This window comes from Sebastes fasciatus, chromosome 9 (genome assembly GCF_043250625.1).
Source record: "Sebastes fasciatus isolate fSebFas1 chromosome 9, fSebFas1.pri, whole genome shotgun sequence".
Lineage (NCBI taxonomy): Eukaryota > Metazoa > Chordata > Actinopteri > Perciformes > Sebastidae > Sebastes > Sebastes fasciatus.
Genome location: NC_133803.1, coordinates 20,485,870 through 20,772,643, shown reverse-complemented (window position 1 = coordinate 20,772,643; position 286,774 = coordinate 20,485,870). Strand labels below are relative to the sequence as shown.

General features: G+C 40.4%; 14 protein-coding genes, 2 long non-coding RNA genes and 1 pseudogene across 38 annotated transcripts; 6 read left to right on the top strand and 11 right to left on the bottom strand.

The window, feature by feature from the left end:
* Nucleotides 1–2,976: 2,976 nt before the first annotated feature.
* On the bottom strand, nt 2,977–60,320 carry LOC141774175 (interferon-induced, double-stranded RNA-activated protein kinase-like). Of its 3 annotated transcripts, none has more exons than XM_074646580.1 (19): nt 60,081–60,320; nt 57,323–57,461; nt 57,060–57,211; nt 56,855–56,978; nt 56,693–56,745; nt 56,466–56,615; nt 56,224–56,356; nt 55,776–55,831; nt 18,757–18,847; nt 18,271–18,329; nt 18,076–18,163; nt 7,880–7,938; nt 7,628–7,747; nt 7,385–7,525; nt 6,975–7,179; nt 5,177–5,314; nt 4,854–4,952; nt 3,983–4,045; nt 2,977–3,644 (listed from the first exon to the last, which is right to left on the bottom strand). In XM_074646580.1, exons 1-19 carry the CDS (start codon nt 60,185–60,187, stop codon nt 3,510–3,512), a joined length of 2,112 nt encoding a protein of 703 aa, XP_074502681.1. In that variant the 5' UTR covers nt 60,188–60,320; the 3' UTR covers nt 2,977–3,509. The 3 variants fall into 3 exon arrangements, with proteins under 3 accessions (XP_074502681.1, XP_074502682.1, XP_074502683.1); XM_074646581.1 differs by lacking the exons at nt 55,776–55,831; nt 56,224–56,356; nt 56,466–56,615 and adding exons at nt 18,938–18,993; nt 19,384–19,516; nt 19,626–19,772 and having other exon boundaries at nt 60,081–60,319; XM_074646582.1 differs by lacking the exons at nt 18,076–18,163; nt 18,271–18,329; nt 18,757–18,847; ... (6 more) ...; nt 57,323–57,461; nt 60,081–60,320 and adding exons at nt 8,166–8,256; nt 8,349–8,404; nt 8,800–8,932; ... (2 more) ...; nt 9,421–9,547; nt 12,101–12,349.
* LOC141774181 (interferon-induced, double-stranded RNA-activated protein kinase-like) lies at nt 13,870–44,207 on the bottom strand. Its single transcript, XM_074646588.1, has 18 exons — nt 43,934–44,207; nt 39,952–40,078; nt 39,810–39,833; nt 39,541–39,614; nt 39,313–39,462; nt 39,103–39,235; nt 32,567–32,631; nt 32,391–32,481; nt 31,622–31,653; nt 31,487–31,529; nt 31,322–31,401; nt 31,030–31,149; nt 30,754–30,888; nt 30,437–30,653; nt 30,210–30,353; nt 29,944–30,045; nt 15,204–15,266; nt 13,870–14,288 (listed from the first exon to the last, which is right to left on the bottom strand). The coding sequence occupies exons 1-18, from the start codon at nt 44,026–44,028 to the stop codon at nt 14,121–14,123; spliced, it is 1,863 nt and encodes a 620-aa protein (XP_074502689.1). The 5' UTR covers nt 44,029–44,207; the 3' UTR covers nt 13,870–14,120.
* LOC141774177 (interferon-induced, double-stranded RNA-activated protein kinase-like) lies at nt 49,677–71,795 on the bottom strand (annotated as a pseudogene).
* A 1,427-nt stretch (nt 71,796–73,222) lies between these two features.
* On the bottom strand, nt 73,223–81,652 carry LOC141774180 (interferon-induced, double-stranded RNA-activated protein kinase-like). The gene is made up of 17 exons (XM_074646586.1): nt 81,361–81,652; nt 80,708–80,846; nt 80,477–80,550; nt 79,882–80,043; nt 79,607–79,739; nt 78,900–78,967; nt 78,719–78,809; nt 78,363–78,427; nt 78,185–78,272; nt 77,798–77,856; nt 77,512–77,631; nt 77,281–77,409; nt 76,908–77,112; nt 75,927–76,067; nt 75,470–75,571; nt 75,049–75,111; nt 73,223–73,972 (listed from the first exon to the last, which is right to left on the bottom strand). The coding sequence occupies exons 1-17, from the start codon at nt 81,462–81,464 to the stop codon at nt 73,838–73,840; spliced, it is 1,878 nt and encodes a 625-aa protein (XP_074502687.1). The 5' UTR covers nt 81,465–81,652; the 3' UTR covers nt 73,223–73,837.
* Nucleotides 81,653–83,194: 1,542 nt separating this feature from the next.
* LOC141774179 (interferon-induced, double-stranded RNA-activated protein kinase-like) lies at nt 83,195–94,406 on the bottom strand. Of its 2 annotated transcripts, XM_074646584.1 has the most exons (19): nt 94,126–94,406; nt 92,824–92,950; nt 92,561–92,712; nt 92,356–92,479; nt 92,087–92,160; nt 91,859–92,008; nt 91,649–91,781; nt 90,182–90,246; nt 90,006–90,096; nt 89,256–89,287; nt 89,121–89,163; nt 88,956–89,035; nt 88,664–88,783; nt 88,389–88,523; nt 88,072–88,288; nt 87,551–87,694; nt 87,335–87,436; nt 86,576–86,638; nt 83,195–86,243 (listed from the first exon to the last, which is right to left on the bottom strand). In XM_074646584.1, exons 1-19 carry the CDS (start codon nt 94,218–94,220, stop codon nt 86,106–86,108), a joined length of 2,085 nt encoding a protein of 694 aa, XP_074502685.1. In that variant the 5' UTR covers nt 94,221–94,406; the 3' UTR covers nt 83,195–86,105. The 2 variants fall into 2 exon arrangements, with proteins under 2 accessions (XP_074502685.1, XP_074502686.1); XM_074646585.1 differs by lacking the exons at nt 92,356–92,479; nt 92,561–92,712 and having other exon boundaries at nt 94,126–94,405.
* Nucleotides 94,407–96,059: 1,653 nt separating this feature from the next.
* Nucleotides 96,060–99,362, bottom strand: gpatch11 (G patch domain containing 11). Of its 2 annotated transcripts, XM_074646579.1 has the most exons (9): nt 99,186–99,361; nt 98,841–99,067; nt 98,711–98,752; nt 97,380–97,500; nt 97,178–97,268; nt 96,953–97,027; nt 96,869–96,922; nt 96,555–96,636; nt 96,060–96,462 (listed from the first exon to the last, which is right to left on the bottom strand). In XM_074646579.1, the coding sequence occupies exons 1-9, from the start codon at nt 99,233–99,235 to the stop codon at nt 96,407–96,409; spliced, it is 798 nt and encodes a 265-aa protein (XP_074502680.1). In that variant the 5' UTR covers nt 99,236–99,361; the 3' UTR covers nt 96,060–96,406. The 2 variants fall into 2 exon arrangements, with proteins under 2 accessions (XP_074502680.1, XP_074502679.1); XM_074646578.1 differs by having other exon boundaries at nt 96,869–97,027; nt 99,186–99,362.
* Nucleotides 99,363–100,172: 810 nt separating this feature from the next.
* Nucleotides 100,173–128,162, top strand: heatr5b (HEAT repeat containing 5B). Of its 2 annotated transcripts, none has more exons than XM_074646577.1 (36): nt 100,173–100,297; nt 102,337–102,491; nt 102,582–102,793; nt 103,435–103,543; nt 103,722–103,871; nt 104,173–104,344; nt 104,863–105,020; nt 105,108–105,357; nt 107,494–107,649; nt 108,415–108,665; nt 108,783–108,894; nt 108,983–109,135; nt 109,230–109,329; nt 109,432–109,541; nt 109,620–109,783; nt 110,551–110,726; nt 110,879–110,984; nt 111,510–111,700; nt 111,919–112,078; nt 112,289–112,478; nt 113,401–113,570; nt 113,660–113,798; nt 113,894–114,073; nt 114,257–114,508; nt 115,946–116,127; nt 116,242–116,310; nt 117,768–117,947; nt 118,041–118,281; nt 118,932–119,168; nt 119,316–119,443; nt 122,032–122,176; nt 122,948–123,220; nt 123,451–123,675; nt 123,765–123,916; nt 125,265–125,478; nt 126,989–128,162. In XM_074646577.1, the coding sequence occupies exons 1-36, from the start codon at nt 100,243–100,245 to the stop codon at nt 127,294–127,296; spliced, it is 6,225 nt and encodes a 2,074-aa protein (XP_074502678.1). In that variant the 5' UTR covers nt 100,173–100,242; the 3' UTR covers nt 127,297–128,162. The 2 variants fall into 2 exon arrangements, with proteins under 2 accessions (XP_074502678.1, XP_074502676.1); XM_074646575.1 differs by having other exon boundaries at nt 105,108–105,402.
* A 2,077-nt stretch (nt 128,163–130,239) lies between these two features.
* Nucleotides 130,240–164,549, top strand: LOC141774172 (striatin-like). 2 transcript variants are annotated; one of them, XM_074646573.1, is made up of 17 exons: nt 130,241–130,620; nt 146,655–146,758; nt 149,930–150,003; nt 152,617–152,695; nt 153,886–154,056; nt 154,388–154,523; nt 154,613–154,778; nt 156,141–156,251; nt 158,093–158,242; nt 158,346–158,482; nt 159,425–159,600; nt 160,728–160,775; nt 160,859–160,980; nt 161,065–161,232; nt 161,324–161,464; nt 162,069–162,257; nt 162,978–164,549. In XM_074646573.1, exons 1-17 carry the CDS (start codon nt 130,381–130,383, stop codon nt 163,145–163,147), a joined length of 2,382 nt encoding a protein of 793 aa, XP_074502674.1. In that variant the 5' UTR covers nt 130,241–130,380; the 3' UTR covers nt 163,148–164,549. The 2 variants fall into 2 exon arrangements, with proteins under 2 accessions (XP_074502675.1, XP_074502674.1); XM_074646574.1 differs by lacking the exon at nt 156,141–156,251 and having other exon boundaries at nt 130,240–130,620.
* Nucleotides 164,550–165,966: 1,417 nt separating this feature from the next.
* Nucleotides 165,967–189,174, bottom strand: vit (vitrin). 12 transcript variants are annotated; one of them, XM_074646560.1, is made up of 23 exons: nt 188,915–189,173; nt 183,251–183,342; nt 182,984–183,049; nt 181,832–181,988; nt 181,614–181,747; nt 181,451–181,528; nt 179,977–180,180; nt 179,317–179,343; nt 177,926–177,964; nt 177,792–177,842; nt 177,424–177,486; nt 176,888–176,950; nt 174,880–174,954; nt 172,663–172,728; nt 172,152–172,214; nt 171,529–171,591; nt 171,213–171,260; nt 170,548–170,613; nt 169,591–169,738; nt 169,403–169,506; nt 168,289–168,515; nt 167,696–168,209; nt 165,967–167,446 (listed from the first exon to the last, which is right to left on the bottom strand). In XM_074646560.1, the coding sequence occupies exons 2-23, from the start codon at nt 183,282–183,284 to the stop codon at nt 167,268–167,270; spliced, it is 2,469 nt and encodes an 822-aa protein (XP_074502661.1). In that variant the 5' UTR covers nt 183,285–183,342; nt 188,915–189,173; the 3' UTR covers nt 165,967–167,267. The 12 variants fall into 12 exon arrangements, with proteins under 12 accessions (XP_074502661.1, XP_074502664.1, XP_074502663.1 ...); XM_074646563.1 differs by lacking the exon at nt 171,529–171,591 and having other exon boundaries at nt 188,915–189,174; XM_074646562.1 differs by lacking the exon at nt 172,152–172,214 and having other exon boundaries at nt 188,915–189,174.
* Nucleotides 189,175–190,355: 1,181 nt separating this feature from the next.
* On the top strand, nt 190,356–207,904 carry LOC141774169 (uncharacterized). Of its 3 annotated transcripts, none has more exons than XR_012595254.1 (7): nt 190,356–190,747; nt 193,851–193,965; nt 194,940–195,076; nt 196,060–197,227; nt 197,625–197,738; nt 200,199–200,556; nt 203,089–207,904. It is a non-coding gene; the product is annotated as an uncharacterized LOC141774169 (long non-coding RNA). The 3 variants fall into 3 exon arrangements; XR_012595253.1 differs by lacking the exon at nt 190,356–190,747 and adding an exon at nt 193,614–193,753; XR_012595255.1 differs by lacking the exons at nt 190,356–190,747; nt 200,199–200,556 and adding an exon at nt 193,614–193,753.
* LOC141774168 (opsin-5-like) lies at nt 191,779–199,952 on the bottom strand. Its single transcript, XM_074646559.1, has 6 exons — nt 199,593–199,952; nt 197,618–197,823; nt 194,956–195,055; nt 193,866–193,970; nt 193,546–193,769; nt 191,779–193,400 (listed from the first exon to the last, which is right to left on the bottom strand). The coding sequence occupies exons 1-6, from the start codon at nt 199,729–199,731 to the stop codon at nt 192,942–192,944; spliced, it is 1,233 nt and encodes a 410-aa protein (XP_074502660.1). The 5' UTR covers nt 199,732–199,952; the 3' UTR covers nt 191,779–192,941.
* Nucleotides 207,905–217,076: 9,172 nt separating the features above from the next.
* On the bottom strand, nt 217,077–222,579 carry spast (spastin). 2 transcript variants are annotated; one of them, XM_074646557.1, is made up of 16 exons: nt 222,254–222,579; nt 222,079–222,162; nt 221,618–221,707; nt 220,083–220,249; nt 219,846–219,979; nt 219,643–219,736; nt 219,302–219,376; nt 219,094–219,165; nt 218,918–218,993; nt 218,738–218,829; nt 218,548–218,627; nt 218,414–218,456; nt 218,211–218,290; nt 218,052–218,122; nt 217,924–217,964; nt 217,077–217,821 (listed from the first exon to the last, which is right to left on the bottom strand). In XM_074646557.1, the coding sequence occupies exons 1-16, from the start codon at nt 222,354–222,356 to the stop codon at nt 217,696–217,698; spliced, it is 1,428 nt and encodes a 475-aa protein (XP_074502658.1). In that variant the 5' UTR covers nt 222,357–222,579; the 3' UTR covers nt 217,077–217,695. The 2 variants fall into 2 exon arrangements, with proteins under 2 accessions (XP_074502658.1, XP_074502659.1); XM_074646558.1 differs by having other exon boundaries at nt 221,618–221,701; nt 222,254–222,576.
* Nucleotides 222,580–224,074: 1,495 nt separating this feature from the next.
* memo1 (mediator of cell motility 1) lies at nt 224,075–234,213 on the top strand. The gene is made up of 9 exons (XM_074646554.1): nt 224,075–224,534; nt 227,576–227,657; nt 227,745–227,813; nt 227,986–228,098; nt 229,115–229,226; nt 230,277–230,419; nt 230,543–230,619; nt 231,031–231,135; nt 231,627–234,213. Exons 1-9 carry the CDS (start codon nt 224,474–224,476, stop codon nt 231,756–231,758), a joined length of 894 nt encoding a protein of 297 aa, XP_074502655.1. The 5' UTR covers nt 224,075–224,473; the 3' UTR covers nt 231,759–234,213.
* A 135-nt stretch (nt 234,214–234,348) lies between these two features.
* Nucleotides 234,349–240,500, top strand: srd5a2b (steroid-5-alpha-reductase, alpha polypeptide 2b). The gene is made up of 5 exons (XM_074646555.1): nt 234,349–236,679; nt 238,304–238,467; nt 239,259–239,360; nt 239,445–239,595; nt 239,699–240,500. The coding sequence occupies exons 1-5, from the start codon at nt 236,402–236,404 to the stop codon at nt 239,763–239,765; spliced, it is 762 nt and encodes a 253-aa protein (XP_074502656.1). The 5' UTR covers nt 234,349–236,401; the 3' UTR covers nt 239,766–240,500.
* Nucleotides 240,501–241,336: 836 nt separating this feature from the next.
* mkks (MKKS centrosomal shuttling protein) lies at nt 241,337–245,588 on the bottom strand. 2 transcript variants are annotated; one of them, XM_074646549.1, is made up of 4 exons: nt 244,395–245,587; nt 243,865–244,046; nt 243,313–243,423; nt 241,337–242,230 (listed from the first exon to the last, which is right to left on the bottom strand). In XM_074646549.1, the coding sequence occupies exons 1-4, from the start codon at nt 245,380–245,382 to the stop codon at nt 241,799–241,801; spliced, it is 1,713 nt and encodes a 570-aa protein (XP_074502650.1). In that variant the 5' UTR covers nt 245,383–245,587; the 3' UTR covers nt 241,337–241,798. The 2 variants fall into 2 exon arrangements, with proteins under 2 accessions (XP_074502650.1, XP_074502651.1); XM_074646550.1 differs by lacking the exon at nt 241,337–242,230 and adding an exon at nt 242,268–242,438 and having other exon boundaries at nt 244,395–245,588.
* A 196-nt stretch (nt 245,589–245,784) lies between these two features.
* slx4ip (SLX4 interacting protein) lies at nt 245,785–286,527 on the top strand. 2 transcript variants are annotated; one of them, XM_074646552.1, is made up of 8 exons: nt 245,785–245,881; nt 247,258–247,318; nt 254,845–254,934; nt 255,613–255,739; nt 269,824–269,901; nt 272,522–272,610; nt 284,699–284,805; nt 284,900–286,527. In XM_074646552.1, the coding sequence occupies exons 2-8, from the start codon at nt 247,292–247,294 to the stop codon at nt 285,648–285,650; spliced, it is 1,269 nt and encodes a 422-aa protein (XP_074502653.1). In that variant the 5' UTR covers nt 245,785–245,881; nt 247,258–247,291; the 3' UTR covers nt 285,651–286,527. The 2 variants fall into 2 exon arrangements, with proteins under 2 accessions (XP_074502653.1, XP_074502654.1); XM_074646553.1 differs by lacking the exon at nt 245,785–245,881 and adding an exon at nt 246,952–247,098.
* LOC141774166 (uncharacterized) lies at nt 250,157–279,257 on the bottom strand. The gene is made up of 4 exons (XR_012595252.1): nt 279,144–279,257; nt 253,404–253,580; nt 252,892–253,094; nt 250,157–250,401 (listed from the first exon to the last, which is right to left on the bottom strand). It is a non-coding gene; the product is annotated as an uncharacterized LOC141774166 (long non-coding RNA).
* Nucleotides 286,528–286,774: the final 247 nt, after the last annotated feature.

Here is a 286,774-nt window from a genome sequence, read left to right as displayed (position 1 = left end):
AGCCATGTAAGATGGGGTTCCTTTGTACACCGTTCTCTCCATCAGGTTCTCGTCATCGTTCTCATCAGTGACCAGACCAAAGTCTCCGATCTTCACTTCCCCATCTTGACCAAACATGATGTTGGCAGGCTAACCACGGGAAAGAAATAAACAGAACATGTAGCTTCATGACTGACGGGATGTAATAAATGATTTTATTCACTTCGACTCACCTTCAGGTCTCTGTGGATGAACTTCTTGGAGTGAATGTACTCCACCGCGCTGACCATTTGCTGAGCAATAGTTAGACTTTCATCTCTCCTCTTTGAGTCTCGCAGAGATTTCTTCACGTTCTGAGTATTCTTCTCGTCTATCCAAACTCTGAGTGTTTTGGTGTCACACAGCTCCATCTGAATATAGAGGTAATTCATTGATGAATTACCAGTCGACCTAGAAAAGTAGGAATAGAGAAACTCAGACATGACATACCTTCATGTTTAATGAAATTTAGTACAGCGCAGTAAGGGTTTTAGTAAGAGGATGTAACTTACTGTGAACTGCTGCCACTGTCATCTGTGTTGTCCCATTGGTATCCTGAATCCTCCAACCAACACGTGTAGTATCGAACAATATTGCGGTCTTGGAGGTCTGATAATGCCCTGACCTCTCGTAGAGCTTTTTTGATCCTAAAGAGAACAAGAACACGCCTCTGATAATGAAACTCTCAACTTATTTTGCACTGCATCTGTAACCGATTTAAAAATAACTATACGGTGCTCTTTTAAAAAAAAGGAAACAAAATGAAATACCTTTCATTCTTGACTTACTCTTTGCAGCGGACAACCTTAACAGCATAATCCTTCTTCAACAGTTTTTGTTGTGCCTTAAAAACACGACCAAAGGCTCCTCTGCCGAGGCACACTATGGAGTCAAATTCAAATGTAAACCTGCTGAGATTAACACAAGTATTGTTGAGGCAAAATACATACACTACATGAAGTTTTATGAATATAAAAATGTCATTTTGATTGTACATATATACACAAAACACAAATAAAAGGCCACAGCAGAGCTAAAAATCATGCTAATATTGTAGTTCAATGTTTTCATTTTCCATACCTTGAGATCACTGGCTGGGCTGTTGTTTTCTTACTTGGACTATTTCCTGGATTCTTGCCATTGAAATTGGGCATTATATCCTTAAAGAACAAATGATATAGAGATTAAAATGCTAAACAAAAACCAAAAAGAGAAACTAGCAGGATTAATATCTTCTTACTTTACCTCTTTGCTGTTTCCGTGGGCATTCTTGAAATTTGCTGCAATTCTAGACAAGAAAAATTACAATCAGCAATAACGTCAGGTGAAATACAGTATGATGTACTGGAGCTTTACAGTCGGTGTCAAACAATAGCTTACCTTATTTTGGGCTTCGCATCAGGACTTTGAATCTTTGTAATGGGAAGTAGAAAAATATAGCCAATTATATTTAAGCATACATGCATTCAAAATCCATTATATAAGGTCCTAAAGACGTCCTCCTTTACTTCTGAGTGTAATGTTGTGATGCGAACTAGACTAACAGTACAGTGCTGCAGAAATGAGTCCTTAAACCCAGAAATGAGTTAACACTTTAGCACTTCTGGTTCCCTCATCTCGAAGTCAATGGGTTTTTGCCTGAAATAAGGTCTGTGGTTAACACAAGCTTAAAAGATTTTAACGTTTTGTTCTACGATATAGAATACGTCCGTAAATATCCCACTTGTGACTTTTAAAGCCTTGATGTATTTTAAAAAAGGCGGTTGCTAACAAGTGGCTAAATTAAACTACAAAACCACTGGCGTGTTCAGGGAGTGGCCTTGGGTGGCACAAGCCACCCCTGAAATCTGATTGGTCACCCCAAGTGCCACCCCAATATCTTAAAATATGATTGGCTATATGCCCAGTCAGAGGCGGGCCACAGCACTGAATGTAAACTGCACTCTTGCTTAGAGTTGCAGTTCCTTCTCAAACCTGAGAGGCAGAGATGCGCTAAAGTAGTATGTAGCCTGCAAAAAAAAAGGCGCGAAGAAGAAGAAGTTTGAGCAGGTGAACCTACAGGTGAAACAAACTCAGTCTATCGAAGCAACACGTCTCTGGAGCGTTGTCGTGAAAGATGTGAGTAGCCTACATTTTACTACACTTACTGTGCCTGTAGTTAAAAGCTGTAACGGTAATAAGCTAAACATTTACCCTGTCTTGTTTTATTTATTTTTATTGTAATTGGCACAAGGCTGTCATCATCTCATCTCATTAGCAAACACTGTTTTGACTGTCAACGATGCTAAAGCTAACATTTAGCTATTCTGTACTGCGTAACATTGTTATGTTAGACTCGTGTTGCTGCATGTGAGCGGAGTTGTTCAGCTCTAAAGCTCATTAAAACTCATTTGAGGACAACCATGCTAGACAACAGACTAAGCCATTTAAGGAAGGAAGGAACTGTCAAAACAGATTGGGTCTCTTGAATGGTAATACTAGAGTAACCAACACTCAGGAGCTTATATATATAAGAATGTTTTTGTAATATATTCATGTTCAATTTGGGACAACCAACCATTGCTTTCTGTAGGGCTTTGATTTTATAAATACTGCATTTGGCATTACAGACACCCAAGGCTTTTATTTTGTATTACATGCAGGTGCACTCTGGGTAACCTACAGCAGTAAGAAACTCTCATGCAGTGTTTGGAGTAGGCTATGCCGATCTTAACAGTATTCCTGACCTGTCTGGTTGTGTGTGTCCCATTATACAGACGAGAAATAAATACTCAAGTGCTCCATCCATAACTGGGTTAATATGCAGGACAGAAACAAAGCAGTCACACCCACATATAGAAAGAAAGCCATGTGACTTATCTGGAATATATATAAACGACAAAATCATCTTCATGTAACTTTCTCCTAAACAGAATATACAAACAGAATGAAAGTGAAAACTGTAAATAAATTAATACATTTTGCAGTGGGTAACCATTATTTTATTTTCAACCGTAACATATTCAGTACAAAGCAAAGGCTGTAATGTGACACCCCTTAAAAACAGAACATTTGACCATTTCAAGAAAAGAATAACATGTCAACTGTGGACATAGAAATTACAGGCACATGATTATTTGGAATAAAAACTGATATAATAGCTCCCTTTTCATGATTATTATGATATAAGAAAAATACCCATAATATTAGGTTCACTTTTTAGGTTGTTCATTAATTGCATCGTTAATGATTTGACCTCATGTCTGCATGTTGAAGTGTCTTTGAGCAAAACACAGAACGTACTGTAGGTGTGTAAGTGAATGTGAAGCGCTGTGTACTGATCTCAGCTTAAAGCGCTATATAAGTGCAGTATGTTAACTATTTTCCTACAAATATTAAAAACACCATATTAATAACAGTATATCATATAATTTCATTAAATTACAGACACCAGAAGAGACAGATACTCCCATGACTTGATCACAATTGATGATCACAATTCTTTGTGATAATCAGATAGTTGCATTTCTGTGATGCTCATTTTGTGCGTTGAATGTCTGAGCCCACTTCTCCAGCTCTGCCTTCAGTTTACTTGCTCCAGGTCGCTCCTCTGACTTCTCACGCAGCATTAACTTAATGATTTGGTTCTGCAAAAACAACAAAAACAACTGAGATCTTTGTACCAACAATAACAAATGCCATATTACAATATTGCACATCTGCAATTGGGAAAACAAGACTGATATCTTGTCAAAACACTGTCATCTGTTCTGCTTTATTTTTGACATTATTCATGACAGCAGCAGTCCTGTTTTGACTCCTCAACGTTTGAGGCTTTAGAGGTGGACAACTGTTGTAACAAACCCCTGTATGTCAGCCTCCCTGCTACTCTGCTGGTGACCTTCATGACTAACTGGCATCCTGTTGGAAATACTGCTTCATGTTGCATGTAAATCAGTTAGGATAATAAGCATATTGTAATCACCTCCTGGGGAAAAGTCTGTAAAAAGTCTTTGGGGAGCATCTGACGTCTGGCATTCCTGAAAATCTGGTATTCATGAAGTGATAAAAGGATGAAAGAACAAGTTAGTTAGCCTGAAATATACTAATATTTCAAATTATGCTCTGTTGAGTGTTACAAATAAATACAAGAAAAACTAAACAAGACAGATTAAAAGATGAACAATAGAGCCCTTTTCTGTTAGTAAACATGTTGACGTATATTGTGGACAGAGCGTTAAAGGGACTGTTTGTAAGAATCAGAAATGCTTGTTAACAGTGACACCTGTGGCCGTTGAATCAACGGAAGTCAACATCGGGCTCGTGCTTGTACTCACTCTAAATAGACATGAAACGGTTGCTAATAGTTTAGTCTTCTGCTAACTACAGCCAATGGCTCACTGCTAGACTATTAGCAACATTTTCTTTCCATCTCTGAAACGCTTTGCCGATATTGTAGCTCGCTAGAGCCTCGAATCACAGTTTGTCATCTCAAATGTATGTGATATCGATTTTGGCACCCAACAACACACCAAGATGACATTTTTGATGTGTGACTTTAGCCCACTACTCTGAGGCTTCGTGTTTGCCTCCAGTCTTTCCTTTGTTTTGCCTCCAACTAACACCATGACGTGATCATGACGTCGGCTGTAAAAGGGTCTATAGATTTCCATCTTATCTGCTATCTACAGTACATTACTTTTGCGACATACCATACTGACAAGAAATCAACTACTGGTGTATAATTAACTGGTTTGTATATAATAATAATTGTATATAATAAGACATAGGCCTACATAACTATGGCAACTTTAATACTAACACGCAATGTTATGTTCTGTTTATGAACGACTCACCTCTGCTCTCTCGTGGCCACTAGAGACTTTCCAAAGGAGTTCCAAGTAGATCAACCCCAGAGCAAATATGTCCACTTTCCGGTCATAGGTCTTCTCCCTCTTTTGTGATAGAATAAAAACACAGTATTGACAAAAGGCACGTCAGCAGCCTAATGTTATCATTTCATTAATCATCAAGAAAGATGAACTAGTTCTGCTCAGTAAGTAAATGAACCTTCAGCTTATCGCTCAGTTTTTACTGCTTAAATTTGCTATTGGATAGGAAGCCCAGGCTACCGATTAGAAGAACATATTTCTTCACACAAAAGTTATTGATTGCTCACTTGTTCAGGAGCCATGTAAGATGGGGTTCCTCTGTTCTCGGTTCTCTCCACCAAAGCATCGTCATCATCATCTCTGGTGACCAGACCAAAGTCCCCAATCTTCACTTCTCCATCCAGTCCAAACAGGATGTTTTCAGGCTTACCATTGAAAAGCAAAAACAGAAATTGAAACAGATAAACATCTAGCTGCTCACGCGATGGGCAGTAACTCATGAACTTAGAGCTTGAAATGGATTTAAAAAAAGCAGCATTAAATGTAAACAGCGTGTGGTTTTCATTGGGAAGGACTGTTTTGTTCAATTTGATGAGATAAATGATCAAATAATAGGCTTATGTTCATTTTGTTCAGGTGTGTTTTAACTCAATTTCACTAATATATGGGCCACACTGGGAAATGAGAATCACATCTATTTAATTGAAAAAATAAAAATAAAATGTCTGATTATATTGTTGCATGTCCCATATGGCCTTCTCACATACAATTTAGTCCACACAAAGCCCCAAAAATGTTAACAAAAACAGTTATGCATTTAGCCTAGCATTCAGCATTTAGTCATGAAAAATAAAGCATTATTAACACATTTTTAAATGTAAGCTACCATACAGCCAGCTCACAACAAACTGTTTCACAGGATTGAATATGACAACTCATTGGTTGTGTGGGGTATTTAATAAAAAAAATAAGAGTAGAAGATCTTTGATCATCTTCTGGCATGCAATTGGCTGCACATAAAACCCTAAAAATTCAGCCTTCTGCATCAGTTTTCCTTTTTTGTGCCAATCAGTGTTAGCTAGCTTGCAGACAGTGGAGGCAGGCCTGTGTGTTTGGTGTTCGGGGTACGCGTTGCTGTGCAGACCACGACTAGGCGGCCCAAAATTTATGGAGAACCTAAACTGATATGGGGGCTGGATCACAATTTGCAAGGGGCCGGATTTGGCGTGCTGGTGTTGAGTTTGACTCGTGATCTAGTTGATTGTTTCTACGTACAAAAAAAATTAAAAATTCATATGTGACAACACTTTTAAAAAAAATTCTAGCTGCATTTTCTGCTGTTTGATAGAGATTCTTCACTGTACACCTTTTCCTTATTGGTGTGGCATTTGTTCATTTTATTATTATTCGGTTAAATCTAATGTAAATGCCGTCTATTTACAGGTAATAACACAGTATGTTCTAGGGTTTCAAAACCTGATGGTCTAAATACTCTTGAAAGCTTCTTCAATCCTACCAGGAATAATATTCTGGTGGAGAATTATTAAAAAATGACCAGACTTTTAACATTATGAGTCTGAAAATAATCAGTAGACATTATACTCCATGCATTTATGGCATAAACATTTACAAGGCAGAAACATATTTGTTAAGCAAATTTGTATGGGTTTAACTTCCTCTTCCTGCCCGAGAGGAAGACCTTGTCAATGAAAGCCACTTGCCTGACCCTGTCTGCTGTCTCTACATCTGTACTGTGCTGTAATAGCGGAGGATTAAATAATAGAGAAGATGTACTGAACTCTATGCTGCACTAACAGCAGCACATTTCCACAACCTCTTGGGGCTTGTTAGGGCAGGATCTAGCCGAATAAGGTCTAGTCTATGGTGCAGCTACTCTGAACACCAGAACAATATACTGGTTCTAAGTACTCCGCTCTCTGACGGACTTCACTACTGGTCTGCACCAGGATCTGTCTCAGGGTGCTGGCGGGGCCTTGTCTGGGTAAACCGGAGGATGTATTAAATGCTCATGGTAGCGTCTAAATCAGCTTAGCCTCAGCCACACACTGCAGAGTCTGGTCTCACCTTAAGGTCCCTGTGGATGTGCTTCTTGGAGTGAATATACTCAACTCCACTAACAATTTGTCGAGCAATGCTTAGACTTTCTTCTCTTCTCTTAGAGTCTTGCAGAGACTGAGCGTTCTTCTCATCAATCCACACTTTCAGTGTTTTGGTGTCGCATAACTCCATCTGAATATAGAGGTACTTTGCTGATGAATTATCTTTAGATCTAGAAAGGGGAGAAGAGAAAAAGGATTTAATTACTCTCCTTTAAAGTGGTAATAGACAAATGTTTTGCTTTAACAAAGTAAATGTTGATTGGTACCGTAGGTCTATCGTATTCACAAGAATGGTACGGATGTATGTACGGTACGGACAACCCAAAAACATCATGCCTAAAACGTTAAGACTTATGGTAAGTGCATGGGACTTACTGGGAAGAGCCGTAACTGCCAGTTGAACCGTCAGTTGATTCATTACTTTTGTATTCTGAATCTTCCATCCAGAATGTGTAGTATCTGACGATGTTACAGTGGAGGAGGTCTGATAGTGTCCCCACCTCTCGAAGAGCTTTCCTGAGCCAAAGGAAAACGAGAGAATGAATCAGTAAACAAAGTACTTGCACAAATAGTGCATATGCTACACTGCAAACTGGAACCTTACAACTCCGTACTTACTCTGCACAGTAGACAATCTTTACAGCATAATGCTTGTTCAGCAGTTTATATCTTGCCTTGTAAACACGACCAAAGCCTCCACTGCCAAGCCTCTTTATGGAATCAAATTCTGAAGTAAACCTGTTGAGATTAACAATGTTGTTTAGGCAAAATGGTAGAAAAAAACATAGAGATGTCTTCTGGATTGTACAGTATTGTTCAGTATAAAACTCAAATGCTACAATGCAAATGAATGTTGTTTTTTTTCCAAACCTTGACCGGACGGATGTCTCATTCTGAATGTTTCCCATGTTCTGGTCTTTGGCAGCATGCTTAGAGGATGAAAGAATAAAGTAGATTCAAAATTTTGAACCCTGCTCCGATTATTAAGCTGTACACTCTTTAAGAACTACGACATACTCCCTCCAAATTCACAGCTCTCTATTTTCCTTGACTTATAATACTACTATTATTATGTTAGCCATTATTATGGCTGCTCTAACCTGTTAACATGGGCGCTAAAATAAAAAAAAAATTCCACAATTATGAGAGAACAGACCTGAGCTTTGGAAGGGTTTGATGGATCGGTGAATATTGTTGAGCCACTTGTGTCCGTTAGCATGCTCTGTGATGATGATTCACGGGACTCCCTATAGGGGAATAGAATGAGAGATATGAGTACAGCTTTCTCAGTATTTAACACCATGTTCTGCTCTCCTACTAATAACAATAAGTGCCTTACAGGGTAGTTGATGGCGGTGGTCCACCACCCTCGGACACTGTTGATCTGACGGACACCTTAAATGCACAGAGAAGGTGTTTGGCATTATGTTAGACATCATCACAGAAAAAAAGGTTATTGCTTGGAAAATTTTTTTTTAAATGTGCAATCCAAATGAAAAAATAAAATGTCTTTCTTGAATGTTTTACGGAAAGGGCTTTCAAAATAAAAGCCCGTAGATTGTGGTGAATATCGACTGTGCGCAGTACATTTAGAGGCCGACTAAAAGCATCAGGAAAAATCTGCGATTAAACTTCTACTTCTCTACTAAACTACCCTAAGCTGCCAGTTTATTAGGTGCACCGAACTATAGATGTTGTATCAGACTGCATTCATTTTAGTTAGGTGCACATAATAAACTGGCAACTGAGTGTATATTTGATGATTTAAAGAAGTACAAAATATGAACTACCTTGCTGTCCCAGTCTGTCTGTTCTTGGAGATCAGACCAGGCCAGCCGAGCTGCATTTTGTTTGGCTTCCTTGATACTCTTACCCTCACCCACAGGGTAGTCCTTCTTGTCGATTATTAATTTGTAGAAAAATCTGTGTTGTGTTTTGAAAAGGAGGAAATTAATTAGACCATTTTAAAACTGAAAATCAATCAAGAGTTTGCATAAGAGTGTTTGTAGTGTCTATTCAGGTTCATACTTACTGAGGGTTATGAGATGGACCGCATCTCCTCTCTTCAACGAATGTATGGCAGCGGTTTGTTTTCTGACAGTAGTGGTTAACAAGTCCGATGAAGTTTGTCTCTGGAAAGCTCTCCTTAAAGTTGACACTGAGGCGTCTTGTCTCATCACTGTAATAAACAAGTAACACTCATGAAGACATGAAAATTAAACAATGCACTGACATTGTGATTTACTCACCAGATATCAGACACATTTTGATTTTGTTCCTCCTGTTGTTGAGCAGCGGCAGTCTTGCAAATAAAAGAGTACAATTTTGAGATGGTTCACACAGTATGTGACAATACGTTTCTAGGACTTTCATTAAGCCAGGAGAAACTAGTGTGTATTATTACTACTTACCTCTGTAGTTTTACTGCTACATATCTCTTGATATACAAGCTTGGCTGCCTCCTCCTTAGCTTCCTTCTTTGTTTTCCCAGTTGCAGCTTGATACACCTTACCATTCAGGACCACTCTGATGGTAAATCTGAGAATGAATTATAAAACTTGTTAAAGTGGCAAGATGATGTAAGAATGGGGTGTGGTGGAGGTTGCATTACAAAGACATGAATCTGCACACTTGATTAACATCCACACAGGTGAGGTTGTTCCAGTGTGCCTAGAAGCACAAGGCAAAGCCTTGTGCAAAGCACACTGGTCTATAATCCTGCGGGCTTATTGGTGTGAATGCTGGAAGCATTCACAACATATGTTCTTCTACAAAATGTATTTTTATTATTTTTCCGTACCCCTTTTTTGCAACCCTACTGCTTCCACATTTTTCAACATACAAAGTCCATTCAAACATCAAAACGTGCAGCTCAATTAGGAATTGCGGGGTATTACTTTTCACATTCATAACTTTCATATTTTAAGAATTATTAACCATAATTCATCAAAATTGTTTTGCATTGAAATGGATGGAAGAGATGTTCAGAATTTTTACATTTTCAAGCATTTTAAAGTCTTCACCTCTCATTCATACTTTCACCTAGAAACTCCATTCAAACTGTAAAATGTTCCACAACTTCTGTAGATTCTGGCTATTATTCAACTTTTAATTTCCCATTTGTACTTTTTTAAATATTTAACCTTGTTCGGAGCTTGGTAAAAGTGCCTTTCTCAGACGTTTACATTAGTGTGTATTGCGCTCCTTAGAGTGCGGCCATCAGAGTTAGAGGGTGGAGCAGCTTTAAAATCTCATTGAAAAAATATTTTAAACTCGCTCCCATTTCCACAATTGTCACTTTTCATATATAAATTCTTCACAGAAATGTTGGAAATCTTGTGCTGGTCGCAGTCATGTAGCTATGGAATCAGTCGGACTTACACATTTTGAGATAAATGCTTGGAAGCGAGAGCAACTCCAGGCTGAGCTCCCTTTGGGCCCATATTAATTTTGTCACATTTTTTTGGAAGAGATTAAAAGTTGCTGGTTTTAGAAACTGCTGCCGAGGCCACATTTGTGACACAACACACACAAATTTCACACCATATCTTCATCTGGAAGTCCTTCCTGCTCTCCTAAAGAATGACTTGTTCGGTAGGTGTTTCTCTCTTTGAGTCCATGTAAAGCTCTGTCTGCCTGGAGCACACAGCCCGCTTCATGCTCGCGTGACGGCAGCGTCGCGTGTTGTTTTTTATTTCGGCGTCCATGTTAACAGGTTAGAGTGGACACACTGCCCGCATCAGACGCGCGTCTCATGCGGGCAGTGTGTCCACTCTAACCTGTTAACATGGACGCCGAAATAAAAAACAACACGCGACGCTGCCGTCACGCGAGCATGAAGCGGGCTGTGTGCTCCAGGCTTGAAGCGGGCAGTGTGCCCCATGCTTAACTGGAGATAAATTAGCAGTGACATCAAATAAGTTAAGATCAAAGGTTTCTCTCACACACACACACACACACACACACACACACACACACACACACACACACACACACACACACACACACACACACACACACACACACACACACACACACACACACACACACACACACACACACACACACACACACACCCCTCTTGATGAGGTCAGGGTTAGTCCGTTAGCTGACACATGGGAATTAGCTTGTGGGCTCCAGTTATGCTAGTAGCTTCGTCCACATGGAGTGACACAGCACTATTTATCAGCAGAGCTGTGAATGACTTTACTCACAACCACTGTATCTTGGAGTAGTTGTAACTTCTCTTTCCTTGAGGTTCCAAATCCTTCCACAAATGTCCATTAGTCCAAGTGGAGCAAAAACAAACATCTTTATTCCACAGTTTTGTAGTATCTTCTTACAGGAGTATTCAAAGCTAAGTTCTCCTAATTAGTAAACTGTACTTAGGTAAGAAAACCGTGTGGCTCGGTCCTTAACTTGAGCCTCAACTGAACAAACCACTGTTTTTACTTCAATGAGCACAAGAAGCCTATTTCTCTTAAAGCGACGGTGACCTACTTACCGGTCCAACAGAAAGCTTATATAGTGTTGCCTTTACAAAGTAACACACAAAGACATTATATCAAGATGAATTAAATCAAATGATCATTAAATTACTTTTAACATATTAATTACTATGAATTAACTTATTCAATGAAATCACTTATTTATCTCACCTACATAAAATACAGATTGTGCTTATTTATTGAACTAAAACATGTATACTAAACTTGGCTCCCACAAATATTGAGGTTCATCAACACCCCTGCATTTATTACAGCCTCTTTTTAAATGGTGTTACACTCATACCATGCCATATTCCTCAACATCTTCCTATTGCTTTTTTTCCCACAGGGGTTTTCAATATATGGAGAAAACAATATAATAATAATAATACATATATATATATGATATCTGATCTTTATTTTGAAGGTATACACCAATTGTATTAAGAGGTTTAAATGTGGTAACAGCTGGCAAAACAAATAATATGGGAACATACTATCCCCCCCTTAAGTAAGATGTCTTATTAAAGTCACAGCTCTCTTCAAATCCTACATTCATGACTTTGCAGGTCGTAAAACCCACCAGAGAATTGCTGCAACTCACGTTCTCAGGTGATCAGGGCCAACAAATCCAACGTCCTCATACTTCAGATCCAACCTCTCTCTGTGAGCATAGTCGTTCAGTCTAGATGCAGCCATTATACATCACGCAGCAGTCTGAATGTCTCCTCAGATTAAGTTTTCATGTCATCTTCCACGCCTTCTTCGTCCGACTGGTGCTCAGTCTCATATGCAGCCTTCACCAACACTATGTTTGGTTTTCTCAGTAAACGTCACCCAACATGGCGCCTTCAAGTGATGTCGGAAATATCAGAACTGGGCTGCGTTCGAATAGTCAAATAATTACGTCCTAACGTCTTTTCCTAACCACTTTTCCTTGACCTCAGTGGAAAACGTCATGAGGTCAAGGAAAGATGAGAAGGAGTTGTTGATGTTAGTGACGTCAGTTTTCTGTGGTGAAACTACAATGTTCTGAAGATGGACTACAAAAGGCGCTGCTCTCCCCGTGCGTTATTAAATAGGTCTTTCAGTGACAGACTCCTTCACCTGCGGTGTGTTAAAGAGAGATACCACAGCTCCTCCTCCTGCTGCTGGAACACTCTATCAACATATAATAAAGGATCATCTGACCTAACGTGGAAAAATATCACTTCATTACCACGGTGGGAATAGAAATAAACAGGAATATATGATAAATATTGAGTTAATTGTTCGAGTTATGGAGAAGGGGTAGGACCATATACTGTAAGTGTAGGCTGTTCTTCTTCCAACTTCTTTTTGAAATATTCGTAATATGTATTTATGTTGATTATTTGTTAATTGGTTGTTTACTGTTCATTTTATTAATTATTCTTGTTTTGTTTTTTACTGAGGTATTTGTTACATGTTCGAAATAAATAATTAATTAAAAATAAAGTGAAACGAAATGGTTGTCACTGTCCACTTATATTAAACATTAATCCCAATTAGTGTATGAGCGTATGAAAATAATATGCAAGATAAGCATATAGTTTGTTATCATGAACGGCCGAATGGTGCGTCGCTTTAAATGCTACGGCCGCAAGAAATTGTGGGATGTTATTCTCTCGTTTCCTTTGGTAAAGGATGGTCCAGTGTATCCTATGCTAAAGAAGATAATAAAGGAAGCATTGAAGCTCCTTTCCTTAACTTTTGGTGAATTCGAACAGCTCTTGTCATGGCTGCTACTGAGGTACTTCCGTGTCATTTCACTCAGTTAGGAACCTTCCTAAGCAAAAAGGACTATTTGAACGCAACCCTGGTTGAGCCAAGTAGAAACTATCACTATCATGGATACATTGTAACCACACTAGCAAAGGTGTTAGTAGCCTATAGTAAAAGTGATGTGTTCATTTTGGCTTGAAGCCGTTGTGTAGCATGTAGGCAAGGCAAGTTTATTTATATAGCACATTTCATACACAAAGGCAATTCAAAGTGCTTTACATATATAAAAGCAAGATAAAAGAGCACAAAGTGCATAAGATAAAAAACGAATAAAAGAATAAATAAGTTAAAAGAAAAAAATGAAAAGGATAATAAAAAACAATCAAAAGACAGTAAAGTGCAGCATTTGATCAATTAAGAAAAGTGTCTGAGAACAGTTTGGTCTTGAGTCTAGATTTGAAAGTGGCCACTGTTGGTGCATCTTTGATCTCATCTGGAAGTTTGTTCCACAGTTGAGCAGCGTAGTAGCTAAAAGCAGCCTCACCATATATGGGGGGTTGAAGCTCAACGATCACCTTGGATTTACTCGTGTACATTTACTTGAGAAGGAAAAACTTCCACAGGACTCCATTGTAAAAAAGGATAAAAACAAACATCTTTATTCCACAGTTTTGTAGTATCTTCTTACAGGAGTATTCAACGCTAAGTTCTCCTAATTAGCAAACTGTACTTAGGTAAGAAAACCGTGTGGCTCGGCCCTTAACTTGAGCCTCAACTGAACAAACCACTGTTTTTACCTCAATGAGCACAAGAAGCTTATTTCTCTTAAAACCCACAAATTACAAAAACTTCACAACGAGACTCGTTACTCGTTATCTTAACTATTTGAGGTCAAAGTCAAATCTTGGCACATTCTCAGATCTCACATTTTCCTGATGCACATTTTGTGCGTTGTATGTCTGAGCCCACTTCTCCAGCTCTACCTTCAGTTTACTTGCTTCAGGTCGCTCTTCTGGCTTCTCACACAGCATAGAGTTAATGATTTGGTTCTGCAAAAAAATAATAAAAACAACTTCAACTGAGATATTTGTACCAATAATAAATGCTGTCATACTACATTATGGCTGAAAGCTTCACTCCACAGTATTTCCAACATATGCACTTTGGAAACTGAGACTGATATCTTCTCAAAACACTGTCATCTGTTCTGCTTTATATTTGACATTATTCATGACAGCAGCAGTCCTGTTTTAACTCCTCAACCTTTGAGGCTTTAGAGATGGACAACTGTTGTAACAGTGCAAACTCCTATATGTCTGCCTCCCTGCTACTCTGTTGGCAGTGGTGGAGGAAGTATTCATATCCTTTACTTAAGTAAAAGTACTAATAACTAATACCACCAATTATTTTCATTATGGATTAATCTGCTGATTACTTTCTCGATTAATCGACTGATTGTTTGGTTTGTAAAAATTCAGAAGATAGTAATTAATGCTGTCACAAATACCCAGAGTCCAAAGTGAGACCATCAAAATTATTATAAAAAAATAAAATAAAATGGAAAATAAACAAATCCTCACATTTGAGAAAGAAACCATCAAAAGTCAAAATAATTGCCAATTTAATTTCTGTCAATTGATTCATCAAGTAATCGTTTCAGTGGTACTCTTACATTTTCATATGTTTTGTGTGCAAAAATCTTAATTTGTAAACTAACTAGTAATTAAAGCTGTCAAAGAATTGTACAATATTTCCCTCTGAAATATTGAAGTATAAAGTGTCACGAGAAGAAAATACTCAAGTAAAGTAGTACTTCCTGTTTTTACTTAAGTACAGTACTTGAGCAAATATACTTAGTTACATTCTACTACTGTCTGTTGGTGGCCGACATGACTAACTGGCACCCTGTTGGAGTTTCATGTGGCAAGTTAATCAGTTAGGATAATAATAATACGGTAATCTACCTCTTGGGGGAAAGTCAGTGAAAACTCTTCGGGGAGCTTCTGACTTCTGGCATCATCCAAAACCTAGTATTCATGAAGTAATAAAGGGATGAAAGAACTTGTTAGTTAGCCTCAAATTTACTAATAATTAAAATGATGCTCTGTTGAATGTAACAAATACAAGAAAAATTAAACAAGACAGATTACAGATTGGTGTATACCTACAGCAGCTGGTTTCTTATTTGTATATAATATATACAGTACAAGCCTACATGATAAGGTAACATTTTTGTGGCAAGTCATTTTTCAAACTTAAATAGCAACACACAATGTTACCTTCTGTTTATGAAAGACTCACCAGCCAATCAGATAGTTTCCAAAGGAGTTGAAAATAGATCAACCCCAGAGGAAATATGTCCACTTTTCGGTCATAGGTCTTCTCCCTCTTCTGTGATTGAATAAAAACACAGTATTGACAAAAGGCACTTCAACAACCTAATGTTATCCTAATCATCATGAAAGATTACATAGTAATGTTCATGAGGTAAATGAAGCATCAGCTTTGAGCTAAATAATGTTCTATTGGCTTAAAAGTTGTAACACGTTTGATGTAAGTGTTTTGATTTTACAGCTCTCGCTGCCAACAGTAAAGACAGGTGAGGCTGGGATTCAAGAAGTTCAGGAGCATTGTTAAATGTGGTAGGCATACACGTATCCTAGTCTACCTAATTAAGCCACGAGAAGAACACATTTGTTAACACAACAATATTATTTAAAGTTATTGACAGTATAGACCATCTCACTTGTTCAGGAGCCATGTAAATTATGGTTCCTCTGTGCCCTGTTCGCTCCATCAAAGTATTGTCGTCATCATCATCTCTGGTGACCAGACCAAAGTCCCCGATCTTCACTTCTCCATCCAGTCCAAACAAGATGTTTTCAGGCTTACCATTGAAAAACAAAAACAGAAATTGAAACAAATAAACATCAAGCTCCTCATGCGATGGGCAGTAAAACATGAACTACTGAGCTTAGAGCTTGAAATGGATTTTAAAAAAGGTACCTATGGTTGAAACCAGCATTAAATCTGAACAGCGTCTGGCTTTTATTGGGTCAATTAATTGATTATATTGATCAACTAATAACTTTATGTTCATCTAGTTGATTATTTCTGGATACGGAAAAATATATAATTATGTGACATTATTCAAATGTGGCATTTGTTCATTTTATTAAATGCCATCTATCGTAACCTGTTTGTTTGTGTGTCGTGCTTCTGGGTTCACTCTTGCCATTCTTCTGAGCCATGATACCATATGGGTTTAACTTCCACTCTCTGCCTGATAGGAAGACCTTGTCAATTAACTAAGAAATCATTTTGGTCACAAGCATAATGTCTAAGATGTACCTAACTGTATACTGGACTTCAAACAGCAGGAAAGCAGCAACACATTTCCACAGCCTCTTGGGGCTTGTTGGGGCAGGATCTAGCGGAATAAGGTCTAATATGTGATGCTGCTCCTCTGAACACCAGAACAATATACTGGTTCTAGGTTACTCCCTCTGATAGACTTCACTACTGGTTTGCACCAGGATCTGTCTCAAAGTAAACCGGAGGACGTATTAAATGCTCATACAGCTGAAGTTACATACAGGTAGCGTCTATATCAGCTTAGCCTCAGCCACACACTGCAGAGTCTGGCCTCACCTTAAGGTCCCTGTGGATGTGCTTCTTGGAGTGAATATATTCGACTCCATTAACTATTTGTTGAGCAATGCTTAGACTTTCTTCTCTTCTCTTAGAGTCTTGCAGAGACTGAGCGTTCTTCTCATCAATCCAGGCTTTCAGTGTTTTGGTGTCACATAACTCCATCTGAATATAGAGGTACTTTGCTGATGAATTATCTTTAGTTCTAGAAAGGGGAGAAGAGAAAAATGATTTAATTACTCTCCTTTAAAGTGGTAATAGACAAATGTTTTGCTTTAACAAAGTAAATGTTGTTTGGAACCGTAGGTCTATCGTATTCACAAGAATGGTACGTTGTACGGACAACCCAAAAACATCATGCCTAAAATGTTAAGACTTATGGTAAGTGCATGGGACTTACTGGGAAGAGCCGTAACTGCCAGTTGAACCGTCAGTTGATTCATTACATTTGTATGCTGAATCTTCCATCCAGAATGTGTAGTATCTGACGATATTACAGTGGCTGAGGTCTGATAGTGTCCTCACCTCTCGAAGAGCTTTCCTGAGCCAAAGGAGAACGAGAGAATGAATCAGTAAACAAAGTACTTGCATAAATACTGTACAATGCACACTGGATCCTTACTACTGCATACTTACTCTTCAGAGTAGACAATCTTTACAGCAAAATGCTTGTTCAGCAGTTTATTTCTTGCCTTGTAAACACGACCAAAGCTTCCACTGCCAAGCTTCTTTATGGAATCAAAGTCTGAAGTAAACCTGTTGAGATTAACAATGTTGTTTATGCAAAGTGGTAGAAAGAAACATAGAGATGTCTTCTTGATTGTACATCAGTTATTGGGAGAGAGATTTAAGACCACATCAGTATAAAACTCAAATGCTACAATGCAAATTAATGTTGTTTTTTTTCAAACCCTGACCAGATGGATGTCTCATTCTGAATGTTTCCCATGTTCTGGTCTTTGGCATCATGCTTAGAGGATGAAAGAATGAAGTAGATTCAAAATTTTGAACCATGCTCCGATTATTAAGTTGTACACTCTTGAAGAACTACGACATACTCCCTCCAAATTCGCAGCTCTTTATTTTCCTTGACTTATAATACTACTATTATTATGTTGCCCTCTCCATATACACAGTAAGCAGAATATATTTAACATTTGTAAGATTGTGATATAACGTTCAGACCTGATCCTTGGAAGAGTTCGATGAATCAGTGAATATTCCTGAGCCACTTGTACCCATTGACATGCTTTGTGACGATGCAAGAGACTCCCTAGGAGAATACAATAAGATGCATGAGTACAGCCTTTTCAGCATTAAGCTCTACAATTTGATTTATTGTTTCCAATAATAATAACCTTAATAAGATAAGTGCCTTACAGTGAAGTTGACCAACTGGTTGGTGCATCCTCTTCAGCTACAGTTGACCTTAAAGGCATCTACAATTCACAAAAAAAGTGGTTAATTGCTATAAAGCTGCAAATATTTCAGAATAAAAGCCTCGTGTTAACAAATGAAGGAATTCTGTCTGTAGAAAAAAACCCTGAGGGCTTTTATTTTGAAACAGAGGCAGGAAGTGTTGATTTAAAAACAAGTCTTAACTTTTTTAAGTCTGTGACATTCTGCAGATGTAGACATTGAAACTGTAGTAATGTTAATGATATGATGTCAATATATTGTCGAAAGATCACTTTCACTGTCTATTTTTGCCGTGAACTGCGCGCGGCTTGCGGTAAAAAAAGGCGAGACCTCTCTAGAAGAGATGCAGCTGAGCCACGCTGCCCACGTGGTTCTGTGTGGCTGCTCTAACCTGTTAACATCGGCACCGAAATAAAAAACAAGTTTCACAATTATGAGAGAACAGACCTGAGCTTTGGAAGGGTTTGATGGATCGGTGAATATTATTGAGTCACTTGTGTCCGTTGGCATGCTCTGTGATGATGATTGACGGGACGCCCTAGGGGAATACAATGAGAGATATGAGTACAGCTTTCTCAGTATTTAACAACATGTTCTGCTCTCCTACTAATAACAATAAGTGCCTTACAGGGTAGTTGATGGCGATGGTCCACCACCCTCGGACACTGTTGATCTGACGGACACCTAAAATGCACAGAAAAGGTGTTTGGCATTACATCATCACAGGAAAAAAAGGCGATTGCCTGGAACAAAAATTTAAAATGTGCAATCCCTCAAATGAAAAAAATAAAATGTCTTTCTTGAATGTTTTACGGAAAGGGCTTTCAAAATAAAAGCCCGTAGATTGTGGTGAATATCGACTGTGAGCAGTACATTTAGAGGCCGACTAGAAGCATCAGAAAAAATCTGCTATTAAACTTCTACTTCTCTACTAAACTACCCTAAGCTGCCAGTTTATTAGGTGCACCGAACTATAGATGTTGTATTAGACTGCATTCATTTTAGTTAGGTGCACCTAATAAACTGGCAACTGAGTGTATATTTGATGATTTAAAGAAGTACAATATGAACTACCTTGCTGTCCCAGTCTGTCTGTTCTTGGAGAGCAGACCAGGCCATCCGAGCTGCGTTTTGTTTGGCTTCCTTGATACTCTTACCCTCACCCACAGGGTAGTCCTTCTTGTCGAGTATTAATTTGTAGAAAAATCTGTGTTGTGTTTTGAAAAGGAGGAAATTAATTAGACCATTTTAAAACTGAAAATCAATCAAGAGTTTGCATAAGAGTGTTTGTAGTGTCTATTCAGGTTCATACTTACTGAGGGTTATGAGATGGACCACATCTCCTCTCTTCAACGAATATATGGCAGCGGTTTGTTTTCTGACAGTAGTGGTTAACAAGTCCGATGAAGTTTGTCTCTGTAAAGCTGTCCTTAAAGTTGACACTGAGGCGTCTTGTCTCATTACTGTAATAAACAAGTAACACTCAACACTCATGACATGAAAATTAAACAATGCACTGCCATTGTGATTTACTCACCAGATATCAGACACATTTTGATTTTGTTCCTCCTGTTGTTGAGCAGCGGCAGTCTTGCAAATAAAAAAGTACAATTTTGAGATGGTTCACACAGTATGTGACAATACATTTCTAGGACTTTCATTAAGCCAGTGACGGGGCTCCTCAACAAGTTACGTTATTGTCTCGTTACCGACCGGGTGCCGGTGTCTTCGGCTGCCGGCTGCGGTCGGGAGGCGATAACGTAACTCGTTGAGGAGCCCCGCTGCCTCAGCGGGGCTCCTCCTTAACTCCTTAACTCCTTAACTCCTTAACTCCTTAACTCCTTAACTCCTTAACTCGCTGCGAGACACCAGGGAGACACCGGCACCTGGTCAGAGACGATAACATAACTCGTTGCGAGGCCCCGTCACTTCACAAGACAAAGAAAACCTCTGTTGGTCTGGAGGAGCTGCAGCATTTATTTCTGCAAAAGCGTCCACTGCACATTCCCTAGATATTCTCAGAGCTAAACTAACTCTTCTGCAGTGTGGAGTGAGCGCGCGTTCACGTCTAGAGGTGGAGCGAGTACGCGAGAACATGCGCTCTGTCTGAGTGAAGGAAAGCAGGCAGCGGGGACGAGGCTCTGGCCACACACAAGCGCGCATTTGCGAGCGCGCATGTGTCCCGACCCGATACATTTATACGCTTAAAAAGTTACAAACAGTCCCTTTAAGCAAAGAGGAAGTCTTACTGTGTCAACTGAGTCCTTTTGTTTGCTCCCGAACAAGTCTCTCAGGGCATTTTTAGCTGCGTTTTGCTTGGCTTCCTTCTTGGTCTTCCCCACACCATCAGGATAGACTTCACCATTTAGGACTACCCTCTGGGTGAATCTGTAGAAGAATAGTCACATCTCTGTTATATAGGCAATGATGTTAGTGGTGTTGGTTGGTGAATCTGAACACTACCATATTCAGCCTCTCGGAGTTAAGGTAATCATCCGTGTTACTACTGTGGGACTACACCTGGATATTCAGGCACTAAAGTCATTTATAGGCTGAAATTATAACACTGCACAATATAAAACAGGTGGTCCCTTTTATTGATTGAAAACAAAGTTTGGGTTGAAAGATTCCAAATTTTTATCTGCAAATAAATTCTATTATGAAGTAATTTCTTTCTAGGGGCATAGACACAGGAAACGAGAGAGAGAGAGGACAAACTAAAGGGAGCTGTTGGCAGGAGAGGTACTGTGGGGACATAGCTGTAACTTCTCCAAAAAATTACCGAAACATCACGTTTCAACTTTCAACCTTTTACCGAACAAACTGTGCATCATTACATTGACGAACACAAAGCATTGCACTGGTTTTATCTCTCTTGTGCAATCACATTTTTCTCTCAGTCACTTCCTTGTTTTTCTTCCTCGCTCATTCCAAACTACTCAGTGACACTTGTAACTCTGGCCTACACATTACTGTCACCTTGAGATCTCTAATCATCACTGTACACAATCTTTAATTCCTAAAACCACAATATAATGATTCCACATTTTACAATATTTAACTTTTATAACTGTATGTTTTAACTATATGAATTACTGTATCCATGAACTAAAGATACAACAGGTAATCTCAACAATGTATAGGTTGTTGTGTCCTTCTACCTCTGACAGCAACTTCCAATCTAAATTACAATGGGAACATGACCTGGGTATACCCATAACTACAACACAATGACATGCACCACTTAAAAATATTTTTTAAAACATCAAATTGTGTCAGATACAAGATTTTGATATAATACACATAACCTACATTACTTATCCTTACCCTGCACATTGAAGAAAATTGATCATATATTATCCAAATTGTGTTGGCATGGTTGATAAATCTGCAGTAGGCAGACTATTTTTGGCATCATTAAATCCATAATAACCTTTCAGCATTATGTAATTCAAGTGCTCTGAGAGATAACTAGACTTCTGCACTTCCTCATAGCTCTGTTTTCAGGCTTTAAAAAATCTAGCCAGTGACGGGAGACTTTGACCAATCACAGGTCATTTCAGAGAGAGAGAGCGTTCCTATTGGCTGTTCATTCAACGGACGCAGCTGTACAGTAAATCACTCGCAAACTCCCAAAACTGTACATAGTATTATAGCACTGGCCTGAACTGGAAACAGTGTAAACCAACAGTTTCAGCTTGGAGAACTGGCGTAAGGACTTTATGGTCTTGCTATCAATGGAACAGGCTGCTCTACATCTCCAAGATGATGATAGGCCTGATGGACCCTGGACCTTTACTAGATCCTGTCTTGAGAAAGCTTGAACATTGTTGTTTTATTTTGAGTATTATTGCGGTCACTGTCATTTTTTATCTAAATATCATTAATAAAAAACTGTGACAGTATATTTATTGTAACACCTTAAAGTAGCAGTGGGAAGAATTGGAGCAAATATGATTTAAAAAAAGTTATTTTTATAAAACGATCACTATATCCTGACAGTAGTGCATGAGACAGGTAATCTAAAAATATCATGTGTCTCTGTGTCCTCCGGTGTCCTGGTGCTCCTAATGGCATCTTCAAGATTTCACAGACCGGAGGAAAACAACCAATCAGAGTCGAGCTGGAGCCTGACGTCTCTGAGCAGCTGTCAATCACTTGCAAACTCCAATCAAACAGTCAAACTATGCAGCGCTGATCAAATATGAATCAATATTCTGTTACTGTAACGCCTATTTCTCTCCTCAAATGTTTTTGTAGTGTACTGTTTAGCTGTCAAATGAGAACGTTTGTGACCCGGCAGCCATGTTGAGGAAATACCAAGCACCGCCCACCAGCCGGAGCCAACTTTCTCATTTTACAGGTAAACAGTACACTCCTTTAGATTTTTTAAAGCCTGAAAGCAGAGCCATGAGGAGGTGCAGAAGTCTTCTCTCAGAACACCTGAATTACAATATGCTGAAAGGTTATTATGGATGGATTTTTTGCCCAATGATGTCAAAAATATTCTGCCTACTGCAGGTTTAAGTACAATTTGGAGGTACCACAACACAATTACCTATTTACTTCACAAATAAATATTTTACAGATCACAGGGCATAACTGATCCACTTATAGTAGCTAGCAAGTAATTCCAGGCATATCTTATCTAAAGCAATTATAGGAGTTTATCTTAAAAAAAAAAACCACACACACACTGGATGGCCTTGTACATCTTATGCTCCACCCATTCATCTTTCTCTGAAAAGTTTCCCTTTGTGCCAAAAGTAAAAAAAAGGGTATGAGTAAATATGTGAGCTAACCTTTGTTAAATCCTACAATGTTGTTTTTGATACATTTATTCTGTATTTAGTTGGTTGTCTAAAATCAACAAGTAGTTTTATGGTATTTTAGCAGTTTTCTGATTTACCAGGTGTCCTTAAATGCAGCTATAACGAGTAGCCTCTGATTCATATTTCAGGCTATATCCATGCCTGCCAGAAACTTCATTCAACTCACGTTTTAACATGTGCGGGTCCAACAGATCCGAGGTCCTCGTATTGCAGGCTGGAGCCTGTTTTCTGCACGTACTCGTTTAGTCTGGCGACATCGTTTTCAGTTTCCATCTTAAATGACGAGAAGAAAGCTCACTGTACTTGTCTCTTCATCCTCCTCCTCGTCTCGACTCTGCACTCTGCTCCTACTTCTCCGTATATCTGCTGGGTTTCGATTCACCTGTAAGTTTCGATTTCTCCGTATGAACGTCATTCACGTAACGTGACCTGAGATGATCTGATAAAAAAAAAAAAATATTGTTAATCTCTCCAGTGGTGTGCACACAATGTATCAGGGTCAGGGCAACATTTTAAAAAGGGGCACCTCTTATACCACTTTCATACCAATGACCAGGGTGGGACCAGGGTTAACCTACCCTGGTCAGGACAATTCAAATATAACCTGGGTCAGACCTGGGAGCAATGCATACCATTTAGCTCAGGGGGTGGGGGTTACACCTCTGGAGGATTACAGAGAGAGGAGATGATAGTGACATCATCAATTTGAGCAAAAACATAAAATGTCACAGAATGATGCATGTCTTTGGGAAACAGTGTAACTATAGTACACACAGCATTTTTTTATGTATGGACCTGTAATGTATGCAAAAAAATACAGACAACATACAGATTTACAGCATCTATTCATCAACATGAACCTTTTTTCCTCTGTCTATTTACAGTACCCATTTATCATATTTCAGACTACATTGTGCTCTCTAATTATGATAATATAGGTTATATTTACAAACGGATTAGACACTTCTGAAGACTGAAACATATATTTCACTCACTCCACCATCCCAGCAAAGATTTGCTTCATCTAGTAGACCTACTAGAGTTGTTCAGCTGGACATCTGGCAACTGTTGGATAGTGTAACAGTTTGTCCAAACATATTAAAATGAGTTTATATTTCATTTAGTTTGCTAAGTACTTGATAATGTAATGAACTATATATAGGGTTCATATTTGGTATAAGGTCACACCAGAGGGCTGAACTTCAACTGTAGCCGTAGCCAGTGGCTGTGAGCAACAAAGCAAGCATTACTGGCGGTAGGGATGGGCACAGGTTAGGCAGGTTTGGCAAGTTAGCTAGATGTCTATGTTAGTCATAATGCTGGAATATGACGGCAGTTGAAAGTAACATATGACTATGGTTATTGTTGTAGCTGCTTTGATTAACAAGGCTGTGACAGATTTGAATGTGCAACACCAACAAACCTACATGCCAGTTTCAAATGATATGGTTGAGCGGCTTTAGCTCAGTGGGTTCAGCATGTCCTTTAAAGTGGCAGTAGGCAGTATATTTTTGGCATCATTGTGCAAAAATTCCATAATAACCTTTCAGCATATTGTGATTCAAGTGTTCTGGGAGATAACTAGACTGCTGCACCTCCTCATGGCTTTGTTTTCAGGCTTTAAATAAATCTAGCCTGTGATGGAAGACTTTGGCCAATCACAGGTCATTTCAGAGAGAGCGTTCCTATTGGCTGCGGAGCCAGCTGCAAATCACTCGCAAACTCCGATCAAAAGATTAATTCCCATACAGACTCATAAAAAAAAGCAGATCATCAGTAGAGGACATCAGTAGAATGTTTTATTACCCTATTCAGTGTATTCATTACAAGCAAAGGGTGTAATGTGGCATCGCTTTAAACACATTTAACCATTTCCAGCATAGAATACATTATTTCGAGATCAGTTGTCAAAGTAATAATTACAATAGGACATGATTATTTGTTAAAAGTGAATAATGTCGCATTTGGGTCATTCCGTGTCTAATCAGATAGAAGTTGTTGTTAACATATTAGATTTTGTTCAAACCTTATACTGTATATAAGTTATTTAAAAAAAACTTTGAGAATTGCAGTTTTTTTGCCCCCTGCCATTTTTGCCCGCTAAAAAACATTTTAGGCAGGAAGCCATTTTAGGGTTAAATATCTTCAGAAAGATATCTCCTAGAGCCATGAAATTTGGTAGGGGCACAGACAAAACCGGGTACATAAGATACAAATGATTGAAAAACACAAGCAGATGTCATATTTTTCATAACTGGCCCTTGAAAATGGAAAAAAGTGCAAAATTGGTGGTTTTGGGGCCCACGCAGTCCCACTAATATATGGACCTTTCCTTACTTTTGGCTAAATGTACAATGTTTGATTGATGTTATACCAAATTTCAGGGGCTCTAACATAAACAGAATTCAATATATGGCAAGTATAGTGGCAAGCGAAGGTTGCAATTTGCACTTTTTTCCCATTTTCAAAGGCCAGTAATGAAAAATATGAGATCTGGAATATGGTGGTATTTGATTTGCTCATTGTCATCCAGCAACATTGTGCAATCTTGAGTTTCCTGCTGAGGTTGTGAGGGATTCACAAACTCTGTCAAAGGTCACCAGGTTCTTTGTAGCTCCTTCATGCAGCTGTACTAGCAGCCACAATAACAACTCAACTGTTGTCATTTTTCTTTGATGACATACAGTAGTTAAATTATCTTGCAGATATGCAGCAGAGGTCATTACCTACAGTAACTACTTTGACATTGTACTGTTCTCCCATAATTAAACTGCCTCATGTCTGAGGATTTAGAGAAGTGGAGATGACAGACGGCCATTGTTAAACAGCTACTGTAGATTAAATAGACTGAGAAGAACTCAGATATTTAGATTTTTTGTTTGTTTGTTTGTGGGCAAATCCTACTGCAGAGACTCAAATACGTCAATGTTTGCCTGTGGACCTTCATGTAAATTTTATATATTGTAGGGCTGCCCCCTCTTAGTTGATTAGTCAACTAAGATTTCTTTAGTAGATTAGTAATTTTTTATGCTTTTATTTCATGCTAATTTACAAGAAACTTGTGAGCACATCTCTGGTAAACACAAGATTTAAAGTGGTGCTTTGTGGAGAAAGACAGATCAACAGATCTGTCGATTAAATCAACTAATCGATTCGTCAACAAAATCGTACTGTTAGTTGACTAAGAATTTCTTTGGTCGAGGACAGCCCTAATATATTGTGGTTTATAGTATTGCAACTCATTAATATTGAATTTCATTAGTACATTAGAAAACTGGTACATGGCATGATTTTGGTGTCAGCATTCTCATGCTTATCTCCTAAAAACTCTGAACCTTTAAAGTGGAAAATTATTGGTTTTGTCTCTTTGACAACATATTATTTCTGGAACATTTAATGTCTTGCACCAGTTATTTATCATACATAGATATCAGTGTGCAGGACCTATAAGTGTAAGTAATCGGTGTAATGTGTAAATACGTCCTTAAAGTGGCAATCCTGAAGATTTCAGTCCTATTTCTATCTACGAGTGCATAGAAATAGAATAGAAAAAAATCTATTTCTATGTACATGAGCTTCAGAATTGTGTGCATACTTTCATTTTTTTGTGTACACGACAGCATTGTTTTTTCTGGTAATGTCACCACAGACACCTCATTTCATAACAGGCTATTGCAAATACAGGCTATAAATATCGCAATACTTTCATTAGTGGGCCATAAGCTCAACCACCGTTGTGTTCGGCAATAGATAGTGACTTAACAGATATTTACTTAAAGGATCCATATTGTAAAAAGTGAGATTTTCATGTCTTTTATATTATAAAGCAGGTTTAAGTTATTATCATAATTCCAAAAAGATAATTCTAGAAATTACTTCTAGAAAATTGCTATGACATGTTAACATGTTCTAGTAGAAACCCAAAATACAAACATGAACTTGAAAATGAGCATGATATGTTCCCTTTAAATGAAAATCTTCACTTCAAACAGTCATTCTTTTCGTTTGGAATCAGTTATGCTCCCTTTTCCGGGAATACACTGCAAGCTAAGTTGAAACTGGGAAATCTGACTCTTTCAATCATTTGTATCTGGTGTACACTGTGTGCCACTACCACATGTCATGGCTCTAAGAGTTATATTTCTAGATATATATTGAACCCTAAAAATTACAATTTTTTAGGGTGCGAAAATGACAAAATGTAAACAAAACCTGATTGGACACGGATGACGCAATTCTCTGATTATAAGATGCACAAGGTTAAGTGCCTTTTCCCATCAATACTACATAATGATGATACACTTTGTCACATCAGTTCATGAAAACAGTTATTAAAAAGAGACACTCCCCTCATCAACGAAACACCCGCAAGTATTATGGAATATATTGCTGGATACGATGCTTTTGCCTGTTGTTTGAGTTTTTCCTTGTAATAATCAGACAGTCTTACTGTCTTTAAGCATTGTAAGTGTACGAGTGCGTTCCTCCAAGTCCGTCTTTAGTTTACTTGCTTCAGGTCGGTCTTCTGGCTTTGCACGCAGCATTGACTTAATGATTTGGTTCTGTAACACAACAACAGAAAGAGCAGCTATGTGATCTCCATGATATTAATGAATGCTACCAGTGTCTTTGAGGCTCCACTTAACTGTCTTTCCCTCAAGTTGACTTTACTTGGGAAACCTAACAAAGTACATCCCAAACATTCATCTGTCCTTCTTGATATTTAACATTTTTATTATATAATACATACACACATCAACAGTCCTGTTTAAGCTCCCTTGAGGCTTCACAGATGAACCATTATAACAGTGCAAACCCCTATACCTCAGCCTCACTACTGCCCTGTTGGAAACCATCACAAATGACAAAAATACTGTTTCATGTGTCAAGCAAAAGAGAGAATGCTGGTTTACCTCTTGGGGAAAATTGTGTGTAAATCCTTCAGGAAATCTCAGGTTCCTGGCATCATCCCAAATCTGGAAATCATGCAGTGATGAAAGAAAAGGAAGAACATGTAATTGGCGTGATACAAATTGATAATAGGCCTTTTTTTACAGATGGCATTTTGACATGTCACAGCAGTAAGAAAAGCTCAGGTCTGAATAATAAAATGAATGACGGCTAAATTGCTTTTTGCTGCTTCAGTTTCAGGGTCCTAGTATTGTGCATGCTGGCTCACTGTCATGTCTTACTGGCACACTTGAATAGAATGGAGCCATTGTTAATGTTATTAGTAACACATGTGCTTTTCCAACTATGAGAAGTAAAATGTCTGCTGTGAACAATGCCTGTGATGTTCTATTGAAATTTGAAGATCAACCAATTGGCATCTGCTATCTGTGTCTGGTGTCTATCTTTGAAACAAGCTCAAAGCAAAAAGCATTTATTAGTTAACAGTTAATAGAGTGCTGCAGGGATAATGTATTTTTTTTAGGCCAACCAGGAAGTTAGCATCGCCCTGGTTCCCTCGACAGAAAGACAATGGGATTTTTCCATTGGGTTCTGGATTATTGCAGAAATTAAGTTCTGTCACAAACCAATGTTTATGATACTTTCACGTTTTGTTCAGCAAGATAATTTTCACAAATGAACACCACTTTTATGAATATTGAAGCGTGAATGCAATCACCAGTAGTAAAAAGCTAATGTTAGGCTATAGACGAACTACACCACAGTCGCATGAACGCGAGTGTACACAACAAGGCTGTAAAGGCGGACAAGTTGGCGTAATGATGTTTAGTAGTCTCATTTAGCCACCTGTTAGCAACCGCCTTTTTTAAGACAGCTTTTAAGGCTCCCGAATTCACGATTGAGGTGTCTATTGATGTATTTTATATCGTAGAACCAAACCTTGTGTTAACCACAGACCTTATTTCAGGCATCTAACTAAAAACCCATTGACTACCAGACGAGGGAACCGGAAGTACTTAAATGCTCATTTCCGGGTTTTAGGACTAGGGATGTCAATAATTAACCGTTTAACCGTTAACTGACATTAAGCATTTTAACTGATTAACGCTATCGGTTAAAACGGTTAAAAGAAATGTTAATAATTGATTAAAAAGATGAGTGGCTCGTCTCTTTAAGGAGAAAAGCTGGTCCACCTTAACAGCCCACCTTAAGAGGCGAAGCCAGAGTTGCAGGATACAGGAAGTTAGCTCCGGTCTCTCCATGGATGTATTAAAAAAACAGCTCCAGCTTGCTTGAGTAGGAGTTGTAGTTTCGTAGCATTTATTCACCGACAAATAAACTGTACATACACTGCTACACCTACGTTCGCAGCTATAACGCTACCAACAACCTCACACCCACCGCCAACACACACACACGGTGTGTTGGAAACTCGCTAAAGTAACACAGACTACGTGTTCGGTGGCGAGCGCGAAGCCTCCGGTAATGCTAGAGCTGCTAACGTAGCACAAATACACACACTGTTGGACACTCGCTAAAGTTATGCCGGGCAGACACACAGCTGACAACCTGCTAAACTAAACTAAATGTGCGGTGGAGACTTTTACTGGGAAAGTGGCTGCATGTCCGCGACACTACACGCAGCACCGTGGCTGCTAGGCTAACGCTCCCGGACGGGTGAACCAGGGACTCACGCCAACGAATATCTGTTGTGCTCCTGCAGCTGGTACATCGCTGCATGCAGTGCACAAATCTTGTCGGTTAAAGGTTAATAATCGGTTAAGAAGGGTCGGTTGTCGATTAAGAACATTTTTCAAAATGAGCATCCCTATTTACGACTCATTCCTGCAGCACTCTGTATCGACTTGAATTGATTTTGGACCCAACTCACCACTTTCCTTTCGTGACCGGTAAAGAGGTTCCAAAGGAGTTCAAAATATATCAACCCCAAAGCAAATATGTCCACTTTTCGGTCATAAGTTCTCCGGCTCTTCTGTCATAAAACAAGAGCACAATGTTAACAAAAGGCACGTTATAGATCTAGAGCACCACTAGTGGTTTAAAATCTTCACAGTATCTTTCTACTGTATACTCTAGTATCTATCTATCTATCTATCTATCTATCTGTCTATCTAGTATCAGTATAGACCATCTCACTTGTTCAGGAGCCATGTAAGATGGGGTTCCTTTGTCCACCGTTCTCTCCATCAGGTTCTCGGCATCGTCATCGTTCTCATCAGTGACCAGACCAAAGTCTCCGATCTTCACTTCCCCATCTTCACCAAACATGATGTTGGCAGGCTAACCACGGGAAAGAAATAAACAGAACATGTAGCTTCATGACTGACGGGATGTAATAAATGATTTTATTCACTTCGACTCACCTTCAGGTCTCTGTGGATGAACTTCTTGGAGTGAATGTACTCCACCGCGCTGACCATTTGCTGAGCAATAGTTAGACTTTCATCTCTCCTCTTGGAGTCTCGCAGAGATTTCTTCACGTTCTGAGTATTCTTCTCGTCTATCCAAACTCTGAGTGTTTTGGTGTCACACAGCTCCATCTGAATATAGAGGTAATTCATCAATGAATTATCAGTCGACCTAGAAAAGTAGGAATAGAGAAACTCAGACATGACATACCTTCATGTTTAGTGAAATAAGTACAGCGCAGTAAGGGTTTTAGTAAGAGGATGTAACTTACTGTGAACTGCTGCCACTGTCATCTGTGTTGTCCCATTGGTATCCTGAAGCCTCCAACCAACACGTGTTGTATTGAACAATATTGCTGTGATGGAGGTCTGATAATGCCCTGACCTCTCGTAGAGCTTTTTTGATCCTAAAGAGAACAAGAACACGGCTCTGATAATGAAACTCTCAACTAATTTTGCACTGCATCTGTAACCGATTTAAAAATAACTATACGGTGCTCTTTTAAAAAAAAGGAAACAAAATGAAATACCTTTCATTCTTGACTTACTCTTTGCAGCGGACAACCTTTACAGCATAATCCTTCTTCGACAGTTTTTGTTGTGCCTTAAAAACACGACCAAAGGCTCCTCTGCCGAGGCACACTATGGAGTCAAATTCAGATGTAAACCTGTTGAGATTAACACAAGTATTGTTGAGGCAAAATACATACAGTACATGCAGTTTTATGAATATAAAAATGTCATTCTGATTGTACATTAATACACAAAACACAAATAAAAGGCCACAGCAGAGCTAAAAATCATGCTAATATTGTAGTTCAATGTTTTCATTTTCCATACCTTGAGATCACTGGCTGGGCTGTTGTTTTCTTACTTGGACTATTTCCTGGATTCTTGCCATTGAAATTGGGCATCATATCCTTAAAGAACAAATGATATAGAGATTAAAATGCTAAACAAAAACCAAAAAGAGAAACTAGCAGGATTAATATCTTCTTACTTTACCTCTTTGCTGTTTCTGTGGGCATTCTTGAAATTTGCTGCAATTCTAGACAAGAAAAATTACAATCAGCAATAACATCAGGTGAAATACAGTATGATGTACTGGACCTTTACAGTCGGTGTCAAACAATAGCTTACCTTATTTTGGGCTTTGCATCAGGACTTTGAATCTTTGTAATGGGAAGTAGAAAAATATAGCAAATTATATTTAAGCATACATGCATTCAAAATCCATTATATAAGGTCCTAAAGACGTCCTCCTTTACTTCTGAGTGTAATGTTGTGATGCGAACTAGACTAACAGTACAGTGCTGCAGAAATGAGTCCTTAAACCCAGAAATGAGTTAACACTTTAGCACTTCTGGTTCCCTCATCTCGAAGTCAATGGGTTTTTGCCTGAAATAAGGTCTGTGGTTAACACAAGCTTAAAAGATTTTAACGTTTTGTTCTACTACTGAATGCGTCCGTAAATATCCCACTTGTGACTTTTAAAGCCTTTATGTATTTTAAAAAAGGCGGTTGCTAACAAGTGGCTAAATTAAACTACAAAACGTCATCACGCCGACTCGTGCGCCGCTACGGCCTCTCAGTGTATACTCACGCTCATGCGACCGTGGTGTAGTTCGTTCATAGCCTAACGTTACCTTTTTACTTCTGCCGATTGCATTCACCCTTAAAAAATCATAAAAGTAGTGTTCATTTGTGAAGATTATGGTATGGAACAAAGCCTGTAAATATCATAAACGTTTGTTTGCCACAGAGCTTATTTTCTGCAATAATCCAAAACCCAATGGAAAAAAACTTTTTTGTCGAGGGAACCCGTGCGATTCTAACGTCAAGGTTGGTCTACAAAAATACACCATTCCTGTAGCACTCTGTTAACAGGATTACATAGGAAGTAACAGACCTGTTCCTCAGGAGGAGGTGACGAATTCTTGAAAACAACTGAGTCACTTGTAGTCGTTGGCACCCTTTCGGATTTTGCATCACGGGAATCCCTTGGAGAATAAAATGATACACTTTAGACGAATATGCTCAATAGGAAACTTTACCATCTGATGTGCTCCTCAGTCGGTGCCTTACAGTGTTGGTGGCGTGAACAGCGAGGCTGGTGCACCATCACCAGACACAGCCGACCTGGAAGATACCTGAAAGCACAAAGGAAGTGTTCAGCTATTAGTACCATGTTTTCTAGTGACTGATGTTAACGGGCATTGGGGTGTAACATTGGAGTAATAATCATTGGAATAACATTAATGTGATATTTTATGATGTTAAAACACAGATGTTCAAAATAGTAATCTGTAATCTTAAAAACAGACCACCCATTCATTTTGTTCATGGCCGGCTCAGGTAGTGTCCCCGGCGCGAGGGTGCGCGAGCCAAAAATGACATAATGTGCGTAAAGCGCTGTTGCAGCTTCGTCGTGCACCTCCGAATTTTTGTAACTGGGTGCCCAATGTGCACGCGGGGCATTTGAGACATGGCTGCCACAATAAGATAAAATCAGATAACTAATACATTTAATACGTGACTCCTTTCTATGCAGGGATTGTATAAAAGCGATAAAGTATGTCCATGAATATGTGTTATGAGTTTAAAATTAATTACAATTAAGCTCAGCAGCGGCCGTCCCTGTAAAGGAAAGGGGTGCGCTGGATTTATAACACAAGACAAAATGAGAGCGTCATTGCGAAACAGAATGCCGCACCAAAATTGTTTTATGTTGATTTTCATCTTTTCATAATCGTTAGAAGCCAAAATCGTAATTAAAATTTGATTAATTCCACAACCCTAGAGTGGGCGCAGCGCTGTGTGAAAGGCCCTTAATTGTTTATGTGGTGAAACATTATAAAAAATGTACAATAAAAGAATGGAAATACATCTTGCAGCACCCATGGCTCACCCTTATGGTACTTTGGGAATCACTGGTATAAAGATGGGGACGCTGCTACATACAGATTTACAACAGAGTGGCAGAAAAAAAACAAAAAACTTTTCTTTTGGACCAAGGCCAAGTGAAAAAAAACTAACATAGTGAATTATTAGCAACAAACAAAACAACAACATGCCACCAAAGACAACCAAACAAAGCAGTGCAATCTCGGACGAGGAGATCAAAGAGATAAAGAAGGCGCTGAATTTTATGTCTGGAGAAATTGCAACTGTGTCTAAACAGCAAAAACTAATAATGGACTTGATGGGGGAAATTAAGGAGCTGAAGAGACAACATGTCGAGAAGGACAAGAGGATAACCCTCTTAGAGTGCCGGGTGGCGGATCTGGAGCAGTACTCCCGCATAAACGACGTGATCGTTAGCGGGTTGGAGACCAGGCCACGGTCATACACCCGGGCGGTGACACCAGCGGACGTCGGGGGGCTCACCGAGCCCGACCAACAGTCCCTTGAACAACAGGTGACGGCCTTCTTCAACAACAAAGGCATCTCCATCAACAACACCGACATCGAGTCATGCCACCCTCTCCCCCGGAGGAACAAGAGCGACAAACCGGCCTTAATAATCCGGTTTACCAACAGAAAGCACAAAAATACGCTGCTTAGACAAGGAAGGAAGCTGAAGGGGTCCGACGTTTATGTGAATGAACATCTTACAAAGAAAAACGCAGACATCGCCAGAATGGCATGCTTTCTAAGGAAGCAGAGGAAAATTCAATCAACGTGGACTGCAAACTGTAAAGTGATCATCAAACTGAACGGGTCACCAGAGGAGGCCAGAGTGCTGGTTATCAGAGAAATTGAAGAATTGGACAAATACCAGTGACATCAGAACAACACAACAAGGTAATCATACCTGTCTGTGGAAAATGGGTTCTTGTGGAATTACATAACATTCACTGAACATTATCTGAACACAATATGCATGAACTGGAACTGGAAGATATTGATCCTGACAATAACTTTTTTAACCATCTAAACAACACATGTTGCTACTACACCGATGAACAGTATAACAGCAATGTGAAGTCAGCTCAAGGAATGTCAATTATTCACTTCAACAGTAGAAGCTTATATGCTAATCACCAAAACATCAAAGAATACTTAGGTCAATTCACAAAACCATTCAATGTCATTGCAATATCTGAAACCTGGCTCAATTCTGAGAAAGAAGCAGATTTCGAGTTGAAAGGATATGAATTCAATTACATGAACAGGAAGAGCAAAAAAGGAGGGGGTGTGGCCCTGTACGTGAAAAATAGTCTGAAATATAAGATTTTAGAAAACATGTCAACCACTATTGATGATGTGATGGAATGCATCACTGTAGAGATCTGCATGGAAAACCAAAGAAATGTGATGGTCAGTTGTGTATACAGAGCACCAGGAGCCTGCATGGAAACTTTTAAAGACAGTATGGAGAAAATATTTGCCAAAACTAATCAGAAGGTTACATTCATTTGTGGGGACTTCAATATAGACCTGCTAAATCCTAACAAACACAAAATGACAGACGAATTTATTAACACAATGTATAGTATGAGTTTATATCCACTGATCACCAAACCAAGCAGAATAACAGCGCACTGTGCAACTCTAATCGACAATATATTTACAAATTACATGGAAAGTAGCTTAGTGAGCGGGCTGCTGATGAATGACATCAGTGACCATTTGCCATTTTTTGTGATCCATGACTGTGATTGTGGAAAAGAGAAGGAGGACCATAAAATCAAATATAGGAGATTGAGAACAGAAGAATCCATAAATGCATTCAGAACCGAATTGCTATCACAAAACTGGAAAACCCTCTATGAAGGAAATGATGTTGATACAGCATATGAAACATTTCTAAATATATTTAAGTCATTATATGACAAAAACTGTCCAATAAAACAAGATAACACTAGGAACAATAACACAAACAGACCATGGATCACAAAGGGACTGCAAAATGCCTGTAAAAAAAAGAATACTCTATATAGACAATTCATAAAATGTAAAACTAAAGAGGCAGAACATAAATATAAGAAATACAAAAATAAATTAACTAATATTATGAGGATATGCAAGAAGGAATATTATACCAAATTACTAGAAAATAACAAAAACAATATAAAAGGCATATGGAATATATTAAACAGTATTATTAGAAACCGTTCGACTAGCTCAAGTTACCCTGAATATTTTATTGATAATGATAGGTCTTTAAATGATATGAATGATGTGGTTAATGGGTTTAATGAATTTTTTGTAAATGTGGGACCAAAGTTGGCAGGAAAAATCAATGACACGTCTCCAAAGGATGGGGAGGTTGTTGAAAGCAACATTGCAAGAAATTCAAACTCAATTTATCTCAAAGCTATAGACAGAAAAGAAATCATAGACATAGTTAACAAGTGCAAGAATAAAACATCTACTGACTTGAATGGAATCGATATGACGATAGTCAAGAAAGTCATTGACAGTATTGCAAACCCCCTAACCTACATTTGTAACTTATCATTCATAACTGGCACATTTCCACATAAAATGAAAACTGCTAAAGTTATTCCACTATATAAAACTGGGGACAAACATAATTTCACTAATTACAGGCCTGTATCTTTACTTTGCCAGTTCTCTAAAATATTGGAGAAACTGTTCATTGGAAGATTAGATAACTTCATTGACAAGCACCATTTACTGACAGACAGTCAATACGGGTTCAGAGCAAACAGATCAACAGCAATGGCATTAATGGAGCTAACAGAAGAAATAACCAGTTGTATTGATAACAAGAAGTATGCGGTAGGAGTATTTATAGATTTAAAAAAAGCATTTGACACCATTGATCATGATATATTATTCAATAAAATGGAACGGTATGGTATAAGAGGGGTAGTGCTGAACTGGTTGAGAAGTTATATAGGAAACAGGCAGCAGTACGTGCAAATAGGGGACTACAAATCAACATGCTCAGGTATTACTTGTGGGGTCCCGCAGGGATCAGTATTGGGTCCAAAATTGTTTATTATGTATATAAATGACATAGGTAGGGTATCAAGGACACTGAATTTAGTTTTATTTGCAGATGACACAAATATTTTTTGTTCTGGGGAAAATCTGCAGCAGCTTTTGGAGGTGGCCACAACAGAAATCAGAAAATTGCAACGGTGGTTTGACAGAAATAAATTGTCATTAAATTTGGACAAAACTAAATTTATGTTATTTGGAAACCAAAAAATAGACATACCAGTACAAATGATAATAGATGATGTGACTATTGAAAGAGTATATGTAAATAAATTTCTGGGTGTAATACTGGACCACAAAATCTGCTGGAAACCTCAGATAAATTATGTAAGAACAAAGCTGGCAAAGAGCATAGCAGTCTTAGGGAAAACAAGACACACACTGGATCATAAATCACTGCACATTCTGTATTCTTCACTTGTATCACCATATCTGAATTACTGTGTAAAAGTTTGGGGTAACACTTATAAAAGCAACTTACAACCATTATGCATACTACAGAAGAGAGCAATCAGGATAGTAAATAATGTGGGATATAGGGAACACACGAACACACTGTTTTTGAAGTCACATGCATTGAAATTTATGGATTTAGTCAAATTTAAAACCGCAATAATTATGTTTAAAGCAAGACATAATTCACTTCCGGGCAATATTCAAAAAATGTTTTGTGACAGGGAGGGGGGTTATAATTTAAGAGGAAAATTTAATTTTAAAAAGCATTGTGTTCGTACAAAAAAGAAGAGTATGTGTATTTCAGTCTGTGGGGTGGATTTGTGGAATGGGTTAGGTGATGGGTTGAAGGGGAGCACAAATATAAATCAATTTAAAAAGCTATACAAGAAAGATATTTTTGGGAGGTACATGGTTGAAGAAGAGTTGTGTTAAAGGTTGGTTATATACTTTTTAACTGCGGATGTATTTGTGGGTTGTAAATAAATTTGGGATGCTGTTCATATATTCAACTTGGGATGTAAATAAATCTGAGATAGTTTTTATATTATATTATATTATCATTCTATGATATATGAGTTAATAGAGGAGAAGTGAGAAAGGGGTAGGGTAATATAAGTTTTTCTTCTACCTACTCCTTTTCGGACACTATAACTCTTGTTTTGTTTGTTATTATTTTGTATCTGTTTTTATTTATTATATGTTCGAAATAAAGTCTTTCATTCATTCATTCATTCAGGTACATGGAAAAAGTGGCACGCAAAATGACATTTACAGTTGACAGTGTGGGTAGTGACTATAATGCATGCTTTAAATAATATGGTTGTGGACTTGGGATTGACCGATTATCGGCCTGGCCGATATTATCGGCCGATATTCAGCATTTTGCCGATTATCGGTATCGGCATTTTTGTTTAACCGATAAAATTAATTAATTTATAAATGCGCTACTTTGGCTCTGATCAGCCTCCTCTCTGTGTCAGCCTGCTACAGTACTCTCCACTGTGCAGTCTAGCTCAATGTCCCACTCACAGCACTATCTCATTGGTTACACGCCTTGAGCAATAGCCAATCAACACAGAGGGTTACCGTGCCTCAGACGTGCAGACAAAAACAGACAGACAGACGGAGCTGCTCCGGTGAGCGGAGCCGTGTTCTCTCGGTAAGACGGAAGATATTGTTGTGTAAGTTCCAATAAACATCCCAATCCTTTATGCTGAAGTTGCAGAAACACCACGATCAAGCATGTCCAGTTTACCAGTTACACAGTGGAACTGAAACGTATTTTAGCTGCTAATTTGCAAACGTAACATTCCTCGCCCGTATGAGTCTGTATTTTTACATGGACGTTTACTAGAACAACTCGAGCTAATGTGGAGCGTCGTAGAGCTTGAATGCGATAGCGAACGTCAATACGTTCATTTGTTGATCCATAATTTAGCCAGCTGACTAGCATATCAATTGATTGGCTGGTCCTCACAGTCTAAACCAGGACTCAATGTTACTAACTAACGTTACTGAATCTGTCCTGAAGCAGCTCTGACTTTTGACAGTTGTGTTATAATATAAGTAATATGTAATGTGATATATGATGGCAAGTTAAGGGCTTTATAAATAAATAGAAAGCAGTACCGGTCACATCTTGCTGTTAGAGAGGCCCAGTTTAATGTAATGTAATGGAACTGCATATAGAGGCTGTGTTAATCCATACATGCACTGCATAGAGTTGAATAGTCACTTCTATTGCTATTGGACATATCCAGTTATGGTAATCATTGGTCATGTAGTATTCTAGTTTATGGGAGGAACAGAAGCCGTCTCACTGGAGAACAGGCTGAGCAACTCTGCTTTCTGCACCAGTCTGCTGCTGCTGAACCGAGACTCAAACTTCAGCACAAATTTAAGTTTAGCTAGTTTTATTTATTTTTACACTTTATAAAACTTCAGAGAGATATTGTTTATTTATTTATTAAAATTTTCAGTTAACTTTATAAGAAGCGCCCTGCCCTTCATTTTTACTGCAAATGTATATCGGTTCAAAATATCGGTTATCGGTCTCCTTGATTACTAATAATCGGTATCGGTCCTGAAAAAAACATATCGGTCGATCCCTATTGAGGACTCATTCAAAATCTGCTGTAAAGCTTGCGTGTTGTCCCTTCACCAGACCATATTTAACAGAAAATATGAAATACCTTGCTGTCCCAGTCTGAATGTTCTTGAAGAGCAGACCAGGCCAGCTGAGCTGCATTTTGTTTGGCTTCCTTGATGCTCTTACCCTCACCCACAGGGTAGTCCTTCTTGTTGATCACTAATTTGTAGGAGAACCTGTGTAAGCAGGGAAGAAATATTTAGATCAGTGTCTGTGGCGTCTATGCAGGTTACAGAGGTTCAGTCATACTCACTGAGGGTTATGAGGTGGACCGCTTCTATCCACCAAGATGTAGTCATGGAAGAGCTTTGTTTTGTTACAGTGGACGTCAATGATTCCAATGAAATTTGTCTCTATAAAACCTTCGTCTTTGGTTATCACACTCAAGCTCTTTGTCTCCTCACTGTAAAGATAAATCACAAACTAATTAAAACCTCTCATAACCAAACAGGAACAATGCGTCGCAACTGTTTGTGCTCACAAGATGTCCGACACATTTTGCTTCAATTCCTCTCCTTGTTGACTTGATGCTGCGCTGTATTTCTCCTCTCCAGTCTTGAACACAAACAAATATGACTTTATGTTGATTCACTGATTGGAGTGCGGCTTGTGTAACATTTTAAAAATCTACTTGAAAATGAATGAAAACACTACAGTCAATGACAAGCAAGTCAATTCCTTTCTTCCCTCTGCACTTCTCTAGGACTTTCATTAAGCCAGGAGAAACTAGTGTGTATTATTACTACTTACCTCTGTAGTTTTCCCGCCACATATCTCATGAAAGACAAGATAATAACAAATATACATATTTATCCTGTGAATTGGTCTTCTATACTTTGAATACAAAAATGCACACATGCAGTAAGTCAATAAAGAGGTATAATAATCTTACAGGGTGAATTGGTTCGTCCGACAAGCCTTTCAGGGCATTTAGGGCTGCGTTCTGTTTGGCTTCTTTCTTGTTCGCCCCGACACCATCAGGATACACCTTACCATTCAGGACTGCTCTGACGGTAAATCTGAGGATAAATTATAAAACTTGTTAAACAGGCAAGATCAAGGTCTCCTGGAGCTGCCGCACGTTTTTCTCCCGACAAAGTAGTCGCCTGGTGGCGGGGAGTAACCTGACCCGCCAGATAGGTTGTTACACAGAACCATCTGAGAAGTGTTTGGAAAAGTAAAACAACTTGGCAGGTGATTGGATGAACCATCTGTCAATCAAACTATTGCAGAGGCCAGTCGGGAGAAGAGCGAAAACATCTTTTCTATCGAGAAAATCTTTCATTGCCGTTCTTTGCTCTTCTTTCAATGAGGAAATACTCTTCAGTTCTGATATAACTGATGCTATTGCAGCATCTACGCTAACCTGTTCAGGAGACCCCATTATTATTTAGAACAAAGAGTCGCCTTTCCATCAAAGAATGTATATTGCTAAGAAGTGAAAGTCAATTGGTCGTTGCATTGCAACATCAGCGTCCAGCAGTAGAGCTACGCTCCCGCTATTTTGGACAGAAAGCGACTACCGGACGCCAGTAAAACGTCCGCCTAAAAATTAAAACAAAATGATTTCTATTCTACTGTCATATTCTACCAAACGGGCCCGTGTTGAACAATAAAATATTATAAATATAATAAGCGATTTCAGTCCAAAATGGCGGCAGCAGCTCTTGTCAAAAAAACACCAGAGTTTCATCTCTTTGCTTATCCTGACAAGGTGGAATTTCATGGGATATGTGAGCCCACGATTCTCGCGTGATCTCGTGACATAGCAAGAATCCAGCTGCCATGCAAGGTGAGGTGGGTAGGACAAAACGAAAATATGAGTAGTTCTCTTGTTTCTGCCTGCATGCTGCATGTTTCTGCATGCTTTTGGATGTAATCTAATAAACAAACTATTGAAACGCATACAGACCGTTCAGCCCCCAGTTAGTGGCACAAACACAGATATGACTAACGTAAACTACAGGCCAACACCACATATGAAGATTATAAGATAGCAGTGTAGGGCTGTCCCGAATACCATTTTTTGGGCTTCACAGATTCACTGAGAAATATTTGAAGGTATTCGAAGCTCCACGGAGCGGCGCGGCGCAGCGCGACAGGCTGGCATGTTATTCTGTTTGTCTGTCTGTCTCCACTACTGTACCTAATTTTTGTTGAATATAAATAATGAATAATGTTGTGGGATTATTCCTTATTTCATGGGCTATTTTGGGATTCATCCTTTTTTTATTACATACTTATATATAAAAAAAGTAAAAAACGAAGCATTCGAATAGTGATTTGGAGGTCGATTACCATGGCAACAGTCGAAGCTACGAAGCATTTGGGTCAGATCTACAGTATAGCAGTGTTAATTTAACTGTCTCTCTTCCAGCAGTTTGGACGAATTTACCATATGCTAATATATGCTAATATAATATGCTAAATTAAAAATAAAAATAAAATATGCTAATATAATAATAATAATTAAAAAATAATAATAATTAATATATGCTAATATAATAATACATTAAAAAAATTTAAATAATATATGCTATTATAATATGCTAAATTCGTCCAAGTTAATTAGTATTATGACTGTTGGTGTAAATTTAGATTGTATGGACCCAGTAATAGAGGTATAATGCAGCTGTTTGGACCATGTGACCAGATCTTATACATTGTATCTTTGCATCTCCCAGTAGACCACATACACTCCGAAAAGCTGATAATAAACTGATTTTTTCAGATGGAATTTCATTAATTCTCACTGTTCAATATCATTTTCCACTTGTGCAATTTTGTTAATAGTCTGTTTATTGTCAATACTGTATATACTGCTCCTATTTTTATACTTCCTTCTATTTAAAGGTCACCTATTATGCAAAATGCACTTTTCCATGTCTTTTAAACATCAATATCTGTCCCCAGTGTGTCTACAGGCCACCATAGTATCATAAAAGACCATCCTCTCTCTTTTTCTCCTCCTCCGTTTGTCCGGAAATGGGTGCAGAAAAAAAAATCGCTTTTTTTCCTTCTCTTCTGACGTCATTAGAGAAATGCAAGCCATGTAAGGGTTTCCTGGTCGAACCAGAGAGAACCTTCAGTAGCTGACCCCGCCCCACAGCGCGTCACTGTCTCTCCTCCTCAACCTAACTTGAGCAAAGTCTGCAAGAACCAGCAGAACAGGCTTCATGTACTCCCATCATCTAAATATAACATGTTCTTTCACAAAGGCTTTACGTAATTACACTGTTTAAACAGATGATATTTATATATTATATATATTTGATGTCATGCATGTAGCAGAGTACAGGTAGTAAATAGTGACTTGTAAGCAACACAACACATTTCTGTTTCACAGTCAAACTTTATTTGAGTTGACAGATGACAATATTAATTATTCACAGCATTTGTAATCATCTCACCTGTTAGTTAGTTATGTGACATGGTACAGGAGAAAGTCTTTCAGCTCTGGTAAACTATGGTAAGCTAAGCTCCGGTGGTCTGTAGTCATGGTAACACAGAGACAGCTACTACTGTAAATAATATACCATTACTCTGATCTTCCATACATTTATCTTTTAGCAGAAATAATGAACTGACTACTGTTTCACATCTTCTATTTTCCACCCTGATGGTCGCTGTGTTTACACACCGTGTCATAGCGGTAGCATGTAGCTAACCCGTTAGCATGTAGCTACATGCTAACGGGTTAGCTTTGTATCTCCATGTAAACAGAGCCATCTGCCCACAGCTGTCTGCTCTCCTCTGGGATGATTCTGTCGGTCATTTCTCACAGATGGATCTGTAAAGACAGACGTAAAACAGAGTGTATGTTTACGGTTTACAGAGTTGATGCATGAGGTAAACACTGAGTTAACTAACAGAGCTATAAATAGTATTATTTACCTGAGAGAAACCGTCAGGAAAACCTGGAATCTGGACCGCAGATGTTCATCATGTGTCGCCGATTTCTGATCAGATTCCTCCGGTAACGTGCGCTGGGTGAAGTTTCTGGTTTATAAACTTTAAAGTGGTTTATAAGCTCTATTCTAGCTGCTATCTCTCCACTCGTCTCTCTCTCGCTCTCTCTCTCTCTCTCTCTCTCTCTCTCTCTCAGAGAGAGAGAGAGAGAGAGAGAGAGAGAGAGCTTCTCCGGGAGGGAGGGGGAGGGTGTTGAGGAAGTTTGATTGACAGAAAACGCTGACCAATCAGAGCAGAGTGGGAGGAGACAGGCTGTGAATCAGTGGTTTTCAGACAGAGGCTGAATTAGTCTCTGAGGCAGGCAGACTCAGGCTGCAGTATGAGAAGAATAAAGGGTTTTTTGAACATTGCAGCATGTAAACATGTTCTAGTGCAACATTAAAATACATCTATGAACCTGGAAATGAGCATAATATGTGACCTTTAAATGGTTCATATTTTGTTACACTTTGTTTAGCTCTTTTTTCACTTAGCTGATACATCTTGTTTTTTGCACCATCCCCCTGCTGTACACTGCAAATTTCCCCACCGCGGGACTAATAAAGGAACATCTTATCTTATCTTATCTTAAAGCATATGATCACCCATGCATCTATTACAGTCTTTTTATAGGTGGTGTTAACTCATACCATGCCATATTCCTCAATTTTCGTGTTGCTTTTTTTCCCACAGGAGTTTTCAATATATGCAGAAAACAATCTGAACTCATTGTTGAAGGTATGTTAAATTAATTGCATGTGTGGTTTAAATGGGGGAACAGCAGGCAACATAATATAGCATACACCCATTTCCAAAAAACATTATAAATTGTATGTCCTATTAAAGTGTGGTCCCAGATCTCTTCTAATCCTACATTCATGACTTTTCAGGTCGTAAAAACCCAACAGAAAATTGATGCAACTCACGTTTTCATGTGATCACGGCCAACAGATCCAACGTCCTCATACTTCAGATCCAACCTCTCTCTCTGAGCAAACTCGTTCAGTTTAACTACAGCCATTATACATCACTCAGCAGCCTGAATGTCTCCTCAGATTACCAGCACTAAGTACTAATCTTAGAATACTAACTAACGTTATATCTTTATCGTTTTCATGTTAACTTCAACGTCTTCTTCGTACGTCTGCTGCTCAGTTTCATATTCAGCCTTCACCAACAGTAAGTTTCGTTTTCTCCGTAAACGTCACACAACATGGCGCCTTCATGTGCTGTCGGAAATATCAGAACTAGTTGGACAAACATGAACCAAGTGGAAGCTATCACCATGGATACATTGTAGCACTAAAAGTGTTAATCATAGTGGATGTGCTGACATATATATACTACATATATATATATATATATATATATATATATATATATATATATTATACATATATATGTGACGGCCCCTGCCTCACTACTGAGATGCCAGTGTGGATTTGGCCTTACATTCTTTCCCTGTGTCCTTGAAGGTATCACGGGAGAGGATGCCTGATGCAGAGCACCTGATGCTGGCGCGTCCTGAGCATAAAAGCCCCAATCAAGCGCTGCTCTGGTCTCTTTTCCTTCACCTAGACTCATCCCTGTCAGAACCTGCCGGGCTGCCTTTGTTTGACTTTTCTTTAGTTTCCACTCACAACACATCACACTTCATCATGCTCACACATCCACATCTACATTACTGATGTTACTGACTGACACACTCCACATTTGTAGTTATTTCTGTATATCCTTAATTTATTTGTAATAAATATCTTTAATTTACAATCAATCACTGCGTCCTTTCCCGTATTTGTCATGGCCTAGGAGCCGGGCTATGACAAATTGGGGGCTCGTCCAGCTTTTTTCCCGTTTGTGCCGCGACTTTTTGATAAGATCTGGTAATGGGTATTTTTGTGCTTTTGGGCATTTTGGTAATTAGTTGCGCTTTTTGTGACTTATTTGGGTCAGTTAAACGGTAAAAACTGTCTGCAGCAGAAGTTTGATCTTGGCCTGTTTGTGTGTTTCAGAGAATTTGGCGTGCGTAAAGTTTGTTTGGAGCGCCCGCGGCGCGCGGTTTGTTCCTTTGTTACCTAGTACCGTGTGTGTGCGAATGTTGGTTTGAGGGAAAGGACAACGTATTTGGGATGCTTTACAGGGTAAATTTAATGACTTTTGTAGGACTTGTAGTTGTTTCTTACCTGGATTTTGTGGAGAGAGGAGTTTGTTTCGCCGTCTTTGTTTACGCTGCGATCAGCTGGCCCAGATGACACTTGCGAGTTGCTCTGTGCGTAATTGTTGCAAAGTGGTGCAGAGTTTTCCCTTGTAGGCTGTAGCGACGTTCCCTTTGGGTTCGTTGAGCTGATTTATTTGTAGTGCTGTGGCAAAAGTGGTTGAAGCTTTCATGCTTCACGGGAGCATATCCGTGGTTTCAGGGGGTTGCTAGCTTGCTAGTCGCTCTGCTGGGCCAGCGGTCTTGAGTGCATAAATACCCACCGCAAGTAGCTGCATGAAGACTAGGGATGAGCTTAGTTAGCTGGGTTTTTCTTTAGATAGCGGGGAAACTCTAAACCGTGTTGAGGAGTATTCCTCTTTGAGCGCAAGAGTAGACATTGTGATGTCTGCCTGGTGCGGTTGTGTGCATAACGGTGGATTTGCTCAGTTGTCAGTTGGCTTTTTGACTTTGTAAATGTCTGAGATTGAGGCGTTCATTGCTGCTCCGTCTCTGGAGTCCCTGGATACCTGCACAAAAGAGCAGTTTCTCTTGATTGCCGAGCATTATTCAGTGGTTGTTGTAGGAGACAAGCGTATGAAAGAAAATATTAAAGAGTCTATAAAATCAAAATTAATCGAAATAGGAATTATGCCCGGAGATGAAGAGAAGTCTTCTCCAATTCCTACTGCTATGTCCTTTCAGACTCAAGGACTAACTTTTGAGCAACAGGAGATTTTGATGTTGCAGCTTGAACATGACAAAATGAAACATGAATTGGAAGTTAAAAAGCAAATTGAAGTAGAGCGAATCCGTCAGCAATCAGAGGCGGAAAGATTAAATATGGAGGGATATCGTTTGTCTATGATCAAAGATGGCGTGTTGTCTGGTGAGAATGAGGGCGGACAGGTGCCCAGGTCTTTTGTGACTCGTTTTGATGTGAATAACTTGCGCTCGTTACCCAGGTTTAATGAGAAAGATCCAGACACCTTTTTCTTGCTGTTCGAGCGTGTAGCTAAGGCTAGAAATTGGCCTGAGGCTGACTGTGCACTTATGCTTCAGTGTGTCCTCTCAGGGAAAGCGCAGGAGGCTTATTCATCATTGAGCCTTAAGGATAGCTCTAGCTATCCAGCAGGTGGGAACCATCATAATTCCTAATTCCATTAGGCAGGGGGACAGATTTTCCAAATTGGGCCCCTCATCCACCCCGAATCCAGGTCGCCCAGTTTCATATGATACCATTATCTTCACTCCAACTTTAAAAATGAGCCCGCTAGCGGGTTTTATTTTTCTAGTCTGTCTATTGCTCCTCATCTTTGTACGTTCAGCTTCGCCTGTCATACCTGCTGCTTCTCCAGAAATTTGGTCATTGCCTCTCTGATCCTTTCATTTTCTCGATGATAAAGGTGAAAGGTGTTTTAATGATACCAATATATTTATTTATCATGTAAATATATTTAACTTGTACTGTCAGTGATATAGGTCAGTAAGTAAAGTGTTGTTCTTGATCCCATTTAAGGGTCAACCATAGACCTTTGCATGGGCCCCCCCTGGCCTTGGGCCCGAGGACAGCTGTACCCTTTGTCCACCAGGATATTAATAATTCAGCAGACCATCCCCGCCCAAAACAAACTTGGATTTGCGCACAAGGGTGATATTTTCTGTTTAATCTAAAGTGTTTTTTGTTTTTACAAGAAATAAAGACTTCAATTATACTGACTTAGTAGTTGGTAATATGGTTTTAACTCACCTTTTATTGTGTTCAGGTCCGTCGGAGCCCATGTCTTCATATTCCAACTTCAACTTGTGTAGTTGTTCTTCTTTGCCATCCTGAATCTTTAAACCCTGAGTGAGCACACAAGCCAGAGACCGTGGCATGCACGAGATTCGCACTGCAGCACTACGCAGTTTGAATTTCGCGGGCTTTTTCAGTCCAGTGTCGACGACGTGCCTCCTCTTCCTCTTCCTCCTCCTCCTCTTGTTTTTCTCGTGGTGCATTACCGCCGTCAGCTGGTCTGGAGGACTGGTTTGGGAATCAACACTACTTGCTGAAAGTTCTCACAAGTTCCTCAATAAAATAAAATCCATCAGTGGCGTTAAATGCAATCATGGAGCAACCTCTGGGATAACTATTGTTGGTATCAACACAACCTGATTAATGACCACTGACAGGTGAAGTGAATAACATTGACTATCTTTCTTTTTTTCAATATTATATTTATTGTTTTTTTGTTCATTTTGAAACAACAGAACAAACATTCACAAACGTCCCCAATCATAACATGCTCGGTACAAAGAAACTTAATAAACTTAATATTAATATAAAATAAGCCAGTGTAGATACAGGAAAAACATATTGTATACAAAAAAATATATATAAGTAAAAAGAATATACACAAGTAAAAGAAATAAAATTTAAAACAATAAAATAAAATCTATTTATATATACTGTATACATATATATATATGTATATATATATATATACATACACATATACGCAGTATATACACATACAAAAACACATATACATATGATCAATTACAAAAAATCAGTGTACAATTCAGTCATCATCCGGATCTATCTCCCTATTCACAATCATCCTGCTCCAGCAATGATACAAATTACAAGTTACCTTGGAGTGACGGTGATAGCACCAATCCTCATCCGATCACAGGGATCTACAGTCGGGCCGTTCATAAAATGTATGAAAGGTTTCCACATCATATAGAAATCCTCAACTTTACCTCTTACTATGAAAGTCAGTTTTTCTAATGCCAGACTATAAGACATCTCTTTATCCATTGACTAGAGTTAGGTCTCAGAATATCCTTCCATTTTAAAGCTATAACATTGACTATCTTGTTACAATGGCACCTGGCAGTGGGTGGGATATATTAGGCAGCAAAGTGAACATTTTGTCCTTTAAGTTGATGTGTTGGAAGCAGAAAAAATGGGCCAGCGTAAGGATGTGAGCGACTTTGACAAGGGCCAAATTGTGCTGGCTAGACGACTGGGTCAGAGCATCTCCAAAACTGCAGCTCTTGTGGGATGTTCCTGGTCTGCAGTGGTCAGGACCTACCAAAAGTGGTCCAAGGAAAGAAAACCGGTGAACCGGCGACATGGTCAGACCCAAGGCTCATTGATGCACGTGGGGAGCGAAGGCTGGCCCGTGTTGTTAGATCCAATAGAAGAGCTACTGGAGCTCAAATTGCTGAAAAAGTTAATGCTGGTTCTGATAGAAAGGTGTCAGCAGTGTTGCAGTTTGTTGCGTACGGGGCTGCGTAGCCGCAGACCGGTCAGGGTGCCCATGCTGACCCGTGTCCACCGCCAAAAGCGCCTACAATGGGCACCTGAGCATCAGAACTGGACCACAGAGCGATGGAAGAAGGTGGCCTGGTCTGATGAATCACGTTTTCTTTTACATCATGTGGATGGCAACGAGTTTGAGGTGTTGACTCGGCCTCCAAATTCTCCAGATCTCAATCCAATCGAGCATCTATTGGATGTGCTGGACAAACAAGTCCGATCCACGAAGGCCCCACCTCGCAACTTATAAAGGATCTTATAAAGGATCTGCTACTGACGGCTTGGTGCCAGATACCACAGCAGACCTTCAGAGGTCTAGTGGAGTCCATGCCTCGACGGGTCAGGGCTGTTTTGGCGGCAAAAGGGGGACCTACTCAATGGGCAAGTGGGCTATAATGTTATGGCTTATCGGTGTATATATATATAAACTGGGGAAAAAAAGTTCGGAAACTTGTGTTTGGTGGATAATTTCTCTGTTGTTACAATGCTAATTGGCATTATATTTGACATGGTTGGAAAGCCTGTTTATTTACCTTCACAATGATGTCCAACTTGTAAGGATCATGCATTTGTGGGATGAGCAGCACAGCTGATTATGTGGGTAGCGCCCAAGAAAAATTTGCCAAAATACTCTGCCAATGGTAAACAGTGTTTTCTCATAAGACCAGTTTATATGTGTTTAGGTATGTGTATATATATATATATGTATGTATATATATATAAGAATGTTTTAGTAATATATTCATGTTCAATTTGGGACAACCAACCATTACTTTCTGTAGGGCTTTGATTTTATAAACACTGCATTTGGCATTACGGACACACAAGGCTTTTATTTTGTATTACATGCAGGTGCACTCTGGGTAACCTACAGCAGTAAGAAACTCTCATGCAGTGTTTGGAGCGGGCTATGCCGATCTTAACAGTATTCCTGACCTGTCTGGTTGTGTGTGTCCCATTATACAGACGAGAAATAAATACTCAAGTGCTCCATCCATAACTGGGTTAATATGCAGGACAGAAACAAAGCAGTCACACCCACATATAGAAAGAAAGCCATGTGACTTATCTGGAATATATATAAACGACAAAATCATCTTCATGTAACTTTCTCCTAAACAGAATATACAAACAGAATGAAAGTGAAAACTGTAAATAAATTAATACATTTTGCTGTGGGTAACCATTATTTTATTTTCAACCGTAACATATTCAGTACAGAGCAAAGGCTGTAATGTGACACCCCTTAAAAACAGAACATTTGACCATTTCCAGCAAAGAATAAAATGTCGACTGTGGACATAGAAATTACAGGCACATGATTATTTGGAATAAAAACTAGACAGATGTGAACTGATATAATAGCTCCCTTTTCATGATTATTATGATATAAGAAAAATACCCATAATATTAGGTTCACTTTTTAGGTTGTTCATTAATTGCATCATTAATGATTTGACCTCATGTCTGCATGTTGAAATGTCTTTGAGCAAAACACAGAACGTACTGTAGGTGTGTAAGTGAATGTGAAATGCTGTGTACTGATCTCAGCTTAAAGCGCTATATAAGTGCAACATGTTAACCATTTTCCTAAAAACACCATATTAATAACAGTATATCATATAATTTCATTAAATTACAGACACCAGAAGAGACAGATACTCCCATGACTTGATCACAATTGATGATCACAATTCATTGTGACAATCAGATAGTTGCATTTCTGTGATGCTCATTTTGTGCGTTGAATGTCTGAGCCCACTTCTCCAGCTCTGCCTTCAGTTTACTTGCTCCAGGTCGCTCCTCTGACTTCTCACGCAGCATTAACTTAATGATTTGGTTCTGCAAAAACAACAAAAACAACTGAGATCTTTGTACCAACAATAATAAATGCCATATAACAATATTGCACACATGCACTTGGGAATCTGAGACTGATATCTTGTCAAAAAACTGTCATCTGTTCTGCTTTATTTTTGACATTATTCATGACAGCAGCAGTCCTGTTTTGACTCCTCAACGTTTGAGGCTTTAGAGGTGGACAACTGTTGTAACAAACCCCTGTATGTCAGCCTCCCTGCTACTCTGCTGGTGACCTTCATGACTAACTGGCATCCTGTTGGAAATACTGCTTCATGTTGCATGTAAATCAGTTAGGATAATAAGCATATTGTAATCACCTCCTGGGGAAAAGTCTGTAAAAAGTCTTTGGGGAGCATCTGACGTCTGGCATTCTTCAGAATCTGGTATTCATGAAGTGATAAAAGGATGAAAGAACATGTTGGTTAGCCTGAAATATACTAATATTTCAAATTATGCTCCGTTGAGTGTTACAAATAAATACAAGAAAAACTAAACAAGACAGATTAAAAGATGAACAATAGAGCCCTTTTCTGTTAGTAAACATGTTGACGTATATTGTGGACGGAGCGTTAAAGGGGCTGTTTGTAAGAATCAGAAATGCTTGTTAACAGTGACACCTGTGGCCGTTGAATCAACGAAAGTCAACATCGGGCTCGTGCTTGTACTCGCTCTAAATAGACATGAAACGGTTGCTAATAGTTTAGCCTTCTGTTAACTGCAGCCAATGGCTCACTGCTAGACTATTAGCAACATTTTCTCTCCATCTCTGAAACGCTTTGCCGTTATTGTAGCTCGCTAGAGCCTCGAATCACAGTTTGTCATCTCAAATGTATGTGATATCGATTTTGGCACCCAACAACACACCAAGATGACATTTTTGATGTGTGACTTTAGCCTACTACTCTGAGGCTTCGTGTTTGCCTCCAGTCTTTCCTTTGTTTTGCCTCCAACTAACACCATGACGTGATCATGACGTCGGCTGTAAAAGGGTCTATAAAGTTCCATCTTATCTGCTACATACAGTACATTACTTTTGCTACATACCATACTGACAAGAAATCAACTACTGGTGTATAATTAACTGGTTTGTATATAATAATAATTGTATATAATAAGACATAGGCCTACATAATATGGTAACTATGGCAACTTTAATAGTAACACACAATGTTATGTTCTGTTTATGAACGACTCACCTCTGCTCTCTCGTGGCCACTAGAGACTTTCCAAAGGAGTTCCAAGTAGATCAACCCCAGAGCAAATATGTCCACTTTTCGGTCATAGGTCTTCTCCCTCTTTTGTGATAGAATAAAAACACAGTATTGACAAAAGGCACGTCAGCAGCCTAATGTTATCATTTCATTAATCATCAAGAAAGATGAACTAGTTCTGCTCAGTAAGTAAATGAACCTTCAGCTTCTCGCTCAGTTTTTAATACTTAAATTTGCTATTGGATTTTAAAAGAATGTTCTATTTGGTATACAAGTTGTAACACGTTTGATGAACAGGAAAGACAGGTGAGGCTGAGCTTCAGGAAATCTGGGAGCATTGTTAAGTGTGGTAGGCATACAGGAAGCCTAATCAAGCCGATTAGAAGAACATATTTCTTCACACAAAAGTTATTGATTGCTCACTTGTTCAGGAGCCATGTAAGATCGGGTTCCTCTGTTCTCGGTTCTCTCCACCAAAGCATCCTCATCATCATCTCTGGTGACCAGACCAAAGTCCCCAATCTTCACTTCTCCATCCAGTCCAAACAGGATGTTTTCAGGCTTACCATTGAAAAGCAAAAACAGAAATTGAAACAGATAAACATCTAGCTGCTCACGCGATGGGCAGTAACTCATGAACTTAGAGCTTGAAATGGATAAAAAAAGCAGCATTAAATGTAAACAGCGTGTGGTTTTCATTGGGAAGGACTGTTTTGTTCAATTTGATGAGATAAATGATCAAATAATAGGCTTATGTTCATTTTGTTCAGGTGTGTTTTAACTCAATTTCACTAATATATGGGCCACACTGGGAAATGAAAATCACATCTATTTAATTGAAAAAATAAAAATAAAATGTCTGATTATATTGTTGCATGTCCCATATGGCCTTCTCACATACAATTTAGTCCACACAAAGCCCCAAAAATGTTAACAAAAACAGTTGCTTAGCATTTAGTCATGAAAAATAATGCATTATTAGTACATTTTTACATGTAAGATTACCATACAGCCAGCTCACAACAACCCGTTTCACAGGACTGAATATGACAACTCAATGGTTATGTGGGGTATTTAATAAAACAAAAAGATGTCCTGATGTAAAAGAAAAATAATCAATCTTTAATTTTGTTCTTGGCCATATTTATACAAGTCTCATATAGCCTGTTTCACAAGCCTAAATATGACAACTCATTGGTTGCGTGGGGCATTTAATTAAAAAAATTAGAGTAAAAGATCTTTGATCATCTTCTGGCATGCAATTGGCTGCACATAAAACCCTAAAAATTCAGCCTTCAGCATCAGTTTTCCTTTTTTGTGCCAATCAGTGTTAGCTAGCTTGCAGACAGTAGAGGCAGGCCTGTGTGTTTGGTGTTCGGGGTACGCGTTGCTGTGCAGATCACGACTAGGCGGCCCAAAATTTATGGAGAACCTAAACTGATATGGGGGCTGGATCACAATTTGCGAGGAGCCGGATTTGGCGTGCTGGTGTTGAGTTTGACTCGTGATCTAGTTGATTGTTTCTACGTACAAAAAAAATAAAAAATTCATATGTGACAACACTTTTAAAAAAAATTCTAGCTGCATTTTCTGCTGTTTGATAGAGATTCTTCACTGTACACCTTTTCCTTATTGGTGTGGCATTTGTTCATTTTATTATTATTCGGTTAAATCTAATGTAAATGCCGTCTATTTACAGGTTATAACACAGTATGTTCTAGGGTTTCAAAACCTGATGGTCTAAATACTGTTGAAAGCTTCTTCAATCCTACCAGGAATAATATTCTGGTGGAGAATTAATAAAAAATGACCAGACTTTTAACATTATGAGTCTGAAAATAATCAGTAGACATTATACTCCATGCATTTATGGCATAAACATTTACAAGGCAGAAACATATTTGTTAAGCAAATAATAAGCAAATAATAGGCAGGATCTAGCCGAATAAGGTCTAGTCTGTGGTGCAGCTACTCTGAACACCAGAACAATATACTGGTTCTAAGTACTCCGCTCTCTGACGAACTTCACTACTGGTTTGCACCAGGAACTGTCTCAGGGTGCTCAGGGTGTATTAAATGCTAATGGTTGTGTCTAAATCAGCTTAGCATCAGCCACACAGTGCAAAGTCTGGTCTCACCTTAAGGTCCCTGTGGATGTGCTTCTTGGAGTGAATATACTCGACTCCACTAACAATTTGTCGAGCAATGCTTAGACTTTCTTCTCTTCTCTTAGAGTCTTGCAGAGTCTGAGCGTTCTTCTCATCAATCCACGCTTTCAGTGTTTTGGTGTCGCATAACTCCATCTGAATATAGAGGTACTTTGCTGATGAATTATCTTTAGATCTAGAAAGGGGAGAAGAGAAAAAGTTATTTAATTACTCTCCTTTAAAGTGGTAATAGACAAATGTTTTGCTTAAACGAAGTAAATGTTGATTGGTACCGTAGGTCTATCGTATTCACAAGAATGGTACGTATGTATGTACGGTACGGACAACCCAAAAACATCATGCCTAAAATGTTAAGACTTATGTTAAGTGCATGGGACTTACTGGGAAGAGCCGTAACTGCCAGTTGAACCGTCAGTTGATTCATTACATTGGTATTCTGAATCTTCCATCCAGAATGTGTAGTATCTGACGATATTACAGTGGAGGAGGTCTGATAGTGTCCCCACCTCTCGAAGAGCTTTCCTGAGCCAAAGGAGAACAAGAGAATGAATCAGTAAACAAAGTACTTGCATAAATACTGTACAATGCACACTGGATCCTTACTACTGCATACTTACTCTTCAGAGTAGACAATCTTTACAGCAAAATGCTTGTTCAGCAGTTTATCTCTTGCCTTGTAAACACGACCAAAGCCTCCACTGCCAAGCTTCTTTATGGAATCAAATTCTGAAGTAAACCTGTTGAGATAACAATGTTGTTTATGCAAAATGGTAGAAAGAAACTTAGAGATGTCTTCTTGATTGTACATCAGTTATTGGGAGAGAGATTTAAGACCACATCAGTATAAAACTCAAATGCTACAATGCAAATTAATGTTGTTTTTTTTCAAACCTTGACCGGACGGATGTCTCATTCTGAATGTTTCCCATGTTCTGGTCTTTGGCATCATGCTTAGAGGATGAAAGAATGAAGTAGATTCAAAATTTTGAACCATGCTCCGATTATTAAGTTGTACACTCTTTAAGAACTACGACATACTCTCTCCAAATTCGCAGCTCTCTATTTTCCTTGACTTATAATACTACTATTATTATGTTGCCCTCTCCATATACACAGTAAGCAGAATATATTTAACATTTGTAAGATTGTGATGTAAAGTGCAGACCTGATCCTTGGAAGAGTTCGATGAATCCGTGAATATTCCTGAGCCACTTGTACCCGTTGACATGCTTTGTGACGATGCAAGAGACTCCCTAGGAGAATACAATAAGATGCATGAGTACAGCCTTTTCAGCATTAAGCTCTACAATCTGTTTTATTGTTTCCAATAATAATAACCTTAATAAGATAAGTGCCTTACAGTGAAGTTGACCAACTGGTTGGTGCATCCTCTTCAGCTACAGTTGACCTTAAAGGCATCTACAATTCACAAAAAAGTGGTTAATTGCTATAAAGCTGCAAATATTTCAGAATAAAAGCCTCGTGTTAACAAATGAAGGAATTCTGTCTGCAGAAAAAACACCTGAGGGCTTTTATTTTGAAATAGAAGCAGGAAGTGTTGATTTAAAAAAAATCTTAACTTTTTTAAGTCTGTGACATTCTGCAGATGTAGACATTGAAACTGTAGTAATGTTAATGATATGATGTCGATATACTGTCGAAAGATCACTTTCACAGTCTATTTTTGCCGTGAACTGCGTGCGGCTTGCGGTAAAAAAAGGCGAGACCTCTCTAGAAGAGATGCAGCTGAGCCACGCTGCCCACGTGGTTCTGTGTGGCTGCTCTAACCTGTTAACATCGGCACCGAAATAAAAAACAAGTTTCACAATTATGAGAGAACAGACCTGAGCTTTAGAAGGGTTTGATGGATCGGTGAATATTATTGAGTCACTTGTGTCCGTTAGCGTGCTCTGTGATGATGATTGACGGGACGCCCTAGGGGAATACAATGAGAGATATGAGTACAGCTTTCTCAGTATTTAACACCATGTTCTGCTCTCCTACTAATAACAATAAGTGCCTTACAGGGTAGTTGATGGCGATGGTCCACCACCCTCGGACGCTGTTGATCTGACGGACACCTAAAATGCACAGAAAAGGTGTTTGGCATTACATCATCACAGGAAAAAAAGGCAATTGCCTGGAACAAAAATTTAAAATGTGCAATCCCTCAAATGAAAAAAATAAAATGTCTTTCTTGAATGTTTTACGGAAAGGGCTTTCAAAATAAAAGCCCGTAGATTGTGGTGAATATCGACTGTGAGCAGTACATTTAGAGGCCGACTAGAAGCATCAGAAAAAATCTGCTATTAAACTTCTACTTTTCTACCAAACTACCCTAAGCTGCCAGTTTATTAGGTGCACCGAACTATAGATGTTGTATTAGACTGCATTCACTTTAGTTAGGTGCACATAATAAACTGGCAACTGAGTGTATATTTGATGATTTAAAGAAGTACAAAATATGAAATACCTTGCTGTCCCAGTCTGTCTGTTCTTCGAGAGCAGACCAGGCCAGCCGAGCTGCGTTTTGTTTGGCTTCCTTGGCACTCTTACCCTCACCCACAGGGTAGTCCTTGTTGTCGATTATTAATTTGTAGAAAAATCTGTGTTGTGTTTTGAAAAGGAGGAAATGAATTAGACCATTTTAAAACTGAAAATCAATCAAGAGTTTGCATAAGAGTGTTTGTAGTGTCTATTCAAGTTCATACTTACTGAGGGTTATGAGATGGACCACATCTCCTCTCTTCAAAAAATTTATGAGAGAGGTTTTTTTTCTGACAGTAGTGGTTCACAATTCCGATGTAGTTTGTCTCTGTAAAGCTGTTGTCCTTAAAGTTGAGACTGAGACGTCTTGTCTCATTACTGTAATAAACAAGTAACACTCAACACTCATGAAGACATGAAAATTAAACAATGCATTGACATTGTGATTTACTCACCAGATATCAGACACATTTTGATTTTGTTCCTCCTGTTGTTGAGCTGCGGCAGTCTTGAAAATATAAAAGTACAATTTTGAGATGGTTCACACAGTATGTGACAATACGTTTCTAGGACTTTCATTAAGCCAGGAGAAACTAGTGTGTATTATTACTACTTACCTCTGTAGTTTTACTACCAGATATCTCTTGATATACAAGCTTGGCTGCCTCCTCCTTAGCTTCCTTCCTTGTTTGCCCAGTGGCAGCTGGATACTCCTTCTCACCAACCACAAAGCTACAGCATCTAATATCATAAAAACTTATATTTAATGCATTTAAATAATGACAAAATAGTTAAGAATGTGGGTGCGGTTAGGAGGCTTACGGAATGGCATATGGTCCCGGTTGTGTTGACTCCACAGCCCTTATAATCAACCTGTTCTTATGACCATATTCATTGAGCCAACATGTATAGTTGGATTGAGTGATACTTGTCTGATGAACTGGTGCAGTCGGAGCTTCTGCTGTATTTCCCGTCTGTCAAGATAATAACAAATATACATCAAGAATACAAGTGACCTGAATTGAATCTTCTACTTTTATACCTAAAATTCAACATGCTCTAGTTAAGCAAAGAGGAAGTCTTACTGTGTCAACTGAGTCCTTTTGTTTGCTCCCGAACAAGTCTCTCAGGGCAATTTTAGCTGCGTTTTGCTTGGCTTCCTTCTTGGTCTTCCCCACACCATTAGGATAGTCTTTACCATTTAGGACTACCCTCTGAGTGAATCTGTAGAAGAATAATCACATCTCTGTTATATAGGCAATGATGTTAGTGGTGTTGGTTGGTGAATCTGAACACTTCCATATTCAGCCTCTCGGAGGTAAGGTAATCATCCGTGTTACTACTGTGGGACTCCACCTGGATATTCAGGCACTAAAGTCATTTATAGGCTGAAATTATAACACTACACAACATAAAACAGGTGGTCCCTTTTATTGATTGAAAAAAAAAGTTTGGGTTGAAAGATTCCGAATTTTTATCTGTAAATAAATTCTATTATGAAGTAATTTCTTTCTAGGGGCATAGACACAGGAAACGAGAGAGAGAGAGGACAAACTAAAGGGAGCTGTTGGCAGGAGAGGTACTGTGGGGACATAGCTGTAACTTCTCCAAAAAATTACCGAAACATCACGTTTCAACTTTCAACCTTTTACCGAACAAACTGTGCATCATTACATTGACGAACACAAAGCATTGCACTGGTTTTATCTCTCTTGTGCAATCACATTTTTCTCTCAGGCTACTTCCTTGTTTTTCTTCCTCGCTCATTCCTCACTACTCAGTGACACTTGTAACTCTGGCCTACACATTACTGTCACCTTGAGATCTCTAATCATCACTGTACACAATCTTTAATTCCTAAAACCACAATATAATGATTCCACATTTTACAATATTTAACTTTTATAACTGTATGTTTTAACTATATGAATTACTGTATCCATGAACTAAAGATACAACAGGTAATCTCAACAATGTATAGGTTGTTGTGTCCTTCTACCTCTGACAGCAACTTCCAATCTAAATTACAATGGGAACATGACCTGGGTATACCCATAACTACAACACAATGACATGCACCACTTAAAAATATTTTTTAAAACATCAAATTGTGTCAGATACAAGATTTTGATATAATACACATAACCTACATTACTTATCCTTACCCTGCACATTGAAGAAAATTGATCATATATTATCCAAATTGTGTTGGCATGGTTGATAAATCTGCAGTAGGCAGACTATTTTTGGCATCATTAAATCCATAATAACCTTTCAGCATTATGTAATTCAAGTGCTCTGAGAGATAACTAGACTTCTGCACTTCCTCATAGCTCTGTTTTCAGGCTTTAAAAAATCTAGCCAGTGACGGGAGACTTTGAACAATCACAGGTCATTTCAGAGAGAGAGTGTTCCTATTGGCTGTTCATTCAACGGACGCAGCTGTACAGTAAATCACTCGCAAACTCCCAAAACTGTACATAGTATTATAGCACTGGCCTGAACTGGAAACAACGTAAACCAACAGTTTCAGCTTGGAGAGCTGGCTTAAGGACTTTATGGACTTGCTATCAATGGAACAGGCTGCTCTACATCTCCAAGATGATGATAGGCCTGATGGACCCTGGACCTTTACTAGATCCTGTCTTGAGAAAGCTTGAACATTGTTGTTTTGTTTTGAGTATTATTGCGGTCACTGTCATTTTTTTATCTAAATATCATTAATAAAAAACTGTGACAGTATATTTATTGTAACACCTTAAAGTAGCAGTGGGAAGAATTGGAATAAATTATTTTATAAAACGATCACTATATCCTGACAGTAGTGCATGAGACAGGTAATCTGAAAAAAAATCATGTGTCTCTGTGTCCTCCGGTGTCCTGGTGCTCCTAATGGCATCTGTAAGATTTCACAGACCGGAGGAAAACAACCAATCAGAGCCGAGCTGGAGCCTGACGTCTCTGAGCAGCTGTCAATCACTTGCAAACTCCGATCAAACAGTCAAACTAGGCAGCGCTGATCAAATATGAATCAATATTCTGTTACTGTAACGCCTATTTCTCTCCTCAAATGTTTTTGTAGTGTACTGTTTAGCTGTCAAATGAGAACGTTTGTGACCCGGCAGCCATGTTGAGGAAATACCAAGCACCGCCCACCAGCCGGAGCCAACTTTCTCATTTTACAGGTAAACAGTACACTCCTTTAGATTTTTTAAAGCCTGAAAGCAGAGCCATGAGGAGGTGCAGAAGTCTAGTTTCCTCTCTGAACACCTGAATTACAATATGCTGAAAGGTTATTATGGATTTTTTGCCCAATGATGCCAAAAATATTCTGCCTACTGCAGGTTTAAGTACAATTTGGAGGTACCACAACACAATTACCTATTTACTTCACAAATAAATATTTTACAGATCACAGGGCATAACTGATCCACTTATAGTAGATAGAAAGTAATTCCAGGCATATCTTATCTAAAGCAATTATAGGAGTTTATCTTAAAAAACACACACACACTGGATGGCCTTGTACATCTTATGCTCCACCCATTCATCTTTCTCTGAAAAGTTTCCCTTTGTGCCAAAAGTAAAAAAAGGGTATGAGTAAATATGTGAGCTAACCTTTGTTAAATCCTACAATGTTGTTTTTGATACATTTATTCTGTAATTAGTTGGTTGTCTAAAATAAAAAAATAAAAAAATAGTTTCATGGTATTTTAGCAGTTTTCTGATTTACCAGGTGTCCTTAAATGCAGCTATAACGAGTAGCCTCTGATTCATATTTCAGGCTATATCCATGCCAGCCTATGGAAGAGACTACTACAGTAGAAACTAAATTTAACTCACGTTTTAACATGTGCGGGTCCAACAGATCCGAGGTCCTCGTATTGCAGTCTGGAGCCTGTTTTCTGCACGTACTCGTTTAGTCTGGCGACATCGTTTCCAGTTTCCATCTTAAATGACGAGAAGAAGCTCACTGTACTTGTCTCTTCATCCTCCTCCTCGTCTCGACTGTGCTCTCTGCTCCTACTTCTCTGTATATCTGCTGTGTTTCGATTCAGCTGTCACCTCCTGTAAGTTTCGATTTCTCCGTATGTACGTCATGACGTAACGTGACGTGACCTGAGGTGATCTGATAAAAAAAAACTTGATCTGAACAATAGAAACTTGTCACCAGTCTACCTAGTGCGGAATGAGTTATCAATACCTGCAGTTATTGTTTTTGTTATAGTTTGTACTGAATAGAGTGAATCTCTCCAGTGGTGTGCACACAATGTATCAGGGTCAGGGCAACATTTTAAAAAGAGGCACCTCTTATACCTCTTTCATACCAATGACCAGGGTTGGACCAGGGTGGGTTAAAGGGACTGTTTGTAACTTCTTACACGTATAAATCACCCGGATCGGTGTCCCATGCACGCTCACGTGTGGCTACGCTGTTCAGACAAGACTCCAACACAAACTACATGGAAGCACCAAAACCGCAAAGTTAGATCTAGTGAAGCCCGTCTTGCAAAACAGTGTTGGCCGCGGTCGGAGGACGCTGGGGAGACCGTAGCTTTGGTCTCCAGGGCTAGAGTCTCTGCTGTACTCTGCTCCTCTGCCTGCCTTCACTCAGCTCGCTCCATCTCATGTGCATGCGCGCACACTACACACTGCAGAAGACTTCGTAGCTCTAAGAATATCTAGTGAATGTACAGTGGACGTTTGTGCAGAAATAAATGCTGCAGCTCCTCCAGACCAACAGAGGTTTTCCGTGTCTTGTGGATTGTCTCTGACCGGGTGCCAGTGTCTCCCTCCCACCGCAGTCGGGAGGCTGAAGCAGGAAAAGCCAACAGTAGGATCAGCATTGATTCATGGAGAGACCTTCATCTGATCATCTAACATTACTGCCAAGCAGGTGAAATATAGAGTGATATTGTGGTTTTAGCTGACGTGTGTCGCCTCACTGTTTTGAGCGATGCTGCTTCATGTCTATGTAGAGCGAGTACAAGCGCGAGCCTGACGCTGACTTTCGTTGACTTAACGGTCACAGGTGTCGTTGTTAACAATCATTTCTGATTCTTACACAGTCCCTTTAAATCATTAAAGGCAGTCACACACGGTCACAAATGATAATTTGCCTCTCGTTCATGCATTCATCCTCCATTCTATTTGAGCGAAGGGGCAAAAAAACATTTGCTTCTAGTGGTGAAGCAAATTCACATCTTCGCATTCATGTGGAGTTCAACTTTGCTGAACTTTCAGTCCAAAAGCCACTCACCTGCATTGGTGCATGTGTGACTGTACCTTAACAGAATAGTAAAAAGAAATGATATACAAAAGCCTTTTATTGAAATAATCAAACCCATAAAACATGACATTATTATAGCCAGTTTTGATATAAAAAAATATATCAATATCAAATTCTGTGGTATCACCCACCCCTAATATGCAATGACACAACATAATAAAATGTAGAAGGGGTGCAGGGAGAGTTAGACAAAAAGAAGAAAAAAGCTCAATATAATTTTCCCACATTTATACAGTACAAGTAGTATAAGTACAGTACGCTTATAACTATTTGTTTTATTTTGAATACAGTATAGTATGTGTGTATATATATATATATATATATATATATATATATACACACACACATGTACGTATTGTATAGATGCATGACCATTCTACCCCAGATACCCATTATTAACATATCCAGTACAAAACAATGGACAAAAGAATAACATGTCAACTGTGGACACAGAAATTACCGGCACATGATTATTTAGAACCAAAGTTATACTTTAAAATCCCAACAACATTTGATTTCATGCTTCATTCCCTGATTATACAACCCATAATATTATGTCTTCTTAGGTTGCTCATTAATTGCATGGTAAATGATTTGAGCTCCTGTCTGCATGTTGAAGTGTCCTTGAACCCCAATCTGCCATCCATTGCCATACTTGTGTATGTGTGAGTGACTGGGAGGCCTTGTGAAGTGCTTTGTACTAGTGCAATACTACTACTACAGTACTGCTGCAGTATGTTAACCATTCCCTCCAAAATCATATTAAATGTATATCAAATCATTCCATTAAATCACAGACACCAGAACAGACATGTTTCTGTTCCTAAAGACTTGTCATAATTCCTTGTGATAATCAGACAGTTGCATTTTCCTGATGCACATTTTGTGCGTTGTATGTCTAAGCCCACTTCTCCAGCTCTGCCTTCAGTTTACTTGTTTCAGGTCGCTCTTCTGGTTTCTCACACAGCATAGAGTTAATGATTTGGTTCTGCAAAAAAATAATAAAAACAACTTCTACTGAGATATTTGTACCAATAATGAATGCTATCATACTACATTATTGCTGAAAGCTTCCCTCCACAGTATTTCCAACATAAACTGAGACTGATATCTTCTCATAACACTGTCATCTGTTCTGCTTTATATTTGACATTATTCATGACAGCAGCAGTCCTGTTTTAACTCCTCAACCTTTGAGGCTTTAGAGATGGACAACTGTTGTAACAGTGCAAACTCCTGTATGTCTGCCTCCCTGCTACTCTGTTGGCAGTGGTGGAGGAAGTATTCATATCCTTTACTTAAGTAAAAGTACTAATACCACAATGTCAAAATACTCCTTTACAAGAAAAAGTCTTGCATTCAAAATCTTAAAGTAAAAGTATGCAAGTATAATCACAAAAATGTACTTTAAGTATTAAAAGTAAAAGTACTCAATGCAGAAAAATGGCCCATGTGACTCTTGCACTATTAAAAATTTATATTATTAGATCATTATTACTCATGTATTAATACAAATGCAGGATCTTACTGTTGTATTGTTTGAGGTGGGGCTAATTGTTAAATATTTTGTATAGGACTGCAATTAATGATCATTTTCATTATGGATTAATCTGCTGATTACTTTCTCGATTAATCGACTGATTGTTTGGTTTGTAAAAATTCAGAAGATAGTAATTAATGCTGTCACAAATACCCAGAGTCCAAAGCGAGACCATCAAAATTATTATAAAAAAAATAAATTTAAAATGGAAAATCAGCAAATCCTCACATTTGAGAAAGAAACCATCAAAAGTCAAAATAATATCCAATTTATTTTCTGTCAATTGATTCATCAAGTAATCGTTTCAGTGGTACTCTTACATTTTTATATGTTTTTTGTGCAAAAATCTTAATTTGTAAATTAACTAGTAACTACAGCTGTCAAAGAATTGTACAATATTTCCCTCTGAAATATTGAAGTATAAAGTGTCACGAGAAGAAAATACTCAAGTAAAGTAGTACCTCCTGTTTTTACTTAAGTACAGTACTTTTGCAAATATACTTAGTTACATTCTACTACTGTCTGTTGGTGGCCGACATGACTAACTGGCACCCTGTTGGAGTTTCATGTGGCAAGTTAATCAGTTAGGATAATAAGAATACGGTAATCTACCTCTTGGGGGAAAGTCAGTGAAAACTCTTCGGGGAGCTTCTGACTTCTGGCATCATCCCAAACCTAGTATTTATGAAGTAATAAAGGGATGAAAGAACTTGTTAGTTAGCCTCAAATTTACTAATAATTAAAATGATGCTCTGTTGAATGTAACAAATACAAGAAAAACTAAACAAGACAGATTAAAAGATGAGCAATAAAGTTCCCTCTTATCTACTATCTATCTACAGTACATTGCTTTTGCTACATACAATACTGAAAAGAAATCAACTACTGGTGTATACCTACAGCAGCTGGTTTCTTATTTGTATATAATATATACAGTACAAGCCTACATGATATGGTAATATTTTTGTGGCAAGTCATTTGTCAAACTTAAATAGTAACACACAATGTTACCTTCTGTTTATGAAAGACTCACCACTACTCTTTCGTGGCCGGTTGATAGTTTCCAAAGGAGTTCAAAATAGATCAACCCCAGAGCGAATATGTCCACTTTTCGGTCATAGGTCTTCTCCCTCTTCTGTGATTGAATAAAAACACAGTATTGACAAAAGGCACTTCAACAACCTAATGTTATCCTAATCATCATGAAAGATTACCTAGTAATGTTCATGAGGTAAATGAAGCATCAGCTTTGAGCTAAATAATGTTCTATTGGCTTAAAAGTTGTAACATGTTTGATGTAAGTGTTTGGATTTTACAGCTCTCGCTGCCAACAGTAAAGACAGGTGAGGCTGGGATTCAAGAAGTTCAGGAGCATTGTTAAATGTGGTAGGCATACACGTAGCCTAGTCTACCTAATTAAGCCCATGAGAAGAACACTTTTGTTAACACAATAATATTATTTAAAGTTATTGACAGTATAGACCATCTCACTTGTTCAGGAGCCATGTAAGTTGTGGTTCCTCTGTGCCCTGTTCGCTCCATCAAAGTATTGTCGTCATCATCATCTCTGGTGACCAGACCAAAGTCCCCGATCCTCACTTCTCCATCCAGTCCAAACAAGATGTTTTCAGGCTTACCATTGAAAAACAAAAACAGAAATTTAAACAAATAAACATCAAGCTCCTCATGCGATGGGCAGTAACTCATGAACTACTGAACTTAGAGCTTGAAATGGATTTTTAAAAAAGGTACCTATGGTTGAAACCAGCATTAAATCTGAACAGCGTCTGGCTTTTATTGGGTCAATTAATTGGTCTATTGATCAACTAATAGTTTTATGTTCATCTAGTTGATCATTTCTGGATACGAAAAAATATATAATTATGTGACATTATTCTAATGTGGCATTTGTTCATTTTATTAAATGCCATCCATTTACAGGTAAGAGAACAGTATGTTCTAGGGTTTCATAACATGATGGCTTAAATACCGTTTAAAGCTTCCTCCATCTTACCAAGAACTATATTCTGGCGGGGAATTATTGAATTCTTGGCCTTAAAAAATGACCAGACTTTAACATAATAAGTTAAGAAATAATTAATAAAAATTACACACCATGAATTTATGCACAAACATTTACAAGGCAGAACTAGAACCAACCAGTGAAGCTGCATTTTATATCCATGCCTGTCCAAAATGTCATAACTTCATCTTATTAGACATGTTTGACATTGTCATAATTAGCATATGAATTCTTGAATTATGGCCAAAAATGTGTTTTGTGAAGTCGCAGCAATGTTGACCTTTGACCACCAAAATCTAATCAGTTCATCCTTGAACTGTGCCAAATCTAAAGAAATCCCCTCCAGGCGTTCCTGAGATATCGCGTTCGTGGATCCGTTTCTAAAATCCAAGGCCATCAACCCAGTGTTTGTCCGCCTCTGCCTTTCCTGGTCCATGCACATCCATCCTAACCTCCATGTCTCCCAACTCAAGCCCGTCAATGAGAGTAAAAGAGAACCTTTATCGTAACCTGTTCGTTTGTGTGTCGTGCTTCTGGGTTCACTCTTGCCATTCTTCTGACATGCCATGACACCATATGGGTTTAACTTCCACTCTCTGCCTGATAGGAAGACCTTGTCAATGGAAAAACACCTGCATGACCCTATCTACTGTCTCCCCATCAGTACTGTGCTGTAATGGCACACAATTAACTAAGAAATCATTTTGGTAACAAGCACAACGTCTAAGATATACCAAACTGTATACTGGACTTCAAACAGCAGGAAAGCAGCAGCACATTTCCACAGCCTCTTGTTAGGGCAGGATCTAGCCGAATACTGTCTAATATGTGGTGCTGCTACTCTGAACACCAGAACAATATACTGGTTCTAGGTTACTCCCTCTGACGGACTTCACTACTGGTTTGCACCAGGATCTGTCTCAGGGTGCTGGCGGGGCCTCGTCAGGGTAAACCGGAGGATGTATTAAATGCTCATGGTAGCGTCTATATCAGCTTAGCCTCAGCCACACACTGCAGAGTCTGGCCTCACCTTAAGGTCCCTGTGGATGTGCTTCTTGGAGTGAATATATTCGACTCCATTAACTATTTGTCGAGCAATGCTTAGACTTTCTTCTCTTCTCTTCGAGTCTTGCAGAGACTGAGCGTTCTTCTCATCAATCCAGGCTTTCAGTGTTTTGGTGTCGCATAACTCCATCTGAATATAGAGGTACTTTGCTGATGAATTATCTCTAGATCTAGAAAAGAAAGAAGAGAAACAAATATTTAATTACTCTCCTTTAAGGTGGTAATAGACAAATGTTTTGCTTTAAAAAAGTAAATGTTGATTGGTACCGTAGGTCTATCGTATTCACAAGAATGGTATGGATCTATGTACAACCCGGACAACCCAAAAACATAATGCCTAAAATGTTAAGACTTATGGTAAGTGCATGGGACTTACTGGGAAGAGCTGTAACTGCCAGTTGAACCATCAGTTGATTCATAACATTGGTATTCTGAATCTTCCATCCAGAATGTGTAGTATCTGACGATGTTACTGTGGAGGAAGTCTGATAGTGTCCCCACCTCTCGAAGAGCTTTCCTGAACCAAAGGAAAACGGGAGAATGAATCAGTAAACAAAGTACTTGCACAAATAGTGCATATGCTACACTGCAAACTGGAACTCCGTACTTACTCTGCACAGTAGACAATCTTTACAGCATAATGCTTGTTCAGCAGTTTATATCTTGCCTTGTAAACACAACCAAAGCCTCCACTGCCAAGCCTCTTTATGGAATCAAATTCTGAAGTAAACCTGTTGAGATTAACAATGTTGTTTAGGCAAAATGGTAGAAAAAAACAGAGATGTCTTCTGGATTGTACAGTATTGTTCAGTATAAAACTCAAATGCTACAATGCAAATTAATGTTGTTTTTTTTCAAACCTTGACCGTATGGATGTCTCATTCTGAATGTTTCCCATGTTCTGGTCTTTGGCAGCATGCTTAGAGGATGAAAGAATAAAGTAGATTTGAACCATGCTCCGATTATTAAGTCGTACACTCTTTAAGAACTACGACATACTCTCTCCAAATTCACAGCTCTCTATTTTCCTTGACTTATAATACTACAATTATTATGTTAGCCATTATTATGGCTGCTCCAACCTGTTAACATCGGCGCCGAAATAAAAAAAAAGTTCCACAATTATGAGAGAACAGACCTGAGCTTTAGAAGGGTTTGATGAATCGGTGATTATTGAGCCACTTGTGTCCGTTGGCATGCTCTGTGATGATGATTGACGGGACGCCCTAGGGGAATACAATGAGAGATATGAGTACAGCTTTCTCAGTATTTAACACCATGTTCTGCTCTCCTACTAATGACAATAAGGGCCTTACAGGGTAGTTGAGGGCGGTGGTCCACCACCCTCGGACACTGTTGATCTGACAGCCACCTAAAATGCACAGAATAGGTGTTTGGCATTATGTTAGACATCATCACATAAAAAAAGGCGATTGCCTGGAACAAAAATTTTAAAATGTGCAATCCCTCAAATGAAAAAATAAAATGTCTTTCTTGAATATTTTACGGAAAGGGCTTTCAAAATAAAAGCCCGTACATTTAGAGGCCGACTAAAAGCATCAGGAAAAATCTGCTATTAAACTTCTACTTTTCTACCAAACTACCCTAAGCTGCCAGTTTATTAGGTGCACCCAACTATAGCTGTTGTATTAGACTGCATTCATTTTAGTTAGGTGCACATAATAAACTGGCAACTGAGTGTATATTTGATGATTTAAAGAAGTACAAAATATGAACTACCTTGCGGTCCCAGTCTGTCTGTTCTTGGAGAGCAGACCAGGCCAGCCGAGCTGCGTTTTGTTTGGCCTCCTTGGCACTACTACCCTCACCCACAGGGTGGTCCTTCTTGTCGATTATTAATTTGTAGAAAAATCTGTGTTGTGTTTTGAAAAGGAGGAAATTAATCAGACCATTTTAAAACTGAAAATCAATCAAGAGTTTGCATAAGAGTGTTTGTAGTGTCTATTCAGGTTCATACTTACTGAGGGTTATGAGATGGACCACATCTCCTCTCTTCAAAAAATTTATGGCAGAGTTTTTTTTTCTGACAGTAGTGGTTCACAATTCCGATGTAGTTTGTCTTTGGAAAGCTGTCCTTAAAGTTGACACTGAGGCGTCTTGTCTCATTACTGTAATAAACAAGTAACACTCAACACTCATGAAGACATGAAAATTAAACAATGCATTGACATTGTGATTTACTCACCAGATATCAGACACATTTTGATTTTGTTCCTCCTGTTGTTGAGCTGCGATAGTCTTGAAAATATAAAAGTACAATTTTGAGATGGTTCACACAGTATGTGACAATACGTTTCTAGGACTTTTATTAAGCCAGGAGAAACTAGTGTGTATTATTACTACTTACCTCTGTAGTTTTACTGCTACATATCTCGTGATATACAAGCTTGGCTGCCTCCTCCTTAGCTTCCTTCCTTGTTTGCCCAGTGGCAGCTGGATACTCCTTCTCACCAACCAACAAAGCTACAGCATCTAATATCATAAAAACTTATATTTAATGCATTTAAATCATGACAAAATAGTTAAGAATGTGGGTGCGGTTAGGAGGCTTACGGAATGGCATTTGGTCCCGGTCGTGTTGACTCCACAGCCCTTATAATCAACCTGTTCTTATGACCATATTCATTGAGCCAACATGTATAGTTGGCTTGAGTGATGCTTGTCTGATGAACTGGTATAGTCGGAGCTTCTGCTGCATTTTCTGTCTGTCAAGATGATAACAAATATACATCAAGAATACAAGTGCCGTGAATTGATCTTCTACTTTTATACCTAAAATTCACCATGCTCTAGTTAAGCAAAGAGGAAGTCTTACTGTGTCAACTGAGTCCTTTTGTTTGCTCCCGAACAAGTCTCTCCAGGCATTTCTAGCCGCGTTTTGCTTGGCTTCGTTCTTTGTCTTCCCCACACCATTAGGATAGACTTTACCATTTAGGACTACCCTCTGGGTGAATCTGTAGAAGAATTGTCACATCTCTGTTATATAGGCAATGATGTTAGTGGTGTTGGTTGGTGAATCTGAACACTACCATATTCAGCCTCTCGGAGGTAAGGTAATCATCCGTGTTACTACTGTGGGACTCCACCTGGATATACCCATAACTACAACACAATGACATGCAGCACTTCAAAATAGTATTTAAAACATCAAATTGTGTCGGATACAATATTTTGATATAATACACAGAACCTACATTACTTATCCTTACCCTGCACATTGAAGAAAATTGATCATATATTATCCAAATTGTGTTGACATGGTTGTTAAATCTGGAGTAGGCAGACTATTTTTGGCATCATTTTATCCATAATAACCTTTCAGCATTATGTAATTCAAGTGCTCTGAGCGATAACTATGTAGACTTCTGCACCTCCTCATGGCTCTGTTTTCAGGATTTAGTAAATCTAGCCTGTGACGGGAGACTTTGACCAATCATAGGTCATTTCAGAGAGAGAGCGTTCCTATTGGCTGTTCATTCAACGGACGCAGCTGTCAATCACTCGCAAACTCCGATCAAACGGTCAAACTAGGCAGCGCTGATCAAATGTGAATCAATATTCTGTTACTGTAATGCCTATTTCTCACCTCAAATGTTTTCAGAAAACATCTTGTAGTGTACTGTTTAGCTGTAAAATTAGAAAATTTGCTCCGGCTGGTGGGCGGTGCTTGGTATTTCCTCAACTGATCCAAGGCCTATGAAAAGGAGGCTGGGTCACGGGCTGAAATGGGTCTTGGGCTATGGGGTATAACACATGCGCTGTGTAACAGAAGCTGCGGTCGTGCGTTGCGATTGGCTCAATTTCGGTGAGTGCAGGCGAGATTTTACTGCGCATGTGTTATACCCCCAAAGATATGACGAACCAGCCTCCTTTATATAGGCCTTGATCTGATCTCAACATGGCTGCCAGGTCACAAACAATTAACTATTTACTTCACAAATAAATATTTTACAGATCACAGGACATAACTGATCCAGAGCTAGCTAGCAAGTAATTCCAGGCATGTTATCTGAAGTAATTAAAAGGAGTTTATCTTAAAAAAAAACACAAAAAACACAGTGTAGCCTTGTACATCTTATGCTCCACCCATTCATCTTTCTCTGAAAAGTTTCCTTTTGTGCCAAAAGTGAAAAAAAGGGTATGAGTAAATATGTGAGCTAACCGTTGTTAAATCCTACAATGTTGTCTTTTTGTTTGTTTTTATAACTTAGTTTTTAATGCAGTTTCAGCAACTTATACAATCATCACATTCTTTACCACTGTATTTTCATTTTACAGCTATCTCTTTGTTTTTACACAAAATTTTACAACTTAAAACAAGGGGGGAGAGAGAAAACACAAAAAAACAAAACAAGACTTCATCTTAAAATGTAATTTCAATTGAATTCAGAGAGAAAGGGAGGACACAGACTTAAACAATCCAAATAATTAAATTAAAATAAAATAAAGTAAAATAAATAAATAAATACATTTAAATAAAAATAAATGTGGTGAAGGGTCGGAGGTCAGGGAGGGGAAGTGTGTGGAAGGGTATGTGTTGTATGGGTGTATGTATGTGCTTAGAGAGATGACCTGGGTCAGGAAGACAAAGATACAAGTATGATCCAGGATATATATAAATATTCAGATCACCGATCACTGTATTGGTATGGTCATGGCAGAGCTCCACCTTTTAATAAATATGTCTTTTTGGAGTCTTAGGGAATATGTTATTTGTTCCATGTGGTAAATTTCTCATACCCTCTCAATCCATAAATTGTATGTTGGGGGCTCAGGTTTTAGCCACTTAATTGTGGTGCATTTAATTGCTGCTGTTAGCAATACTTGTAAGAGATATTTTTTGGCTCTTCCATCAATGCCTTCCGGTATTGCTCCCAGCAGTGCCATACAATGTTGTTTTTGATACAATTTATTCTGTAATTAGTTGGTTGTCTAAAATAAAATAAAATAAAATATATAAAATAATAAAATTTAAAAATTAAAAAACGTTTTCTGATTTACCAGGTGTCCTAAAATGCAGCTATAATGAGTAGCCTCTGATTCATATTTCAGGCTATATCCATGCCAGCCTATGGAAGAGACTACTACTGCACAACTACAGTAGAAACTACATTCACTCACGTTTTAACACGGTTGGGTCCAACAGATCCGAGGTTCTTGTAGTGCAGTCTGGAGCCTGTTTTATGCACATACTCGTTTAGTCTGGCGACATAGTTTCCAGTTTCCATCTTAAATGACGAAGAAAGCTCACTGTACTTGTGTCTTCATCCTCCTCCTCGTCTCGACTCTGCTCTAGTGATGTGTCGGTCGCGGCTGTTTTAAGTGAACGATGGGAGCCGGTTTCCGTCCGAGCGACTTTTTTTTTGTAATTAATTCAAGACAGAATGATAGGATGATCTTCTCCGTGCACTCCATGTAGTTACTGTGACTGAGTGTGTTCCAATCCACGTACTTCAGGAAGTACACTTCAATGTAGTGCACTCTGTGCACTCTATTAACTTTAGTAGTGCGTACATTTTAACGGGGTGGGGTCGTCTCAAATCAAATACTCTCCGGGAAACTGACCAGAAAAGACGATCGCAACATTTCACCGCGGCTCTCTACCCGACAAAATATCTGTCTGCTTTGTTGATCAAGAAAAAAATGAAAGCAAAGTGGAAATTACGTTTCTAACGTCATCGCCTACGCCTACAATGTGTCCTCCTGTTGGCTGAAAATGCACTGGTATGTTAACGTCAAGGGTGCCCAAACTTTTCCCTTGGAGGGCCAAAACTGGAACTCAATGGAGGGCCACGGGCCAAAAGTAAACACCTATTATATTGTATTATTAGGATGCAAAATGGTACTAGGATCCCAAGTTCCCTTAATTGAATATGTTTTACATAGTTAGCCCCTTAAAACCCACCTGCTGAATACAATTGGGCTCATTTATGCAATTTATGCATTTCCAAGACTGTTTAGGGACTCGAGTATGTAGAAATATTAAAATATACTATTTTTAGAATAGGCAAAAATAACACATGTATACTGCATTAAAAAAACTGCATGTTTTCCCCAAAACTGCATAGGATTATTATAAAATGGGCATGTCTGTAAAGGGGAGAAACGTGGGTACCCATAGAACCTATTTTCAGTCACATATCTTGAGGTCAGAGGTCAAGGGACCCCTGACAAATGGCCATGCCAGTTTTTCCTCGCCAAAATTTAGCCCAACTTTAGAGTGTTAGCTCTATATGATATGGTACTAATGGAGTCCTTAGGTTTTCTAGTTTCATATGATGCCACTATCTTCTAACCATAAACCCGAGCCTGGTACGGCCTCCAAAAGACAGTAAAGTCGGTTGGGTCTTTTAATAAAAAAAAATCTCTCCAGTGGTGTGCACACAATGTATCAGGGTCAGGGCAACATTTTAAAAAGGGGCACCTTTTATACCACTTTAATACCAATGACCAGGGTTGGACCAGGGTAGGTTAAAGGGACTGTTTGTAACTTCTTACACGTATAAATCACCGGGGCCGGTGTCCCATGCACGCTCGCGTGTGGCTACGCTGTTCAGACAAGACTCCAACACAAACTACACGGAAGCACCAAAACCGCAAAGTTATATCTAGTGAAGCCCGTCTGTTAAACAGTGTTGGACGCAGGGGAGACCGTAGCTTTGGTCTTCACGGCCAGAGTCTCTGCTGTACTCTGCTCCTCTGCCTGCTTGCCTTCACTCAGCTCGCTCCACCTCACGTTCATGCGCGCACACTACACACTGCAGAAGACTTCGTAGCTCTGAGAATATCTAGTGAATGTACAGTCGACGTTTGTGCAGAAATAAATGCTGCAGCTCCTCCAGACCAACAGAGGTTTACCGTGTCTTGTGAAGTGACGGGGCTCCGCAGAGAGAAACGTTATCGTCTCCAACCGGGTGCCGGTGTCTCCCTCCGACCGCGGTCGGGAGGCTGAAGCAGGAAAAGCCAACACTAGGATCAGCACAGATTCATGGAGAGACCTTCGTCTGGTCAGCTAACATTACTGCCAAGCAGGTGAAATATAGTTAGACAAAAAGAAGGAAAAAGCTCAATAAAATGTTCCCACATTTATACAGTACAAGTAGTATAAGTGCAGTACGCTTATAACTGTTTGTTTTATTTTGAATACAGTATAGTACGTGTGTATATATATCTATATATATAGATATATATGTACGTATTGTATAGATGCATGGCCATTCTACCCCAGATACCCATTATTAACATATCCAGTACAAAACAATGGACAAAAGAATAACATGTCAACTGTGGACACAGAAATTACCGGCACATGATTATTTAGAACAAAAGTTATACTTTAAAATCCCAATAACATTTGATTTCATGCTCCATTCCCTGATTATACAACCAATAATATTATGTCTTCTTAGGTTGCTCATTAATTGCATGGTAAATGATTTGAGCTCCTGTCTGCATGTTGAAGTGTCCTTGAACCCCAATCTGCCATCCATTGCCATACTTGTGTATGTGTGAGTGACTGTGAGGCCTTGTGAAGTGCTTTGTACTAGTGCAATACTACTACTACAGTACTACTGCAGTATGTAAACCATTTCCCTCCAATCATTCCATTAAATCACAGACACCAGAACAGACATATTTCCGTTCCTAATTCCTTGTGATAATCAGACAGTTGCATTTTCCTGATGCACATTTTGTGCGTTGTATGTGTGAGCCCACTTCTCCAGCTCTGCCTTCAGTTTACTTGCTTCAGGTCGCTCTTCTGGCTTCTCACACAGCATAGAGTTAATGATTTGGTTCTGCAAAAACAACAAAAACAACGTCTACTGAGATCCTTGTACCAACAATAATAAATGCCTTATTAAAATATTGCTGAAAGCTCCACTCCGTAGTATTTCCAACATATGCACTTTGGAAATTGAGACTGATATCTTCTCAAAACACTGTCATCTGTTCTGTTTTATATTTGACATCCATGACAGCAGCAGTCCTGTTTTAACTCCTCAACTTTTGAGGCTTTAGAGATGGACAACTGTTATAATAATGCAAACTCCTGTATGTCTATCTCCCTGCTACTGGTAGAGTGGTGGAGGAAGTATTCATATCCTTTATTTAAGTAAAAGTACTAATACCACAATGTCAAAATACTCCTTTACAAGAAAAAGTCCCGCATTCAAAATCTTAAAGTAGAAGTGTGCAAGTATTATTAGGAAAATGTACTTTAGGTATTAAAAGTAAAAGTACTCAATGCAGAAAAATGTATTGTTTGAGGTGGAGCTAATTGTTAAATATTTTGTATAGGACTGCAATTAATGATTATTTTCATTATGGATTAATCTGCTGATTACTTTCTCGATTAATCGACTGATTGTTTGGTTTGTAAAAATTCAGAAGATAGTAATTAATGCTGTCACAAATACCCAGAGTCCAAAGTGAGACCATCAAAATTATTATAAAAAAAATAAATAAATTAAAATCAACAAATCCTCACATTTGAGAAAGAAACCATGAAAGGTCAAAATAACTGCCAATTGATTTTCTGTCAATTGATTCATCAAGTAATCGTTTCAGTGCTACTCTTACATTTTCATATGTTTTGTGTGCAAAAATCTTAATTTGTAAACTAACTTGTAACTACAGCTGTCAAAGAATTGTACAATATTTCCCTCTGAAATATTGAAGTATAAAGTGTCACGAGAAGAAAATACTCAAGTAAAGTAGTACCTCCTGTTTTTACTTAAGTACAGTACTTGAGCAAATATACTTAGTTACATTCTACTACTGTCTGTTGGTGGCCAACATGACTAACTGGCACCCTGTTGGAGTTTCATGTGGCAAGTTAATCAGTTAGGATAATAATAATACGGTAATCTACCTCTTGGGGGAAAGTCAGTGAAAACTCTTCGGGGAGCTTCTGACTTCTGGCATCATCCCAAACCTAGTATTCATGAAGTAATAAAGGGATGAAAGAACTTGTTAGTTAGCCTCAAATTTACTAATAATTAAAATGATGCTCTGTTGAATGTAACAAATACAAGAAAAACTAAACAAGACAGATTAAAAGATGAGCAATAAAGTTCCCTCTTATCTACTATCTATCTACAGTACATTGCTTTTGCTACATACAATACTGAAAAGAAATCAACTACTGGTGTATACCTACAGCAGCTGGTTTCTTATTTGTATATAATATATACAGTACAAGCCTACATGATATGGTAATATTTTTGTGTCTAGTCATTTGTCAAACTTAAATAGTAACACACAATGTTACCTTCTGTTTATGAAAGACTCACCACTACTCTTTCGTGGCCGGTTGATAGTTTCCAAAGGAGTTCAAAATAGATCAACCCCAGAGCGAATATGTCCACTTTTCGGTCATAGGTCTTTTCCCTCTTCTGTGATTGAATAAAAACACAGTATTGACAAAAGGCACTTCAACAACCTAATGTTATCCTAATCATCATGAAAGATTACCTAGTAATGTTCATGAGGTAAATGAAGCATCAGCTTTGAGCTAAATAATGTTCTATTGGCTTAAAAGTTGTAACACGTTTGATGTAAGTGTTTTGATTTTACAGCTCTCGCTGCCAACAGTAAAGACAGGTGAGGCTGGGATTCAAGAAGTTCAGGAGCATTGTTAAATGTGGTAGGCATACACGTATCCTAGTCTACCTAATTAAGCCACGAGAAAAACACTTTTGTTAAGACAATAATATTATTTAAAGTTATTGACAGTATAGACCATCTCACTTGTTCAGGAGCCATGTAAGTTGTGGTTCCTCTGTGCCCTGTTCTCTCCATCAAAGCATCGTCGTCATCATCATCTATGGTGACCAGACCAAAGTCTCCGATCTTCACTTCTCCATCCAGTCCAAACAAGATGTTTTCAGGCTTACCATTGAAAAACAAAAACAGAAATTGAAATCTAGCATCTAGCTCCTCATGCGATGGGCAGTAACTCATGAACTACTGAACTTAGAGCTTGAAATGGATTTTAAAAAAGGTACCTACGGTAGAAACCAGCATTAAATCTAAACAGCATCTGGCTTTTATTGGGTCAATTAATTGGTCTATTGATCAACTAATAACTTTATGTTCATCTATCTATCGCGTTTGTGGATCTGTTTCTAAAATCCAAGGTCATCAACCCAGTGTTTGTCCACTTCTGCCTTTCCTGGTCCATGCACATCCATCCTAACCTCCATGTCTCCCAACTCCAACCCGTCAATGAGAGTCTGCTCCCTGCTTGCTTTTTGATTCAAGTAAAAGAGAACCTTTATCGTAACCTGTTTGTTTGTGTGTCGTGCTTCTGGGTTCACTCTTGCCATTCTTCTGACATGCCATGACACCATATGGTTTTAACTTCCACTCTCTGCCTGATAGGAAGACCTTGTCAATGGAAAAACACCTGCATGACCCTATCTACTGTCTCCCCATCAGTACTGTGCTGTAATGGCACACAATTAACTAAGAAATCATTTTGGTAACAAGCACAACGTCTAAGATGTACCTAACTGTATACTGGACTTCAAACAGCAGGAAAGCAGCAGCACATTTCCACAACCTCTTGGGGCTTGTTGGGGCAGGATCTAGCCGAATAAGGTCTAGTATGTGATGCTGCTCCTCTGAACACCAGAACAATATGCTGGTTCTAGGTTACTCCCTCTGAATGCTCATGGTAGTGTCTAAATCAGCTTAGCCTCAGCCACACACTGCAGAGTCTGGCCTCACCTTAAGGTCCCTGTGGATGTGCTTCTTGGAGTGAATATACTCGACTCCACTAACAATTTGTTGAGCAATGCTTAGACTTTCTTCTCTTCTCTTGGAGTCTTGCAGAGACTGAGCGTTCTTCTCTTCAATCCACACTTTAAGTGTTTTGGTGTCACATAACTCCATCTGAATATAGAGGTACTTTGCCGATGAATTATCTGTAGACCTAGAAAAGAAAGAAGAGAACAATGATTTGAATTACTCACCTTTCACTTGAAGTGTTTCAGTGTTTCAAGTTTATTCGTCACATACACAATTATACAAGTATAATGTACCTATCCGGCTGTACATGAGTTAAAGGAAGCCAAGTATAAAGTAAGTGCATTAGACTTACTGGGAAGAGCTGTTACTGTCAGCTAAAATGTGCCATTGGTATGCTGAGTCTTCCATCCAGAATGTGTAGTATCTGACGATATTACAGTGGAGGAGGTCTGATAGTGTCCCCACCTCTCGAAGAGATTTCCTGAGCCAAAGGAGAACGAGAGAATGAATTAGTAAACAAAGTACTTGCACAAATAGTGCACATGCTACACTGCAAACTGGAACCTTACAACTCCATACTTACTCTTCACGGCAGACAATCTTTACAGCATAATACTTGTTCAGCAGTTTATGTTTTACTTTGTAAACACAACCAAAGGCTCCACTGCCAAGACACTCCATGGGATCAAAGTCTGAAGTAAACCTGTTGAGATTAACAATGTTGTTTAGGCTAAAGGGTAAAATAGAGATAAATAATAATAAACATAGAGATGTCTTCTTGATTGTACATCAGTTATTGGGAGAGAAGTTTAAGATCACATCAGCATAAAATGCATGCTATAATGCAAATTCATGTTGTTTTTTCATACCTTGACTGGATGGATGTCTCATTCTGACTATTTCCCATATTCTGGTCTTTGACAGTATGCTTAGAGAATAAAAGAATAAAGTACATTTAAAATATTGAACCCGCTCTGATTTATTAAGTTGTACACTCTTTAATAACTAGGACATACAACGTGTTGTCTGCCACATCAAAATATCCAAGTAATGTATTTTACTTTACTTTTGGACTTTTACTTTTTTATTTACTTTTGGAGTGACGCAATCCATAGTTGGAGTGAAATCACGAGTAGTCATTGGTATTGCATTTACATAAACTTGGAGCTCTCTCAGTTGCCCTCCCCACATACAGAGTAAGCAGAATATAAGAGGGTGGATTTAACATTTGTAAGATTATGATATAGCGTGCAGACCTGATCCTTGGAAGAGTTTGATGAATCTGTGAATATTCCTGAGCCACTTGTACCCGTCGACATACTTTGTGACGATGCAAGAGACTCCCTAGGAGAATACAATAAGATGCATGAGTACAGCCTTTTCAGCATTAAGCTCTACAATCTGATTTAATACAATGGTCAATAAGTGCCTTACAGTGAAGTTGGTGTTGACAACCCGGTTGGTGCATCATCTTCAGACACAGTTGATCCTAAGGGGATCTACAATTCACAAAAAGTTGTTACAATATAGCATGTTCCAAATAAAATGTTGTACTGTACTGAAGAACTATGTCAAATAATATCAATTATATTATTTATGTATTAATGATGTTATCTTTCACCTCAGTCAAACCATTTAAATTTTTCATCTTTTTAAACCACAACTATGGACCCAAACTAAACTTTCTTGCTCTTACAATGCTGCTACTAGTCTGCCGCAGTCTATAAATATATAAGTGTAGATTTTTGCTTTACCTACAATTTTTTTTTAACGATTATGAGAAAACAGACCTGAGCTTTGGAAGGGTTTGATGGATCGGTGAATATTGTTGAGCCACTTGTGTCCGTTGGCGTTCTTTGTGATGATGATTCATGGGACTCCCTAGGGGAATACAATAAGAGATATGAGTACAGCTTTCTCAGTATTTAACACCATGTTCTGCTCTCCTACTAATGACAATAAGTGCCTTACACTGTAGTTGCCCGCGCAGACAACATAGGAGATGTACCATCTTCGGACACTGTTGATCTGATGGACACCTAAAATGCAAAGAATGTTAGACATAATTATTTAATGTAAAATTTCACCTCATTGGAACTATTTATTTCCAAAGTATTCAAAAGTAGCTGTGGTTGATATCGGCTGCCACCTGTTAGTATTAGGAAGTATCACTAACTATAGCCTGGTGTTATCTTTTCTCAACATGGTGGCACAAAAACACCAAAAAACAAGAAAGAATAGGCCATTGTCTGGAACAAGACGAAACTAAGTGCAGTGTCTGGAATGACAAAATCTAATGTTTTGAAGGCTGTAGTTTGTGGTGTTGTTGAATTGTATTGTATTATACTGACAGGTGTTTCAAATATTTTCTCCTCACCATTTACTGTATATCATGAAGACAGGCTACGTAAATTACATGTAAATTACAAAACACCTCTTTGTATAATGCAATACATTTCAATAGCTGGACAAACTTCCTCTTCCAAAATGATCATGAAGTTGAATTAACACCTCTCTAAAACAGTTTCAATAAAGACTGAACATTATAACCTTCATGAAGGTAGCATTTGTGGCAGAACTCTTGTATTAGACGGCATTACTTTTAGCCAGGTGTACCTAATAAACGTGCAACTGAGTGTTTATTTCATGATATAAAGGGAGTAAAAAATCTGAAATACCTTGCTATCCCAGTCTGACTGTTCTTGGAAAGCAGACCAGCCCAGCCGAGCTGCATTTTGTTTAGCTTCCTTGACAGTCTTTCCCTCACCCTCGGGGTATAGGTTTTTGTCAATCATTAATCTGTAGAAAAATCTGTGTTGTGTTTCAAAAAGGAAGAAATAGTTCAGATCATTATCATAACATTTTAATATTGCTTACAACTGAATATCAATCAAGAGTAAGTATAGTGTCTGTAGTGTCTATTCAGGTTACAGAAGTTCAGGTTGATACATACTGAGGGTTATGAGGTGTACCACATCTCCTCTCTTCAATGTATGAATGGCAGCGCATGGTTTTCTGACAGTAGTGGGCAACAATTCCATTGTAATTTGTCTCTCTTTCTCTCTGTTTGTCTCTGTATCGCTGTGAGTTCCCACTGAGACGTCTCATCTTATTACTGTAATAAAAAAGTGACATTTCACACTGATGAAAACATTGAACTGCTAAACTGAGCGCTCCTTTCTACCTGCTGCCATTACACTGTACAACAGCAGTGGAAAACCTTTCATCCTACTATATCTCATAAACCATACTAAATCATAATTATGTTAATATGTTACACTGATTTTGCATCATTATATCAATCTCTATATGAATACAGACACTTATTACCATTCAGATCATATATTAGTCTGGTGTTTAATTCTATTTCTATTTTAGTTTTTACAGTATATACCTCTTATTATTTATTTATTTATTTATTTTACTCTATTTATCTTTATCTATTTTTGTCCTTGTCCTGCAGCAACAACTGAATTTCCCTGCTGGGTTTCATTAAATATGAACAGACATGAAAATTAAAAAATGCACTGCCGTTGTAATTTACTCACCAGATATCAGAAACATTTTGATTTGATGCCTCATTTTGTTGAGCTGATGTACAGTCGTATTCCTCATCTGCAGTCTTGAAAATAAAAAATAGAGAACAATTTTGAGATGGTTCACACAGTAGCCTGTTGACTTTATGATACCCTACAACTAAATAGTGTTTTAGGCCTATGATTGGTCATTTACTTTGAAACAATAATGGATAATTAAGCAAAGACTAACAATAGTCTTACTGTGTCAGCTGAGTCCTGATGTTCATTCTCCAACAAGCCTCTCAGGGCATTTTTAACCGCGTTTTGCTTGGCTTCCTTCTTGGTCTTTCCCACACCATCAGGATAGACTTTTCCATTTAGGACTACCCTCTGGGTGAATCTGTAGAGGAAATTGTCATATTTCTGTTATGCAGACAAGTTGACTTGAATGATGTTGGTGGGGCTGGTTGGTGCACACTACCATATCCATCATCTGGTAATCATCTGTGTTGTGTTACTAGTGTGTTCAATGACCATATTTAAATCAATTACATCAGCATAAAGAACAATTGCAACAGTTTGTCTTCAGTTTATATGTAGCACAAATAAACTGAGGATCATAAGTACACACAAATTAAAAACATGAACAGGTTGTTTTAAGATGAGAAAAAAAATACAACTCTATACACCTCTTCTATCACATTTACTTGATCACAATTTAATTAACAAATAAAGATTAAAGAAAGAAATAAAGACACCGACACCCTTGTGCCATAGTCATTCGTGCCGCCCTGAGAAAGAGACACCCAAAGCTCTCCCTTTTTGACGGAGCATGTAGCTACTGCAGAATAACATGTAAAGGCATGAACAGTACAACCCACGGGTAACATAGGTTACATGTTTATTCAACTTACGTTTTGTCGTGTACAGGACCAGAGTCACTTTCCTCATACTGCAGCTCAAAACCTTTCCTCCGTGCGTAATCGTTTAGTCTGCAGACATAGCTTCCAGTTTCCATCAGAAATGAGGAAGTAGACAGAATTTCAGCTCAAACTGCATAAAACTGTAATACATTACAAAGCTCACAATACTTCTCCCATATCCATACTATTTTTAATTATTCTCATAATTGTGCGTAGTCCGTGTTCAGCTGACTTTAGTCTTCACACGCCTTTAAGTTTCGATTTCCTCTGCAACGTCATTCACTTACCGTCACGTGGCTCGACTATTTCTGAACAATCGAAACTTAAAACTTTGCACCAATTTAACCTAATTTACACAAACGACTGCTGGTAAAATCGTTCGGCACTTAGTTATCAATAACTGTAGTTATTACTGTATTATAGGTTGCTCAGAATTGGATTAATCTGTCCAGTGGTGTGCACCGGTGTTTCAGAGTAAGGGGCAACATTTTAAAAAGGGGCACCTCTTACATGTTATAGATTATTATTATATCTATTATTATAGAGCTTAAACCACCACAGAGCCAGCGGCTGGTTGTACCTACCTGGCTGTGAGGATGTGCACAGGTGTTTCCTGACACTCTAGTCAGGTAAGCATAATGATATGTGTGTATAAATGTTTATGCTCTGCAGTTAGCTGGTAATGGTAGTATTAATTTTGCCATGCAAGGTGTTTTAAAATAAATAAATAAATGACTTGCTTGACTCGATAAATGAATAAATTCCATTAAATGTAGCAAAAATAATATAAAAAATAAATGTAGCTATTAATTAATTGATAAAATGTAACAAATTTATATTTCTGTTTTAATTTGCTTTATTTATTTATCTTTGTATTAATTCCCTTATTTGTTTATTATTCTGTTTACATTTTCCCTTTTATTTTTTATGTATTTATTTTCATTATTTTTTTAATTCATTTTTGCATTTATTTTTTATTTATTAATTTATTTTTGCATTTATTTATTTCTGGAAGTTTTCATCAGGACATTATGATTTTAATGTCCTGATGAAGGTCTTTGTTGACCGAAACGTTGACTAATAAAGCAGAGAAAAGTGTGTGCAGCAGCAAGTTATTTTTTTGAAAAAGTACATATTGGAGGGGATCTACTCCCAGCACCACAAACAATTTTGAGAATGTGCATGCTTTCCTCTCCATGCAAGGTACTGCATAAGGTACACTGTAGACTGAGAATGAGATGCTCGTTAATTGTTATTAATGTTGGTCATAAATGCTGTGATAAAATTGCAGTTGAAAGTGACGTAGCCTATATCATGGTCATTGAAGGCAGTCTTTTGTCAATGCATCTAATGTTAATGTTACAATAACTAATTAATAATTAGTTAATTATTAAGACAGACTGTTGCTTATGCTGTGATTGTGACAGGGTGTACCAATGTCTGCTGGGATCGACTCCAGCCCCCCTGATTAGGATAAACGCACCCTCTTATAATCTTTAGTGGTTTAGGATGATGAATTCATGTTATCTGGACCTACTGATGCCTTCTAAATGTTACTTTCAGTGTTCCTTTGTTCTTGCCACTTACCTCTTTCTTTCCCCTAGTCCTACTTACTTGTCCAGCTTGATTTTGAAAGAAAATACTAACATCTTAAATGTAATTCCTAGGAATTACTAGGATTAGGACACATTCATTAACTCAGAGCTGATACAATTCCCATACAGACTCATAAAAACAAAGCAGATCATCAGTAGAGGACTCCACACTAAAATTCATGAATGTTCAAAATACGACAGACTTGACAGAAGATGAATGACCATCACACCCTAGTTACTAATGTTTTATTTCCCTATTCAGTGTATTCATTACAAGCAAAGGGTGTAATGTGGCATCGCTTTAAACACATTTAAGCATTGCCAGCATAGAATACATAATTTCGAGATCAGTTGTCAAAGTAATAATTACAATAGGACATGATTATTTGTTAAAAGTGAATAATTTTGCATTTGGGTCATTCTGTGTCTAATCAGATAGAAGTTGTTGTTAACATTTTAGATTTTGTTCAAACCTTATACTGTATATATGTATAAACACTTCAAAGTTATCAGTTTCTCTGGTTTTCCTATTTATTGGTATGTGTTTGAGTAAAATTACATTTTTTGTTTTATTCTGTAAACTGCTGACAACATTTCTCCCAAATTTCAAATAAAAATATTGTCATTTAGACAATTTATTTGCAGAAAATGACAACTGGTCAAAATAACAAAAAAGATGCAGTGTTTTCAGATCTGGAATAATGCAAAGAAAACAAGTTCATATTCATTTTTAAACAACAAAATACTAATGTTTTAACTTAGGAAGAGTTCAGAAATCAATATTTGGTGGAATAACCTTGATTTACAATCACAGCTTTCATGCGTCTTGGCATCCTCTCCACCAGTCTTTCACATTCCTGGCGCAAAAATTCAAGCAGCTCGGCTTGTGACCATCCATCTTCCTCTTGATCACATTCCAGAGGTTTTCAATGGGTCTCAGGTCTGGAGATTGGGCTGGCCATGACAGGGTCCTGATCTGTTGGTCCTTCATCCACACCTTCACTGACCTGGCAGTGTGGCATGGAGCATTGTCCTGCTGGAAAAAACACTCCTCAGAGTTGGGGAACATTGTCAGAGCAGAAGGAAGCAAGTTTTCTTCCAGGACAACTTTGTACTATGGCTTGATTCATGCGTCCTTCACAAAGACAAATCTGCCCGATTCCAGCCTTGCTGAAGCACCCCCAGATCATCACCGATCCTCCACCAAATTTCACAGTAGGTGCGAGACACTGAGGCTTGTAGGCCTCTCCAGGTCTCCGTCTAACCATTAGACGACCAGGTGTTGGGCAAAGCTGAAAATTGGACTCATCAGAGAAGATGACCTTACTCCAGTCCTCTATGGTCCAATCCTTATGGTCTTTTGCAAACCTCAGCCTGGCTCTTCTTTGCTTCTTTGGTGCTCTGACAATGTTCCCCAACTCTGAGGAGTGTTTTTTCCAGCAGGACAATGCTCCATGCCACACAGCCAGGTCAGTGAAGGTGTGGATGAAGGACCCCCAGATCAGGACCCTGTCATGGCCAGCCCAGTCTCCAGACCTGAATCCCATTGAAAACCTCTTGAATGTGATCAAGAGGAAGATGGATGGTCACAAGCCCTCAAACAAAGCCGAGCTGCTTGAATTTTTGCACCAGGAGTGGCATAAAGTCACCCAACAGGAATGTGAAAGACTGGTGGAGAGCATGCCAAGACGCATGAAAGCTGTGATTGTCAATCAAGGTTATTCCACCAAATATTGATTTCTGAACTCTTCCTAAGTTAAAACATTAGTATTTTGTTGTTTAAAAAATAATATGAACTTGTTTTCTTTGCATTATTCCAGATCTGAAAACACTGCATCTTTTTTTTTTAATTTCGACCAGTTGTCATTTTCTGCAAATAAATGCTCTAAATGACAATATTTTTTAATTTGAAATTTGGGAGAAATGTTGTCAGTAGTTTATAGAATATAAAATTTTTTTTAATTTTACTCAAACACATACCAATAAATAGTAAAACAAGAGAAACTGATAATTTTGAAGTGGTCTCTTAATTTTTTCCAGAGCTGTATAATACCTAGAGCCATGAAATTTGGTAGGGGCACAGACAAAACCGGGTACATAAGATCTAAATGATTGAAAGGCACTAGCAGATGTCATATTTTCCATTACTGGCCCTTGAAAATTAGAAAAAAAGCAAAATCTGTGGTTTTGGGGCCCAGACAGTCCCACAAAGTATACATGTGGACCTTTCCATACTTCCGGCTAAAAATACAGTGTTTGATCGATGTTATACCAAATTGAAGGGGCTTTAACATAAACAGAATTCAATATATGGCAAGTATGACAAGCCATTGTTGCAATTTGCAAATTTTATCCCATTTTCAAGGGCAAGTAATAAGACAATAATATGACCTCTGCCTTTTGCCTTTCAATCATTTGGATCTGGTGTACACTGTTTTGTCTGTGCCCCTACCAAATTTCATGGCTCTAGGAGTTATATTTCTGAAGATATTGAACCCTAAAAATGACCCTTTTCTATGTTGTGAAAATGACAAAATGTCTAGGGACAAAACAAATATGCAATTCTCAAAATTCAGCAAAAATATTTTTGGTCTCAAATAGCATAGAGTCTGAACAAAATCTAAAATGTAAACAAAACCTGATTAGACACATGACGCAATTCTCTATAAAAATGCACAAGGTTATGTGCCTTTTCCATCAATAATACATAATTATGATACATTTTGTCACATCACTTCATGAAAACAGTTAAAAGAATTAAAAGAGACACTGTCCTCAGCAACCAAACATAATGTACAGCGAGCCGGTCATTGTGGTGAAAGAATCCATGACAGGAAGGGGATTCTTTCACAACAATGACCTGCTAGCTGTACATTATCCCGCTTATTACACGGCTACTTACTGAAGAAATCAATATTTTGACACAAAAACGGTCCTCCAGAGTCCGACATCAGAGCTGCGCCCATAGCAACGGTCTGTTATACATAGCAACGGTCTGTTATCAAGAAATTACAGACCGCAGAACGCCGTGATTAACCAATCAGAATCGAGTGTTCAACACAGCCGTGTAATAATGCTGAACAAATACTGATGCTTGTGATGACCGATGCTTTTGCCTGTTTGAGTTTTTCCTTGTAATAATCAGACAGTCTTGCTGTAGCGTTGCATGTCTTTAAGCATTGTAAGTGTACGAGTGCGCTCCTCCAACTCCATCTTTATTTTACTTGCTTCAGGTCGGTCTTCTGGCTTCGCACACAGCATTGACTTAATGATTTGGTTCTGCAACACAACAACAACAGAAAGAGCAGCTATGTGATCTCCATGATATTAACGAATGCTACCAGTGTCTTTGATGCTCCACATAACTGTCTTTCCCTCAAGTTGACTTTACTTGGGCAACCTAACAAAGTACATCCCAAACATTCATCTGTCCTTCTTGATATTTAACATTTTTGTTATATAATACATACACACATCAACAGTCCTGTTTAAGCTCCCTTGAGGCTTCCCAGATGAACCGTTGTAACAGTGCAAACCCCTATACCTCAGCCTCACTAACTGCCATCACAAATGACAAAAATACTCAAGCAAAAGAGAGAATGCTGGTTTACCTCTTGGGGAAAATTGTGTGTAAATCCTTCAGGAAATCTCAGGTTCCTGGCATCATCCCAAATCTGGAAATCATGCAGTGAGAAAAGAAAATTAAGAACATGTAATTGGCGTGATACAAATTGATAATAGGCCTTTTTTTTACAGATGGCATTTTGACATGTCACAGCAGTAGGAGAAGCTCAGGTGTGAATAATAAAATGAATGACGGCTAAATTATATTTAGTTAACAGTTAATAGAGGGCTCCGGGGATGACATATTTTTTTTGGCCAACCAGGAAGTTAGCATTGCCCAGCCTTGCCAATGTGATTTTTCCATTAGGTTTCGGATTATTGCAGAAAATAAGCTCTGTGGCAAACATTTATGATACCTAACCTACAAGTTTTGTTCAGCAAGATAATCTCCACTTTTATCATTTTTTAAGTGTGAATGCAATCACCAGAAGTAAAAAGCTAACGGACGAGTCGGCATGATGATGACGTTTAGTAGTCTCATTTAGCCACTCGTAAGCAACCGCCGTTTTTAAGACACGTAAAAGCTGTGTGGGATATTTAGTGACGTATTTTATATCGTAGATAAAAACGTTAAAATCTCTTCAGCTTGTGTTTCCCACAGACTTTATTTCAAGCATCAAACTAAAAACCCATTGACTTCCAGATGAGGGAACTGGAAGTGCTAAAATGCTAACTAATTTACGTGTTTTAGGACTCATTCCTGCAGCACTCTGTATTGACTTGAATTGATTTTGGACTCAACTCACCACTTTCCTTTCTTGACCAGTAAAGAGGTTCCAAAGGAGTTCAAAATATATCAACCCCAAAGCAAATATGTCCACTTTTCGGTCATAAGTGAGCCGGCTTTTCTGTCATAAAACAAGAGCACAATGTTAACAAAAGGCACGTTATAGATCTACAGCACCACTAGTGGTTAAAATCACCACAATATCTAAAGTTCATGTCAGTATAGACCATCTCACTTGTTCAGGAGCCATGTACGATGGGGTTCCTTTGTACACCGTTCTCTCCACCAGGTTCTCGGCATCGTCATCGTTCTCATCAGTGACCAGACCAAAGTCTCCGATCTTCACTTCCCCATCTTGACCAAACATGATGTTGGCAGGCTAACCGCGGGAAAGAAATAAAAAAAAACATGTAGCTTCATGACTGATGTGATGTAATAAGGAAGCGATAATGTACAGCTAGTGGGTCACTGTTGTGAAATAAACCTCGACAGACAGGGGTTTATTTCACAACAATGACCCACTAGCTGTACATTATCCTGCTTATTACACGGCTACTTACTTAAGAAATCAATAATTTGACACAAAAACCATCTGCCAGAGTCCGACATCAGAACTGCGCCCATAGCAACGGTCTGTTATACATAGCAACAGTCTGCTATAAATAAATAACAGACCGTAGAACACCATGATTGACCAATCAGAATCGAGTGCTCAACAAAACCGTGTAATAAATGATTTTATTCACTTCATCTCACCTTCAGGTCTCTGTGGATGAGCATCTTGGAGTGAATGTACTCCACCGCGCTGACCATTTGCTGAGCAATAGTTAGACTTTCATCTCTCCTCTTGGAGTCTCGCAGAGATTTCTTCACGTTCTGAGTATTCTTCTCGTCTATCCAAACTCTGAGTGTTTTGGTGTCACACAGCTCCATCTGAATATAGAGGTAATTCATCGATGAATTACCAGTCGACCTAGAAAAGTAGGAATAGAGAAACTCAGACATGACATACCTTCATGTTTAGTGAAATAAGTACAGCGCAGTAAGGGTTTTAGTAAGAGGATGTAACTTACTGTGAACTGCTGCCATCATCATCTGCGTTGTCCCATTGGTATCCTGAAGCCTCCAACCAACACGTGTAGTATCGAACAATATTGCTGTGATGGAGGTCTGATAATGCCCTGACCTCTCGTAGAGCTTTTTTGATCCTAAAGAGAACAAGAACACGCCTCAGTTAATGAAACTCTCAACTAATTTTGCACTGCATCTGTAACGATTTAAAAATAAACTATACGGTGCTCTTTTAAAAAAAGGAAACAAAATGAAATACCTTTCATTCTTGACTTACTCTTTGCAGCGGACAACCTTTACAGCATAATTCTTCTTCAACAGTTTTTGTTGTGCCTTAAAAACACGACCAAACGCTCCTCTGCCGAGGCACACTATGGAGTCAAATTCAGATGTAAACCTGTTGAGATTAACACAAGTATTGTTGAGGCAAAATACATAGAGTACATGAAGTTTTATGAATATAAAAATGTCATTCTGATTGTACATTAATACACAAAACACAAATAAAAGGCCACAGCAGAGCTAAAAATCATGCTAATATTGTAGTTCAATGTTTTCATTTTCCATACCTTGAGATCACTGGCTGGGCTGTTGTTTTCTTTCTCGGACTATTTCCTGGATTCTTGCCATTGAAATTGGGCATTATATCCTTAAAGAACAAATGATATAGAGATTCAAATGTTAAACAAAAACCAAAAAGAGAAACTAGCAGGATTAATATCTTCTTACTTTACCTCTTTGCTGTTTCTGAAGGCATTCTTGAAATTTGCTGCAATTCTAGACAAGAAAAATTACAATCAGCAATAACGTCAGGTGAAATACAGTATGATGTACTGGACCTTTACAGTCGGTTTCAAACTATAGCTTACCTTATTTTGGGCTTCGCATCAGGACTTTGAATCTTTGTAATGGGAAGTCGAAAAATATAGCCAATTATATTTAAGCATACATGCATTCAAAATCCATTATATAAGGTCCTAAAGACGTCCTCCTTTACTTCTCAGACTGCAATGTTGTGATGCGAACTAGACTAACAGTATAGTGCTGCAGAAATGAGAGTAAACATGTTAGCACTTGTGGTTCCCTCGTCTCGAAGTCAGTGGGTTTTTGACTGAAATAAGGTCTGTGGTTAACACAAGCTTAAGAGATTTTAACCTTTTGTTCTACGATATAGAATATGTCCGTAAATATCCCACTTGTGACTTTTAAAGCCTTTATGTGTCTTTAAAAGGCGGTTGCTAACAAGTGGCTAAATTAAACTACTAAACGTCATCACGCCGACTCGTCCGCCGCTACGACCTCGTTGTGTATACTCGCACTCATGTGACCGTGGTGTAGTTCGTTTATAGCCTAATGTTAGCTTTTTACTTCTGCCAATTCACTCTTAAAAAAATCATAAAAGTGGCGTTCATTTGCGAAGATTATTTTACGGAACAAAGCCTGTAAATATCATAAACGTTTGTTTGCCACAGAGCTTATTTTCTGCAATAATCCAAAACCCAATGGAAAAATCCTTTTTTGTCGAGGGAACCCGTGCGATTCTAACGTCAAGGTTGGTCTACAAAAATACACCATCCCTGTAGCACTCTGTTAACAGGATTACATAGGAAGTAACAGACCTGTTCCTCAGGAGGAGGTGACGAATTCTTGAAAACAACTGAATCACTTGTAGTCGTTGGCACCCTTTCGGATTTTGCATCACGGGAATCCCTTGGAGAATAAAATGATACACTTTAGTCAAATATGCTCAATAGGAAACTTTACCATCTGATGTGCTCCTCAGTCGGTGCCTTACAGTGTTGGTGGCGTGAACAGCGAGGCTGGTGCACCATCACCAGACACAGCCGTCCTGAATGATACCTGAAAGCACAAAGGAAGTGTTCAGCTATTAGTACCATGTTTTCTAGTGACTGATGTTAACGGGCATTGGGGTGTAACATTGGAGTAATAATCATTGGAATAACATTAATGTGATATTTTATGATGTTAAAACACAGATGTTCAAAATAGTAATCTGTAATCTTAAAACCAGACCACCCATTCATTTTGTTCATGGCCGGCTCAGGTAGTGTCCCCGGCGTGAGGGTGTGCGAGCCAAAAATGACATAATGTGCGTAAAGCGCTGTTGCAGCTTCGTCGTGCACTTCCGAATTTTTGTAACTGGGTGCCCAATGTGCACGCGGGGCATTTGAGACATGACTGCCACAATAAGATAAAATCAAATAACTAATACATTTAATACGTGACTCCTTTCTATGCAGGGATTGTATAAAAGCGATAAAGTATGTCCATGAATATGTGTTATGAGTTTAAAATGAATTACAATTAAGCTCAGCAGCGGCCATCCCTGTAAAGGAAAGGGGTGCGCTGGATTTATAACACAAGACAAAATGAGAGCGTCATTGCGAAACAGAATGCCGCACAAAAATTGTTTTATGTCATCTTTTCATAATCGTTAAAAGCCAAAATCGTAATTAAAATTTGATTAATTCCACAACCCTAGAGTGGGCGCAGCGCTGTGTGAAAGGCCCTTAATTGTTTATGTGGTGAAACATTATAAAAAATGTACAATAAAAGAATGGAAATACATCTTGCAGCACCCATGGCTCACCCTTATGGTACTTTGGGAATCACTGGTATAAAGATGGGGACGCTGCTACATACAGATTTACAACAGAGTGGCAGGTACATGGAAAAAGTGGCACGCAAAATGACATTTACAGTTGACAGTGTGGGTAGTGACTATAATGCATGCTTTAAATAATATGGTTGTGGACTTGGGATCAACCGATTATCGGCCTGGCCGATATTATCGGCCGATATTCAGCATTTTTGCCGATTATCGGTATCGGCATTTTTTTTAACCGATAAAATTAATTAATTTATAAATGCGCTACTTTGGCTCTGATCAGCCTCCTCTCTGTGTCAGCCTGCTACAGTACTCTCCACTGTGCAGTCTAGCTCAATGTCCCACTCACAGCACTATCTGATTGGTTACACGCCATGAGCAATAGCCAATCAACACAGAGGGTTACCGTGCCTCAGACGTGCAGACAAAAACAGACAGACAGACGGAGCTGCTCCGGTGAGCTGAGCCGTGTTCTCTCGGTAAGACGGAAGATATTGTTGTGTAAGTTCCAATAAACATCCCAATCCTTTATGCTGAAGTTGTAGAAACGCCACGATCTTATGATCTATTTATATTTATATGCTTGCGTGTTGTCCCTTCACCAGACCATATTTAACAGAAAATATGAAATACCTTGCTGTCCCAGTCTGTCTGTTCTTGAAGAGCAGACCAGGCCAGCTGAGCTGCATTTTGTTTGGCTTCCTTGATGCTCTTACCCTCACCCACAGGGTAGTCCTTCTTGTTGATCACTAATTTGTAGGAGAAACTGTGTAGGCAGGGAAGAAATATTTAGATCAGTGTCTGTGGCGTCTATGCAGGTTACAGAGGTTCAGTCATACTCACTGAGGGTTATGAGGTGGACCGAAGCGGTCCACCAAGATGTAGTCATGGAAGAGCTTTGTTTTGCTACAGTAGTGGTTGATGATTCCTATGAAATTTGTCTCTATGAAACCTTCGTCTTTGGTTATCACACTCAAGCTCTTTGTCTCCTCACTGTAAAGATAAATCACAAACTAATTAAAACCTCTCATAACCAAACAGGAACAATGCGTCGCAACTGTTTGTGCTCACCAGATGTCCGACACATTTTGCTTCAATTCCTCTCCTTGTTGACTTGATGCTGCGCTGTATTTCTCCTCTCCAGTCTTGAACACAAACAAATATGACTTTATGTTGATTCACTGATTGGAGTGCGGCTTGTGTAACATTTTAAAAATCTACTTGAAAATGAATGAAAAAACTACAGTCAATGACAAGCAAGTCAATTCCTTTCTTCCCTCTGCACTTCTCTAGGACTTTCATTAAGCCAGGAGAAACTAGTGTGTATTATTACTACTTACCTCTGTAGTTTTACTGCCACATATCTCTTGATATACAAGCTTGGCTGCCTCCTCCTTAGCTTCCTTCCTTGTTTGCCCAGTTGCAGCTGGATACTCCTTATCACCAACCACGAAGCTACAGCATCTAATATCATAAAAACTTGTATTTAATGCATTTAAATAATGACAAAATAGTTAAGAATGTGGGTGCGGTTAGGAGGCTTACGGAATGGCATATGGTCCCGGTTGTGTTGACTCCACAGCCCTTATAATCTCCCTGTTCTTAAGACTATATTCATTGAGCCAACATGTATAGTTGGCTTGAGTAATACTTGTCTGATGAACTGGTGCAGTCGGCGTTTCTGCCGCATTCTTTGTCTGTCAAGATAATAACAAATATACATATTTATCCTGTGAATTGGTCTTCTATACTTTGAATACAAAAATGCACACATGCAGTAAGTCAATAAAGAGGTATAATAATCTTACAGGGTGAATTGGTTCGTCCGACAAGCCTTTCAGGGCATTTAGGGCTGCGTTCTGTTTGGCTTCTTTCTTGTTCGCCCCGACACCATCAGGATACACCTTACCATTCAGGACTGCTCTGACGGTAAATCTGAGGATAAATTATAAAACTTGTTAAACAGGCAAGATCAAGGTCTACCGGAGCTGCCGCACGCTGTTCTCCCGACAAAGTAGTCGCCTGGTGGCGGGGAGTAACCTGACCCGCCAGATAGGTTGTTACACAGAACCATCTGAGAAGTGTTTGGAAAAGTAAAACAACTTGGCAGGTGATTGGATGAACCATCTGTCAATCAAACTATTGCAGAGGCCAGTCGGGAGAAGAGCGAAAACATCTTTTCTATCGAGAAAATCTTTCATTGCCGTTCTTTGCTCTTCTTTCAATGAGGAAATACTCTTCAGTTCTGATATAACTGATGCTATTGCAGCATCTACGCTAACCTGTTCAGGAAACGCCATTGTTATTTAGAACGAAGAGTCGCCTCTCCATCAAAGAATATATATTGCTAAGAAGTGAAAGTCAATCGGTCGTTGCATTGCAACATCAGCGTCCAGCAGCAGAGCTACGCTCCCGCTATTTTGGACAGAAAGCGCCAGTAAAACGTCCGCCTAAAAAGTAAAACGAAATGATTTCTATTCTACTGTCATATTCTACCGAACGGGCCTTTGTTGAACAATAAAATATTATAAATATAATAAGCTCATATAATATGCTAAATAAAAAATAAAAAATATATATGCTAATATAATAATACATTTAAAAAAAATTAAAATAATATATGCTAATATAATAATACATTTAAAGAAATAAAAAATAATATATGCTAATATAATATGCTAAATTCGTCCAAGTTAGTTAGTATTATGACTGTTGGTGTAAATTTAGATTGTATGGATGGACCCAGTAATAGAGGTATAATGCAGCTGTTTGGACCATGTGACCAGATGTTATACATTGCATCTTTAAAGAATATTAACACCCATGCTTTTTTTCCACAGGAGTTTTCAATATATGCAGAAAACAATCTGAACTCATTGTTGAAGGTATTACACTGTTAACTTAATGTTAAATTAATTGCATGTGTGGTTTAAATGTGGTAACAGCTCAGCAGGCAACATATAGAACACACCCATTTCCAAACAAACATTACAATCCTCCCATTCAACAAGAGTATGTCCTACTAAAACGGTGGTCCCAGCTCTCTTCAAATCCTACATACATGACTTTTTGCAGGTCGTAAAAACCACCAGAGAATTGATGCAACTCACGTTCTCAGGTGATCAGGGCCAACAAATCCAACGTCCTCATACTTCAGATCCCACCTCTCTCTCTGAGCATAGTCGTACAGTCTAGATGCAGCCATTATACATCACTCAGCAGGCTGAACGTCTCCTCAGATTACCAGCACTAAGTACTAATCTTAGAATACTAACTAACGTTATATCTTTCCCGTTTTCATGTTAACTTCCACGTCTTCTTCGTACGTCTGCTGCTCAGTTTCATATTCAGCCTTCACCAACAGTAAGTTTCGTTTTCTCCGTAAACGTCGCACAACATGGCGCCTTCAAGTGCTGTCGGAAATATCAGAACTGGTTGAGCAAACATGAACCAAGTGGAAGCTATCACCATGGATACATTGTAGCACTAAAAGTGTTAATCATAGTGGATTTGCTGACATATATATATTATATATATATAATTTTATATATATATAATCTATATATATAATATGATATATATATAATACATATATCATAATATATATACAGTATGTATCATATATATGTATATATACATATATATATAGATAATATATATCCAGTATATATGATATCATATATATATATATCATATATATATACGATATATATACATATATATCGTATATATATATAATCTATATATATAATATGATATATATAAAATATATATATCATAATATATATACAGTACTGTATATATATTTATAATATATATACATATATATATATATATATATATATATATATATATAATATATATCCAGTATATATGATATCATATATATATGATATCATATATGTATATATATGGTATATATATATACCATATATATATATTATATATATATATATATATATATATATATGGTATATATAGACAGATGGTAACGTTTGTTTGTTTTGTGTCTTATTGAAATGTGTGTAGCTTCCATAAAACATGTGCCTCCCTGTTCTTCACCTCGACAAAAAACCCCGCTTATTTTGTTAACAACTACAGTTCCCAAGAAGCTTTGGTACCGCGCCTACTGCTAAGACTCATGGGAGCTGTAGTTGTTCGTGCTAATTTTTTTTTTAAATCGTTGAAGAGACTTTCTGTCCAGCAAGTAGTTTACGTGGATTTATCCTAGAATATTATTATAACAATATTATATTTCTGTATGAAACAGATTAAAGGTAATAATTATAGTTAGAATAATTATAAATAATAATAATTATAGTTAGACAAATTGAGGAAAATTTAATTAGAGTATATGTATGGCTCAATAAAGAAGCTGGTTAATAATTAATAATTGATTTATGGAGAAGGGGTGGGATTAAATAAGTTTAAACTTCTTCTCACTCCTTTTCAAATATGTAAATCAAGGCATCAAGTGTTGACAATTTTTTTCTTTTATGCTTTTCATTGTATGTAAATACTACTTGTTTCTGACTGTCCACTTGTTGGTATGATCACTCTCTTTTTCTTTATTTAATTTTTTTTGTGTATTCTACATGGTCGAAATAAATTTTGAAATAAAATGAAAGGAAATGATACAAAACCCTTGTATCGTGTTTCAGCGCTTCAGAGACATTTAAATTAAATAAACTCTACTATAACTATAACTATAATTTTAGGTAACATTAAGGTAATGTTATAGAGCTTTTTCAAACAAGCAAAAAGGCAACCATAGTGCATTTACTGGTATCCTTATCACTTACAGAATATCCAATATATATTGAAATCCTGCGGTGACACCGGAGGATATTAAAATAAAAATAATAATAATTTTAAGACCCATATAAACTCACAACTGAGGATCACATACACACAAAATGGCAAATAAGACTGGAGTGTTAGGAAGTATAATGACTTCTTACATTTTGTTAAAGTAAACCAAACCCAAAGTAATTCATTGTATTATAAGTGGCTCAAATAAAACAATAGATGAGATAACAAGGTATAATTCTTAAAACATTTAATGAAAACACAGGTATGCAATTGCTCTTGAAACATGTCTAAAAAAAATCTTTTCAAAATATAAACATTAAAAGGTATCCTAAATTTCCCACAGGATTTCTAAATGTAAAGAAAAATTCAAGACGGACAACAGATTCAAATTGGGATTATAAATAAATATTCCTCCACTTCTGTTCACCTAATTGCCTCAACTGCTCATCAGAGCCAAGAGTGATGAGCCTGTTTCCCCTTTTGTAAACTGCTGTCAATTACACATATAATGTTTCCAGGGTCAAACATTTGTATCTGCTTTTTCCCTGGGAACTAGTGGGCATATTATTTTTATCAAGTTCATTCGTGATCTGCTGCTGTATCCCCGGGACAGTTGGAGCACAAGTCCTCTTCATCTGTAAAAAAAAAAAGAAAAAAATATATATGTATATCAGCAAAGGCAATAAAAACAACAATAAAACTACAGCCATGTTGTCGCCACTCTTACCATTATAGGTTGTCCCACACCATATGCAGTAAAAATGGACTCCTCTCAAATAGGATGTCAAAATTTGCAGTTTGTCAAAGGACTGTAACAGAGAGACACATGTCAAATTTATTGATTTTACTCTGGATTAATCACCACTTGCATTTATTGCACCGTATGCCAGTATAATAACTGTGTATTATGAACTGTCAGAATGAACCAGTATGTCCTATGTTGCCATGTTGGCAACAAGTCTTCGTACCAAAAAGATGACTACCACATCATTAGGATTACACATTATATCACTGAATAAACAAGGTAAACTAAATACTAACAGTTAATTCGTCAATCTCCTCTTCCTCCTCCTCTTCCTCCTCCTCCTCCTCCTCTTCCTCCTCCTCGTCCTCCTCCTCCTCATCCTCTTTGGGACCATCTTCCTCATCATCAGTCTCTGCTTTAGGATAGTACCAGTCTTCCCTGGGGACAGTGATGCCCTGAAAAGACAGTTCAGCCACAGGATTCACACACAGAAAACCCCACATGGTAATTTTCTCAGTGCTTAGAGACTTAATAGAGATCTGCAAAAACAGCATTAGCACTGTGATGTATTGATAAGCCTGTGCTATAGCCATAATTCCTCCAACCTTCTGACTGTCAAGCTGCTCACAGGCTCGCTGACTCCTCCTGAGATCTCCTTCAATCTTTCGCTCCTCTCTCTCCGTCCTTACTCTTGACCTGGAATGAAAAAGCACATCATTACACACACAGACTACGAAACATTTGTATTATAGGAAGGGGACAACATTTCCAGGCGCAGTACATCTCATAGACAGCTGCAAACTTCACCTAAAATCTTCCAGAGACTTGGTCTCATTCTGTTGTTTGGCTCGTGTTTTCTGACGATAATATTCAAGTTCCTCCTCGGCTTTTCTTTTCTTCACCTCTTCCATTCCAATGCCACCTCGGTCTGATTTAGCATACAAAGAAAATTACATAAACACTGTAAGCCATCAGTTGGATTGCACCTGTTTTAACTAGGGCTGTCAAAGTTAACATGATAATAATGCGTTAACGCAAATGTTTTACGCCACTAATTTCTTTAACGCATTAATGCAACTGGAGATTTTTAGGTTGTAGCGGGCTCAGTTTTAAAGCTACAGTAAAATACTGGTATCATATGAAACTATGAAACCTAAAGAATCCATTGTTACCAAGTATATATATATATATATATATATATATATATACCATGTCATACTAGCTTGTCGAAAAGGAGGCTAAATAATGCTCCACACTAAATTTTGGCGAGAAAAAACTGGCATGGCCATTTTCAAAGGGGTCAAGGTATGTGAATGAAAATGGGTTCTATGGGTACCCACGAGTCTCCCCTTTACAGACATGCCCACTTTAAGATAATCACGTGCAGTTTGGGGCAAGTCATAGTCAAGTCAGCACACTGACACACTGAAAGCTGTTGTTGCCTGTTGGGCTGCAGTTTTAAATATATACATACATTTGCATAGAGCAGGGGTCGGCAACCTTTACTATCAAAAGAGCCATTTTAAGCAAAAAAAAAAAAAAATCTGTCTGGAGCTATCAGTGAGGTAGGGGCCACATTGAGGCAAAAACAAATCTGAGATTTCGAGGATAAAGTCACAACTTTACGAGAAAAAGTCATAATATTACGAGAATGAAGTCATAACTTTACGAGAAAAAAAGTCGTAATATAACGAGAATAAAGTCATAACTTTATGAGAAAAAAGTCATAATATAAAGAGAATAAAGTCATAAATTTACGAGAAAAAAGTCATAATATAAAGAGAATAAAGTCATAACTTTATGAGAAAAAAAGAAAAATAACTTTTAAAATTACTATACAAATATATACTAATATTATGACGTCCAGCCACTGGAGAAGAGCAAAAGAGTCGCATGTGGCTCCAGAGCTGCAGGTTGCAGACCCCTGGCATAAATCAAGCATATTTGAAAAGAGTATTAAATACTTGACAAATCTCCCTTTAAGGTACATTTTGAACAGACAAAAAGTGTGTATTTAATTTGCAATTAATCATGATTAATTATGCACAATCATGGGATTAAATACAGTTAAATATTTTCAATCGATTGACAGCCCTAGTTTTTAACCAAATCAATTAAAAAAAAAAAGTATTGCCTACCAGTTTTGATATTCATAGGAATTGGATCAACCCTCCCAGCTCCTGAAGTGATAACAGAGATTAACATTAATACACAAAAAAAATGCAAAAAAACAACAACAAGATAATTGAATAAATAAAAAAAACGTGCCTTTCTTCCCTAACCCTTCACCAGCTTTGTAACCCATTTTCTGCAGAAGTGCAAAGCCCTTGTTCTCCCTGCAGAGTGAGTTCTGCAGAGCTGCTTCTCTGCTCTCCTTCTCCTGCTCCTTGTAGGTCTTCTGACGGTTCTTTATGTTCGTCTCCTTCTGCTTGGTCTCCTTCTTCATCGCCTCTTTCACCCGCCTCACCATGCTGACACCTGGCTTCACATCTTGTCTGTCAGACACAAGAACAATAGAAACGTGTCAGCTATTATGAGAGCTCGACTGCAGACTGCCTGTAAAGCATGTCATGTAGCAGAGTTTAACACAAACAGTAGACAGGAAACGCTCACATTTGAGTGAGAAATGCATCCGACATGTAGTCCTCTTCCTCATCAGACATTATGGCCGATTAAAAGAGGACAAATGTAGAAAAGAAACAGCTACAACGCTTTATAAACAATCCGGCTGTGCATTTGTATTTTCCTCACTGATGTTTTGGTTCGTTCACATATACATTCCGAGTAGCTACAAGGTACGAAACAAGTATACCGCTCCGGCGCTTTTTTTGGACAAATAACTCAGAAGATTTATTTTAATTATAATATGATTAATAGTAATCATTATATAATATTATATAAAATATATATTATATTATTATATTATAATTTATATTTTATTATATATATATATATATATATATATATATATATATATATATATATATATATATATATAATAAATATATATATATATAATATATATTATATATTATATATTATATTATATATATAATTATATTATATATTATATACAGAATTATATTAATTATGATAATTATAATTATTACTATTAATATAATATATAATATTATATATATATATATGTATATATATTATATATATATTATATAATCAGAATCAGAATCAGAATCAGAATTGTGTTTATTGCCAGGTGTAAGAGATTTACACTAGGAATTTGCTTTGGTTATGTTGGTGCAAGTCAAACAGTATAATAACAAAATAGATAAAAACGTTAGAATAAAATAGAATTAAAAAAATTGAAATTTTAAGAATATACAATATACAAAATAAGCTTTAAACAAAAATAAACATGATATATACAGATAGTGCAAATATTGCCGGAGTGCAAACAATCAGGTATCAGAGGGAGAGAGAGGGAGAGAGTAGGGATACAGTAGGGGGTGTTATTTAGAGTGTAATGATATAATATATTATTATATATGATATTATATAAATATTATATATATATAATATTATATATTATATTCATAGCAATAATTATAATTATCATAATTTATCAGAAATTTGTTTACATATACTCTTTGAATATTCACATCATCTATTATCATCAGTATTATATCCATGGTTTCACGTCGGACGACATTTAATGCGACGCCTTCCGCTACCCGTCGTCATTCATCCTCCTGGTTCTCGACTTACAGGTAGGATGAACATTTGTGGCTTCATATATCCTCCTATTTCAGAAAGGTGTTGTTGCTGAGGGTGTTTTGAACAGCTGAATGTGTTAAAAATATGACTATAGATAGCTAAAGTTCAGTTTTAGGAGAGAGAGTGTAACATTAGCCGCTTGTTTCCTAGTAGGAACTAGCTATCTTAGGTTGCTAACCAGCTAGCCTAGCAACAGCTGGAGTTAGGCAGCTGTCAGTGTCAACGCTGCCAGGCTCTGACAGTTCATCTAATGCACTTTATACCACACATGAGCAAGGATTTGAACACATCTAAAGCAGTGACAGCTGCTATAACTGTATATGTCTCTTGCATAAAGCTAATAAAGTCACTGCATGCACGCACTGTAAACAATTGCTGTTAATTTACAGCAGGATTTCAACAGTATTAACCTGTTATTGCTAAAAGCAGTGCTTTACTGTTAATACAAAAGAAAACCTGTTAAATTACGCTCATAGGCCGTTTTTTAACTGAACTATAATGCATTCTTAAAAAACATCACTTTACTGCTGATCAGCTGTCTAAAGTATCATCAGTAACAGTTTCATGCAGTATTGTTTTAATTCTGGGACCTGATCTGCTCATGTGAGGCTTGTACATTGTACATGATTGTAAAATCAGTGAATTAGCTCTGTTCGTCACTCACATGTTGTTATGGTTTGCATTCTGTGCTTGTAGCCAGATATAGACAGACATTTTGGGAAAAGTGTCAACAAGTCTATTATAGCCTTTTTCCTAACAAGTGCCTTTAATTGTATTTAGTGTGACTATTCATATGTATGTAACCTGCTAAGTCTATTCATCTAGGCAAAACATAATGTTTATTAAAATGTATGTAAAAAATACAACCTAAATAGTGCATTAAAACAAATCAGTAAGATAATGTAAAAGAAAGGTGGAAAAACAGCTGTATAATGTATCTTTAAGCTGTACAAAGCTGTAAATTTCAGCGACAGTATAATAATGTTAATTTTACAGTAACATAAAGGCAACCCTGCTGCCAGTTCTTTACTGTTATTTTACTGGGAAATTCTTAACAGTGCGGGTAAATGTCAACAGACCTTTTAGTAACTCAAGTGCTTGTATAATAATGTCTATGTGATTTGGATGAAAGAGACACATTGCTACAGCAGTTCATCAGTTTATTGGCCCACTTCAATCCAATATAATATCCTACAGCTAAGAATCTTGGTATCATCCTTGACTGGAATATGACTTTTGACCATCATGTCACTAAACTTGTCCAGACCTGCTTTCTCCAGTTAAGAAACATTGCAAAAAATCAGATGCATCTTGTCCTCCACAGATCTTGAACTATTAATTCACACTTTCATATTCTCCCGTCTAGACTATTGTAATTCCCTCTACACCTGCCTCAGTCAATCTGCTTTAAATCGCCTACAGGTGGTTCAAAATGCAGTGGCCGGGTTATTAACCAGAACTAGCCGTCGGTCTCACATCACCCCTGTTCTGTCATCCATCCATTGGCTCCCTGTAAAATTCAGAATCAACTTTAAGATCATGCTAATTACATATAAGGCACTGCATGACCTCACCCCCAGTTACATTTCTGATCTCTTAGTTACAGATTTGACCTGTCGAACACTTTGATCCTGTAATCTCGGCCTTTTATCCATCGCCCCGCTCAACCTGCAAAACAAAAGGTGATCGGGCCTTTTCTGTCTTAGGCCCAACTCTCTGGAATCACCTCCCCCAATCTATTAGAGCTGCTGAATCTCTGGACTGTTTTAAGTGGCGTCTAAAAACCCATCTCTATAGGCAAGCCTTTCTGTAGGCCTCATCCACATGTGTGTTTGTCTGTTTTTGTTTGATCTGTTTCTCATTGTTTCTCTGTTTCATATTGTGATTTTTCCTTGTTTTCATCATTGTTTGATGTTTCATTTGTGTGTGAAGCACTTTGTAACGGTGTGTTTTAAAAGGTGTTACATAAATAAAGCTTTACTTACTTACTTACATACTGACAAGGCACTCCATCTAATATAACATTGCACAGGCGAGGGTGTACAGCAAAAGGTCCTCGCCATGGAGCTGGCTCACAGTCTGCTGCTCAATGAAGAGGCCTTGGCCCAGATCACTGAAGCAAAGAGGCCTGTCTTCATCTTCGAATGGCTCCGCTTCTTGGATAAAGTGCTTGTGGCAGCAAATAGGGTGACTATTCAGATTTTGGTCATTTCTGAGTGGGATTCGTTAGAGGCAGTTTGTGACTTTGTTTTCGTTTTTTTTGCATTTGAATGGCAGGTGGATGTGAAGGAGAAGCAGAAGAAGCTGGTGGAGCAGCTGACAGGACTGATCAGCAGTGCTCCTGGACCGCCAACGAGAAAACTGCTGGCCAAAAACCTTGCTACCCTCTACAGCATTGGCGACACCTTCACTGTTTTCCAGACTCTGGATAAATGCAATGAGATCATCAAAAGCAAGGATGACACACCTGCGTACTTACCAACGAAACTGTAAGATCCCATGTATTGTCATTACTTATTTTTTTCATACAGTCACTGTGTTTTTACATATTCTACTTTATATTATACACATTTGCGTTAAGATATAAGCTGTTCACACTGCTTTCAGTGTTTCAGGCATATACTCTAGACCCACCTTCAAGGGTATTAGCAGTTAAGCCAAATGTTAATCTGCAAAATGACATTTCATGTTTAAAAGGGGGGATTAAGTGCACATTAGCAGATATTATGCTGTGTTTCTTGCTGCTATTAATGGAATCTAACAGTGATTGAAGCTGCATCAGTGATGTCCTGCAGACTGTGCTGCTCCTGAAGTGCTTTGGTATAGATATTAGATAATAATGTCTTTGGAGCTTTGACGTTAAATCTAACTCATGGCATTATGCTATTATCATCAATCATCAATAAAATAAAAAGTCAGTTGAATGTTTGCAAGAGGAGATTTACGTTATGAATGTGAGAATATCTGAAATTAAAAAAAAAAAAACACTGTTTCGGCTAGGGCTGCAACCAACAATTATTTTCATCGTTGATTAATCTGACGATTATTTTCTTGATTAATCGATTAGTTGTTTGGTCTATAAAATGTATGTTTACTTTCATTTTAATGCATACAGTAACTTTTCTTGCAGTGCTGCAGTGGCATGTGTTGGAGCTTTTTATGAGAAGATGGGCAGGATGCTGGGGAGCTCCTTTCCAGACACCATTAATAATCTTTTGAAGGCATTAAAGAGTGCAGAGGTATGACTTTTAAGAGTACAATATTGGGAAATGAAATGCAGTTTTCCATTTTCTTATTGAAAGAATGTTTTAGATCAAATTGTATACTGGAGTATAGGAACAGAAATGGATAACTAAAGAAATTTCTTATTCAGATTATTTCAATCCTCTTGTGTTTACCTTTACTTTGTCGATGTAGTCCCAGGGCAGAGGAGAGATCCTTCTCAGCCTGCAGAAGGTGCTCTGTGGTCTGGGAGGAGCTGCAGCTTCATGTCACAGAGATATCTACAAGAATGCCCGCTCTCTACTCACAGACAGGTCCATGGCTGTACGCTGTGCCGTAGCAAAGGTTGGTCTCTGAAAAATGTCTAATGGAGCTGTTAAAGAGTTTCAATTTTCACATATTTTTGCTTTGTCATTTATGTTGACGGAACTCAAATGTGATGAGCACATCTCCTTCCTATTGTGAAAGACCATTTCCTGTTTAGAAAACATGACAACTGTATATTGTACAAGTTGTGTGACCAATATATTGCAAAGATAAGCATCCATATTGTTTGTATGCATCATCGGTATAATGAATTAAATACATGCATAATGTAGATGTAGTTACTAACAGGACTCCATCTTTACTCTTCTTGCCTAATCAGTGCCTGTTGGAGCTGCAGAATGAGGCGGTATTCATGTGGACCACAGAACTGGAGAACGTGGCCACTTTGTGTTTCAAATCATTGGAAGGATCTAACTACGGTGTTCGGGTAGCAGTGGCCAAACTGCTGGGGACAGTCATGGCCACTGCCCTGATGCCCAAACAAGCAGCTGGTAGGTTAAAGGGATAGTCGGGTGTTTTGAAGTGGGGTTGTATGAGGTACTTATTCATAGTCAGTGTAAATATCTACAGTAGATGACGGTCGGCACGTCCCCAGTGTGGAGAAACAGACAGGAGTTAAGGCACGGAACCAAAGCAATGTACTGCTGTAGACGGGGCCGGCAGCAAAACATCATTTAACTACCTAAAAGAAAAGCCCACCTAAAAACATCAATATCAGTTTAAGGTGGCTAAAATACGTTTTGCTGCCGTCCCTGTCCACAGCAGTACATTACTTTGCTTCTGTGCCGTAACTCCTGTCTGCTTCTCCAAACTGGGGGCGTGCTGACCTTCATCTACTGTGGGTAATACACTGACTATGGATGAGTACCTCATACCACCCCACTTCAAAAACACTCAAACTATCCCTTTTAAGAGTTGATTTGTGTAATTCATGTTCGGCTGCTTTCATGTTAAGTAGACTCGCTCACCACTTTTGTCCTTCATGAGCTGAATACTTTTTTTTCCTCAGTGATGCGTCAGAACGTGAAGCGGGCCACTCTGGAGGAGGTGCTGGAGCTAATGGCCACAGGCTTTCTGCGTGGTGGATCCGGCTTCCTGAAGAGTGGAGGGGAGATGCTGAAGGGGGGAGGCTCTGTCAGCAGGGAGGTGCGGGTGGGCATCACACAGGTGAGATGAATCCTCAAATATAAGAATCTGAGCCTGCGTTGTCTAATTCAACCGCTTCACACGTGATCTTTCTTTCGTTTTCTCCAGGCCTATGTTGTGTTTGTGACTACACTCGGTGGTCAGTGGCTGGAGCGCAACTTTGCCACATTCCTGTCCCACGTTTTGGACCTCGTATCTCACCCACGGGCCACGCAGACACACGTTGAGGCTGTGTACTCACGCCGCTGTGTTTCCTTCATGCTACGCGCCACCCTGGGGGGCTTACTTGGAGAGAAAGCACAAATTGCAGCCGGCAAAGAACTCTGCCAAGCCATCAGCAAGCAAATGAGGGCTGTGGGTAAGGAGGATGGGGGGGAAATATCACGGTTCAGAGCATTACAGAGTAAGTACTCATCCATTATTATCACTTTTTAATTCACCCTTCATTCAGTACTACAATTCTTGCATGGTTTGCGCTCGTGTTTTGTGCGGAGATGGTTTTTCTTTTCTGTCTTTTGTTGTGTGCGGAGATGACTTTCCCTATTTCTGCTTTGCTTCCTGCTTTTGCCTTTGCTTCTTTTGCATCGCTCTCCTCTTTCTTTACTTTTCTTTTTAACCACAAGCAGCATCATAATGTCGGTAACATTATCCACTGCCAGCTCAGCATTCAAGTTACTCATGCTTGCATTATTGCATAGCCTCCGTGGCTGTTTGCCATTCTGTTATTGCATTACAATCCCTAAGGAGCATGGTATAACTCTTTCTGACTGTTGACATCTGGCTTACAGCAGCAGAAAAACTGCATGTGCCAATAAATTCACAGACACATTTAGTAGGAACAAGCCATTCCCCCCCACAGCAACAAGACATAACATTTGCAAGTTTGTCCATCATTTAGTTTTATTGATTTCAGTTCCATTTTTTCTGTATAAGAACACATCAATCATTTCTATAATCACCTTTATCTCATTCAAAAAGGATGATTCTTACTCTGATTTGTTTTGCAACCTTTAAACTGATGTCAAACATACATTCTCTTGTTCATATTGATGTTAAAACAGAATTTAAAAATGATGTTGAATGTCGGTGTCTGTTGAGACGTGGTCCTGGGCTCTTCTCTATACTTGCTGCTTGTAGCTTTTCCAATCAGCTAGATCTATGAGACTTCTTGAAATTAGACTTTGTGAAATATCTGTGCTAAAAGTAACTTGAAAAATATCTCCTGGATACATGATGGTAGTGGGACCTCCTAGTGTATGTTCCCCTTTTTATTCTACAGCTGGTTCCCGGTAGGGCTGGGCGATATGGCCAAAATCTTCTATCACGGTATAGGCTCTATACAGGCTCAGTGACGTAGGCCCGAGGGGCCCAATCACAGCCTGTCATGGCCGAGTACAGATTTGGTTGGGTGGAAAGGGCTATAGCTTCATTCACTGGATGCTGCGGAAGACAGCATAAAGCATTATTACGAACTTGAGTTCGAGTTCAGTCAGTGATATAAAAATCACACAAATTTGTATTTTAGAGTGTCCCAAAAAAAAAAGGCTTGTCTTTTCCTGCAGTATTTGCTCATTTTTCATTTCAAAAAGCTGACAAAACAAAATAAACAGTGTGCAAATGTCTGGTATTAATGTAACCAGAGTTCTTCCTCATCTTGGGTTGGTTGGGATGCCTCCTCCTGCTCTACTTCACTATCCCAAATCCTGTTACCTTGTGACACAGCTGGATTCACAAGAATCCTGAGATCAGGCGAGAATATCTACCGCAGTGGAAACGATGTGGTCAAATCTCTACTGCTGGACACATTTCTATCGTCGTACAGTATATACCATCATATCGCCCAACCCTAGTTCCCGGTGTCCTAAGTTTTATGGAATAACATGACAGCCAAAGTTCAAGAAGCAGCTTTAAATCTCTTTCTAAAGTTATTTACTACTTTCTCTTTCTTGTGATCTGTCTTGTCTGTTGCCTATTCAGAGCTCTGAGGATTTAAGTTCTTGATAAATGACCATCAGACATTATTATTTACCTGAATTCAGATTAAGTTTTATTTTTTTTTTGTTTGTTTTTTCACATTTATTCTTTCAACTATAACCATTGTTTAATGCATTACACCTTTTTTGTTTAAAAAAATCCTCAGAGCTCTGTGGCGTATAGCAGCGTGCTCTTCAGTATTTTTAAGGATTAAGGACTATGCAGATTCATAATGTGTGACAGCGAAACATGGACTAATGTGGACAGCCAGTTATGTTATTACAATGTATTTTATGTAACATGTCAGAATTATAATTAACTTAATTAAAAAGTGTCTTGTTTTGAGAAAAATCTCAACCTTAGTTGCAATTCAGTGCAGGTCACCTTATCCATCAATGCTGCTGCACACATTCTTTTTCACACATTCTTCACCATCTTGTTCAACTTGGAACATTTTTGCATTTTTATACTGACAAACCCTTCTTGTTCGTTTCTCTTTCTCTGCCGCATGTTTTTCCAGAGGCAGTTGTGAATGACATGAGTGGAGAGAACAAGGCAGGGGCAGCTGATGTTTCTGCCAGTCAGCATGTCATGGTGTGTGCCCTAAAGGAGCTGGGCAGTCTGGTTCACAGCTTGAGTGCCACATCTTCACCACTCATCCAGGAGCCTTCAATAGGTGAGACACACAAAATATTAAATGGAACATTCCTTTCAGTGCTCTTAAAGGGATAGTACAGGGTGTATTACCTACAATACATGACGGTCGGCACGCCCCCAGTTTGGAGAAACAGACAGGAGTTACCACACGGAAGCAAAGCAATGTAATGCTGTGGACGGAGCCGGCAGCAAAACATATTTTAGCCATCTAAAAGAAAGGCTCACCTAAAAAAGGCATCAGTTTAAGTGTACGCTATATTTAGGATATTTTCTCCGGTTTACCTTGCCGTCAGAGAGCCCTTTCTGATGGGGAACTAAAGCCGTTGTATCCATCTATGCTCTCACCAAAACCATCAGACTCCTGTCTGTTTTTCCAAGCTGGGGGCCAACCGTCATCTACTGTAGGTAATACACCCGAACTGATGGATAAATACCTCATACGTCTCCCTTTCAAAACACAAACTAACCCTTTAAGTTTCTATAATCACAAATTGGGATTACATAGATGATAATAATCCTAACAGGAGTGAAAATTTGCTTACTTAGCCAACTTGTATGACATTGGCCGCATTTTCTGTAACTTTTGTAATGTGTAATATTGTAAAATCTTAGATCCACTTATTTTACTGACTGAAATATGCAGTATAAAGTGCTCACCGTATATGCTCTTGTTGCATGTTACTCTTTAAAGTGAATGAATACGTTGGAGTCTCCAATCAGAAGGAATGAATTTAGACTGGATTCATTCACAACTTCACAAGCATATTCCATCTCCTCCTCCCAGGACTCCTTGAGACTGTGACCTCAGTGCTTCTGCACCCGAGCATGGCGGCTCGTTTGGCCGCTGCGTGGTGCTTGCGCTGTGTTGCCGTGGCTCTGCCCTATCAGTTGACCCCGCTGCTGGACCGCTGTGCGGAGAGAATCAACAACCTGAAGAGTTCGCCTGAGGCTGTGAGCGGCTACAGCTTTGCGATGGCTGCTCTGCTGGGAGGCGTACACCAGTGTCCTCTGGGTATCCCCCACTCCAAGGGCAAGGTGTGTAGCTCCACAATGTAATCTTGTTAATCACTGAGGTCTTTCTGACTTTCTGTAGCAGCCTCATTGATTGCCCTATATAGATTTAAAGGTTGTCTTGTTTTTGTTTTCCTGTAGTTGGTGGTGAGTATAGCTGAAGACCTCCTGAGGACAGCTGCTCAGAATAGTCGACTGTCCCTGCAGCGCACACAGGCTGGATGGCTGCTGCTGGGTGCCCTCATGACTCTGGGTGAGCCGCTCTATCTTATCTCTTGGCTTTGATTCATAAACAATACTGTCTCCCGCTCTCTCGCTGACATTGTTTTGTGTGTGCCCAGGTCCCTCCCTCGTGCGCTATCACCTTCCCAAGATGCTGCTGCTGTGGAGGAACGTGTTTCCTCGCTCCCAGAAGGAGCTGGAGGCAGAAAAGGCTAGGGGAGACTCCTTCACCTGGCAGGTCACCCTGGAGGGCCGAGCTGGAGCACTGTGTGGTAAAAGAAACACGCCGCCCTGTTTTACCTGCACATGCTCTGTAATGTTAGCAGACACAATTCTGAGCAACACGCCTGTTCCTTTCCTCTGTAGCCATGCGCAGCTTTGTGGCCCATTGTCCCGAGCTGCTCACAGAGGATGTGATCCGCAGACTGATGACTCCCATTGAATGTGCCATGACCATGATGTCTCAGTGAGTGTGATGCTTTTAAGTATGAAGTGTGTGATAGCTATTTTTCGGCATTTCTTTCATTGTTTCCAGATTATATATCTAATGATTGTAATGTTTTGCCAGTGTACCTGCCATCATTAAGGTCCATGGTGCTCACCTGAAAGCTAGTGCAGCGATGGTGAGGCTCAGGTTGTACGACATCCTGGCTCTGTTGCCTCCCAAGACCTATGAAGGTAACACGGTCACTTCTACTTTTATTTTTTAACAGAAGTTAAGAGCATTTATGGAAAACCAGTATTGTTCTTTTGTAGGCAGCTTTAACGCCCTCCTGAGGGAGCTGGTGGCAGAGTTCACTTTGACTGACAACTCGGCCAACACTACCACCTCCTTGCTGCGCTCTCTCTGTCACTGTGACGACAGTGTGCTCATGGGCTCCTGGCTACAGGAGACTGACCACAAGTGCATAGAAGATCAGGTGAGTAAAATCCTCAATGACATGATGAATCCAAAAATATAATACCACTACATATATGAAGAATAAATGGGTTCTCATTTCTTTTAGCCATTGCTTAAAAATAACGATTAAAATAAGCGATATTTTGCGTGGCGGTAGTGAATCGAAGTATTGATCTTTTATTATGTAAACTATTAACCTCTTAACAATCCGACGGCCCGTTATTCTGTCTTTCAGAGGCTGTACCTGTCTCATTCTTAACGCTAGAGTGAAGATACTTGTATCATATGAAACTAGAAAACCTCAGGAATCAATTGGCACCAACCATGTCATACTAACTTGTCACGAAAAACAAAATAGAGCTAAATAACGATCCCAAACTTATGCTAAATTGTGGCGAGGAAAAACTGGCATGGCCATTTTCAAAGTGGTCCCTTGACCTCTGACCTCAAGATATGAGAATGAAAACTCTGAGATGAACAGAGTGAAAACTGTATCTCATTAGATAAAACAGATGTTGACAAACTGCATAATTAAAAATGACTACCTAAAGTACCTAAAATTTTAATTTATTACCTAAAAAAAGGTAATAAATCGCAATATATCTTATCGCAATACTCAGCATATGGCGAAATGTTCGCAATAAGATCGTATCATGACTTAAATATCGTGATAATATTGTATCGTGGAGCATCTGGTGATTCCCACCCCTTACTATCTATACTTAACATTATCCATTATTATCTGATGGTCAATGTTGATACTAATGTGTGATCGTTCCTAAACAGCTGCAGCCCAACAGCGCGTCTGGCAGCGGAGCTCTCGAACACGATCCCTCCTCGATCTACCTGCGTGTTCCTGTCGGCGAGGACATCCCAGGGCCTCTCCCTCTGGGTGTGTCCGTCATCGACGCTTCAGTGGCTCTGTTTGGCGTGGTTTTCCCCCATGTCTCCTTCAAACACAGGTGAGAAGTTTAGTTGTTGCTACGGACTTGTCAACATTTTGCAGCTTATTTTTATTGTGATATGTTGGTTCTCTTGTTGGTTTGTTATGTATTATTTATATTCACTGTTGATGCTTGTTTGTTATATATTCTACCCGACTTATATGATTCAGGCTGCAGATGCTGGACCACTTTGCAGAGTGTATCAAGCAGGCTAAAGGAGTTCGACAGCAGGCAGTCCAACTGAACATCTTTACTGCGGTACTTAGTGCCCTCAAGGTGAGAAAACTTCCTATCTTCTTATAGGTTGGGTCAGTAATGCTGAGAAACTAGCGCGAGTATATTCGATTTTTAAAATGATCCAAACGGAAAACCGAGCCTAGTGTTGCCAACTGTTTTCCAGTGAAAGTAGCCAGCAGCACCAGCTCCAAAAGTCACCAAGTCGGCAACACTGACAGTCCGTCGCTTCAGGCCGCCCTCCAAAGCCACTCCCTCAAAGTTATCAAAATGAACGTAAACAACAAACATGGCTATTGTTAGTACTCACAGCTGTCAAGCTAGCAGCTTGTGGAAGACTCTGGTGACGCACAATGAGTGCACTGGCAGAGTACACAGACAGGCAGCCACAGATACCGTTTTTTTTTTATTATTTGTTATTGATTGCTGTCGAAATGTAATGTAATTTCCACAAATATATCAAAATATGTATTTGAACAACACTACCAACCCTAGCTTTAAGACAGGAATATCATGTTTCATTATTCAGGTAATGAGTAATAATAACGTATCTCTTCCTGACTGAAGGGTTTGGCTGAGAACAAGAGTACTCTGGGTCCTGAGGAGGTGCGTAAGTCGGCTCTGGCCCTGGTGATGGGAGCGCTGGACAATCCCAACCCCATCCTGCGCTGTGCTGCTGGAGAGGCTCTGGGCAGGATGGCTCAGGTGGTGGGAGAGGCTACCTTCATCGCCAGAATGGCACAGACCAGCTTTGATAAGTGAGCATTTCATATCTGTATTATCTGTTCTTTTTTCTCCATTTATTCTGTTACTTCTCCTCACACCACACCACCGTTAAAATCAGTTACAGAGAAAACAATTGTAGGTCAAGGATGTTTTCAGGAAGATAAAAGTGTCAGTCTTTGATTGTCTGTATAATCTATCTTACCTCTCTATCCTTGGCTGTAATCATGTGATCCATATCTCCTATTTCCAGACTGAAGTCTGCCCGTGATGTAGTATCAAGGACGGGCCATTCACTGGCTCTCGGCTGTCTGCATCGATATGTTGGAGGAATTGGCTCGGGCCAGCACTTAAAGACCAGCGTCAGCATCCTGTTGGCTCTGGCCCAGGATGGGTCGTCTCACGAGGTCCAGGTACAGTGAATTACTCAGGAGGGATGGATGAATTTTTTTCTGTTGTTTTTTTCCATCTGAACTGAATTATAGTTGTGCTTACTTGGATGAACATGTGTTGTGGTTTCTATTTTATTTCATTTCTAAACAGAATTTAAAAAGAAAAACACCAAGTTTGTTTCATCATTTCTGCTTTACACATGGCTAATTCAGATATTCTCTTTTTATCAGACATGGGCTCTGCACTCTCTGGCTCTGATTGTGGATTCTAGTGGTCCAATGTACCGAGGCTACGTGGAGCCCACGCTGTCCCTGGTACTCACCCTGCTCCTCACTGTGCCGCCGTCCCACACAGAGGTGCACCAGTGTTTGGGCCGCTGCCTGGGAGCTCTCATCACCACCGTGGGACCAGAACTACAGGGTAACTGTGGCAGAAATTAAATCATAAACCTCCTTGTATCAGTGTTAATTTTCTGCAGCTATTTTAGATTTAGTCTTAGTCTTAAAACGAAAATGCTTATTAGGTTTAGTCACATTTTAGTTATTTTTTTATCCTTCATAGTTTTAGTCTAGTTTTTTTCAGCTATTTTTTTTTAGTTAATCTTAGTCCTGTTTAGTCATCAGATTATATTTAACGTTTCTGTCATTTTAGTCAAACTTATTTCACATAAAATTTAATAAAACACAGGTTGAATGATTAATAAGTCCTCCTGACTGCGCTCATTAGTGATGCGCGGTTCAGTCGCACCCACCCAGTCCGTTATGAGAGCCAATCCGCACCGCCCAACAGGTAAAAATATACGTTACTCAACCACCCGAAGCCGACCCTACCCGCAAACCACCAACTTTATGCATTATAGTAGTGCAATTGTCAGGACTGAGGTGTGAGACAAGAAGGCCGCCGTAGCACGCAGCAAGACTGACAGAGAGAGGGGAAGAGAATGTGGAAGGTGACAAAAATAAAGAAAGATTTTGGTAACGTTTTTATATTTTTAAACTACATTTTAGTCTCGTCTTTTTTTGTCAACGATATTGCATGTTTGATATCGTCACCATTAGTGTTTAATGACGTCGGTGCCGTCTCGTCATCGTCTCGCCATCGTCTCGTCATAGTCATGGAAAAAAGCTTGTTGGTTAACGAAATGAACACTGCCTTGTATGACTGCGACTCTCTCATTTAGCTCGTTTCTTTAAAAGCCATGTAAATATGATATATCCTTTCCTGGCCAGCAGGTGGCAGTGTAATCACACTACTAAGACCTACTGTATATCCTCTAACTGCTAAAAAAAAAATGCTGTTTGTTTTTGTCTCTCTTCCTAATCTGTGTCATTGGTTTTGTTAGGAAATGGAGCCACTATCTCCACCATCCGCTCGTCCTGCCTGGTTGGTTGTGCCATAATGCAGGACCACTCGGATTCTCTTGTGCAGGCAGCTGCCATCTCATGTTTGCAGCAGCTGCACATGTTTGCTCCACGCCACGTCAACCTGTCCAGCCTGGTGCCCTGTCTCTGTGTAAGACATGATGAGACATAATGAGTTTCAGACTACAGTAGTTATAGTTTATCTTAATCTTAATCATAATTTCCTTTGGGATCCCGCAGGTGCACCTGTGCAGCTCTCACCTGTTGCTGCGTCGCGCTGCCGTGGCCTGCCTGAGACAGCTCGCTCAGAGAGAGGCTGCTGAGGTCTGTGAGTACGCCATGAGCCTGGCGAAGAGAGCAGGAGACCACAATACAATCAGTGAGTACAAATTGTGAACAAGAGCTTTCTGTTTAGTTGGTATACCTCGGTGAGACATTGTGACTCTTACTGCGCTGACTTTGTCCCTGGTTTAGAGCTGAACATCACGGAGACCGGTCTGGAGGGTGTTCTGTTCGGCATGCTGGATCGGGAGACGGACAGGAAGCTGTGTTCTGATATCCATGATACACTGGGCCACATGCTGTCGTCTCTTGCTGTGGAAAAGCTTTCTCATTGGCTGAAACTCTGCAAAGATGTCCTGGCAGCAACTACAGGTAAATCTTCAAAACAACAAAATACGACACATAACCACTTTCTGTCTCCAAGGAAATTAAGGCTAGAAAAGAAGACAAAGTATCACACAGTATTTAAGTCAGGTTTGTATCTATAGCTCAATATCTGACTAAATCTTCTCTTTTACATCCTCGTATCATGAATGTGTCCATCTTCTTCTTCAGATGTTGGAGCACCAGTTGTATTCGAGGTGGAAAAGGATGAGGAAGACGGCGAGAAAAAAGACGAGATGGACGATGACACCATGTTCACAGGCCTGGGCGAAGATGACAAGACCAAGCCCTCTGTGGCACCGCGCTGGGTGACGCGGGTATTTGCGGCGGACTGCTTGTGCCGCATCATCCTGCTGTGTGAGAATGACAAGGCGCACTTTGACCTGGCAGCTGCCCGCTCTGCACAAGCCAAGAACATCAAAGGTACCAGAACAGAGTAGCTCAAAGTTCACTTAGAGGATTTGTGATTGATTTATGCCACTTGTGATCTGTGTCTGTGCTTCACATAGATTTTCTAAAGTCATATACCAATATTAAAACTGTTGCTTACAGAGAAATATAAGGAACGTCTTTTCTACTGACCGATATTCCAGCTGTTTTTGCGACCTCCAGACAGTTCAAGTGTCAGCTGCTGAATAAAGCTCATCCATGTGCTTTTATGTAAAGATGGAACAAGGCTAAAGATGACTAAGTAAAAGTAGGAGTATTTTTTTTTCACCGTGACAGATAGAGGAGCCAGTATTTTATATAAGCTCCTCCGAAACAAGGCAGCCTTCTGCAGACCAGGCAGTAATGGCACAGTGTAGTGATTTTGCAGCTCTGGAAGCAGCTAATGCAAATTTAGTGACTGGGATTGAGTGGATGGTTGGTCTGCATGTGGGTGTGTCCAACTAATCCCTTGAAAGGTGCACTTCAGTTGAAACTCAATTAAATCTTAGCCTCAAAGTCAATATCCAGTTTCTTTGAGTCAACCTCTAAGAACTGATTTGTTGTGTCCTTCTAAAGTGTTAAAAAAGCAAAGACAGCGACCATTGAGGAGGCAACAATTGTGCCTTCTTGCTGACGTGCAACCCATCATCTAAGGATTACAAAAGCACATATTAAACAATGACTGGCAAATGTTGAAATTAACATAAATTAGGGCTGTCAATCGATTAAAATATTATATCACGACTAATCACACATTTTTTATCCGTTCAAAATGTACCTTAAAGGGAGATTTTTCATGTGTTTAATACTCTTATCGACATGGGTTGGGCAAATATGTTCGCTTTATGCAAATGTATGTATATATTTATTATTGGAAATCAATTAAAAACACAAAACAATGACAAATATTGTCCAGAAACCCTCACAGGTACTGCATTTAGCATAAAAAAATATACTCAAATCATAACATGGCAAACTGCAGCCCAACAGGGAACAACAGCTGTCAGTGTGTCAGTGTGCTGACTTGACTATGACTTGCCCCAAACTGCATGTGATTATCATAAAGTGGGCATGTCTGTAAAGGGGAGACTCGTGGGTACCCATAGAACCCATTTTCATTCACATTGTAGCTTTATTTATTTATTTTCTAGTTTCATATGATGCCATTATCTTCACTATAGCTTTAAAACTGAGCCCACTACAACCTAAAAATTGCAGGTTGTGTTAATACATTAAAGAAATTAGTTTAAATTAATTTGCATTGATGCGCTATTATCGCGTTAACTTTGACAGCTGTAATATAAATCTGTTATAAATTCTATCTTCTGATTGATTAATGTGGCTGCTCACTGAGGTCACGTTCCTTACAGTGATTATAAATGTGTTTCTATTCCTCACACGATCCTCGTTGTTCCATCTCTGTCCATCCAGGAGATCAGCTGGTGCTCCATTTGTCTGACCTCATCCGCATGGCCTTCATGGCGGCCACGGACCACAGTAACCAGCTGAGGATGGCCGGCCTGCAGGCCCTGGAGGACATCATTAAAAAGTTTGCGTCCGTACCGGAGCCTGAGTTCCCAGGGCACGTTATCCTGGAACAATACCAGGCCAATGTGAGTCAGAAACACATCAGATGACAGATCAAACGTCCCAACTTAATAATGACTCAGCAAATGTAAAACGAAATTGAAAGAAGTGAACATTGTCCCCATCATGTATGCATTTAGGTCGGAGCTGCCCTCAGACCTGCCTTTTCACCTGATACACCGTCTGACATAACAGCTAAGGCATGCCAGGTAAGACACCCTGCTCTAGTAACGAACATTTACAAGAAACGTTTCACCAGCTGAATGAGTTATATATCATTTCACTTCATAGCCCTGTTTGAAGTGTGCAACCTCTGTTTGTACTGTAGCATTCGTTCCAATGAACAGCCCCTGCATATATTAATATATTTTGATGATGTTAGAGGCTTTTGTAGCAATGCTACTACAGTGGCCGTTAATTATCACTGCTCAGTGACTCCTCCTCCCCTTAGAACCTGGCAGTGTCAAGTTTTCTGCCTTAATGCTCAACTTATTTGACTGATATGAAGAATGAGTGACAGTGGAAAATACCAAACATGCCTGACAGCAGTATTATTCAAAATCCCTCCTCTCTTTGACATTCCCCTCTGAGTCTCTGGCTCAGGGTTTGTGCCCACTCCAAATATTTCTGTTCTTTCTGAAGGCCGAAAGCTTGATCTCAGGGTTTTTCTTTTCTAAAAGGAATGATTCACTTAGAACCAGGGATGCACAATATATATATATATACATATATATATATATAACAGGGACAATGATGGGAGGTTTATATTCTTATGCATTATTCCAATAATGAAATTATAGCCGATAAATAGAGCCAATAATTCAAAGCCAAATTGCTTTAATTGACTTAACAAGCGCAGCAAATACACACTCCAATACAATAAACCAGTATGCTCCTTTAAAGTTGTTTTGTGATCTGCCAACATACATAGAGAAGAAGAACAAGCGCAGCACGCTGACTAGAGAGCCAAACATGTCGTCGATGTGGAAGTTTTTCACATTTTCAGAGGAAGACAACACAATTGCAATTTGCGGTCTGAGTTTTTTGATGTACTTTAGTAGAAAAAATAAACATTTGAAGAGTCAGATCTTATTTTTGTTGTTGCTGTGTTAACAATATTGAATATTGTATATTGAAAAGACTGTATGCATGTAACAAACGGAAATTGTCACGTGTTGCTGGACATTTGTAGGAAATGCACGAAAAATGAGGAATGACTCTTTCTAGGATATCATACGAGCTGTTGTATGAGGATACGTTGCGTGCAGGGTCACATGACATGACCTGCAGAGAAATGTGACTATAGTTCTAATAAGCTAACAAGGTGTCTCGCTAAGTACATTTGCATCGTGACTCATTTCTAACTCTCCTTCTCCTGCCCTTGGCCACCTGACACTCTAATAGCAGTTCTCCTCAGAAGGATATAATCTTCTAAATGTCTGCTCCACTTGTACAGCCCTAACATGTCAGCCCTATTTATTAATAACTGTTCTTTGAAACCACCAGCCCCTTTAATAGCATGTAGATATGATGGCTAATCAACCTTGAATGCTCTTTTATTTAATGTAGGCTTTTCATTTTTCTCATTAGTTGTAAGGCCGTGGGTTCCTGTAAATGGTCAATTCACTTGACCATTTATTAACTTGACCCCTCTGTGTGACTACAGGTTTGTAGTACGTGGATTGGTAGTGGCGTAGTCAGTGACCTCAATGACCTGCGGCGAGTCCACAACCTCCTTGTGTCGTCGCTGGACAAGGTGCAGGCTGGGAAGGGCTCGTCCAGTCAGCTGTACAGTGAGAGCGCCACCACAATGGAGAAACTGGCCGTGCTGAAGGCGTGGGCTGAGGTGAGACTGATGACCCCGATCAGAGTACTGTCCCATATTTGTTACACTGCAAATGATGTACATAATAAACTACACACTGGCTTTCTTTCTCAGGTGTACGTGGTGGCGATGAAGATCAAGAAAGAGGCCGAGTCTAAGCCGGCCAAACCAGTCCGAACTGGAGACGACGACGAGGATGAGGACGACATGGGCGCCGACGTGCTTCCACCCGACAGCCTCATCACTTTGGTGCAGCCAGAGCTGCCCTCGCTGAGCCGCCTGTGGCTGGCCATGCTGCGAGACTACGCTCTGCTCACTCTGCCTGCCGAGTTTTCCAGTCAGCTGCCCCCTGATGGTACGAGACAGATTCTTGCCTACCGAATGCAGATCAAGTCTGGATCAAATCTCTTCATATGCATGGCATTGCAGTGTTTCTAATAGTACATGAATGTTTAGCCCACTTCCAGCACTAGTGTTTGACTTCTTTGCTCAAGTTTTGGTCCCATAAAAGTAGAGATTTTAATCTCTAGAGAGCATCTCCGGACATTACCAAAAAAAACGTCAATGTGATTTGGACAATTTCTCATAAAATGTCAACAAAAACATCTTATCATCGAACTGTCAAATAGCCGTTTTGATGGGATGTATTGTTTGAGCTGTCTTGGGGCACTGAACTGAAATGAATATTTCAGGTGGCCTAAACATAAATATACAATTTATGTATATAAGATTTAGCTCCTAGCCTCTTTTGCAATCATATGATGCCAGTATCTTCACTCTAGCTTTAAAACTGAGTCAGCTACAACCTAAAAATCTCAAGTTGCTTTAATGTGCTAAAGAATTTAGTTGCATTAAAACGAATTTGCATTTACACGTTATTATCGCATTAACTTTGACAGTCCTAATAAATATACATAAATTGTATTTTATATTTTATTGTATAATTGTATAAATCACATTTCAAAGTAATATGGTCATTTCCCATTATTGTGTGTCTGTGTTCAGGTGGAGCGTTTTATACTCCAGAGACGATAGACACAGCGAGGCTCCACTATCGCGGTTCGTGGGCCCCCGTCCTGCATGCTGTGGCCCTGTGGCTGAGCAGCACTGGGTTCGGAGCTGGTGCTGAGAAAGAAGAGGTCCCCTCAGCTCCCTCCAGGGTTGCTGCCATCACTCAAGCAGCCACCTCCACCACTAAGACCTTTGAAGAGTCGGTCAGGGACAGGATGCATCTCATGTTGGGTAAAGAGAAAACACTTTTTTTCTTTTTGTTTACCGTAGAGCCATGGATCCTCCTCCCATCTGCCGACAGTGAAAGGGATGGTGCTGGATAGAAAAAGAGAATAGCATGAACACACCCTAAGTGCATTTCTTTGTTGTGTCTCTCAGGTGTCAGTATAGAGTTTCTCTGCTTCCCCCGACCCGAGGAGCCCATTGAACACGTGATGTCCTGCCTGCACGCCCTGTTCACTCTGCTAGAATCTCCATGTGCTAAGATCCATATCGCAGAGGACCAGGTAAAGACACAAGACAAGAGTGCACAAATTACAGATATATGGTGGAAGATTTGTACCACTCTTGTATTCAAAATGTATTCTGAATTACACATTCAGTGTGACATCTGAAATAATTAGGGCAGCCCCCTCTTAGTCGACTAATCTGTTGTTTTGGTCTTAGTCTACTAAGATTTCTTAGTCGATTAGTTGTTTTTTATGCTTTTTTCATGCCGAATGACTTATTTCCAAGAAACTTCTGAGCACATTTCTGGTAATCACAATATTTAAAGTGGTGCTTTTGTGTGATTCTTTGCAGAGAAACTCAGTTTTACACATCTGTCGATTGTCATTGATTTCATTCAGCCACTAAATGTCGCATTCTCTCTACCCTGTTTCATTGCATTTACTTCACAACAAGTCGTTGCCAGGCAATTACCGTCAATCTAAGCCATTTATCCGTTTTTTCCACAATAACTGACGACCCAGAGATACCACGTGATACCAACGTTGTTTTACTATTGGCTCACAAGTAAGGGATAATGTACAGCAAACCGGTCATTGTTGTGAAAGAACCCCCGACAGGGTGATGCTGCACCCCGATCGCCCTGAAGGGGATTCTTTCACAACAATGACCGGCTTGCTGTACATTATCCCGCTTATTACACGGCTACTTAAGAAATCAATAATTTGACACAGAAACAGTCCGCCAGAGTCTGACATCAGAACTGCGCCCATAGCAATGCTCTGCCATACATAGCAACGGTCTGCGATACATAGCAGCGGTCTGCTATACATAGCAATGGTCTGCTATAAATAAATAGCAGACCGTGGAACGCTGTGATTGACCAATCAGAATCGAGTATTTAACAACGCGGTATAATAAATATGTATAAATATTAAAACTCTGTGCTGCATTTTGTGTCTGCGTTTTAGGAAAAATAATTTGTATTTGCTTATTTGTATCTTTGGAAGCTGTTTTTTTTTACTCTGTTTCAATTTGTAATTTAAAAACAGCGTTACTGTCAAATGTTAAAAGAAATTCAAGCACTGCATGAACTACAATTACAAATTCAACTGACAGAGCGTGAGTTTCAGAGGGTGGTTTTGTTGATTGCAGACGTACTTTATCAAATAACTAGTATCAAGTGGATTTTATGCCGCGTCCCTCTGTTATTTACACCTTGCAGTTATTTCATTGGTCTAGTTCAAGTGATATATTTACCCCTGACTGATCACCACCTTAGTGCAAATAAGTGGTGAATACCACAGGGTCACGTGATATTTACTGACTTTAAGAGGTGACAAGGATCTTTCTAATGCTCCATTAAACAATTAACTGCCACACAATGGATAATGGGATACTGAGGGCTTCAAAGGATACGTAGATTGTGTTTTACAAATTCAGAAAAAAGCAGGTTGTATTTCTCGGCTGCATTTGGGGGAGCGTTTGAAATGGGACAGGTCTATGTCGGCCCTATGACGTATTCGGTCTAGAAGTGTCGACTTCACAGGCTCAAGCCCCTTAAATTGGGACACAGCATGTGTCTCTCTGCTGCTGTCACGTAATCATTACAGTCTCCTGTCACAAACTAGAACCACATGCTATGTTTGTTTGCATGGGCGGTGCGGGATCATTCTTGCTTTTAGCCTATTTTATATTTTGATAAAGATTTTCTGTTCTTTGGAATAGCAAAAAAAAATGATATAAATCTTTGTTAACATAGAGTATGAAAGTATTTAAAGATGTTTTTATGAGGATTGAAACTTAAAGGATGACTTCGATATTTTTCAACCTGGACCTTATCTTCCCATGTTTTCAATTTCTGAAATTGGTCCAGTATCGAGGGAGAGCGCTGTAGACGGCAGCTGCTCACAGGCTGCAATATGGTGCCATTGGGGCAAGCTGACACCATCATTTACGTCCACTAAAAGTGCTTGTTATTGCCACGACAGGCTCTGATTGTTATTATAAGTGTCTGAAAGAGTCTCGCTCGAGAAGAAGTCTCATTCTGAAATCTCGCAAGGTGACGAGTTGCCGGTAGACAACGGTGGAATAATACGTCCACGGAGGAAACGTGAGGGCCAGCCGGGCAGAGTTTGTTGTGTCTTTACTGTTATCTAAAAGATTTTCAATGTCATGGCTGAGTATTTAGATGATTTCGACAATGTGGGTGAGGTCTTTGAATTCGATGGCCACCCGTATTTATTTGCCGGAGTATACGGATATTCAGATTTGACAACGAGACTTCTCCTTGAGTGGGAATCGGAGTATGAGTGGAGTTTAAATAACAAACACAGCGGATCGAGTGAAAGGTAAGAAAAACGTTTAATTCTCTGTAGGGTCCTTTCCATAATATTGTCAGACACTTATAATAATAATTTCACAAAGTGTTGTCTCCATTAGTCACTTAGACAAAAAAACATGGGAAAATAGGGTCCAGGTTGAAAAATACCAACGTTACCTTAAAGTTTGAGAAGCTCTGTATAAAACCACTTACTACTCTGATAATACAACTGCTTGTGTTGGAAATGTGCCAAGGTGATGAGTCTGATGTTCGGGCATTGGATGTTTCACAGTGGCATTACTGTAAATGTTCTTTCTGTTGTAGCTGTTGGCAGTGGAGCTGCTGAACGTGCTCCACAGGCTGCTGTTGACCCGGGATCCTCCTGCTGTACAGCTTCAGGTCACTGCGGTCGTACAGGAGACTATCAGGGCTGCACAGGACCACCTGCAGCGACAGAAGGACCGCAAAGGTCAGGAACTAATCTGTTCTAAAGGCTCAGCCCTGTTAAGATTACATACACTTAAAGTCCCAGTGAAACAGAAGTTAGAGCATCTTAAGCTTATGTACTGTGAGTATTCCCCAGTGAAACAGAATATTGGAGCAGTGTACAGTTACGAGAGGGATTTAAATCAAATCCTTTGCATTCGATTGGACCGGATTGATTGGTTGAAATTGGTTGGTACTAGCTGTCGTAAACACATTTGGGATTGGGATTAGATTAGATTGATTGAGTCCTAAACACTTCAACCTTAAACAATCACTCCAACTTCTGTCCATCTTCTACCCAAAACAGATCAGGGTTTTGCTTTTGCATTTCAATAAACAAATCATCATATAATGTACAATAAAACGTGAAAACAATATCATTTTTAACATCTTTTAGATCACAAACATTGCATATCCTATATAGCTGCAATAGCAAGGGGGAGGATACCAGTTCTCAATTGCGCACACAATGACCTCTGGCTTCTAGTTAGAATATATCTATATATATATATCTATATATATAGATATATATATATATATAGATACAAAGATACAAAGAAATTGATTTATTGTCATTTTTTTGCATATAAGGTGCACAATGACCGGGGATGTGATTTAAAAGGGTTAAAAAGGCATGACTGAACAAAAGGGTATTAATATCAGTATTAAGTCTGTTACATTTTATATTCATAGTAAAGTTGTTTCAGATATGTGGCTGTTTGAGTGATCTAGGTCACTGTGTTATTTTGTTCAGGCAAAGAGGAAGAAGGCGAGAAAGACTCTGAGCCCAGCCTCGGGGAAGGAGGACACACGGGGGAGCTCGTCCCCGGCAAGTCTCTGGTGTTTGCAGCCATGGAGTTGCTCGTGTTCGTCCTGGTCCGCCACTTACCGCAGCTTAATGCACGTGTGAAGGAGTCGCCCAGCCATGTGCCACTCAGGCCTCAGCGACTACCCGAAGAAAGTGCCCGCCTGGTGGCAAACACAGTTTCCATCCTGGCAGAGCTGCCCTCGCTCTGCTCTCCTGCTGGTGAGACCTGAAGCAAACTGCAACAACACACACACACACACACCATGCAAAATATGAAAAAGACACATTGATAGCAAGTCTCGCTGTACATTATTCCTTACTTAATACCCTACTTGTTCAGGTTTGTTTATGCTAATGTTAAATTAAACTGTGTGTGATTAAGAGTAAGTATGAATATTATTAGCATAGCAATGTGGCGTTTACTATGAAGTTTGTTTTCGCCTTTACAGGAAGCATGACCATCCTACCCACGGTGCTCTTCCTAATCACGGGGGTGCTGAAGGAGACTGCGGTGAAGACTGCTGACAACTCGGTGCCGGTGACTGTGTCGGCTGCCCTGCAGGGCATCAAGACCATCATCACCTCCCCACTGGCCCGGGTGGAGAGCATGCAGACGCAGTGGACCGGCCTTGTGAGGAGCAGCCTGGCGTCTGTACTTGAGCACTCACAGCCAGGTAAGCGAGTACATGTTTGACCGTGATCTCATTGGCAAAAAGTATGACATCATTGACAGTGTGCATGCTTGTTTTTTGTTTTTCTGTAGATGAGTCCAGGCCTGACATGGATGAGGTCAGTATGTTAACAGCAATCACACTCTTCCTGCTGTCTGCCAGCAATGAACTCGTAGGAGTAACCGTCCTGCAGAAGGGCTGCATGGACCGCTTCCGAAACGCCCTCAACTCCAGTGATCCCTGGGTAAGCACCTACAGTATATATTATACAAACACAGCTGAAGCATGATGAGACTCTCAACCTGGACACATTGTGAATGCCTGATCAAAAGGTGTATCCCAGATATATATGTGACCAAGTTAAAGGAACTGTATGTTTTTTTAATTGTTTTTTATTGCCAATGTGTTAAAGGTTGTAACCTAACCTAAAAAATTAGACCTTGCGCGACTTTCTAGGTTTCCTCTATCAGCCTGTAAACTGCTTTTAATGTGAAGAATGCGGGACATTTTTTACCGGGAAAATCCAACAGATATGATGTCATGCACGCTCCGCTACAGGGCTAACGGTGTGCAACCAAAGCTAACGTTCGGTTAGAAATGGAGTCCGCTAACGCCAACAAATAACCAGCTCCCACCGCAACTCCAACACAAACGCCACAGAAGCACAAAAAATGCCAAAGTTATATCTAGTGAAGCCCGTCTTGAAAAACAGAAATGTGACCGATGTCGGGGCAAAACTAGGATCAATTTCGACCGGGCCTTCGATTCATGGAGCATGTGAATATATTGTGCTTTTAGCTGGCTAATGTTGCTAACGTTAATCAACATGATGCCAGTCAATCACGTTCAGTCTTGTGTGTGTCGCCTCATGGTACCATAGCCTCCGTCTTTTCCACGCTTCCCATTCATTGTCTATGTAAGCAGCCGTGCAATGCATTCTGGTAGCGTGGCGGCACGATTCGAAGTTGAGGTCTAGGCTACTTTATGCAAATCAGGGGCGTCTGGCACGACTCGCTGCTTCTGGAAACTCCCAAGAAACTTTTAAAATAACCGTTGTCGATCCAAAATGAAGACAGATTCAGCAACTTCATGGCTTATGTCTCACATAAAATGTTTTCAGAAACACATTTCGGTGAACTATTTTCGTGGTATAAGAAAAGAAAGTTTCCAAATGAGCTGCCATGTTGGCTCCGGTTTGAGAGGGAAAGCTTTCGTCCAACCAAGTGCCTAATGCCTTGTGTCTAATGGCCATTTTGCCTTTATTAGATAGCGAGAGTGACAGTTATGAAAGGGGGAGAGAGAGAGGGTATGACATGCAGCAAAGGGCCACAGGCCGGATCCGAACACTGGGCCGCTGCGGTAAGGACTGAGCCTTGATACATTGGGCGCTTTACCAGGTGAGCTACCAGGGCGCCCCACCATCACTGTTTTGACCGATGCTTGCTCGCGTCTACGTCGTGAGAGCACAAGCGCAAACAACAGGACGTTGACTGTCGTTGACTTAACGGCCACAGGGTTTCACTGTGAACAAGCAGTGTCTGATTCTTACATCTAGCCTCTTTAAGTGAGTGCTTCCACTCTTTCTGACACAGGTTCAGGCGCGGTGTTACCAGCGGCTGTTGTCGGTGTTCCAGCACTCCAGCCGAGCCCTGTCCACTCCGTACATTCACGCTCTGGCTCCGCTCATGGTGGAGAAGCTGAAGGCAGTGGAGCGCAGTCGGCCGGGGACCGCTGCTGAGCTGCAGGCCGTGCAGGAGGGCATCCGGGTCCTGGAGAATCTGGTCGGCATGGGTGAAGAGCAGAACCGTGAGTATGCCTCTGTCTAATGGACCACTATTTGTTCCATTAACGTGTTTAGCTCCATTAAAGGAGGTCTCTTAAAGTATTTAGCTCAGTGCCTTTGGATGGGTGCTGTCAGAGCATTAGAGCATTAAATGCTGAATATAGAATCCCTGCGCTGGTTTACTGTCAATTTTACTATTGATTGTTCAACATTATACTATATTACATATTCTATATTATTTATTCAAATTATAAATTGTGTATCTTGTTCCTTCTTCCTCTTGTTTTTATTCCCTTAGTAAAGCAAACTGCATACTTACAGAAAATGCAATAAAAAAGTTGATTGTTTTCATATTTGTGTTATATTAAGCTATGATGTATTGTAGTTTATTCCATGATTGGTGTTCAAACAGTTTCTATTTGAGCTGCAGCCTGTGTTATATGTGCATCACATATTTTGGGCCGCAAATACAGATTATTTTCATTACAAATTGATCTGCCGATTATTTTTGATTAATCTCTTAGCCTATAAAATGTCAGGAAACAGAAAATATCCATCGCAGTTTCCCAGAATACATGGTGACGACTTCAGAAGTCTTGTTTGGTCCGACCAACAATATTCAGTGCTTTAAATGTAAAGAAAGGGAACAAGGAAAAGCAGCAAATTGTCGCATTGTGAAACTGACAGCAGAGTTTGGTAATTTTGCTTGAAAAATTAGTCAAACAAATGAGATTTATCCAAATAATTAATTTTCTGTCGATCGTATTCGATTTTCTGACAAGAGCTGCAATGATTAATCAATTAGTTGTCAACTATTGAATTAATCCCCAACTATTTTGATAATTGATTAATCATTTTGAGTATTTTTTAAAGAAAAAAAAGTCAAAATTCTCTGATTCCAGCTTCTTAAATGTGAATATTTTCTGGTTTCTTTACTCCTCTATGACAGTAAACTGAATATCTTTGAGTTGTGAACAAAACAAGACATTTGAGGACGTCATCTTGGGCTTTGGGAAACACTGATCGACATGTTTCACCATTTTCTGACATTTTATAGACCAAACAACTAATTGATTAATCGAGAAAATAATCGTCAGATTAATCAACAGTGAAATTAATTGTTAGTTGCAGCAGTATTTCTGACCCATTAATAGTTCCAGTCCATCCAATGCATATGTTTACTTCTTAAATCTGGCACATCTTGTCCACTACAAGTAAATAATTGATACAAAATTGAACACCTAACATCCCTCGATGACCTTGATATGTATAGTCAGCAGATGTTTTAGAGATGCTCTCACATACTTTATCTGGGTTGCTTTGTTGTTACTTTAGTTTGTTGAATTGATCTGCCAGGGCCTTTGGGAACCGCTGTCTCACTGTCTTGAGTGGTGCCTCGTATATCTGGTCTATCTGGAGTACTGAGTTTGTGGCCTTGTTTCCATTTGTGTCAGTGCAGATAAACTCTCCCAGCCCTTTTCTGTTGAATTAGTTTTGCTGATTTTAATGTCTTGTTTTTATGTGTTTTATTAGGGGTGCAGTTGCTGGCTCTTCTCGTACCAACTCTCATCTCCTACCTTTTGGATGAAAATGCCATCTCCTCCGCGCCCCAAGTCTCCAGAGGCCTGCATGATTTCGCCCTCCAGAATTTGATGCGGATTGGCCCCCTCTATCCAGCTGCCTTCAAGATAGTAATTGGTGCGGCACCCGAGCTTAAAATCCGTTTGGAAGCTGCTATACGGGCCAACCAGGCCAGCAGCAGAGCCAAAGCTGCAGCCAGGCTAGCGCAGCCGGCGATGCAAGCTGGACCAACCATCAAACTCAAGACGAGCTTCTTCTGAACTCTCCAAAATGCACTGTACACTCTCACAGCCTAAATTAATGTTGTCTTTTTAGGTTGTTGTCTGTCAAGAGTCCCACATGTAACGTCTGTATCAACTACAGTTTCTTAAGTGTATTTATTTATTCTAGATGTCATCTTTGTTTTTGATGGATAAGAACTCTTCAAGTCAAGAAGGGTCATTATGTAAATATCATTAAAAAGCATATGAATGTTCCATTTTTTTTTTTAAACAGCTCACTCTCTGGACTTGCACATTTACAAAGGGACACATTTTTTTTAACATCCTTTCTCCTGATTTTGTCCTTTTTTTGTCTGTCCAAAAATGTATGTTTACTGTGCCATTTTTACGTGATTTTGCATCACCACGAGCATGGCAGTTATTTGTTTTCCTTTTGATTCCAATCATGCATGTTTGTTTTAATGGAGCTGGTTTAGTATATGACCTCAGGGTCTGCTGATTGTTACTGATGGATGTTTTTTTTCCCCTTTTTTTTCTAAGAGGTGTTTTTCTCTTAAATTATGTTGTAAGCATTAATTTTGATCATTTATTTTGAGCCCATAATGAGATTTTGAGTCCTTTGAATATTAAATGCATCATGTTTCCAAATTGTTTTGGGGCAGAAATTGTACTTCTCACAGACAGTTAATTGATCTACTCTGCTGATAAATGGATACTAGATCTTTTAATATACAGTATGTGCTGCATATCATACAGACTGTTGTATTGCTTATAACTGATTTTTAATATCTGTCTATGTGTAATAGTTATATGAATGGGTGAGCATCATATCATTATAAATTGGCAGATTTGTTGAATGTTACATTCCACCCTCATTTCTTTGAAATAAAGTTGCTTTGACCTCACTGTGCTGATGTCACTTATCAAAAAGTTCAAGTTTGTTTTATGAAGTAAAGTTCAAGTACATTTCCCAAGTATACTTTATGTAATAAGTATACTAATATCCATATACTAGCAGTATACTTGTAAGTGTACTACTTCAATACTTCTTGAGACTAAATTGGCCCACTTTTTAATTTATAAAAATATACTTTTAAGTGTAGAAATAGCAAACTTTGAGTGCACAACTAGTTTACATCTAAGTTGTATTTTGTACTGCAACTATACTATGAAGTGAACTTATAGGTATATGTTTAGTTAACTTGTTATATACTTGTGGCCCACTTTTTATTTAATGAAAGTACACTTTAAAGTATACTCTCAGTAAACTACTAGTTTAATAGTTTTTACTGCAAGTATACTTGTAAGTTTTCTTTAACTTATAGTACTTAGCCAATGATTTATGCATTACATAAAGAGACTTGCTCCTTTTGCTATTTGACTTGATGTTTTGATGAGATTAAAAACAATAAAATTAGTTTTTCTCTCATGCCTCCAGGGTGAACAGAGAATGCAAAATTGTTAAAAAGTCTTGATGAATTGAAGTAAATTCATATCAAAGCACACGTTTACAAACTCTCACACACTAATAGGCTACTCTATCAAAAAGTAAGCATAAGCCAAATATACTTAGACTTTTCTGTGTACTTGTCAGTATGAGCCAAATATACTAAGACTTTTCTGTATACTTGTCAGTATGAGCCAAGTGTACTTAGACTTTTCTGTATACTTGTCAGTATAAGCCAAGCATACTTAAGTATACTCTTGTTAAGTATATCTCTGATAAGTACATAAAGAGTAAACTGAAAGCATACTTATTTTAAGTTTATAAGAAGTATACTAATACACTTGAATAAAGATAAGATAAGATAAGATATTCCTTTATTAGTCCCGCAGTGGGGACATGTTCAGTGTACAGCAGCAAAGGGGATAGTGCAAAAAACAAGATGCATCAGCTAACAGTAAAAAAGAGCTAAACAAAGTGTAACAAAATATGAACCATTTAAATAGAAGGAAGTATAAAAATAGGAGCAGTATATACAGTATTGACAATAAACAGACTATTAACATAATTGCACAAGTGGAAAATGATATTGCACAGTGAGAATGAATGAATGAATGAAATTCCACCTGAAAATATCAGGTTATTGTCATTATTGTTATTGTTTTTTTGGTGTGTAAGTGGTCTCCTGGGAGTTGTTAAGGGTTGGTTACATATTTCAGCCAATGGCTTAACCCATATTTGGGAATAAAATACCGATGCGGGATTTACAGTATGTATATCTTTGGGTAAAATGGGTGAAATAAACATGGTGGAGTCGTTTGCGGGGTGTCTGGGTAAGAGAATCGAGCACCCCCCAGCCAACACGCTGTGGGCGTGGCCTGTTGTTGCTGAAGTCATTTTCTGTATACTTGTCAGTATAAACCAAGCATACTTAAGTATACTTTTGTTAAGTATATCTCTGATAAGTCTATAAAGAGTAAACTGAATAAAGAATAAAGTCATAACTTTAAGAGAATAAAGTCATAACTTTACGAGAAAAAAAGTCGTAATATTACGAGAATAAAGTCATAACTTTTCCGAGAAAAAGAAGAAAATAACACGTAAAACTACTTTATAATATTCTGATTTTATTCTCGGAATATTCCAACTTTTTTTTTCATAAACTTCTGATTTTATTCTCGTAATATTATGACTTTATTCTCTAAATCTCAGATTAATATTTTTTTCTTCAATGTGGCCCCTATACTCGGTGGTACCGTCGTACCATAGACCTACAACAATGATAAATAAAAATGAAAATGTAAACAAAAAAACAGTTATTCATTTACATGTTTATAAATCCACAGGGAGCCACTGGAGAGGAGCTAAAGAGCCACACGAGGCTCTGGAGCCGCAGGTTGCAGACCCCTGTACTAGGGTAAAATGGGTGAAATAAACACGGTGGAGTTTATTTGCAGGGGTGTCTGGGTGAGAGAATCGAGCGCCCCCCAGCCAACACGCTGTGGGCGTGGCCCGTCGTTGCTGACGTCATTCAATGACAGCTAGCTGTCAGAAAGTGAGTTCATTCGCTCTGGTCGAGGCAGTCGGAGAGCTTCAGTCTAACGCTTCAGTTCATATCTAGCAGCACGGAAACACCGAGATATCACCGGACAGGAGCTTTATCCACCGAGCCCGTGGCCATGGACGAACAGGCGGGGCCCGGCGTGTTCTTCAACAACAACAACAACTCTGTTTTATTACCCGGTGGAGGTGGTGGAGGAGGTAGCGGTGGTGGTAAAGGACCGCTGCCGGATGGCGACGCCTCAGAGGCGGCCAGGGCGCAGTACAGCATCCCGGGGATCCTGCACTTCCTGCAGCACGAATGGGCCCGCTTCGAGGTGGAGAGAGCACAATGGGAGGTGGAGCGGGCCGAGTTACAGGTAAGAAAACCCACCACATTTTAATGTAACACACGGTTTACACATATATTAAGTGGCACTACTCCGCTCTAGCAGCTCTGCTTGAGTGGTTGATTGTTCTGGTTGCTAGGCTAGCTCGTTAGCTTGTTGCTAGGCTAGCTGGTTAGCTTGTTAGCTCCGATGCTAACAGAGCTGCAGCGCCTCCCTGAACCTGCAGCTGCACGACGACTGTTTGCGACCTCTTTACTGTGACTTAAACCACTACTTGCTTGCTTGCTGTCTTTAGGAGTTGGAGGACAGGCGTTGGAGTGGACTTATAGGACAATAAGTTTAATTAAAAAACCTACTGAAAGCTATGAGTCAAGTGTATCTAGACTTTTCTGTATACTTGTCAGTATGAGTCAAGTATATAAGACAAGAATACTTAATTATACTTTTCTTAAGTATATCTCGATCAAAAGATTAAGTACAAGTAGGCCTATAAGACTTTTTTGTATACTTATCAGTATAAGCCAAGTAGACTTTTCTGTATACTTGTCAGTGTGAGTCAAGTGTACTTAGACTTTTCTGTATACTTGTCAGTATGAGCCAAGTGTACTTAGACTTTTCTGTATACTTGTCAGTATGAGCCAAGTGTACTTAGACTTTTCTGTATACTTGTCAGTATGAGCCAAGTGTACTTAGACTTTTCTGTATACTTGTCAGTATGAGCCAAGTGTACTTAGACTTTTCTGTATACTTGTCAGTATGAGCCAAGTGTACTTAGACTTTTCTGTATACTTGTCAGTATGAGCCAAGTGTACTTAGACTTTTCTGTATACTTGTCAGTATGAGCCAAGTGTACTTAGACTTTTCTGTATACTTGTCAGTATGAGCCAAGTATACTTAGACTTTTCTGTATGTGCAATACTACTTCTTACATTCTCATGTGCGTATAATATTAATGTCCAACATGTGCAATATTACTTATTTTTCTGTTTGTTAGCTTACTTTACCTTTTTTATTTTACTTATCTTATCTTATTTACTCATTTTATTAAATATATCTTACTTAATTGTTATTCTATTAGGCACTGGTGCTAGAAATAGTATTTTTTTTTATTTTATACACTTGAACTTGTTGTAATTTTGTTGTATTTTTGAGCAATCTCTGGCACAAGATTTCCTTCAGGATTAATAAAGTTCTATCTCATCTTATCTTATCTTATCTAGCTAAAGTGTGTACCTGCCTACTTCTAGCTTCTAGCACCCCGCCTTGATTTTTATTGCAATTTAACTCTAAACTCAGAAAAAAACTTACTGGAGTGAAAGGTAGTAGTTTTCTTTAAGTGTTTTGAGCTCTTGAGTCAGTACAGACAGACAGACAGACAGAGGTTTACTACACTCAAGACACAGTAGTGGAGTCAGGATGTCTTGTTTATAAATCTTATCATAAGCTAGCTGCCATGATGCTGCCACTCCTGAAGAGATAGTTATGCTGTCGTGTCTGTCTCTGTTAAAGGCCGCAGAGATTTTAATCCACTCTTTTTTAGTAGTATATTTGACCCTTACTTATTGGTCAAACAACTCAAATATTCATCTATTTATAAGATATAAGAAGACAGAAGGGTTTCCTTGACATGACACAAACTGGTACACCTTATGTTTAGTTTACTTAAACTAGAAGATAAAGTCTTGCAAAGTTCACTGTTCACTTGTGTTTTTCAGTCCAACTAGACTGTTGACTATAGGGCTGTGTATTTGCAAGAATCTGGCGATACGATACGTATCACGATACAGGGGTTACGATTCAATATATTGCGATACAGTGAGCAAGGCAATATATTGCAATTTTTTTTTTTTTTAAATATTATTTTAGGAAATCTGTCATAGTATAAAAGAACACACTACCATATGCATACAAAGTTGACTTTTTTTATGCACAGAGGACGCATATCTTTGCAAATGAAATAAAGTATTGACTGAGAGTTATTCTTTGCATGTAAACTATTAATTAAAAATCTATACAGTGTTTTTGAGAACCGATACAGTATCACAAAACATAATATTGCGATGCTCGATATTTTCAATGTTTTCTTACACCCCTGCTGTTGACTTTTTCCATTTTTGATTGCACTGTTTGGGAGTGCAAAGTGCGTTACTAACTGTATAGGGATGCACCGATACCGGATCGGACATCAGGCCGATACTGACTCAAATAGCTGGATCAGGAATCTGTGACAATGGGGCCGATCCAATAGATTCAGTTCTATGTTTATGTACTTTTATATATTATATACTGGAATTATAATTCCTGTTTAGGTTTTGACCAATTTGTTGCAATGTTTAAGTTAAGGCTGATGTTTCCTCCTTACACAAAAAAATTATCCCAGTCACTTCCACACAGTGAGGCATACAGTTTATTAATTAAACACTGGTATTGGATCGGTAATCTGTATCGGCCGATACCCAAAGCCCAGGTATCGCTATCGGGACTGAAAAAGTTGGATTGTTGCATCCCTACTACTTTGCCAGTCATCTTAACATATATTTAGCAGGTGAATTGGCTGACAGGAGTTATGTTTATAATATTTTCTTTAACTAACCCTAGAAACTATCGGTCAGTACTTTAAGTGCCTATAGTAGGGAAAATGACTTTGGACACCATGCCAGACCATTCTTATCCAACATTTGATTAGGCATCGTTACAGCTTTTTACTGTTTAACTTGTCTCCATGCTCACTGTTTGGAAGATTTGTCTTTCCATCATTTTGACCTAGTTGCGGGGCCATAATTGTTGGATCACAGACAAGAGCCAGCACTGACTTTTTGAGGCAGCTCCATAAACAGACTGACCTCAGCTAACAAAGAGACGAGAGGGAGACACTGCATTGTTTTTGGATTGGTGACGTATACCCTGCTCAGTGTAGTAGGTTTCTGACTCATCTGGGTCCGTGTATTAAGCTTCCTGTCTGCTGTTATGAAGCAAGATTATCAGCAAAGCAGCAGCAGCAGCAGCAGCAACTGCGGCAAAACACAGTGAGGTTGCTAAATGGTTTATTGGGTGGTTTGTTTGTGGCGGCAAAACAGTGCGCGCTCAATTTGAGTTCTTATTTTTATTGCACCTAAACCCAGATGTGAGGCTGGTTGATGTTTTGAACAGAATTTAAACTGCAGTGTTCATTAAAATGTCTGGCTTACTTTAATCACTGTTTCGCACTATCTATCTGAATAGATGCTTCAAGAATGAATTCTTTATTTTGACTGAATTTACTGTTGTCTCTCTTATAATATCTTTCTGTGCCAGTGCTGCACTATACCGGAGCAATAATGACGAATCAAGTGTTGAAAAGCTTTGAAAAATCCACATGGGATGTAACCTTGTTGTGTCCTTGAGGGATGTGCACATATTGCAAACATATATACAGTACTTTGTTTTATCCATAGAAGGTAATGGTGGATTAACCTTGAGTGAAGGGGCCACAGTGAGGAAGAAAAGATAGATGAACCTAAATAGACATGGATGAATAATGAAAAGCTCAAATGGCCATGCATAGAGCCTTAATGGAAGACATCGTGCAGCAGCTACTGTACCGTATGTTCTCTTTGGTCCACTTCATCCTTCTGCAACATGCTGCTCATATTACTCATCATCATGTCCACACACACTTGTATTTTAATCACAGAATCAAAACTGATTTGCATAATTAAAAGTTACATACAAGGTTTCAGATCAGAGACCATTATGAATGTACATAAAGCGATTTCACAACCCAGTGAATACTCCCCTCCCGGGATTTCTTGTTGGTTGTATAGTCCTTGAATGGAGGACAGTTGAAGCTGTGTCTTACGTCGCTGTTTGGGAGGAAGTCGAACCCCGGGGCTCGTAGGAATGTCGTCCAGCCAGCCTGTTAGGTCATGCTCAGAGCCGCTCCTCTCTACTGGAGCTGCACAGAAACTGTACTGTACATGCCCGACTTCTCCTATACTGCTGGGGGTTTCTGTGTAATGCATAGGCTGCTGTCATTCATGATCAGACTCTCGTTGAGCGGTTTATTGATAATTGATTGACTCGATCAAGCTGATTAGCTTAGCAAGTGATCGGTTACAGCTCTATTCAGTCTCTAGTATGTTATCTTGGTAATGAAAGTGGTTACAGATGCAACTAATGATTATTTCATTATCGATTAATCAATTCATTCTTAATTCTTTAAATCAGTGATTCTCAAAGTGGGGTCTGTGGCACTCTTCTTATGATGTAATATATAACAGTGGAAGACAGTCCATTGTATTGAACTGAAATTGTATTATTTTACAAGTGATTTTGCATACCTTTGCCATATTGTAACACACAGTATATCTACCTGAAAAATAATCTAATACACTACCGTTCAAAAGTTTGGAATCTCCTGCCACAAAAGCAGCTTGATTCGTTACAGTCAGATTGCTGAGAGGATTACTCTATATTTTTGACTGGTCTTTCATGCTTTTAGGTTGAAGTGAGAGTGTTCTTTACAAATAGATGTTATTTTGTATGATGGGTTTACAAAAAAAGTCATGTTTTGTACATGGAGAATAAAACGCTGTACGATGGTTCAACCAGACAAAGTTGCTGAATCTGTCTTCATTTTAGATCGACAACACTTAGTTTAAAAGTTTCTCGGGAGTTTCCAGAGACAGCAGGTCGTGCCGGACGCCCCTGATTTGCATAAAGTAGCCTAAACCTCAACTTTACGCAAATAAGGAGCGGGCGACGTGACAGTCCGTCTCTCGAATCGCGCCGCCACGCAACCAGAATGCATTGCCCGGCTGCTTACATAGACACTGAATGGGAAGCGTGGAAAGGACGGAGCCTGTGGACATGTAATCTAGGGTTTGCACTTATTGGAATTGGATCAGAGAATATCAGCTGAACATACTTTGGACTGACAAATCGCAGTTTAAACCTATATTCAACCTAACCACTGAGTAGACTGCAGAGGGCCCAAAGAAAAACAACTTCCGAGAATATTTAGAGCCCAATTGCACCATTGTGGTTCAATAATGATTGAGGGTCACTTACGCTTTTCTGGACTGGAAAACAAATTAAAAATCGAAGGGTACTTGGGGGAAAAATGGTTACAACAGTATTCTCCACTATGGGGACATCGACTAACTGGGGGTTTTGAATCATGTAATTCTTCTTCTTTTCAGGTCAAATAATACATTTGGTGTCTGAATTATACTGTTTTCTCTCTGTTAAAATAGCCATTATTGAAGGACAAGAAGAAAAACATCAATATGACAGCTGATTACAAACTTTTGATCGGTTGTGTGTATTGTGATATTGATTTGATTGATATCCCCCAGCCGTACTGATTAGCACAGATCTTTTCCAGGCCGGATGACTGAGGTTGAGTCGAGTTACGCCCTATACAGGCCAACTAGTGTGCTTCATCAGCCCTCTAGTTATGGGGAAATCCCTGCTCCATAGGGTTGCCAGAAGTATCCGTCAGCAGCCATAATTTGACACCAGGAGAAGGTTGAAGGTGACTCAGGGTGTAAGGTGGCTCTGTGTGGGTGCAGACTGAAACGTGGACCCGCTTATCTTTTCCCGGATAGTAGCGTCTCCTGTATTTCTGAAGGAAAGGCTTTTAACATGAGCAAGATTATTTTGTGTTATTCAGTTGTTATTCAGTTACTTATCTTCATGACTGCAGTGGAGCAGCCTAGAATTAGCCTGCCTCAGTTAGATGACTTATTACTGTGATCTCGTGTTTACTTTTACTAATGACAAAGCCTGAGGCGTATTTAGCTCAATGGTGCGGCAATCAGAAGGACCGAACCAATGCACAAACATACACATGCACGTACCGCGGCATTCAGAAATGGGTGTCACCGTCATTCCTCAGTCGATACTACGTCCACCCCCATGCTGCAGTTATTTTTGCTTGCCCTCCCAGTGTGTGCCTCAGAGTGGGAAAGTACAAAAAAAGTACATGCTTCCTCACCAAGAATATATAGTTTTCTCAATGTTATTGCTCTCAGATAATGACATAGAAACTTTAGGCTCCACAAATGTTGAGAAAATACCCATTCACATAGAAGCTAATGCTACACAACTGCTCACACATAACCAGGCTGTAGACCACAAAGATCTCCATCCTCAGTTAAGACAGGCCGCAGTAATATTCCCCAGAAGCACCACAAAGACAGTCATTGCAGTGTATATGACTTAGTCACTGTACAGACACTAGTGAGTAGTTTAACATGGTTTGTGTTTTTCCTGTGACAGAGCCAGAAGGGACCCTTGTTTATTGAGTAAAGCCTGGTCCTCTGAGCTTTACGCTACTGTCCCTGTTGGACTCACACCAGAGCCTTTCTCTAGTATGCTGTAGAGCTGGCTGTTAATTCCCCTCTCCTTCCTCCATTCACACTTACAGACTTCATCTGTCTACGTGGGTGTGCGGGACAGCTGCCTGGTTGTGTCACAAGGTTGCCTGCCTCCCCCCCAGTTTTACTGTAAATCTGAGGTCGCCAGTCTGTCAGAGTTGTAAATTGGTTTACTCACCAGATCAAATTGCTGTTGTGGTGACGATGTTGTTTTTGTTTAATGGCACAACAATGTTTTCCTGCTTTAAAGTGGCATCTACGTCTACATGTAGATTTTAAGTGAGTCGTGCAACTTGGTCCTTATCTGCGCATATGACTGGATTTTTATTTATTTATTTCATATTTTTTATATTTACATTAGGGTTGTCAATTGATTAAAATATTTAATCGTGATTAATCGCACATTAATCACACAATGTTTTTATCTGTTCAAAATTTACCTTAAAAGGAGATTTGTCAAGTATTTAATACTCTTATCAACATGGGAGTGTGAAAACATGCTTTATGCAAATGCATGTATATAATTATTACTAGAACTCAATTACCAACACAAAACAATAACACATATTGTCCAGAAACCCTCACAGGTACTGCATTTAGCATAAAAAATATGCTCAAATCACAACATGTCAAACTCAAGCCCAACAGGCTCCGCTCTGCATATTTACTCTGTAGATTGTGAAGCTGTTGTAAATGTTGTTATCAACATGGTTCTGCCGCGAGTCGACCACACCTTACTGTCACACCACCTATTTGTCAGAGAAAATGCTGATGTTGAAAAATGTAGCTCTTTGCCTGCATAGAGTATGTGAGCGTGTGTGCATGTGGGGCTTATGTAATATTAATGCAGCAACATGGGATGCAGCACCCTTGTCCTCAAGAAGCCCAACATACTGCCTTCGTTTGCACCCCCTGTAAGGTAGCACTGCAGTGTCAACTTGACGGCAAAGTGTAAAATGAAGCTCAAGTGGAAACTCGTGATGAGATGAAAAAATAACATATTTGTGTCTCTGTGAAGCCGTTTAGGAAAAAAAGATAAGATGTGTTTTTGACTGTGAGCAATCTCTGGCACGTGTAAGGCTTTTCTTTTGTTTCATGGGTGTTGTACAAGAGGTGAAAAAGCACAGTTCGGCTCATTCCAGATGACTGAGCAGAAATCTTTATTAAATCAGCTTGCTGTCTCACCCTGACCCTCTGAGCGATGCCCGTGGACATGAGCGGGGTGGATCGATGTGCAGTCTGCATTTGAAGTGGTTTAGCTGCAGCCATGATCACATGTCCTCAGTATAGTATAACGTAACTTTAAAATGGGTTAAAGCGGTTTGTTTGATACCTGACAGTCAGTCAGATGGTTGTGTAATACGTGTACATTAGGGCTGTCCCGAATAATATTTTTTGGCTTCGAAGCTTTGGTGAGAAATATTCAAAGGTATTCAAAGCTTCGGGACAGTGCTGCTGCTGTACTACTATACACACACACCCACACACTTCTACACACAACAAACAGCGATATCCATCTGAGAATAACTAGAAATAATTAATGTTGAATATGAATAATGTTGTGTTATTATTATTATTAATATACATTATTATTACATACTTCGATATAAAAAACAAAGCATTCAAATACTGATTTGGAGGTCGATTACCATGGCAACGGTCAAAGCTTTGAAGCATTCGGGTCAGCCCTAGGGTACATGGACAGCGGTTGTGGAGAGACGACCAGTTTTAGTGCTGAGACTAAAATGACTCTCTCCATCTTGAGCAGAGTAGGAGGTGAAGAGACAGCTGGATGTGAAACTGGAGTTAGTTTTTACTGAAGCTCCTTTAGGAAGGTCAAAGTATAATCCACCTGAACCTTAACTTTAGAAATCAGTCACGATAGTCACAACTCAGTTTATCGCCAAATCAGTATTCGAATGCTTCGTTTTATTATTTTTAATATAGGTATGCAATAATAATGTATAAATCCCCAAATAGCCCATGAAATAAAGAATAATCCCACATTATTCATATTCAACATTAATTATTAGTTATTCTCAGACGGATATCGCTGTTTGTTATGTGTAGAGGTGTGCGTGTGTACAGTAGTGCGGCACAAAAACATCTCAGCCTGCCGCGCTGCGAAGCTTCGAACGGTAAATGGACCTGCATTTATATGGCGCTTTTCTAGTCTTCCGACCACTCAAAGCGCTTTACACTACATGTCAACATTCACCCACGTATTCATACACTGATGGCAGACGTGCCCATCAGGATCTTATCTAAATACTCCTTCACACATTGATGGCACAGATTAGGTTAAGTATCTTGCTCAAGTACACGTCGACATGTGACTGGAGGAGCCGGGGATCAAACCATCGACCTTCTGATTGGTGGATGACCTGCTCTACCTCTGAGCCACAGCTGCCATACCTTCAGATATTTCTCACCGAAACTTCAAAGCCCAAAAAATGGTATTCGGGACAGCCCTAGTTTATTGCAAATGAGGGTGGGTGGAATGATGTTTTAAACTATGAAACAATATAAATGTGTCATCAGAAATGTTGCCCTACCATTTATACTGTGGTTGCTGTATCTTTAATATCTATCTCTGGATCTATTACACCATTGTGAACATCAAAGGAATGATGATGAAATTCGGCTTCTTGGTATCCGCAGGTCTTTGTTTTTTCTTGTGTTTTTTTTCCCCTTCCTGCAGTAGACTGTAATGGTAGTTATAAAATGTTTTTAATATTTGATTGCTTTTGGTTTATAGCTGTTACAGACTTATAAACCAAAAGTGGGATTGATAGTTTATTGTGCATGCAGGAGGCGCTTCAATATTTTTTTTTTGTTGTTTCAGTCAGCACCATCAGATTTATAACAAGTACTGTCACTACAGCTTGGCTGGTATGGCTGTGAAACAGGTATAACATTTTATTCTATGTGGTATTAAAAAGGTCTTAAAAGTAAATTTTATCTTGGCGAACCCTGCAGAAGCTCTGGTACCTACAAATTATCCATTTACAGTTTCTCAATTGTTTTTATCCAGAAAATGTATTGTATCATGATATATAAAAATCCTGATATAAAATATTTTTTTATTCACATCACCCACCCTAATGCTAACCAAAAACCAAGCAGATCTAACAGATCACTTGAGACGGCTTCACTCTCTGTATTTCTATCTTTCTAGCTTTGAAGTATGTGTGAAGCTACCTTTGAATGCTTTAATTAAACTATTTAAGTAAAGTATTTAAGGGACAAATCAATCACACCAATCGATAAAAATAAAATTGGACACGGGCAGTCTACACAACAATGTTTTCATTTGGATTCACAATAATAAAGATCAGGAATTTTCTGGTTACAGACGGAAGCCGTTTAGAATAAATATTTCTTTGTTAAGATTATTTTTTGGGCTTTTATTGTCTTTTTATTAGAGAGCAGTGAGGAGATGACTTGAAGCAAAGGGCCGCGAGGTCACCCCTAAAATACATACTTCTGAGTAAATATAATCTTTTTAAGGTGATGAGTACATACATGTATCAGCAGTTGGCAATTTTATTGTAAGTGGCCATAAATATTCCAGAGTTAACCTACTTGAAGTGAGCTGTTTTAGCCATAAAGAGGTCATGTTGATCTGTGGAGGTGAACAAATATAAAATACACTGCTGTAGCCACGTCACAGTAGTCTCCAGCACCTCTGTCTTGCTTCAGTTGTTTTTCTCTTGCTACTAGTGTAATGGCATGTGTGGAATGTACTTGGCTAGTCATCAGGTCGGCCATCATGGTGCTCATTGGTTTGCGGTAACTGTGAGAGTAAATCCGGTATTCACTGAAAGAAAGGTTGTTTGCATTGTAAATGTGGGATTTACACCAGCCGCTTTCCCTTCTTCAGCTCCGACCGCGGCCGAAGGGCCGGCATGTGTGACCATTTTGTTATTTTGTAGGCCCTGAGGTTAAATGACTATCCACTGCATTTCTTTTACAAATGGAGTGAGCTCAGTCTTGCCGCAGAGACGTACTGGATTTATCACAGTGTTCACTCTGTCTAGATTAAATGGCCTCATTGTGTTATAGATGTCTTTGGCGATGACGCAGAACAAATCTGGAAGAAAGCTTGTCTGGAATCTCAGAATAATAAGAGGCGACATCGTTTATAGTCATCATAGGTTCATCAACTAAAAATGAAGCTGAAAAGAAGATATATAATTTGGTGGAATTGTTTGTAGGCTATACACGTTAACTTTGTCAATGTCATGTCAGTGTGAGGACTAAAACAGTATTCCTGCTCAGGTTTAATTTGGTAGTGCAACAACCAGATTACACTAACTTAACTCAACCTACATAGTGCTGAAAGGGGACACAAATTAGTATTTCTTTTTTAATACTTACCATTATCAAAAAGAGCTGAATTATATCTTTGAAAGTCTGTTTGTTTGTGCAGTTTTATGTGTTTTCAAATTGTGATCAAGTAGGACTGGAAGCCGCTGTCAGTTCATTTTTCCTCGTTTTACTGATTTAATTAAGAGTAGAAAATGACACCCAAACTAGGAGTGACTTTATGCCAAAGCAGAAGGAATTGTGACCAACTTTCTTACCTTAGTTTACCAGAAATTTAGCCAGTGGCTGGTGTTTATCTTCCTCTCTCCTCTGCCTCATTTTCCTGTCTCTGAAAAGCCCTGCACTCTAGATGGATGTCCCGTTCTCCATGTCTCTCACTCAGACAGACTAAGGAGCCCTTATCCAGCAGCCCAATAATGCAGGCAGTGTGAGGCCGGGAATTAAATGCTTCCTGTGTCTCTTTATGGCCCGAGTTGACTCGTTGCATTCCTCCCAAGGTTAATGTTTGATGGAGGAGAGATTCACAGAGCGGCAGTCTTCTCTGTCTCTGGCACCGCAGGACGCCAGGGGTTCCTGGGCCAGCGCTTCATCTGGATAAGAAGTCAATGGTTGCTGCTCGCTAATGTGTCAATCAATGCAGATGTACAGTTTCATCTTAGGGCTGCACATTTAATCGAATATTAGTCGCGATCACGATTTTGGCTTCCCGCAATTAAATGAAGATGATTGGAGGTGGGTACGTAATGTAATCGGTGTATGCCCGAACACCGGTAACACCGACTACCTAATATTGACGTCTAAAATGAGTCCTCTGCTGCATATCAAATCAAGCACTTTCTAAATTAACAGCCAGCCACCATGGGCGATTGAGATGTTTCAATTTGGGGAGCTGTCATGCCGCTGCACGTGCGCTCAACAACTTTTCTGAATGTTGCCAACTGCAGTCCGGTGTAGAAGATTAATATACTGTAGAGCAGATGGGGAAAGCAAAAATGCACTGAATTCATGTGAAGGAGAACCTTATTTTAAGTCCAAATTTGATGCAAATATTTGATAATAAGCAGGAATGTAGCACAGTGGGAAAGTGACAGCAGTGCTCTGTTTATTTAATTTTGGGTAAAAAGTAGGGCTGTCACAGTTAACCCGATAATAATGCGTTAACACAAATTAATTTTAATGCCACTAATTTCTTTAACGCATTAACGCAGCTTGTGATTTGTAGGTTGTAGCGAGCTCAGTTTTAAAGCTAGACCATGTCATACTAGCTTGTCATGAAAGAGGCTTGCGCTAAAAAAAGGAAAAACTGATGTGGCCATTTTCAAAGGGGTCCCTTGACCTCTGACCCCAAGATATGTGAATGAAAATGTATTCTATGGGTACCCACGAGTCTCCCCTTTACAGACATGCCCACTTTATGATAATCACATGCAGTCTGGGGCAAGTCATAGTCAAGTCAGCACACTGACACACTGACAGCTGTTGTTGCGCTTGAGTTTGTGTTGTTAATTGATTTCCAATAATAAATATATACATACAGTTGCATAAAGCAAGCATTTTTGCCCACTCCCATGTTGATAAGAGTAGTAAATACTTGACAAATCTCCCTTTTAAGGTACATTTTGAACAGATACAAAATGTGTGATTAATCACGATTAACTGGACAATCATGCGATTAATCACGATTAAATATTTTAATCGATAGACAGCCCTAATAAAAGTTTTGGTACAATTGTTTTATTTTACTTCTAGGAGATGCACTGTGAATAAGGACCAGTCTTATTTTGATGCAAAGATTTGTACATTAGCAGGAATGTAGCACAACATGGGCATGAAAGCAGTGCTCTGTTTATTTAAATGTGAAAATGCAATAATCATGATAAATAATCGTGATCTCAATACTGATCAAAATCATCATGATTATCATTTTGGCCATAATCGTGCAGCCCTATTTCGTCCACAGTGAAACATTAGTCAATGTGCAATCTCCGTTTTTGACATGTGAGGTTATTGAGTGCGTTCAAATTAACAGCCTATCAAGCTGTTCTTACACTTTGTCATTCTTTTTAGATATGAAAATCTACAGGTAGGGCTTTAATTTGTTGCCATGCTTTAGCTCTCATTGTTGATGTTTTGTTTTGAAGAAATTATGGCACCTTTTATTGGTAATTTATTGGGTTTTTTTGCTCAGCATTTTAACCAGAAATATCGACTGTGTTCAGCTGGACATCAAGAGACATTTAATGGAAAATAGCTCTGCAATTAGCCTAATGAGGTATTTGTAGTTTCTGCAGCCCAGTTGCATGTGATACACTTTCAATGTCCCGAGGCAGTCGTCCTCACTGATATTTGGACTAGAGCCACTTTAGCCAGAGTTAGTTATTTTGGGAGCCTCACAGTCTGGCCCAGTACAAACAGTGATAATTTTCCATATGCAATATTTTCCTAATGCCTTATTTGTGCCTCTTTATGTGCCTCGTCTCCCATCTTCCAACGTGATCCCTGTTGTTCATCACTTTCTTCCTCCTGTCATATCTGATATTATTTTTACTCCACATACAAATCCATATTATTCATTAGGTAAAAAAAATGAATGGCTTACACACTCTTCTATGACAATTGGAGCTGGTATTTTCTCTATTCATCGTCTTCCCTGCTCCATGTTACTGTAACCAAGCTTATAAATGCACCTTTTCGTGAAGTTTAACCTTTTTTGGAGCCACCTTTCTCTCTAATTTTGGCTTTTCATCCTCAATGATACTGGCTCAAAGATGCGTAAAGTCAGATGCATACTAAACGTTGTTAACATTGTTGTCAATCCTGAATGCATTAGTATAGATCCAGCTGAGGGTGAGCGCACATAAAACAGAGTGAGTAAGACATGAGTAGACTGTAGACGTAATGGAAGTGCTGTGCTGACCCACCTCTCAAGAGCATCACTTGTTTGCTGGTGCTGTTTACACTGTCAAACTGAGAACCAGTGCCCTAAATCCTAAGAGCACTGTAGCAGGCAGGTTGTTATGAGTTCCTCTGCGGAGAACTGAGGAGGCTAAGAAATGCTGTTAATACGCGGCAGATTGAAGTGCCGTCATGACTCATTATTGCAGGCAGCAGCAGCGGCGCTGCTTGCTATCCGTGTGAAACTGTGATCCAGCCCACTCAAACTCGCACCATCCTCTGCATGTAGAGTGACATCCAGCAAATCAAGTCAATATTCATTCCCTTTAAGAAGTTAACGTGAGGATTTCAGAATATGAATCATTCCCAATTCTCTTTTTGAAGTTAGACATGTGAAGTCTGGCTTTTGGTGCTTTTTCTACCATCGTGCTGCTGCCGCTCTTATGTGCTAGTTGTTTAACTACAGAGTGGCACTTGGATCTACCTCTTATGCTCATTGTCTTGCTGGTGATTTTAAACAACTGAGATGGACTTTAAAGGAGACTGTAATTTTGATGAAGAGGCAAAATGGAAACAACAGCACACTGATCCACTTTTCTGTAAACAGCGTAGCCTTTAGAGACTTTAGCAGCCTCTAGAGTTGTCTGATAGTCTTCACTTTGCTGTAACCCCTAAAATACTGGACAGACTGTGTGGACATGTTTTGTTGTGTTTGGTTTCTGTCTGCTGCTCAAACTATATGTAGTGGAAGGGACAACTTAAGGATTTAAGGATGTAATTATATTTTTTTATATATATAGTTAGGGGTTTCGTGCCTTGCTCAAGGGCACCTCGGCAGTGCCCACCAGGTGAACTGGCACCTCTCCAGCTACCAATCCACGCTCTGCACTTGGTCCGGCCAGGTCTCTGCGGACTGAGCTACTGCCACTCCTTTAGTAATTGAGTTTATTTGCCAAGGAAATAACTCAGTCCATAGTCTGCTTCATTTCAAAAGCCCTTCACTACTGGAGATACTGTATAACGTTAACAGCAACACAGCGTAGCGCTCCGCTTTTTTCCTTCCCTCCTTTGCACACACACATCAACTTCAGTTTTTATAAAAAAACAAAAAACAAGTTGGTTGCTGGTCAGTAAATTAGATTTTAATTTATTATTTCCATACAGGAAGAAAACTGTAAGATGCTTCCAAGTTAATACAGTGAACTTAAAGGACCAGTGTGTAACACTTAGGGGGATATTTTGGCACGAAGTTTTCTTTAGTGTATAATGGCCTGAAAATAAGAATCATTGTGTTTTCGTTGCTTTAGAATGACGTCAGCCATAACATTAAGCCATAACCTGACCGCTCTACGGCTACGCAGCCCCATACGCGTTGCACTGTGTGTTCTGACACCTTTCTATTGGAACCAGCATTAACTTTTTCAGCAATTTGAGCTACAGTAGCTCTTCTATTAAATCGGACAACACGGGCCAGCCCTCGCTCCCCACGTGCATCAATGAGCCTTGGGTCTGACCCTGTCGCCGGTTCACCGGTTTTCCTTCCTTGGACCACTGCAGACCGGGAACATCCCACAAGAGCTGCAGTTTTGGAGATGCTATGACCCAGTTGTCTAGCCATCACAATTTGGCCCTTGTCAAAGTCGCTCACTCTGCTTTTTTTCTATTAGTCAGTTAATGATCCTCTTCAAGACCAGTTAGTTTAACCGTAACACCAAGAATTTGAATTGAATTGTGAGATTGCCAAAGATTCCCACCCCTAATAGTAACACCAGATAAAGCAGTCCTGCTGAAAGCTAACTAGCCTAGCTTAGATGTCCTTTACGCTGACTACCTCTCTTGACTTTATTTTCCAGTTTGTAAGGCAGAATGCTTGTGACTGGAATATATTGTGATGATTACAATGGTACAATGTCTGGTCCTGCTGGAAGATGGATATAGTTTTGTGCAATGTGGGATCTATGTTTGATTTATCTGCTGCAGCTCATGCACTGCATGCTTCGCTGTTAGCTAGCCTCTACCACTCTCATTACAAGGGTGCATGTGTGTGTGCATGTGTGCGGCACCCACAGCAATTCAATGTAATGTAATGCTGACTCAGACGGAGTGCGTCAACAGCTGCTGCCTGTTACTGAAGAGAGACAGCGGTGTGCAGAGCAAAGGGATTTCAGAGGAGGGAGGGGGAACCGTTGCTGTGTGGGAGAGTGAGTAGGTTAGATTAAAATAGAATAGTACAGATTGGCTTTTTTTTCCCCATCATGCCACGCTTATTGATTTGACATCATCCTATTTCAGTCTCGACAGAAGTAGCTGTTCTCAGATGCTGCCTGGAGGCTTGTCTTTGAAGTCACTTCTTTGTTGCTAGCTAGCTCGTATCTAAGATGCCAGACCACCGGAAACATTGACTCTATTTATAAAAGCAACCACTGTAAATCTTTTACTACTTTAAAATGTGACCTGACAATCCTATTTTTGTGTTTTCAGGCCCAAATTGCCTTCCTGCAGGGGGAGAGGAAAGGCCAGGAGAACTTGAAGAAAGACCTTGTGAGGAGGATCAAAATGCTGGAGTACGCGCTGAAGCAAGAGAGGTGAGTTCCCTACCACCCACTGCTGCCTCAGCCCACCCACAATACACACGACTACCTCAGCTAGTCTAGAGCAACTGCAGTGTTTCCATGTTTTACACGCTCCTAAAAATAAATTCCTGCTTCTGAGAAATATGGAAAAGGAGAACATGGCATTGTGAGATTCTCACTGGTCAACAAATCTGCTGCACCTGCACACAGATCTAGCTCACTCCAGATTAGTGCAGCTCTGCACATTTTTTTGATATCGTGTAAAAGGGTTGCTAGCATTTTAAAATAATTTCCAGCTCCCCCTTGTTTATATTCTATGCGTACCAGTCGGATGTCTCAGCTGGTGTCAGCAGAAGCAGTACTGGAGTGCCAGAGAGATTTCCCCCCCTGAGTCCAGCTGGTGTCATGTCTTTGGACAAGAGCATATGTTGGCATGAAGGCTTTGTTTGCTGTCGGATGCTGATGACTTTCAGGACAGGAAAGGAGGAGAGAGGAATTCTCTCACCACCCAAGACGAGGTCACCGTCGCAGCTTTCTTTCTCCAGTAAACCAGAAGGATTACATTGTTGTCATTCTCATGTGCATTAGCCCGTCACCATCACACAAAAGGTCCCTATGGTAGCTGTGGTGATACACTTTGCATTTCCCTTCCTCCTTGACGCATGGCTGCACACTATAACAGAGATATATTTCAACACGTCTCTATTAATGTAACTTTAAGCCATCGAGTATGAAACTCAAACAGACTCTGAAGCAGTAGACCTCTACAAAAACTGAAGTGAAATAGTCCTCATTTATTTTGGATACATGTAAAGCATTTGTGACGAGTGTCTCTATCAGTATGGTCCAGGGGCAACTCAATAAATGTAATAATAATTCCAGTTTATAACAAGCCGGGACATAATTATAATACATAGTGGCCAATAGGGGTGGGAATCATCAGAGACCCCACGATACGATATCATCACGATGCCTAAGTGACGATACAATCTTATTGCAATTTTATACATTTTGCGATATGCTGATTATTGCTATAAGATATATTGCAATTTATTACCTTTTAGCGTTCTTCCCGACAAGCTAGTATGACATGGTGCCAATGGATTCCTTAGGTTTTTTAGTTTCATATGATACTGCCTGACGACCTGTCGGAAAATATTGCGATACTATGCTGTACTGATTTTTTTTCCCCCACCCCTAGTGGCCAAGGTAATTGCTGAAAAAAAGTCCAACAGGGTCAGAAAAAACAAGCAGTCAGACAATTAGACCGATTTTAAATTAAATTTGATTAGATTAACAAAATGTATTTGGAACAGAAGCAGAAGGCAAACTGTCTGTCATTAACATCCATCACATGTTACAGACTGACATCCTGGTCCAACTGTGACCCTTCATACTTCCCGTAGTTGTGTGTGGACAGTTTTCCTGTGTAATGAGGAATTATTATCGACATTTCAGGTGCGTTCCCTCTCAGTTTTACCTCTAGATGAAGTGGCTTTCTTGTGCCTGACATCTTGTGTTTCCTGCTCTATCAGACTTAAGTCGTAATAAACCAGAATTATCCTTCTAACATTAATCTAATTATGGCATGTAGCTCACACTGCCACGCACTTCTTGCAGGTGTGATTTATTAGTGTCTCTGTGTAGACAGGCAATCCAGTCACTGTCTCTAGTCTTTCCTCAACAATAACCACAGAGGAAGTACTAAGCTGCTTTGTGGCCGACAGTAGAAGACTGAAGAGTGAAGCATTGCTGAGATGAGTGTGAGTAATCAACAAAGTCCTCGCTGGATATGTAAAGGTTACAAATAGAAAACTAGTATGGGTAAACAATTAAAGGACTGGCTGCAGGTATCTTATTTTGAGCTGGGAGCTAGTAGATTGTCTAGGCTAATGAGAGCCTCAACACAACCGAGTTAGACAGCAGGTGTCAAAATAGGTTAGTGCTCCGTCGCTCCTCCAGTCAGCTCAGAGGTTAGTTAAATTTTGCCAACCTGTGCACCCCAAGGAACATCATCATTACGTTTATTTGTACTGTAAGTATGGAATTGCCCTCTGGCTGTTTGTAGTGTATATTTATCTACTTTTCTCCAGTGAGATCATTGCAGGCTCTGCCTCAGGAGCAACGCTTAACCCAGAATTACTACCACTTTCCCCAGTTGCTAAGCAACAGGTCATGTCTCCGAGGGTATCTGAAAGCAATATCAGAAATGGCTTTCTGAATGTAGGATGTACCCAATTTAAAATGAATTTGATTTGGATGGGGGTTGCTTCCTCTGGATCGTGGGGGGGGAGTAGTGTGGCGGGGGCCCTGGTTGAACTAAAAGGTGTGAGTGGCGCGCTCTCCTCGTATTGACTCTTTACCACTGATGAGGATGTGTGTGTGCAGTCATTGGAAGAAATCTCAGTATTGCAGTAAAGCCACACATTGCACGTCGCTGGCGTGGAGGCATTATGTTTTCGCGATGCCCCAACGTCCGTTCGATACGGTATTCCAACACATAATATTGCAATACTCATGTGTATCGATATTTTCTTACACCCCTACTAATTATGGATTGCCTTTCTAGTCTTCTGATCACTCAAAGCGCTTACATGTCAGCATTCACCTCATTTTATATCAGTTTCTAAATATAGGTGAATTTTCTTTATTTTGTTAATAACCTTTCGATGGAATCATTGTGATTGTATTTGTGAACGTCAATTTGATAATCATATATGTGATTTTGCATTCAATTGCAAAGACAGCTGAAACAATTAGTTGATTAATTCATAGAAAATTAACAATTGCAGTCTTGTTTGTGTGCAAAAAAAGCCACAAATTCTCTGGTTCCAGCTGCTCAACTGTGAATATTTGCCCTTCTTTTTCATCTCCTATGATAGTAAATGTAATCTCTTATCTGAATAGCAGACAAAAAACAAGCAATTTGATACTTATTGCTATCTAAAAAATATTCCGTTTAATGTGGTGATATGGATTTTATCACAGCCCTACACACAAGCGAAGCTGTCTAATAAGAGAACGTGTTTGTGAGAAGTAGAGCAAGTTGGTGTTGGGATGACTTTCAAAGCTTATGCAGATGCCATGCATAATGAGTTTTTTAAATAGCTTCTTCTTCTCAGACCTTTTTGATCAGCCCTGTTTGCTTATTTGTCTGCCTCTTTTTTTTTTCTTTTCTTCCAGAGCAAAGTACCACAAGTTAAAATATGGGACAGAGTTAAATCAAGGTGACATGAAGCCTCCAAGCTACGACTCTGGTAAGTCTATGGTGGCTCAAACAGCCAACTCCACCTCTTTATACTAAATCACTGTGATTGTTGAGTTCACATACCTCAAGGGACAGGACTGGTACGCATGCGAAGGCTGCATTCATGCTGAATCTTGTTTTCCTCTCGGTGTCCTTTCCTGTATGTAGCATGCCATTGTTGTTACTGATGTACTGAACAAATATTGAGCTGCTTAAAGAGGCAATGTACAACAAATGTGATCAAATTGATTTAAAAATGTTATACATTGAGAGCGTTCATGACGGTACATGTAAGAAAGAAAAATTTCTCAAATCATACTTTGAATTTGACCTCTGACAAAGATGCACATTATAAAGGCTCAACCTTTTATACAACATTATTTCACTTGCCTCTAGTGGTATCTAGTCATGCAGCCATGCAAATAGTAATGTTTTTATTTGCCCAGGTTTGGGGATATTTGACTTGGATATTTCTGTTTCCAATCAAACATGTGGTGCTCAAAACATTGAAAATTTGCATTGAACAAATTGAACAGCAATGTAACTTTCCAGAAAATTCCAAAACATGACTTAGTTTCAGTGTCTCAGTTGTGATAACGTGCTGCTTTTATTTTTCTATTGTGATAGTGAATTGAATCTCTTTGGGTTTGTTGCCAATTTTAGGACATCACTTTGAACTGCAGGAAATTGTGATGAGTTTACAGACCCAACAATTAATCTGCAGGTTAATCGGTAAATGTACATTTTTAATGCTGTGAGCAATAAAAACGAAATTTCGCCCTGTCGGCGATGCGGCACCCCGAGTAGATGTTCCTACAGTACATTATCCCGCTTATTACATGGCTACTTACTTAAGAAATCAATAATTTGACACAATAACGGTCCACCAGAGTCCAACATCAGAACTGCGCCCATAGCAACGGTCTGTTATACATAGCAACAGTGTGTTATACATAGCAACGGTCTGCTATAAAGAAATAACAGACCGTTGAATGCTGTAATTGACCAATCAGAATCGAGTATTCAACAAAGCCGTGTATAAAATGCTTATAAACATACTTATAATGTATTATAATCTGCTTATAGCACTGTATAACTACAGTTATAAGCACTCATAAACATTCATAATTCTTTTCCACTCTGAATAATCAGAACAGAAAGTCTGCACTCTGAAAGCTCCCAGTGCAAAAAAAGTATTATCATCACAAATGACAAATCGTTAGAGCTTAGAAATATTGGAAATTTTAACATTTACAATTCGATGGAAAAGCTATCAAACAGGCTGCAGGACGGCTACATAATGGACGTTGTGGTCAGTGTTTAGTCAACAGAGTGAGGTTTAGAGCATAATGCTTTTCATCAGATATCTTAGACACTCAGGAAGATGAAAGCAAAACTCTCTGCATGGCTAAAGTAAAAACTAAACTATTTTATCCACTCAAATCTTAAACATCTAAAATGTTGCTCTCACTTTTTAGTGTTCACCCTTAAAATCACAATACCTGGTTTTACCTCGGTATCACTCCTGTATCAGTTCACTACCTGCTCCTTGTTATATTATTGTACTTTAATTGGCCTCTCATGTTCAAGTCCTCTGCCATCATTAAGTCAGATTGCGACATTTCCTCTCCTCTCTCCTCATCTCTATTCATGAGGGCTGTTCAAAGCACGCAAGACCTTGAAGTGTTGATGAATTGGGGGGTGGGGGGTGAAGGGGAGAGGTGTTAGGTGGAGGGGATGGAAGAGGGGGAGACGACGACGAGTGGGAGGTGTTGTTCGTATGGTGGTGCACCTGCCCGCTCCTCACTCTTCTGAATTAGGCATGACCCACTTTTTGAGGCACCCTCGTCTCTCTGCCCCGCCAAATCAACCTCACACACACACACACACACACACACACACACACACACACACACACACACACACACACACACACAGTGCTGACGTTGTTTAATATCAAAGTGAGCTTTGATATTGCTTGTTTTGTCAGAGCCGTCACAAACAGTGTGTGTTGTTCTGGATGCTGCAGGCACACGTTGCGCTTTCTAGTAGCATGCCATCATGGGACGTAGTTGGAGCAGAGACCAGCCATTTTGAAGGTGTCAGAATGCGTGATTAAATATCAAATGTCTTGTTGTAGCATCAAGAACAAGCCGTTGCTAATGAGTTTTAAATCTCTTCTCTCTTTTTACTGCTAGTGCTGTTGCGTACACCGTTTTAATATGGTAATTATTACCTACTGTGACGTAAATATTTGGCTTAAGGCTAGCTATTAAAGTTACATATGTTGACAAATGATAACTCGGGGCCAAATCAAACCATGAACAAAAAGGTGAATGGGTTGGAGCGTAAATAAGGATAACATTCAGGAATGTTTGGCTATTTTTTTCAATAAACATGTAAGAGTTATTTCACTGGCACAATTTAAAGTGAAGCAATACCCTCTTCCATTTAACTCTAATCCACTGTTGACTGGCTGAAAGCAGCTAAGCGCTGGATGTGTGTAGTTGCCAGGATGCTGCGATGCAGGAATGTTCTGGTCGTGTTTACCGAGTGGAAATTGGTAGGAGTGCTGTGCTGTTTGTGGAGCCCTGATTTGTGTCCTCCTCCTCTTCTCCTGTAGATGAGACCAACGAGAACGAGTCTTCTGGATCGCTCAACAATCAGCTGTCCTGGAAACAAGGCCGCCAGCTCCTCAGACAGTAAGTGCTTTAATCCTTCTGTGACAGTCTTCAACCTAGAAAACTAAATCGCTGCACTAAAATGAACTGTATGCAGATACCAGGCCCCTAGTTTGATTTCTCTGCCATAGTATTGTCCCTTGTGTCAGACTAACCGCTTTTATGAAGTATGCTACTGAGCCAGAATGCTATGGCCTAAAACAACTGTGGGGAAGAGCTCCCTCGCATGGGCAGCAGCAGTCATTAACCTGCTCTGTGCTTTGTTTGTCTCAGGGAAGTTTGGTTATCTTACTCTTCAGTCAGCTTGTGTAAATAGACCAGGGTCCGGCCTTTACCCAAGACACCACCAGGCAGCCTCACACATCATCTGCCCCAACATGCCGGCTGATGAGACACCCATTTTATTCTCGACTCTGTGTCAAGGCACAGATCAATAATGTGCTAAGACACCCCTCCCTTTCAGTCAGTCGCCCCACTCAAATCACTAGAGCTTCTTCTGCATCTCTGCAGGGTAGGTGTAATATTTGATGAGTAGCTCATCTTGCCTCAGCAGAGCTGATAGCATCAACTAGACAACTGCCAGAGGACATGGCACTTTTGACAGTAACAAGTACTCGACTCTTCCTCATCTCTAATCACGTCAAAGTCTGTGTAGTAAATAAACTCATTGTAATAAAGAGTTCATTTAAAGAAGACCTAATATGCTTATTTTCAGGTGCATACATATGTATTGTGGGTTTCTACTAGAACATGTTTACATGCTTTAATGTTCAAAAAACACTTTATTTTTCTCATACCGGCTGTGCTGCAGCACTTCTTTTCACTCTCTGTCTGAAACCCTCCAGCTCCGCTCTAACTAGCTTTGTTTGAGGGCGTGCCAAACTAGCCAAAAGGCAAAGTGTGTTACTTGGTGACATCACCACGTTACAGAAGAAAAGGCAGGACTTCAAGCGAGGTGTTTCGGGCGTTTCAGGAGCAGTGTTTCTGTGGGGAAGAGTAACTCCCTTTGGCGTAGACTTTGGGCTTTGTAACTTTGCAGACCTTTTACATGCACAAAAAACTATATAACACACTAAAGGAAAGAGAAAAAATAATAGGTCCCCTTTAATGGACCTTTATGAAAGACTCATTTACAATGGCTCTTCCTCCATACAACTAAAATTGGGTTAGACCATTTGCAACCAGGTTTAAGTTGATTTACCTCGTTCCAGGTACCTGCAGGAGGTGGGCTACACAGACACCATCTTAGATGTAAAGTCTCAGCGGGTCCGAGCGCTGCTAGGACTAGCCGGGGACGGAGGCGGGAGTACAGGAGAACGGACCGGCACTGAGCCTCTGGTCAATGGGACGGACACATCAACAAAGGGCATGGGCACCAGAGGGTAAGTATCTAAAGCTATCTATAGACTGAGCGACAACAACAATAGCAAAAGTTCATAGCATGTAACACTGTGCAGGTACTCGTGTCTACTGACAGTCCATTTTTGATTGACGACCACGTTTCTGTCATGATTGTGAACTTTTGTCTGGGACAGCCCAAAATCTCACAGTGCAATATGGCCTTAAAGGACAACACACACCAACGTTTGCAGCATGTGTGTTGCACTTAAGAGTGATGGGGTGAATCTGTAGATAGACGTAGATACTACAACTTTTTATTGATACTGTAGCATAACAGTCTGATGAGATGTATGCATCATTGTTCCTTCACAGGAAAGCTGAGCTCTCTGACACTAGCGCCGTACTGGAGGCCTTCAAGTTCATTGAGAATGCAGCAGCTGAGTTCAGTGATGACGATGATGACGAGGATAGTGAGGGGAGGGACAGGCCTAATGTGGAATCCAGGACGGTAAGAAAACAGTCTGCCCTCATCTCCTGCACTCACACAAAGTTAAGTAGACATTGTCGCTGTGCTATTAATAACAATATTTTCCCCAGATTCTGAGGAAGAAGCCCTCGTCGTCAACGACGACGCCAGCCAGTATGGACACAAGTGAGGACCCTGACACAGAGGAGGCAATGAAGGGCTTTGACTTCTTGTCCAGCCCTGACGAGATGGACACCTCGCCGGAGTCCCGAGGCAACGGGGACGGCACAGACTGGGGTGAGTCATGGATCAGTCAAGAACAGAGCAGAGTTGGAATTGGATGAAAAGCAACACTTCGACACCCCAGATATTTATTTTTCTCTTGCACAATGATGGGCTTGTTTAATTTTTATCTACAACTTTAATACACAAGTTTCAATAATATCGCTAATTATTTGATGCTGTAATCTTATAATTTGCCTCGACTTCTCCTCATAGTTTGGTGACTGTTCGTGGAGTACTCGTCATTCATATATCACTCTGTGGTCATAAATCATGATGTTTGGATGTTTCTCTGTTTAACCCATAGTTTGTGATCTCTTCCACTGTGTGTTCCCATTAGCCAGCCTGTGACCACAATGTCTCTTCCACTCCTGTGTGTCGTCAAATCAACCTTTGAGTCTCACTGGTACTTAGATCTAAAGCCAGAAAACAATGGGCTTGATGTCATGCTGAGGTTTTTCTTTGTATTTGATCGTGGGTTTGAGTATTTGAGTCATGTGTACAACAACTTCATTATCACAGTGATGATTTTATGATTAGATTTGACATGACTTAGAAATGTTCAAATGAAAGAATTCCCCACATGACATTAACTTCCCTCCCACCTCTCTCACTTCTTCCAATAGAAAAGAAAAACTAAAGGGATTAAACGAGATAGTTATAATGATGCTAATATCACTGAAGTGGTAGTAGTCAGTGTATTACCTACAATAGATGATGGTCGGCACTCCCCCAGTACAAAAGCAATGTACTGCTGTGGATGGGGTGGGCAGCAAAACTTATTTTAGCGACCTGAAAGAAAGGCTCATCTAAAAAAATCAATATCAGTTAAGGTGTACACTATATTTAGAATATTTTCACCAGTTTACCTTGTCTTGAGACAGCTATACAGTCTATGTTTCAGCTTCAGTACCCCGTTGGAAAGGGCTGTCTGACGGCAAGATAAAGCGGTGAAAATATTCAAAATATAGCGTACACCTAAACTGATATTGATTTTTTTAGGTGAGCCTTTCTTTTAGGTGGATAAAATATGTTTTGCTGCCGGCCCCGTCCACAGCAGTACATAGTTTTGTTTCCATGCGGTAACTCCTGTCTGCTTCTCCAAACTGGGGGCCGACCGTCATCTACTGTAGGTAATACACTGACTATGGATAAGTACCTCATACAACCCCACTTCAAAACACCCAAACTATCCCTTTTAAAGAAAAGAAGCTCATCTCAGGTGTTAGAGGCCTACCACTCTCCTGGAGGCTTCAGAAATCTCCATGAGTGTCTGTGAGAGGTCTGTGCACCTTGCCCACCCTGACAGGCCACACAGGCCTCAACCAGAGCAGTTCCTCAACAGCCTCTCGGCCTGGTTTTGTTCCCCCTGTGTAGAGAAGGACGAGCAAGGTCCCATTTCTGAGGCCTGGGACGTGGACCCGGGCATGATAACCAAACTCAAGGAGCAGTACAGAAAGGAGCGCAAGGGGAAAAAGGGGGTGAAGAGTAAGTCCTGTCGGGCGTTGCTGCCTCCCTCCTACTCGTCTCTCTGTAGAGCCTGACTTTCCTGAGTTCAGCCAAAAAGCCTCAAATCAAAAAAACAAAACATCTTGGCTGTTTTTTTCTCATCTCCTTCTCGAGCTGCTCCTTATTATGCCTACTCGGCATTGCTCTGTCCTTTTGTCTATCATTTCATACTGAATGTCTCCCAAATACAAAATCTGTCACCTTTTATTATCCTACTGTAATGCTTGATGCATGTTCTTCTGTCCCGTTTAAATGTTTTTGATTTATATTCACATCATCATCTTGTTCATGCCGTCAAATATCAGAGATTAGTGTGAAAATTAGTCGTGATGACACGTCCATCTCTGTCCCATCTGGGCTAGCGCTAGCCTCCACAGTCGTCTGTTTCCTACATTGGTATCTTCTCCACTCAAAATAACATAATTACCACCATCTTCATCCTCATCTGTTAGCCATGTTGATACTACAGTAATGTTGCTGCTGTTGTAAATTGATGGCAATTACAAGCTTTTTCAGTGACTCAGTGAAGTGACTCAGCTGAATACTACTGCTCTCTGAATAACAGCCCACTTCAGATGTAGCCTCTTACTGTGATTGAATCATGAGATCAGTTCATCTCACTTTCTTCTACATTCGACACCACGTTTTACACTTGGCTTCCTCCTCCTCTGGTTTAAGCAGAGATCTATTTTTTATCTTCACGCTGTGTCTTCATTTTTATCACTTTTGTGGGCGTGTGGAGGAGATCTTCAGGAGATCTGTCAGGGTTGTTTTTTTGAACAGTTGTGCATTTGGTATACTACTATTTGCACCAGGGTTAAGGTCTGATTCTAAGGGGCCACATTTGTTCAAATTAGGGCTGTCAATCGATTCAAATTTTGAATCTCATGATTGTCCTTGATAAATCGCGATTAATCGTAATTTTTTTATCTGATCAAAATGTACCTTAAAGGGAGATTTGTCAAGTATTTAATACTCTTATCAACATGGGAGTGGACAAATGTGCTGAATTTATGCATGTATGTATATATTTATTATTGGAAATCAATTAACAACACAAAACAATGACAAATATTGTCCTGCAATGTGTGCTGACTTGACTCTGACTTGCCCCCAAACTGCATGTGATCATCATAGAGTCATGTAGTAGTCATGTCTGAAAGAGGGGAGACTTGTGGGTACCCATAGAACCTATTTTCATTCGCATATCTTGATGTCAGAGGTCAAGGGACCCCTTTGAAAATGGCCATGCCAGTTGGTACCATAGATTCCTTAGGTTTTCTAGTTTCATATGATGTCAGTATCTTCAGTCTTGCTTTAAAACCGAGCCCGCTACAACCTATAAATCGTAAGTTGCGTTAAAGAAATTAGTGGCATTAAAACAAATTTGATATAACACGTTATTATCGCATTAACTTTGACAGCCCTAGTTAAAATGCTTATGATTATAAAATAAACATCCATATGTGGTTCACTAAAGATTCTGCCTGGGCTGAGACCTCATAAAATGCAGCTGTATATTGTATTGCTCTCTCCACACAGCCCCCACTTGGAGATAAACATATCTCAAAACCTTTTTCAATTCATCTAACAAGGACTCTGCTGTTGACTTCCTTTCATTTTCTCTTCTTTTACATACTATAATTAATTTTCTTCCCTTTCAGTGCTGCTTTCCTTCCATATTCATTCTGCGTTCTTTTTCCAGCTTGTACTCACAGCTTTTTAATGAAATTATTTTCATACTTTTTGCCTCTTTTTGTCTTTGCTCCGCTCTCCATCACTGTGTATCAGTTTGGTAACACTGTTGACTTGTTAAACAGGGCCGAACCGGTCCAAGCTGCAGGACATGCTGGCTAACCTGAGAGATGCAGAGGACTTGTCCCACATGCAGCCTCCACCACCATCCACCCCCCAGTCCCGGCCCAACGCCGCCCGGTTCAACGAGCACGAGGGGAACCGACCGGATGAAGGTGCTCGAGCAAAAACTCTTTGTTAGACTGTCTTAAATTCCCTTCATCCCTGACTAACTGTGTCCACAGTGGTCGTATATTTATTCATTTGTTCTTTCCCCAGTTGAGGCGCTGACCTTCCCGCCCACCTCGGGGAAGTCGTTCATTATGGGCACAGACGAGGCCATGGAGAGCGAGCTGGGCCTGGGGGAGCTCGCTGGACTCACCGTGGCCAACGAGGCCGACAGTCTGGCATACGATGTGAGTAGGAAGAGGCAGAATGGATTTTAAGAGCCATGGGACCTTTTCTCTGGGGGAAACTATTTCTGTTCATGTTCTCATGAAAAACAGCCATCCCACCTTCCTCCTCTAATCCGCAGCAAACTTTACCAGCTCACGTCACATGTTGAAGCCATCTGTGTGTCAAACAGCTATTTTTCTAGGCAGCGCCAGGGAAGCTGCTTTGAAAGTGTGATATTGGAAGATATAAGTTATTTTTTGAGATCACGTTTACAATCGTAATGTCAAAGTCACATGGCTATAAAAACACACCTGCGTGGGTTGTAGCAGGCTTTTTTAAGATAGGATGGTTTGAGTGCGATAGCATGTATTTATGGAGAAAAAAAAAAGTGGTTAAAGGATATTCATCACGACATACAATGAACCATCATTAAAAGGGCTAAATTTGATATTCAGAGCATTAATATAGCATCAAATAATTATTGTCTATGTAAAGATATAGAGAAGTAATGTCTACCTGAGCAGAGAATGAAGTCGCTCTCCCTCTGTGTGTATTGTAATACAAGTTTCTCTGTGCTTTGTTTACATAGCTAGGGCGGCCACGGCCACTGGCTGTTGAGAGGCAATAAAAATGCTCCCGATCCTATATTTAGCACCAAAGAAAAGTCATTAGAAGTTCCTCTTTTTAATCACAAAAACAAAGTTATTTACCATAGCTGGCAACTCAATATTACAGAAACACTATTGTATTGTATTACACTACCATTTTTTTTTTTTATTTCACTTTTCCCTTTATTTTCTTTCCATGAATGTATTTTGTTTTACTGGTTTGTTACTTTTGCAAATAAACACTAAACTCGCAAACTACTAAAGAAGCTGCATAACTACGGCTAGGACTACTGATTATATGTGATAGTACTGTTGATTGGATATTCAGTTTCTGATTAGATGTGTCCTCCTCAGATTGGCAACAATAAAGATGCCATGAGAAAAACATGGAACCCCAAATTCACCCTGCGGAGCCATTTCGATGGGATTCGAGCTCTGGCCTTCCACCCTGTGGAGCCTGTCCTGGTCACTGCGTCAGAGGACCACACGCTCAAGATGTGGAACCTGCAAAAGACCGCTCCTGCCAAAAAGTAAGAATGACGTTATTCCAGTTCAACCCGATTCCTACTGTTGGTTTCATTTTTTCTCAGCCAAAAGGAAGGAAATCAACAGCTTTAAATTTACTGTTGTATTGATTTCTGTTAGAGAAACTAATACTCAGACAGCAGTGTGTTTGGTTCAGCCTCTAGCAGTCTCGCCGCAGCAGAGTGAACGTCATTAGAGAGATTAGAGAGTTGTTGATGACAGTCTTTGTTGCTGCAGTGTCTCACGATTCAGCTGCAGGAAACTGTCCCCATGTGACAAAGAGCTGACTCATTATGTCAAGTCACAACTCTGCAGCCCACACACACTCGTCCGTAGTGATGTGATGGATTTTATTTTTTAGAGGCTGATGTCATTTTAGAGTCGAGGGTATTCGTACAATAAAACAACATGACAAGAGTATGTGCAACTCGATCACTGGTATAGCAGCAAATTGTGCAGCCATCTATTGCCTTGTACAGTTCAACGCCAATCATTTTGAATTTAATCATTAGCCGTTTATCCATTCACATATTTTTAATGCACATTTTGGAAGTATCGCTTTGGAAAAGCTGTATGGAAACGGCAAAATACAATGAAACTTTGCTCAGTTGCTGAAAAAAATTGTACGTTCACTTAAGGTGGTTTTTGATTTTATCGAGCTTTATCGAGCTTATGCACTAAACAGGATATGGAAATGTCTTTGCCAAATATATTCTGACATAGCGAACATTTAACTCACATTACTGATCGGCTGTTTACGCTGTCGGTGTCTTCTCAGATATTCCCATAATGTGTGAATGCTTTTCTTACGTCATCTCTCCATTTTTCTATCGTAACATGGGTTAGATACAGGTTAGATGGCCAAGTCGACTTGTTTTGTTTCCAGTTCGCAATCTCTACTTCTTCTACTCTATTTACTGGCGGATTACAGCCACACGTAGCCTTCAGTGCAACTTCTGACCAAATTAGTTGATGGAAACGTGCCTAATTTGCATTTCTTTTTGCAACATTTCAAAATTTTGCTTAAAATTCACTTGACAGTTGAATGGAAACACGACTACTGACACATATTAAGCTGGCTCTGCTGTTTGGTTTTCTATGTTACAGTAATGAACACATTTTTTGTCCACAGGAGTGCATCTTTAGATGTGGAACCGATCTACACTTTCAGGGCCCACAGGTAAAAACACTGCACATACATAAAACATTTCAGTTTAGCGTTGGACAAGAAGTTTTGCTAATTCATTATGATTGAAACCACAGGGGGGCTGTACTGAGTGTGGTGATGAGCAGTACAGGGGAGCAGTGTTTCAGCGGAGGGGTTGACGGGACTATACAATGCTGGAACACGCCAAATCCCAACATCGACCCCTACGACTCCTACGGTAACAGCGTCGTTGTGTTGTGTTTGAATCTCTGAGGGTTTTCAGATCAGATGATGGTAACTGACTTTGTGTTTTCTGTGTCAGACCCGTCGATGCTGCGCGGCGCGTTGTTGGGACACACTGACTCCGTTTGGGGTTTGGTGTACAGCAGCGCACACCAGCGCCTCCTCTCCTGCTCGGCAGACGGGACCGTGAGACTGTGGGACGCCAACACCACCTCCCCCGCCCTCGCAGTATTCAACGAAGACAAAAGTACTTGCTTGTATCATGACTTTGTTTTTCCTTAATATTTGCTTAAATAGAATAATTAACATAAATATATGTCTGTCTTTCTGTGTACAAGAGCTTGGAGTTCCCTCCTCAGTAGACCTGGTGTGCAGTGATCCGGCCCACCTGGTCACATCCTTCACAAACGGAGAGATGGGCCTCTTCAACATGGAGACCCGCCAGCTGGTCCTCAGTCTCGAGTCCAATTTGGAGCCGGGTAGGTTTGTCAGATGAAAGGCTGCAGCATTTAGACCTCCCATCAGTAAAATTCTCTATCGATTTCTGGGCTGATAATAATAAAACACCATATTACACTGGTTGAATTCAATCATAATGTTGAAGTGGAGTAGGGAAATATGGCTCTTGAGTACCATCTGGTGGCAGCTGTAGGAAATTAAATCATTAGACACTGATACAGTACTTTAGTCATAAGACCTAACTGCATATCATAACAATGTTAAGAATATCTGTCTCGTATTAGTAAGTTGTTTACCAGCAAGTACTGATGTCTGCATTAAGTACAAACTGACTCAAAGTGTTACCACACTGCTTAAATTTTTTAACATGCTTAACATCCACCGACAGAGCACAGGTTCCTCACCTTAGGGGTCGCCAAAGCATCACGGGGCTCGTGAGGCTTTCTTGATTTTAAGGGGTGTATGACAACTTGTTATTCAGTGATAGTGATAGGTTCCTTAAGGAAAAAGGTTAAGAACCACTGACATAGAGTGTAATATTTCCACAGATTGGACTTTTAGTTGCTAATGGTTTGATGTTGAACCATTCAGTGATGTCTAATGTGCTTGTCTTTTTTTAACCAGGCACCCCCTGTCAGATCAATAAGGTCCTCAGCCACCCGACTCTTCCCATCACCATCACTGCGCAGGAGGACAGACACATCAAGTTCTTTGACAACAACAGCGGGAAGCTGATTCACTCCATGGTGGCTCACCTGGATGCTGTCACCAGCTTAGCTGTCGACCCTAACGGACTTTATCTCATGTCAGGCAGTAAGTACCTCTTAACCGCTGTCTCCTTGTGCTTTCTCTAACAGAACTGTTTTCCCTTTATACACTAGTTCATTGATAGATTATCTGCCTCAGACTCAACCCAGCAGTGACTGTGAGTGTAACGTGTAGGTGGCTATGTGAGAGTTATTTTCCAAGTGTTAATGGTACTTTTTTTTTTTACATGTAAAAGTAATAAAGTAAATAAGGTTCTCCCAAACATCCTATGTGCCACAAAGACGCAAGTCTTGTTTCCAAGTTTTAGGAGAAACTAGGTCTTGCTCACAGTCACTTATTGCACGTCCTTTGGACATCGAAATAAGTTACATTTTTATGCCTCTGCGCCGTCGACAGCCGCAGCCGGAGGCATTATGTTTTCAGGTTGTCTGTCCGTCCATCGGGTACATTCTTGTAAACGCGATATCTCAGGAACGCCTGGAGGGAATTTTTTTCAAATTTGCCTCAAACGTCGACTTCGACTCAAAGATAAACTGGTTTGATTTTGGTGGTTAAAGGTCACTGTGACCTCACAAAACATATTATTGTCTATAATAAGAATTTATTTGCTAATTATGACAATTTCACACAAACGTCTAACAGGATGAAGTGATGACATTTTGGACAGGCATGGATGTAAACTGCTACTTGACTGGTTGGTGCAGGCGTACAACTGCGAGGCGGTAATTCTAGTTTAATCGCTGTAACTCGTTATGTCCTCTGCAGGTCACGACTGCTCAATACGTCTGTGGAACCTGGAGAGTAAAACCTGCATCCAGGAGTTCACGGCTCACAGAAAGAAGTTCGAGGAGTCGATCCACGATGTGGCGTTTCATCCGTCTAAATGCTACATCGCCAGCGCCGGGGCAGACGCTCTCGCCAAAGTGTTCGTATGACGCGGAGCTGCGTCTCTCCCTGCAGCCCCGCTCTCTGACTCAGCCTCCCACGATCAGGGACCAATAGAGACACAGGAGGGGACGGACGTTCAGGCATGGGTCCATCCCACCTCTCACAGCCCACTGGTTTCCTGTCGGACTGGTAGACTATGTAGCCGCTGGCCTCAAACGGGCTACCGTACCCATAAAGAGGGTCGGCAGGGAGGGCAGTCAGGAGGAGAATTAGCTCTCTAGTCCTCCATCTACCATCCAGGCAGGCCTGGGTGTGACCGGCCACAGCGCCCCCCCCTTCAGACAAACTAAAACTTAACCTCCGTAGCGAGGAGGCTCAGGACAAGTGTTAAAGAGTGTGGAGTGGAGAAATGAGGTTTCAAGCCGGTCTTCTGCCCCTGCGACTTCACGCTCATCCCAAATCCCTCTGGCCCTCGACCTTCACTCTCAGACGAAACCAGGTCCGGACTCTTTACTCCAAGTCAGGTTTAGTGTTGTGTTGTTCCAGAAATGTGGGGTACTGAAGGCTCGTTGGAGCTGTCGTGGAAGCCTCTCTTCTTCTTCTCTGCTTCTCAGACGGACTCTGCTTGCTGGCCTGCCTTTATTTTCCTTTTTAAAACACGTATTGACAAATGTGCCTTTGCTTTAAAAAGGTCTTGAAAATGTTATTTTAACAAGCTCGTTTCGGGGGAACAGGGAGGGGGACGGTGGAGAGATGGAGCCGGTTGTCACAATGTTGTCGATTTTAACATTGGATGTAAAATTACAAATGCTTATAATAAACAAAATATATATTCAGTCTTAAAATTTACTGTGCAGCGTGAGTTTGAGTGCTCCTTTTTGATAAGTGTGGTTGGGGAATCAATTTTGTGCATTTCAAGGCAAAGCTGGTAGAGTGATACAGACCATTAAATATAATGCCTGTTTGTTAGATTAACTGTACACTTCACAAATACGATTACAAGCATATGTGTCCAAAGTAAACCATCTTGGTTATATAATTACAATTCAAACTTGGTTCTAGATGTCCATTTTTAGGAATAACTAATTGATTTTGGCCAGTTTGCTCTTGTGTGAATTGAATGGCTTGTACTGTATGTAGTTTTCCCCACTTGTGCGGACATGCTCGACTACAATGTGATGTATCCTGTCCAGATATTTACAGTAGTCCAGTGTTTAGCAGGACATTAGTGCCGTACTGTGGGACTACTTTGAAATAATGCGTAAACCATCCAAATGTCCTGCAAATCCCAGTTTACTGTAAAACTGTGAGGACGAAACTATCCTGGGTGAAAAAACAAGTCAATCAAGATGTTGTACCTGTAGAGTACAGCTTCAAATGAGCCATTTTCTCAGTCACTGGTTTGTATATGAAAGTATGTTCAAAATAAAACCTGCTGTAAAATGTTAACTGGGTGATTATTGGTCATTTGACAAACGTGGAAGCTGTTTGCAATTTGTAGAAACCAAATGTGGTTATCAGTGCAGATCAGTGGTTGTGTTGTTATGCCGTGGGTACAGCTTGATCCCTGGTTTTCATCCTGTATTAGTTTACATTTTGACAAATTGGCACCATTAAACATATTATTGTTGTCACGATACTGGAGTTTTTAACTTTGATACAATACCTTGAAAAATATCGATATGCAATACGTTTTTCGATACCACATGGAATAATTGACGCAACATTGAGGGCTTAAAACTTTAAATTTTTAGGAAAAGATAAACGGCTGTCGGAGAGAAGAGAGAGCAGAAAGCACAGCTGGTACCTGTGTATCGATACTGAGGAGAACAGGTATTCGATATGTCGATGTATTAATATCGATACTAACAGATTTTTGACTACACTAAAACAGATGCCGACTTATCCATTAACAATTCCTACTTGCAGTGCACCTGTGGATGAACACCCAACTATCACTGTATTACTTTGACACTGAAGAAAACTTAAAAACGTGATGATTCTTAGACAGGTTCTGGAGTTATAAGGAGTGTCTTAGATAAGATATCCATGGAAAGTGTATGCTATTTACTTAGGCCTTTGTGTTTCCTAGGGATCATAGGCCATCGATGAAAGCCCTTTATCTTCTCCGGTCATGTGCTTTTTGATCCAGTTGCTGCCATCACAGCCCCTCAGTCTTAATCTCCTGTTCTGTGCTTCTTCTCCAGGTGGTTCAAGGTCTTCCTCTCTTTCTCTTGCCTTGCTTGATGTTTGATTTATTTTGTTTTCTGAGTGTGTGTGTGTGTGGTCTATCCAGCTCCATTAACTTGTCCTGAAGTTCTATAGGTTCTTGTTTGGTGCGCTCCCACAGGTTGGTGTTGGTGATGGAGTCTGACCAGTAGATTCCCAGAAGGTGTTGGGAGGCAACAGTTGACGAATGTCTGTAGTTTGTTGAGTACGTTGGTGGTAATTTAACATGTCAGGATTTGACGTTTGAATTAAAAATGTTCAGTTTGGTTTTGAGTTTTTTTGTTTCGGATGTTGATTACTGTTCTTATTCTTTCCTATTCTGGCTTTGACATCTTCCTCAATTCCTCCGTCCACAGTGATTATGCTCCCCAGGTATGTGAGGCTGTCTACCTCCTAAACTTGGTTATAATCTGTGATTATTGGTGAAATCTAGATCCTCCAGCTGTTCGGTCAGGCTCCACTGTTGTTGGTTACTTGGTTCTTGATCCAGTCTATGCAGCGTATGTAAGGGTATGCTACTCTGAATCTAAACATGTGTGTATCACGTCCGCGTCTTCATATTCGACTTGAGTTATGAATCCGAGAAGGAGTGCAATTTTGACGCAAATTGGATCAACAAAAATCCAGAAGACACCCGCTTTAAGTTCTCCATTTTATTAAAAATTGCAAAAAAAAAATATTGATCAATTATGAACATTATTAGCGAAAGGCTTTTAATATGCATATGTACAAACAGGACACAACAGGAAGAAAATCATAAATACTCTTTCAACAAAACGGAGAAACGCCTGCAGTGTTAGAAGCAACCACACTGTTAGAAAACAGGAGTGATGAGATGAATTGCTTTCCTTCCAGAGAAGCACGTTTATGATCTGCCATCACTCTATACAAAGATATACAAGCTCCTCTTTCCTCACACAAGTTCACTTATTGTTGTTGATTTGCCTTCCACATAAGCCTCGTTTCAACTACCACTCATACCAACAGCAACATCAGCACCATATAGTCTTTGAGAGGAACTTTAACAATGTCCCTACTATCAAATCTCTCCTATTAGGAAGATTAAAATGCACCAATTCTAAGAAAGTATATCCTCTTCACTGAGAATTGTATAAAAAGCACCATATTATTAAGTTTATGAAGTATGTTAAGCCGTAAGAGGAAGTGCTAGGCATGCTTTAAATCTACATCTGCAAGCACCATATCCCAGTAAGGTAGCTTTATGTGTGTTAATCGTTTTGGTACCACTTCCTAATAAGGCACCCTTTGTAAAGGTTCTGTAAGTTGTACTTGAGGACTTTGGGTTGCCAAAAATCCCTTTGGCTCCTCCAGTATGGCGCATGCTTTTACAAGTTTGTAGTCACAAATTCAATCATTCAAACATGCAGTTAGTAAACACTGAAAAGTTGCTAATAAATGAGTTTGGTCCAGATGTTTTGCAGCTCTTTTCCATAAGGTCTGAGGTCAACTAAAAAGGGAACTTAAAAGCTAAAACGTTCCATGCCAGAGGAGGGGATATTTTACAACCCAAATGTTGTTCTGATCAATGGCTTATAACTGATCGAAAAAGCATGTAAATGATTTAAAACCCCTAGTTCCAACTTAGAAACCCTTTACAAAGGATGACTTATTAGTACGATAATTAAATGTTTAGGAATACTCTGTTCTCTTTATGGCACCACTAGAGAACAACCACAGTGCACATGAGATGTCAGTACGTCACTGTGAATGCAAACCCTTTACCGTTAGCACCGTCTGTATATTTGGGACCGAATGCCGATTTACTTTAAGCCCATAATACTCACCTAAATTCAAAACCTCTCTCTGTTCAAATATGGCGGTGCTGCAGCCAATATAGCGCCACCATCCGGGCAACAGAGTGAGTCAATTTACCATCAGCGTTCTGTTAAAACCCCCTACCCCCCCACCCGTTTGTCCTCAGTTTCTGGGCTGGGAGTTGAACTCCTGGCAGATGTTGTGGATGATCTTGGGCACGAATTTGTAGAGGTTGTCGAACTCGTCCACGAAGAAGGAGTGCTCCTTGTCGGGGTCTGTGGCGATGTACTCCAGCTCGTCCTGGGCCGCCCAGGCGATGCCGATGGAGTAGGCGATCACACCTAGATCACAGGAAGAGACAGCAGATTAAACACACGGGCCCCACTTGTGTTTGTCAAATCAAACACACACTGCGTCACACCTCGCTGTTGACTGACACACACCAGAGGAAAGCACTTTTTTCCTCCCTTTAAGGAGCTAAAAAAATGCATTTTTAATTTTATTTGGTGAGGTCTGAAAATGTTTTAGAAATGCAAGAAAATAATCACTGCTTGACTTGATCTTATCTGCCTAAAATCTTGACCTCTAACCTTGGCGATGGACAGCCAGTGCAGGCACCCTGACGTCATCATAAGAGCGCCCGTCAGTAATGACGATCATGATCTTGCGTTTGTTGGGTTTGGATTTGCTGAAAAGCTGCTCTGCGGCGTAGGTGATGGCAGCGCCAGTGCTGGTCCCGCCGCTCCAGTAGTTGACGCGTTTGATGGCGTTGAGCAGCTCGGCCTTGTGGTTGTACTGGCCGAAGCCAAACTCCAGCCTCTGCTCGTAGGTGTACTGCACAGCTCCGACCCGCGTGTCGGTGTCGGAGATCTCAAACTCCCGCGTGATGTTGGCCACAAACTGCAGCACCGTGCGGAAGTTGCCAGTCCCCACGCTACTGGAGCCGTCGATGACGAAGGCGATGTCGTTGGCGTTGAGGCAGGTCTTGCTGCACAACAGGCGGTCTGTGTCACACACTCTCTTCACCAGCGGCTGCACGGCCTTCCTCAGGGCGAACCAGCTGGACACGGGCAGGGAGTAGAAGCCGTTGGTCCGACACACAGCCTGTTGGATGAAGGGCACACTGTGTTTCAAACTGCTTTTTTTTAAAGCACACACACACACCTGTGTGACAATACTCCACCTTGTCAACAAAGTTGGTCTCGACCAGGTTTTGTTTCTCGTTGTCATCGGGGCCCTCGATGGTGACGAAGAATATGTTGATGCCAGACTCCCGAGCGAGCCGAGACGCCTCCTCCACCTTGTCAGTGGGCCAGCCGTCCACCAGCACCACGGCCACGTTAGGAGCTCCTCCTCGGTTCCCACTGGCATCACTGAAGTAGTGCTTGTTGATGTAGGAGAGGGCCTTCCCTGTCGGTGCACCAGGGGGCAGAAGAGAGACGGTGAAAATGATGCTACATCCACTTTCTATACAAGTCTGTGGTTGAAATGAAGGAATGCATTCAGGATAAGAAGCTGAGAAAGTAGAACCAATCTGCTATTTATAAAGTTGTTATCCAACCAATGAATAAAAATACACATCAACTGTACAGTATGAAATGAAACAAAATATATATATAGGCTACTTTTGAAAGTGTTCATTATGTACAGTATGTTATGTATATTCAATGATTTATGGAAACTGTATGAATATTCTAACCAATCATATCCTAAAAAAGCCTACTGTATGCAAAAACTATTTTAAAAAACGTATATAGTAGTCTGTGTTACAAAAATGCACGTTTTTGTATAAGGTACATTGCTTTAAATGTACATAATCCCAGAAAATAGTGATATCCTATCATTTAGTCTGTCTTGGTGGCACAACAGGAGAGGCTCTGTTGGGGAGCTTTTACAACCACTCACACTGTTGTATGATTAGAGAGCACTTCTGGGTGAACACAAACAACACTATTTGTACGTGAATGCAAGATTTAGCCAGTCATAAAGACCCATGTGGCAGTGGATGCATCATGCTGACGCACCAACCAAAGCAGAAAAACAGCCCTCTGGAAGCTGACCCCCGTGGGGTGGTAAAACCAAAAGCTTTTTGGTCAGCACAGAGGAAAAACAAGGCTTACAGAGAGCAGGGCTATAATTTAGCTAACAGTGTCTCACTGCAAATTTAGATTTAATTCTATCCTTGCTTGTCGAAATGTGCCTGGGTAGTAAACCATGCGATAATTGAACCCCTTTCTCTTTCACACTCTTGTTTGTAGGCATTTACTGTAGGTGGCAGCTAACAGTGGGTCACTCACCTACATTGGAGAGGCCTCCCTTCTGCGTAACCTTTTCTATGGCGGACTTCACCTCTCTGGAGTTGGTGTAAGACTTCAGACTGAGCTCTGTTACAGGGTCATCCCTTCAGACAAAACAAGCAGCAGTCGTATTATGTTTTCTTATCTAAAAATGGTCCATAGTAACGCAACAGGAGCAGTGAGGTTACCCGTATTGGATGAGGCCCATCATGGGTCCAGCCACACCCACGTTGATGACCTGAGCCACCTCAGCCAGGAAGTCCTTCTGGATCTTAAAGCGCCTCTTCCCAATGCTCCAGCTCCCATCCATTAGGAAGACCAGGTCCACCTTACAATCTGCAAACACAGGACACACCACAGCAGACTCAATAATGTGTTAGTTAAAGCCATAATGTATGACATTTAAAAACTTTGATTCCCTGCAGCAGTAGTAGCAAAAAAGTCAATGTGTTTCTGACCACTGGTAGACAATCGGTGTTGAAACCACTGGGCAACCTTCGGGTCTGTAAAGTGAAGCCGATGTGGAAGTGCCTTAAACTTGCATTCTTTGTAATAGCCAGCAGGTGGCGACTCCTCTGTTTGCAAAAAGAAGTCTGATTGTATAGAAGTCTAAAGAAAATGAGCCTACTCCTCACTTGATTTATGACCTTAGTAAACATTGTAAACATGAGTTTATGGTCTCAATCGCTAGTTTCAAGTCTTCTTCAATACAGCATGATGTTCATTTAGTAAATTATGGTCCCATTTAGAGTCAAATAGATGATAAAGCAGGGGATGCTTTAGGGTGTGGCTACCTTGTGATTGACAGGTCGCTATCACGCCATTGTTCGGTCTGGGAGTTGTCTGTGTTTTCGTCTTACAACTTTAACCCTTTCACAGTGAGTTTTGAGTTCATGAAAGTTAATTATAACCTTTTTGGTGGCCCAGAAATGTCTTATTCAGCGTTCGGTTGTACTTAGCTCCACCGTCGTGTCAATTCTGGTTGCAAAAAACCAAGATGCACGCCACGGATTTTGACGAAGGGACTGAAATGAATGCTTAGCTGCCCCAATTTTCACCAGTTTGGTCAAAATCTTAGGCGATTATTTGAAAGGTGTAATAATCAAAAATAAATGATGTGCTTTAAAGAAGTATGAGGGACATACTTGGGTCTCCCTGTGACGCAGGCTCAGGTGCTCTGGGTACAGGTTCCTGCTCCCTCACGTTGAAGCCTGAAAATCAAGAAACACACAAGTCTTTAATGCAGAGTTCTTCTAAAATCTGCTCTTTAGGCTTTGACCTGTCAAGAAGACTTTTCATACATTTCACTGGATGTTTTGTGTCCTTTAATAGTCACTGACATGTGCATTCTCAAAATGATAGAAATCCCATCCCTTGTAATCACACAGCATTTATATGGGATGGCGGAAATAATTATTACGTTTTCAACCTCTAAGGCAATTTAATCATGTGTTGGAAATATGTCTATTTGTTTACTACAAAGCCGGAAAAAAGGTTTGTCTAAATATGTTTGGTAAGATTTCCATTTGACACGGCACATTTCCAGCTGTCCACTTTCCGGGGTTCCCAAACATTAGCCAGTATTTGTTGTGGCAAAAATTATGCCAAACAGGAACCGATTTTATCCTCAAGCAACCACCATGCCATTCGACTTTGACTCCAAATCCCTTCAATTACAGGCTGAGCAGAAACCCAGATGCTTTTCCCCAGATAGCCTCGGTTTGGTTAGTACTTACAGTCCGAACTGAGGACTTACTGGCAAAGTGACTCTGTTGGGGGGCAGAAAAAGGACTAGTGCAAACTATCTCACCTGATTCATAAAGATTTGCGTCTGGCTTCCAGGCATCCACTGGCTCCACTGAATAGATGATATCATACAAGCTCAGCATTAGCACATTTAGCAGCAATTAATAACACTCACCATGGTAGCGACACAAAAAGGTTGATTTATTTGTCATGAAATTTAAAATACTGCATCTTTTTTTGTGAGCTCTACTCGTTATCAGCAAGCTAAAGCAGCAGCAGTTAGGAAAACCTCACCAGAAAAATTGTTTTATATATGATGTGTCCAAGCTGATGCTTTCCTGGATACAAACAGGTGTTTGTAGCCATGGTAACCTGCTCACCTCTAGTATGGGTTGTATCCAATGGCACTTTACGGTTGCCATCTGAGTCAGTGGTGCGAGGCACTAAAAGTAAAGACATCATGAGTGACTGTGGCACATGTGAAACAAATGTAAACACACCATGGCGTTACAGCCTGCTCCCATCGGCTCCATGTTTCATTTGGTTGGGTGTGTGGTGTTTTTTTTTGTGGTGCGCGCTGGAAATGGCTAGGCCAATTTTCCAAACCAAGAACCTTCTAGATTTGGAGGCTCGGCTGTGTCATCAAACAGATGGAAACACGGCCTATAATCTGAAAGTGAGGGCTGTTTGCATGCTCTTTTGTGTCTTGTCAATGGGCCATATTGTAAGAGGTTTGTATTTTCTAATGTGAAGACTGAAAAACAAATCAAAATGTGTTTTCCTGTCGATTTAAGTACTTAAAGGTATAGTTCAACATTTTGGGAAATACGCTTAATGTCAAAATACATTTATACAAAATGAAACAAGAAAGAAATGAAACTAGTCCTGTGTCAGAAACACGAGTGTGGTCATGTCATCGGCAAACATCTACAATATATGACAATATAAAACCTGAACCCCAAGACTTGTTAGTTCCCAGTAAATAGAATAGAAAAGCACTTACGGTACGGTCCAAAGTTATAAAACCAGCGCTCATATTCTGAGATATCAGGCCTGTGATCCCGAGCTAGAGGAGGATGGCGTGAAACCCGTTATTAGTATTCCCGCAATGAACTTCAGAGGGAAAAGCACACATTTCCATGGTTGTGATTGGTCTCATATTCCCCCCAACCAATCCCAGACCAGTGAAAACAACGGCTTGGAGCAGAATTATCACTCACATTGTCTCTCTCTCTCACATGCACAAACAATAAACCTGCCCTCTTCTCTTTCTTTCTTCACAGGAATCTCTCATGTGGCAGACAGATGGCATGTAAAGACAACATCCTGTGAGACACACTGCATGTACTTACGGATGGAGCCGTTTCAAAGCATACATGGTCAGCAGATACCTCGCACACAAAGCATGCCATGTTTGCCCATGCAACATTAACGGATATAAGGGTGTAGTAATCTGCCACTATCAAGGGGGGCAGTACACACCAAAACTGTCATGTTGTGCTGCCTTGATTTACCTGTAATCTCAGGTGTGTCCGTCTCACTCCATGTGTATCCTGAGTCTGGAGCTGCATAACTAACATCTGAATGTACAGCAGAGAAGGTGGAGGCATCAGCAACTACAAGGGTCACATTTAAGGTATTGTTGCCGCAAACTAACGGTTGCCTCTGCTGCTGCTGCTGCACTTTGAATTTAGTGCTAATTAGCAACTGTTAGACTAAGATGGTGAACATGGTAAACATTATACTGCATGTTAGCATTGTCACTGTGAAAGATGGATATATTATAAGAGGAAGAATCTCTCTTAATACATCCATGTTGTGAAAATGTTAACTTGAAGCACCACTGGGTTTACGTACAGTCTCACAGAGCCACGAACAGAAAACTCTTGTTTTAATAGAGTGCTGCAGGGATGACGTAACTTGTAGGCCAAACCGGAAGTTAGAATCAGCCTGGTTCCCTCGACTAAAAGCAAATGGGAATTTTCCATTAGGTTTTGGATTATTGCAGAAAATCAGCTGTGTGGAAAACAAACGTTTATGATACTTACACGTTTTGTTCCCGTAAAAATAATCTCCACAAATGAACACCACTTTTATGATTTTTAAAGTGTGAATCGCCAGAAGTAAAAAAGCTAACGTTAGATTATAAACGAGCTACACCTCGGTCGCATGAGCGTGAGTATACACAACGAGACTGTAAAGGCGGACGAGTCGACGTGATGACGTTTTGTAGTCTCTTTTAGCCACTTCTTAGCAACTGCCTTTTTTAAGATATATAAAAGCTTCATAATTCACGAGTGGGATATTAACTTTCATGCCGTAGAAAAAAACGTTAAATCTCTTAAGCTTGTGTTAACCACAGACCTTATTTCAAATTTCACTTTCTGAGAGTCTCCTTGCCGGTTTGCGATGATGACCGTAACCATAACCATGGTAACCATGCCAACTTTTTTTTTTTTTTTTTTACCAAAACAACGATTTGTGAAAAATCAAAGCCTGAATTAATTAAAAATATATATATTACGCCTAGCAACGTGAAATCTTACACTTGCAGTTGAATTGAAGCGTTATTGATGTTACAGAGCTGTCCGTTGAACGTTGTTATCACTACCGCATTGCATTGTGGGATATGTGCGCCACCGTAGTGTCCAGAGCTTGTATACTGTAATACTTCATACTTCATAGTATGCAATTTGCGTACTATTGGTTTCAGACATACTAAAAAAAATCTTGCATACTGTTTTAGCGTACTAAATAGCGTGTTAGTATGGAATTTAACTAAGAGACGAGGTAACCGGAAGTGCTAACTCATTTCCGGGTTTTAGGACTCATTCCTGTAGCACTCTATTAAAGTAGAGGTTAATACAATCAAAGTCACCACAGTAAACACTTGACACCTTATTCTGGTATGATACATCATGTGTTTGGGACCATGAACGACCAGTAATAAGATAACTTGTCATATTCAGTCATTTATTTGCAACATGGAGATGTTTCATTGCAAAACTGACTTTCAAAGTTGCTCTTGTATTGATCATCATAGAGTAGGCTGTGAGACGAGACACTCTCTTACTATATTGTCTCTGACTATAAGTGAGAATTCACTTTATTCATAAGGCCACATAGTTGTCATTGGATTAATAACAGGGATGCACCGATCCCCGATAGCGATACCTGGGCCTACCAAGTACCGATCCGATAGCAGTGTTTAATTGATAAGCTGTATGCTTCACTGTGTGGAAGTGACTGGGATCACTCTTTTATGTGTAAAGCAACATAAGGCTTGACTTGAAACAGTGTTTTTTAACTTTGTAAAACAAAATGTAACAAATAAATACATAGATATAAATTGTTATTTATTATTAAAATAATAAATCATACACCGGCAACAGTGTAAACTTTTTTAATGCAGCAACAAATTGCCCAAAACTTAAACAGGAATTAAAATGCCAGTATATAATGTATATGGTGTATAAACATAGAATCGAATTGAATAGATCGGCCCCATTGTCACTGATAAACGATCCAGCTATTTGAGTCAGTATCGGCCTGATATCTGATATCTGATATCTGGTATCGGTATCGGTGCATCCTTAGTTAATAAATTAAAAGCTTAGATTTAGCTTAAATATTGCACCCATATCAGTCTGACCTTAGTAAGTTTGATCATTAAAGAAAACATTCGTATTAGAATAAAGAAGAAGAAGGTTGATCTATTTTGTATTTGGTACCTGCTGGTCGTCGAGCCCCAGGGAACCAATCAGGACGAGGAAAGGAGGGAGTCGCCCAATCCCTTCTGGGAAAAGCTGTGCAGGGGAAGATTAGAAAGCTGTGTTCAGGACAAACACCGAGAGGAGCATACTTGTGACCTCCACTAAACCTGCCACGTTATTAGTGGGGGTATGCACAAGATGTTCAGACACTAAACATCCAGTAGTCAGTCAGACAGACGGTGACTGAGCTGACTAGAGGTTGTTTTAGTGAAGTTTAGTCTCACTCCTTCTAGAGAGACAGAGGAAGCCCAACACTGAGAAAATGTGTTTCTCATTTTTCCTGTTTTCTACCTGCTGCTCTTGGCATCACAACACAGACTCAAAGTTTGAACTTGTAACGTGGCAAAGACGCTCGCATGGCCTGAGGTTAATCGAAGTGTGATTGAACACTAGAAGCCCAAACAGCTGAGCAAAATCATAACAGTGCATCTGTCTAAGCTGACTGAGCCATGACAACACACTTCAGTTAACCCCTCCCCGCGTTGGATGGGCAGCTTACACAAACACACAGCCTGGGCGCTGAGGTTCCCATCCAGTGGCGGCCAGAGAGCAGGGCCTTTGTTGACGGGGACGGGCTGGGAGAGCCCAGCCAGCGGCCAAGCGAAGCGTGGGAGTATTATTCTAAAGTTGGTGTCAAACTAGGGACAGTGTAGATAGTAGGACGCAGAGATTAGCCTAATCTGCTGCTGGTCAAAGGCCCAGCGCTATCCAGCAGACAGTGGTGTTATTTTTTCTGATGAAACAGGTGCTTTAAAAGGATTGAGTTTAACTCTCCCGATCATCGCCACTTCAGTGGTCACTGCGGCCAGAAGGTCAGAGCAGGATCGGCGACACTGATCCTCGCCTTGGGTTGTAGCTCGGTCTGCAATATGTTTGCAGGAGCGTTGAACAGAATCAGAAAGTTTTTTTTGTGGTTGTCATGCAGGCGTATCTCATTACAAATGCGAGGCTAAACTGCGTCGTAACATTTCCAGAAAGCCGAGCAATAAATTCAAACATCTGTTTGGGGGCAGCCGGGTGGCAAAGCGACACCCTTCAGCTCATAAACTCCAGAGTCGACAAGCATCCAGCCTGCTGGAGTGTCCTTGAGAAACTGACACTGAATCCCTGCCGGCTCCAGGGGCGCTGCCGTGTAGCTGATCCTCACCTCTGACCTCTCACCTCAAGCTTAAAGAATTTCCCCAAAGGGTTCAATAAAGCATCTGCCGGTCTGAATTGTCTGGTCAGTCAGATAAATGATGCACGAGCTTGAAGCAGCTCGCGCTGCATTTTAGAAATCATATCATACCCATCATTTAAAGTTTAAACGGATATAACTCTGTCTAATTTTAGGGATATATGGTTTTTGCATTCCACAGAAGCAAAAACAGAAGCGCATTCTTCAGCGAGCCAAATCTAGCGTGGTTTGAATGGCGAGAGCTGCTTTCTATTCTTGACAGGCTGGAGAGAGGACCCAGATCCTGCAGCGCTGCTGTGGATCGAGTCATACGTCTCTCTGGGAGCAGCACCGGGAGACACTTGGTGCTGCTGCTTTCATCTCTCTCTCTCTCTCTGCAAGCATTTTACAAGAGGCCAGGCCAGATGTGATCTATCATAAGATGTGATTACAGTACTGACAGAGCGCGTCACTCATCGTGGTCTTATCTAAAAGACAGAGTGGAGAGATTGGTGCTGTCTCAGGATAGCGGAGATACGCCGCAAGATGAATTCAGGACGACGATAGCACATCGTCGCTCATCTCTGACGCTCACCGCTCATGTTGGGTTCAGTGAAAGAATGTTTATCTGGGGACTGGCCACGCATTGAACCACAGCATCCCACAGAGGGTAAACATTACAGCTGCTTTAAAAACAATTTCAGGGTTTTATTGCCCTAGTTGTTCCCCTGTTTGATCAGACCTGTCTACTTCTCTACGTCAGTGCTAGTGCAGTTTGGGAACTCCCGCTCAGGGTCTGGAGATACGTACCAGGGTTTGACTGGCTCACGATTGGAGTCCGATCGGGTGGCGCCGGCTGAACCCTGTTAAAAGCTGTTTGTAGCAATGAGAAACAGGCAGATAGAATGAGAGAGGAAAAGGAGGGGGAAGAGGAGAGCTCCAGTTCGGGGGGCTCCATCCACAAATGCAGCCCAGCTGTTTCGCTTTGAGTGAAGTTCTCTCCGCAGCATGATATCAAAAAACAAAAGGATATATGCTGGGCGTGTTTACAAGCTTCGTTTTCATCTCGGGGAATGAAAACAGGAATAAGAGGATGTGCTTGATGACAGAGAACAGCGGTTATCGTGAAAGGAATGTAGGCTGAGATGCTTGATGGAGTGGATTAGCGGTGACCCCGGGGTGAAGATCACAGGGGCTTAAGGGTGTGGACACAAGGGGTCAGACTTCTGGATTCTTGTTCCAACAAAGACATCTGTCCCCTCGGCTGCCCTTGACCTACATTCCCCGTCAGTCCCACCACGTCTACCTTTTTGTTACCGTGTATGTGTGTTAATGAGGAGGCTAACCTGGGCCGACTGGAGAGGATGGTTGTCTCCTGATGACTGACCCTGCCTCTGGTCTGCGCAGACCTGGGACCAAGATTGGGAGACAAACGTATTACAAGACAAAGTAAAATAACATTCATCTGAACTGAAAATCACGGGGTTAAAGATTTAGTGGTATTTCACTTGAAAGACAACAGAACAGAAGTTGGGCTTATCCAGAACGATCTGGTCTGGCCCTGTTAGAGGACGAGTGAAAGTCTTTTAAAGCAGCTGTGCACTTACAGAACAGAGATGCCATGCAGAGTTTACATATATCAGTACAAAAGAAAGATTGAGACAATCTCTGGTTAAGGTAGAATGAAAAAAAAGACACTTAAAGCTTGGTTTACCTGCACTGGCACGTTGTGGGAATCTACTCGGATAGCCACTTCCTCTGATTACTTTGAAGAAATGTCACGGTTTAGTTAAATTGTTATCAAAGGACTTTCCAAGAGCTGCAGAATCAGAGAGAGTATTGACGTACCTTGACTGGGACTCTTTCCTTGACCATTTTGTGACCCTCCTATCCCAGTGTTGAGGATAACAGAATGTGACAAATTGTAATGTAAATACATCGTAGTTTTGGATTTAGTATAAACCAATAACCTGGGTCATGGCCGCAGTGTTTTAAGTTTTGGGCTTAAAGGTACAGTGTGTAGGATTCGGTGGCATCTAGCGGCGTGGTTGCAGATTGCAACCAACTGAGTACTCCTCCGCTCACTCCTCCCTTTCCAAGACTGCAAACCATGGTAACACCGTTCGCCTCGCTCAGAGGTCATCCGTCAGACTAACACAGTCTCACAGCAGTTTGTGAAATAGTCACAAAATTGTATCTATTTGATTTGTGTACATAGACACGATTTCCCTTTTTTTTCTCCTGATGCTCAGCACGACTTTCAACAAGCGTTTTCCTACGAATGCCCAGCAACACGTGACGCATGTGTCAATTTCTGCTCTAGTCTTTTCAAAATAAAACTACTAAGTTAGGTTTAGGAAAGATCACGGGTTGGGTTAGAATAACTCCAGAAATGCTGTAACTTAAGTATGGAAGTTATGTGACAAATAAATAAATCAACTTCGCCTTTTGTTTTCACACTGGACATGAACACCAGTCTCCTGGGCAAAAGTCCTGTGTTTTTGGACCCACCCATCCATCTGACCTCCTCCCAACATGGCATTCGCCGCTCTCTGTTCTTCCTGGTCCACAATTACGTGGATTACGTACAAATTAATTTCGTGCTGACCATCATGAGAAAAATATGAAATTCGTGTATGTCTATGTACACGAATCAATACGTTACATTTCGGGGATATTTCACAAACTGCTGTGCAACTGGGCTGGTCATACAGCAACTGGCGGTACCACAGTTTTGTACTCTGCGGCTCACATTACCGCAGTTTAACAAGCGTGTCAGAGAACTACGGTGACCTTCAGGTAACGTAAAAACGAGAAAGGCTCTCTCTAGAGCCAGTGTTTGCTTTGTCTGTTTTGGGCTACTGTAGAAACATGGCGGAGCTAGATGGCGGACTCTGTGAGGAGGACCCGCTCCCTATGTAGATATGAAGGACTCATTCTAAGCCAACAAAAACACAACGATTCTTAGTTTCAGGTGATTATACACTAAAGAAAACATAGTTATGAATATTATATTCCATTTCTACTAATAGATCCCCAGAAATCATACACACTGTTCCTTTAATAGAAAATGCACAATTGATCCTGATGCACACTATTCCCGTAGGACTGATGTAACTCTAACATCCCATGCTTGATGTAAATAAATATTCCTGCATACATCTCAGTGTAAAGCCCCGCATCCCCTCATGCCACCCAAAAAAAACACTGTTGACCCCTCTTTGCTTTGCTTCACTTACTTGAGGCAAGGTATGGGTGACTGCTGCCTAGATAGAAGAAAGACAAATGGGGCGCCAACATGGAGAGAGGAGAGAGATAATGTTACAGAAAATGAAGGAGAGAGACGGTTGTCTGGCCCGCCGCCCATCTCATTTACACACATACCTTAAGATATTGCAGCATTGTCTACTCACTGTAGCCGCATTTCCATCCAAAAACAGGGCAGATGACTCACAGTGATTACCGTCTGATAATGTTTTCATTTATTAAGAGCGATGAAAGGTCTGGTGATCAAGTGTACGGTGAAGTCAGTGAAGCAACTGAGCCGCAGCGTACTAACTTCATCACAGACCAGCTGTAATTTGTAATAATTGCAGTTGTGACTTGTAATTACCAGCTGCAATCATTCGTCTTCATCACTCAGTTTCACACAAATGAAAGCTTGTTCTGGCAAACAGCAATTCTAGTTACAAGCTGCTAATGTTAGTTCAGCTATAGGCGGCACACTGGCTGCTGTGGATCTGCTGTGTGGATCGGTATTATTGGATCATTAACAGCGTCCTGCTGCATCCAAGTAAATACACAATCCTGCACATAACATACATGGATCCATTGATTTAGAGGAAATAGCTTTTTGTACATGTATGTGTGCAAAAATGATTCAAGTGTGTTTAAATCACCTGCATCCCTGACTTTATGGACAGCAGCTCGAGGCTTGGCAGTAGTGGGCGCTGGTGGAGGTGTAGTGGTGGCGGTGGTGGTGGGAGGCAGTGTGGTGGTGGTTGTGGTCGTGGTGGGTTCAGGTGTTGTAGTCGTGGTGGGTTCAGGTGTTGTTGTCGTAGGCAGCGCTGTGGTGACCGCAGGCGTTTTGGCCTCCTTTTGACCTGACAGGAGACGACAGATTAAGGCGGACGTGTACAAGACGGATGGACGGGGAGGAAGAGCGTCAACAGTAAACTGCTGTGTTGTAATGCATTCTTGACATTCTTCACCAGACTGCAGCGCTCCGACTCCTCGTTCAACCTAAGCGAAGTTCAACATGCCAGACTCAAGCGTAGGGACGTCTGTGTTCGTAGTAACCTTTCGTCCCCAGAGCGCACTGATGTCTAGATGTCTGGGTTAAAACTGGGCAAAAGTTGGTAGGAAAGTAAAAGCTTCTAAATGTCTACTTTACATTTAACCTTTGTTTCAACAGCATTTCAATAACTATATGTTAATGTGAAAAAGGTCCTCACTATATGCTAAAATATAGTGAATGAAAACACTGTTGAATTAACAGTTATATGTAGTCTAGACATCTAAAAACTAGGGCTGTCAAAGTTAACGCGATAAATAACGTGTTAATGCAAATTTGTTTTAGCGCCACTAATTTCTTTAACACATTAACTCAATCGATCTTTCGGAGGTTGTAGCGGGCTCAGTTTTAAAGCTAGAAACTAGAATATAAAACTATCATATGGAACTACAAAGCCTAAGGAATCCAGTGGTACCAACCATGTCATGCCAGCTTGTCGGGAGGAACGCTAAATAAGGCGACGAAAAACTGACATGGCCATTTTTAAAGGAGTCCCTTGACCTCTGACCTCAAGATATATTAATGTAAATGGGTTCTTTGGGTAGCCACGAGTCTCCCCTTTACAGACATGCCCACTTTATGATAATCACATGCAGTTTGGGGCAAGTCATAGTCAAGTCAGCACACTGACACACTGACAGCTGTTGTTGCCTGTTGGGCTTCAGTTTGCCATGTAATGATTTTAGGTCACTGTTTTGTGTTGTTAATGGATTTCCAATAATAAATATTTACATACAGTACATTTGCATAAAGCAAGTATATTTGCCCACTCCCATGTTGATAAGTAAATACTTGACAAATCTCCCTTTAAGGTACATTTTGGACAGATTCAAAATGTGCGATTAATTTGCGATTAATCGCGATGGGTTATTCACATGATATTATCGTGTGCGCATTACAAACACAATATCAGTAATTACTGTTTTAAATATCACGGTAAGCATCAATACCAGTATATCGCGACACCCCTACTTTGATCCCACGTCTAGAAATGTTTTTGAATTACAAATCACCAAATCATTGCTTTCTTGGTCCCGTAAAAGATGCATGATGAGTGTGTAAAATAACCCTCCTCTCACTTGTTTTCACATAGGTTGGTCTTGAAGGGACGTAGTCCAGAGTAGATGGGTAGATCACTCCTTTCTTGGGCTTCCCCACTGAAACACAACAGAGCCAGCTGTTGGCTTGAAGGCTAAAACTCTGCAGAACTGTGTTTAACATTGTTTACTTCATCATTAATACCTGAGACGACGAACGACTCCCTCCACTTAGGTAGAGACAGAGAGCGCACGCCATTAGAGTTACTGCCTTTGTAGATGTTCTGCCCGGCCATCTTCCTCACTATCACCTTCCCTCCTGTGTTGGTGATGATGCCGCTGTGGACACAAAGTGTATCATCAGATTTACTGTTAAAAGGTCTCACATGAGCTTTATTTGACCTTCATCTCTCCGCTGTTAACCTGTGGATGGCTGCGTTGCAGATGCTGGAGATGGAGGCGAACACGCCTGTCCCATAGACTTGCTGCTTTGTCTCCTTACAGTGTGCAGGACATTTGGCTATGAACTCTGGGAGATTGATCTTTCCTGCTCTGACATCACACTCGATGTTTGGAACGACTGTGGAGGGAAGAAGAAGAAGAGCAAGATGGTTGAACTTGCATAAAACAAATCTAAAATCTAAACCTACTAAACCTACTATATACATTAGCAAAGTGCAAGTTACAATGTTTTGTTTTTAAATAAAAAATTAGGGCTGTCAAAGTTAACGCGATAATGTTATATGTCATACTGCCTTGTCGGGAAGGAGGCTAAATAACGCTCCAAACTTACGCCAAATTTTGGTGAAGAAAAACTGTCATGGCCATTTTCAAAGGGGTCCCTTGACCTCTGACCTCAAGATATGTGGATGAAAATAGGTTCTATGGGTACCCACGAGTCTCCCCTTTACAGACATGCCCACTTTATGATAATCACATGCAGTTTGGGGCAAGTCATAGTCAAGTCAGCACACTGACACACTGACAGCTGTTGTTGCTTGTTGGGCTGCAGTTTGCCATGTTATGATCTGAGCATATTTTTTTATGCTAAATGCAGTACCTGTGAGGGTTTATGGACAATATTTGTCATTGCTTTATGTAAATATATACATACATTTGCATAAAGCAGCATAATTGCCCACTCCCATGTTGATAAGAGTATTAAATACTTGACAAATCTCCCTTTAAGGTACATTTTGAACAGATAAAAAATATGCGATTAATTTGCAATTAATGACATCTCTTTTGGAAATCATGATGGGAATTTTATGAATCAAATGATTAATTGATTGATCAAGAAAATAATGGGCAAAACAATAACAATAATTGTTTTAGTTGCAGCACTTATTCCAATGACTTACACGTCAGCATGCATGTAGCAAATCAATGCTACCAAGGATTTATTTATATCATAAGATCTGTTTTTCTCTGTCCAGCCTATAAATAAATATAGAAAGCTTTTACATAATGAAGTGATTCTATATGTTTGTAAGTGAATTAAAAGAGACAGAGCAGTGGAGACAATAACACTGTGACTGACTGGAGATTACAGGCTTGCTTGTTGATGATGTCTACCTTGCTTTGGTTTCTTGTTCTTTGATCCGTTAGGCTTGGCCCAGCAAGCACAGGACAGGAGGAGCGCTGCGGGTGAAGCAGAGGGAGTTTCACATCATAGCAGACAAAGTAACATAATCATCGGTGTGTTTACTGTACACACAAGACCTCTATGACAGAGGATGCTGCTGTTTGATGGTGAGAATGTGCAGAATAAGAGTATTTTTAGTGGAGGATGATATATGTAAAGTCAGCGTACGCCTGCAGAGAGACAGGCGAGTTGCTCACCGAAGCAGATGGCAGTGAGCGATGCTCTGATCATGATGGGTGGTGTGCTGGTTCAGCAGGTCAGCCAGGTGTCCTCGTCTAACCTCCCAACCCTAGAGGGAAGACAAGCAGCAGAGTTTCACTGTCATCCTCTGAAAACCCATTTCCCGCTTCCTGCTTACTCACTGAAAGTAACTTTGGACACTTTTCTCAACATTTGTGAGTGTTGTAGTGTCAGCTGGAAACAAGACAGAGTCAACTTGTGCCACTGATTTACACTTTCCAGAGATTTTTGGATAAATAGCAGACAGACTGTGGACTCAGAGCTGACTCACCTAATGTGGCCAATTTAACATTTTGAAAACATTTATTGTAACTCACACCTTCTTCTAAGATCAGTCAGATCAAACACAGATTGTATTTCAGCATAGCTCATTGTTTCTTGTTCCAATTATTGGGTTACAAAAGGCTGAAAGTATTTGCCAATCAGAAGCTCCACAGCGAACATCTGGGCTGAGACAAAACAACATGTAAGAGCCCTCCCTCTATCTATGGAGTCAGACTCAATTAGAGAGAACACACAGACACAATTTAATGTGTAAGGAATGGGGAACTGTGTTCAATCACATGGCGTCTTTGTTTGACACGAAAAACCACATCAAGCTGGATCCCAGTTTGAAATACAGTCTGTTTACAGTAGACAAAGAACATTTCTCTCTGTCTGTCATTCTGATTCAAAACTTATATATCAAAGTGGAAGTCTGTGCTGACAAGAAGAGAAGTGGGTCAAGACATCATTCCTGGTCTGTTGTAGTAATGATAGCGCTATGACAGCAAAGTCTAAAATAAGACAGACGGCCAGAGAAAGTCCGACACTGGCTGGAAGATGAAAGCTATCCGCTGCTCCGCACCGAGGCGGTGGGATGGAGCTCTTTACCGGGGAGGTGATGACTGAGGCCTCCCTGTTAACAGAGGAATGCTGCTGTACCTCCCACGAGGGCGGCGTCACGTCTGTCACTGCCGCCACACGCCAGCTGGTTCAATCTGATCAAGCGGGAACATGTGATCATACAGCGACCTCTGAGGTGGGGTCAGATGTGACCCAGTTCAGACTGTGCATATTAGAAAAATGAAGTAGTACTATTGAAAACGCAATGTAAAAATACACCTGCTGTCTTTTCAGATCTGTGACTAGGAGATCACCGATTGGATCCCGGGAGGATAAATCTGGGAGGGGAGAGTCCCTACCTTAATACAACTACTGAGGTGCCCTTGAGCAAGGCCTTTAACCTCAAACTGCTCCAGTGAGTTGTCAGGTATGAATGTGTGTAAGTATGAATAGGGTTTTAAAAAAGAAATGGCAATAAGTAATAGGCTTTTTGGACTGCCATTCTGAAGCCTCGAGTTCGGCATTTTGGCCGTCACCATGTTGTTGTTTTTTGCAACCAGAAGTGACACGAACTGAACGCTGAATAAGAAATGTTTAGGCAACCAAAAAGGTTATAATTAACTTGATCATCATGAACTCTAAGCTCGAAGTTTTAAGACGAAACCATGGACAACTCCCAGACCAGACAACGCCGTGGTAGTGACCTGTTAATCACAAGGTAACCCCGTCCTAAAGCATACTCTGCTTTGTCTATTTGACTCTAAATGGGACCATAATTTACTAAATGAACATCATGCTGTATTGAAGAAGACTTGAAACTAGCGATTGAGACCATAAACTCATGTTTACAATGTTTACTGAGGTAATAAATCAAGTAGGAGAAGTAGGGTCATTTTCTCATAGACTTCTATACAATCAGACTTCTTTTTGCAAACAGAGGAGTCGCCCCCTGCTGGATATTAGAAAGAATGCAAGTTTAAGGCACTTCCACATCGGTTTCACTTCTTAGACTCGGAGGGCGCCCACTGGGTTAGGCATTGACCTTGAATAGTTAAGATTAGGATAGGTCATTGGGCAGCGAGTCTCGCGAGTTTTTTGCAAGTTTTTGCAATTTGCGGGTTACCTTCTAGACATGACCGTCCGAAGGTAACAAAATTGGCCAACCAGCTCCACTAAAGCTCTCTAATTAACACTTTATATTTTCTTTGTTTAATTCATACGCAAACTGAAGTGTGAAACAGAATGTTGTGGTTTTAATGGAGGTTATGTGCGGGACTATCACTTGGCCGGGTGCAGTGACTTACTGCAGTGCAGTCTCTGCAGGTTGCCTGGCAACCTCACGGTGACCACACCCAGGAATTCACTGTGCCTAGCCAAGAAATGGTCCGGCACATAACCCCCCATAAAACCACAACCTGTTGTTTTTACACTTTGGTGATTGGACGGATTAAAAAACTTTTTCCGACCCTTTTTAAAAGGCGCTTGGAGGTTGATTTTTTTGCTTCGTTTTCACAAAGCGCTGTGTACGTATGTGAGTTAACCGGATGTTCATTTATTCCTATGGTAACCTCCATGATCTCAGAAGTGTTTGTTTTTTTTGGTCCGTAATTTGCCTTGAGTACGTTGAAAACTTTTTACGTAGCGGTCAATTACAGACAGACCGTATGCACTATGTGCCACTATGTGGAATTAGCGAATTAATAACTGGTTGATTCATGTAATACAGTTCTATCTATACAATTTTTTAAGTTTGACGGCATACTTAGCAGTTTTGTGAACTATTTTGTGAAAAGACGTATGAACCACTATGGATGCACTCTGTTTTTACAAATTTATACATGTGACTCGTCTAGACTGGACGGCGAAAAAAACAGTAACACATAGATATAGAAAAACTTTCTATGCAGTAACTTCTGTCCCATATCTGCAGTGGTGTTTCTATCCATCCGTAAAGAGATGCACTTTCATGTGTTGAACCATTTCCATGCACACTTCTCTATTGCAGCTTTTACATAAAGTATGCATGAGGTGCTTGTTGTGTAGCGATGTGCATGATTTCTCGTCTAATGATGGTATTTTATAGAGTGAATAAACCCCACAAACATGACATATCATGTTAAGGTATAAATGAATACAGCTCCAGTTGGCAGTGATAGGACTTTCCCTAATGCAGCTCTGCATTTTTATCTGACATTCATGAGCACTGACATGATTTTTCCACAGTGTTGTGCTTTGACAGGCAGATGGATCTCTGCTACACATTCAGGACTACAATTTGTCCTCGCGGGGGAAGAAATCTGAGGCAGGGAACAAGCCGGGACAGATATGTACATCTACAGTACAGGAGACCGACCTGCAGCACATGAGAGGTGAGTAAGCACGCTTCACCGGATAATGGAAACTACAAAACTGATCTGTCATACACCTGCGAGGAAATCTAAGCCGTGAAGTTCCCCTGATGTAGAGCAACTTTTTAGCGCACAAAAGAAGCCTTCCCTCAGTGTTCCTCTGTAGAGTCCTTTAAGAGAGGCATGACATCATTGTTGGACAAAATGAAATGTGCAAAAAATGACAATAATTTCAGACCTCTTAATTTGTGTTCTCAGTGTGAGCCTCTAAATGCCTCCTTCTCCAAGCAGTGAAACGTGGGGCAAATGATATCCTTTGACAAACACTGTAGGGAGTTTCCTGTACAGTAGATAATAGATCCTGGGGGGACTTTGCAGAGACACACACACACATTCAACTAAAGGATAAAAAATAAACAAAACACAGACCAAAGATCTGGGATAACTTATCACACGCTCAGATAGCTTTGGAGACGGCCACTGTGTGTGTGAGGGCTTTCAGGCTTTCAGGCTCACCACTTACAACCACCATAAATCACAAACCGGGTGGGTTACTGTGTAGGTGTTCTGTGCATACACCTGTGTTCAACTTCAGATAAGGCATGAGTTGTACCTACAGCACAGTTTCACCTGGCCTCTGCAGTGCCAGCATGCTTTATTTCTCACTAAACTGAGCATCTCCTGCATCTCATTTCTGCTGGGTGGGGGACACAAATCAAACAAACTCTCAAGAAACTGTGCAAAAAAAAATGAGCAAAGTGGATTTTCACAGCCACTGCAAAAGATGAAAGAGGCCTCAGTCACTTTCAAAACCCAGCAGCTCAGACAGGTCACATAGTTTGAGGAATTAAAGTGCAATTCAATTCAGAGGAACAGTCTCACTACAATGTGGATTATATGCACAAAACAACCTTAACTAAGATTACAAGGCCAAGCAGTTTTGTGCAAAGACTATTGGTCTGCTGTTGCAGTGAGTGAAATGAACATTTTCAGCTCCTGCAAGGCACATTTATGGTGATTTTTGATGCATAAGCGCCAGAAATCTGATAATGCAGGATGAAAAATCACACCTGGCAGGAGTGTTACAGGTATGTGGTGGCTATAATGCAAACAGGATGCACAGTGACTGTTTTAATCTATTTCAAAGGCCAGCACACAATGGGTTCTTGAAAGATCACACACCTCTGGCTGATGCACCACAGTCTTTTTTTTCGATAAGCACTGATAATGCACTGAAAATGTCATTATTTCCAGCTTTTCCATCAGTAATGGTGAACTTTAGGGCCATGCAGCTTCGTGCCAAACCACAAGGACTGTATTTTAATCTTCCTCCATCTCAGCAGCACCCACATTCCTTGTCTGGGGTGGCCACTCAGTGTAAATGCGACGATGGGTGAGCACCAAAGGGGACTGGGGCTTATTTGAGTATCATGATTCAAGCCCCTGTAGAACTTCTCAGTGTTCCTGAGTGATGGTGTGTCTGCAGTGAGACAGTATTTACACACACCCAGTGCCAGGGAGTGTTAAATCCCAGCATTCACAGGTGTCAAAAATGTACTGTAAGCATGTTAGATGTGCCAAGTGTTGTAGCAACAAGCCAAGTAAAGAACCATAGGAGAGATCAGACACACAGGAAAGCCAACATGTCTCTACAAGGTCATTTCTGTAGTATTTTGAGCTGTGGCTGGGACAGTATTTGTTTATCAAGCACAGAACAGGCTGAATTACTTTAATTCTTGGCACCAGTTTGAGTGCAAGTCAGATCCTGCAGCCTGCTGCTGGACATGTTGTATAGAGAGACCACCTGTGCTTGATCAGGCTCCACAAAGAAATGTCAGAAAAAAACTCAGAAATGTCAAACATAATGTGCAAGAAATAAAAAGCTGAAGAATTCACTTCTCAGGTTTGCTGATTATTATTACACTGGCAAAAACAGTCAAAATAAAGGTGGATAGAAATATATAAATAAATAAAAAGCTGGAACATTTCCCACTGCTCATTTTTTTATAATCAACATTGAGAGGCTGGAGGCTATACAGTATGAATGATCATGACATGGCTGAATTCATTCAGCTAAAAAACCTCCCTTTAGGAAGGAGGAAGGGGGGTGTTTACTAGAAAAAGGAAACATTAAGAAAAATAAACAGTCAGTAAAACAAACACTGCAGCTTATTTGGGCAGCCTGTCAAAATCTCACAAGCTTAAATGAACTAGTCATGAATTGCAAAAAAAGTTAATAAAAAGTAAAAACCTCGCGTATATAGTGTTGGTTAAAATTGATTACAGACCTGATTATCAAATGCGCTTGGACGCTTTGGACATCAATTATGCGCAATTACGCACCATTTAAATATAACGTGGATAACTCATTCACGCCACGCAGCAGCAGTTCATATGTGCAGCTGCTTCAAAATCCTCATCTCTGTAAAGCAATGAAGGTAAACTTACCTGAGAAGGTAAAATAGTCCTCCAGGCGTTAAAATAAAGTAATTCCCTGCGCAGTTTCCACCAGAATCCTTACTCTTTCATTGCAAGCGAGTGTGCAAGACGCTGAACTGTTCCACCTGGACTTTTACTCCTGCATGACCGGAGCGCTCATTAGAAGTGGAGAAACGAGACGGGGCCAGAGTTCCCCCTCTTTGCCCGTCCCACTTCAGGCACCCAGCTCTTCTTCACCCAGGCAGAAGAAGATCAGTATAACCCTGGAGCCCTGAGGGATGGTTGCACAGACCTGGCACCCTGCAGCAGCACAGCAGTGTGCAAGCATCCTTTTGTTTCTTTAACATGTTTTTTTTTAGAGCAGAAGAAGCCAACACATATATATTCATAGTTTTAGCATGCCCAAGGAATGGATTTGCTTTATATTGGCACAAGGGTAACTTTGGTATTTTTCAACCTGGACACTATTTTCCCATGTTTTTGGAAAAAGTACAAATAGAATTAATAAATAAAATTCAGTAAAACACCGTTTGCTTAGTTGTTTTAAATGGGTTTTGTATTTCTTATTTATGTACAGAATATATGTATATATATATATATATATAAATAATATATATATATATATATATATATATATTAATTAAGCAAACGGTGTTTTACTGAATTTTATTTATTAATTCTATTTGTGCTTTTTATAACTTAATAGCACATAAACAAACTGAATCCCAGCCACCCTCAAAAAATTGACAATGTGAGCAGTGCTGCTCCCCTCAGTGACAGGTTGGATGGCAGAGGATACAGTTTAAAGGAGGAAAAAAACAACAACACAAAAAGGCACAACCAGCGCTCGCATTATCCCCCGGAGTCAACTTGAAATGCTCCAGCCAGTCACATCTACAGAAAACAATTTCTGATATTGTTCCAGTATTGAGCCAAAATCCTATCAGGGCAAGATGGCACCGTCAATGTATACGTTCATGACAGGCTCAGATTGTTACCATAAGTGTCTGACATTATGAAAAGAGTCTCACTCAAGGAGATATATCCTCTGAAATCTCGCGATGTGCCATGTTACCGGAAGACGGTGGAAATTTAAGTGGTAGGTTCAAGCCAGGCAGAGTTTGATACCGAAGGACAGAAAGCGTTTTATCTAAAAGATTTTGTCATGGCCGACTATTTGGACGATTTCGACAATGTGGATGAGGTCTTTGAATTTAATGGTTGCCTGTATTTCTTTGAACCAGAGTATACGGATGAAGAGCTCCTGTGAATGAGCTGCTGCACGTCAGACTGATGATGTTCCTGTGGTTGCTGCGACCATATCGATGCCCAAAGAGGAAGGATGCTGTAAAGAGTTGGACCTGTTACTGCCCGATATTCAGGTTTCACAACGAGATTTCTCCTTGAGCGGGACTTGGACACAATAACAAACAGAGCGGACACTTGTCAGACACTTATACTAACAATCTGAGCCTGTCAGTGGCAAAAACAAGCACTTTTAGTGGACGTAACGTTACATTGACGCCCACATTATTGCTCTTTTTGTCCTCGCAATCGTTTTGTGGCTGCCGGTTACAGCGGATGGTTTGAAATATGGACGTAGTCTCCGTGACGTCGCCCATGGGTGACTCCGTCTGTCGCCATCTTGGTAATGACGACACAGCCTAACTCCCGACTAATCCAAAAATGGGCAAAGAGGTGGATTGTCAGTGGAGCTGAGGAGGTCCGGATGACGCAGCAGAGCAGACAGCGGTTCGCGACCTGAGACAGCACCCACCTGTCACTCAAAACGTCCACGCCCTCAATTATGCCGAACTTTAAGCCTTAATATAATTGAAATGGGTGAGTTGACTCCCTTTTGGAGCCAGCCTCAAGTGGCCATTCAAAGAACTTCAATTTTTGGCCCTTCCACTTCTCAGCACCGGAGGTTGCCGCTTGGTTATCCTTCAATACTGGACCAATTTAAAAAAATGTTGTCCCTTAAACACGAAAACATGGGAAAATAATGCTGAGGTAGAAAAATACCAAAGTTACCCTTTAAGCTGCATATTTTCTGTTATGCATCGGAGGGAAACCGAACGATGGTTCTGGTCATCTGTTCTGCAACTCACTCATCCCATCATCTGACTGAGAAATAAACCAACTGAGAGCAGTGTGTTAAACTCTCACCTGAGTAATCGCTCCTCCTCCACCAAGTAAACCAATCAACACCTGTTTGAGAAACAGACACTTCAAGTGACATCCACTGTCACTTTGGGGTCTGTGGCTTTTGTCTGCTGGTGTGGTCTACAGAACAAACACAGTCCTGTGTCAACCTCAACTACTGTAAAGCCTGTTGGTTTATGCAGATTGGCACACAAGCTGCTGCTATTATGCTCTATATGGATGGTTATGCTGACGCTGATTGCCATTTTGATTTTTAAGGTCTTAAGGGCTGCTGTAAAAGAGCTCATTGTGCGTGTGATTATGGTATTTGCAGAAACCACCTCGGGAACTTTTTTTTTAAAGATTAAACCTTCATGGCTCAAGTAGATAATTGCCCATTGATGTTGCTAGAAAAAAAAGATCAGGTGCTTTTTCAGGGTGACTCATTTCCCTTTCAGCAGTGCCATTAGTTAGAAAGCTTGTCAGCAGAAAAAAGTTGTACAGATTCACCACACCCATGCCGTGGAACAGTGGGAGAGTTTTCAGTAGAAATAGAGCCACCCACCCTGCATCACCTGAAATGATGCTTCAGAGAATGGAGATGTAATATAACACATTTCTATAAAGAGGCGAAGTCCCACCCCTTCCGGTCGACCCCATGGGACCTTATTTCGGAAAAAATATGTACGGTAGACAACGGAGAGAGATACATTTCAAGTCAGGAAAGTCACAGTTTGTCGTAGTATCATTTACTTTTGTGTGAAACCGCTCAGTGAACTACATCTTTCGTCTCGTACGATGTACGTCACCAACACCAGCTAGCTAGCTAACGTAGCTATATTCCAGGTACAAATGAAACGTTATCTTACTTGATGTGTTTTCTCCAGCGACTCCTGGTCTTTTTATCAGCCTGGAAGCGAAAGTACGAGCGAGACCCGTTGCTAGTGTGAGTACATCCCAGTAGGAAACACAACGGCATCGTAGCTTCAGAGAGAGAGACGTCACTGCGCAACTTTTGGGTGTGTAGTCTCTCTAATTATGTATTTTCACAGTCTGATTAACAGTTTTACAACAAACTGCCACTGTCTTGACTTGCAAAATTATGTTTTAAATTGACAAACATTCATATGTGTGATTCATTGCGCAATTCAAACGGGATCAAAAAATATCGGTCTCTCTCCGTTGACTACCGTACATATTTTTTCCAAAAAAAAGGTCCTTTGGTCGTTCATCGGAAAGGGCAGGACTTCGCCTCTCTATAGACATGGTTGTACTTGACAAAGTGTAGTCTGGCATCTATCAGGGAGTGGTGGATATATGGGAGAACTGATGTCATGGGTGCCCTTAGGGGCAGCGGGGGGATTGACACAATTTGGTGCCATCACATGCTTCAGTTGAGCCGAGGACAGTTCAGTGTTTTCAGATGTTATCGTGCATCTGTCTCACTACATCACCGACTGCACATCTCATCAGCTGGAGATAGAGAGTGGAGCAGGATTGAGTCTTAAAACACAGAAATGAGTTAGCATTTTAGGACTTCCGGTTCCCTCATCTGGAAGTCAATGGTTTTTTTTAATGGGTTTTTAGTTAGATGCCGGAAATAAGGTCTGTATAGTTAACACAAGCTGTAGAGATTTTAACGTTTTGTTCTACGATTTAAAATACATCAGTAAACATCTCACTCGTTCATTTTTAAGCTGTTACCAATTTGGATTTGCTAAACAAACCTGTTGTAGGAGTTGGAAGTAAAAAGTCTTGTTTCAACAAGCGTGAGATTCAGAAAATAATTTATTAACATTGGTTACATACAGTTTATTAACACGGGTAAGACCAAAAAATATAAAAATACTCTTTATCTCCCCTTGTAATTCAAGCATTGGTTGAAATGTCTTCAGAGCCTGTCACACCAGTACTCTGATGTTTCAATGTGCGAGGGCAGGTCACTGTTACAAAAGACCTCCTGTGGGTCAGATGGAGGAGTTTGAGGAGGGCTGTTGACCCCCGAGTCGCTGTCAGGACTGGATGTGGCGTATTTCGCCTCCAGCTTCTGGACAGGAAGTAATGCAGGTGGGGGTGGGGCCTCTGCCTTGGGTTTGATGTTTTTAAAGTGCTGCAGACGCACCACCTCCCTGCGCTCTCGTGTGCACGGCAGCAGCACAGAGACGTCCTTGCGAAACTTGGAGCTCATGCCGAAGTAGATGAGCGGATTGTAGAAGCTGGCAGACTTGGCAAAGAGACGGGTGATGATGCTGGTTGTGCTTGGCACATGGAAGCCCCAGGCTGACCACATAGACACCACTGCATATGGGGACCAGGCCATGATGAAAGCGGTGCATATTACAATGGAAATCTAGAGAGGAAACATGAGGAAACTATTGTCAGAATAACGTGAGAGGGGGGTTTATTACAGACAGCGCACTTTTAAGAGTCTCATTTTATTTTTCCAATCAAGTCTCTCTCATAAAAACCTCAGAAATAACTTGATTTTTTCTTACCCTCGTGACATCTCTCTCCACCTTCCTTTGGCGGGTGGTGAGGAAACCATCAGCTGACATGGCGTTAGTGCTCTTCACTGTGTTGATGATGGAGACGTAGGAGAAGAGCATGATCATCACAGGGATGAAAAAGCAGAAGATTAGGATGGAGATGATGTAGGACTTGTGGATGGTGGAGTAATTGGCTTTGGACCAGTCCACCTCACAGGTGCCATAACCTCGATCTAAAGAGCAGAAGACACAGAGGTCAGAGGTCAGATCGAGGCTTTTATAATAACGTTGTATACTACTTTTTTCTGCTCTAGTGTGTGAGAACAGACCTGTGTAGCTGCCCCAGCCCAGCAGTGGAGCAACGGACCAAAACATCGCTCCGGTCCAGATGCAGATGAGCGATACGGCGATGGTGTTAATGCCGATACAGTAAGCTGCAGAAACACACAACAAGGAACATGATTACAACATAATATCCCCAAGTTATGGAACAGATTGTGGGATTGTTTGCAGTTTGAAAAGGTTATGACTTTGGCAAACACAGGGTCGGAAAAGTGAGAGGCACATAAAAAAGATGCAGCATTCTTGACTTGTTATGAATGTCAAGATTGTGACATTTTTGAACAATGGGGTCTTTTCTCATATTAACGGCCTTTGCAAACATCTGCGACTGAAAAGAACCTCTGTTGACAAAGTACGCATAGCTTTGTGTTCAGGGGAAGAAAGTAAATCAATTTCTGAGCGGCGCTCACTTATCTTATGTCAATACACCACACGAGAAGTGCGGTACAGCTTGTGAGAGAGGGTTGGCAACGTACAGTGTCTTTGTTGCTATGGGTTACTCAGCTTTGTTAGGCTGAATTACCTTATATTGTTGCTTGGATACCTGCAAGTGTATCTGATCTAAATTCTTGTCATTTAGACCAAAAATCATCATCTTGCATTTTTTTGATTTTCTGATTTACATCAATGTCTGTTGCTGTTTGCAGCAGCTGCAGCTGCAATCTGGCACATAATACATTTGATGATATCCCACATGCACCACCAGTGTTCATAGTTTAACACAGCTTGTGTTTTATGAACAGCCACAAACACAGTTAAAACTCTTCTGCTGACAACAGAGGCAGTTGCTCAACCTAATTTCCCTATAATTAAGACATTCTTCAGCATCAGTTACACCCGAAAATAGAAAATGTCACCTCAAGTTCACTTAATGACATGTTGGCGAAATGTAAATGAAATTGCTGGAGACAAGTGGTAGTAATTTCCACAGTTGAAGTCGGTAATAAGGCTTCATTAGCACTGAAAAAGCACGCTTTTCTGTCAGATAAGAACTGCTGGAATGTGAAGCGGGCAGAGACGCTGGTCTGAAGCTTTCTTTATATTCCCTCGCTTGAATTCAGGGAGGCTAGATCTGACCTTTGTTTGGGTGGCATCCCTTGATGTATCTGGTGACGCTGATAACGGTCAAGGTGTTGATGCTTGCAAGGCCGAAGAGCAAGGTGAAGAAACCGTCTACCTGGAAGAAAACGGAGAGAGGGTTGGTGAATCATGACGTCACATCTTTATAATAACTTTGAGTGGTCATTTAATCCTTGGTGCATAGATCCATTGCCTGCCTAATTGTTCCACACCTTTGTCTGTTGTTTTGCTTTGGACACCGACCAGTGGGCAACCTCCGGGTCTGAAAAGTGAAGCCAATGCGGAAGTGCCTTAAACTTGCATTCTTTCTACTAGCCAGCAGGGAGCAGATTGTATAGAAGTCTATGAGAAAATGAGCCTACTTCTCACTTGATTTATTACCTCAGTAAACATTGTAAACATGAGTTCATGGTCTCAATCACTAGTTTCAAGTGTTCTTCAATACAGCATGATGTTCATTTAGAGTCAAATAGACCATAAAGCATGGTATGATTTAGGGCGTGGATACCTTGTGATTGACTGGTTGCTACCACGGCGTTGTCCGTTCTGGGAGTTGTCATGTTTTCGTCTTGTAACTTTAACCTTTTCACAGTGTGTTTTCAGTTTATGAAAGTTAATTATAACCTCAACAGAAAATGTCTTATTCAGTGTTCGGTTGTACTTAGCTCCACCCTCTCGTGTCATTTCTGGTTGCAAAAAAACAAGATGGTGACAGCCAAAATGCCGAACTCGAGGCTTCAAAACGTCAGTCCACAAACCAATGGGTGACGTCACGGTGACTACGTCCACTTCTTATATACAGTCTATGGACACGATAGATGAAGGGCACTTCCTCCCTTTTAGCCAATATGCTGTGGATCCAGAGCATTTCCTCTGATGTGAGCTGCAGGCTTTTTAACCGACACGATCAGCGTTAGGGAATTTCATTATAACTGTTAATAGATTTGACCTTGATTCTCACAAAGAATCCGGTGGAGAAAAAAGTTCAACAACTGCCAAATGCATTAAACCCTGAAGCTTTATAGCATTCAGTCCATTGTTTGAGAAGATGATCTTTTAATCACAGCTCTCCTTAAAGGGAATTATGCTACTGTGTTTCAGTCTGGCTCCAACTGTGCGACACCCGTCTCCTTGCTGTGCCATTTCCAGGTGACATGGTTCAGTTAAAGTCTCTGACTGATTACTCTCTTTATCTTCCTTAGTCCTAATCCTATTACTGTCAGTCTTCACATTTCTTTTCACCCTCACATTCAGCACATTTTGTATTTTTAGATGAATTTAGGACAGTGGCTTCTTGAAATTGTGTGATTTGATCCTCCCAGATGATCTCACAGTGTAGTGTTTCACCTCTGTCTTGGCTCACGAGAAAATATGTGATTATTGGATCACAAGTTTAAAAAAAGCAATGACTTAAAATCAGAGTATTTTTTATACGCCTTGTACACTGCTTTGACAATCCTTTCCCTGTATTCCCCTTTGCAACAACAAAGGGTCCCATAAGGCTCTATCACATTCAATAATGTCCTGTCCCATACGATGCAAAACGCAGGGATGTGGCCCAGCTTGCAAGTGTTCATGTTCCATCATGCTCCATGCAGTAATCTGCTAATGCTTCTCACATGCCTGTCTCCTTCACCTTCCTGTTCCTTCCCTCCTCTATTTCTGTCACCTCTTACTTTCCCCTTATTTACATCTGACCCTCCCTCTCTCTCTCAGCCCACCTCTCCCAGGGGAAGGTGAAATGAGAGGGGCATACTGCTGCTATCCCAATATTTCCCCTTCACCTGAAAACCTGAGATTGAATGCCTGAGAGATGAGATCATCTCAGTGGCTGCACTGAAGCTTAAGAGCAGCAGACCTCGATTTACAATATCTCTCTCTCTCAGATTTTTGGTGTTTACTCTCCTGAGACTGACGGTGTTCTGGTTACACCAGCTTGTTTTCGTTCACTCAGGGATATCACGGTTTCCACCACAGCTAGCCTTGAGCAAGAAAAATACCCTGGATGAATTCCAAGCTAAAGTATGACAACTATTTCATTTCAAGCTGAGGCGGTGGGAGGAGGAAAACATATACGTTCTTAGAAATTACACATAACAATTTATCTGTTAATTTAATACAAATGACATTTAAATATTCAGCAACATATCATAAGAGCATGTGATTAAATCATGCAATCATGTCTGCAGCTCTTATTTGTTTCATGTTTGGTTGTTGACATGTGCCATGCTGCTCGAAGAGTTTCCCCCATTTAAAGGCCTCCACTGTGGTAAGCTTATTACAGATTTAACCTCCAGCCCACATGGCTACTAGCATAATCCCTTGCAGACATGCACACATTTACACCTACACACACACGCAAATAGACACACACACACACGCATACTCACTTTACGGTAAGACTTCCAAAGACTATTTTAATGTACTTCATTAATTGGGGTTGGCCAACGAGAGCAGATGCATGTGTTTATCGGAACTCTGCACAGTCATCACTTTCAGACCATTTCAAACCAACGTTCCTGGGATTTGACTAATTATTAATGATGCAAATTTCACCACAATTTAAGATTTGGTGGGGAAATATATATATAATATTATTAAGTGACTCCTTTTAAATTTAACTCTTTTAAATCAAGTGTTGTCTTGGTGTGGCTTTTACCTGGCAGGTCCAGATCCAGTTGATCAAATACCCGTCATCCCTGAAGATATTGAATATTTCTAGGATCCCTCTGGAGTAGCCGAATATGGAGATGCTGGCATCGGAGATGGCAAGATTTAAAGTGAGGAAATCTGTTGACTGAAGCGAGGCCCGCTGTCTGTACAGGACAAACATCACTAAACTGTTTCCAAACCAGGACAGCCATCCTACAGAGAGACAAACATGCAGCATATTCAGTGAATATCTAGTGACTCACATATTGTTTAGTGTAGTAGAGTAGATAAGAGAAGTGTAGAACAGAGTAGAATTGAGTATAGTATAGTATAGTAGAGTATAGTATAGTATAGTATAGTATAGTATAGTACAGAATAGTGTAATATAGTGCAGAATAGTATAGTGTAGTATAGTACAGTACAGTGTTGTAGAGTATAGTATACTATAGTGTGGTACAGTATAGGGTAGTATAGTATAGTATAGCATAGTATAATACAGAATAGTATAGTATAATATAGTATAGTGTAGTATAGTACAGTACAGTACAGTATAGAATAGTATAGTATGGTACAGTATAAGGTAGTATAGTATATTATAGTATAGTATAATATAGTATAATACAGAATAGTATAGTATAGTATAATATAGTATAGTGTAGTATAGCACAGTACAGTACAGTATAGAAGAGTATAATACAGAATGGTATAGTCTAGTATAGTATGGTATAGTCTAGTATAGTATAGTATAGTATAGTATAGTCTAGTATAGTATAGTATAGTATAGTATAGTATAGTATAGTATAGTATAGTATAGTATAGTATAGTCTAGTATAGTATAGTATAGTATAGTACAGTATAGTACAGTATAGTAGTAGATTTGTGTAGAGTAGAGTATACAAAAGTGGGCCACATCATTTTATGGTATAGTAAAATAAAATAAAATAGAGTAGAGTAGAGAATAGTAGAACAGAGTAGATTTGTGTAGAGTACAGTACAGTATAGTAGCAGATTTGAATAGATTATTGTATAGTATAATAAAGTACAACAGAGTAACATTTTAATAGATCTGTATAGGATATTAGAGTTTACAAACATCACTAAACTGATTTTGACTTCAGTATAATAGAGTAGAACAGTGTTTATTATATTATATTATATTATATTTTATATATAATAAATATCATATTATAATGTAGCATAGTATAGTATAGTATAATGCAGAATAGTAGAGTAGATTGTAGCACCTAGAATTGTGACAACATCATTTTTAAAGTTTAGTATAGTTGAGTAGAGAAGTTTATAGTATAGTATAGTATAGTATAGTATAGTATAGTATAGTATAGTATAGTATTAGTATAGTATAGTATAGTATAGTATAGTATAGTATAGTATAGTATAGTATAGTATTAGTATAGTATAGTATAGTATAGTATAGTATAGTATAGTATAGTATAGTATACAAATGTGGATCACTCTGTAGTTTAATAGCAGTTGTGAAAAGCCAAGAGAATCCTTGTCTTTTTATAACTCGGTCTGTGTTACATAAAATCCCTCAGCTGCATTAATTGACCCACAGACCAACTGAGTCACCAGCACAGACCAAACTGTCTGTGTCAGCAGTGCTTTGGCCTTTGGAAATATGAGGAACAACAGATGTTTGTGTTGTTGACTCTCAAATAATGTGTGACTCTTTCTTGCTAGTGTTTGACCTAAGAGATTTAAAGGACAAAAACATTTTCTGAGGGGGTGTATTTTTTGCACTACAGAGTTATGGAACGAGTTTGAGACTAAGAGGAAATATTACCAGCCTTTTGTCAGTAGTTCATATATGCCATTTTCTAGACATTAATCTAGGGTGCTTTTCAGTAGTATAATGCACAATAAATAATGTTTTTTGACATTTTCAATGAGTATACAAAATGAAACAAGGCAACCTGACATTTCAAGCTATATTATATTCAAGTATATGATGGTTGACTTACCCAACACTAACAGATAGACTCCAATGATCGTCTCTCCTTGTTCGGACAGAGGGGGGTCTGTATGCAGAGTACTGAGGTTATTGTTCCTCCATGGAATATTTACGACCTTCACAGGCAAACCCTTCAACATTATTTCCATGGCCTAAGTTTCGATGCCAAGACATGAATCCTTGCTGTCCTCTACAGTAGCGCTCCTTTGCTTTCAGTAGACACAACTGTGTTAGGAATGACCAGTCAGTTCATTTTAAATCCAGCTTAGATGCAGTCACTAATACCTCACCACTCACTGTCCCAATGATTGCACCTGTAATCCTATCTATTTCTTAGCCACTAAGCAGTTAGAGATTTTGGGTGGAAATCCAAGCTAACGGGGAAATGTCTAGTCAGCTGGTCCTCTAATGGAGGGGTTTCATTAGGCTTAATTTAACTAAAGTCCTAAGAATCATCTCACACAAAGACACATAAGGCCTTCAGCAGAGTCCAAACCTAGACCAATGCTGAACTTATTATCAAACAAACTGCCTCATTTGCAATTGCTGATATGTGTTAATTGTTTATTTTGCTGCTACAGTTTTCTAAAAGATATTTTATGTGAATGCAATCTAGTTTAGCAACCAACTCGGAAGTTGGATGTTGAACTTTTCCGCCAAGACATCAACACAGAATAAGGATTAAAGTTACTCCTAAGGGCACAATCCATCATTTGTGGCATATGAACTCTAGCGGAGTGGTTGCAGATTGCAACCAACTGAATACCCCTAGGCTCACTCCTCCCTTTCCAAGACTGCGGTAACGTGAGTCGCCGAGTGCAAAACTGTGGTAACGCCGTTCACCTCGCTCAGAGACCATCCTTACCATAATAGCACTACTTTACGATGGCGGCTGGCGGTACCACGGTTTTGCACTCTGTGGCTCAAGCTACTGCCGTTTCACAAGCGTGTCGGAGAACTACGGTGGCCTTCAGGTAACGTAAAAATGCAAAAGGATCTCTGTAGAGCCAGCGTTTGGTTTGTCTGTTCTGGGCTACTGTAGAAACATGACGGAGCAACATGCCGGACTCCGTAAAGAGGACCTCCCTATGTAGATATGAAGGGCTCATTCTAAGCTAACGAAAACACAAAGATTCTTAGTTTCAGGTGATTATACACTAATGAAAACAGAGTTGGGAATATTATATTCCATTTCTGCTACAGACGTAGGCAAAATTGTTGGTACTCTTCCGTTAAAGAAAGAAAAACCCACAAAGGTCACTGAAATAACTTGAAACTGAGAAAAGTAATAATAAATACAAATTTATTGAAAATTAACTAATGAAAATCAGATATTGCTTTTGAATTTTGGTTCAACAGAATCATTTTAAAAAACAAACTAATGAAACTGGCCTGGACAAAAATGATGGTACTCTTAACTTAATATTTAGTTGCACAACCTTTTGAGGCAATCACTGCAAACAAGTGATTTCTGTAACTCTCAATGAGACTTCTGCACCTGTCGACAGGTATGTTGGCCCACTCCTCGTGAGCAAACTGCTCCAGCTGTCTCAGGTTTGAAGGGTGCCTTATCCAGACTGCATGTTTCAGCTCCTTCCACAGATGTTCAATAGGATTTAGATCAGGGTTCATAGAAGGCCACTTCATAACAGTCCAATGTTTTGTTCTTAGCCATTCTTGGGTGTTTTTAAGCTGTGTTTTGGGTCATTATCCTGTTTGAGGACCCATGACCTGCAACTGAGACCAAGCTTTCTGACACTGGGCAGCACATTTCGCTCCAGAATGCCTTGATAGTCTTCAGATTTCATTGTACCCTGCACAGATTCAAGACACCCTGTGCCAGATGCAGCAAAGCAGCCCCATAACATAACCGAGCCTCCTCCATGTTTCACATTAGGTACAGTGTTCTTTTCTTTGGATGCTTCATCTCTTCGTCTGTGAACATAGAGCTGATGTGACTTGCCAAAAAGCTCCAGTTTTGTCTCATCTGTCCAAAGGACATTCTCCCAGAAGCTTTGTGGCTTGTCAATATGCATTTTGGCAAATTCCAGTCTCGCTTTTTTATGATTTGGTGTCCTCCTGGGTCGTCTTCCATTATGTCCACTTTGGCTCAAACAGTGACGGATGGTGCGATCGGACACTGATGTACCTTGACCTTGGAGTTCACCCCTTATCTCTTTGGAAGTTGTTCTGGGCTCTTTGGTTACCATTCGTATTATCCGTCTCTTCGATTTGTCATCAATTTTCCTCTTGCGGCCACGTCCAGGGAGGTTGGCTACAGTCCCATGGACCTTAAACTTCTGAATTATATGTGCAGCTGTAGTCACAGGAACATCAGGCTGCTTGGAGATGGTCTTATAGCCTTTACCTTTAACATGAAGGTCTATAATGTTCTTTCTGATCTCCTGAGACAACTCTCTCCTTAGCTTTCTGTGGTCCATGTTCAGTGTGGTACACACCATGATGCCAAACAGCACAGTGACTACTTTTCACCCTTTAAATAGGCAGACTGACTGATTACAAGTTTGAAGATACCTGTGATGCTATTTACAGGACACACCTTAGTTTAACATGTCCCTATGGTCACATTATTTTACATCTTTTCTAGGGCTACCATCATTTTTGTCTAGGCCAGTTTCATCAGTTTGTTTTTTAAAATGATTCTGTTGAACCACAATTCAAAAGCAACAGCTGATTTTCATTAGTTAATTTTCAGTAAATTTTTATTTATTATTACTTTTGTCAGTTCAAGTTATTTCAGTGACCATTGTGGGGTTTTCTTTCTTTAACGGAAGAGTACCAACAATTTTGCCTACGTCTGTAATAGGTCCGCCGTAATGCTACACACTAGACCTTTAAGTATTGATACAGGCTGGTGGAGTGGTATCGATCTTCTCATCTAACTCTCTGCAGGAAAGCCAATAAGCGTATTTCCCAAAATGTGTATTCCAGACCTCACCAATATTATTTATTCAAATAAAGGCCCTAAAGACCAACACAGAGAAACATCTTGTCACTTTATATTGTCTGGAGGGAGTGTGTAACAATGTTGGTGAACAAGCTGTTCAGTCTGGCAACAGTTTACGTCATCCTAACCATTAAAAAAAAACCTTTGTACTTTGCACATGAGTCCTGACCTGCACCAATGATTACTAACCAACACCTCCTCTCCAGAGACACGTTCTAGTTTTCACTAATCACTTCCATTTATAAAAAGGTCATGCAGGGGATGACTTTAGTCCTGCCAGCGTAACTACACTTAGCTAACATGTAGAGCACATTCATCTAAATGTACACTGAGGCCAGACATATCATATGAAGTATAATTAAGTCAGTGTGGGCTGACAAATACACTGAAACCCTCCCATATGATTTACAGTATTATATAATTTATTAGAGGGGAGTTTGGCGATTTCACTAATGCATGCTGGTCCAATTTTATTGATTTAAACCCTTTTGTTGTGTGTAAACTTACAATCTCCCCTCCTCCACCCTTCTCTTCACAGTGAGCTTCTCTGTGGCAACACACCTACCGAAGGAGTAACCTGAACCGCCCCCCCTTCAGTCTGTGTTTAGATCACAGTGTGCACCTTGTTTCCCTCCTCTGGCCGCCACGGAGCAGCTCTACTGGCCCTCAGGATGTGGAGGGAAGGGCCGCCGCTGCTGCCAGATGCCACGGTGCTTCCGAGTCCTCCTCATCAAACCTTTTCTTTGAGCCTCTGAAAGCCAGTCCGGAGAGAGTGACGGAGCTGTGGGGAAAGTGAACCCCTGACCCCAACTGTCACCCGTCCACCAGCAAACACAGAACCCAGTCATCGCTCACCCCCTGCTTCACCCATAGACGCCAGAGTTTCAGCTCTGCAGTGATCCCTGTGTGTGCAGCCCGGAGAGACAGGGAGGTTTTTCTGATGCCTCTGTGGTACGGGTCTTCTGGTTAAAGTGGATAATGTGATAATGGTTGTGGGAGGCATCGTACAGAAACCTCACGCCACAACTCACAGTGCCAGATGTGGAGGTGCTAGTCTTTACTGAATGACAAGTGTTTTCTAATGGGAAGTTCTGGCATCATTGTTGACGTAAATTTTCATGAAGGATCTTCGCATCTACGTTTGTTAGGGATGCTGTCATCGTATAGTGAGAGTGAGGAGATTCTGGCAGCAAGCGAGCAGCGATTCTCGTGCCGTCAGTCTTGAGGACAGCTGCTACTGAGATTACGCTGCAGCTAAACTAACAGGTCAAAGGCCAAGCAGGAACATGCATTCAGCAGGTGCTAAGGACAACAAAGAAATCTGTGTGTGAAGGCAATCAGTCCTTAGTCGTCTAGACACTTATGCTCTGTTTTTGGCAAAAATGCATGCACATTTTTACATATGAGGTTTGCAAAGCTAAGCACAAAGCAGCGACACGTACTGCACACTGTACAATGCTCAGGTGTTAGCGTGTCACAGGAAGACATCAGGAGCAGCTTAACTGCTTTGGCACGTGTGTGTGTGAAGCTTGGCGATCACAGTGCAGCCACAGTGGTCCACTGTATCATTAGGCTTATGATGATTACTCTCTCTCTCCCTCTGTGTGTCGAGCTAAGCCTGGGATGTGAGGTTAAAAGCTCACAATTTTCCAAACGGAAAATCACAGACACACAGATACTATTATGAAGGTGTGTGTTAAAGGCTACGAGCTGTCTGAGGGCAACAAAGCCTCTCTTCACAGAGGACATACACCAGGTCAAGAGAGCAATACAGGATCTACACACTTTCTCTCTCCCTGTCACTAAACGAGACACACAGGGACTGCTTGTATGAAGGCTCCACACAGTATGGAGGTAAATGGCTTGCCTGTCATTTTTTTTGGGTCAATCTGTGCATGATATTGGTAAAGTATGTCCTTTATAGCAGTTTAAAAAAAATCTATACTTCCTTTTAGTTCACAGCTATTTAAAGACACAAGATTTTGGCCAACAATGCCTACAGTAGTCAGAGGGAATTTGTGACAAAGTTTGTTCAAGGAGGTTTGTCAAAATTTTGTTGGCTGGTGGACTTGTGATTTTTAAACATAAAAACTAGGGCTGTCAAAGTTAAAGCGATAATAATGCATTAACGCATACTCATTTTATTAACGCCACTAATTTCTTTCACGCAGTAACACAACTTGCGCTTCTTAGTTGTAGTGGCCTCAGTTTTAAAGCTAGAGTGAAGATGCTGGCACCATATGAAACGGGTCCATATGGATCCCTTGACCTCTGACCTCAAGATATGTTAATGAAAAAGGGTTCTATGGGTACCCACGGGTCTCCCCTTTACAGACATGCTCACTTTATGATAATCACATGCAGTTTGGAACAAGTCATAGTCAAGTCAGCACACTGACACACTGACAGCTGTTGTTGCCTGTTGGGCTTGTGTTTGCCATGTTATGATTATATATATGAATACGTTTGCATAAAGCAAGCATTATTGCCCACTCCCATGTTGATAAGAGTATTAAATACTTGACAAATTTCCCTTTAAGGTACATTTATAGCATAAGAAATGTGCGGTTAATCGTGATTGGACAATCGTGATTAATTGCAATTAAATATTTCAATCGATTGACAGCCCTAATAAGATTATCAAAGCAGCTTTACATGGGTAGATAAGATGATTTAATGTTAAAAAAAGAGCAAGAAATAGAGACTATAGAGAGAGTTTTTTCTTGCTTTCAGAAACAGGACAGCTGATTCAAAGGAACATCCAGCTGGCTTACAGGTGAAGATGGCATAGGTCCAATAACAAAACCCCATAAACCACTTCTGCGTGCCAACAGCATGTTCACACCTCCTTCTCAAAGGGTTTGAATGGTTGTGTCTAGAAGGTAACCCTCAAATTGCGAAAAGTGGGCCCATTTGTTGTTATTTCACAACTTTTCATGTTACCGTGTAAGTTTGATGGTGCATTAATAATAACACATGCATGATGTTGCATATAAAATGTCTACAGGAAAGTCTACATTCCTTTGAGATATTAAGCCAGATATAATTAGGATGAGATATTAGACTTTATGTGAGAGGTAAGACCTGGACAGTGTGATAACCCCACTCCAGAGATTCGTGGTGCAGCTCTGAGATTTGTGAAATGCTCCTCGTAACTCAAAAGTTTGTGAAATCCCTCAGTGAAGTGCACAGTTCATGCAGTTACTTTACCACAAGTACAAAGACCGGACTGTTTTTCCTTTTCCCCATGCACCAAAACAGTTCTCTGCCCCAACAAGGCAAGCCTGCACCAGCAGAGATTACTGCTTAAAATATGATATAATTACTTAAAAAGACGTGCATGGCGTTAGAGCTTTTGTTTTGCCGTCCTGTTGAACTTCAACACAGGAAAAGAACACTTTGTATTATTGGTTCTATCTGCGACTATTATATTCAGGAGAAAGGGGCTGCACTGTTGTCTGACTAATAATATACCCCATAATAAACCCCATAGGAAAAGAATAGATGAATGGTTCAGTATGCATTTAGAAGCAAGTGGTGAACACAGGCTCTGTGTCGAGCCCTGTGAGCGATGTGGATTGGTTTTGTGGCTCAAGATCTTTGGCTCTGAACCACATGCAAACATTTATTTGGGCACTGTGTCCAGTTTGCAATTCCTCCACCGGAGTCTGTCTGTTTAAGCAGGTAACTTATGTAAGTAGGTCTCATTGAGGGTTGAATATACACCATTCCCCAAGGGGTCTGCACATCAGTTTTGACACAAGGGGATGTTTTGCCAAAATAGGATGCGGAAATGTAAATCCGCAAATGAAACTCTATATCCTGTTTGGATATGGACACAATTGGATGCAGAAAACATGGATCTTTCCCAAAGGAGAACTAAAGCACGCACTCATACGTTCAGAGATTTCCAAGGATCTTTAATTGACGCCCTTTCTGCCTGGCCAGCTGTTTGATGTCTGACAGACTGTGGCTTCTGCTTCCACTGACGCTGGAGTAGCTAGCAGCCATGCTTGGCACAGTGGAGAGAGTACGGATAGCTCTTTGGATCAACCCCCTAAAGGTTTGTGCACAGACACTGGACTTTCTGGGGATTGAGGAGATTAGTGACCTAGCTCCTCTGAGGAGTTACAGCTGCAGGAGCAAGACAAACTGACAACCTATCAGACTGCAGATCTCTATGGAGCCCACCTGTCCCCCATCCTGATGTGTTAACTTGTAACACATGGGTGCGGCGCCTCTCTCGATGGAAGAAAGGAGTAAACGACCTTGAAACTGTCAGTCAGGATCAAAGTCACATCAAACAAGCATTTAAAATCGCCTTAAAAAAGCGTGACCCTGTTAACAACATGGATATCTTGCTGTCCTGACGCCTCATCAGAGTCGCTGAGTTGACAGAAGATTAGAGAGCCGCACCATTATCCTTCTCCCTCAGCAAAAAATAGTTATCCTTAAAGATGACACTCTGCTGACCCATGACATATGCCTGTTTGAGCCTAATTGAGAAAGAACAAAACATTTTTTAAACTGACCTGCTGACCGCTGAGTGAATGTGGCCCCTTTAAAGCCTCTGCTTATCAATTACTGAATTTCAGATGTAGTTCTAAATGTTTAGAAGATGTAGATAGAAATGTGAACGCGCTAAACCAACTGAATCACCCTATTTGTGCTATTATAAAGTCAATACATGTACATATTGTGCTTATTCACATTTATGGTCACAGATGACTGGAGTATATGCCGACAGGCTTTGGATTGAAGTCAGCGAAACGCCCCTGACAGTTATTATTCAAACTCTTAACTACGTGTAATTTAAAGGTCCCATTATCATGCTCATTTTCAGGTTCATACTTGTATGTTATGTTTCTATTAGAACATGTTTACATGCTGTGATGTCTCATACTGTCTGCCGCTCCGTTTTAGCGTATTTCAACGGAATTGCGACGCTAGGCAAATTCAAAATGATCTATGATACACAGCATGTACATGTACATGATAAATATGTACAGGTGAGGTGCATTGGGGACAGGTAATAAACGTGCATGATGTACAAAGATGGATAAATGCTACATGGTGTATGTAGGGAAACAAATTATGTTTACTTTCTCTAGTTCATTTCTGTATGCCGGGTGTCACTTTAAAGGAAGCTCTTCCATGACCACCTGGACAACATACCAGACGGTTTGTATAAGGACTCACTTAAGCATTCAACGCCCAGCTGTAGAACACCTGGCAAGATCTGGGCTTCCACTTAAAATACCAGCCATATGGTACTGCATGTTAACACTGTCTGCCGCTGATGGAACAGATGAGCCACCAGATCAAATACTCTTCTGATCTCCCCTGTCTCAATTAAAATCTGCCTAACCATTTCTCATCATAATCAGATTTTAGATTTCCCTGGAAACTAACACCACATAAAAAATCAGAGCTGCCATAAATCTGAGTCATGAAAGTATAGAGGGAGGAAGGATACAATAAATTCACACATCCTTTGAGAACCCCAGTGGCGTATGTCCTATAAACAATGCCTCCTGGTGCTACTGTACATCAACCCAGTTTAATCTGACCACAGTTAGTAACTTAATCCTTTCCTCCCAGCATGACACTTGCTAGAGTGCTATCTTGGGGTACAAATAGATGCCAAGTAGCTGCAATGACAAATTGTTTTTGCCACTTGAGGGCAGAACGCTGACGTATCACCTTTAAGTTGATATGGCAAACTTGTAAGCAATTATTCACACATCCAGCAGTTATGGAGTAACATGATCATTAGTTTGGAGTTGTGATTTTGGCTGATGAATGTAAGTCTAATATTCACCCTCTTTCAGCTCCATTTTTGGTCTCTACCAACTCCTGAGGGAAATATCTGTCTCTCTAGCTGCTAAACGCTCCACTATGTTCACCAGCTAGTCGCTAACTGTGTCTGTGTGCCATTTGATGCTGCTGAGCTGGTAGTGTACAGTGGGTTTTTAGAGCTCTGAAAACAGCCGCCAACGCTATAGAGCTCAAACTTCTTAAATTGTTTTATCATAGAAGGAAGACAATTTTAATGTGATCACCGGTACATGTCATGTGTACCTGTTTATCTTGATTCGTTCAACATCCTGTGTTCTTAAGCATTTGATATGCGGCATATCAAAATCTATCAAAGACATCCTGGTGAATTGAGCCCACGGAGAGGTTTAGTTTCATCAGGATGTTTCAAAGCAGACTGTCCTGGCCTCACGCCCGGGAACAGGCCTGGAGCTCTTTCATCTCTCTGTGTCCTACAGAATCTCACAGTGTCTCACAGCACCACTCACATCACACATGTGGTATTTTTTTAATCTTTACTTTGTGGTACACTGTGTCACTTTGTGCCTCTGTGGGGTACCTCGAAGTGATTAAAGGTATACTATGCAACAATTTGCTAAAAAACAATGTATAGACTGAAAATAATCCCTCTCAATCATCACTTATGCCCCACTAGAAGTGTGTGGTGTCTGTTTCTGCAGAGACCCTGCAGCTCCCTGCTTGTATTTCTTCTTATTTTTCTTTACTCGGGATGCTTCTGGGCGTCAGCAAACAGTCTTTGGGTCCCATGTGGGAGTGTAACCCCTAGCCAATAACAGCGAGGGTGGTCAGGTGGCATTGTCACGCCCCTCGGCTTCTGATTCCAAGGCACTTTAGCTCTATTAGATACAAAGCGGCAGTATTTGACGGATGAGAACGGGTTTGTTACATCGCTGTGAGTTCCCCTGCTCCTCTGTCTCTAATAATGTTTTATTTCTCTGATTCACTGCTTTGTTCCCACTTACGCCGCTCTCTCTCCGTTCTCTCTATAGCTCGCCACGCCATCAATTCTCTCTCTCTCCCTCGCTCGCTAGTCTAGCCGAGGAGGAGGAGGAGGGACCAACTTTGAATGCTGTGTGTTTACAAACAGCAACCGACAACTGTCACATATTATACCTTTAAGAATATTCCCTGTTTTCACGCAAATATATTTATATTTCGTTTGTGGAATGAACTCTGTAGATTGTATTATCAGGAATGGCTGCCATGATAAACAAATCTCACCGCTGCCTTGGGCTCTGTGCTTGAGCCTGGGCCTTGAAACTGAACTTGTTGACTAGGAGGAGCAGACCTTGACCTCTGTCACATGACCTGTAAAACAGAGGTCCTCCTTATCCAAAGTGTCAGACCACGAGGTGTCTGATGGGGGATGGGGAACGAAAGGGGGTCACGCTGAGTTGTTGTTTTGAAAATCTATCACATCCTCTTTCGCGGTGATTCTGTACTGAAATTTGGGGCGCAGTAAACGGAGACACAGTTAAGGAGCAAACTCAACTTTACACATACAGTATATGTCACTAAGGATAAATGTATAAGGGCTGAATCACAGGAAAAGCTGCATCCGGAAACTACTTTTAAACTGATGCCTCATGTGGAACAGGAAGAAACCCTGAGCTAGTAAATGACTGCAGTGATTATTAGATGTTTTAGTTGGGGATTTTGATTTATCATAGGGTAGTGCAGCACCAAGAGTTATAAAGTTTAATGTGCAACATCCTGTGTAAATCACTGTATAATTAAAGCTGAAACTCGTCATAAAGCTCCGTAAAACCGAGGGGTGCTGCAGATTCTCTGTAGATTCATCACTACGAGCAACTCCTTTCACATCCTCAATCACAGAAAACAGCCACATGTGACACAAGTGCTCTTCCTTTATACATACAGCACTTTTTAAATACACCTCTCACTGTGGTAACAAGCACTGTGCCTGCCAGGCTTGGATGACTGCAACATGATGCCAGTTATCAGTAGTACCACTGGGCACACTGCAGAGGTTAATTCACACTACTTTGGCTGTTCGGTCCATAACTTTACTGTTTTGGTTCACTCTCAGAGACATTTTTGGCTCTTTGGTTTGTTGATGTGTTCTGAAATCTTATTAAACATCATATTTTATTACCTTGCTTTCTATGTTTTATTGAGATCACTGAAGGAGGCTCACAGTATGCATGCCAACATGTTCAGATCTGCAAACCTGTGACTCTGCAAACTGCTTCAGTCCTTTTGATTCTATTGCTAATGCCAACCCAGGAATGTGTTTTTTTTTTTGCTTAACTCTCTCAAATACCTGCCAAAGCAAATCATATTGAAAAAGCCGACATTTGATAGCTTTAATCTCTGCACAGACCTATCCCACCGCATACAAAAGAGCATTTGGATGGGAACAGCGGTGTGTGCTTTGTGATCTTGAATTTAAAGACTTAGAAAGTCATTAGCAAGATGCATAACATATTATTTTAATTAAGAAGAAGAAGTGATTTGCTGATTGATTGTCCTTCTTAAAAATAAAAATGAAAATGAAAATGCAATAATCCAATTTTAACCATATAACCATATAAAAGCTGTTTGACATTTAGAACTTTCAAAGTTGTTGCCTACTGTACAGTGGATAATATTCAAATGTTAATTCAAATTTTAAAATGAAAATGCAATATAAACAATGTAACCTAATTTTCCATTTGTGCGGGCAGTATTTTTGAAAATGAAAACATGACTTTTCATTTTCATAGACTTAACCTGCTGGAGGACCACAAGAGTCACAGAAATAGTAATAAAGCATTTAATCGATCAATAACTAATAGCACAATAAAAATAGGCATTAATACATTTGTTTACAAATGTATTTATTCATCTTTGAATAAATGGACTAAATTACAAAGTAATTCATTATTTGACATTTTAATGGGCAATAAAAAGAAGAAGAATAAAAAGAATTTACAAATTAAATATTAATCCAATAAATAGTTCAAATTATAAAAGGGATTTGCAAAAACACCATAAAACAGTCAATAAGTACATAATTTAAAGGGACTGTTTGTAAGAATCAGAAATGCTTGTTAACAGCGACACCTGTGGCCGTTAAGTCAACGAAAGTCAGTGTCGGTCTCGTGCTTGTGCTCGCTCTAAATAGACATGAACGAGCATCGCTCAACACAGTGAGGCAACACACGTCAGCTAAAACCACAATATCACTCTATATTTCAGCTGCTGATCCTAGTGTTGGCTTTTCCTGCTTCAGCCTCCCGACCGCGGCCGGAGGAAACGGTCTGAGACGATAACGTTTCTCGCTGCGGACTGGAGGTCGGGAGGAGCTGCAGCATTTATTTCTGCAAGAACGTCGACTGTACATTCACTAGATATTCTCAGAGCTACGAAGTCTTCTGCAGTGTGTAGTATGCGCGCATGCACGTGAGGTGGGGCGAGCTGAGTGAAGGCAAGCAGGCAGGCAGAGGAGCAGAGTACAGCAGAGACTCCGGCCCTGGAGACCAAAGCTACGGTCTCCCCCGCGTCCTCCGACCTCGGCCAACACTGTTTTGCAAGACGGGCTTCACTAGATATAACTTTGAGGTTTTGGTGCTTCCGTGTAGTTTGTGTTGGAGTCTGAGTCTGAACAGCGGAGCCACACATATGAGCGCGCATATGCGAACGCGCATGGGACACCGACCCGGTTGATTTATACGTGAAAGAAGCTACAAACAGTCCCTTTAAAAATAAATAAATAAATAAATAGTGGTATTTAAAATTCTTTTTAATCAATTAAATGCTTTATTACTATTTCCGTATCTCTTTTGGTGCTCCATATCTGCACAGTGGACAATATTCAAAATGCAATAAGAAAAACAGCGCCCTATAGTCTATTGCATTTACATCACATGTCACCAGTGTCAAAATGAAATTGCAACCTGTCAATCATCTAATCAAGGCGGGGCTTCAGTTGTGACGTCACTTCCTCTATATATCCATGGTAACAGCTGCTGGCACTTGAACTTAACTTCGACCCGCTGGTCGGTAAGTGTCTTTCTAAAGCTACCTCAGATAATGTCCACATGTTTAATCTAGACATTAACGTAGTTTATTACAGTAGGGTTGTTGTTGACATGTTGTGTTTATCTATATCCTCACGCTGAGGCATTACGAACACCAATACCAACATAACTTTCCTAAACAACATAAAGCCACTTGCCCGAGGGGTCATTCCTGCGTTAGCGTCGTCTAACCATTATTCTCAACATTATGGTATTAGCAAGGAAACAGCTGTGGGAAGATGTTAGAAGTGACAGAACAGAAGTGACTTGAATACAGTCTTACAAGTACATGATAAACAAAAAGACTTAAATTATTCCTGGTAATAAACTGAATAAACATTGAATCAATAGTTGTGTATGTACAGTATTTTGTATATACAGTAGGGATGAACGGTTCACAAAATTCACGGTCCGGTTCATATCACGGTTTTGGGATCACGGTTTTCGGTTCGGTACATTTATGTTACAGCAAGGAGGTCAATTTCAACATGCTTTTCATTTATTTGGCAAAAATAAGTTAACAAATGTTTGCCTTAACAAAAGTATGGCTGCATAAGGAACAAACACTTCTTCATTGACAAACCTCAATTGAAAGAATAGGTCTTCTACAGTAATTAGGACAAACAACAAATGCAGCTTTGTTATTTTCATTTAAAAATGATGACATTTAAATATATGGCTCATAGGGCAGAGCAGGTCGTCCATCAATCTGAAGGTCGGAGGTTCGATCCCCGGCTGCTCCGGGTCACATGTCGATGTGTCCTTGAGCAGGACACTTAACCCCAAATTGCTCCCGAAGGCTGAGCCATCGGTTTGTGGGTCAGAGATGGAGCTGAACCATCCCTCCTGTCCTCACATGAATGACCCGAGGGGAAGGGCAACAAAGGAAGGAGAAGTGGAGGCCAAGGGAAGTGGGAGAAGCGGAATGACAGACAGACAGAGCCAAATACTCAGTCCTCACTGCACTTTCACTTTTCATCAAGTGTTTTGGCTGCACACGAGCTGAAGGAATGCACCGCGGGGCAGCCTGCAGCTCACCTCGACTGAGCACCGTTCCACTCACCACGTCAAACCCCCGTCTCAACATGTCCTCAGTCCAAGGCCAATATCTTGAGCATCATCTGGGGACGATATTTATCCACACTAGGACATAACTCTTCTCTTCTGTTAAATACAATTAATAAATCTTACTTGATGTTTTGTCTGAAAAACAGACCTTTTTAGAGTTTGTTTTGTGTTGACAATCTGCACTGACTGATATCAAGTCTCGTACATCTGCACAGTTTCTATGCAGTTAAAGAAAAAGGTAAGGCTACTGATCACCTCACAGAGGTAACTGAGATTAATGGCTTTGCAGGTCATGTGTCGGCGAGTTTTCGCTCCCCTCTGTCCATCTTGGTCTTTTACAGCTTTGTGGCTGCAGGCTGCAATTAGAGAGAAAATACATGACAGGCAGACATTGATAAATTCACTCTTTCTGTTTTCAAAAACACTTTTCTAAAATCCCCAGTGGCTTAAAATAATCCCCTCCCTCTACTGATCAATCATCTACATACATGCTACAACATTTTTAGAAATGTTGCTTTTCCGCAAGCTGTTTCCTTCCTACTGACAGCTGTTGTTGCCTGTTGGGCTTGAGTTTGCCATGTTATGATTTGTGTGATTTGAGCATATTTTGATTTGAGCATATTTTTTATGCTAAATGCAGTACCTGTGAGGGTTTCTGGACAATATTTGTCATTGTTTTGTGTTGTTAATTGATTTCCAATAATAAATATATACATACATTTGCATAAAGCAGCATATTTGCCCACTCCCATGTTGATAAGAGTATTAAATATTTGACAAATCTCCCTCTAAGGTATATTTTGAACAGATTCAAATGGTGTGATTACTTTGCGATTGTGAAGATTGTGATTAAATATGGACAATCATGTGATTAATCGCGATTAAATATTTGAATCAATTGACAGCCATAATATACACCAACCAGCCATAACATAAGGACAGCATGGGCACCATGCACCACGCAGCCCCATACGCTACAAACTGCAACACACTGTGTTTTCTGACACCTTTCTATCGGAACCAGCATTAACTTTTTCAGCAATTTGAGCTCCAGTAGCTCTTCTATTGGATCGGACAACACGGGCCAGCCTTCGCTCCCCACGTGCATCAATGAGCCTTGGGTCTGACCCTGTCGCCGGTTCACTGGTTTTCCTTCCTTGGACCACTTTTGGTAGGTCCTAACCACTGCAGACCGGGAACATCCCACAAGAGCTGCAGTTTTGGAAATGCTCTGGCCCAGTCGTCTAGCCATCATAATACTTGTCAAAGTCGCTCACATCCTTACGCTGGCCCATTATTTCTGCTTCCAACACAAAGTTCAACATGTTCACTTGCTGCCAGGTGCCATTGTAATAAGATAATCAATGTTATTCACTTCATCTGTCAGTGGTCTTAATTTTATGGCTGATCGGTGTACATATACCGTATATATATATATATATATATATATATATATATATATATATATATATATGAAAAAAGAAATATATATATATACTTTTTTTTTTAAACCCCAATTTTTCCCACTCTTTCACTCACGCTACACGCAGCATAAATAAACAGCAAGCAAGAAAAATAAATTTGCTCATAAAAGACAGATGTTGCCATTGGATACAAGATTAGGCTTGGCTTGTAGCCTCCCCCGAGAGAGAAAGATAACACTCCCGTGGTAAATGAAGTTATGTATTGGGCGTGCAGGGCAGTGGAACAGTAGCAGCCAGTGCTACAGAGAGTGGACACACTCAGCCCTGAAGGCTTTCCACTGTGTGAGCCCTGAACCACATCTTCAAACTTAGGGTGATAAAAGGGCCAAATCACAAATTTTGAAGGAAGTCCCTTTCCACCGGCTCAACAATTTACAATCAGGCTTTCTTTAAAAATAGCCGAGCTCACAGCCACGTGGTGCTGCACAGTCAGTGCAGTCTTTTAGCATCTAATGTACTATTGTACGGCAGGGCAATTGACAATTTATGCTTGGTTTATAATAGAATACTGCCACAAACTCAAAGAATGATCCCAGCAGCCTTGAAGTGAGACACGTGCATTCACTATAACAAAACCCTCCCATCCACATACTGTTTTCATAATGGGCCACTTGAAGAAACACTCGCACTGTTTGTTCAGTCAGTCAGAGGACCTCACTGTGTTGACTCTTATTCTACTCTCTACAGGGTGGGCTATTTCACTGGAGGTATCAAATGATCACCCATTCTGTTTTCCCTCGAGTGGATGTAGTGGTCGAAGCATCAATGAGCCACTGTGGAGTTGCAGGCCTTTGACACGCAACCAAAAAGGGAAGCTGTCAATCATCTCCGAGGTTTTAACCCACCTCAATAATGCTCTGTCTTCTGTCAGCTTGAAAATGTAAAGCCCATCTTCTACATGTGATAACTGCTCTCTACTGTAATTACAGGTTATTTTAAAGTAATTACTTGTAAGAATGTTGATATTGAGTGATTAACTCCATTTACCACCTGCGGGCATTTATTTGATATTCCGACATTAAAGGTGTGAAAATAATAAAATGGTGTCGCAACTAGTCCGTCATAAAGACCGTGTGTTTACTGTGCAGGATGCTCTCATTGGAGAGTAAACAGAGAAAAAAAGGTGATGACTAAACCCTAACCCCCAACACTCTCATTCCTGTCTGGCATCATGAAAGAAGCTCTTCAGTCATGACATGCTAAAAAACACACTCCGTCTAACATCTCTCCCCTGAGGAAAAGAGTAGTTGTGGGTGTGGTTGCAGCTCTGGGGGCCAGTGCATGTTGAGATCTTTTTTTTTTTTTTATTTCTTCTCATGGTAACGTCAAGCAATGTGAAAATATAACTCAGAGGACAACCTTTATTAATTGCAGAAGATGTTTGCATTTGCAGAGTCTGTAAACATCTGCAGGAGCAGATGATGCAGCTGCCGGGCCACATAAACCACAGGCAACACCACTAGCTGACCATACGGAGGGCCTTTGGGAGAGAGTTGGGATTGAAGTTAAGCTTTTCATTGGAGGAGTTTGGAATGAAGCTCCATGACTGACCACAAGCATTTACTAGGCCACGCCGTGCCCAGGGCAGCTGGTGACCCATCTTGACCACAGAGCTGCATAATGTAACTTCACTTCACATCAACTACTGTGACCTTTTCTCTCTGAAGCACTTAAATGTAAGTGTATGAACACGCAGAGGCTCCTCCTAAGTGTAACTATCTGGCATACCCAAATCTGCCCACTTAATCCAATCTATCGCTCAACCTGACAGTCAACAAAGCAGATTTAATTTTCATTAATAGCAATTAACCGCATACCACACATCTGTGGTTGCTGGCGAAACCTCGGCTGATCCTGGCTGCAGTCTGAGCCACAGAAAGGAGTCGTGCAACAGGTCGAAACAGAATGGCAGCACCACCTACCTGCAGATGAGAGGACGTGCTGAAAAAAACAACTGTATTAAGCTATTTTGTTCTTTTATTTAAATGGGAGTGATGTGACATGTTTTTTTGGGGGGGTGGGGGGGTTTAAAAAGCAAACAGTTAAGCACTCACCTGCGTACGATACTGCAGCTAATACTTGATTTAAAAGAAAAGGAAAAAGTAAAGCTGGAGGAACTTTAATGAATGTATTTATTGATGCACGATGAAAGTAGGAAGCCATTAAGTCATAAGTCTTGTTGACCAACACACCGTTCGGTCTCTTACTTTCAAATACAATATTTTGTATCTACAAACTATAAGTGCAAAAGGAAAAAAAAACATTCTTATAATACAAATGCACCCAATTTGGCGAATCGTCTCCCAATTATTATCACTCTTGCAAGTGCACAAGTACAGAGAGCACTTGGTGATCAATACCATCATCACGTCAAAACATCAGGTAACTACTGGATGTGTAAACTTATCTAAATCAGTGAGGTTATGTCAAGATTTACAGAAACTTGCTGCCCTCTTGAGGCAAGAGAAAGATCACTTGTAATTCTGCAGGACATTCTTGTGAATAAATAACAAAATTTCAAGTAGCGAAACAGTGTTTTAGGAGTGTCATAATGCAGTTAAGAAACTCATAAAGATGTTCCCATAAAACAGGAAATGTTTCCGAATGTCATAATATTTATACATGACAGCTTTACCAACCTACAAAGGTTTCGTTCCTGGTTCATTTATGTAAATGATGTCTTGAACCCATCTGTTGTTGTTTTTTTGAACAAGTGAGAATGAACTATCAAGTTCAAAAAGCTGTTGTGTCCCCAAAATCTTTGTTCCATTTGGTGTACATTGTAAGAGTCCCCTGGCTAACACTGGGCTTAATGCGCTTCAGGGAGTCCTCAAAGTCTTTCATCTGGATGTTACGCATCTGTGGATACAGACAAAGAAGCAGACAGATAAAAACGGTTGCGTCATGGCAGTTAAATAGGCAGAAAGGAAATATCTGTAGTGTTGTGAATACTTTCATTACCTCACTAGCAGCCATACTTCGGACTTGTTCTGGTCCCAACTCTGTGTAAGAGAAGATTTTCACATGAAAAAGAATTTAGCTCGTCAGGGAGGCTGAAATATACTCCATAATGTCAGGAAGACTCTTACCTCTAATCGGGCCGAGCGCAGCGTCTTTGGCTAATGACGTGAGATCACTTCCTGAATATCCTGCGCTTTTTCTATCAAGTTACAAATCCAGGAATTAATGCATATAAACACAAAAAACACTACCGTAAATGCTGTGTGGCGTGTAAATATAGAACTCACTTTGCGAGATGGGCCAGCTCATTTTTGCTCAGTGGATTCCCATGCTTTCCCAAAAGGTTTTTCAGCAGCGTGAGTCTTGTCTGGAGGGACGAGAGTTACATCCAATAACTCAAATAACTTTAAAAAATGTTCATTCACATTTCAAAACTAAAAAAGACACTGAACATAGTAATGAAGTGCGATAACAGTTCCAATGTAAATACCTCCTCGTCCGGCAACGCCACATAAACCCTTTTTGCAAAGCGCCTGTAAGATTAACACAAGAGGAACATTGTAGTGAGCTTGTAACAAAAGAAATACATAATAATTGTGCAGCATGTGGAGTTGCATCGTGTACCTCAGTACTGCTTCATCGAGCTCCTGAGGCCTGTTGGTCGCTCCCATTACAAGCACCCTGTCATCCTTTCCTGACTGCACCTGAAACCAAGAAGCACTGTTGTGAAAATAACACCGGTGCCCTCTGAGGTAACAGTGACTTAAAGCACTCTGGAGCCGGTTCATGATCAAACGTCAGAGGCTGCTCTTACCCCATCGAACTCAACGAGGAACTCGGTTTTTAATCGACGAGAAGCTTCGTGTTCTCCCTCCCTCCTTTCACAGAGCAGGCTGTCAACTTCATCTGAATGGAAAAACAAAATTAGAGGTTTGTTTATGAGCTGAAATTTGGGTTTGGGACGCATTTAGTCGATAAATAGAGTCATACAAACCGATAAAGATGACAGAGGGCTGCAATTCTCTGGCAACGGCAAACAGTGCTCGTACAAGCTTCTCGCCCTCTCCCACCTGTGATGGTGATGACAGGAAACGTTAAAAAAAAAAAGCTTCACTAAATTTTGTGTAGTGTGGAGACCTACTCCAGACAAAAAAAATCCTGTTTTCTTACATATTTAGAGGTCAAACTGGCAGCGCTGATGTTGAAGAATGTGGCATTTGACTCCGCTGCGACTGCTTTGGCCTTTTTAGAGGAAGCAAAGGCTGTGATTCACCTGATAATACTGAGGAAAGACTATCAACAGCTATATGCAAATTATGAAAGCACAGTTTGATCTGAATGAATGTGTTTGCTGTGTTGAAAAGAACACTTATCTTACCAGCATTGTTTTCCCGTTTCCAGGCGGGCCAAATACAAGTAAACCTCGTGCCGGAGATCTCAGGCCAGTAAAGAGCTAAATGGCAAAATGTGAAAAAGTGTAAATGTAAATCTGACCATGATATGTCATCAGAGATTAAGGAAACATGCTAAATTGAAATACTGGCTTCTCTGACAACAATGCTACAGCCAGTATGTTCTCCTTTGAAATTTCCATTCTGGTCCACAACGTCAACGGCTCCAATGTTTTGAATTTGTACTGCTGTTACCCATTTTAAAAAGCTAGCTGTCAGTCCTACACATTGTTCCTTTAAGCAGAGACAAAATGTTTCTATGGATCACCTCTGGTCTTAAGGCAGGGAGGATGACAATCTCTTGGAGTGCTTGCTTGGCCAGGTCCTGTCCCGCAATGTCTTCAAAGGATACAGACGTTCCACTGCAGTGAACACAGAAAGCTACTTTAACTGCAGCAAAGGGGTTTTCTTTATTTGATTTCCACAGACAGCTAAATGTACAGGTGTTGTAATAGCATTGCTTATAAATACCTGTCAACAATTTCATTCAGAATCAAGTTGGCCAGTTTGCTGTCCACATTCTTGAAGTTTTTCAAATCCCTTTTTGGGGGTTGTTTCCCAGCTGCAGGTCTTCCATTTTGAGCTCTTCCCACCCGTGGGGTCACCTTAGCAGGAACAAAATTATCCAGAAAGCAGCACACACTTCATCAGAATCAGATATCTTGAAATAACATACAAGCGGACAACTAAATGTAATTTAAAAATCACCTTTGGATCAGTGGGTCTGGATGGGGGTCTAACAACAGTGGAGGGCCTGGTGTTAGAGGACACACCTCGCACTGCCGGCTGGCTTTTGGGCACAGGCTTTGGTTGTGGAAGATTGTTATTTGAAGTCTTCGGTGGATCACTCCTCCTCTTAGATGCCATTGTTGCCTCTGTGAAACAAGAACACTATTCATCTTCAGCATGCCTAAAAAAACAAAACAACGCTTGCTCCGCTGCAAACACTACATACAAACACTCACTGGACAAAAAGCCGTCAAGTTATCATTGAAACATCATCCAGAAATATAATTTCCTGACCTTTGACAGCTTTATGTGTCTTGCAGATGCTACTTTAGTGTACAAAGTGATCAATGATCTGGCCCCCTCCCATTAAAAGAGTTCATATCACTGCGCTCAGATAATGGGAGGACAACTAGGATGACCAACAGAGGTGATCAGCCTTCTCTATTAGAGCAACAAACTTTTGGAGCTCAGCACCACGTTATATGAGAGAGTGCTGCAGCCTTGCTGATTTTAAATTCAAGATAAAATCATGGCTAAAATTAACCCAATCGTGTATCCATCACACATGAACGCAAACTAGAGCTGAGCCGAATGCTTCAAAGCTTCGACCTTTGCCATGGTAATCGACCTCCAAATCAGTATTTTAATGCTTCGTTTTGGGGTCTTTTTATATATAAGTATGTTATAATAATGTATAAATCCCATGAAATAAGGAATAATCCCAGAATTCATATTCATCCATCCATCTGCAACCGCTTATCCCGTTAGGGGTCGCGGAGGGGCTGGGGCCGATCCCAGCTGACATTGGGCAAAGGCGGGGTACACCCTGGACAGGTCGCCAGACTATCACAGGGCTGACACATAGAGACAGACAGCCATTCACGCTCACATTCACAACTACGGGCAATTTATAATCAACAATTCACCTAACCTGCATGTCTTTGGAATGTGGGAGGAAACCGGAGAACCCGGAGAAAACCCACGCTAACACGGGGAGAACATGCAATCTCCAAACAGAAGGGCCCCAAGCCGGATTCAAACCTGCAACCCTCTTAGAATTCATATAGAACATTAATTATTATTAGTTATTCTTGGACAGATATCGCTGTTCGTTATGTGTAGAGGTGCATGTGTGTAGAGTAGTGTGGCAACAGCGCTGTCCCAGGCACTGAAACGGGGAAGATAGAGACAGACAGACAGTAGAACATGTCAGCGCCGTGCCACAAAGCAAAGCTTCGAATACCTTCGAATATTACTCATCGAGCTTCGAAGCCCAAAAAATGGAAACGCTTGATGTGTCTTAATGTTGTTATATAATAAATATGTAATGTCACTGTTTTGTAATTGTGTTTTTATACTACATAGTTCATTTTTATAACTGAGATGTCATTCTCTGTTTCCTCCCCAGGGACTACAGATGTGAACTAGCCTATAGCTAACTCTGGTACAGCTAAGAAGCTGTGCACTGTCCCTGTCAAACAAACAAACAAGCAAACAAACATGATGCCACTTACCCAGAAGAGCAAGCCTGTCTTTTGCCATGGTGCGATTGGTGACCATTTTATCTTGAAGCCTCTTTGCTCTGTCATATTGCTCTCCTGCTCCTACAAAACATGGGAGTGTATGAGGCTTAACACTGTCAACACTGCACAGTGTGTGTGTGTGTGTGTGTGTGTGTGTGTGTATATATGTTTGTTTGCATAATTATCTATTTATTTTTTATTTTATTTATGTAACCTTTATTTAACCAGGAGGTCCCTTGAGATTAAAATCTCTTTTTCGAGGGAGACCTGGCCAAGATGGCACACCATTATAAAGTTACAACAATTACACAGTGGAGCATGTTAAAACAGACAAAAGACAACAGAAACATAATATAAAAAACAGTTTAGGAATAGCAATTGCCCTCTTCAGTTACAGTTTTTTATCAGAGCTTTGAACTCCCCCATGGAGACAAAATGATGAACATAATGACCTCTTCCAGTGATCTCTACTGCTATCCCCCTCTCCAGCTCAGAGATCCCCTTCTTGTACCACTTCACAGCCTCCTCTTTATCTCCTGGCATCACAGGGAGAAGAAGATGTTTATTACAAGCTGTCACGAGCCACAACATACATCAGCTAATAACTCATAAACACAATAAACTAACCTGTATCATCCTCGTCGATCCGTAATGCCTTGGATACATACTCAAACGCCTGTTTGTGGTAGTTTTTAATAACTTCACCGCTGTCTTTGCTCTTACTTGCCATTATTATTTAGTTTCTGTCTCCTTGTTTCTCAGTTGTAACTCATAGTTAGCCACTTTTGGAAAAGTGTAGCTTCAAATGTAGCTTTTAAATCACATTTATAATCGGTTCAATGCGAAGTCTTTGGTTTAAAAAAAATATGTTTTGGTATATATGTAAAACAGTAACGCTGGTGTCTACACAAACATGTACAGCGCTTACTTCCGGTTTCCCGTCCAGGAGCGTTAAAAGAGGATTCACGCGTGATAATGCGTCATATAACTCGGGGTACTACACATGCGCAGTCTGCACTCGCCTCCGGTTACACTGCGCATGCGTAATACCATACAACTCAAGACCCGTGCCCCTGCCTCTTTCAATAAGCCTTGTTTCAATCACGTTTGGAAATTTGTGTTTGGTGGATTATTTCTCTGTTGTTACAATGCTAATTTGCATCGTATTTTAAATCGTTGGAAAGCCTGTTTATTTACCTTCACAATGATAAGATAAGATAAAATAAGATAAGATGAATCTTTATTAATCCCCAGAGGGAAATTCAGGTGTCAAAGCAGCAACATCAGCAAACATCAGCAAACAGAGTGAAACACAGGAGAGGTAAAGGTATACAAAAATTATGAAAACAATAATATAGATATAAAAGATACAGAGTGAATGGGTGAACATAGTGTGTACAGTCCGTCAATAAATAAATGTAGTATGTACAATAAATAAATGTAATATGTACATATGTGCAGTCTATAAAGTGGTATATAGGATGTATAGGATGAAGTAAGTGTAAAGTGCGCCAGTGGTTAGAGTTCAATCATCCAATCCACCAAACAACACCAACAGGAGAATACACTGTTTACCATTGGCAGATTATTTTGGCAAATCTTTCTTGGGCGCTACCCATATAATCAGCTGTGCTGCTCATCCCACAAATGCTTGATCCTTACAAGTTGGACATCATTGTGAACAAAATCCAATAAATCACAGAAATAATTGTATAAACACATTATATCCCCTCCTCCCCCATCCCTATAACAATATTACTGCACCATTAAATAAGCAGTTAATTTCATAAACAATTACATTTATACATATAAATGAATTAAATCCAATAAAAACATAAATGAAACACATTCAAAAACAAAAAAAGGAAGAAGGAAAGGACCAAAAAAATAAGTAAATTAAAAATAATAATTATAATAAAAGTTTTAAACTGCTGACCCCATATGACATATAATTTACAACTTATACTTAGTTCTTTTTAATTTATTTATTATTATTATTTTTAATTACTTATTTTTCTGTTTTTTTTGGTCCTTTCCTTTTTTTAATTCTTTTTTTAATTTTTTGTTTTTGTTTGGTATATGTATCATTTATGTTTCTATCGGATTTAATTCATTTATATGCATGAATGTAATTTTTTATGAAATTAACTCTGCTTATTTAATGGTGCAGTTATATTGTTATAGGGATGGGGGGTGGGTATAATTTGTTTATACAATTATTTATTGGATTTTGTACAGAATACCAATAAAAAGACTTGGAGCAAAAAAAAAATTAAATAATAATAATAATAAAAAAAAAATTTAAAGTAAATGTAAATCAAGTTTATCAAATCAATTGACATTTTATCACTCTTAGCCCCGCCCCCTTGATTCCACCCCACCAATCACCTTCTGTCAGCTAACCAAGTAACCAATCACAACGCGTTGACGTCACCATGACAACAGTGTCGGAGACGCCCCTTACCTGGCTCCACAGACTCACTCAGTAATCCTCTGACTCCGACTGTGACAGCTGCTGCTGCTCCTGTCATCCACTCTCTGCTGGGCTGTACGATATCTCTGCACATTACAAAGACTTTGTGCGTTTGATAGTGACGCCAGACTGTCTAATAAACTGACTACTATCTCCGGTGAACTTATTATTAACCGGTAACAACACAACGGAGCCAGCTGACGGAAACACTGAGCTAACGTTAGCTTAGCCCAGCTGTCTGACTGCCCTTTGTCTCTAGCTGGCTTTGTTTCTCCTCTCTGGGGTTCAGCTGACGACAGGCTTTTTGGGCAATTTTACTATTTTTTTTCTGCCTTTGACAAGAGCAAACCAAGATAGGAGGCTTGGGAACCAAGATGTCGAACCGAGTGGTGTGCAGAGAAGCAAGTCACGCCGGGAGCTGGTACTCTGCTTCGGGTAAAAACTGTCAACAGAGCACCGCTAGCAAGCTGGATGCTAGCTGGCTTGTTGTTTGTCATGTTTGTCTGTTTTTATTGAGTTTGTATAACCTTCATTATCTTGAGATCAAACACTGTGGAGCTGATGGGTTGCCACAGCAGATTGTGGTTTCTGCTAACAGTTAATCCATCTGATGAGAAGTGGACTAGCTAACATTAGCTTCACTTGACTATACCTCATCTCTTGTTATCCCAATCTGGTTTGAGCTTATTCAGCACATTTAGTGGATGGAAATCTTCCAAAACAAACAGACATCTGCTGCTTTTTCACAAGTAATCAAAGCTTTCAACTTCACAATAGCTAACTTGGGCTAGTATTGCATAACTTCCTGGCCTACCTGGCTGTTGTTTTCTCATGTTGGTTTGTTTTATTGGTGTTTTTTCTATTTTGTATAACCTTCATTATCTTGAGATCAAACACTGTGGAGCTCATGGCTTTCCCACAGCAGATTGTGATGGCTAACATTAGGGTTTGTACTGCTAACAGTTAATCCATCTGATGAGAAGTCGAGTAGCTAACATTAGCTTTACTTGACTACCTCATCTCTTGTTATCCAAAGCTAGTATGCTAGCTGGCTGTTTGTTGTCATGTTGGTCTGATTTATTTCTGGCTTTTTATTTTGTATAACCTTCATTATCTTGAGATCAAACACTGTGGAGCTGATGGGTTGCCACAGCAGATTGTGGTTTCTGCTAACAGTTAATCCATCTGATGAGAAGACGACTAGCTAACATTAGCTTTACTTGACTACCACCATCTCTTGTTTGGTGCATGGTTGGTTTGAGCTTATTCAGCACATTTCCTCCTCGTATGGTCGATGGAAATCTTCCAAAACAAACAGACCCTTCTGCTGCTTTTTAACAAGTAATCAAAGCTTTCAATTTAACAATAGCTAACTTGGCTAACATTGCAGAACTTCCTGGCCTACCTACCTGCTATCTGGCTAGACCTGCCAGCATTACAGTTAAACTCAAGCTGCTAAGTGTTATTGTGTGTGTCTTGTTGGTCTCTGACACTGACTCGCTTCAAGTTAGGTGCAGAAATACTGGCTGCCATGAAACAAAGGACTGGGAAGGGCAGGGCAGAAAATTGAAGGTTCATGTTGCACCCCTTCCCCCATTTCACCAGCTAGCTGCTACTTTCTTGTTATTAAACGACCAAAGCCTTGCCTGTTTATCCCTTTTAAGCTTGGCTTACTGCAGTATTATTGCATTATATATAACTGCATTATTTAGAATTGATTTTAAGATTGTATTATAAACTTTTAAAGCTCTGCATGGTTTGGCACCAAGCTACATCACTGAGCTCCTTACACCCTATGTGCCACCACTGGCTATACCCAGGTCTAGGCTGGTGACTAAGGGTGACATGGCCTTTGACATCAATGCCCCTAGACTGTGGAACAGCCTACCTGAGGACCTCAGGTTAGACAGCTCTACTACCAATTTTAAATCTCTTTTAAAATCCCATTTTTATAAAAATACCTTTTTAACTTTATAAGGCAACAGCTTGGTGCACCTTTTCCCACACCTTATATTGTCCTCTTTTGGCTTATGTGTAGTAACTTAACTGGTTACGGGTTTTAGTTTTCTCATTATTTGGTCTTTATGTTTTGTTCTTTTCTTGTTGTTTTTATTTTGTCTGTATTTCATTGTATCTGTGCAAGCACTTTGAAGCTATGTTTAGAAAGGTGCTATCGAAATAAAGATTATCATTGTTATTATTATTCATAATAACCGTTTTCGACAGAACACAAGTTACACCAACGATATTTATATTGCATATAAACAATATGTCCATAAACTAGTCTACCCGATCCCAAAATGAATTATACTGATTGTTTGTTTTTCCCTGCAGACTTAATTATATTAGCTAGTCAGCTATGATTGATTTATCTTGACATAACGTTAACACTAGTACAGTACAGATAATCGCAGTTAGCAAGTTTAAAGTTTAGCTTATGGTATATTGTACTGTTTAACCTGGACCAGAACACAATGTAAAAAGGTCCAGTTCATCTCCATTTCTCACCCAAAATAGCATCACACTTAAAGCAGCAGTGGGTAGGATTGGAGCATGTATGATTTAAAAAAAAGTTATTTTTATAAAACGGACAGTAGTGCATGAGACAGATAATCTGAAAAAAATCATGTGCCTCCGGTGCTCTTAATGGCACCTGCAAAATTTCACAGACCGGAGGAAAACAACCAATCAGATCCGAGCTGGAGCCTGCCGTCTCTGAGCAGCTGTCAATCACTCGCAAACTCGGATCAAACGGTCAGACTAGGCAGCGCTGATCAAATATGAATCAATATTCTGTTACTGTAATGCCTATTTCATCTTGTAGTGTACTGTTTAGCTGTAAAATGAGAACGTTTTTGACCCGGCAGCCATGTTGCGATCAGTTGAGGAAATTCCAAGCCCCGCCCACCAGCCGGAGCAAACTTTCTCATTTTACAGCTAAACAGTACACTACAAGATGTTTCTGAAAACATTTGAGGTGAGAAAAAGGCATTAAAGTAACCCAATATTGATTCATATTTGACCAGCGCTGCCTAGTTTGATCGAAGTTCGCAAGTGATTTACAGCTGCCTCCGTTGAATGAACAGCCAATAGGAACGCTCTCTCTCTCTGAAATGACCTGTGATTGGCCAAAATCTCCCGTCACAGGCTAGATTTTCTAAAGCCAGAAAACAGAGCCATGAGGAGGTGCAGAAGTCTAGTTTTCTCTCAGAGCACTTGAATAATGGAATTTTTGCCCAATGATACCAAAATATTCTGCCTACTGCAGGTTTTATGACAAGACTAAATTAACCACAGTTGCCTCACTTGGATTTCACCCCTCAGGAATTATTACAGTGACATATTACCTTGATTTTAGTGATCTATGCTGGTAGCTTTGCTGTAAATCCTATTTGTATTGATCAGACAATTTATGTTTTTAGTACTGGCGAAATTGTGAAATTATTATTTTATTTTTTCTTATTCTACCTTTTCAGGATCCCAGCTGAACGCACAACTAGAAGGCTGGCTGTCCAAAGCAGAGTCTACGATCAGACCTGCTAGAGCCATTATAGCGCCGTAAGAACACGTTGAATACAATATGAACATGTCAGAAGGTATCTGTGATGCCGTCTCCATTCTAATTGGACACGTTTGTGTTTGCAGGCATGCAGGGTATACCTATTGTGGTGCTTGTGCAGCACATGCCTACAAACAGGTTGATCCCTCTGTTACGTAAGTCATTCAGTTTTTATCTCTATTCCTTACATAAGAAAAAATGCTTTGTATGACTGTTTTCTTATCTTGAATTTCCCCCCACAGATGTTAGTTAAGATAGTAGAATATAGTGCTGGTGGTGTGCCTTTTGTGAATAGATCGAGTGAGATAAAATCCTGTTGCCCTTCAGTCGCAGGGTGTTCATCCTGGGACCTTCACACCATGTGCCCCTCTCCCGCTGTGCCCTGTCACCTGCAGAGATCTATAGAACACCTCTCTATGACCTGAGAATCGACCATAAGGGTATTCACTGTTTTCACTCATGACATTGTGATTTCTACTTTTCATGTGTGTTCTTGTTTGTCGCTCAATCTCAGATGTTAACACATGCTAATGGGTTCATTATTTAGGACAGTATTTTAAGGGTCATATGAGGTAGTAACACAACCACAGTTTGGATTGCAGTTTGTTTAGTGTAGAATGTAGTGCGTGTTTCATGCCAAAAAACAAATGAGACAGGTGGTGCCTTCAAATGGGGTCGTGTTTACTGAGTTCACGAGAAGAGTCCATATGAACGCCCCCCTCTTGTGGTATTCTCAACATCGTAAGTGGAAAGTTTCGGAAAAGCTTAGGGTTTACGAGTTATGACGTGTTTGTTGACATTGTCATAAATGGCAGAGGCCATGGAAGTTCATTTTTCAGTGCATAATAAGTTAATATATTGTAATTTTAGTCGTATATTGTTTTTCTTCGTCATTTTATAATAGGTCTGAGGAAAATGTTGATATTCCCAACGTCATTATGCCTTTGCATTTCCTGCATTATGTTACCCACTTGCTAGCTTGCTAAATTGTTAGCCTCTGTGGCTTCTAGACGCCGACAGTAATGTTAATATTGTCGTTTTTTAGCAGCTGTGTTCTCACGACTTAACCACTTGAACGCCAACCATATTGTGTACACAACTTCCCATGTTGTAAACACAAGCTCACGAGCTTCATTTGAAGGCACCAAAACATCTTTTTTCAGTAACACTAAAAAAAAAAATAACCCCAGAATTACCGTTTCTTCGTTGTGATGGTTATAGTCTAACCTGACCAGAGCTCCAACATGCAGTCTTGTGAGATGATACACTTTTAATCATCCACGGGGACCAGACAGTTCCCTCACTATTAACATAATTGATTTGACACTTATCAGGATAACCCAATACCCAATTTAAAGTGAGTGTGCAGCTCCAAAAATGACTTAATCAGTAGACATTGTCATCATAACACAAATTAATTGCACAAATTAAAGTTAAACTCACCTCTGTTTTACAGTTTATGCTGACCTCTGGAAAACTGGGTTGTTTGAGCGGATGAGTCTGCAGACAGATGAAGATGAGCACAGTATTGAAATGCACTTGCCTTACACTGCTAAAGCCATGGAGAGGTAATGCACATAGGAGTGGCATTCATTGAACTAAAGAATCAAACACTATACACTCACAGAGGGAATGAAGTTTTTTCTTAAAAGGTGGGGTTTTCTTCTAAACAAACGTTATGTTATGTTTACATTCAGTGTTTCTCACCGAAACACATTGTGTGTATTGTTGAGCTCTAACAAATGTGTTGAATGCATTTCCTTTCCCTTGGAAATATGATGATATATATCGTCAAAACTCTGTCAAATATTTAATTCACACAGGAGTGAACAAAAATAGGCTTTACCATGTGGTTCTTTCATGTAGTTTAATTATTGAATTACCAGAAAACATGCTGTATTGTGATTTATATCGTTATTGAGATATGAGATGACATACTGTATATCGAGATGAAGATTTTGGCCTTATCGCCCAGCCGTAATTTCCATCCTCAAAAAAACATTTGCAAGGCTGATTTTTTCAAAGTATTTAAAATCCTGCATTGTTTACTTGCTAGCCGTCTGTCTTCTTCCCATATTTTGGCATGTTACCGTCTCCTGTAGATCAGCGGAATAGTGCTCGATCATTGGCAGGAATGTGTATCACGCTTTTAGTTCTGTTCCTTCTTTTCATTGCCTTTCTATACATACCGTAAAGCAGAATCACATTGGTTCAGGGACACATGGAAAGTGTGATATGCATAATTGATAGAGCCTTCTGTTAGGTTGGCAGGAGTCAAAGGCATTTTCTTGGTTGAGAAAAGTAGGGATCAGGTAGTATGAAGTGAACCGAGCGCATTAAGTATTCAAGGTGAACTAAAACCTGTGATGTTGACTGACGAGAAGCATTAGTAACGTAGGTGTTGCATATAGGGTACAAAGGTGCAACTCACCAGTATCGGCGTTTCATGTTGTAGGCTGGCAGTTTCCCATTAGTTTTCAATGAAGGATGCTTTATGGAAAATAAAACAGTATTAATGCAGATTTTATTCCCACCCATGCCCGGCATTGGATATTATATTTGACAGAGAGCCGCAGCTACTGTACTCAAGTTGTTAATTCAATAATCTAATGTTGCAGCCACAAAGACGAGTTTAGCATCGTCCCTGTGCTCGTGGGAGCCCTGAGTGAGTCCAAGGAACAGGAATATGGGAAGCTGCTCAGCAAGTACCTGGCAGACCCGTCCAACCTTTTCATTATCTCATCCGACTTCTGCCACTGGGGTAGGTACCGATCAATAAAAGCCCAGAAAATGACACTCGTTCTCTGAAAGCATTCTGCCATTAACAGTGCGGTTTGCTATCTGAGGATAATTCTGCCTAAACGTCATAACATCTCTTTTGAAGGTCAACGGTTCCGCTACACATACTATGATGAATCTCAAGGGGAGATCTACAGGTCTATCGAGCATCTTGATAAAACGGTAACCACTGAGATATATTTAATTCAAATGTGAGATCATTCATGAAATATAATATGTAAAGATTATCATCAGCCACATGCAAAGCTGTTATGGGAATGAAGTATACATTAAATAGACATTAATGTCACAGTGAGCCAGACCCATAATACCTCATGTGCTCTTAATGTGACTATTTACTTTCATGTACCTGCTTAAAATACACCATGTTTCAGGAAGTTAGAATACAGAAGGGCAGAGAGGAAATGGATAGAGAATTTTCCATTTGTTTTCTCGTGATAAGGAAGCTTTTTTTCCTGGAACACACAGCATACAAAAATGACGGCTTTCTAGAAATCAAATAACCAAGTATAAATTAAACTAAATATTATATTGAACAACATGACTTCTGACTTCTTTTCTCTGCTTGTGAAGGGGATGGGCATTATAGAACAGCTGGATCCCATGTCTTTCACCAACTACCTGAAGAAGTACCGCAACACCATCTGTGGGCGTCACCCGATTGGAGTGCTTCTAAATGTAAGTACCACAGAAGAAGAGCCTCGTCGCTATTTAACATTATGTAGACATGTTGATGAGGGGTTCAATTGACTGTTTGCTATGCTCCGCCTCCCTTAGTTACTGTTGCTATGCTGCTACGCCAAGCTTTTCCGTTTTCCCACATGCAGTTTATAATGAGAATTTACCGCCCAAAAGTCTCAAGCTGTCCCGAATACCATTTTTTGTGCTTCAAAGCTTCGGTGAGAAATATTCAAAGGTATTCGAAGCTTCGCAGCACGGCTGTACACACACGCACCTCCACACACAACAAACAGTGATATCCGTCTGAGTATTAGACAATTGATTGAACAATCACTGTTTGGGGGATGTGTTTAGTGAACAGTCAATTGGCAGTGAAGAACCGTACAAAAAAAAGATAAATGGATTAGTTGAGAGATATAGCTCCTGTCGTGAGACTGAGACACTCTATCCTTACTGCCTGACGGAGTGCTGATGTTACTGTTTTGCAGGCTGTGGCTGAGCTGAGGAAGTCTGGTTTAGAAATGAACTTCACTTTCCTGAACTACGCCCAATCAAGCGAGTGCAGGAACTGGCAGGACAGCTCCGTGAGTTACGCTGCCGGCGCACTCATCGCTCATTGAGGTCGACTCTCGCAGGGGCCTCTGCAGCGCCGCCGCCCTGCCCTTACTATCTATCGCCATAACCTGACCCAGACACCCTCCCTCTCGCCCCACACCTAGTTACGCCCACTATTTGCAGGAAGGACCTAGACACTCAAAAGCCAATACAGTCTTCTTTCTCTGTCTCTCCCTTAGCTCCTCCGCCTTTCTCCACCCTCCTCTCAGTTTGAAGTGTGTCTCAGAGCTTTTGGTTGAAATATTTTTGCTTGAAGTGCAGTTTTGAGATGATGGAGGTGCAAATGGTTAGAGGAGATAGTAATAGAGCGTATTACGTTGGCTCGGAGTAAGCGTTGGGAGGGGGAGATCTCATTTGGGTTTAATCCCAATTTGTTTTCCTGACAAAACGATGGATTTGACTTGTAATAATGCAATCTTTACATTTGGGCTCTTGGCGATCTGTGCTCACGTAAGTTGTCTCAGAAAAAGGAATGAAAAAAAAATTGCAAATCTTAAGAGCATATTGAAATTTTGCAAGATGAAAAATGAAATGAGTGTTTTGACTAGCTACTTAAACTTTGAAAACCGTGTCATAGGTAATTACTACCATTGCTCAACATATGTTGTAGTTGCTAACAAAGGGCTGCACCCAACAAAGTTCACTAACCCCCTACTGTACAAAACCAAAAACATTATTACTCTTAGTTTATGAAATATTATCTTTTATTCATATTTTATTCCTTTTATTTCTCCCTTTTTTTTGTAGTTTTTATTAGACGTGATAGTATTTACTCAAGTAGTGTTTAGATTTGAACAAAAGCAGTGTTGTCGGCTAAGCTCTGAAGCCATCAACATGGTTTGCCCAATAAATTAGTGTGTGCAACCCTGCTCCCAGATTTCCAATTATATACCTGTAGCATTAGAGATATGTTTTGCGGGGGCCAGACTCCAGTACAGAAATGTAATCAAAGCTGGATATTGTGTAAATTACTCCAACACTGACACCTCTAGTCTTTGTTTACACTGCCACCTTGAATCTCTGTAGTTATTGAATTGTCAAGAGATTCGAGGGAAGATTTCTTTTTTTGCTAGACTTGTTAAAAAAATGTCTTTTGTTACACATTCAGTTCTGTAAGAGCAGCGAAGCTTTTGTTTTGGTCTGATCAAAGTGGTAAAGGCCTACATGATCTGCTTACATTGTTGAAAATGTTATTAGATCTGTTCACTAGGTAGTAATTTACAACTCTTTGTGTTAATGTTTTGATTTAAGAATGCCAAAAGTTATTAGGAAGATATAAGTCATCCTTATTTAAAAGTTTGCTTTCCAGTTCTGTTGCTTCTGAGTGTATGAGAATTCATTTCAAAAGTACTCTCGAGGCAGTAGGAGTATCAATTAGACATGGTTACAGTAGCTAAAACAAGTAGTAGATGGCCCGAGTTTTAAGATCAGCACAAAGTCATAAAGCTTTGATTTAAAGATCTACCCAGAAAAGTGACAGATGTTGCTCCCTGCTGTATTTTGGAATCTATTAAATGAATATTTACTTTATGAAATATCAAGCACGAGGATTATTAACAAAAGAAAATGTTTCTTTTTCAAAATAATATGCTATGTAGTCCTGCTGCCTGAAACACTCTGAGTGTTTTCATAGATTAACAAACTGCATACAAAAGCTGAACGAAACCTGATGATTCATAGTGGCAGTATAGACTTTTAATGACGATATGAAATAGGCAGCACACATTGTCTGCTGTCCTGTCATTTGATATTTGACTGATTAGTCTTTTACCGATGCAGTCGTCTAACGTTGGTCCGTCCCTCTCAGCACCATAAGAGGCGTCGAGCATTAAGCTACAATGTCTGGTTGAACCAAGCGTGCACAGACTGAAAGATGAATCCTCAGACTCACTTGACCTCTGATGCTAATTTAAGGGAAACTAGTAAAGCATGACACACTGTGCTATTGTGCCTTTTATCACTGTTGCACATATACATATAAAGTGTATTCTCACTTTTAGAATGTGTACTTTCAGTTTTTGTTTTTCCACATGTACCCCCGACCTTGCCTAGTGCCCAACAATGTGTCCAGCTCACCCAGCACTCCAGCAGTGTTTCGCTTGTCCCCCCCTCATCATCTGTTGGTCTAAAATGGCACCAACTGTTATCTCCTTTCTCCAGCAGGGAGTGGTGTTCTCTTTTCTCCACCTCACCTCATTCCTGTAGAGAGACAAAGGCTGAACCTCAACACTGTTTGTTTTCTGTTTATGGATCTTTGTTTGTCTTTTTAGAAATGTTTTTTTTTTTTCTTCTTGCTTAGAGAATGGGAACTTACACGTCACAAACCTAAAATATACTACTTAACTACTCCCTGAATGGAGTTTTTTTGATCTCAGGTTCCACTGACAAAGCATCCCAAAAGGCTCTTCAGATAAGGCTGTGGATTCATGTTACAAAACAAGTAAAATGGGCTGAAAAGCATGTCTGCTCTGGTGTCTTGTTCTTCGAGTGTTTTACAATCACAGAAAACTACTGACTGGGTGTATGCATTTCATTGTTTAATCACTGCCTTTAATTAATTTGTTGTTTTATTCCTCCAAAGTTGGATGGAGTTAGTAGCCTCTTTTATTTTTTAGCACTTCTGCAGATGAAACAAAAGAGTGCTAGTTTGGTTGTAAACTGTGATATTTTCAACCTTGTATGTTTGCCAAACACGTTTGCAGTGTAGTACTGCATATACTACTAATGTAGACATCCTGCGTAGATATACAGTTTATCTACTATGCTTATCCAGTGTCCATTTACAATTAGAAATGTCACCAGCAGAGGGAGTCAGGTGGTTGGAGGAATATTATAGTAAAAGGAACACACAGTTCTTTCATTTCAGAAACTAAAAACTCTCCAGATAGTATTGTATATTCTATGTATATACACTTAGTTGATAATACTGTGTCATAAATCCTACCTTAATGAAGGTTTTAACGTTTAGTTTTTGTTGAAACAGATTTAGAGAGGCGTTCATTGATCATTTTGGAGGATGCCGTTTGTGGTGATGTTGAAGTGTATTGCATCATACAGAGAGGTGTTTCTGTTATTTAGCCTACCTTCATTGATATACTGGGTGTTCCAATACCCATACTACCATACTATTTAGTGTGCCCCAATACATAGTATGTCAAATGCAGTAGTATGCCAAAAATACCAGGATGTCCTACTACATGCGCAGCGGATATATGAGCAAGAGGGTCAAAGTACAAGGCGCAATGTCATGATGAAGTAGTATGTCCCAATTGTATGCATACTGGATGCAATAGTACATACTTTGTACTCTGCAGTATGTACTAAAAGTAAAAAGAAAAAGTCTGCCATTTTGAACGCAACCATAGTTGGGGTGAACAAAATAATACAAACAATCTAAAGTGGACATCCAAAACCGTAGTAGGCTGGTGCTGGACCAGTAAAAGACATAATGAAAAATGTAGAAGAAGGTCTGCACACAGACGGCATCTTAAAAGGTATTTTACCTTTTAAGATGCCGTCTGTGAGCAGATTTATTAAGTCTGAAGAAGAGCATCTGCTCGAAACGTCACTAACTAAGATGTGCCAATAAATTGCACTTAAAGGGAGCAAAAACTGAATGACAATGAATGAATTTGGATGCAGGGAAAACCTGCTATACAATGAGGGCAACCAAATGTGGCTGCCTTCCAGGAGTCCTCTTCTGCTCTCTGTTTCGGGACCAGCAGCATCAGCTGGAGGCACAGGGCTTGATAATACAAGTTAACAAGACACACCTAGTTTATGTAATACGTTGGTGATTTGTTGGATGTATGTATGTCAAACACAGTTCAGTTTTCATGTCATGCACAATCACAGCTCAAACTAATAATTATTATCAGGTTATTACAGAAGCACCAGGCAGATTTAATCCTCATGCAAATATTCAGTTGCTGTTGAATCATTCCACTGAGGCGTAAAGGCAAGTCAGTGCTCAGATCAGGAGGAACAGGTCTGATGATCTAGGAACAGGAACATTTTATTGTCCTGTTTAAACTGATTGTTGTGTAAGATCATATTCATTTCACTATTGTACTCTAATCATAGCTTCAAAGTACACTGGGTTGTTCATTTCAAACCACAAACAATTTAAAACATGTTTGAATGCTGTAAACTAAACTCTCCTCCACTGACTGTGTAGTACAGGCATGTCTGGTTCTTATGCAATCAGCATTTGTGGACTTTGATGACTTTATTGTGAAGTTATTTGTGAGTTTAGTCAGTTTTTCCTGACACACTTAAGTAAAAACGTGCAAATACAAACTGAACTACACAATTTGAGGTTGGGGCAGATGTTTCTTTGTGTGTCTGTAAACAGGATGGAAAACCAGAGGAGGTTTTCAGCAAGGTACGCAATTCTGTTCACTCCAATCGCAGCTTTTGGGAAATCCAGCTTTTTAAAATCGCATAGCACATAGATTGCAAGGTGGACAGAATATTCATAACATCACCTCCAGCAATGTTTGTACCCATGCTGTGAAAAAGGCAGAACTTGCATTTCAGCAGGCTGACGCACCTCCCTGTTTTGCGTTGGGAGGAGTCAGAGAGGCTATTTACATCCATATAACTTCATACAGACGCTAAGAGGAAAAGATTACTGCAACACTGCGAGATGCACTGCTATGGGGACTTGGTCAGCTATCTGAGCTGTGGGATGATCCTGTCAGGACTCGGGCAGTTGGTCCATCACAGGAAGACACAGACCTCCTATGGGCGCCACATGATGGTACTGTCTCCTCCTGCTAAGACGGTCCCAGTCAGACTAGCCTGGTTCCTCCAGGAGATGCCGGCTTTCCTGATCCCCCTGCTTTTAATGCTCACCGTGCACAAACCCTCCAGTACGGGGAAGTACCTGCTGCTTGGGACCTTTTGCATGCACTACTTTCAAAGGTAAAAGCAAAGAGTGTTTTGGTAATTTAATGTGTATGTGAAAGGAAGTGTGAAAATGTACTTTATCAGGAGTTGTGTGTAGGATACACAATCCAATTCATTCAGAATACAAGCAACTATACAAGATAATTTTTCACATTTGACTTACATATCCAGTTCAGTTTAATTCCTGTTACTTGTCACAGTGGTTTGATGTGGTTTATATTTTTTCTCATAATATATTTAGTTTTGTATTGTCTTATACCCAACAGTATATTATTACACCTTACATTTCTTATGAAACAAATATAACAATATAAGTCAATTATTTACTAGCCTGTTTGTGTCAAGTATGAACATCAACGGTATTCTTACAGTTATCCTTTTTATTTAATATATGAATTAATATTTTATATTTATTTTCTCTACTTTATTATTTTATTATTACCATTTTTTGTCCTCTCTTGTTTTTGAATACTTTATTTTTCAATTTACAGTTACTATCTGTCATTATATGCAGATATGATTTTATTTGTTATGGTTTAGGTTGTTGTAGTCATTTTTCTTAAGGAAAAAATAAAAATCATGATTAAAAAGAAGGTATTCTTACAGTATGCCGAAGGAAAACAACCAATCGGACCCAAGGAATCGCTAAGTAAGTAAGTAACTGTCACTTCACTGCTCGCGAAACGGTCAAACTAGACAGCGCTGATCAAATATGAATCAATATGGTGTTACTGTAATGCCTATTTCTCACCTCAAATGTTTTCAGAAACATCTTGTAGTGTACTGCTTAGCTGTAAAATGAGAACATTTGCTCCGGCTTGTGGGCGGCGCTTGATTTTGGCTCGACAAACCTAATTTTACAGCAAAACAGTACACTTCAAGATGTTTCTGAAAACATTTGAGGTGAGAAATAGGCATTAACGGAACAGAATATTGATTCATATTTGATCAGCGCTGTCTAGTTTGACCGTTTGATTGAAGTTTGCGAGTTTCGCAAGTGGTGATTGACAGCTGCCCAGAGACGGCGAGGCTCCAGCTCGGCTCTGATTGGTTGTTTTTGTTCTGGCGCGCTCTTGCAAATGCCATTAGGAGTACAAGAGGACACAGAGGAACAGGATATGTTGCACAAATTATCTGTCTCATGCACTACTGTGAGGATATAGTAACAGTTTTATAAAAATAACTTTTCATCATATTTGCTCAAAGTTACCGACTGCAGCTTTAATGTACAGTAATAATGATTGTGACCTATCATTTTGTACTTCTTGACAGAAAACAAAAATGTAGTATTATTTTTTATGTGATGTTGCCATTGTACCTATAGCTACTAGATAGGTAGATTGTGTATTTAGCCACTGTAAGTGAAGAGACAAGAAAAAAACACATTTTCAGACAGACACTGAAAAAGGAGCTTTGCAAAGGAGATTTCCTGCTGCTATAATCTGAAGGCTGTGAGGAATGCACTGGTAATGGGGCTTAATGGTGCCTTATTTTCCTGCACTTAAATGCTAAATCGTTTGTACGAAATCTCTGCCTTTCTGTAAAACATGTTCATTGCATGTACCAGCATGGATAAAATGCACTATTATCCCCCTCCTCTTTACTCCTGCTGTATCTACTATTTCTTCACCAATCATAGGACATTTGTCTATTCACTACTGACCAGAGGAAGGCCTTTCCCATGTAGTACGATGGTGCTAGCAGGTTTATTCTGCTCTCTGAATGGTTTCCTGCAGGGACACTACCTGTTGCACTGTGCCCAGTTTGATGATGAATGGTCAGCTGACTATCGCTTTAAAACTGGTAGGAGCAATTTATTCTTTGCTTTATAAAATGTTTAATTTTTTAAATATGAAAGTCCTAATGAATTGTATTATTTTATGTACTTCCTACATTATAAATAGGGCTGCCAATCGATTAAAATATTTAATTGCGATTAATCACATGTTTTTCCATAGTTAATTGCAATTAATCACAAATGAATGTGATTATTTTAACATTATATTTAACATTTATTGTTTATCTGCTCAAAATATATCTTAAAAGGGAGATTTGTCAAGTATCTGATACTCTTATCAAAATGGAAGTGGGCAAATATGTTTGCTTTATGCAAATGTATGTATATATTTATTGTTGTAAATCAATTAACACAAACTACTGACAAATATTGTCCAGAAACCCTCACATGTACTGCATTTAGCATAAAAAATATGCTCAAATCATAACATGGCAAACTCAAGCCCGACAGGCAACAACAGCTGTCAGTGTGTCAGTGTGCTGACTTGACTATGACTTGCCCCAAACTGCATGTGATTATCATAAAGTGGGCATGTCTGTAAAGGGGAGACTTGTGGGTACCCAGAGAACCCATTTTCATTCACATATCTTGAGGTCAAAGGTCAATGGACCCCTTTAAAAATGGCCATGCCAGTTTTTCCTGGCTGCTACCAATGGATTCCTTAGGTTTTCTAGTTTCATATGATACCAGTATCTTCACTCTAGCTTTAAAACTGAGTCTGCTACAACTTAAAAATCATAAGTTGAAATGATTAAAAGTCAATAACATATACTGTACAAGTATAATTGTCTTCTAGGTTTAGTGCTGTTTTACATTGGAATGGCCATCAATGTACATAGTGACTTTATTCTACACAACTTGAGGAAACCAGGGGAAGTAGTTTACAAGATTCCTAAAGGTAAGAAAACAGAGATCAAGCTTGGATAAGCTCTCATCCACTATGTGCAGGTAGTGACCTGTGTTCTTCTTAACTCCCCTACAGGAGGACTGTTTGAATATGTGTCTGGTGCCAACTACTTAGGAGAGATAGTGGAGTGGTTTGGCTATGCTGTAGCCACCTGGTCCCTTCCAGCGCTCTCATTCGCCTTGTTTAGCCTGTGTTTTATTGGACCAAGAGCCTATCACCATCACAGGTACAACACTAATGAATAGTCCTGACACACACATGTCAAACTACCTACATTACCATATGCTATTTCTGAGTGACAGTTGTTATCTTCTGCTCCTTTGTTACAGGTTTTACAAGGAGAAATTCAAAAACTATCCCAAGTTACGAAAGGCTTTGATTCCATTCATCTTCTGAGAGAAAAAAGCACCTGGCTGTCATCTTGTAAGGGCAGATAATAACTGAAGCAGCAGCAGCAGACAAGCACATGACTCAGCACTCCTATTGTTGTATTTTTAAACAGAAATTACATTTTACCGCACAAGAATCTGCTTTGATTTTGCTTGCAGTCATTGTCCAAAACCATTATGCATGCACAGATTAATTGTTCAACTCTTTCAATGTAAACTGCGACGGAAGACACTTGCAAAAAGACATTGATGCAATCGCAGTTTATTTTTACGCTGATACAAAATGTACAAACTGCAAAAGAACAAATAACTCATCGCATTACACTGAAGGTAACTTGGCTCATATTACTATTTGTCTGACTGACAACCTGTCAAAACAATGTGAACAGGAAGGCATTAATGAAACAATTGATAGCTGAGGTTAGTCTTTGAATGTTCATAGCTGTCAGGTTGTGAGTTTTATCTTACCGATCAGCAGGTTTAGACTGGTAATATTTTGGATATATCCCAATGTAATGAAAAAAGGGTGGAAAAATACCAACAGCTAATTGCTGATTGTTTATTTTGGCGCTATGTTGGCTAAAAAATCTGTGGCAACCTTGCAGCACCTCCTAGTGCTGACCAAAGGCAATTGCAGCAGAAACATGCTGGTTTGTAATAATGAAGGTTTGATGAATGGAGTGATGCAGGAATGAGTCCTGAAACCTGTAAATAAATTAGCATTTTTGCCCTTCCGGTTCAAGTCAAGTCAAATTTATTTCTATAGCACATTTAAAACAGCATGAGCAAACCAAAGTGCTTTACAGACACACAGGCAGAATAAAAACAGGTCAACAGAGCAGACAACAAAATCACACATATCCACAGATAGAGACCAAGATAAAATCCATGAGTAAAACACTTGTTATGAGCATTATAAAAGGCCAATTAGTTATCACAATTTAAGTGCATTCAAAAGCCAAAGAAAAGAGGTGGGCCTTGAGCTGTGCTTTGAAAGACTCCTTAGAGGGAGCAGATCTGATGTGGTGTGGCAGTTTGTTCCACAGACTGGGGCCTGCAACTGAGAAGGCTTGGTTCCCTCGTCTGGAAGTCAATGGGTTTTTGGTTAGATGCCTGAAATAAGGTCTGTGGTTAACACAAGATTAAGAGATGTTAACGGTTTGTTCTACGACATAAAATACGTCAGTAAATAAATACCCCACTTGTGAATTTTGAAGCTTTTACATGTCTCAAAAAAGGCGGTTGCTAACAAGTGGCTAAATGAGACTAGTAAACGTCATCACGCCGAACACTAGCCTTTGCCTAGAGGTGGTGACGTGAAGTCATGCGACCGTGGTGTAGTTAGATTATAGACTAGCTTTAGGTTTTTACTCCTGGCGATTGAATTTAAGCTTAAAAAAATCATAAAAGTGGCGTTCATTCGTAAAGATTATCTTGCTGAACAAAACTTGTAATTATCATAAATGTTTGTTTGCCACAGAGCTTATTTTCTGCAATAATCCAAAACCCAATGGAAAAATCCAATTGGCTATTTGTTGAGGGAACCCAGGGCGATGGTAACTTCCGCGTTGGCCTACAAAAATACGTCATCCCTGCAGCACTCTATTGTTCCCAAGAGCTTAATCCTTTTCATTTACTAAATTTGTATACTCTCTCAAACATAATTTAAATGTCAGTTTCAAGGTTTAAGTGTTATTGGCTGGAAGTGGTGGTGAGATGGCTGGTGAATACAAAATGTTGGACTGCATGGAGAAAAAATAGTTTTCGGACAAAACATCTATCATCACACATCTATGTGTGCCGAGAGCAAGGCTGGTAAATTACAGTTAGTAGCCTACAAGTTCACAAAAGGGTAACAGATCACCAGACAACAACAAGACAGAGGCAAGACATCCCCACTGACTGACAGCAGGATTCAATCAGATTTTCACTCAAGGCAATGCTGACATCTAGTGTTTAAAAAGAATATTACTTTTGAAAAATAAAAACAGTATTCATTCCTCATTTCGATCATCACAAACCAGAGTTCCGAGAGTTCTGCTAGTTCATATCTTGAATTAGATATCGCACATCCAGTGCAAGATTAGCAGTTTCCACAGCAACTTGCAAGGCATTGAGTTTAGCCGTGAAGGAGTCGAGCACACGTGGCTGCACAGGAGTGACTCCAGACAGAGGTGCAGGTGAGAACTTTGGGTGTTTAGTGTTTAGATAAGTCCACTTCTGATTTGGGCTACTTTCCACCAGTCCACAGCCACAGAAGCCCAAGTTATCCTCCATGTGTTCTTCTTTCATGACATCTGCAGGTTGAGTCCAGTGGTGAGCATGAGTCAGATCCATTAAAGAGTTCCCACCATCGTGCTGCAGCGCTGCAGCCACCGACTCCAGAGAGTGACAGAATCCCTCCACGCCACGAAGGTGCTCTGTCTGTGAGCACCCTAGCGCCGATACGGTCTCTGTGACTTCATTCATGCTCTAAAATGAAAATATAGCATAATGAAGACATGTTGTAATCATGGCCGTAGCAGCTATGAGGTCAAAGCCCACTGTTTCTTTGCATCAGAATGACGTGAAACCGCTTGAAACTGACAGCTATCTGTGGGGGTGAAGATGTGCTGGGTGAGGTGACTGGAGAAGAGCCGGTGTGGCAGTCACTGCGGTGTCTCCAGTGCACTCTGCACATCTAAAAGCACAGTGGAGTTCACTGCATCGATTTCACACCAAAAAACTATATGAAAACTGAAATTATACTTGGTGATATATGCACAGGGTTAGAAGATATTATTGAAAACTATTGATACTCTGTTTTGCAATTCTTTAATACTATTTGGTGTTATCTTTGACTTCTACAACCAACGGGGATAATTTCATCAGTTGCGGAGCACTCTGAGCAACGCACAGCCACTTCCCTTCCCACACGGGGCTGTGTGTCGGTCTGATTAATATTAATAATATAAACTTTTTTTCCTCAAAATATTACAACTTTATTCTCCACTTCTCAGATAACACAGATCTGTGGGACATGTTTTGGTTGTGCAGAAAGTTTTGAAATCTTGCTGAAACACATATGAGCTATTAAAATCCAGGGGTTTATAAATTAATTAAAATGAATTGATGTATCATTGACATGAATCGGTGCCACATGCACATTTAAAGATGTAACTTCCCCAAACAAAAGACACAAAAGAGAGGAGGGAAGAGTAAATCATGACAACATGTGTGTTGATTCAGCAGAGACAACGTTAGATGAGAACAGTTAATCTAAAGGAGAATAAATATTTGAAAGCAATACAGAATGCCTGTGAGCCTTTCTGCATTATATTCCATTAGATTTTGAATTGTCACCTGCTGCCTGAATTTTGTGTTTTCCATTAAATAAATAAAAGACATTTAAACCATAAATTGGTCCATTATTATTCAACAGAATGCAAGAAATTAAGTGTTTGACACTCAAAATTTCTAAACCCTGGCTACAGCCCTGGTTGTAATGAGACTGTTGTGAAGATATATGAAATCAATCAAATTGGGCTGGTTTAAGACTAAACATTGGATCTCACCTTGTGTCTGATGTAAGCAGCTAAGTGGGTCTCTGTACATCCTCCTCCAAGTAAGGCAGCTGGGTCCCTCAGGGTGAGCCTCAACACATGTTCAGTCTTCTGGCACACCACCTTTAACAGACACATAGACAGAAATTAACACATCAGGTCAGCTGTCCCATTTGCCTGCAACACTAATTGGACATTCAAAGCTGATGTCTGTGTGTCAAAGCAATTATTATGTTGTTTTTAAATACAAATCTGAGATGCCAGTTGATAGATGCTTTTAACAAAAGTGCTGCAGAAGTATTTAATCTCTCCCCCTGGCTCCTTTAATGAAAAATTAACTTCACACCAATCATATTTATGGAGCCGTATATTATTAATCATATTTGTGCTTTACGGAATAATATCTAGTGGAGATTGCATATCTTAGTGGGAGTGAGATCCATCTGATGTTAGGAGTGAATCTATTATGTAACAGGCAAATGGTTTGCCATCCATCCATACGTCTCTCTCTCTCTCTCTCTCTCTCTCAAGAAACCAACAATACATTCCCAACGCTTATCTTACCTTCAGCTCGCTTAACATTGTCTCGTTCCTGTGGCAGAGGATCATCGTGCAGATCGCCGACTCCCCAGGAGGGTGTAAATGCAGCATTGTCTTGGATCCAAACTGCCTTATACTGAGATCTCTCACTGTCCCGTAGGCCTTGGCTGGGATTGTGGTGTGTAATGTGGCCACAGGTTGAGCACCTATTGTTTAAAGCAGACAGAAATTAAAGAATTAAAGAGGACCTCACACACAGTAACAGTACAAGATATACCTGCCTGGGCGGTACATTAAACATATGCATATTGACAATTTCGTACCTGAAAGAATGCCAACATTGTAAACGATTAGTAGCATTCAAGTTGCTTCAAAGTTAGATAAAAAATATCTTCATATAAATTCTGCATTCTACTGAGTATCATACATATTGAGTGAAATATTCAAACCATTTGGCATCTTTGGGATGTCGAAACAAATTTAAAAGTCCTGTGGTTTCTAAGAGCTTGTCTATATAATATTAATTTGAAATAATGGATCCACCCAGGATTTACCTGTCAGCTGAGTGAGTGGCTCCATGACAGTGATTCCCAGTCTCTCTATCACTACGACACCATGACTCCTCAGGTATTGCTGCAGGACTGGGTGGATGACCTTCTGACACACAAAGAGCTTCACCTCATCTTTAACCACCTGTTTGCCGAGCTCCAGGAGCTGATCCAGTATCTGCATGTCTGTGTCTACACCTGGGTGCACCTCAATAATCCCATCTCCCAGTTCAGAAAGGTCTCCGGCAAGAGATGCACTGAACAACACCATGCGCAGCAATGGATTTGAATGCACATTCTCTGACTTGTCAAGGCAAAAGACATCAGGCATGTCCACCAGTAGACCCGGAAACACTGCAGAGTTCAGCACAGCGTGGCCTTCAACAGACACGGTCACTATTTTGCCAAGACTGACTACACCTGGGCTGTTACAGGGAACAGTCAGCAAAAAAGCTTGCACGGCCAACTTGCTGATGTGAAGTTCCTCTGGCTCTGTGAGCACACATGCTGGTTTGCTGGAGATAACACTGCGAGCTAATGTGATCAAGTTGTGGCTGCTGCAGAAGTCAAGCTTCACTTTACAGCCACAGTCTTCTCCTTGTAGGTAACTAATGCACAGACCCAGCAAGTGCTTGTTCACCCTGATAGCCACAGCTCCTCTGAGACCAGACTGCTTTGCTTGCTCAATAAGAGACAAGCAGAGAGTTGCAGCAAACAAACCACAGTCACTGAAACGAGAGACGTGGTTGAGGATGGAGGTTTTTATCAGATTGATGAAAGGCTGTGAGGAGGAAATGGCTGGAAGCAGCACTGAGGAGGTTGAAGTGGTTACAACATGCCCTCCAATGTTGTTATGGACTTGTTTTAGTCTGCCTGTCGGGCCAAAACAAGATCTCAGAAGCTGCCTCAGCAGATGAAGCTTGTTAGAGGTGTCAGAGTTGTCCAGAGGTAGATCTACACAGAGAGAGGGAGACTTCTGGACGAGTCGAGGCATTGATGAAGCTTTAATGTCTCACTTTAAGACCATTATCGACGAAGTAACGTTACAGACCTCGCTCGGCATAACGTTAGTGAGTTTATGAACCACTATTGTGTCCTTTTAGACTGTCTGTTTAAGGAGATCTGATATACAACGCCGCTTTGCTGCTTCCATGCTTGCTAGCTAGCTAATCACCTTTGCTTGGCATCGACTCGGATAGTGAAGCTTATTACATTGCCTGACTAAAATTAAACAAATCTTGAGATACATTCCTTTTGTATAGTACACTAAAAACAAATCAAACAATGTTGAGTTCATATACATTATTGTATTACATAAAAAAATTATATTTAGGTACAATTCGACAACATTTAATGACGAGGTTTAATACAGGCTCTTTTTAAATGCGCAACTCGTTTCCATAGTAGCGCCGCACAGCATTGGGGTCCTATTCGATAAACGGTCGCATTCGCTAAACGTGACGTCATCTTCTCTTCATTCAAAACATTTGGCGGTATGAAATCTGTTGTTAACTTTCATATATAGCTACTTACGAACACGTTTATATCCACCAAACGTGTTTATTCCATAAACGTTACTCGTTATTTTACCTCTAAAATGCTTAAAGGTCCCATATTGTGCTCATTTTCAGGTTCATACTTGTGTTTTGTGTTTCTACTAGAACATGTTTACATGCTGTAATGTTAAAAAAACAACTTTATGTTCCTCATAGTCTGTCTGAATATGCCTGTATTTACCCTCTCTGTCTGAAACGCTCCGTTTTAGTGCATTTCAACGGAACTGCAACAGAATTGCGTCGCCAGGCAACAGCTTGGGTCCATGTTTACTTCCTGTCAGCTGATGTCATTCACACACACTGCAACAGGAATACACATTTAGATTGCTTATGTTTAAAACCGTGTAATGGTCTAAATATTGTATATTTGTGACATCACAAATGTACAATAACCTGATATTTTCAGGTGGAATTTCATTCATTCATTCATTCATTCTCACTGTGCAATATCATTTTCCACTTGTGCAATTTTGTTAATAGTCTGTTTATCATCAATACTGTATATACTGCTCCTATTTTTATACTTCCTTCTATTTAAATGGTTCATATTTTGTTACACTTTGTTTAGCTCTTTTTTTACTGTGTTAGTTGATGCATCTTGTTTTTTGCACTATCCCCTTTGCTGCTGTACACTGCAGATTTCCCCACTGCAGGACTAATAAAGGAATATATTTAATCTTATCTTAAATCTTAACGGCTTGTTTTAAACGCACAATTTCTGAATACGGGCTGTGTGTATTTCTCCGTATAATGAACGTTTTGATAGTTTAACAGTATTTATATAAAGCACTTAAACCTGCTTTATAATATAAAAGACATGAAAATCTCACTTTTTACAATATGGGACCTTTAAGCTTTAATCGAGCAAACGTTACATTTGAAGAGGAAACGTTAATGTAGTCTAGCTGGGTCTGCACCATAGTCTGCACTACCTGACCACATTAGAGTGAACGAAGTTCAAAGCTTAACGTTATCTAACCAGTGTTAACTAATAACTGTTTCACCATCAAGACTCGTGTAGTTTAGCGTTAGGACCAACATTACAGTGTCTTGTGTTTAAGACAACCCTGATAAATGTCTGTAAGAAATTGAATGCTGTGTAACTAACTGATAACAAACCTACCAAGTTATCTCTGCAAGATATGAATAGCACGGTAAGGTCGCTAGACACACCATACGTGTCTAAAATAAGACAGCTAGTGTTATTATTTAAGAAGGTGATTAACTCTGTCTGCCAGTGTTATATACTGTGTTGTTTTTATGCTACTATGTGTAATATGTGTGTGTAATCCATGACAATACACTTGTTTCAGGTGAAACTAGCTGACTGCTGCTGTGTTCACTGCAATGGCTCCTCGCAAATTTGTCATTAAGGTGAGTGAAAATTAAATATACAGCATACAGACCCATGTAATGCAGTTTTATATTAAAGTAATATACTGTATATTATAGTGTTATATTAAATAGTATTGTGTTATATATTAGAATGTTTACTCTTTGTGTGCAACAGCTTTTAAAACTTTAGGCTTTACATTAGTTTTGTGATCCTACCATTTGAATAAAGCTGAGAGTGATTATACACAGAGGAAATTGCATATTAAGGCTCAAACATATTTTCTAGCAAAAGAGCTGTTGTCTGTTTGTGTTTTGGACTAGTTCTCTATGACTTTCAATTTTAGATTTTCGCTTCCTCTGCAAACTTTATTCAATGTTGTAGCCATGGTACATTATAAATCTGGTACTAAGTTAGAGTTTATAACATATTTATTGCAATTTTGTGTGTCCAGTTTGGCATGAACACATTTAACAAAGGAAGATGGTCGAATCACAAAAAAAGGTGACCAAAAGTAAACGGTTATCATATAAACATGTTAATCATATTCTTTAGTATCTTGTGACCATACTGTATGTCATATGTGTGAAATTAATCTATTGTTTCTGAGCAAAGACGCATTTGGGTGCTTTTAACTGATCACAAAGCCTCATAATTACTTAAAACTAAATGTTTCCCCACATAAAAAGCACACAAGACACTAAAGACTAAAATTAATCTGCATTTCATTAAAGCGTAATAAAACGTAATAAACAACATTTTTGTATTACCCTCAAAAAAACGCTACAGACATGACTAGTTCCAGCAAGTGGCGTAAGGAATTTTGGTCTATGTTAAACCAGCTGTTATGCAGTAGGGAAAAATATGCAACACAGGAATATATGCTTGCTTCTCTAACATTTACAGTATTAATATTCTGTTGCAAAACCCTCCATGTTGGTTTGATTCATTGTTTTGTCCTTCTAAGTAGCAAATTCTTTGGCCACTAGAGGGAAGTACAGATACATGTTTCAACTGTCTTGCCTCCACATTCTGATGTTATTCATCCTTTTTAGAACACCTTATTCAGAGTTTCTGCTCACATTTTTGCAAATCTCTCCTGACTGCCTCCCTGAGAGTTGTTAATGGACACAGCCATACAGAACAGAGGAAACGCATTCTATTAAAAATCCAGGCTGTTCATCCTCAGTCTGATGCTCTGTCAGGAATAATGCACATCAGATGTTTTTGTTAAGTGCAGGAAAAGCCGCCGGTCTCCCTTTTGTTGATGTTTCATTTATTGAGAGTTTTGGATGAGGGCTGCAGACATTTGCACTGATCTCTCACATCCTCCATAATGCCATGTGTGCCTAGTTGACCAGATATTGCATTCACTCCCTTTATTTGTTTCATATGCATGCCTGCATACAGGCTACCCCACCACCACCACCACCCCCCTCAGCTGGTTGTGGGAGAGTAAAACCCTGGAGGTTCACGGAGGGTTCCTTCCCACTGGGCACATAATGATACTGTTGTGTTACTCTGCCTGAGAAAACGCACACAGCCTCTACCATGCTTAACCAACTAACCACAAACAAGTATGTTAGAAGGGATCAGTCTACACAATAGCGTTCAAGGCACTACCCTGGGCTCCTCTTTCGCGAAACAAACACCACTACCTTTTTTAATAAATGACTTATCTTCTAAGAATATTAAACATCTGCACAGAGACATTGTTTTCACAAACTCAGCTTGCACAGAGAGCAAAGATCACTGGAGCAATTATGAGTTATGTTCTTGGATTCACCATGCCATGTTTAGTAGGCTGTTCAGCAGTGTGTTTTATGATTCTTTCTCCTAAAATGTTTTCAAAGCAGCTCCCTCCCTGGTCTGTGAAACTGCAGGAGGTGCTGGTATGCTCCTTCTTAAAGAGGCTTAGACTATATAGTGACCTGCCACTTCTCAGACCTCCCGAAAAGGGCCTGCAGGCTAAAACACTGATCCACTGAAGCGCTCGCTGTCTGCCAGGACATTACCGCTGCAGAGCCCCGCAATCTGCCTTCTATTAGCAATATGCACTGCTGACTTTCTAACCGTCTAATGTAGTAGGTTGAGACAAAGTGTTTTAAGAATAAAAAGATTGAGGTATCACAGAGCAGTTTAATGTCAGAGGTTTATGTGCTGTTTAGTGTTGTTGTCACTCTGTAGATGAGCTCATATCGGACCACACATCACGCCTTTGTACAAAATCATCGCATACTGATTAGAAACATTTTGACATTTTCTAACTTTGGGAATTTCACAAGAGAAAGTGACAAGTATAAAAAAAAAAGCCACCTTTCATCTCAGCACTGCCCTACATTGCCGCACAGCGCTCACATTTCCTAATGAGGCCAAACACTTCTCAGCCTGCTATTTCTCTCTATCTACCAATTTCTCAAGGATGTCTGCCTGCGTTTTGTTTGCCGAGTGTTACCTGGAGATATTCCTGTCTGTTCTTGCTACTGGAATTCCACTGCTGGGTTGTGTCTCTTTTTATCATCAAATAAAGAGGACTCAGGTGTGCTAACATTCACCTGAATGAAGGGAGCTTTGCACACAAAACACTTCCACGAACTGTCTGTAAATAACATTCGCTTCAATAATAATCAAGTCTCGAGCCCCGCCGCTCTCTCAGTATCTGGCAGTTTGAAAAATTGGAAAAGAGAATTGTTTTGTTTTTTTTAAGAGAAAAGGGGAAACCCAGGTGACTCACAGCACAGAGAGAGAGCTGGGGAATGAGGGAAATAAAGCCTGAGAGCAAGATTGTCACACCCACAGATCTAAAGAGCTCCCCTGGGTTCTTTGCAGACTTGCAGAAAAAGAGAGAGAGAGAGAGTCAGAAAAAGAGAGAGACAAAGGGAGATATGCAAGTTTTATTGAGTGAGACCGCATCTGCTGCCCCTTCTCTCCCAATGTAAACATCTGTGGCTGGTTAGTGTTAGCCTCTGAGCTAAGTGCAGTCCGAGAAGGTCTGGTTCTTATACGGCGCGATAGCAATGGCAAAGGGCAGCGAGGTGGGGAGGCGGGTGAAGCTGCTCGCAGAGTTTGGGCCCCGTGCCCAATTTGGAGCAGCACAGTCAGGCGGGAGGATGGAGAGCCGGGTCTGGGAGAGAGATAAGGGAAGGTAGAGAGTGTTTTGGGAACTGAGAGTGATATAGACCAGAGCCCCGAAGACCAGAAAGGGAAAGGAGCCGCCGGTGGGTTTGCGTCAGGATTTATTTATTTACTGACTGAAAATATGAAGGAATTTTCTCATGTCGTGCTGTGGACCGTGGGCAGCGTCGGTCTCAAATGTTTCTTTTGTCTTTGTTAACCCTTTTTTCCTGCAGGTCACGGTTATCAGATTGGCAGTGGGGAGAATTAGGATAGAGAAGTTGAGCTTAGCCTGCAGGAAGACTCGGTCCTATTCATTCACTGTGTGACAGCACACAAAAGATGGCACAATAAAGGATTTGGTATTAAGTAGCGCTCCTTGCTGCCTCTCATTCAGCCCTCAGCCTCTGTTCATAACTCTAAAAAGCCTTTGCAAGGCGGAGAACAAAGCGGTGCTGGCCCACTTTAGTATGTATGAAAGGAGTAACTTCCTCTAGAGTTTGGCCCCTTATCAAACCTCTCTTTTCAACATTAGTATTGCCTTAAATGCGTCAAAGCAAAGAACACAAAATAAGAGAGCTCATGAATTTGATAAATGAATGTGTGGGGTAAATTAAATCCTTCAGGGTCCTGCTGATGGTACTCTAGAGATGGTTTTATAGAGTAAAGCATATGTGGTAGTATTTGCTGAGTTTTGAAGTTGTTAATCTTGCTGTGTTTTTGTTTTGCTCATGGAAGAAAAGGTTCTTGTGGTCTGTATTACTGCATCAACAAAGTATTAGGCTGCTTGCAGAGATCTCACTAAAGAGGGGCCTTAGCTGGGGTCATAGTTCATGGCAGAGTTCAGCTTAGAGATCCACTGGTCACTCTTTGTGCTGTGAGTTGACAAATTTAGACCACATGATGTGATTGTAGTCACAGCCTTTGTGTAAAATTAGATTCTGCTGCTTTTTTGTGTCTTATCTGCCACACTCAACACAAACTTCCTTTACGAAAGCTCTGATAGCTGCACCTAAACATCCAGCCTAGACTCAAAGATTGATACTCCAACGGGAAATCTGGCCCTCCACGTAATCCCCAGTTTTGCTGAGCAAATGAATTTTTTTCTTATTAGTGTTATTGCATTAGCTTCCCTGACAAAATCCCCTTTTTCTTAGAAGCTCAGGGAATCACATGCTGTTTTTGTGTGAGGGGCAGACCAATGTTTATCATTAATGTCCAGTTCCTAGTTGAGCCTTGTCTGCTGCTCTAATGTGATAAAAGGAAGTTAGTCTAAGGCTTGCTAGATGTCTGGCTTTCGGCCTAAAACACAGACTCAATCAGAAGCTCAGAGACCACTTTAGGGGATTCACCCAGCTGGTCTGCAATCCCTACACTGCTCCCTTCATTCCAGGATATTGATCAAATTAACCTTGTGTGTCGCTCTTTTGAGCTCGCATTAGCTCGTGGAATTTTGAGCCATGTACCCTAGAAGATTGATCTTGTGGTCCCTATCAGGATGTGCACACATGCAGGGGACAAAATATCAGAAACACCTCTCATTATAAATGAACTGTGACCTAAAAATGTCCATGGAGGTGAATTAAAGCAGCAGTAGGCAAGATTGGAGCAAATATGATTAAAAAAAGTTATTATTATAAAACGGTCACTATATCCTGATAGTAGTGCATGAGACAGGTAATCTGAACAAAATCATGTGCTCCTAATGGCATCTGCAAGATTTCACAGACCGGAGGAAAACAACCAATCAGAGCCGAGCTGGAATCTGCCGTCTCTGAGCAACTGTCAATCACTCGCAAACTCCGATCAAACGGTCAAACTAGGCAGCGCTGATCAAATATGAATCAATATTCTGTTACTGTAATGCCTATTTCTCACCTCAAATGTTTTCAGAAACATCTTGTAGTGTAGTGTTTAACTGTAAAATGAGAAAGTTTGTGACCTGTTAGGCATGTTGAGATCAGTTGAAGAAATACGAAGCACCGCCCACCGGCCGAAGCAAACTTTGTCATTTTACAGCTAAACAGTTCACTACGAGATGTTTTCTGAAAATATTGAGGAAAGAAATAGTAACAGAATATTGATTCATATTTGATCAGCGTTGCCTAGTTTGACCATTTGATCGGAGTTCGAGATTGATTGACAGCTGTCGCTGTTGAATGAACAGCCAATAGAAACGCTCTCTCTCTGAAAGGACCTGTGATTGGCCAAAGATTTTTTTAAAGCCTGGAAACAGAGCCATGAGGAGGTGCAGAGGTCTAGTTTTCTCTCAGATCACTTGAATTAAAATATGCTGAAAGGTTATCAGGGTTTTTTGCCCAATGATGTCAAAAACATTCTGCCTACTGCAGGTTTAACTATGACCACAAAATTCCCATGGAGATCAATTAACATTTCTCTGACACATTGTCAGCATTATATGTTTCACAAGATTTATTGCAGGGCCATTATATTTCTTAAACTGGTAACTCATGCATAGTGGCGGAGTTGCTATACTCACCCCTAAAGCCATTCTGAGGTGTCAAGAAGTCAAAATCCATCCAGCGTGTGTCAACTCCAACCCCAAGAATCCACAGTGGGGCTCATCCATTAGTCGGTCCTTGTGTTTTGATTGACAAGGTCTGACCCTCTGTTGCTAGGCTTTCCCACACACTGGTAATTGTTGGAGGCAGTCAGCTGAGGCCACCAGTCATCCGTGGACCGCTGTGAGACAAAGGGCAGAGGATGGAGAGAATACTGATCTGTAGGGACGAGCTGATTCTGACAGGCAACATGCATACATTTTATACATGAGGAGCTTGCACATAAGGGGGGCTCTGTTCTGCTCCATGGCATTCCTGTCTTTGTGTCTTTTGTATAACAGCTTTTGTTTATTATTTTTGCAAAGTTTGTACAGACTATTTCACAGTTTTCTATTTTATGGTTATCACATTTTCATGTTTGGCCTGTTTTGTTCTCACACATTTCAAGATATGTTGTGATGAGTCAGAGGATCACAGATTAATGCATTACCTTTATTAGAGGCTTAGGACAATTTCACTGATGCAGAGACATAGTTAAGTACAAGCTGGCACACATTAGTGCTATAGGACTTGACGCATCCTGCAGAAGAACAGTGCCAGCTATGACTGAAATTGACCGAAACATTCACTGATCAGTCATATGGGGGCGCCCTCTCCTCTAGTTGACCTACAAGTAGAAGTAAGGAAGCAGCTTTACTTCGATTATTATTGCAGAAAGACAATGAGAAAGGAAAATGCTCTCATGGAAAAAAAGAAAAATATGTCAGGTTGATCTGCTCCCAACTTCAGTTTTATAACAATGAATTAAACTCCTTTTAAACAAGAGGAGGTGACAACTGGAGAGTTGGGAGGCTTGTGTCTAGAATTAGGCCGTAAGTAGAGGGGGCCTTCCCCTACACACCCTGTCAATTTCTTTGTCTCGCGTCATCCTGAGAGCGAGGCCGTAGGAACATCCCTCAAGTCTGGGTTGTAGAGTTTAGTCACTCTGTCTGCAATGCTTCGGCCCAGGGGATGAGCCTGGCCCAGAACAAAGCTTTTAGTGTGCATTATATTCCCTGTTATTAAATGAATAACCTCTTCTATTTGTACACACTCCTTTCCAGTACTACTCTGCGAGCCTGTCTGGTTTTGTCTTTATACGACTTTGTTTTTGCTACCCCATTCAGTTCAATGCTTTCTGCACTGCAGCATTATCACTGTGGGTTTTAGGGCAGTTCTTGTTGCTCCTCTGTGTCATGTCGTGGGTGGTCTCAGTCCATCCATTACTTCCTTGTCCAGGGAGAGGCGAAGTTCACACGAGACCCACATCCATTTGCTCTCTGCAGCGGGCAGCTTTTGCACTCATGTGTAAACCATAATCAGGCCAGCCTGAGAAAGATGTAACGGCAACTTAACCAGCCGCGGCATTTCTGGCCTCCCTGTCCCTTGTAGCTTATTGTCATTGACACGATGACGTAGCGCTCCAGGAATCCACTCTGCAGCCCTCTACTCAGCTTTCTACAGCACTCAAAAAGTTGTAGTGCAGAAGTGCAGAAACATTGCAGAGTGCTTTAGGGTAGATCTGAGGAGTTTTACCACCACTCTGATACAAAGTAGGATAATCCCAATTTATGTGCTACATCTTTACACTCTTTTCACAGCCTGTTCTGACCTGAGGCAATGACTGTATTGCTGAAGCTTATAGAACAAGAAGATAGTTTTTACGCTGAGAGAGGGGAAATATGAGGAGACAGACGGGGCCATACTTTTTTGTAAAGAGATTGGTAAAGAGATGGCTAGACTGCTGTGAGAGGCCTGGGGTGATGTTTGAGGACACAGGGGGTCGTTGTGGTTTGTCTCGCTGTCAATCACCCACACTCTGATTTCCTTTGTTGTCTCTGAGCTCAATGCCCCTCAGCAACCTGTGGCTGTCCTTCCTCTTTGTGTTACAGTGTGGGAACTTTGCCGTGCTGGTGGATCTCCACGTTCTGCCCCTGGGCGGCCAAGGGGACGCCAGCTGGTTTACTACTGACCACATCGAGGTACAGACGCAGGAAGAAGGGCGTGCGCGTGATTAAGCGTGCAAGTGAATATATGGCTTCTGTTCTGCTGGGGGCCTTTTCAAAAGTCAGCAGCAGCGTGGAATCTAAAATGACTTTGAGCCTTCTGTCCTTTCTTCTAGGGGGTTTTCATTGTTGCAAAACTGTTCTCATGTCTCCACCTAGCCACTTGTGGAGTTGCCTTACTGACCTTTCACTTGAGACTTCTACTGTCCAATTGTCTGCCTGTGCTCGTCATTCATCTTTAAGGCCCAGACACACCAAACCGACACTAAAGAACCAGCAGCGACGAAGGACAGTGATTGCATCACCTCACATCGCCTGTGTCTTGGCCAAAAAGTTGCACTTGAACACACCGACTTCCCTTTTTGAATGACAAATACAGACTACCGTGACCTGCTGGTGTGGAGAGTTATTTTATCTCACGCAGGCGCAGAACATAGTTACACAGTTAGTTGTCGGCTGCAGTCTTGTAGTAAAATTTTTGGCCAAGACAAAGGCGACATGAGGCGACACAACTGGTGGCCTTCGTCGCCGCTAGTTCTTTGATGTTGGGTTGGTGTGTCTGAGCCTTTACTTGTAAAGTCAAATCACAACTTGTGTTGTCTCAACAGTCCAACAACATGTTGCTGTACTGAAATATCTGCACACTGTTTGTAGGAGGTTACAGCCCTGGTTCGAGATGCTGTGGACCAGAGGGTTAAGCAGTACACCGAGTCCCTCCACAACAGAAGACAGCCCAAACAGAAAAAGGAGCTGGCACCTGCTTCAGCCTTTTTTGTGAAAGGTAACATTTTGTGACCCTCATTACACTGCCCTAGAGCCAAATAGTCTTTAATGGTATTTATTATGCTATAATTTATTGCTTTATGGTCCATTAATGTGTTTACCATTGCTTCTTCACATGTTTACGTGGAGCATTAGTTGAAATGGTTATTCGGTAATGAGTAGGAGTTCTGTTTATTCTGTTTTGATTTCCCTGTTGCTCATTCCTCTGGAATGTAGTCATCTTTGTCTTCCCTTTCCATGTCTTAGGTGTGTCTGTCATCAACTCTTGAATAAGTAAAATGGTTTACTTTGGCTGTGAGCTCAAAACATAATTCATTTACTTGGAACTCAGTGCAGAGGCATGGCTGTGTGCATGGAGGTGGGCCACGGAGCTCTGAGGAAGAGGATGGGAATGGAGTTACAACAACAGTCTGAAAAGTAGTTCATGGCTACCTTTTGGAGTGTGGGAGGAAATACAACAGAACCAGTTGGGACACGGTGGCGCTCTACGCCCAGGGTGTGACCTGGAGGCAAGAGCTGATAGGAGTTTTTATATTGTGTTGAACTGTTTAACTTGGCACAGAATTTAAGTCCATTCAAAATGGCTAATGTTTGTTACCCTTAATGACACACCTGTGTTTATCTGTACTTGTAGTTAACTGGATGACACCCGAAACAGTTGCCCTGACAGATATACAACCATATACACGGAGAGAAAAATCAATTAATCATGCTCCAATGTGAGTGGGCCAATTCGGTTCATCCCTATTTATCCAATGCAAGTACATTCCCCCAGCCACCCACACACATGCCTTTGAAGCAGTGTAAGGCTAGCTTCAGAGGAACCCCCAGCTGCGTGTTGTAAGGCAGACAGGTTTGTCACAGGTAGCAGTTAAGGGCAGTTAAACTGGGCTCACTCAGCAGGGCAGGCCTGACTGAGAGTGGGATTACAGGGCAGTTGGCTCCATAAAGTTTCTCCTGTGGCTGCAGCTCTGCCTCTCACGCTACTTTAGTCCTCTCATCCACTTTTATACTGTGCAATCACATGTGCATTTGTTGTCATACACAGATGTACATGTTATTCAACCTTTGTTATATTCTTGATAAACATATGGCACGTTTCCACCAAGCAGTCCAGTTCAGATCAGTTTGTTACACATTAGTACGGTTATTTTGCATTACCATTAGCAAATGTTGTGGATGGTACCAATACAACTCCTCAATTTTTGGTACGGCGACACGGGACATCCTGTACAAACCTGCGATTTATAAATAGAGGGCTGCAGGAATATGAGTCCAAAACCCCGGAAATGAGTTGGCATTTGGCTTTTTTTAATGGGTTTTTAGTTAGATGCCTGAAATAAGGTCTGTGGTGAACACAAGCTTAAGAGATTTTAACGTTTTATTCTACAATATAAAATATGTACGTGAATTTTTACGGGTCATAAAAAAGGCGGTTGCTAACAAGTGGCTAAATGACTAAATGTCATCACGCCGACTCATCCGCCTTTACAGTCTCGTTGTGTATACTCGCCCTCATGCGACCATGGTGTAGTTCGTTTATAGCCTAATGTTAGCTTTTTCGTCTGATGATTGCATTTATGCTCCAAAAATCATAAAAGTGGTGTTCATTTGTGGAGATTATTTTGCTAAACAAAAATTATAAGCATCATAAATGTGTGTTTGCCACAGAGCGTATTTTCTGCAATAATCCAAAATCCAATGGAAAAATCCAATTGGCTTTTTGTCGAGGGAACCCAGGGTGATTCTAACTTCCTGGTTGGCCTACAAAAATACGTCATCCCTGCAGCACTCTATAAACAAGCTGCCGTCAAGAGCGACCACAATTTTTAATTCACTCCACCCAGATTTTAAAAAAATGGCAGCTTGCAAAACTACAAAGTACACTGCGCTGTACAACTGACGAAGTGCAGACATTTCTCTGTTTGGTTGCTGTTGAAAGGATTCAGCGAGTGTCTCATTGAAGATGATGTCACGGCAGTTTCCTGCTCCGGCCACTACAGCGATCAGCTGAGAATCCCGCCTACACTGAGGGGGTCGTATCCGCAGTGGAAACACGGTTAGAGAAAAGGACCAAAAGTGAGTCGAGTCGAGCAGAGCTGTACCATGCAGTGGAAACACGGCTCTATAGTCATCATAAGCAGGCATACTGGTTGCATGCATGTGTGTGCGCATGCACATACAGTAGATGCTGATACACGTCCGAAACAGAGCGAATCAAAAGCAGCGACAGTGTGTTGGAGAGATACTATATATCCTCCCCCTGGGCTAGGTGTGAACAGGCTGACAGTGTATGGTTACTGAAAAGCCTGTCTCATATTCCCCATGACAGACTGAGGAGAGACAGACATCTCTAATGATGGAGATCACAGACTCCACACACACACACACACACACACACACTTACGCGCACACATTCACTCCGCTGTGTGAACAAGGGGACTATCAGTATTCCAGCAGTGAAATATGCATGTAAAAATGATTAAGCTCCTCGCAGCTTTGCCAAAAAGAATGTAACCAGTGGAACATGACTCCACACCATACTGGAGAATTTTCCCCTCTCCCAACATGAAAAGGTATCGCGCCTCAAACAGGCCCACACAGTTCATGTGCTCTAGTCCTATTAAAGGTCTTAAGTGAGTGTAATCACATTCTTGGTCTTTTCATTGTCCCATGAGAGGGAGGCGGCGTAGCAGTAAAGGTGGAGACTGTGACTGTGAGAAGTAAGCAGGCAGGCAGGAGCCATAAAAAGGGAAGGACAGACTATAGGCTTAGGGAGGGAAGCCCAGCAAACCTCAGGGCGGGTATTAAGTATTGGGGTCGTCTATTCTGCAAGCAGGTCAAACGCTAACATGCTAATCCTCACAGGACTGTCCATAGCAGGGAGTGGAAGCTGGTTTTCCGCGTGTATCTGTTTCAGCAGAAGACCTATTTGCTGTGTGTGTGTGTCTGTGCAGCATTATGTTATACGAGAGCAGAATTGAGCTCCTGGAGTGTGAGGCTTGTGTATGTGCAGGAACACGTGCTCATGCATGTTGTTGCTGCACATAGAGAAAGGTGTCAGGCGGGGTGGCACTGATGTCTGGGCCAAGAATAGGCGGATGGAGTGTGGTGCTATGTGTGGGATGGTATGGGTGGGAGGATTGTGGGTCTTGTATGAGGCGGTGTTTGAGCTGGTGCCAGTGTGAAATCACAGGGGCTTCCGCCAACAGACAGCAGTAAGAACAGCGTAAGAGCCTCAGCTGTTGGCACTTCAAATGAGCCATCAACAGCTTTTAGCATTCCAAGGCCCTTCAGTGCAAGTGTTTGTATCGGAGTTATCTCTATGGGTTATTGTATTTATTTATGTATGTATGCTGTGTTGGGTGCATATGTGTGTGTACAGCACCCATCAGTGAACAGGTCAGAGAGGAGTTTATCCCATGTCTTCTGCCAACATAAATCCTTTTCTTTGTATCTCAGCTGCAGAGGCTAATTTCCAACTGTCATCCCCCAGCCCCCCTCTTATCTTATTTTTTTTACCCAGGCTACTTGAGACTTCATGATTAGCTCATAGTGATGTGATTTATTTATGTTTTTAGAGAGATGAACAGAGGGAACTTTTCCCACCAAACATCTTGGCTCTGGACAAGCAGGATGGACATGCTGGACTTTAGAAGCCCAGGAAAGGAAGGGGAGCTTGGGAGAGGCTTGTTGCATTCTCCCTGGTAGACCGTGTAGTTGAACACACCCATATTTCTCAGAGTAATAATTACAGATTGGAAATGAGGAGATAATAGGTTCTCTGTGCTTTGAGGAATACATTTTTGTCATTTGATATGATATTCTGAGTAATGCTGGGCACACACTACACGGGAATTAAGCCAATTTTGGGCCTGATTCCCTCCTCCCGACAATGGTCAGCAAAGCACTGATTTTTTGTTCTAAAGATTATCTTTCCAGATCTGCCTGTGGTGTGATGTATGTTAGGAGTGTTTTTTTTTTAGTCAGGACTTTTGTCGTTCATGAATGGAAACTGTGTGTGGTGTGCTGTTTTAGCCAAATTGTTGCTCACCACACACTACAGGAACTGTCAAATTTAACATAACATGTCATTATGTGTTGGGTCTCTCACTTTTTTCAAAATCGTATCAGTTTTGAAAAATCCTTTAGTGTGGGCCGGCCTTAATGAAGCTGGCGGTTAAGACAGAAAGAGTGTCACAGTTGTCCTCACGAAGATGCCGCTGCTCTGCAGGAAACAATCCGAGAAAGCAAAGCTTTTCACTTCAGACATGGCCGTCCCCAAGCGATTGTCTCACCGATGTACTTCACTACTTTTTGTATTAGATTAGATTTTGTTTAACTAAACTGCTGATTGTGTCCCATCTTGTTTTTTCATTTGGTCAAGTATTGTTTTACCTCAAGGGGATATTGATTTTGTAGTCCATAATGGTGTATATATTTGTGTGTATGTGTAGAGTGTAAACTGAGAAGGCCCATTTTACACGGATTTAGTTAACATGCCATTTCAAACTGCCAAAGCACATTACCAGATGTCTTACGTCGACTACTCGTATCGATACAGCCTCATTGATCTCTCCATGTGAGGCAGAGCTCGGGTGTAGTTTTGCCTGGTGTTTGAGAGGCTAACTTCCGACCAGCGAGAGGAGTTAGAGGAGCCCTGGCAAAGTGGTACCTAGGGTCCATTTTAGCCCATGGCAAAGCTGGTTCCTTCTTCCTCTCCCTGCACAGGTGCCAGGGCTTAGGGGGAGGGAACACCTGCCAGCCTGTTTCCCCATGGCCACGGCAGGCTGGAGAGGCATTTTCCCAGGCTCCCCAGATGAATGGTCACTAATAGCCGTGGGAGAGGGCTTTGCGAGTGCTGCACAGTGTACCACTGACTCCTCTTGGCAGCCCCATGAAGGGGGCTTAAGGCAGCCTGGCCACGGCCATTGCGGGAAAAGCACAAGTGTTGCTGGATAGCTTTACTGTTGGAGAATGTGTTTACGAATGACCATCTCCCTCCCAGTGAAGAATGTGGAGGATGTGTAGAGACTAAAAGGGAGATGGTTAATTTTTGCACTGCCCTGTCATACATTTAGCTTTGTTTGGCTTCTCTGGCTCTTTGAAGCCCCAGGCCGAAACAAATTCGGAAAAGCTATTCAGTCGAAATGTGACTAAGACTTTCTGTATACAAAATGCAAAAAACATCAAAACCGTTCCATGTGTGTTGGATGTCCATTTTAGGCAGAATTGGTACATGCCAACCTTTCAGCGTCCGACACTTTTCTGAACCCACAGAAGTACTTTTGAAGTGACAACCTGCATGAACCCACCTTGTTTCTTCCCAGTGCTACCACAGCTATTACTATTTATGTGAGTGTCTGTTATGCAGGGACTGGTCTGTAAATAGAGAGGCATGCATGTGGCAGAGTTACCTGCCCTGCTCTGTGTTACTGGGCGTGAGGCAGGCTGGGATTAAGGCGAGGGGGAAACGGAGACCTGTGACAGGAACAAAGGAATTCCAAGGCCCAGGCTGGAAATGGATCCTGATCAGAGTAGCCACTCCAGCCAGTCCTGCCCACCCCTCTCCCCGCTCGCCCTCCCTCCCCTGGCCCCTGCTGGGCAACCCCCTTTCCCCTGGTGCTTTGTGGTGTTGCTGTGGCTCTTTAAATCCTTTCTGTAAGCCCCCGGCCTTACTCAGCAGCAACACAGAGGACAGTCTGACTCCAATGTTAACCCTCTCTCCTTCCTATTACTGCACAGTACACACACACTTTTGTTCTTTTTCTTCCTCTTTTTACACATTTATCCACTATCTCCTCTCCTGTGCCCTCCGTGTCTGCTCTTCTCTGCTCTCCTCATGTCGTCTCTATGTCTTCTCACTTTCTCTCCTTCTCTCCTTCTCCGCAGGGTCAGCTGCAGTCTCTTAGGACACAACCGCAATCCCCGCCATAGCTGTCACACCACACTCTTTTCCCATATAATTAGGGCCTGAGCCTGAGCCTGAGCACGGATCACATTCATGTGACTGTTCCCATTCACCACAATCTGGTCTGGGAGATGGCAAACACACTCTCTAGGACTCATGCTAAGTGTTCAGCATGTCCAGAATGCCTTGTTTTAGGAAATTCTGAAAAGTTTCAGAGGATGTCGTTGTTTCCCTCTGCTCTTTGCTTCACTTTGAGAAACAGGCCTCGGTCTTGTGCTCTTTGTGAGCTCTGTGGTTTTTCCTGTGAACAGATGTCATTGTAGTGCTGTGTGCCAAATGTGCCTTGTGTGGTCAGGAAAGGCCAGCCTAGGATGGCCTTAACGAAAGCAACACAGACTTTAAAGGTGCTACTGATAACATTCAGCCACTAGATGTCACATCCTCCCTCCCCCGTTTCATTGCATTTACTTCATAACAAGTAGTTGCCAGGCACTTACCATCAATCTCAGCTAATTATCAGTTTTTTCCACATTAACTGATGACGCAGAGATAACATGCGATACCAACGTCCTTTTACTATTGGCTCACAAGCCTTTTTAGAAGTGGGAACCAAACATCAGATATCTTCCAGAGATAAACAAAATGCTAATTTTGGACTCGCCAACATTTTTTAAATGATTAATTCACAATCATCATTTTTTTTAGGGAAAGCCATACTTTTATTTGGCACCTTTCTAAAGGCTCCAAAGATTTTTATTTTTTATAAATTCGTCTACATAAAAATGTTATCAATAGGGATGCACCGATCCAACTTTTTCAGTCCCGATAGCGATACCTGGGCTTTGGGTGTCGGCTGATACCGCGTACCAATCCGCTACCAGTGTTTAATTTATAAGCTGTATTCCTCACTGTGTGGAAGTGACTGGGATCATTATTTGATGTAAAAAGCAACATCAGGCTTGACTTAAATATTGCTTTCCTAACTTTGTAAAATAAAATGTAACAAATAAATACATAGATATACATTTACTGAATTGTTATTTATTAAAATAATAAATCGTACACCAGCAACTTGGTAAAAAAATCTTCAAAATCAGGAATTACAATTCAGGTGTAAATCTTTTTAATGCAGCAACTAATTGGTTAAAACTTAAACAGGAATTCAAATTCCAGTATATAATGTATATGGAACATAAACATAAAATTGAATTGAATAAATCCGCCCCATTGTCACCAATATCCAATCCAGCTATTTGAGTCAGTATCGGCCCGATATCCGATCCGGTATCGGTGCATCCCTAGTTATCAATAAGAGCTCTAATGCTTTCCAGGCCCTTTTTTTTGCATAAGGTCAGAGATGTACATCAATTACATAAAATAAGATCAAATTGAGAACTTGAACCAGCCTGTTATCATTAGGCACTGGTAGCAAAACCTAGATAGAATTGCCATGTGTGCCATGGTTCACCTATTTGGATTTATAAACACAGACTAGCAGATTTGCAGAGGGCCCAGCAGGCAGAGACAGCCTGCTTCCAATGAGATCCTGATCTGAGATTTAAAAGGCCAGCACAGTACATAACTCAAGTCCACAAACTGCTCTGCACAACATTAATCCAAAGGAGCTTAATGCAGAATAAGCAGTTTGCATCCTCCTCATCCTGAATGCTCTTTAATATAAACAGAGGCAGCACTTTAAGAGATTTGTGGCTTCTTGGGCTAATTAAGATGTAATGATGATTAAATGTGACATTTTGTATTGTGACTGCATTTCTCTCATCAGATTATGTTTCTGAGAAATAGATTTTTTTCCCCACGATAATTGCTCTGTGCTCCAAAATGCTCCCCACCACTTTAGTCACATGCTGCATTATGGGTTGGCCTGAGCTACCATGCTGCGGCGTATTTTGTAACTGCGATGAAGGGGTCACCCAAATGTTAAATTGAACACTCATGTGCAAATATTGTTTCAGGTGGACGTTGTGCAGGATGATAAGGCACAGTGCTCTGCTACGGCCGTAGTTACAGTTACACACAGAGAGTGATGTCCTTCCAGGAAAGCCCCCACTTACATATGGGTAACTTCCTCAAGCTCTCTCATCCTTCACCACTCCACCCCTCTCTCTCGCTCTAAGCCCCAACTCTCCACCCACACTTGAGGACGGAGGGAGGGGGTCCACATCAAAGCAGAGATGTCAAAAGAGCAGGATTCTCAGGCACTGATGTCTGACTGTCCTGCTGATTCAACTCCTGTTCATAAAGGGGTTGCGTGGGAATAGCAATCCTCCTGACACACAGTCACTGCATTTACACGCACACTAGAAACATGGTTAATGGGAGAAATCAGGTTACCGCCGGAAATCGGAGAATGCCTTTACATGCACTGCAATAACCAGGTTACTGTAAAAGCTGCGTTTACGTGCAGCTGGTGGGTAATCAGATTTCTCTCCCTCTCAGTGCCATGTTTTTGAAGCGGTGCTGGCATAATTTAAGCGCATTAATGATATATAATACTGCAGCCTGAAGAGGTTTCTTTTTTCCATTTTTGGTGGAAACATTTGGACTAACTGACAGAGAGTCATTTTTTCCCTAAAATAATCTTCCATCTGTGGGAACCATCTTATTTAGACTTATTTATTTAAGTTTTGATTTTAATAAGGCTTTGATTTAAAGGACCAGTGTGTAACATTTAGGGGGATCTATTGGCATAAATGGAATATAATATTCATAACTATGTTTTCATTAATGTATAATCCCCTGAAAATAAGAACTGTTGTGTTTTCGTAAGCTTAGAATGAGCCCTTCATACTTACATAGGGAGCGGGTCCCCTCTCCACAGAGTCCGCCATGTTACACCGCAATGTTTCAACAGTAGCACAGAACGGCTTGGGTCGGAGTCGATAATAAAAGGCTGACTGTTGCGCCGCCTCAAGTTGCCTTTGTCTTGGCCAAAAAGTTGCACTTGAACACACCGCAAAGACTACAGCCGATGACCAACTAACATGTACATTCTGCGCCTGCCTTAGAGGAAATAACTCATAACATACCAGCAGGTGGCGGTCGTCTGTATTCGTCATTCAAAAAAGGGAAACCGGAAGATCTAGGACAGCAGCTATACTAGCCGTTATTATGATACGTACATGAAATAAAGCGGCGTTTGCCGACCATTTTCACACCACTCTCACGCACAACTTAGGTTCATTCTAGATGGCCATATCTTTGTGAAAATATCCGTGTATTGGAATGACCAGACGAGATCTTTAGATCTCGAGTCAAGTCTTTTGACTTTACTCGTTGGCTTGCTTTCCTCACTCCCATTTCTCTTCTCATGCACTGATTCGTTTAAGCTGAACCGCCAATCAGTGATTTCTCTCAATGTTGATTCAACATGCTTTTTCGGCCAAAAAATCTCCGACATGGACAGACTAGAGCCGACGGTGCGGGACACACCGCAACAACTAGGCCGACAGACGCTAACCGATGGCCACAAATTGGCTGATGGCCGAACGTCAGCTTGGTGTGTCAGGGCCTTTAAAGGCCCTGGACCATACTATGGTCAGGCTCCTGCAGGGCCAGGACCTGCTAGGAACTCCAGAAAATCCCCTATATCAGAGCAGAAATCCTTATGGATTCCTGCAGGAGTCACAACAGTATGGGCCGCCAGGAATGCGGATGGCGAGAAGAAGAAGGCTATGTTTTCTATGGCTGTTTTAATGATCTCCTCAGGATATAACTGAAGTTAATGAAGTCTGTTCCATGGGGGGTTACCTTTGACCCCGGTCTGAATGCTTCTCACCCCTGTCTGTTCCATTTTACAGTCCTAGTCACTCTGGATGCCTTTTGGTTTGTTGACTTTTCTTTCCTCTCATTGTTTTCCCAGGAAGCGGTGAAAGCTGCAGGGATGTGTGTGTGTGTGTGTGTGTGTGTGTGTTTGCGTGTGCATGTGTGTCGAAAGTACAGTACTCTACCCTTGGCACCAGCCTTGTGGAGACTGTGTCTTTTTTCTGCAGTTGTCCTGTGGTATATTACAAGATGATATAAGTGTCTCCATACAAGCGGTTACGTTATTATCTACCACATTTCTGAAAACATGGCGTGCTGGCTTGTTTACGGTTTGACCTGCCATGATATTGTTGTGCGTCAGGTTTCAAAACAATTAAGCAAGACCATCTTCTCTTGCAGGAAGTACAAATGAAACCTTTTTAAAGTCTCCACTCTGCAGATTTGGCTATTGCACCACTGTGGGCCACAGTTGCCACAGAAAGGGGCCACTCATTCCCAGAGGAGGCACTAGCAAACTGTTTGTGAGAGAGAAACATGAATGTAAGCTTAGCACGAGAGAACCCGGGCAGAGGGCCAAGAGCAACTCTGCGCTGTGCAGGACGTTATAAAGTTGGAGCAACAGCTGATGTCTCGGGCCGCGGCGTTTGCACTGGTTCCCAACTCTGTGTCCAGACGTCCCTGTCAAACTTGTCCTGGGAATTGGCAAGCTCAGCCCACCAGGGAAAGCAATGAGAATAGTTGTAGAGCTAGAAATGAGGCCAAAGAGACTAACGGACAAAATCAAAGCTTCTGAAAACATAGAACGCCATGAATGTGCAATGAAAGATGCTTCCCTCCTGCACCCAGAATGGGCAGAGAAAACAAAACAGATACAGATCTGCATTCCTCTCTGGGTAGACATCCAGAATGGGCGATAGATGTCCGCTGCTTTGCTATTTAAAGAATAATAGGATATGAGAATTTTTCAAATAAAGGAATGCTGCTATTGTTAACTGCAAAGATGCTCGACATACCATACAGTGTGTTAATGCAATTTCCCTTTGGGAGTAATTAAGCACTCTATTTAAAGCTTGGGGCCTATCCAGTATTACTACATATACTATATATACATCAAGTATTGAAGGGACAGACTTCCAAGGACCCCAACTCAGTGAGACAATTCAGTGAGGGAGGTACATCAACAGCATATGTACTCATGAATCTAACATCAACATGTGTCTCCTGGTTCAACAAGACATCCACCCTGTACAGCATAGTCCATAAGAATTTGGACTTTGACACATTTTTCTTGTTGTTCAGTGGCCTTGTAAATCACCTGACTTCAATCCAACATGTGTTTCACTTGCTGAAGATCAGGCTTGAGCTCCTAAAGCCGCCGATTAAACATGCTGAATGGGCCGAAAAACTTGCAACACGGGTAGACTAGAGCCGACAGTGTGGGACACACCACGAAAACTAAGCCGAAGACGCTCACCGACGGCCCCAAACTGTCCAACGGCCGTCCGTCAGCTTGGTGTGTCAGGGCCTTTAGAGGCCTGGAAGAGCACCACTAGAGAAGTTATCAAGCTAATGTACGTGGCTTATACAAAGGACTCGAAACCAAAATATGAAACATTTTATTTCTTGCACACTTATGTATATTTATTCAATTACATTATGGACAAAAACGACAGTTACTACACACGTCATTTCCATTATACTTACAGACTGTGCTGTATTTATAGAGTTACAGTTATAGAGTTACCTGAGCCCTTGGTTGACAAAACAGAGGATGTAAAATGATTCCTACAAATCCCTATTTATCATTCACCTAAAGCTGTCTCATGGCCTTTCTATTGCAATGTCCTACTGCTGCCGGGCAGGGATTCCCAATGTCAAGCTCCTGGAGCCCTACTTGTTTTGTATAGGTTAATGTCCCTGATTAGATGGCTAGAATGAAAAAATAAAGAGGGCGAGGCCATCACTGACCTAGAAGTCTCCCTTCTATTGTGCAGATTAGAGACTTTAACGAATGTTCACAAATTTTGATTACGCTGTCGAACATGAATTTTACTGGAGGCAAAATTTCTACATAATAGCTTTTGAAGATCAGACGCACTCCCAAAGGCACTAAACTGACAAGTGTTATAGCCTGTCACCTAGGTGCCAATGTTTTCCCTATTATCTTAAGAAAAATATTGATTGTAATTGCTTAGTATCATAGCAACAAACGAGTATCCATATTTCAAAAGCCCTTTGATTTCTCACCTTTTATTTTAATTGGACTTAACTTTTAACTGTAAAGTTTGTATTCTATAATCTGACAGACTGAGCTTGGTTTCTTTGAAATAGATTTGACTGACTGTTATATTGATTTATATGTTTGTATATATTTGTAAGTATGAATTGTGTTTGCCAAAGTGGGGGCCCTGGTTGTCAATGCAGCTACAAACACAAAGAAAAAGAAAGCCATGGTGGTGCCATTAATCACTGACCAGTGGACGTAAGTGTATACCTGTGGCAGTTTTGTGACACACTGCCTCTGTAATTGCATGTCATTATCCAAAGAATCACGAGAGGGCTTCTTTTTGAAGATGTTTATGTGTTGAGATGACATCAGCTAACAGCGAAAGGGGAATGATCACAAAGGCACGAGGGCCAACGCTGTTAACCTGCTGTCTGCTCTGTGTGTTGTATGCTGACGCATCGTGTGGAACATGTTTGTTCCAGTTGTAGATACACTTTTAGAGGAGACTTGTTCAAGTTTGTTTTAAGTTTTATTTATGAGTGACTGTCAGTGTTGTTGCCAACGGGTGAAAACCTCCCCGCTCCCAAAATGTCAGCTTTTCAGAGACAAAGAAAGCCCTGGTTTTAAGCTTGATGACAGTGCATTTCTGACATTATCCAGGGAGTTCTGAGTGCAAGAGGTCAGGATTTTCTCAAACTACAGAAAACATATAATCCTTTAATTGACGTTAAAATACTTAAAGCCCCATAGTCAGCATTTAATGAGGTGTTCACACGACTACAGCAATATGAGAATGCCAAATAAGAAAAAAAAATAATGGAGAGGTGGTGGTAAAGTCAAGCAGGGTATAGTTTTACAGTCACATTAACAAGAAGAGGAAAAGGGTACCAAGACAGTACCAAAGGGTGAGCAGGCTCTGTCAGCCTCCCAGAACTGTTGTCCTGTTTACAAAGAACAACTGCATAGCGTGTTAGCAGGACCCTTGCTTTAAGTCAACAAATTCCTACCAGATTAGGCAACAGGCCTCGGTTTCTGCCCAGCACATCTTACATACCGTGACACACATTCCACGACAAATAGAGCAGAGGTGGTTTCTCTGCTTGCTCCAAACTGGGAGGTCGGTTAAAACAGAATAAATAGTTTGTCAATCCAAGGATGAGTTAGCTGGTTTTGTAGTATACTGGCCCTTGGACTGAGTAAGGTTAGCAGGAAATTGATGAGATGTATCTTAAGCATTTCGAACCATATAGAGCTAACAGTATAATAATGTGTAGGAATGAGCATTGTTTATGCCTCTAAGCCGGCAACAGCCGTCACTGTGACCTCACTTCCGTCCCGTTCTCGTGATATCTCAGGAACGCCTTGAACAAATTCCTTCAAATTTGGCACAAACGTCCATCCACTTGGACTCAAGGATGAACTGATTAGATTTTGGTGGTCAAAGGTCAAGGTCACTGTGACCTCACAAAACACTCTAATTATGACAATTTTACACAAATGTCCAATAGGATAAAAAGATAAAGTGATGACATTTTGGACAGACATGGATGTAAACTGCAACTTGACTGTCTGGCGGAGGCATACAACCGTAGTGCGGTAATTCTATTTTTTTTTATGTTAAAGAAGTAGAGCTGCTGTATTTTTACAGGTTTGATCTTTATTCCTGTATTCACTTGAAGTCCAGCATAGCCTAGCCAAGTGTGCTTCTACTAGTGGTGTAACAGACCGTAGTTGATCTGTGATCCTTACGGATCCCCCCCACGGTTCAGAACGCATGTGAACCATGGATTAATTACACAGTTCATTCTCAAACCATCATAGTGTGAAATAAAGTTTTACTGCCGATCGTTATCAGCCGATATTTATAGTTATATCTACTTCCTTTATTCTACTGATCCGATCCGTGACTCAAAACCGTGATATGATCTGAACCCTGAGCCCTCGCTTCTACAGTATGTGATGGAACTAGTGCCAATTGTGGAATTCATCATATGAGGGGTTTAAAAACATTTGCATAGTATGTCCTTTGATTAACCACTTTATCTACTTTATCTTCAAGCCTTGGAAATGGTGTCACGTACAATATTTTTTCCTAGGTATCTTTCTGCTTTTTTTTTTTTTTTACCCGTAAGTGTATTTCTTTTTTGTTTTCTCTTTATAGGGAAAAACTTCAACCTGGTTGCCAATTTTCTGAAGCGACACATCAACCTCAGATGTGCAGTCAAGCAGCTCCATGGTGGTACGTAATCTCCATCTTTTCAAAGAATCAATTTCCAGTTAAATGAATCAGAAATAGACATCTCAATAGCTCGTACTTTTCCCACAGAAAGAGAAAGTCATCTGTGGTGTGCATGTTGATTTTTCTCCCCCTCACTTGTTTTTATGTCCTGTCCCTACCTGCTCGGGGTGTTGTTGAGAACAGGCGGCCATTAAGTGGTTCCCTTGAGAGGCTACTGAGAGTGGGAGAGAGAGAGAGATTGGAGGGCTGTCTATGGAGGGCAGTGAGAATCTATCTCCATGGCCCATCTAGTGCCTGTGACCCTTGGCCACCTTTTCATGGGACCAACATGGCTCTCTTCCTGTCAGTAAAGTTAATATCTGTTCCCTGGGGGCCTGGATGTTAAGGCAGCACTGACCTGCTGCAGGCTGAGATGACGGCTTCTCTCAGCAGGTCCGTTACACATCAAATTATACCCAGTCTCCTGGGGTCAAAGGTTGTGTAATTCGGTCCACTGAGTTAGCTGTACATAGTGGACAGGTCATGTAAAAATGTTCAATCCGCTATAACACAAAAGTCTTTATTCTGATTGGCTAGTTATACAAGGCAAAATGGTACGATTAAAATCCTGTTAGGAAGACTACGAGGCTAAAACACAATGGGACTTTTTTAAACTTTTACTATAATTAGCCAATCAGAGATCAGTGATATTTTCTGATATGGCTCAAATTCATTTCACCCCACAACACAAACTAACAACACTTTTTCTATTCTCAGGCTATTATCAGTGGGACAAAAACTGTAAAATTTGTCCTATGGTTGCCATTACAGAAACAGCCATAAGCTCATTAAAATGGGATGTTTTTTTGTTTTTTTTATTCTATTCTGTAGATTAATATGATCGTCAATCTGTCTATTAGATTATGGGATATCATTTCAGTAAACTTTAAAATTTTACTTGGGTAAGGGGGCTCAAGAGAAAAGCTTGTGGAATATCCAAAATCAAAAGGGTTCATCCTCTGGAAAGCACAAATTTGCTCAGTTAATTTCATTACAATCTTTCTATTAGAGTTTCATGTCCGTTTAGACATAGATGAATGCATAGAAATAGAATATACAGTAGGAGTAGAACGGACATTCCCGTTCAAATCAACGTAGCAGCATGGTCAGAGCGGGGGCCATTTTTATGTGTACCGTTGCCATAAAGACAGCGGGCTGACTTCCGCATAAAATAAACCGAATTGCAGCAAGTCTCCCTGAGGTGAAGTTTTGCAGTAACAATGAGTAAATGCGCAGTGGAGTAGTAACGTTACGAGGCACATAGAAAACTTAAATTAATCAAAATTAACAACCTCACAGCGGAGGAAAGCAAATTGTTAACGCCAAATGAGTGACAACGTTGTTCAGCTCGTTTTCCGTAAGCAGTGTGGCATTTAAGCATGGTGGAATTTAACAAGGTAGCATAGCGGACAGATGGCTGGATAGCTCTTGGGCTTGTTCCGTCAGGCTTTGGTGCTACACTGATTACAGAAAACGAGTCTAACAGTGGGCTGGTGGCCAGCGGCAGCACCGGGTCTGGGGACAAGTTACATAGCTAACTAGCCAGCCAGCTGTCTACGGGAGCTGCGTCCATTCTCTTACAGGCCACAGACTTTACGGCCCCATTGACGTGTGTTCTGTTGTCACCATAACAACTAAAAACTATCGCCATTTTCTTTTGTACTAGTCAAATTACCACAGCAAACAGTTCTATGACCCTTCTACCAATAGCCAATCATTTCTACTGCAAATTTCATGGTAATCTTGCAAGTAGTTGTTGAGCAATCAGTTGACTTCCAAACCTTCCCACCGACATAGACATCTTGATTCATCCTCGTTACATACTCTCCACCAGGTGTGCGCACACCAATGCAAGTGTGGTATATATGCAAGCCAAAGTGTGTGTATTGGCTGTGTTTATTAACCACTGATACACACAAGTGAAGCAAAACCAATGTATTAAAAAATGGCCACTGAGGAGGAATATGATCTTTTACGGACTAAATTACCCACAGCTGTAAACCCTTTGAACAGAGGGTGGTAAGCTGAGTGGATAAAGAATACTGGAGTATGTTGTAATGCTCCTATTATTTGTTCACGCAGGAAGTTACGTCTTCATCAGTATTTTTCATTATGCACATTAATGTTCAAAATGTTCACTTCCATTGCTATGCAAGCTCTTTACATACAGGAGACTATATAACAGGCCATAGATCAGATATTGGCCGGTTTGGCTGTCCAGTTGAGGTGATATGTTGAAGTCAGTTAATCTGGAGCGCTTAGATTTATTGTCATGATATAATACATGTTATAGTATTGTCGTTGTAAATGGTATTTGTCTTTGTAGTACATGAAACAGTCATATTGCTCCCAAGAGTCGTTGCTAACATAAAATTTCCTAATATTTCATGCCGTTTATGCAGCTCATAAAGCTCAACAGTTATCTGTAAACTGCCATTTTCTCTTCGGTCTGAGGGATAGTAAATACTGTTTCTAGATGTAAATTCAAACCTCCACCACATTTCCTTCTTTGACTCATAATTAGAGGTGAGCCCAAGTTATTAACTAGCATAGTCTGTGTTGTTTCTTTGCCTGACTTCAGATTTGCGTGTGTTTCCTGAACGCTACGTTGTGTGTGTGAGCTGTCCAGAGGATGCCTCAGCGCACCATGGAAACCCGAGCCTGGCCGCGGTGAGTGCTGTTTATACTCCTCTATTTCCTCTTCCAGTCGCCTGGCAAAAACTCCTGCGTGGGTCTGTGTGTTATTATAGGGATGTGTTGCCAAATTGTACTCTCACTTTATATATGCTGATCCTCGATACCAGAGGGATACGAGAGGATGGCAGGGGGTTGGATAGTGAGGTGGGGTCCAAATGTGCAGAGTCACCCCTTCTTCAAAAAAGTTCCTGCTCCCACATTCTGTCTATTCACCCCAGCTGTACAATTTAGGTTGTTTTTTTTGGTCAAACTCAAACGTGGGATTGTTGTAAACCTCAACATTAATGGGTAGTCGAAAAAATTGCCAAAACTAATTTTGTACATTTTAGCTCTTGGGAAAGTGTATATACTTCAACTCAACTTTTATCCAAGCTCATTGTGGCTCTGCAGTCAATCTTGACATTGTCAGACCATAATATTCATCTTATATAAAAATCTGGACTTTGTCTACCCTTTAACCATCTCGCTTTAAGTGTAAACACTTAGTATACACTTAATATAATATATCATTAATACATTGTATTCTGGTTTTACAGCATATTATTCGTGGTTCAAGAGAACTACGGGCTGCAACTAATGATTATTTTCATCATCGATTAATCTGTTGCTTATTTTCTCAATTAATTGATTACTTGTTTGGTCTAAAAATGTCAGGAAATGGTGAAAAATGTCGATCATTGTTTCCCAAACCACACGATGACTTCAAATGTCTTGTTTTGTTTACGGATATAGAGGAGTAAGAGTAAACTAATCGATTAATCGTTGCAGCTCTAACTACAACAACACGCTTCATCATTCTGGTACAAGTACATTGGATTTTTAAGGGAGAATTCAGTTAATGTGATTGTGTGCAGTTAAATGTCATGTGCCTTGATTGATTAGACTCGGATAAAGTTGGGTTCAGTGGGTATTTCCCTGTAAGAGTCCATGCTCTGTATATTATGTGTACTGCCCATGTCATAAGACCTTTCGACTGTAGTTCTTTTTTGTCCATTATGGACAAATGTCCTTTGGCCAGTGCTCATTTGATCCCAAACTCCCCAGAGTATTGTGGGAAATGGCGGTGGAGCCTCTCACCTTGGCACTCACATCAAGGACAGACATCTCTCCCATCACATCCCATGATCAGTGGCCTGCTGTTTTTCTATGGGGTTTTTGCTATTGTTTCCCTTTGAAATGTCTCTGCACTCTCCACAGCTTGGCTTCCAATGAAAGCAGTGATTGTAATATTTTTAGTGGAGCAACACAGTCGTCAGTGAAAAGTTCAGATTGTGTAACCAATTTTCCAGTTCAAGGAGGCATTGCTGTCGATTGCGTTCCTCTCCTCAGGATGTGGTTCTCTGGGCTCATACAGTACAAGCAGAGGGAATTGGAGGGTGGGAGTCTTGTGGTGGAGCTCTCACTAGCCCAACCTCGAACGTGGTTTTTAAGGGAAAGATACCAGACAGCAGGGCTAAAGTTTTTCACATGACAAAAACAATTATTTGTTTACTTCCTTCGCTCTGTTCTAATTTGTCAGAAACTGAGTTTTTGCATTTTAAGCGTTGCCAAAAAAGTAGAAAATCTAAATGAAAAAAAAAAATCTTATGCATTGAGTCACAGCTGATGTAAGACGTAATAATAATGTTGCTGTCTAAAAATAATGAGGCCTTTGGAGTTCTATGTCAAAGTTGGTCATGTGCTTAATAAGTGCTCTTTTATTCCACAACTCTTGACAGCACCAGCCCGCTAGTCCCAAAAAAATGACACATTTCCCTGTGTTTAGGGAGGTTTTGGTTTTGTAGTTAGGATTCAGTTTGTGTGACTTGTTTAACAAAAATCCTCAACCGCAGTGGAAATGTAGACTCATCAAATTAGCACTTCTCATAAGGTCAGGGGGTTATGTTGTGAGGGAACTAACTAAGGTGACATCATGGTTGGCCTTTTGTCCTGTGAATGTCCAATGTCTCCCACGCTGGAGCATGCTGTAGCCTCTTGTATCTCTTATTAGTCATATTTTCAGCTGTGGTTCGGTTTGAAGAGGAGATGGGGAGGTTTAGTCATTTCCAGTAGTCTAGAGGGAACTAAGTTACCAATTATCATTGATTTTCAGTACTCAAAGTCAATACCGAAACCTACATTTTTGGGTTGAGGATTTGGGTTTTGGGTTTAGATTTTTTTGTGCAGATTTACTACATCTTCTCTGAAACAGCATTCAATTTAGATTTATATCAACCATGGATCAAATAACTATGTGTAATGTGAACGGGCTTGGTCATAGTGATGAACCCACCGAGAATTATCACCCAATTCCGCAGTTCTCCTCAACTAGGGCTGCAAAAATGTCTGTCAAAGTACCATTTTAAATATAATATTGTCGTGCTGCAGTGTAGTCCTGGCCTACAGATCATATTCTACAGACTTCTGAAAACATCTTTGTTTGGTACAGATCCCTGCAAAAATCGCACCATAATCATTTTAATATGTTTTTCAATGAAAATAAGAATAATGATGTAAAAATTATAATTCCCTGTAATATCGCAAATCAAATCACAATTAAAATATCAGCCAAATAATCGCAATTAAATTTTTTCCAAAATCGTGCAGCCCTACTCTCAACTCTACGAAGTGTCTGTCTGTACGGAGTGTCTTTTAGCATATCGTTTCGGCCACAACTTTACTGTTTTGGTTCAGTCTCACAGCTCTCATCAACACCATTTCCAGCAGAAGCGGGCATCTGTTTTCAGCAAAAAGCTCCGATAGACCCACTGTACACTACCTGCCCAGCACCAAACAGCAGACAGACAAATTTAGCGATTTGCAGGTGAACATATTTGAGCATTTAGCAGCAAAGTAAGAAATGTTCCCCTCAGGAGCTGGTGGAGATAACAAGAGAACTAGAAAGAGAGTGAATTTTGGACTTTCTAACCTGCTAACACGTTTGCCATAAAAACTTAAAAAGTGATAAAAATGTGGATATATGGATTTACAGGTCGCTTGTTGCCTTAAGGAGGTTATGCTCAAAACAAACCATGTCACCAAACCATGTTGTGTTTCTAGCTGTTCCAAACCTGAAACTGGGGTGAAAAGCCTGCCGTGCTAATTGTTCTCTCAGACAGTCTTTCCTGGAAGGCATTCTAGTGTTACACTAGGCTGTTCACACGCAAAGTGAAAGAAATAGTTGTGTAAACAATGGAAAAAAAGTTGTAACCCTCGGGGCTCCAGACATCAAAGCAGAGAAGAAATTAGTGGTTAAGTTGCCTCTGATCAGGATCAGGCATCTTACCAGGGACCGGGGACCGGGGAGACAGGTGGTGCTCTGCCGATGATGTTGGGTCTTGGCTGGGCCGTTCAGGGCCGAGGACAGGGGTAACGGGGACCGCAGCATTTTTCTTGGCAAAAAAACCCAATCAATAGTTCTCTTCATTTTGAATTATCGGTATGTTTTATGGTTGTGAAGTCGCTCCAGGAGGAGTACAGGGCGCTGTTTCACACATACAGACAGAGACAGACCTGCTAAATGTCAGGTGCACCCGTGTGACCAATGAAAATGTTTAGTCTCACTTGACAGATTTTAAGTCACATATGTAACCAAAATGGTCGCGCTCTGGAGCCCTGAACCCTGTTTACTTTCTCCCCTTCACGCACCAAAAGTTACAGAAGTTGTTGATGTTGGAAACTAGGAGAGGGTTTCAGATGCCGTTCGACCATCAGACAAGTGCTTTGGTTTGAGCATGCTGACACATTTAAAGTCATGACTGTCATGTCTGGAGCTGCTGAGTAAAATGTATCCTGACATCCATCTCATCTGTGGGGGGGCGACAGTAACGGTCGGATATTTGATTTATTAAGAGACGAATATCAGCCTGATGTACTCGGTCTGTTACAACCCAGAAACCGAGAACCGACTGTTGCTCTGCAGAGGTAGAAACTACTGTGTTTGCGTGGGAAGCAAACAAAATGCATCTCAATGTTTTTTCTTCTTGACATTTGAAGATTTAAGTCCCTCATAAAAAGTTGCTCCTATTGTGAGTCAGCACCAACAGAGTGGAGGGCAGCATGGGAAGGAAGAGCTAGTGTTTAGGATTGTGGCCGATGTTTTCTAGTCAGGCACAGAGTGGGCAGCTGAGGTGAGTGGCGTGCTGGGCCGCAGAAGTTTGGATCAAAGGCAGAGCAGATGTGTTTCCAGTCCCCCCCTCTTCTGAGCTGTGGACGAGCCAGTGTGTTTACTCATGACCTCAGCACGTCTCTGTTCTTCACAGCTCGCAACAGCTAGCGAGCAGCGCTTTCCCAAGCCTCCAGTGTTTGCTGATCTCCTCTGCACCAAGGCCAGATACACGGCTGTGATCTCTGTACAGCACACGATCACGTCCCTTCATTCCATCCTGTCTTAAGCTGCTGTCATTGATTTCCACAAAGTGAGTCCAAACAGCTTGACTTATTCCTTAAACATGGGTGGATCCAAAAAGGTTTGTCATTGTTCAGGGATAAAAAAACTGTCCTCTTTTTGAGACAAGTATGTGCCCATGCATGTTTGTTGACTTTGTTTCAGGGAAGATGTGGTGAGCTTAGACAAACAGGGCATGTTTCCTCTGTGGGCGCAGGGTGGGAGGAGGGAGACGGGGGGGAATTTGTGAACTATTTTCATGAACATCTCTGCAGGAGGTATGTCTGCCCTGACAGTTAAATAGTGTTGTTGTTTCTTGGTGCCAGTTTAAGCATTCTGTATACTTAGTTGTGCCACCATAGAGCTGTTCAAAGGCTTTCCAGTGGAGAGAATCATTTCATTTTTATAACTCGAATACTTTAGGGGATTCAATTATTTCAAGTGGTATGAATCATTATCTTGTGACAGATGAGTGAATGGCTGGCTTTATAGAATGGCATCTCACTGGTTTTGTGTGTGTTGGATGAGATACAAAGACATTAGAGTAATCCAAGAACAAACAATCTACTGTGGAGGATCACACAAGCATATATGAGTTGATGGTTGATCAGAGCTTTCCATGCTGACCTGTTTTCTGACTTTTTTTCCCTGGTAATTTTCATGTTTTAACTTCAAGTTAACATTTGCAATGCCTCCATGATGGGTTGAGAAAGAGCTCTGACCTCTTTGGCTCTTAAAAAACCCTTGCAAAACCCCATTAGATAAACTAAAAATACATGGTTGTCAAACTGCAAAAAAGCCTTTTATTCTTGGTTCCTGAAAAGCTGAATGTTTCTACGCAGTAAAATTGTTATTATATTGTAGAGAGTGGCGGGCCGTTTATTTTCGACCTTGGCCTTCAGTGCTATCCTCCTGCAAATAAACTGCCTTCGAATAACCTCACCATGACACTAGAGCTATGGCTACAGGTGCAACCAGTGTTTGTTAACAAAGGCACATGTGCCTAGCACTGGCGGGCAAAATCATCATTCTCTGCACACAAAATATAGAACTAGCAAAGCAGCGGGTGGTCATGCCGAGCTCACATGCTACACAGATTGACCTGGAGCGGCTGTGCCATGCACACTGGATGTGAGCGCTCCGTCCTCCGCACGCCAATTGCCTCATTAATGTTATGGTTCTGTTATAGCATCAGGTTTAAATTCGAAGTATTGCCAAATAGGTGCTTTGGATTTTCACTTTGACACCAAATCCTACGCCATCGTCTTATCTATCAACTCTCTGTGTGGGAAATCTGCCTCCTGCTAGTCTGTGCTGAGACTCCATACGGAGCAGACACTTCAAATTTCAGTTTGTAGCGTCCGTCATCCGACTATGTATTGATAACAAGCCGCTGATACGCCATAATGAACTAAATGGGTTTGATTTTTTATTTAAAAAAAAAAAAAAAACGATGGTGGGCAAGTAATGAAATTGGTGTATGCCCAGCCACGTGCAACACCGACTACCGCACGGCAAGCCTAGCTCGGTTACTCCTATTGTCATTTGAAGTTAACCACACCTTATTCATAGTGAAAGTAACCTTTACAGAGAGGAATAATGTGATTTAGTCTCAGCGATCAGTCCTCATCTCTGTAGCTTAATAGTCTCAGTCCACTCCACAGTCCAAAAGTCAAAATTGATTGAAAAACGACAGATGTAATCATTTACAAAATTCACAACATGTTTTTATCTAATGAAATATTCTGCTTCAATCGATATTTGTTGGCGTTTAGCCTTTCAAAAACAACATTTTCTCTAGGGCCAAACCACTGCTCTCCTGCTTACTGCACACAAAGCCGCACCGACATCCAAGTTTCATTGGAAAACCTCAATTAAACAGGGTGGGGTATTAAAATATGAATGCAGCTCATTCAGACAGTGACAAGCTGTTGTTTCAGCACCACAGGTGAGACATGGGATTGTTGTGTTTGTGCTAAATACCAGAGCACTATCATATAGGACCACCAAGCAAAACACACCTGCCAAAACACACCCACACAACCAGGCCACTGAATCTGAATTCATTCACACCAGCAGAGACGATGTAAAGTAAGCAATAATAGCTAATAAAGATACATAAAAAGATCATTAAACTCACCAAAGCTGATCCTCATTTCAAGACGAGGTCCATCCTACTTTCAAGAGTTCAATGACCACATAAAAAACACTGTAAAACAGAGCTAAGTAAACGTAAAAGTTTAAATAAACCCCAGAATTTAGCATGCTGCTAACGGGCCTTCGGAACGCCTCGGGTCCGCTCGGTCCTACTCGGGTCCGCTCGGACGCCACACGAAAAATGCCGACGTAGCTTCGGCGTGTCAACGAATCCGCCCAACATGGAAAACTCGAATTCTGATTGGTTGAAGAACATGACAATCAACAACAGGACACAGCACAGGAGGGGAAATCTGATTGGATAAAAGCTACAATAAGGGCCCACTTCTGATGTCCATGGATATTTATGTAGATTATATAGACCAGTGGTCTCAAACTCAATTTACCTGGGGGCCGCTGGAGGCAGAGTCTGGGTGAGGCTGGGCCGCATCAGGTATTCCACAAAAAAAGCTTTGTTAAAAAAAACAACAATCTTCTCAAACGTCATTATTAACAGTTCTTTAACTTGAATGGGTTCTTCTGAACATGAACTGTCCTGAACATTAATGGAACATTGAAGAACATGAACGGTTCTTCTGAACATGGCCTCTATTGCGTCTCCCACTTTTCCTGAAATTGTCTGTGCTTGTCACCAACCTTTCTCTTCACTGCAGGCTTTGAAAAAGACATGATTGGGGCTGTGTGACAAGATATATATTCATTCCACTTGGTGTCACTCCGCAATAAAGTTGTGCCTGCTGTGTTTGTGTTGCTCTGCAATTACACCACCAAACCGCTAGTTGGCGGCGGCTCTATGAGTTTCCTTCTTCTTCTTGTACTACAAACAGAAACTAAGGGAGTTGGAGCTAATAACTGTTGAACCACAGAACTTTTACTGATATTACTGCAACGCCGAAAAGAGAAAATATATCTGAGTGGATTTGTGTGAACAAACATTGAAAAGATGGAGGCAGAGAGAAGTAGAACTTGGTCCTGGCCGCTCAGCATCGCTGAGAGACTGGACCAATCACAGCTGTTGCGGTCTGCGTCGCCGCGACGTGTAGTTACATTTCTGGAGAGGTGCACGTCAGGCTACGGCGTCGATTCAACGCAGAAGTATAAATCAAGCTTTAATCGAGTTTATGCGATGTTACACGGGCGCCGCCACAGTTGTTGTGAAATGTTTCTCTGCTTGCATCAAGCCCGGCCGATTGCCCGCCCCCGGGAGCCATATACCCCGCTGTGATTGGTAGGTTCGTTCAGCTCGGGCTCGCGCAACAAAGGGACCTTCCACGGCAAACTGCCATTCACATAAAACTCGCGGGCTGAGGGCGCCTGGTTAGCTCAGTTGGTAGAGCGGGCGCCCATGTAACAAGACTTGGTCCTGACCGCGGCGGCCCGGGTTCGAATCCGGCCTGTGGCCCTTTCCGCATCCACTCTCTCTCTCCCCCCTTTCCAAGACTCTATCCACTGTCCTGTCAATAAAAATGAAAAAATGCCCCCAAAAAAAACTTTATAAAAAACTTTATAAAAAAAAAAAAAATTTGCGGGCCGCACTAACATTAAACTTTCATATCAAGGTGGGGGCCACAAAATATCGTCTTGCGGGCCGCAATTGGCCCGCGGGCCGCGAGTTTGAGACCCCTGATATAGACCAAACCCGTGATGTATGTTAACATAGAGTAAGATACTACATAAGCAAATGTCTTTGGTTCAAGGTTTTTTATCTGTCATTCATCCAATTCCAGCAAAGCAAGTCATTGATTGGCAATGAAAATATTTGGTCTCAGGTTCCTTCAACAATACTCAGAATATTTCTATATAAAAGGGGAAATTACACAAGTAAAAGCAAAAGCAAAATGATAATCTAAGACATAAAATGCAGTACAAAATGATGTAAAGTGAAAGCTAAAGTGCAGTTAAAATATTGGGCTTCAATATAAACATAATTAAATATAAAATAGTAATGTAAATGTAAATTTTGTAAACAGGATGTAGTGTGTATATGCATGATGAGAAGTAATATATGTACACAGATGTAGTATGTAATAATGAGAAGTACTATATAGTATTAGAAGTACTATATATATATACACACACACAGAGATGTAGACAGGAATGTAGCTGGTATGTGTACAGGTGTAACAGTTTGTAAAACAGTATGTAAAGTATATCGAGGTAGATAAAGGTAAAGTCGGTAAGTGGCCAGGTCGCTCTTGGACAAGAGATTTAAATCTCAATGACTCTTCACCTGGTTAAATAAAGGATATATATGTATAGTGAGTGATACTAAGAGTGGTTTTATCATCCCAGCAGTGGAGTATTTTTAGACTACTCAAAGACTATTCGGCTGTATCGGTGCATTACTTTCAAGTGCAGCTGCCTTAAAAGATAACTAACATAATCTTCCTATCTTGTGTTCCGACCTTATTTTAGATGGCAGAGGAGAAAACAGTTCATTCCCTGTATTTTATGGAGCCTGTAGTTGGTTATCTTTTTGAAGTTGTGTCCAGGAGTCACTCAGAGTTTGGGGCAAGCTTTGAGAAACTGCACCGGTATCCTTTTAAAACCAAATGATTCATTCTCTCTCTGCTCTCCTCGCCCTTTTGCCAGGCTTATCTCTATAATCTGACATCCAGATGTGCCGTCGTGTTGCAGCTCCCGTGGTGGAGCCGTGTTGTTTTGGAGGCTCCGGGGCCGGGGAGGGCACTGTCGGTCTGCTCTACGTGTTGCATCACGAGAAGTATGTTGCAGCTTTGTGTGGGGGCGAGTAGACTGGCTGGCGATAGGGGGGGTTAAACCCTTGTTGCTGAGGGAGAGGTGGTGGTGGCAGCGGCGGCGGGTAGAAGTTCTTATTTACCACCAACACTCCCTCCTGTTTCATGGGATACTCTCCAACGAGTTTGCATCATTCCGTATGAGATTGGACCACACAATACTTACTGTTTTATCCACATAGCTTGTGATACTTATAATGTTCATGCTCAAGCTCTCTCTCTCTCTCTTTCCCTCCCTTCTCCATCTTTAAACCCTCTACTTTCTTCTCTAGTTGCTATATACAGAAAGTCCGACCCCGGGACCCCTGGTGATAATAATTCATGCACCATCTCTCTCTCTCTGTCTGACTTTCTCCGTCTACTTTCTATGTATATCCAACCTCTTCCTCTCTTCATGCTTCTTCCTTTTCCACCTCTCTCCCTCTCTCTCTCTCCCTCTCTCTCTCTCTCTCTCTCTCTCTCTCTCTCTCTCTCTCTCTCTCTCTCTCTCTCTCTCTCTCTCTCTCTCTGTTGCTCTTTTGAAGTCGTGCCGACAGGAACAGAAAGGCACAAAACTTTCCCAGAGAGCCTCCCAATGGCTTCTTGTTGATTTTTCTTTCAAGTTCATTTTCAAACGGCATTTATTCATATTAAACAGATGAGAATACATATCAAGGCCTTACAATGCAAATGATTGCAACCCACATCTTTCTCAGTATTGTTGTTGTTGGGGTGGGTGTGTGAGTGCGTAGGCAAAATGCATGTTTGTATGTGTATCACTGTCTCAAATCCGACGCTGTAGCTCTGGATACGAGCGTAAAGACTAAACCTCTGCCCACACTGTAGCATGACTCCATCGCTACACAAAGGGCGGCCTGTGGAGGACTTCCTGTGTGAGGATTCTTGTGTTTGTGGGCACGCTGGAGAGACTGCTGAGGTCAGACGATATGACTCTGGGGGGTGCCTCTTTTTGTTGTACTCCCCTCTAATTCATTCTGTAGTATCTTGTCCTTTCTTTCTCGTCGTATCCGCCTACTTCCCTGTAGCCCATCCTCCTTATTCACCACCCTCCCTCCGTCTGGCCTCTTTATTCCGTCCGCCACACCACAGACCAGAGTGCAGCTCCGTCTCAACACCCAGGGCAAAACCACAATGCCCCAGCTTGCCCTTGCAGCTTGGGACAATTACTCCTTCCTCCTTGTCTGTCGGGTCATATGTTGTCGCTGGTATCATGACATGTGAGACATTAATGATTTTTTCACAGCGACTGGTTGAGGCCAGAGCTTACCACATCGACTTTCTGTCTCATCTTAAGAGTGCACATTGATCATATTACCAACCAGTTTATGGAATAATAATGATGTGAAAAATGGCTGATATTTAAACATAGTGGCCACAACCTCGAATTTTCCAAGATTTAACTTCTGTCTGGTTGTATTTTCCCACTTCAATTAGTCTACAGAGTGTTTTTAGACATGGCTCTGTGGATGGCTCGATTTGGTCGGTCCAGACAAAAGTATTTTAACAACTGCCGGATGGGTTGCCTTTAAATTTGGTGCAGGCATTCATGGTGGCGAAAGGATGAATCCTCACGACTTTGGTGAACCCATGACCTTTAATCAAGTGCACCAGCAGGCTTGCTTTCCTCATAGCCAATCGGAGTGATTTCTCTCACTGACGAGCTCCAACATGCTAAATCGGCCGAAAAAACTCCGACATGAGCAGACTAGAGCCGACGGTGCGGAACACACTGAAAAAACTAGCCAACAGTGTCCAACAGCCGACCGTCGGCTTGGTGTGTCAGGGCCTTTAGTCTTGTTAGTTTAAAGCATGTCACTCAAATCATGAAGCTCTTCACCTGCAGTCTGCTTATTCTGGTTGAACAAAGGCTCAATCTCTAAACCAGAGCTACTCTGATATTCTCCCACCAACTTTTTTGATGCAGTATTAATTTACGATAAATTGTCGGGCTCTCAACCTTTTAAGTTCTGCTCAATTTACCAGCAGCGTCTCTTGTTCTCTTCTCATAAATCCAGAGTCTGTTCCAGGTCAGCCAAGGAACAGACCTGTGATTAACCTTCATTAGTGGCCTGTTGAGGGCACACGTTGGTGAGATCCAATCTTTGGCCCGTTCCCTGTTCTGCCTCAGTGGGTCCCCTCGGTATGAGGGCATGTTGAACTTTGAACCAGCAACTCAAAGTGCTGCTACAGTCGACTAACCACGAGGCTACTTTCACTAACTTGTATTTATCTTATCATCTGTCCTCCTCTCTATTTTGCATTTTTCCATTCACATGTCTCCGTTGTATTTTTCCTCAGCCTGGTCCCATCATCGTATTAAAGATTCTTCTTTAATCACTGTTTTTACTTGTCAACATGGTGTCATATGGTGTTTAGTAATCCTGCCTCAGGCTGGAAGCATCACTCCAAGCCTCAGACAGCGGAGACTATGAAACACGTGTCACTATGGCAGGCCGGTGATTGCTTTCTGAAGCCTTTGAGGTGGAGACAGTATTAAGTGGGCGACTAATTATTTGTGCCATCTGGGGTGTAACTTAGACATTCCTCTTGTACTGTATCATAGTTTAGTTCAATAGTGAGGCGAAAATATTTGTAAACTATCTTTTTATCTTATTGGATTATTTGAATTGTATTCCTTATCATTTCTACAGCAGTGTAGTGGATGTTTTTTAATGTCCGACAATGCCAGATGATGACAGCAGTCTGCTGTGAAGCCAGACCTTTCCAGGGGATGCCAGGAATAATATTTTTTGTTTACACCGATTCTGTTTGTCCTCTCTAGACTGAACTGAGCGAACAAAGCCGATCGGAATATTTTTCCAGAGCGGGAGAAACCCAAGAGCCTTTAAACAGCCCCACGAAAACAAAGAAGACTGTGCTTCAAAAGATGTAAGTATGATCTAATGCAGAACTTTCCAACCCCACCGGTCAGAGAGGACACTCGAGTATCTGTTCACATCCTCTTGTCCTTTAACTTTTTCAGAGCCAAACAAGCTAGTGTCATGGGTGATGGACAGCAGATTGACCAGAGAGCCTGTCCCAAAAACCAAAGAAGGGAACTTGAAGCTGGAGAGTCCGAATCGAGCCCCGGACAGGAGGCCCTCCCAGAGGAGGACCACGAGGTGCCTTCCCACAGTGCCTTAAAGGAAGCCGTGGCTCAGATTGGGAATACTCGCAAGCAGGGCTTGACCCGGGAGCAGCAGACTGAGAGCAGTCCTCCAGACAGCATCAACCCAAACGGGGCCTCAGTAGTTTTCTGCCAACATGAAATCAGTCAGGAGACAAGAAAGAGCAAGAGGTGCACGCCAAGCGATGCAGGGGAAGACCCTCACCCGCAGAGGGCCAAGAGGACGTGCCTTGGAAGACCTCCAGCCACAACGCAAACTCACTCCAGCGAGTGCTGCACACAAACATCCAAGCATGACCTTCTTCCTCTGCCGCCCCTTCCTCCAGTCGAAGCCAAGGCAGAGTCCAAGGCTTTCCCAGTCTCCGAGCGCAAGAAAACCACACTGGAAGTAGAGCTGCTTACTCCAGGGAAACGGGCCCAGAGGCTCCCCCTCACAAGCAATAACACGGCACAGACAAACCAAAACAGGCTGGCCGCAAGTCTGAGGGGCCTATCTGTCAAGCCTGCATCCTCAGGCTCCTCTATTAGTTCCAGATCCACACTCGGAGAGGAGGGGAGTGAAAATGCGCCCAGAACCTCTAGATTACGACGACTGAAGAGGTCCTGAGGGGGAGAGACAAGCTACAGTAAAGATGCCTGACGCCACAGAGATAGAGATGATATTGTGTCAGGCTACATGTTTACCTCACATGGCATGCATTTGTACGCGTGTCACATTTTACTACAACGTCTGTTCTTTTCACATGTGCTGCACACACACACACGGATCAAATGCCGAACACATTATGGCAATTGATACATGAGCGTTTTCAGTTACGCTTTGTCAAATACTTGAAACAGAGTTTGCCTCCACCCATAAGTAGTGGTGGTCAAGAGAGGCTCGCGAATGAAAGTCAAAAAACCTTTAATTGGAGTTTAGATTTGGTTTTGTGTTAAAGATTGGGGATTTCAGACAGGCAGGAGCCGCGCAGTACGTCATGGCTTTCAGTCTGAAAACACTGGCTCCTACGTGTCTGAAAACTGTCCAGTTTCCCCGCTGAAGCTCTGGTGTGATTGATTGCCGTTTCCAGATTTATTTCATCACCCCATTCTCAAAAATGTAGTTAGAGTTCATTCATATACAATTTGCTCAATACTGAGTTGCTAAGCACCTGAAATGTATCTTTAAATTTGAGGGTATTATGCAGCTTTTGTATTGAACTTGGACCAAATATGTGTGGATATAAGAGCAGTATTGAAATATTAGTGGTTTTATTTTGGAGTAGAAGGACGTCTACGGTATCACAGGTTTAAATGTAGCCGCTGTCGTCGCCCCAAAACTCAACTGGCCCTGGGCCAGATAGAGCACGGGGCAACTAGGGGCCAACTCATACCCCAATGAAAAGCCCAAGATGTTCCACTTGATGACGCCTGAATACGTTACTCCTGATTTATTTTTATTTTACTGGAATGACATTTTATGATATAAATAAATTTGTTTTTCCCCAGAAAAAAAGAAATCTTTGTGGATCATTTTTGTTCAAACAGCCAGCATGAAATAACATGTCGATCTCTGCACATTGTTTTCCTCCCACACAGTCCAGACTGGCTGATGCTCGTGGCGATTTCCCACCGAAGGTCTGTCCAACAGTGATGTTACTAATAAAGCAGCACTTCTCTGTCTGTATTAGCGGGTGTAACCTGAGATGAGTCACTCGCAGGAGCCAATTCTGTTCTTATCAAGACAGAGAC

What these genes read in the sequence shown, in the direction of transcription:
- slx4ip (XM_074646552.1), top strand. Translation starts at nt 247,292, where the DNA reads ATGGCTCCTCGCAAATTTGTCATTAAG. An exon ending in TTCAGCCTTTTTTGTGAAAG is followed by an intron (nt 255,740 to 269,823) that starts GTAACATTTTGT and finishes TTCTCTTTATAG; the next exon opens with GGAAAAACTTCAACCTGGTT. An exon ending in GAAACCCGAGCCTGGCCGCG is followed by an intron (nt 272,611 to 284,698) that starts GTGAGTGCTGTT and finishes TGTCCTCTCTAG; the next exon opens with ACTGAACTGAGCGAACAAAG.
- memo1 (XM_074646554.1), top strand. Translation starts at nt 224,474, where the DNA reads ATGTCGAACCGAGTGGTGTGCAGAGAAGCAAGTCACGCCGGGAGCTGG. An exon ending in CAGGTTGATCCCTCTGTTAC is followed by an intron (nt 227,814 to 227,985) that starts GTAAGTCATTCA and finishes GTTGCCCTTCAG; the next exon opens with TCGCAGGGTGTTCATCCTGG. An exon ending in CGATTGGAGTGCTTCTAAAT is followed by an intron (nt 231,136 to 231,626) that starts GTAAGTACCACA and finishes ACTGTTTTGCAG; the next exon opens with GCTGTGGCTGAGCTGAGGAA.
- heatr5b (XM_074646575.1), top strand. Translation starts at nt 100,243, where the DNA reads ATGCGACGCCTTCCGCTACCCGTCGTCATTCATCCTCCTGGTTCTCGA. An exon ending in CGTGGGACCAGAACTACAGG is followed by an intron (nt 112,479 to 113,400) that starts GTAACTGTGGCA and finishes TGGTTTTGTTAG; the next exon opens with GAAATGGAGCCACTATCTCC. An exon ending in CAGGATGCATCTCATGTTGG is followed by an intron (nt 119,169 to 119,315) that starts GTAAAGAGAAAA and finishes TGTGTCTCTCAG; the next exon opens with GTGTCAGTATAGAGTTTCTC.
- spast (XM_074646557.1), bottom strand. Translation starts at nt 222,356, where the DNA reads ATGGCAAGTAAGAGCAAAGACAGCGGTGAAGTTATTAAAAACTACCAC. An exon ending in TCCCTGCCTTAAGACCAGAG is followed by an intron (nt 219,377 to 219,642) that starts GTGATCCATAGA and finishes TTTGCCATTTAG; the next exon opens with CTCTTTACTGGCCTGAGATC. An exon ending in GCCCTCTGTCATCTTTATCG is followed by an intron (nt 218,830 to 218,917) that starts GTTTGTATGACT and finishes TTTTCCATTCAG; the next exon opens with ATGAAGTTGACAGCCTGCTC.
- LOC141774175 (XM_074646580.1), bottom strand. Translation starts at nt 60,187, where the DNA reads ATGGAAACTGGAAACGATGTCGCCAGACTAAACGAGTACGTGCAGAAA. An exon ending in CAAAATGTGTCTGATATCTG is followed by an intron (nt 56,616 to 56,692) that starts GTGAGTAAATCA and finishes TGTTTATTACAG; the next exon opens with TAATGAGACAAGACGTCTCA. An exon ending in GGTCCATCTCATAACCCTCA is followed by an intron (nt 56,357 to 56,465) that starts GTAAGTATGAAC and finishes AACACAACACAG; the next exon opens with ATTTTTCTACAAATTAATAA.
- srd5a2b (XM_074646555.1), top strand. Translation starts at nt 236,402, where the DNA reads ATGCACTGCTATGGGGACTTGGTCAGCTATCTGAGCTGTGGGATGATC. An exon ending in TGCATGCACTACTTTCAAAG is followed by an intron (nt 236,680 to 238,303) that starts GTAAAAGCAAAG and finishes CACCAATCATAG; the next exon opens with GACATTTGTCTATTCACTAC. An exon ending in AGTTTACAAGATTCCTAAAG is followed by an intron (nt 239,361 to 239,444) that starts GTAAGAAAACAG and finishes ACTCCCCTACAG; the next exon opens with GAGGACTGTTTGAATATGTG.
- LOC141774180 (XM_074646586.1), bottom strand. Translation starts at nt 81,464, where the DNA reads ATGGAAACTGGAAGCTATGTCTGCAGACTAAACGATTACGCACGGAGG. An exon ending in GGTACACCTCATAACCCTCA is followed by an intron (nt 79,740 to 79,881) that starts GTATGTATCAAC and finishes AACACAACACAG; the next exon opens with ATTTTTCTACAGATTAATGA. An exon ending in CAAACCCTTCCAAAGCTCAG is followed by an intron (nt 78,428 to 78,718) that starts GTCTGTTTTCTC and finishes TGTGAATTGTAG; the next exon opens with ATCCCCTTAGGATCAACTGT.
- LOC141774181 (XM_074646588.1), bottom strand. Translation starts at nt 44,028, where the DNA reads ATGGCTGTAGTTAAACTGAACGAGTTTGCTCAGAGAGAGAGGTTGGAT. An exon ending in CACCTCCTCCTGAGGAACAG is followed by an intron (nt 31,654 to 32,390) that starts GTCTGTTACTTC and finishes CCCATTACAAAG; the next exon opens with ATTCAAAGTCCTGATGCAAA. An exon ending in GATGCAAAGCCCAAAATAAG is followed by an intron (nt 31,530 to 31,621) that starts GTAAGCTATTGT and finishes TTTCTTGTCTAG; the next exon opens with AATTGCAGCAAATTTCAAGA.
- LOC141774168 (XM_074646559.1), bottom strand. Translation starts at nt 199,731, where the DNA reads ATGGAAATAATGTTGAAGGGTTTGCCTGTGAAGGTCGTAAATATTCCA. An exon ending in GGGATGCCACCCAAACAAAG is followed by an intron (nt 193,971 to 194,955) that starts GTCAGATCTAGC and finishes GTGTTTCTGCAG; the next exon opens with CTTACTGTATCGGCATTAAC. An exon ending in TGGAGAGAGATGTCACGAGG is followed by an intron (nt 193,401 to 193,545) that starts GTAAGAAAAAAT and finishes TTTCCTCTCTAG; the next exon opens with ATTTCCATTGTAATATGCAC.
- LOC141774179 (XM_074646584.1), bottom strand. Translation starts at nt 94,220, where the DNA reads ATGGCTGCATCTAGACTGTACGACTATGCTCAGAGAGAGAGGTGGGAT. An exon ending in GGCCCTGATCACCTGAGAAC is followed by an intron (nt 92,951 to 94,125) that starts GTGAGTTGCATC and finishes ATTTATCCTCAG; the next exon opens with ATTTACCGTCAGAGCAGTCC. An exon ending in GCCCAGCCAGTGATCTCAAG is followed by an intron (nt 88,784 to 88,955) that starts GTATGGAAAATG and finishes TAATCTCAACAG; the next exon opens with GTTTACATCTGAATTTGACT.
- LOC141774172 (XM_074646573.1), top strand. Translation starts at nt 130,381, where the DNA reads ATGGACGAACAGGCGGGGCCCGGCGTGTTCTTCAACAACAACAACAAC. An exon ending in CGACCCCTACGACTCCTACG is followed by an intron (nt 160,981 to 161,064) that starts GTAACAGCGTCG and finishes TTTCTGTGTCAG; the next exon opens with ACCCGTCGATGCTGCGCGGC. An exon ending in ACTTTATCTCATGTCAGGCA is followed by an intron (nt 162,258 to 162,977) that starts GTAAGTACCTCT and finishes TGTCCTCTGCAG; the next exon opens with GTCACGACTGCTCAATACGT.
- gpatch11 (XM_074646578.1), bottom strand. Translation starts at nt 99,235, where the DNA reads ATGTCTGATGAGGAAGAGGACTACATGTCGGATGCATTTCTCACTCAA. An exon ending in GATGCATTTCTCACTCAAAT is followed by an intron (nt 99,068 to 99,185) that starts GTGAGCGTTTCC and finishes TGTGTCTGACAG; the next exon opens with ACAAGATGTGAAGCCAGGTG. An exon ending in AAGTCTCTGGAAGATTTTAG is followed by an intron (nt 97,269 to 97,379) that starts GTGAAGTTTGCA and finishes TTTTCATTCCAG; the next exon opens with GTCAAGAGTAAGGACGGAGA.
- mkks (XM_074646549.1), bottom strand. Translation starts at nt 245,382, where the DNA reads ATGCCTCGACTCGTCCAGAAGTCTCCCTCTCTCTGTGTAGATCTACCT. An exon ending in GCCACTCACTCAGCTGACAG is followed by an intron (nt 244,047 to 244,394) that starts GTAAATCCTGGG and finishes TTTAAACAATAG; the next exon opens with GTGCTCAACCTGTGGCCACA. An exon ending in CTGCTTACATCAGACACAAG is followed by an intron (nt 242,231 to 243,312) that starts GTGAGATCCAAT and finishes TTTTCATTTTAG; the next exon opens with AGCATGAATGAAGTCACAGA.
- vit (XM_074646560.1), bottom strand. Translation starts at nt 183,284, where the DNA reads ATGATCAGAGCATCGCTCACTGCCATCTGCTTCG. An exon ending in TGCAACGCAGCCATCCACAG is followed by an intron (nt 181,748 to 181,831) that starts GTTAACAGCGGA and finishes TTGTGTCCACAG; the next exon opens with CGGCATCATCACCAACACAG. An exon ending in CGTGAGCCAGTCAAACCCTG is followed by an intron (nt 174,955 to 176,887) that starts GTACGTATCTCC and finishes TCCCCTGCACAG; the next exon opens with CTTTTCCCAGAAGGGATTGG.